This window comes from Aotus nancymaae, unplaced genomic scaffold (assembly GCF_030222135.1).
Source record: "Aotus nancymaae isolate 86718 unplaced genomic scaffold, 86718_ANA_hifiasm-v0.15.2.pri h1tg000014l, whole genome shotgun sequence".
Taxonomy (NCBI): Eukaryota; Metazoa; Chordata; class Mammalia; order Primates; family Aotidae; genus Aotus; species Aotus nancymaae.
In genome coordinates this window covers 34,142,720-34,431,077 of record NW_026988425.1, presented here as the reverse complement: position 1 = coordinate 34,431,077, position 288,358 = coordinate 34,142,720, and the positions used below count along the sequence as shown (strand labels likewise).

The following is a 288,358-nucleotide window of genomic DNA, read 5'->3' as shown; positions in this document are numbered from 1 at the left end:
CCTCTGGAACCAGTAGGAGAAAAGGTCTTTAGTTCGGGGTTTAAAAAGCACTGTCTAACCTGGTAAACACCGGCCACATGTGCCTACCGAACACCTGCGATGTGGCTAGGAAGAATGGAGACATGCTGCAAGTGTAAAATACACCCTGGATTTTGAAGACTTAGAACAAACAAAGAGTATAAATTATCTCATTCAGGTTTTTGTATTAATTACGTGTTGAAAGGAGGACAGGCAATGTGGCACATGCCTGTAATCTCAGCACTTTGGGAGGCCAGGGCAGGAGGATTACCTAAGGTCTGGAGTTCAAGACTAGCGTGGCCGACATGGTGAAACCCTGTCTCTACTGAAAATATAAAAATTAGCCGGGTGTAGTGGTGCACACCTGTAATCCCAGCTATTTGGGAGGCTAAGGCAGGAGAATCTCTTGAACCTGGGAGGCAGAGGTTGCAGTGAGCAGAGATTGTGCCATTGAACTCCAGCCTGGAAAACAGAGAGAGACTGCATCTCAAAAATAAAATTAAAGAAAAAGAAATGATATTTAATATATATTACAGTAAATAAAAGGTATTATTAAAAATTAATTTATCCTTTTTTTAGCTTTATTTGTGGCTTTCAGAAAATATGAGGCTATATATGTAGATCACATTATATTTTTATTGAACAGCACTTATCTAACAAGCTGAGTTTCTAACATTTGGAAGGAACTCTGTTTTCTCAAGTGAGAAAAGTTTAACTGCAAACACCCTGACACCTGAGTCCCAATCCATCACAAAAGTGGCATACAGCCAATTTGACTCACAATGTTTCCTTCCTTTTTTTGTTTGATGAGCCCACGTCTTTGAGGTTCATGCAAACACCCAGTTCTGGGAATGACATTCTGTGTGCCATTGCCCAAGGGGAAATGATTGCTGATCAATTCTTGATCTCCAGCAACTATTAAAAGGCAGTTCCAGCCATTAAATATTGAAAATTCTATTTAGACAGACCATTTAAAAAAAAAGAGAGAGAGACACTTTCTTACTGGTTTTTCTTATTGTCCTAACTAAACATTCATTGCAGTCTTGTTCCAAAACTGTATCTTCCATTAGCACAAAGGAAAACCTGTTCTTATAGTTCATGTAGTAGAGTAAGGAATATAGAAAAAAAGTGTAAACAGTAAGGCTTTTGTGAAGAAGGAAATTCTCTTTGTCCCACCTATTGTATGTGAAAGCACAAACCGAACCTTTTACAAATGTATTAGCGACCTCTAATGAGAACAGAGTGGAAAGGGACTGACACCTCTATAGCAAAAAGAAAAAAAAAAAAAAAAAAGGAAAAGAAAAACAGATTAACAAGGGAAAAGTATAACAAATGTATTATGAATATGTGCCTACCTGGATGCGGAAATTATGTAAAATATGAACACAAAGAAGGGTCCGAGTTAGTTAGTTGATGCTTAAGTACTCTCTTCAAAGAAGGATAGATGTATGGAACCCAGAGGTGGGAGGCAGACGTTATAGGAAAGCAAGGGAAGGACTTACACAGGAACAAAGGTTGTCTTATTGTGCTGATAAAATGTGTCAGGTAATCTCTTGGAGAACAGATGAAAATTTGATCTGGGTGTGGTAGTAACTTCCAGTCTTTTCTCTTCCATGGTGGTTGATCTTTACTGGTTATTTGATGAGATCCCTAGGGAGGGGGTCTTAAGACAATTGCATTTCTTTTGGAAATAAGGATAAGGAAATTTCACATAAGGAAATTCCAGAAAATCTGTCTCAGTGCTTAGGGGAGAAGCTGGGGAGGCAAGAAAAGGTTACAGTGACCTTAATTCTGAGGCAGCTTCTGAGGCCTCTCAGGATGTCAAAGTCTCTGTCTTTGGGGTATTGCTTTCTGAACCCCAACAAAGCCATAGCCGATCTCCACATTGGCAAACAACTGAATATTTCACAGATGATTTGGAAAAGAGGTGAAAAAACAGTTCAGGCAGCCAGTTGTACCAGATTATGTGTACCTGACAGAGATAAGCGAAGTTTTAGTAAATCTGTATCGTATACCGAAAGCTAGAAGCAATTGCTACTGCATGGTGCTGTTGGGGTGGAAGATTAATAGGTCTTTCTCCTTCCTTTGGGTCTCATTAAACATTGTTTTGGCTTAAGAAAACAACTCTCTTGTCCAAATCAACAACAGCCTCCATTTTCGTGTCAAGTGCCTGATATTCCCAAAGAAAAGTCCTTCTTTTTGGCTAAGCAATATATTAAGTAATGCATTAAACAATACAGGCTGCCAGAAAGCCTGTTTTCTCATGGTTTTTCTTTTCTCTGGATTCTTTTAAAGTTTCTACATAAATCTCATTCTTTTAACCTCTGCTAAGCTATTCTTAGATTTACAAAAAAAGAAAGACATATTTGTGTTAAATTAAAGTAATGGTGGTCTATTTAAAGAATAGAAATAAGGAAGATAGGAGTGGCAGATGCTTAACTAGTTCCCCCATCCCTACCGCTTACCCACATGGAAAATAAAGTATTTGAGGAATGGGAGAATTTATCAAGATACAGTGCAGTCCATGCAGTTCTAGCAACTGAGTTATCTCATTGACTGAGTTCTCTCATTGCGGGCATGCACAGAGGCAGCTTCATATTCCACCTTCGGGATAACTCTGTGACTCTCCCCACTCCTCCTGCTTCTTCTGATGGGTCATATGCCTGGCCCTGCTTCTCAATTTCTGCCTATCAGAGAAAAGATCTAACTGGTGCAGCTGGGGACTGTCAAGTACAGCAATGTTCCATCCTGTTCTCAGACACGTTTCATTGCTCAACATAATCCCGTGAACCATATAACAAATAGTTTTAATCATGTCTTTTTGCAATGAAAATTATTCAGTGTGATTAAACAAAAATATTCCAGTTTTTAAAAGATTAAATAATTGACCTATATAATATATATAAGGACATTAAAAATCACTTTCCACAGATAGTTAGAGATGCAGATGCATTAATGTGCTTTAAACCAATTAAGATAAATGCATCATTTGTTGACAAGTTCATTTCAAAGAATATATGGATATTTGGTTTTGGTATCGGGTATTAAAGTACAAGTTTAAACTCAGTCATTTCATTGCATTGATATTGAGAAAAAATCCTACCCTAATTTAATTGCCAGTTTCCTCCTGCCTGCTGCACAGAGAAAACCAATTCACACCAAAGAGACTTCAGGCTTCTCCTTGGGCTTGATTACCTGCACAGTGTACAGGGTACAGAAGATGGGAGAACTTTAATGAATCCAAGAAAAAAATTTCACATAAATCTGGAACCTGAAAGGGTGACACTCTCAGTATTGGGTGAAACAAGAAATGGGTGAAACAAGAAATAAACATAGACATTCAAAAGAGGACACTGTGGGAACTTGCTTATCTCAAATTAGGTTCCAGATGAAGAAGAAATCTCCAAAAAGAATTTATTTTTTCAAGATGGTTTTCACATAAATTTCATTTTACATTTGTATTTTATGATTAAGATGAAGAAGAGACATCCCTCTTTAGGGACCTATAGAAAAAAAGAAAATCCTGAGTTCTTTCAAAAAAAATTCCAGACACCCAGGTAGCCCTAAAAGGTAAATAAGTAACTTGTTAAGCAAGAAGTTAACAGCCTAAAACAGTAGCCAAGAAAGTTGAAGCCCAAAGCTATTTGCTCTCCCTATAAAAACTAATGATAATATTGTAACATATGTCCCAGAGTTGTCTTTCAGAAACTCAGAATTCTATCAAACAGATCCACTGGAAATAGACCTCAGATAAAAAGGAGCTGAGGACCAAATTCTCACCACCATTCTTTGCTCTAAATTTCTTCCTGAGGGGCCTACAAAAGGTCAGATCCATGAGCCAAAGCTAACATTCTTTTCTGCTGATCCCAAATTTTTAGACAATTATAACTCAGAAAAATCTTTAAACCTACCTATGACCTGTAAGCCCCTACGTCAATATATCTACTTGTAGACCTAAACCAAAATGTAATTTTGCAATTTCCATGTACTGATTTCCAGTTTTGCCTGTCTTCTGAAACTTAACTCTGCCTTTAAAATCCCTTGCATGCAAGCCTTTGAGGAGTTTGGGTCATAAGCATGAACTGCCCTGATCTTCGTGCTTGGTGCCCTGCAATAAATGCCTCACTTTATCTCACTGCCATGCCAATGTCAGTCATTGGCTTTACTGGGCTTGGTGAGCAGACTCCAGTTTGTTTCTATAACATGATCCAACAGTTTCAAGTGAAAAATGTAAGTGTTGTTAGATTTAGATGTGGCACAGACAATGGTGTTCACCCAAAATCCCAACCACTTGCTCAAATTTCCCAGCTCCCTTGTAATTGTGCAGGGTCAGAAGACTGATTCTGATAAATTAGCTATGGGTAGAAGAAACACAAGTTACTTCTGGTAGAAGAATAGCAGAACTGGTGAAACATGTCCCAACTCTCTCTTCCCCAGCAATGTTGACTGAGGGGACATGTGTTCCACCTGAAGCAGCTCCAATGTTGGAAACTCAAAGAGCCTGGATGGAAATCATGTGCCCAGGAGAGTTCACTGATTTTACAACAGAATTGACATAAATGGGAAATAGATATTTACTGTGTTAAGCAACTGAAATTTGGATCATGTTAGCGTAACATGATGGAATACACTGGCGGGGTGATCGACCAGGCAAATACAAAGAATCTTAGAAAGATCCAGTTCACACCAATACTCAAAGAAATACCACAGATAAAAATCCAAGGAACGTGAGCAACCCACAGCCAGCCAAAATCCACAAAATGCAAAAAACTCACAATGGCTGAAATCTAGATGAAATAATTGTTAATAATAACAGACCTCAAAAACTTCAAATATTGTAAATATTTCACATAAAACATAAAATAATATTATGTTTAAAGAGACAAAAGAATGGTTTGAAATATAAGCAGGAATAAGAAACTATGAAGATTGAAAACAAATGAAATAGAGCTACTAAAAATAAAACAGATAATTGAAATAAAATACTCAATGGATTAAACAACAGGTTAGATACAGCTGAAGAAAGAATCAGTAAATAAGAAAATAAATCTAAGTAATAATCCATTCTGGTAATTATCAGAATGCAGCTCAGGAAACTTACGAAAGGGAGGTTAAGAGGCACACAAAATAGAGAAAAGATCTAATGTAGATCTAATCAGAGTTTTAGAAGGATAATATAATCTGCAAAAAAGCAATCTTCAGAGAATTACAGAGCATTCAAGAATTGCTGAAATTCACCAATCCTCAGAATGTAGAAGCCAGTTGAAGCTCAACTAAGATAAAAATTACATACAAATCTATTCTTGAACACATCAGAATGAAACTACAGAATAACAAGGAAAAAAAAAGATCTTCAAAGTAGCCAGACATAATCAACAGCTCACTGACAATGAATAACAATGTCATCTGGCTCTCCAAAGGAATAATAAAAGCCAGAAGAGAGTGGAAATATATATTTATTCTGCTGAGACAAAATTCTTGCCAAACAAGAACCAGACACCCAGCAAATTTAACTTTCAGAAATAGGGGGGAAATAATGGCATTTTCACACAATCATTAAACTAAGGAGTTCATTGCATAAAGACCTCTTTACAGAAATTTTAAGGAATGCATTTTAAGTTCAAGGAAATTATGCTAGAAGGAAAGTTGGTGATGCAAAAAGGAAAGAAAAAAAACAATAAGCAAAGATATATGGATAATACCAAGCAATTATTGACAGCACACAAACCAATAAAAATATCCAATACACAGTAAATAAAACACAGGCCAGAATGAAAATACTTCACACCAAGAGCTTGTAAATTGCACAGGGAGATAATGGGAGTTTGCACTTATATTATTCAAAAGGAAGGTAAAGACAAACTATATTGTATTAAGTATTTATTAACCCTGGTTAAAGTAACCAGAGTGACCAAACAAAGGGTAAATATAGAACATATAAATTCCAAACAAGCAGAGGAAAAAAAATTTGGGGGTGGGGGCAGGGGTGGTGGGGGGCTCAACTGAAAACAAGGCAAGAAAGAAGTGGCGGAAAAATTAGAAAAAGATAAAGTGATACAAATAGGAGACACCTAGTAAGCTGATAGAAAGGAGCCCCATTACATAAATACCCAGAAGAAATAATGAGTTAACTCCTCGTATATACCCAATAGAAATTCTACTTGATAGAAAGTCATGTACTCAAGTGTTCTGAGTAGTGTATGCAAAATAGCCAAAAACTGAAAACTTCTCAAACACCTATTCCACAGTAGAATGGAAAAATAAATTATGGTATATTTTAAACAAGAAAATTCTATACAGCAATGAGAATGAAAAATCTACAACTACATGCAACAATATGGTTGAGTCTCTTAAACATCATGTTGTGTGAAAGAAGGTAGACACAAAAGAGAACCTAGTGTATGACTCCATTTACATAAAACACACAAACTGACCAAGCAAATCCATAAGTGAGAGGTAAAGATGGTGTAGGGAGGAGGAAGAAAGAGGAAATAAGGAGGGAGGGAGGAAGAAAATGTAGAAACTAGGACAGGAATCCAGGGAGATAGTGAGGTTTTCTTTCTCCATCCATATTTTGGTGACACAACTGAGTCCAATTGGTAAAGATTCATTAAGTGACATACCTATGATTTATGCATATTACTATATGTAGATTAAATTTCAGTAAATGGGTTTTTTTTAACTTTTAAGTTCAGGGGTACAAATGCAGATTCGCTACATAGGTAAATTCGTGTCTTGGGCATTTGTTGTATAGACTATTTCATCACCCAAGCATTAAGCCCAGTGTCTGTTAGTTGTTTCTCTTGATTCTCTCCCTCCTCCCAACCTCTATCCTCCAAAAAGCCCTGGTGTGTTGTTTTCCTCTATGTGTCCATGTGTTCTCATCATTTAGTTCCCACTTAAAAGTGAGAACATGCAGTATTTGATTTTCTGTTCCTGTGTTAGTTTGCTAAGGTTAATGGCCTCCAGCTCCATCCATATCTCTGCAAAGGATATGATCTTGTTCTTTTTTACGGCTGCATAGTTTTCCACAATGTATATGTACCACATTTTCTTCATCCAGTCTACCACTGATGGACATTTAGGTTGATTCCATGTCTTTGCTATTGTGAATGGTGCTGCTTCTGCACAGCAAAAGAAACTATCAACAGAATAAACGGACAACCTACAGAGCAGGAGAAAATTTTTGCAAACTGTACATCTGATAAAGGTCCAATATCCAGCATCTATAAGGAACTTAAACAAATTTACAAGAAAAAACAAACCACCCCATAAAAAGGGGGCAAAGGACATGAACAAACACTTTTCAAAAGAAGACATACATGTGGCCAACAATCATATGAATAAAAGCTCAACACATCACTGATCATTAGAGAAATGCAAATCAAAACCACAATTAGATACCATCTCACACCAGTCAGAATGATTATTATCAACAAGGCCAAAAATAACAGATGCTGGTGAGGTTGTGGAGGAAAAAAAGATGCTTATGCACTGTTGGTGAGGGTGTATATTAATTCAGCCCTTGTGAAAGACAGTGTGACGATTCCTCAAAGACCTAAAGTAAATGGTTTTGGAAATTCAGCTGCATGTTATTAATAAGAGATACAACTATTGTTTAAGGAAACAGGAATATTAAAAGTTCAAGGATGAAAAAAATTGCCAGGTATAATTAATTGAATAATTAGACAAAACAGACCTCAAGGCAAAAAAGCATTGCTAGAAATAAAGACATTCACTAAAACATGATGTAAAATTCCTAAATTTGTGTGTACATAAGAATATAAACTCAAAATATGTAGAGCAACATGTTCCTCAGCTAGAGATATTGACAAATTCACAAATATAACAAGAGATTTGAAAATATTTATATTAGTAATTGAAAATATTTATATTAGTAATTAGCAGACAAAAAAATCAAAAAAATATAGTTTTTTTAACAGAAAAAGTTTAATCTCAACTAATAGATTTGCTGTGCCCAACAATTTGGGAATATACATTTTTCATAAGCAATTGAATACTTACAAAAATTAGCCATATGTTAGACCATAAAGGTAATGTTAACACATTTTAAAAATTGGCTGTTCCACAGATCACATTTTCTGACTACAAGGCAATTGAATTAAAAATCAATTAAAAAATAATCAAGAAAAAATAACCTTTATTTGAAAATTTGAAAAACACACACATAATTCTATTTAACTGATATAAAATAAAGAAGTCCTAGTAACATTTAAAAATAATTTTAAAAATTGCAAACAGAAGAAAATGTGTTCATTAAAGCTGCAGCTGCTTTTGGAGAGAGAAACTTATAGCCTATATGTTTACATCAGAAATGAATTCTAAAAATTAATTAGTTACAAACATCTCATTAAATAGTTTAGAGAAAAACAAACACAGGAGAATATATCCAAAGGAAGAGGAAAATAAAAATTAAAGATAAGACCAGAAATTAGTAAAATTGGAAACACAGATACAGCAAAGATGTCAGCAATGTCAGAAACTGAATCTTTGAAAAGCCCAGTAAAAGAGACAAATTTTAGAAATATTAATTAAGAGAAGAAAAAAAAGAGTAAGCACAAGTAAACAGTATTAGAAATGAACAAGGAGACATGATAAGAGATGCTATAGAAATTAATAGAAAATGAAGGAACACAGTGAAAGACTTTCTGTCAATATACTAGAAAACTTTGGCTGAAATGGGTAAAATTATTGAAAAAAACTTCTTATTGAAATTCATTTGAAAAGAAATATTTCTACAATGTGTAAAAAAAATTGATTGATAGGTAAACTCTTTCTCACACACACAAAATTACTAGGCCCACATAGCTCCACTGCCAAATCCTATCATTCGAGAGACAGATAATTCCAGGCTTACACAAAATCTTCCTAATAATAAAAAAGAAAAAGAAAATCCCCCAAATCATGTTATGAGGCCAACCTAACCTTGTCATCAAATTCAAAGAGTAGTACAAGAAAGAAAATTATAAGGGCCATCTCACTTAGGAGTACAGATGGGAAAATTCTGCATAAAATACCAGTACCCCCAAACCAGCAATAATATAAAAGATAATTTTTTCATAACCGTGTTGGATTTGTCCTAGGAAAACAGGAAAGGAATTATCTGTAATTCACTGTATTAAGTTATTTGTAATTCACTGCATTAAATGGTTATATTTTCAAAGACGCTAAAAACCATTCGATAAAATGAAAACTCATTTGCAATAAAATCTCTCAGCACGTTAGGAATTGGAGGGGTGCTCTTTATTTCCTTTTTGCTTTGCAGATCCATTCTCTGCCTATCTGTACCTTGATCTGGCATCTAGGAGTCCAACCCCTATGGGCTGCCTCACTTAGGTGCCTTACCCCTAGCCAAATGTTGACTTTAGTCAATGTGAGCAAGAAATTCAAGGGTGGAAAGAGATGAGAAGAAGGCCAGGGTATTTCCTCCCTTCCCTGATGGATGCTACAGCTCAAGCTATATAACTACAGCTCCTACTAGACAGTCCCTTGTTCCAAGTTCAACTGTCACTGGGCATAGTAACAGCAGGTCTAGAAAAGATAAACAGCTTCCTATTGTGTGCTTTATCGTGCCCTATTCATTGCCCTAGCTCTGTCCATGCCTATATAATTTTTTTCATTTAATACTCTTCAGAATCCCAGCTCATATGCTGTCAACCTTTCTTACAGGTTGACTTGTATTCCCCCTTGAATTTGTATGTTGAAGTCCTAACCTCCAGGACCTCAGAATGTAACTATATTTGAAAATAAATAATTTAAAGAACTAGTGAAGTTAAAATGTGGTCTTTAGGATAGGCCCTAATCCAATATGACTGGTGTCTTTATAAGAAGAGAAAAAGACATAGACACATACAGAGTAAAGACTGTGAGGATACTAGCAGGAAGGCAGTCATCTGCAAGCCAAGGAGAGAAGCCACAGAATAAAGATAATCCTGTCAGCACCTTGTTCTTGAACATATCAGCTCCAGAACAACCAGAAAACAAATTTCTGTTGTTTAAGTCATCCAGCCTGTGATATTTTATTATGGCAGCACTAGCAAATTGAGACAACTCATTACAAGACAGCTACAAAAAGACAAGCAAAAAATAAAAAACACCAGCAAACCTAATTATTAATGATTAAATGTTAACAGCATTTCCTTTAAAACTGGCAACAACACACAGATTCTATGTATCACTAATTCTATTCAATATTAGACTGGAGGTCCTTAGGAGTCTAGACAGTAAGACAAGAAGAAGGATTAGAAATATAAAAACAAAGCTATCATTATCTGCAGATTGTAAAACTGTCTACATACACAACTCAAAAATCTAAGGATAAATTATTAGAATCAATAAGAGAGTTTAGTTTGCTTAATATAAAACCAATGTACCAAAACGAATGGCATATTTATATTCCAGCAATAATCATTTTAAAAAAAATAACTTTTAGTGTTAGGTATTAATCCCAATAACAATAATATGGTGTACTTAGGAATAATTCTGATAAAAATATGAAAAGCTTTATTAAAACATATAAAATTTTGTAAGACAATAGACAAATGAAAAGATATACATACCATGACCTTGATAGGAGGATTCAATATCATAAAATTATCAGCACTCTCTAAATAAATTCATAGCAGTTGTTATCAATCCTGGTAGATTGTTTCTTGAAAATTGCCAACCTGACCCTAAAATTAATATGAAACAGGTAAGACCCAAATTAGCCAAAGCACTTCTGTCAGCCACGAAGGCATATTATAAATCTACAGTTAAGATAGTGGGTACCAACACAAGGTTTAACAAACAGAATCATCAATAGAATACAATATGTCAGAAAAGCCAGAAACAAGCCCATGTAAAAATGTAAATTATTTATGAAAAAAATTTTTTGACTTACAGATCAAGGAGAAAATAATAATTTATAACAGCAAACAGTGCTGGAACAGTTGGGAAAAATAACTAAAATCAATGCCACGTGGATTTAAGATCTAACATGAAAAAACCCTACAAACTACACTGTGTTAAAATTAAAAATAGGGGAATATATCTTTACTTTAGAGTACATAAGGATTTATTGAGAAACAAAAAGCCTAAACCACACAGAAAAATATTAATAAATGTGACTATATTAAAATTTAAAACTTTAAATCTTCAAAAGATAACCAAAAAAAGTAAAAAGATAAGCCAAACACTGGATAATATTATTTCAAAGTTATGCAAACAAAATAAGACTAATATTAATGACTTTCATGAATCCATAAGAAAAAAAGCAATTAACACAGCCTCCTCTCACCAAAAAAATTGCAAATGGTATCCCCACATATAAGAAGCACAAACGACTATCAGATAATGTTTTATACTTGACTTGTAAAAATTAGAAAGTTGGTCAATAACAAGTATAGGTGAATTTATGTAATAATGTGACCTCTCACCATAGCTTTGATGGTAAAAATACTACAAACATTCTGGAAAACAGCATTGCACTACCCTAAAGAGTTGTATATGCACTTATCCTAGAACTGGCTACTTCACTCCCAAATAGAAAGAAAATACTTACACATAAACACTAGAAGCCAGGCACAAGAATGTTTACAAAGAAAGCAAACATACAAATATCCATCAGTAATATAGTATACAAATATGTTATAATTCATCTAGTAGAACACCAATGAAAACAAATGAGCTTTTTCAGCATAAACATGATTGAATCTCAGAAATATCACATTATGTAAAAGAAAAAAGCAAGTCATAGAAAAATATGTGAAGCTCGGTTCTATTTCTAGAGAATTTAAAAATAGGTAAACTGAAAAATATTTAAGAATATATATGCACATGTAGAAGTATGTATATGTTTATGTATGTATGTACATAAATGTGTACATGTGCATATAAATATAGACATACATATGTATGTTAAATTGTTTAAATTATTTTTAATTACAAGGAATAATTTACTCAAAACTTAGAATAGTGATTATCCTCTGATAAGACAGATAGGAAAGGAGATGTGATTGGAGGGGGGCATACTTGTGTCTTAAAAAATACTAATGTTCTATTAAAAATGCTACCATTCTATTTTACAACTTTGGTGGAAAGTACTCTTGTGTTCATTTGCTATTATTTGAAAATAAACAATAATGACTTTTATATACTCATTTGTTTATATACTTGCTATGGTTTGGATATTTGTTTCCTCCAAGCTTCATGTGGAAATTTGATCCTCAATGTTGGAGGTGGGCCTAATGGGATCTGTTTGGGTCCTGGGGGCAGATTTCCTCCTGAGTAGATTAATTTGCTCCCTGGGAGTATGTTCTCCCTCTGTTAGTTCCCTTGAGAGCTGGTTGTTAAAAAGAGCTGGCACCTCCCCACCTCTTGTTTCCTCTCTTACCATGTGATCTCTGTACACACAGCTCCCCTTCCTCTTCCGCTATGATTGAATCAACCATCAGAACTATAACCCAAATAAACCTTTTTTCTTTACGAATTGCCTAGTATTCAGTACTGCTTTATTACAACACAAAAACAAAGATAATAGTATATTTCCTTTTTTCAAAATAAATATAGAGTTGTTAAAATCACCATGATGATCAGAGATGTTCAGTTGGGTTGTAAACTGATTAGTGTAATCATCCAATCTTTATTAATCACTATGTATCCTTTTTTTTTTTTTTTTTGAGATGAGGCCTTGCTCTGTCACCCAGGATGTAGTGCAATGACATGATCACAGCTCACTGAAGCCTCAACTTCCTGGGCTCAAGCGATCCTCCCACCTCAGTCTCCCAAGTATCCAAGACCACAGGCACACACCACCACACCCAGCTAATTTTTAAAATTTATTTTTAGAGATAGGGTCTCACTATGTTGGCCAGGCTGGTCTCAAACTCCTGGCCTCAAGTGATCCTCCTGTCTCAGTCTCCCAAAATGCTGGGATTACAAGTGTGAACCACTGTGCCCAGCCTGTACATTTTATTTTTAAGTTGAAAACTTATTTAAATAATTATTTCATAGTTTGAATGTTGTAAAAATGGAGATCAAGATAGATGCCACGATCACCTTGAACCACAGAAACCCCTAGAACATTTGCTGAATTATGAGGTTTCACAAATGACCTCAAGGAACTGGGAAAAAAAGAACCCAAACCCCAAAGTTAGCAAAAGGAAAGAAATTACAAAAATTAGAGTAGAGAGCTGGGCACAGTGGCTCATGCCTGTAATCCCAGAACCTTGGGAGGCAGTGACAGATGGATCACTTGAGGTCAGGAGTTCAAGACAAGCCTGGCCAACATGGTGAAACATCATCTCTACTAAAAATACCAAAAAATTAGACAGGCGTGGTGGTACATGCCATAATTCTAGCTACTCGGGAGGCTGAGGTGGGAGGATTGCTTGAACAGGAGCAACCAGGAGGTGGACGTTGCAGTGAGCTGGGGTCATGCCACTGCACTTCAGCCTGGGAGACAGACCAAGACTCTGTCTCAAAAAAAAAAAAAAAAAAAAAAAATTAGAGTAAACAAAATAGATTATAAAAAAGAAAAAAAAATCAAAAAACTAAGTTGGTTTCTTTTTGTGAAAAGATAAACAAAATTGACAGACCCTTAGCTAGATTTTTAAAAAAGACTCAAATAAGATCAGAAATAAAAGTGAAGACATTATACCCCGTGCTTCAGAAATGAAAAAGATCTTTAGATACTATGAACAAATAGGCATTAAAAAATGAAAATTTTGGAAAAAAATATGCATTAATCCTAGAGATATACAACCTACCAAGACTAAATTACAAAGAAAAAGAAAATCTGAGCAGACCCGTAACTAGGATAGAGGTTGAACTGGTAACTGAAAACCTCCAAAAAAGAAAAGCCCAGGACCAGATGGCTTCACTGGTGAGTTTTACCAAACACTAAAAGAAGAAGTAACACCAATTCTTTTCAAATTCATTGAAACATTGCAGAAGAGGAAACATTTTTACACTCATTTTATGAGGCCAGCATTATCCTGATACCAAAGCCAAATAAAGACATGAGAACAGAAAACTACAGGCCTAGGTATTTTATTCTCTTTGTAGCAATTGTGAATGGCAGTTCATTCTTGATTTGGCTCTCTTTAAGTCTGTTATTGATGTATATGAATGCTTGTGATTTTTGCACATTGATTTTGTATCCTGAGACTTTGCTGAAGTTGCTTATCAGTTTCAGGAGATTTTGGGCTGAGGTGATAGGGTCTTCTAGATATACAATCATGTCGTCTGCAAATAGAGACAATTTGACTTCCTCCTTTCCTAATTGAATACCCTTTATTTCTTTTTCTTGCCTGATTGCTCTGGCTAGAATTTCCAGTACTATATTGAATAGGAGTAGTGAGAGAGGGCATCTTTGTCTAGTGCCAGATTTCAAAGAGAATGCTTCCAGTTTTTGCCCATTCAGTATGATATTGGCTGTCAGTTTGTCATAAATAGCTTTTATTATTTTGAGGTATGTTCCGTCGATACCTAGTTTATTGAGAGTTTTTAGCGTAAAGGGCTATTGAATTTTGTCAAAGGCCTTCTCCGCATCAATTGAGATAATCATGTGGTTTTTGTTTTTGGTTCTGTTTATGTGGTGAATTACATTTATAGACTTGTGTATATTGAACCAGCCTTGCATCCCAGGATGAATCCTACTTGATCATGGTGGATAAGCTTTTTGATGTGCTGTTGTAATCGGCTTGCCAGTATTTTATTGAAGATTTATGCATCTATGTTCATCTTGGAACGTAAAGGACCTCTTCAAGGAGAACTACAAATCACTGCTCAACGAAATAAGAGAGGACACAAAGAGATGGAGAAACATTCCATGTTCATGGTTAGGAAGAATTAATATCGTGAAAATGGCCATATGCCAAAAGTAATTTACAGATTCAATGCTATCCCCATCAAGCTACCAATGACCTTCCTCACAGAACTGGAAAAAACCACCTTAAACTTCATATGGAACCAAAAGAGAGCCCGCATAGCCAAGTCAATTCTAAGCAAAAAGAACAAAGCGGGAGGCATCACACTACTGGACATCAAACTCTACTACAAGGCTACAGTAATCAAAACAGCATGGCACTGGTACCAAAACAGAGATATAGACCAATGGAACAGAACAGAGGCGTCGGAGGTGACACAACATATCTACAACCACCCGATCTTTGACAAACCTGAAAAAAACAAGCAATGGGGAAAGGATTCCCTGTTCAATAAGTGGTGTTGGGAAAACTGGCTAGCCATATGCAGAAAGCGGAAACTCAACCCCTTCCTGACACCTTACACTAAAATTGACTCCAGATGGATTAAAGACTTAAACATAAGGCCTAACACCATAAAAACACTAGAAGGAAACCTAGGCAAAACCATTCAGGACATAGGCGTAGGCAAGGACTTTATGACCAAAACACCAAAAGCATTGGCAACAAAAGTCAAAATAGACAAATGGGACCTAATCAAACTCCACAGCTTCTGCACGGCAAAAGAAACAGTCAATAGAGTGAATCGGCAACCAACAGAATGGGAAAAAATTTTTGCAGCCTACCCGTCTGACAAAGGGCTGATATCCAGAATTTACAACGAGCTAAAAAAGATTTACAAGAAAAAAAAACAAGCCCATTCAAAAATGGGAGAAGGATATGAACAGATACTTTACAAAAGAAGACATACATGAGGCCAACAAACATATGAAAAAATGCTCATCATCACTGGTCATTAGAGAAATGCAAATCAAAACTACATTGAGATACCATCTCACGCCAGTTAGAATGGCAATCATTAAAAAATCTGGAGACAACAGATGCTGGAGAGGATGTGGAGAAATAGGAACACTTTTACACTGTTGGTGGGAGTGTAAATTAGTTCAACCACTGTGGAAAACAGTGTGGCGATTCCTCAAGGGCCTAGAAATAGAAATTCCATTTGACCCAGCAATCCCATTACTGGGCATATATCCAAAGGATTATAAACCGTTCTACTATAAGGACACATGCACACGAATGTTCATTGCAGCACAGTTTACAATAGCAAAGACCTGGAACCAGTCCAAATGCCCATCGATGATAGACTGGACAGGAAAAATGTGGCACATATACACCATGGAATATTATGCAGCCATTAAAAACGAGGAGTTCATGTCCTTTGTAGGGACATGGATGAACCTGGAAAACATCATTCTCAGCAAACTGACACAAGAACACAAAATCAAACACCACATGTTCTCACTCATAGGTGGGTGTTGAACAAGGAGAACACATGGACACAGGGAGGGGAGCACTATACACGGGGGTCTGTTGTGGGGGAGGGGGTCAGCGGGGGGATGGGGAGTTGGGGAGGGATAGCATGGGGAGAAATGCCAGATATAGGTGAAGGGAAGGGAGGCAGCAAATCATACCGCCACGTATGCACCTATGCAACAACCTTGCATGTTTTTCACATGTACCCCAAAACCTAAAATGCAATTAAAAAAAAAAAAAAAGAAAACTACAGGCCAATGTCCTTGATGAATATAGACACAAAATATCTTCAACAAAATACTAAAACAAACTGAATCTAATAGCACCTTAAAAGGATCACACAACAAAGACCAAGTGGAATTTATCCTCAAGATGCAGAAATAGCTCAACAAATACAAATCAATTAAAAGACTGAAGAATAAAACTCACATGATCATCTTAATAGATGAGGAAAAAAGCTTTTGGCAAAATTCAACACTCTTTCATATAAAAACTCTCAATAAATTAAAAATAGAGGGAATATACCTCAACATAATAAAGGTCACATATGAGAAACAATAGCTAATATCATACTCAAGGGTGAAAAACTGAAAGTTTTACCACTAAGATGAGACAGAAGGCAAGGCTGCCCACTCTTGCTACTGTTATCTAACATAGTACTAGAGGTCTTAACCAGAGCAATTAAGCAAGAAAAAAAATAAATAAAGGGCATCAAAATTGGAAAACAGGAAATAAAATTGACTCTGTTTGCAGGCAACATGATCTTACATACAGAAAATCCTAAAGACTTCTTTAAAACAAAAAACCATTAGAACTAATAAACGAACTCAAGAAAGTTGCAGGATACAAAGTCAACATGCAAAAATTGGTGGTGTTTCTATACACTATTAAGAAACTATCTAAAAAGGATATTTGGAAAACAGCACTGAGAAAATACTGAGGAATAAACTGCATCAAGGAGATCAAAAACGTGTATACTGAAAAGCATTGATGAAATAAATTAAAGAAGATGTAAGCAAATGGAAAAATACCTATGTTCATGGATTAGAAGACTTAAAATTGAAATATCCATACTACCCAAAGTGATCTACAGAGTGCAGAGTCAATGCAATTCCTATCAAAATCCCAATGACCCTTTTTACAGAAATAGAAAATAAAATCCTAAAATGTATATGGAATAACAAAACACTTCTAATTTAAGCTAAAATAATCTTGGAAAAGGAGAACAAACCTCCTGGTGTATATACATGTGGTACTGGCATAAAAATACACATATAAACACATGGAACAGAATAGAGAGCCCAGAAATAAATTCACACACATATAGTCAACTGATCTTCAACAAGGGTGCCAAGAATATACAATGGAGAAAGGACAATCTCTTCAACAAATGGTGTTTAGAAAACTGGATGTCCACATGCCAAAGAATGAAATTGAACCTTTCTTTCATACCATATGCAAAAATCAACTCAAAGTGGATTAAAGATAAGATCTGAAACTATAAAACCCCTAGAAGAACATAAAGAGGAAAAGCTTCATGACATTGGTTCTTGTCAATGATTTTTTTTGGATATGACCCCAAAAAACACAGGCAACAAAAGCAAAATTAGACAAGTGGGACTTCATTGAACTAAAATCTTCTGTACAACAGAGAAAACAATCCACAAAATGAAAAGGGAACTTACAGAATGGGGGAAAATATTTGCAAACCATATATCCAATAAAGGGTTAATGTCCAAAATATATTAGCAAATTTTACAACTGAATAGTAAAAAACTAACAACCCAATTTAAAAATGGGCTAAGGACTTGAACAGATATTTTTCCAAAGAAGACTTACAAATTGGCCAGATTTAGAAAACATGCTCAGTATCTCAGCATTACTAATCATAAGAGAAATGTAAATTAAAACCATGATAAGATACCACTCTGTACCTATTAGAAGGGCTATTACAAAAAAAAAAAAAATGTGGAGAAATTGACATCTTTGTACACTGTTGATGGGAATGCAAATTGTGCCCCTTCCATGGAAAAGAAGGTGGATGTAAAGTTTCCTCAAAATACTAAAACTAGAACTACTCTATGAATCAGTAGTTCCCGTCTGGGTATTGAGTCAAAAGAATTAAAATTAAGATTTCAAAGAGATATCACATGTTCACTGCAGCATTATTCACAGTAGCCAAGATGGAGAAACAACCTAAATGTCCATCAACAGATGAATGGGTAAGGAAAATATGGTAATATATACAAGGTAATATTATTCAGCCTTTAAAAAGAAGAAAATTCTCAGATGTGATAACATGAATGAAACTTGAAAACATAATGTAAAATAAGCCAGTTACAGAAAGACAAATACTGCATGATTTCACTTACATGAGACATCTAAAATAGTAAAATACACAGAATCAGAGAGTAGGATACCAGGGGCTGAAGGCAAGGAGGAAATGAGGAGTGACTGATGAATTGTCATAAAGTGTCAGTTAAACAAGGTGAATACCTTCTAAAGATATGCTGTATAACACTGCACCTGTAGTCAACAAAATGCTGTACTCTGTAATTAAAAATGTGTTAAGAAGGTAGATCTCAGGTTGGATATTCTAATCACAACCAAATAAAATTTAGAAAAAAGAAAGGAAAAAAATGGCCTGCAAAGAAATAACAAAGTCAGTCTCAGTTATCATGCCCATCCTCCCCCTGGCCATACTTGCTGCCTTTGGCCCAGACACCCATTTGTGGCCTTACCAACTATCACCAGAGGGGCAAGATAACCAGGCTGAAAGCCCAGTAATCTCACTATAAGAAATAATCTAGTGTTGAGTTCCTCGGAAGGGGCTGTGAATGGACACTATATATATACACATACATACTATATATGTAAGCTGTATATATAAAAACTGTAAATATACATAATATAGTATATGTGTATTAGTCTGTCCTCACACTGCTAATAAAGACATACTCAAGACTAGGTAATTTATAAAGGAAAGAAATTTAATTGACTCACAGTTCCACATGGCTGGGGAGGCCTCAGGAAACTTACAATTATGGTGGAAGGGAAAACAAACACATTCTTCCTCCCATGGCAGCAGCAAGAAGTGCAAAGTGAAGTGGGGGAAAAGCCCCTTATAAAGTCATCAGATCTTGTGAGAACTCACTCACTATCACTAGAGCAGCATGGTGGTAACTGCCCCAATGATTGAATTACCTCCCACTAGGTCCCTCCAATGACACATGGGGATTATGGTAACCACAGCTCAAGATGAGATTTGGGTAGGGACACAGCCAAAGCATAGCAATATGTATCTTACATATTCTTTTTGACTTATATGATTGATAGCAAGTGATTTTTTAGGTAATAATAATAATACTTTAGAATTGTTTTTAATAATTGATAATACCAGAGAGAGATACCAAATTTTGCTACAATTCTGAGATATGAGATAAACAGCCCTGAAAACTCAATTTTATTACCATCACACACAAAGAGAGATGGAGAACATAAATATGAAAAAAAATATGCAGATATAAAGTATGTGAAATTTATATAAACAGAAAATTTATAGAATATAAAATGCATACATCCATATTAACTCTTGTGAACCCTAAAATGATCAGCACAAACACAGATTTCCATCTTTCAACTTACTGGATGGAGAACTGCTCAACTATTTTTTTCCTCCTGTGGATATTCTCAACAGTAGCACTAGTTCACTTTCTTTATAATTTTATTTTTCTGATTAAAATTTTGAATGGCTCCCACTGTAAAAAAAAAAAAAATCCATTATTGCAATTATTTGACTTGGCATTCAGTAAATCTCAAAGTTTGTGTTCCTACCACTGTGCTCCATGCTTCTATGCTCCAAGCACATCAAACTAATACTTCTTAATCTCCAAACCTCTTTGCCTTCATTGGCATTCCTCCTAAATCACTCTTACATGATGAATCAATTAGGATTTAATAAGTTAAAATGCAGAAACAAGTATTCCAAAAGTCTCAATGACTTGAAATTAACTCAGGTTTATTTCTCACTCATGAGACGTGCCATCATGGGATGACCACAGGCACAGCTCTACATCACCTCCATTCTTACACTGGGCCCCAGGTGGATAGAACAGACACTATCTGAAGTATTGTTTATTGAAGGAACTAGGAGAAAAAGAGCATGGCAGATTACAGAAGGTACTGAAGCTTCCACCAGGAGTTAGCCAAAGCCAATCACACAACCACACTGCATCAAAAAGGAAAGGAAGCTTTTGTCCAAAAGACAGGCAATAACAAATGCTGGAGAGGATGTGGAGAAGGGAATCCTGGTACACTATTGGTGGGAATGTAAATTAGTACAACCACTATAGAGAACAATTTGAAAGTTCCTCAAAAAAACTGAAAATTGAGCTTCCATATGATTCAGCAATCCCACTGCTGGGTATATACCCAAAAGAAAGGAAATCAGTATATATCTAAGAGGTATGTGCACTCTCATGTTTGCTGCAACACTGTTCACAATATCCAAGAGTTGGAAGCAATTTAAGTGTTCCTCAACAGATGAATGTATTAAAAAAAAAAAAATGTGGGCATTTCAATGGGTCTGGTCTGACGGTGAGCAAAGCCCAGGCAGAGCAGACCCAGGCAGGGAGGGGTGCCACTTCACCCAGAAAGTGCATCTGACTGGTGAATCAGAGGCTCCCCCTCTGGCACTCTAGTCCAGATACAGTGCTTCCCCTAAAGCCTCAGCAATACACAGAACAGGGGATCTTAGCCAGTCAAGTGCCGGGAATTACAAGCGCAGAGATGAACAATAATTCAGGATAGTGTCCCAGATTGGTGCACAGATCTAAGCAAATGCATAAGCCCATAAGCCGACCAGGAGAGCCTGCGGATGAGCTACCATCCCCTCCCCCTGCCCAGAGAAAGAGGGAGCTGAAGGTGGGAGGGCAGAAGGAGCAGCTGGGCTGGCCCCTCCCCCATGACCGGAGAGAAGGAACTGAAAACGGGGAGACAGGCAGTGCAGCTGGGAGAGTCCCTACACTCCCCCACAAGCCCCAGAGGGCTGAAGCACTAACTCTAGCGGGGTGCGCAGCAAGTGACATGGCCTGAGCTGAACCCTGAATGATCCAGCCCAGTGGAGGACAGACATAGCCCACCATTAAAGGGGAGTGACTAGGCCTCAGGTTTTAACAAAAAACACAGGAAGCCTACGTAGCAACAGTACAGCGTTCCAGATCAGTGGAAGAGGCGGGCCTAATCTCCAAGTATAAACAAAGAAGCCTACCTAGCAAACTGAAGGAGTCCATAGAAACCAAGTAGCACCTCCACAGGCAGACAATCGACCTCATCAAGCAGCTCCCTGAGATCACAGCCAGGAAAATCCACGCAGATGCAAAAAAAACAGCGCAAAAAAGATGAAACCATCAAAGACCAGAACACTTCTTCTCCTTCAAGGGATCACAACTCCTCAACAATACGGGAACACGGTATGACCGAGAAAGGATGTGACGAATTGACAGAAACAGGCTTCAGAAGGTGGATAATAGCAAACTTTTCTGAGCTAAAGGAACACGTTCCAACTCAATGCAGATAAATCAAAAGCCTTGAAAAAGGTTAAACAAAATGCTAACTAGAATAACCAGCTTAGAGAAGAACATGAACACTTGTTGGAGTTGAAAAACACAGCACAAGAACTACCTGAAGCAAACACCAGTTTTAATAGCTCAATTGATTAAGCAGAAGAAAGGATATCAGAGATTGAAGATCAACTCAATGAAATAAAAAGAGAAGGCAAGACAAGAGTAAAAAGTGAAAAGAAATGAACAAATCCTCCAAGAAATATGGGATTATGTGAAAAGACCTAATCTACACTTGATCAGTGTACCTGAATATGACAGGGAGAATGAATCCAAGCTGGAAAACATGCTCCAGGGTATTATCCAGGAGAACTTCCCAAGCCTAGCAAGGCAGTCCAACATTCAAATCCAAGAAATACAGAGAATTCCACAAAGACATTCTTCAAGAAGAGCAACCCCAAGGCACATAATTGTCAGATTCACCAGGGTTGAAATGAAGGAAAAAATACTAAGGGCAGCCAGAGAGAAAGGTCAGGTCACCCACAGAGGGAAGCCAATCAGGCTCATAGCAGATCTCTCGACAGGAACCCTACAAGCCAGAAGAGAGTGGGGGCCAATATTCAACATCGTTAAAGAAAAGAACTTTCAATCCAGAATATCATATCCAGCCAAACAAGGCTTCATAAGTGAAGGGGAAATAAAATCCTTTATGGACAAGCAATTACTGAGAGATTTCATCACCACCAGACCTGCCCTACAAGAGCTCCTGAAAGAAACACTAAGCACAGAAAGGAACAGGTACTAGCCACAGCAAAAGCACACCAAATGGCAAAGACCAAAAATGCAATGAAGAAAATGAGTCAGCTAATGGGCAAGAAAACTAGCCAGTAACAAAATGGCAAGATCAAATTCACACATAAAAATGTTAACATTGAATGTAAACAGCCTAAATGCCCCAATCAAAAGACATAGACTGGCAAACTGGATAAAAAGTCAAGACCCATCAGTGTGCTGTATTCAGGAAACCCATCTCACATACAAAGACACACATAGACTCAAAATAAAAGGATGGAAGATTTACCAAGCAAATGAAGAACAACAAAAAAAGCAGGGATTGCAATCCTAATCTCTGATAAAATGGACTTCAAACCAACAAAGATCAAAAGAGACAAAAGAGGACACTACATAATGGTAAAGGGATCAAACCAACAAGAAGAGCTAACTCTCCTAAATATATATGCACCCAACACAGGAGCACCCAGATACATAAAGCAAGTTCTTAATGACTTAAAATGAGATTTAGACTCCCACTCAATAATAGTGGGAGACTTCAACACTCCACTGTCAATATTAGACAGATCAACAAGACAGAAAATTAACAAGGACATCCAGGACTTGAATGCAGAGCTGGATCAAGCAGACCTAATAGACATATGCAGAACGCTCCACCCTAAATCCACAGAATATACATTTTTCTCAGCACCACATCGCACTTACTCTAATATTGACCACATCATTGGAAGCAAATCACTCCTCAGCAAATGCAAAAGAATGGAAATCATAACAGTCTATCAGACCACAGTGCAATCAGATTAGAACTCAGGATTAAGAAACACACTCAAACTCGCACAACCACTTGGAAACTGAACAACTTGCTTCTGAATGTCAAATGGATAAACAATGAAATAAAGGCAGAAATAAAAATCTTCTTCAAAACCAATCAGAATGAAGACACAACTTACCAGAATCTCTGGGACATCTTTAATGCAGTGTTGAGAGGGAAATTTATAGCAATAAATGCCCACATGAGAAACAATGAAAGATCTAAAATTTACAACCTATCATGAATATTGAAAGAGCTAGAGGAGAAAGATCAAAAAAACTCAAAAGCTAGCAGAAGACAAGAAATAACTAAGATCAGAGCAGAACTGAAGGAGACACAAAAAAACCCTTCAAAAAAATCAATAAATCCAGGAGCTGGTTTTTTTTTTTTTTTAAAGCTCAACAAAATAGACAAACCACTAGACAGACTAATGAAAAAGAAAACAGAGGAGAATCAAATAGATGCAATAAAAAAAGATAAAGGGGATATAACCACTGATCCCACAGAAATACAAACTATCATCAGGGATTACTATAAACAGCTCTATGCACATAAGCCAGTAAACCAGGAAGAAATGAATAAATTCCTGGACACTTGTACTCTACCAAGACTAAACCAGGAGGAAGTTGAAACCCTGAACAGACTAATAGCAAGGGCTGAAGTTGAGACAGCAATGAATAGCCTACCAACCAAAAAAAGGCCAGGTCCAGATGGGTCCACAGCCAAATTCTACCAGACATACAGTGAGGAGCTGGTTCCATTCCTTCTGAAACTATATCAAACGATACAAAAAGAGGGAATCCTCCCTAACTCATTTTATGAGACCAACATCATCCTGATACCAAAAACAGGCAGAGTCAAGAAAAGAAGAAAACTTCAGGCCAATATCCATGATGAACATAGATGCAAAAATCTTCAATAAAATACTGGCAAACCGAATGCAATAGCACATCAAGAAGCTTATTCATTATGATCAAGTAGGCTTCATCCCAGGGATGCAAGGCTGGTTCACCATATGCAAGTCCATAAACCTAATCCATCACATAAACGGAATCAAAGACAAAAACCACATGATTATCTCAATAGATGCAGAGAAGCCCTTCATCAATATTCAACAGCCTTTCATGCTAAAAACTCTCAATAAATTGGGTATCAACAGAACATATCATAAAATGATAAAAGCTGTATATGACAAACTGACAGCCGATATCAGACTGAATGGGCAAAAGCTGGAAGAATCCCCTTTGAAATCAGGCACTAGACAAGGATGCCCTCTCTCACCACTCCTATTCGATATAGTATTGGAAGTTCTAGCCAGAGCAATCAGGCAAGAAAAAGAAATAAAGCGTATTCAATTAGGAAAGGAGGAAGTCAAATCATCTCTATTTGCAGACAACATGATTGTATATTTAGAAAACCCCATCGTCTCAGCCCAAAAATCTTCTCAAACTGATAAGCAACTTCAGCAAAGTCTCAAGATACAAAATCAATGTGCAGAAATCACAAGCATTCCTATACACCAATAACAGACAAACAGAGAATCAAATCAAGAGCGAACTCCCATTCACAATTGCTACAAAGAGAATAAAATACCTAGGAATACAACTAACAAAGAATGTAAAGGATCTCTTCAAGGAGAACTACAAACCACTGCTCGACAAAACAAGAGAGGACATAAATAGATGGGAAAACAATCCATGTTCATGGTTGGGAAGCATCAATATCGTGAAAATGGCCATACTGCCCAAAGTAATTTATAGATTCAATGTTATCTCCATCAAGCTACCAACGACCTTCTTCACAGAACTGGAAAAAACACACTTTAAACTTCATATGGAATCACAAGAGAAGCCGCATAGCCAAGGCAATCCTAAGCAAAAAGAACAAAGCAGGAGGCATCACTCTGCTGGACTTCAAACTATACTACAAGGCTACAGTAATCAAAACAGCATGGTACTGGTACCGAAACAGAGACATAGATCAATGGAACAGGACTGAGGCCTCAGAAGAAACACCACACATCTACAAACATCTGATCTTTGACAAACTTGACAAAAATAAGCAATGGGGAAAGAACTCCATGTTTAATAAGTGGTGTTGGAAAAACTGGCTAGCAATGTGCAGAAAGCAGAAACTGGACCCCTTCCTGTAACCTTACACTAAAAATTAACTCCAGATGGATCAAAGATTTAAACATAAAACCTAGCACCATAAAAACACTAGAAGAAAACGTAGGCAAAACCATCCAGGACATAGGCATAGGCAAGAACTTCATGACTAAGACAGCAAAAGCAATGGCAACAAAAGCCAAGATAGACAAATCAGATCTAATTAAAATTCAGAGCTTCTGTACAGCGAAATAAACCATCATTAGAGCGAACCAGCAACCAACAGAATGGGAAAAAATTTTTGCAGTCTACTCATCTCACAAAAGGCTAACATCCACAATCTACAAATAACTAAAACAGATACACAAGAAAAAAACAAGCAATCCCATTCAAAAGTGGGCGAAGGATATGAACAGACACTTTTCAAAAGAAGACATATATGAGGCCAACAAACATATGAAAAAATGCTCATCATCACTGGTCATTAGAGAAATGGAGATCAAAACCTTATTGAGATATCATCTCATGCCAGTTCAAATGGCGATCATTAAAAAATCTGGAGACAGATGCTGGAGAGGGTGTGGAGAAATAGGAACACTCTTACGTAGCTGATGGGAGTGTAAATTAGTTCAACCATTGTGGAAGACAGTGTGGCGATTCCTCAAGGACCTAGAAATAGAAATTCCATTTGACCCAGCAATCCCATTACTGGGTATATACCCAAAGAACTATAAATCATTCTACTATAAAGACACATGCACATGTATGTTCATTGTAGCCCTGTTTATAATAGCGAAGACCTGGAACCAACCCAAATGCCCATCAATGATAGACTGGACAAAGAAAATGTGGTACATATACACCATGGAATACTACGCAGCCATAAAAAATGATGAGTTCGTGTCCTTTGTAGGAACTTGGATGAATCTGGAAATCATCATTCTCAGCAAATTGACATAGAGCAGAAAAGCAAACACTGCATGTTCTCACTCATAGGTGGGTGTTGAACATTGAGAACACGTGGACTCAGGGAGAGGAGCATCACACACTGGGGGTAGTTGGGGGAGAGGGGAGAGGAGGAACAGCAGGGGGTGGGAAAGGTAGGGAGGGATAACATGGCGAGACATGCCAGATATAATATGCACCTATGCAACAACCCTGCATGACCTGCACATGTACCCCAGAACCTAAAGTAAAATAAAATGAAAAATTTTTTTTTTTTTAAATGTACCTATGGAGTACTATGCAGCCATGGAAAACATGAGACCCTGTCATTTGCAGCAACATGGATGAAGCTAGAGGTGACTACTTTAAGTGAAACAAGCAAGGCACAGAAAGACAAACATCATATGTTCTCACTTATTGGTGGGATCTAAAAATAAAAAAATTGAACTCTTGGAGACAGAGAATAAAAGGATGATTACCAGAAGCTGGGAAGTGGAGTGGGGGGTGATGGGGAAAGGTGAGTATGGTTAATGGGTACAAAACCAAATTTTTAGAATGAATAAGACCTTGTGTTTGACAGCACAACAGAGTGGCTATAGTCAAAATAACTGTACATTTATTACTTAATAGTCAAAATAACTGTACATTTATTATTAGTAACTGTACATTTAAAAATAACTAAAAGAGTATAATTGACTTATTTGTAACACAAAGAATAAATGCCTGAGGAGATGGCTATCCTATCTATCCTGATATGATTATTAGGTATTGCATACCTGCATCAAAATATCTTATGTACCACTTACATATATATATCTACTATGTAGCTACAAAAATTTACAATTTGTAAAATGAGAAGAGTGGAATAATCCCCCCTCAGGGAGAGGTGCGTCTATTGCCAAAGATTCTACTACAACTTATTTTTCACCTACTTTGCTTTGGACAGTAGACCAAATACTTCTGATTCCTAAAAGCTTCCCTGACTTTCCTAGAGTCAGTCTCCCAACTTGTCGCACTCTCAGATTAATTTCTATTGACTTGTGATTGGTATTTATGATGATGAGATGATGCTTGTTTATATTTTAATTGTATTGTTCAACCTTATTAAAGTAGAACATATATATACACACACACACATATATATATAAAATAAAATTTACTAATTTTAAGCATACACCTCAATGAGTTAGACAACTATAAACAGACATGCAACAACAAAAACAATCAAGATATAGAACATTGCTACCACCTAAAAAATGTCCCCATGTCCTTTTGTAGTCAATCTCTTCCCCTAACTCCCTGGTTCCCAGAAACCACAAGCTGGCTTTCTATAATTACAGTTGTACTTTATCTAGGCTTTCATATAAGCAGAATCATACAGTAGACAGTTGTAGTTGGTGGAATGGTGCTGCACAAAAGAAATGTTGATGCTTTAATTCCTAGGACCTATGAATGTGACCTCATTTTTAAAAGGGTCTGTATGGATGTAAGTAAGTCACAGATCACAAGATGAGATTTTCCTAGGTTATATGGGTGGGCCCTAAAGCCAATGACATGTGTCCTCATAAGTGTCAGAAGCTACAGCAATTATTCTTCCTTCTCCTTTTCCTGTTCTTGTTAGTTTTCTCACTTGCATGCATTAATACTCAACTAAAGATTTGAGGGTAGCACTCTGCACATATCCAGAATAGCTCCCTCTGCCTTTCTCTCTCTTTCTCTCAGTCTCTTCCTATCCTTGAAGCTCTCCACTCTGGTACCGTACCTGAAAATTCTAGCCATCTTGATATCCCCAAATTCATAACTTGTTCTCCTCAACTTGAGGAGGCTTCTGAACTCTGTTTGGGTCCTGCACTATGACCTGGAAACTCTTTCTAGGGAGCAAGCTGGGTCAATTGCAGAGCTCACCTCATTCGTTTTCCTTTTCTCGGAGTCACTGCCATGCACTTTCTGTTATCAAATAGAGCCATGGTTTCACACATTCTCTACTGACCTCTGCTCTCACAATTGATTTGTCATTATCCAAAAGCGTTGCTAAAAAAGACTGTCTTGTATATGCTACCAAAAAATAATCAAACAATTATAGAAATGCCCTTAAGAATCTTTAATGTGCTATCAGCAGAACTAGACAAACTTCATAGGTTAAGCTGACTAAATTTTAATGTCCCCAAGTTTCTACAAATAGGAAGTGGAAGATAGTTCATGTAATCTCTGCTGCCAAGCAAAAATGCAATCATGAGTAGTCATGTTCTATTCTGCAGTCCAACGTAACAGAAACTGAGATAAAAAATGACTAAATGTATAGGTGCCAATGCTAGGACAGCTTAACTTTGCCTTTCTTTCTCAGTTTCCTTATATATAAAATGAGGATAATAAAAGTATTCTCATCATAGATGTCCCATAAGGCTTAAATAAGTCAGATTATTAAGGTGTACTCATTTTGAATCTTAGTGAGAAATCAACAAGAGTCCATTGTCATCATTATTTTGTGATGTTATGACAGCGTGTCCCCAAAATACTTTAACAACAGAGAAAGAATGCCTCTCCTTGAAAGTCAAAGCAGCTTGTTGTAGTGTTTACTTTCATTTACTTTTGCTGAGGCAAGGCTCTGTAGGGTTTAGCACAAGAATCAAATTAATTTTTTGTTCCACTAGACTATTTCAAACCCTCTTTGTAAGGTCTGTTCTCGCCAAGGATAAAACGAAGAAACTGAGGCCAGCACGAAAATAATCCAATGCAAGGGAATTTATTTAGGCTCCCAGGTGAGGTTCTGCAGTCCGACAGGAAGGGCCAGAGAAGTCGCACGGACTCCTCTCAGGCATGGGGTTTTATAGGGAGTGGAGGCGTTTGATTGGCTGTGCCCAAGGTGAGTGAGACAAAATGGTGGGGAGTGGGGCCCAGATGGAACAAAATGGCAGGGAGTGGGGCCCAGATAGGACAAAATGGTAGGCAGGGAGTGGGGCCCGGATAGGACAAAATGGTAAGCAGGAAGACAAAATGGCAGGCACGGAGTGGGGCCTGGATAGGACAAAATGGTAAGCAGGAAGACAAAATGGCAGGCATGGAGTGGGGCCTGGATAGGACAAAATGGTAGGTAGGGAGTGGGGCCTGGATGGAACAAAATGCTATCAGGTAGGTCCTGACAGGGCTTTTTTTCCCGGGCTGCCAGCGGTGGGACGGGGGGAGGTGTGTCTGAGCTCCCAGCAAGGGAAGGAGGCGTGTCCGAGCTCCCAGCAAGGGTAGGGGGCGTGTCCGAGCTCTCGGCGACACAACCAGCCTTACACTCTTTATGCCCAGGCACCTGTGAGTATGTACACCACAGAAATGTGAAGCTCTTTTTTCTTTTCTTTGAGACAGAGTCTCACTCTGTTATCCAGGTTGGAGTCAGTGGCGTGATCTTGGCTCACTGCAACCTTTACCTCCCAGGTTCAAGTGATTCTCCTGCCTCAGCCTCCTGAGTAGCTGGGACTACAGGTGCAAATCACCATGCCCGGATAATTTTTTTGTATTTTTGTATATACAGGGTTTCACCATATTGGCCAGGCTGGTCTCAAACTCCTGACCTGGTGATTTGCCTGCCTTGGCCTCCCACAGTGCTGGGATTACAGACGTAAGCCACTACACCTGGCCCATTTGAAGCTCTATTAACTAAACACTGGAAAATCCGTAGATATCTTGAAAGAAATTCAGAAAACGACGTGAAACTCACAGTGAGAAACAATAACCAAACAGGCCGTTTGTAGGATGACTAAATATTGCTGTTAGTGACACTGATTTTGTAAGGTACATTTAAACCTTTTTCTACCACCTGCTGTATCTTTAAACTACATAGCTGGACAATTTTCTTACCCAGCTGAAAAATCAGGCAAAGGCTATGAACTAAGACATTCCCTGTTGCCTATTATACAAGTCGAATGCTAGATGTATTGGCTATGCAATTATATACACATGAAACTGCTATATTGTATGCCACCTTCAAGCTGCTTTAGCTTTTTTACTGGGTCATATTTCAAATCATTTTCCCTGAATAGCAACTTGGGGTTGTTCTTTGAATCACATGTGGCAGCTGCTGCCAGCAACCTTTTCAAACTCTGCATTGCCAGAAGATATTTGTACAAGACAGGTGGAATATGCTGAGTAGAAATATTGTGCTGTCAATTAATAATCCTAATGCCATTAACTTAAAATGCCTTGAGCGGCCTCTAACCAGTTCTTGCTATTAAAGTGAATAAATAGAGTAGCTATTTGTTAGGACAAAGCAGCCACCCTCTCCCCCAAAGCCCTTTACCAACTTCTGTAGTGAAAAGCCTATGGATTGTAATTGTTTCTAAATCTCTAATGTAAACTGACTTTATATTTTGGCAACAAGTCAGAGAAGAAGATGAAAATATAGCTATGTCTCAGTGAAAACTAACTAGGGAAGACTCAATTGTGCTGTAGCAATTTTCTTCTAAATTATTACAGCACAAAGAAAATTTTTTACTCAGTAAAGAACAGTGGAAAATGTCAGGAGATAGCCTGAGGAACACAAGACACGTCCATGCTAATTCCAGCATAAATTGCTACCAAGTTTTCTTGCTACAAAATGGACATAGCCTTTTTTTTTTTTTTTTTTGAGATAGAGTTTTGCTCTTGTTGCCCAGGCTGGAGTGCAATGGCGCAAGGCTCACTGCAACCTCTGTCTCCTGGGTTCAAGCGAATCTCCTGGCTCAGCCTCCTGAGTAGCTGGGATTACTGGTGCTTGCCACCACGCTTGGCAAATTTTTTGTATTTTTAGTAGAGATGGGATTTCACCATGTTGGCCAGGTTGGTAGCGAACTCTTGACCTCAGGTAATCCACCTACTTCGGCCTCCCAAAGTGCTGGCATTACAGGCATGAGCTACCATGCCTGACCTGGGCATAGCCTTTTAAAGGTTACGTGTAATGTGAGTAACAGGCTCTGGAAAATGTTTTATTACTGCTAATATAACTAGGATATGACTCTTACAATTGAACTCTCTTATCTGACAGGAATGTTGACCATTTAATGTTTTTTAGTTTGGTATGAGATAGAATCACTGTAAATGAAAAATGAATAAAAACACTTTTTCCATAAATTAATCAGATACCATTCAAAGGCAGAACTCACTTTTCAAAATGGAAAATACCACAGGCAGTTTATTGACTTTATGCATCATTGAAATAAGGTTATTCAATATGTTGTATGTTAGGAGAAGAAAAATGACCCCTATTTCTTTCAAAACCGATTACACATTGCTTTCATGTGATCCATAGTTACTTGTCCAGCACTCTTTTTTCTAAAACAACTGGGTTATGGTTTGTGTGTCTATGCAAAATAATGCACTCAACATGTGTGGGAGGGTGACAGTGAGTAATCAACAAATATTTATTAAATGATCACTCTTTACTAAGCTTTATGGTTATTATCTGTTGATCTTTACAGTATTCAAACAAAGTGAGTACTGTTTTCCAAGTTTTTTTTTTTTTTTTTTGCAGATGAGAAAAGAGAAAAGGACTTGACTAAAATGTGTAATTCTTTCCCTCATAAGTATGCCTTCTTAACACAGAAATTCATAGGGTGTTTTTACCTAGTTCTGTCCCCATTGGCCACCATAATCTCTTTTGAATAATGGGTTATGGAACACTCAGTTTTTGTATTTAAACAAGGTCTTAACAGATTTGTGAGAATCCCTCAACAACACTCTGTATCGAGATCCATACTTTTAAACAACAATTCATAAAAACATAAAGGAGTTTTATATCAATTTACTCTTCTTTCCCCTAAATATCTGGTAATGCCCCATATCCTCTCTGTCTAATAGCAAAGCCTGTTCTCTGGCTGTCCTCAACTCTCTTGTCACCTCTTGTCTCCATGTCATCTTGTAGGGATATCTGCTTCCTCCCTCAGAGACCTTAACATCACCCACAGTTCATCAACTTCATACATTCAGAGGGCTTATCATTAATATCTGTAAAAGATTTTATTTTCCCCTAATCCATTCTGGAAAAGCTAGCCACTACCCTTGCTAGTTAATGGGCATGTTCATATGATACTGCAGCTCTCTGTCTCTCTCTAGCCCAAATGTGTTCTACCTGTGCCATCACTGGTGGCATGCTCTCTTTGGTTTCTCCACTCTTCTGTATAAACTCCTCTTATAAGAAGCCTCCCTTCCTGGTTGGACACTGCACAAAGAACATCACTCAGCACAAATACTGCCCTTGCAGAACATTATTAACAGGGTCCCAGCAATGCTCAAGATTGTTACTATTAAATCACTTTGTGCCCAGGTACCAGGTGGGAAAGCTCTCTCCTTGATTCCACATTATACTCCTACAATTGGTCGAACTACAAATTAAGGAGCTGGGACTTTTGGTCCCTATAGCACTAATAATATAGGCCTACACTTAGATGCCCTGAGCTCTGAGTTATATTCCATTGTTTATTATCCCCACATAAAATCTGAATGGCCTTGGATATGCTTGAGAATGGGGGTCTGGGCAATACAGGGAATTCCTTCAACAGCTCCAAAGGAGTGTGATGTTGCCTTGCAGAGAACTGAAAGAAAAACTTTGAATCCTATTGTGTGTTTAAAACAAACTCATTTTTAAAAGTAGAGAATATTCTCTAATTGTTCAGGAATTCAAGAAGTTGTTAAAAGAACATTGGGAAACCTATAGAAGAGAAAAATTTGGGATGTGTCAGTTATGCTAAGTACTTGTCTCTCTTTCTTTGAAGTTCAAGATCTTTCCTGTGGGAAAATGCTTTTGTGTGATACTCTTGGGCTTTTAGCCATAGTTAGATTAAACAATACAAATGCTTTGTTTATAAGTATAAGTAAATAAATTCCTGAAATCAATGTCCTTTACCTGTGATTTGCCTCTTTTTTATAAAGCTACAGAGAAAAGAATAAAGAATTTGAAGTTCTAATTGTTGGTTTCTGATCAATCAAGTTTTAACCTGTAGATTTCTGAAAGTGTGGGTAATATTTTTGACACATTGAGGAGATTAATGCTTAATAAAATAATATATTGGATCCTTCTGTAGAGTATATAATCTCTATTTTTTAAATCCAAATTTCATAAATGACATCTGCTTTAAATGAGGTATATCAGAACAACCATCTAACCACTAAAGTGGTCAGCTCATTTAAGAGTTGTCTAGAACACACATACATCTATCACCTTAATAGAAAAAAAAGTATCACATCAGGAAGAGAGTGGTGTCCATATTTAAGCCTGGTTTTTTTAAATGATTGGATTTTGACAAAAGTATGATCTTTCTTACTTCCCATTTTGAATGCATTTCAATTACCACAGCCAATATGCCTTTGAGGGTCAATTAAGATTCTTTCAAATATCAACTCATAGATGTTTTAATGACCAAAATATCATCGGTAAATAGTAGAAGTGCTATCTTCTGTGTGCTTTTAACTTTCAACTGCATTAAGCTTAGCAGACCAAAACCAATTTGGATGAAATATTGTTCTATTTATTTTTTAAAGTCAATGTGCAATTTCAGGGAAACATACATCAATTTTCCCATTGCATTTTCCTCAATCCAGGTTATTCCTGATCTCTTTGGTTACATGAACCACTTATTATTAAGATAAATAAAGAGAGAACAGAGACTAAAAGCAATAAAGCTCATGAACATGTTTCTAAAATATAATATATATGTACACACACACACATTTTAGGATTTTTTTCTATTTCCATAAAGGATGTCATTGGAATTTTAATAAGGGTTGCATTGAATCTGTAGATTGCTTTGGGTAGTATGGACATTTTAACAATATTACCTCTCCCAATCCATGAACACAGTATTTTTCCATCATCTATCTTGTCTCCTTCAATTTCTTTTATCAATGTTTTATAGTTTCATTGTAAAGATCTTTCATCTCTTCAGTTAAATTTATTTCTAAGTATTTTTTTTAGATTGGGATTTTTAAAAATTTCTATTTCAGATAGTTCATTGAATATAATTGTATAGAAATGATACAGATTTTTTATGCTGGTTTTGTATTCTATAACATTTTGAATTCGTTTATTAGTCCTAAGAGTTTTTTAGTGAAATCTTTAGGGTTTTCTATGTACGAGACCATGACATCTGCAAACAGGGCAATTTACTTATTCCTTTCCAATTTTGATGCCTTATTTCATTCTCTTAACTAGTTTCCGTGGCTAGGACTTCTAGTATTATGTTGATATAAGTGGTAAAAGTGAGCATACTTATATTGTTCTAGATCTTAGAGAAAAAGCTTTCAACTTTTCTCCACTCAGTTTGATATTAGTTGTGGATTTGTCAGATGGCCTTTTAACGTGTTGAGGAAAATTCCTTCTATATCTAATTTATTGAGAGTTTTTATTAGGAAGGGAGGTTCTTTTTTCAAATACATTTTGTATCTATTGAAATGCTTATATGGTTATTGTTCTTTATTCTGTTAATGTGATATATTACACTTATTGATTTATGTATGTGGAACCATCTTTGCATCGCTGAGATGAATTCCACTTGGTCACAGTAAATGATTTCTTTAATTTGCTCTTGGATTTGGTTTGTTCGTGTTCTGTTGAGAATTTTTACATCTATATTTTTAAGCGATATTTATTTGTAGTTTTCTGTTTTGTTGAGAATTTTTACATCTATATTTTTAAGCGATATTTATTTGTAGTTTTCTGTTTTGTTGAGAATTTTTACATCTATATTTTTAAGCAATATTTATTTGTAGTTTTCTGTTTTCATTGTATCTTTGTGTGGTTTGTGCATCAGGGTAATGCTGGCCTTGTAGAATGAGTTTGGAAGTATTCTCTCCTCTTCAAGTTTTTTAAATAGTTTAGGTAGAATTGGCATTAGTTCTTTAAAGGTTTGGTAGACTTCTGTAGTGAAGGAAAGATCCTAGATAACCAAAGCAATCATTAGCAAAAAGAACAAAGCTGGAGGCATCACACTACTTGACTTCAAGATAAAGTACAAAGCTACAGTAAGCAACACATCATGGTACTGATATAAAAAATAGACACATAGACCAATAGAACAGAATACAGAACACAGAAATAAATCCCAGTACTTACAACCAACCAATTTTTGACAAAGGAACTAAGAACTCACAATGGATAAAGGACAGTCTCTTCAATAAATAGCTCTGGGAAAACTGGATATCCCCATGCAGAAGAATGAAGTAGACCTATATCTGACACCATATACAAAAATCAACTCAAAATGGATTAAAGCTGAAATGTAAGACCTGAAACAATAAAACTACTAGAAGAAAATATACAGAAAATGCTTCGTAACATTGGTCTGAGGAAGAATTTTTTGGATAAGACTCCTGCAGCACAGGCAACAAAAACAAAAATAGATAAATAGGATTACCTCAAACTAAAAAGCTTCTGCACAGCAAAGGAACAAGACAACAGAGTGGAAAGACAACTTACAGAATGAGATAAAATATTTGTAAATGATGCATCTGTATCCTGAATTAATTACCCAGGATATTAACCTGGTTTAATATCTAAGTTATATAACAAACCCAAACAGCTCAATAGCAAAAAATCTAATAATCTGATTTTAAAATGGGCAAAATACCTGCATAGACATTTTTCAAGAAAGGACATACAAAATGGAAAACAAGTATATGAAAAAATTCTCAACATCATTAATCATTAGGGAAAGGCAAATTAAAACAATGAGATATCACCTCACCTTAAATAAAATAGCTATTATCGCCGGGTGCAGTGGCTCAAGCCTGTAACCCCAGCACTTTGGGAGGCTGAGGCAGGTGGATCATGAGGTCAAGAGTTCGAGACCAGCCTTGCCAAGATGGTGAAACCCCATCTCTACTAAAAATACAAAAATTAGCCAGGCGTGGTGGTGCATGCCTGTAATCCCAGCTACTGGGGAGGCCGAGGCAGAAGAATCACTTAAACCCGGAGGGGAGCAGAGGTTGCAGTGAGCCAAGATCGTGCCACTGCACTCCAGCCTGGGTAATAGAGCGAGACTCCATCTCAAAGAAAATAAACAAAATAGCTATTATCAAAAAGACGAAAACTCACAAATGCTGACATGGATGTAAAGACAGGGAACTCTTATACACTGTTGATGGGAATATAAATTGGTACAGCCATTATAGAAAACAGTATGGAGTTTTCCCAGAAGTTTAAAACTATCATATGATCCAGCAATCTCATTACTGGATATATATCCAAATAAAATAAAATCAGTACACTGAAGAGATATCTGCACTCCCACATTTATTGCAACACTGTTCACAATAGCAAAGATATGAAATCAACCTAAGTGTCTATAAAGGATGAATGGGTAAAGAAAATGTGGTAGATATACACAATGGAATGCTTTTCATCCATAAAAAAAGAATAAAATCTTGTCATTTATGGCAATGTGGATGAATCTAGAGGGCATTATGTTAAGTGTAACAAGCCAGGCACAGAAAGAAATACCACAGGATTCTACTCACATGTGGAATCTGAAGACATTGATCTCATAGAAGTAGAGATTAGAATAGTGATTAACAAGGTCTAGGGACGGGGAATAAAGAAAGCTTGGTCAACCAGTACAAAGTGACAGTGAGATAGGAGGAGTAAGTTCTGGTGTTCTGTTTCGAAGTAGGCTGGGGACTATGGTTAACAATATTGTATTGTATATTTCAAAATAGCTAGAAAAGAGGATTTCAAATATTCTCACCACAAAGAAATGATAAATGTATGAGATGATAGATATGCTAAATACACTGACTTGATTTTTATTCAATGTATACATGTATCAAAACATCACACTATACCCCATAAATATGTACAATTATTATGTCAATTAAAAACAAAATAAAAATACACAGACACACACACACACACACACACACATATCCTACTCTTAAGAAAGGCAGAGATTCTTGGGTTTTAAATGTAGGACAAAATCAGCACTTTAAGTATTATTTCTCTAGTGCAAAGATGTAATAAAGTACATAATAATGCTGTAATCAAAAATAGTGATTCCATTCTGGCTTGAGAGTTGGATACAGATGTAATTAGCATTTCCCATTGCTGATGCCAACAAATCTCTTGTCAGAAAAGTGAGAGGCTAAGAACCATGAGGTATGCTGAATCTTTCATGGCTCCTATTTGGGTACAAAGAGATTTACAGAAGCACAATGTGCCAGCTACCAGGCAAGACCAAGCACATTGGACTGTTGTCATCAATCCTTGGACCATCAAAAACAGAACTACAAGATTTGTGCCACAAAGCAATCACCGTCTCTAAACAGATTTTTTTCTATTTCCAGATGGTGTGAGAATTGAATATTGTTCTAGTAATAGGTCTTATGGAAAGATTCAGTGAAACTGGCTCTTCTGAGCAGGACAGAGTGTGATAGGGAGCTTGGGAAAGAGTTTCAAGAACCTCTACCTACAGGAGTACTTGAGGATATTGCTTAAGTTTTTTTCATATCCCATACTGAAGTTTTAATTAGTTAAATTGCTAACAGTTGTTCAAAAAAGAAGTCCGTGTATTTGTCTCCACTGTAGATGATCCCATGTCTCCCACCACTAAGCCCCTGTTGGTTACCATGATAAAAATTTATATTAATATTTGTCTCATTTCACAGAGATTTGTTAAAATTTACAAGTACTTTTGTTGCCTTCTCATGTCTACTTATGACCTTTGTTAACTTAGTTTTGGGCACTTTGGTAAATATTACCTATAGCTACTTTAGCTATTTTACAGTTAATTAATTTTTTAAATAATTCTGGCTGTTATTGAGAAGCAAATATTACCAATATTATTTTTTATAAAAATGATGGTCCTTGCTTTTATTCTTAATATCCATGGCCTTGGGCATGCTTTTTGCATTCAAGTCTTTATAATTTTATGTCTGCCCTCAGCACGAAGTTTGCTTCAAAAAAATAAATAAATAAAACCTTCTTTGACTCTTTACACTCTTTCTGTTTCCTAAGATTCCAAGGTACTTTATCTGTCCTATTTTTAATATTTTTATGGTAAAGAGTTAGAACTATGTCTTTAATCTTTGTATTGCCAGCACCTCGCGCAGAAAATTGTTTGTAGTAGGAATTCAACAGATGTTTGTAAATAAATGCTTGACAGAAGGTATTATATTACATTACGTTGTATTAGTTACATATTTTTTCTACCTTCCTTGATGCATTTTCATGTCCACCACAGCTTACGGAAAACCATAAGTTCCATAAGTGAATGATCAATGACAAAATGAATAGCAAAGTGGGCATGCAAACAAGTTTACCGAAGTTCAAGGACCTTGTCTCCACATCTCTCCAACTCTTTTCTTCCATCACACCTCCCAATATCTTTGGAGGATATGTTCCAAGACCACCCCAGTGAATGTCCAAAACCGCACATAGTACTGACCCCACATATACAATGCTTTCTCAATCAGACCAGTAAGCGATGAAGAGGCAGGTAGCATCTACTTGGTAGAGACCCAGGGCAAAGGGAATATTCACGTCCCAGGCAGGATGGAGTTCAGACAGCGCAAGATTTCATCACACTACTCAGAATGACGTGCAATTTATAATTTATTTAATTAAATTGTTTATTACTGAAATTTTCTATTTAATATTTTTAGCCCATGTGTGGCCTTGGGTAAAAGGGGGATTCCTGTACTTTTTATACTTTATTATTTCTTGCCTCTTAATGAGGATAAAAAACATGAGTAAATAATTTGATGGGAGAGTAGTCACATAGCCTTAACCAAGTCTAGTACCACTGTACTCTGAAAGGGAAAGGAGAAAACTAAAGACTTATTTATTAACTTAAGCCTCTGATGCCCTTTATTGAGTGATCTGAGCAGGAAACCTGGGAAATTGTCCCGGTGACTTTTTGGCAAATGAAAGCAAAGGAGTGTTCTTTCCCTTGACGCGGCATCCCATACCATTCCATCCAAAGGGAAGCAGGCACTTCAGGCCATGAACCTGAGAAAGTTGATCATGCAAATTGAGTCATTCTTGTCATATTCAACTTAAATAATCTAGAAGACAGGGAGAAAAGCACTCAGGGCACATAATATTGCTCCAAGAATTAAATTTTACACAAGTCCAGCTGCTGAAACTGCCTGCTGTAACCTGACACTAGCTTTATCTAATAACTGCTGAACCAACCTGCTGCAACTCTAAGACTAGTTTTACCCACCGCTTTCATCCACCAATCAGAGGTTGCCAGCTTTCCAAAACCTAACTAGTGCCAACGAACTGTCTTTCAAAACAATGTGTAACGTTTCTCTTTTATAAAACCTCCAACCTTCTCTTTGTTCTCCAGACATATTGAAGGCCATCCGGTTCATGTGTATGCCCTGAGTTACAATTCTTGCTTCTCAAATAAAACTTTTTAAAAAAAAGTTAGAGATTTGTCTCTTTATTTTATTTGATTTCAACAAATATTTGCTCATCAGGTTCTCAAACTGCCTGGGTCAGTTTGGGAAATCCTCAAGGCTCAGTAAATAGTAATAGTGAAGATAATAAGCTTGCCTATCTTGTTCAACATTTTCTCTATCCCTATTAGCTGATATATGCACTAACATTTATTGAATGAAGAAATGATCATGATACCAACAATAAGAATTGTCTCCACTTATTGAGAATTTACCAAGTTCATGAGACTGCACTAAGCACCTTTTGAGTATTCTCTTAATTAATCACTGAACATTCTGAAGGGGAAATGAATCTCTTGAGGTTCATTTTATGTTCATCATAGCCTTTCTAAAAAGCAATAGGATGATTTATGGTAAAGTTAAGTGAATTAAAATTTGATATGGAAATCTTCTTCATTGAAAAATGTCTTGTCATAATCATGAAAACCAAAAGCTAAAAAAGCTTTTTTTAAAAAAAAGCTTTGTGAAAATTGATAAATTCAAAAGATTGTAGGGAAGGAACTTGAAAGATCATCTTGTCCAATTTCCCAATTTTACAAAGCAGAAAATATAAGAAATTGATTGATTTAGACTCAATGTCACACCATTAACCAGGGACAGAGATGGGAGTAAATCCTCCAAGATGTATTAGTCCCAGTGGGCCTATGTTGTAATATTCTCTTACTATTCCTCTCAAGATTATTAGAGTAATAATTATCTAATAACTTTTACAGCTAGAGAATTCACAGAAGCCCAGCTCACTACATCACCCATGTCTCTGGGGCAAATGTAATGCCTGCCATAAATAATGAGGTATTGCTTAGTGAGGATTCTCAAGAAGGTGACTGTGACCCAGATCAGTGGGAGGGTCAGAGTGAAGTAATAGCAACACTATACCTCAAATTTTCTACAAGCTTTATAAGTTCCACTGCTACTTAAAACCTTTTTTAAAAAACTACAAATCTCATGAGAGGTTAACCTGCAGGTAACTTTCCTCTTATGCATCAGCTGGGTCTCCCCCAGAAAAGGTTTGGGAACCTCCGTTTTGTGTCCTCAGGGAATATTGCCTCTCTGGCCAATTCTCTCTGCAAGGAAGTGGAAGCCATGGCTAGAGCCTGAGGTCAGAAGTCAGAGCTCCCTAGCTCTGCAGAGGTAGCAAGAGGCCCAGCTCCTGTTTCTCCAACTGTGGTTGGAGGAGTGACCCAGGATGTCCTGATACCCAGAGCTACAGGTTATATAACACCTGCAAGTGTGCTCATCAGATTTCCAAAGCTTAGGTATCTGATCATAGGAACCTTTCTTTAGGTAGCCCAGATAGGTCACAACTGGAGCTTGGCAGTCTGTTTTTGGAAAAAGAGAAAACCAATAAGGATTATGACATACTCATAAATGCAGTAGAATTGGTTACTTTGTATGAGGTCTTCATCAAGCCACATTCTTCTTTTCTTTTTTAAGTTTAAACAACAGAAATTGATTTTCCACAGTTTAGGAAGCTGAAAGCCTGAGATCGAGGTCCAACAAGATCAGTTTCTGATGAGGGTCTTCTTCTAGGCCTGCAGATGACCACCTTCTCTCTGGGTCCTCACATGACACAGGGGTGGGGAGCAGGGAGCTCTCTTGTGTCTTTTCTTATAAAGGCACTAATCCCATCTTCAGGGCTACATTTCATGACCTCATCTAACTCCAAGTACTTCCACCAAATCTCCATATCCAAATATCATCACACCAGGGATTAGGGCTCCAAATAATACAATTTTGGAAAGATATAACATTTAGTCCACAATGTTTACCAAACTGAGATTCTAGAAAGAAGTAAAATCAGAGTCAAAACCAAGTAATGGCAAGCAGGGAAATGGAAGCAGTGGTAACCGGATAGGGAGGGGTATTTAAGAACACTTCTAAGAGGAGAACCAATGAATTAGGGCAACTGGGTCTGTTAAGACCATTCTCAGAGGAGAATAAAATATACTTCTGGGTCCTGAAAGGCTTTATGCCTGTGCTCCAAGATCTCCTTCTACTCTAACTACCTGATTTGCAGGAGGTAAATTGCAGAACTGTTTCTATACCTTTTGCTGCATATTCTCAGTGCTTATTTATATTTTTAATGTGAATCTCTTATTGATCACATATTGTTCCAGAAGCATCCTCATGTATTTTTGAACCTGCCTTTGTTTAGTGTCCCCAGTTAGCATTAAGCCTTTCGAGGGCAGGAGCTGTGCTCATTTCTTATGCACATATCTAAAGAACTGCATTAGCAGCCTACTGCACCATGTAATGTTGAGTTTTCTAGATTTTTTCAACTATTTATGAAAATTCTTGCTCTTCTCTCATATCCTTTCTCATAGATGACCTCACATTTTTTCCCACTTCATCCTCAAAAAATTAATCTCTTTTCTTCTGTACATGTTATTGTAGTTTTCAACATTTTCTTTTTTCAACTATTTATCAAAATTTAGCTCTTCTCATATCTTTTCTCATAGAAGACCTCACATTTCTTCCCATTTCATCCTCTAAAATATAATCTTTCTTGTCTCCTATACATGTCATTGCAGTTTTTGACAGTTTCTTTGTAAAATTTGTACATATATATGTTTGTTTATACACACACACACACACACACATTGTATTTAAAGTGTTTATATAGCACTTAAGCTTTTTTTTCTTTTTCAACTTTTATTTTAGATTCAGGGGGTACATGTGCCTGAATTGTTACCTGGGTATATTGCATGATCAAGTCACATTCCAAAAGAAGTTTCTAATGCTTCCCTCTACCTGAAGAGAAGATTATATTGTATCCTGCCCCATTTAATAAGAATTTATCTAAAGAATTACATTAGCAGCCTACTGCACCAAGATAAAATAGGTTTAATTTTCTCAAATGCTTCAAAATAACTACCATTTTTAAGGAGAAAAAAATCAAAATGGCCATTTCTTGGCAGAGAGAATTAGCCTTACCTGCTGATTTTTGTCATCTTCATTTGCTTTTCTATTCACTGAATGTTTATCAAATACCCAGCATTTGCCTGGCAGTGAGCTATGCACAGTGAACAAGACCCCTCAAGAGACTTCCAAAAGGCTAGTTCAAAGTAGACCCTGTGAACACTAGTTAGGAAAATGCAAACTTTAAAACAAGTTGCCTTTATAACCCCAGCCCTCAGCACGTTGCCAGGGTCCGCAGGTAGAGGCCCACTGAATGGCTAGAAAGTGAAAGTAAAGGGAGAAATATTGCCTGTCACTGTATTGCAGAAGACTTACAGAAAACTTAAAAGGATGACTGAATGGATTTTGTTCTGCACCTAGAAGATGATAAGGGAGAGAGCATTTGAATTGGGAGGAACAGTGAGGACAAGGACCACACCTGAGAAAGATCCAGGCGTGTTTTGGGTTGGCGAGTGGACAGACCTGGTGAAGCAGGACACCTGACAGATGTGTTCACTAGAAGAAGAAGAATTGTTTCTCCTTGTTTTTTTCCACTTAAATTCACTTACATGTTCTGATCAGGGAACTGAATCAACTTAAGCCTTGTTTAGGAAGCTGAATTTGGAAGGAACATATAAGACAGTGTAATGATTTTTCAGTATGTCAAAAAAATATTTAAAAATTTTTTGGAAGGAAGCCTCAAAAAGTGGAGTCTAATTTTTCTTCCTTGAATGTGCCACCTAATTAAGTGACTCACTTCTAATAAATAAGATATGGCAGGAGAAATGACATGTTCCTTCTGAGGCTAGGCTGTCAAAACAGTGGCTTCTATCTGCTATTTCTCTTGGGTCTCTCACTTTGGGGAGAGCCAGGCCCTATGTAGGGTAGACACTCAAGCTGTCCAGTAGACAGGCCTATGTAGGGAGTAAAATGAGACATCTCACCAACAACCGGCCACAACTGACCAGCTCATGTGAACGAGCCACCTTGGAAGCACATCCTCTGGCCTGGTGAGCCTTCAGATGATTGCATCACTCGAGATATCATGACTCAACATTATGAGAGAGATCCTAAGCCAGAACTCCTTAGTTAATCAATTGTCAAATTTCCTAGACACAGAAACTGCAAGAATAAAAAATTTTGGAATGATTTGTTACATAGCTTTCAATAACTAATGTAGATGGTAAGGTTAGCTAAAAAGTGGTTGTAAACCCAACATATGGACTTGAGTATGAGAATGGCAAGGAATAAATAAACACAAAATATTATATGGGATAAGACTCAGTGGCTTATTGAACAAAGAAGTTGAGGAAAAGAAATAAACCAAGATGGCTCTAAAAAACTATGAGAATAGAATAGTGGTGCCCATGATAGAAATATCAGTAGGCAGAGGGCAGGAAAAAAATGGCTTTAGAAAAAATTATCTTTCAATATCATAACTGTAAAGAACTACACTATAAAATAAGCTATAGTGAGAATATCAGAATGTTGAAATTAGAAGATTGCTTAGAGATTGGCTAGCTCCATTACCTGGTTCTACAGAGAAAACCAAGGCAATCACATAGAACCCTGCATTTAGAAAGGGCCTGTGCTTGGTTTAATGTTCTGTTCTTGCTCTCTTGAAATTCTTAATAATTTTTGAACAAGGGTCACTGTATTTTCATTCTTCACTGGACCCACAAATGAATTAGCTAGTCTTGTGCACACTACAGCCTTTCTGTTGATTCTAACTTACTTGATGAGTATGAGATTATCTGTTCCTCATATTAATAGAATCCTAAGATTGGGGAGGGGGTGAGAGAGGAGAATGGTTTTGTTCTTACCACATTGCATTCCTTGTCACTACACTGAGTGTCTTCCTATTAGTAGCCATTTTCTAGGTGATGAATCATCATGGTGGCAACTGGTCTGAGACCCAGATCTTCAAGTTGTTCATAAGTGACATACTGAATTCTCAAAGGTGATTTCTGTTGCAAGGAAATGAAGGCTGTCCTGTTGTGGAAATGCTGTCATGCTGGTGAACACTGAATCTGCTAACTGTAATATTACATAATATTATGTGGTATGTCCTAAAGGAACTCATGTCACACAAGTTTCCTGAGACTGATATAAACTTGGGCAAAATATTGAAGAAATGTCACATTCTTCTCCTTAGTGAGTTCTAGTTCATACAGCTAAACTGCACATAGTTTTTCCAGAACTAATATCATTAAGAATAAAAGAACTATGTTTTTTGTTTGTTTGTTTGTTTTGGTTTTTGGTTTTTTTTGGCCAGGTGCAATGGCTCATGCCTGTAATCCCAGCACTTTGGGAGGCCAAGGCAGATGGATCATCTAAGGTCCGGAGTTTGAGACCAGCCTGACCAATATGATGAAACACTATCTCTACTAAAAATACAAAAATTAGCTGAGCATGGTGGTGGGTACCTGTAATCCCAGCTACCCAGGAGGCTGAGACAGGAGAATCGCTTGAACCCAGAAGGCAGAAGGTCCAGTGGCCCAGATAGTGAAATTGCACTCCAACCTGGGCAACAGAGTGAGACACTATCTTCCCCTCCAAAAAAAGAACTATCTTTTTTATGCAAAAAAAAGTTTTTTGGCATATATTTATGCCAACAAAGATAGTTCTTTTATGGAGGCAAATATTATGAGAAGTAGAATATGGGTACTTAATGTCCTCCAACATTAATCTGGTAAGAATAATTGCTCTACATTGAAATGAATCTCTCTTTTTTTTTTTTTTTTTTTTTTTTTTTTTGAGACGGAGTTTCGCTCTTGTTACCCAGGCTGGAGTGCAATGGCGCGATCTCAGCTCACCGTAACCTCCGCCTCCCGGGTTCAGGCAGTTCTCCTGCCTCAGCCTCCTGAGTAGCTGGGATTACAGGCACGCGCCACTGTGCCCAGCTAATTTTTTGTATTTTTAGTAGAGACGGGGTTTCACCATGTTGACCAGGATGGTCTCGATCTCTTGACCTCGTGATGCACCCGCCTTGGCCTCCCAAAGTGCTGGGATTACAGGCGTGAGCCACCGCGCCCGGCCCGAAATGAATCTCTTAATTTCAGCATCTACCTACTTCACTCTTGTATCAATAGTCAATGCCTCTTAGGTTAGAGGTGTTTGAAACTCTATAACTTTATAAAATATTTATGACCATATTTTATTTATAGAATAATGGGATTTAATTATCTAATACTTGTAGTTTCATTTGTTGAGGAGTGGAAAGAAAAGCAGGTACATCTGATGATGAAAACTAGTACCCAGAAACCACCTTTGTTTTAAGGAAAACCACAATGGTTGTTTATCAATCCCAAAATTAAACATTCAGAAGCAAAAATTGGTGAAAGAAAATGGGGCATGGCCGGGCATGGTGGCTCACACCTGTAATCACAGAACTTTGAGAGGCCAAGGTAGGAGGATTGCTTAAGCCCAGTAGTTCAAGACCAGCTGGAAAACATAGCAAAACTCCATCTCTACAAAAAATTTAAAAATTAGCCAGGCATAGTGGTGCACACCTGTAGTCACAGCTACTTGGGAGACTGAGGCAGGAGAATTGCTGAAGCCCAGGAGATTGAGGCGGCAGTGAGCCATAACTGGGCCACTGTACTTCAAGCCAGGTGACAAAGCAAGACCCTGTCTCAAAAAATAAAAGAAAGAAAAGAAAATGGTGCACATCCACAGAGGTGTTTTTATGTTTGAGTAATTAGTTCTTATAATTAAGTAATTTAGGTGAGAGAAGGGGTTTTCTTTTGGCTACTTGGTATTGTGTGTTACTTCCTACTCTATTAGCAAAAAAGAAATCCCACCTTGCTCTATTTTGCTCAAAAAGCACGCTCTATTACAGTTTCATAAGTGCTAGAGCAGGGCATCTTAACCTTGGTCTGTGGTTAGAAGGAGTTGATAAAAATCCCCTGAAATTATATGCAAAATGTGGTGTGGTTGTGAGTGTGTGGACGAAAATACCAGAGTACTTCTCTGCTTGGAATGCTGGCCCCCTCCCCTCTGCTCCTCTCATTCCTACCTGGTTGGGAAGGCCCAACTCAAATTCCACCTCCTTCTAGAAGCCTACTCGCAGCCACTGCTCTCCTCAAATCCTCCTTGTTCTTGGGAAGCTCTCCTACCTTTAGCCTCCTGGGGATTTTGTCATCTACATCATTTGTCTGTTCTTTGGTACATTTTGGTCCATTTCCCTAGCATATTGGGAGGCTCTGGAGGGGAAGTGAAATTGGTGTATCCTGTATACACCATATAATACACTATATGAGATGCTGAGAAGGCTTTAGTGAGTACTTAGTGAGGTTGTGGCTATTGAGAATGTCTCAGTCTTAGAGAATCTCCCTGGAAACACTCCAAGGGATCTGAAAAACAACCCCATATATCTCCACCATTCACCTTGCTCCCACCAAGCTGACCTCATTAGGTTCCATTTCATGTTCATTCATGTCTCATCGAATGTTTCACATTCATTAATCCCACTGGCATTCATTTTGCACTGATCCCATCTGTTTTGGGATCTTAGTTTGGGGAATATAATAATGTATGATAAAAATTTTCTGGAGTTTTAAATGGCACTTCTCTGGTATCCTTGAATAATAAGTAATTCTTCTGAATATGCTTTAATATGCTCCAAATAAAGCGGGTATTCATTATAAGAATATGTCATATTCTCCTTCAGTTAAATTGTAATAAGAGTACTGGAGATTTATAATGTGAATTAGTAGGACTTGCTTTAGAAATGTACAATCCACTTAGTGTATGTGTTTGTGAGTGAGTGTGTGCACACTTCATGCGTGTATTTATCTATGTGTGAGATCTTTTTTCTTCACTTCTATTATAGAACCTGTCAGAATCTTCTTTGTATTAGAATTATTTACACACTTATTCATCCTCCTCCTTTAAATCAGAGGTGTCCTAGGGTTGGAACCAGAGTTCCTTTTATTGGATCTTTCCACTGAGTCTACAGCATGCATTGTTTTGCATATGGAAGGGTTACAATCAATTTTAGCTTACTTTGAAAGGGGTTATTCATAACATTAGGAAATGTTAAGTGGGGGCCAGGCACAGTGGCTCACGTCTGTAATCCCAGCATTCTGAGGGGCCTAGGCCGACAGATAACCTGATGTTGGGAGTTCGAAACCAGCCTGACCAACATGGAGAATCTCCTTCTCTACAAAAAATTCAAAAAATTAGCCATCCATGGTGGCGCATGCCTGTAATCCCAGCTACTTGGGAGGCTGTGGTAGGAGAATCGCTTGAACCCGGGAGGCAGAGGTTGTGGTGAGCTGAGATTGTGCCATTGAGCTCCAGCCTGGGCAATAAGAGTGAAACTCTGTCTCAAAAAAAAAAAAAAAAAAAAAGGGATACTCGTTTGAGCACTGCAGGTTTTGTCAAGAAAGTAACATCAGATATATGCTTGCTTAAACTGCTCTTTCCAGATGGATAGTGCATATCAGAGAGGTTTCTACCTATCAGCAGAAACAGCATTTCTTCCCACTTGGGAAATGGCCAGTCTTATCAGCAGGAATAATTTTAAAACAGAGAAGCCTGGAAGCTCTGATGAGCTAAAACTTGCTTTCCTTGATTAATGGCCAGGCAAGGCTTCTCAAATGATTCCTTTTAAAAATGCATTTCTCAACTGTCATAGACAGACTCTTCTTCTAGGTTAAGGCCATAAACTGTGCTTTCTGATCCAGCTCTGCCCTTCAACCAGTTTCAGTAAATTTAGGTAGCATCTCCCCTGCCCTGGGCTAACTTCAGCATTCTGCAGGTGCTTACAACATCTGTGAATTAGTTAAAACATTGGGTGGGGTAGTTTCGTTTTCTGAAAAGCACTTCAGAAATCAATGTCCCAACAAAAAGAGCACCAGAAAGTATCTCTGAGAAGCACACACTTCTGATGGAAAGATCTTGAGGTGGGGTCTGAAGATCTTGAGGTGGGGTCTTCCCCACTCCCATCCTACAACGCTTGCTCTCTACATTATAGGACGCCTAAATTAAAAGCCTAAATAAAATTCAGTTTGCTGGAACTTTTTAAAGAATCTGCTTTGCTCACGTGAAACTTCCCCCCTAAAAAGACTGAACTTCTTTTAAATGTATATAATCACAAAAAGCTTTTTATGTAAATGGTCTCTCACAAATATAGTAGAGAGAAAGACTTGGAAATTGAATATATAGTCCTACCTCTTTTTTTCTGATTTTCGGCAAATATTAATCTCAAAGTACTTTATAAAACACAGAGAACAGCCAGGCACAGTGGCTCATGCCTATAATCCCAGCACTTTGGGAGGCTGAGGCGGTCAGATCTTGAGGTCAAGAGATCAGGACCATCCTGGCCAGCATGGTGAAACCCTGTCTCTACCAAAAATACAAAAATTAGCTGGGTGTTGTGGTGCGCACCTGTAGTCCCAGCTACTCAGGAGGCTGAGGCAGGAGAATCGCCTGAATCTGGGTGGCAGAGGTTGCAGTGAGCCAAGATTGCACCACTGCACTCCAGCCTGGCGACAGAGCGAGACTCCGTCTCAAAAAAAAAAAAAAAAAAGCAAAACACAGAGAACAAAACTCCAGCCACTTTCAGACTAAAGACGGTAGCCAATCACTGCAGAATAACTAGCCTCTTCTATTGCTATGTCATTTATAAGGTTAAAAGCATATTTTAAAAGGCCTTTATTTTTCTTTGAAAAAAAGAAAGCGTTTTTTAAAAAAATCTGCAAGATTCAAATATCCCCCGCCTTAAACTCTGCCCTTCTCCTGTTTCTACCTCTTCCCCCTTCCTGATCCATTCATGCACAGTTGCACAGGATGTCTCCAGCAGTACTTAATTAGGTCAAGTCATCTCTGTTAGTTTCTAGACTCCAATACAAAAACTAAAACCTCTCAACGTATGCATCCTTGCCTCCCAAAGACCTATGTGGGATATCCTATAATTTTGAAGCACTTGGCAAATTAGTGTCCATTTAGCATCCAATTAAATTATATTTACCTCTAATTTACTGTAAAAATTGAGAAAATAACATATCTGATTAGAGCAACTACTTAGAGGAATTAAGTTGTGAGTATCTCTTAATGTATACTTAGCTTGAAGGAAAAGCTAGACAATCTAGATGCTCTTAGAAACTACCAGTAGATAAAACTTTCTTTAAATAATTATAATGTGTATCTTTATCTGGTAGTCTTTTCTGCCAGGAGATCTCACTACACTTTGCAACTATTTTTTCAGGCAGTCACTTTCTTCACTTCTACCATCAAATGCCCTAGTTGTAAAGATCATTAATATACTAAATTTTTTTTTTGAAAAGCATGGTAAATCTACAGAGAATTCTTGGTTCACTTATAATCCTGTAAAAATGCCAACAAGTAGTAACTTGTGATGAAATTTGAGTTTACATTCCTTCCTCCAAACTGTAATATTTGGTTAAAAAAAATTAGAAAATCAGAAGTTTTTCCTTTAGCCTGGCCTCTGTTAGAGCAATGACACTTGGACTTTGGTCAGAATTGCACAGCTAGCTTGCAAACATGCAGGTCCCAGGCCCTATTCTGTTCTGATTCTGTTGCTCCGAGGTGCAGCCCAAGAATACGCAAATGTGCCAGACAGCAAGCCCCCACTCACACATTTTCCCAAAGGTGATTCAGACACGGGTAGGACCACTCTTTAAAGAAACACACGCTCAAACTTTAGTGAGCATCAGACTCTTAACAAGAAGGACATATAAAGACATGATTGCTGAACCCACCTGAGAATTTCTGATTTGATAGGTCAGGGGTAGGGCCTGAGAATTTGCATGTCTAACAAGTTCCCAGGTGACACTGATGCTATTGGCTCAGGGACCACACTTTGTGAATAATTGCTCTGGACTAAATTAACACGTCTGCTCAATATAACATAAACCAAGCAAGGTAGTGTATTGCCACAGCTCTCAAGATCCTGTAAAACCTGCTGGCCACTCACCTCTCCGGTGTTACTCCGTCACCTACTCTGAAGCACCCAACACTCCAGCCAATCCAGCCTCCCCGCCGTTTCCTAAAGGTTCAGACATTTGTATGTGTATGGGCTGATGCTTCTTCTTGGAACTGGATAATCATATGTGGTTTGCAAGGCCCAGAATGACCATTTCTGACGAGCCTTCTCCTATCCCCCAAGCCAAAAGCGTTGCTCTCTCCTCAACATCCACAGCCCGCTGTGTGCAGAATGGGTTTTACTTAGTTCTGTATGTGTCTGTTTTCGCCATTTGATTTTTAGTTCCTCAAGGCTGGGTTTCAGATGATTGAGTATTTTCACTGACTCCTTGAAGAAAGTTTGCCAGCAGGATTAAAACTGAATTGACCCATATCCTTTAACAATATTTTCAATGTGTGGTCCACAGACCTCTGAGGGGCGGTGGTGGTGTCCCTGAGACCCTTTCAGAGCGGGGTCTGCAAGATCAAATGAATTTTTTTAATAGTAATAATTGTATTTGCTTTTTTCCACTGTGTTGATATTTGCTCTGTGTGCAAAAGCCATCCTGGGTGAGATTGCTGACATATTAGTATAAATCAAGGCAGGGCTCACACTGTGTCAATAGTCATTGTAGTCTATACAGACACAGATTCACAGGTAAAAGCAGGGGGAGCAAAGCAAGTTCATTTAAGACTGTCCTTAATGAAGCAATAAAATTTATCAATTTTATGAACTCTCAAACCTTGAGTACAAATCTTTGATACCGTGTGATGAAATGAGTTCATACAACACTTTTTCTCATACCATTTGTGAGAAGAAAAGCACTCGTGATTGCCGGGCAAAATAAACCAGCTGCTTTTTATTTTTTCATTCAGAGAACACCATTTTTACTTAAAAAAAAAAAAGTAACTATGGACATTTGGACTCAAGAATGTGACAAATATTATCTCAGAAATAAACAAAGTCAGCCTGACAGGTCAAGGAAAGCAACTGATGGCATTTGTTGCCAATGATAAAATTTGATCTTTCCAGAGAAAATGTGAAAATTCATCACTGTGGGAGTTAACAGCTCCCCAGGACATGAAGACGTAATGATATTGACAAATATGTTTTTTTGTATTGTATAATGAAATGTGTCACTACTTGGGAGACCTTGATAACGCGGCAAACAGATATTTTCAAAATGATCAGCGCATGAGTTACACAACCATGCGTGCATGAATAAAAACATTTAAAATGCGGCTGAGAATGGTGGTTAACGCTTTTAATCCCAGCATTTTGGGAGACCAAGGCGGGCAGATCACTTGATGTCAGGAGTTCCAGGCCAGCTTGGCCAACACAGTGAAACCCTGTCTCTACTAAAAATAGAAAAAATTAACTGGGTCTGGTAGTACATGCCTGTAATCCCAGCTACTTAGGAGGCTGAAGCATAAGAATTGCTTACACTTATATTAAAAATATTAAAATATATTCTCCAATTATATATTTGTCTAGGGCTAGCTTTTCCTTATATACATCAATCAAAGCAACATGTCACAGCAGATTGAATGTAGAAAAATATATGGGAATTCAGCTATCTTCTATCAAGCCACACTTAAGAGAAACTTACAAAAATGCACACAATGGCACTTTCCACACAATGGTTTTGTTTTGGAAAATACAAATTTTTTAATAAAAATGTATTATTCATGTTAACGTTTAGGTTTTGCCATTTTAGGTGAATCAGTATGTATAAGTTTTTTTTAATATTTTGTCATATTTTCAATATGATAAATACTATACACATAAATAAAAGCCCTTTGGGGTTCTCGATAATTTTAAGAGCATAGAAGGTCCTGAGACTTTTAAAAGTCTGAAAACTTACTTTGATTTCTCCACATACCAAAAATTGCAAAATGTACACTTGCCTTCTCAAGCATATCTGACGAGATACTCTTAACAAAGTCATGGCGGTGGCAGAGTGGCTTTGGCCTTTGTTGATGGTGGAGGTGATGATTGAGGAGGAGAGTGGCGACCTGAGCTCTTTTTTCTATACATGGTCTCTCAACCATTCAGGCTTCCTAGGCCTGTTTTATGTTGAAAAGCGCCATCTTGAAGTCTTTGTTTTCCCATTACCAAAGGGGTTGGCACCCTATACCCTTTGTCTCACTGTGAAATGAAAGATGTTATTTTCTAATAAAAGAATGCCAAGCTCCATCTAATTTGTGAGGGAGAGGGAGTTTTCTGGAGACCCTGACATTGCTAAATCAGGCAGATACAGTACTTCCTTTGCGTTGGTGTGCATAAAGTCCTTGCCAAGCTCAGAGATATGTGTAGGACCTGGATGTAATATATACCAAGTGTTGAAAGGGAGTGGATGAGATCTTACTTTACAAGTTTCTAAAAAATATTTATCTGGACACCGTCTTAACTTACATGCTAACCATTAGCTCATGTACTCAAGAAGGGAGAATCAGAAGAAGGGGGAAAACAGGCAGAAGAGGTGGAAGATGAAAGGAAAGAATAAAAAGCAGGGAAGGAAGAAAGAAAAAAGGGAAGGAAGGAACCATTGATTGAGAAGTCATTGTGTTTTGGCACTGTATTATTTCTCACAAAAGAAAAAATTGAAGTATAAAAATCTCGGGTTATTTCTCCAATGCCACATACCTAGAAAGGGGCAGTGCCAGATTCTCTCTCTATATAACACATGTCCTTCCACAACACTCCTTTGCCTGTCCTCAAAATGCTTACCAATTTTTAAGTAATGGTGACAAAATAAGACAAAACAACTTCCACAAGTTACTGTAAATTTTAAAATACTTTTACCCTCTAAAGTATAGGTTTATGTATCATCTAAAGAGGGTACAGATGCTTTAAAAATGTGGAACAAAGAGAATGGCCTGGCTAATTTTAAGCAAAATTGTCCTAGGATTATCCTTAATAAAATCACTGATGTTCAATAATTTTTAGTATTATTATCTCTTGAAAGCAAGTTAATAAGTTATTTTGTTGTTGTTGTTGTTCTAGGGAAGATTTTAAAGGGTTTCCTAGGTGCCAGGAAAGGAATGTGTTTTGCAAACATGTCTCTGAGGTAGTTATTGTCCTCATTTAATGGGCGAGGAAATAGCAGCTCAGAGAGATAAATGATTTGTTCAAATAGCTCACGAGTGCCCAAGCAGGGTAGCAAATCCAGGTGTTTTACTCCCATGCCCACACAATTAACCTCTTTGTATACTATTAGTAAGTGTTATAATTTGCCATGTAATGTTGGCATAACTTAAATCTGGACCAGTATATATAGTAATTAGGGACAACATAATTTTATATTTGATAATATAAATTACTGTGACTATTATTCTCAGCTAAGAAGAAATTGTTTTCACTGCAACTGGAGTATCAATAATCATATAAAACTATCCCACCTGCTCCAAGATTGAATCAGAGTGTATTCTCTAATGATATAATAAAACAAACAACAATAGCTAACCATTTGTATGTGCTTGGTATCCTTCTGACCATTCAGTTAACTTATAACCATTATTTAGATGCAACCAAGGCACAGAGAGTTTAAGCAACTTGTCTAAGAGCCCAAAGCTAATAAATGGACCTGAGATGGTAACTGAAGCCACTCCTTTTCAGAGTCTGTACTTTTAAACAATAAGATCTGCCTAATAGATCTTAAAACACACATGCTCACATGACTTAAAAAATAAAGGAAGATACAAGACTATTGGTATGGACTCATCAAAAATATCAATGTTATGGAAAGCAGGGTGATTGTTCTAGAATAAAGATTAAGAAAACATGGCCTTCAAATGCAAAACGTGATTCATAGATGAATCTTTATCTGGGGAAATCATGCATGTGCATAGCTATAAAAGACATTTGGGGGATTGCTCTGCCTATGGGGTAGTCATCCTTTTATTTCTCTTCTTTCTTAATAAACTTGCTTTCACTTTACTCCAAAAAAAAATGATAAATAAAGGACATTTGGGGGCAAATTTGGGTATGGACTATGTATTAAATATTATTATTTAATATGGTCTGGCTTTGTCCCTACCCAAATCTTATCTTGAATTGTAGCTTCCATAATCTCCATGCATCGTGGGAGGGACCTGGTGGGAGATAACTAAATCATTGGGCAGACTTTTCCTGTGCTGTTATCATGATAGTGAATAAGTCTCACAAGATCTGACGATTTTATAAAGGGCAGTTCCCCTGCACACACTCTTGCCTGCTGCCATGTAAGACATGCCTTTGCCCCTCCTTCACCTTCTGCCATGACTGTGAGGCCTCCACAGCCATGTGTAACAGTGAGTCCATCAAACCATTTTTTCTTTATAAATTACCTAGTGTCTGGTATGTCTTTACTAGCAGTGTAAGAACTAATACAGTAAATTAGTACCAGGTGTGGGGCGCTGCTGTAAAGATACCTGAAAATATGGAAGTGACTTTAGAACTGGGTAACAGGCAGAGGTTGGAACAGTTACCTTCCTTCAATATCATTATATCTGAGTTCTTGTCTCTCATCTTTTATTGGCTTTTTATTAACAGATATTTATTATTAAATGTCTAAATTTGACATTTTATGGCTTTGTTTTGGAAACTGCCTTGTGCCTCAAAGAATTTTCCTAAAGTCTTTTGAAGAAAGCTTAGGGAATTCAGAGCCACCATCTTGGATACCTTTATAGAAGCTTACATGTTTCCAAGAGAGTGCATGGAGAGATTCTAATTGCCTAAGAGTAAGTAACTTTTATACTTGAGTTTTTATACTTGTGAATCCTCAAGATAAATAACTATATCCGTGGAAAATAAGAAGTAAAAGTTTGTCCTTTATGAGACCCAATAGTGATTCTTCAACCTCTGCTTCTCTAACCAGTCAACAATAAGGAAAAAAAATCTCCTATTATCTCTACATTTTATTTTTACCCTTTGCTGATGACCATGGCAAATTCTAATTCTTATCTTTAATCAGTTGGATTCTTATTTTCTCAAATCATCTAACATTTGTTTATGTATGATATTATAAAAGAAGTCAGTTAGAGAACCAAAGGGAAGACAGAGGACGAGCTGCTGCCACAGAATGTGTAGAGAGGGTGTTAGAATATACTGGGGGTTGCAATCACAAATGCACACAACAGCCAGAGGCAACCTTTCTCAATGAAGCAACCTCAATGATAAACGTTACTTTCTCTCTGGCAAATAGAATCTCTCCATGTGCTCTCTTAGAAATGTGGAGCTTTTTCCAGCTTAACTTTTGTTTTTCCCACTTTTAATAGTCATCCGGGCACAGGAAAATATTTTTCTAGTCTAAGAAAAAAAAACAATACAAGTAAAATAACAAAGCGACTGACATGTGGCTTCAGGGTGGAGAAATAACGAAAGGAGCTTGGAGTGAACTGTCTCTCTAAGAAAATGGAGCGGGCAGGCACCACTTCATAGGGAAGCCACCGGATAACATAAGTAGGTTGCTGACAGTGGGAATGGGAGTCACATTGTGAGTCCCATGGTGGTCCCCTATGGTTTGAATGTGGGCATCCCCTCCACCAGATTCATATGTTAGAACCTAACACTCAATGTGACAATATCAAGTGGTGGAGCCTTTGAAAGTTGATAAGTCATAAGGGTTCACCCTCATAATTGGGATTAGTATCCTTATGAAAGAGGCTTAAAGAAGCACGCTTGCTGCTTCTGCCATGTGAGATCACAGCAGTAAGTCACCAGCCCTTACCAGACACTGCATTTGCTGACACTTGGTTTTGGACTTCCCAGCCTCCAGAATTGTGAGCAATAAGTTTCTTTTTTCTTTCTTTCTTTTTTTTTTTTTAATGAGACAGAGTCTCATCCTGTTGCGCACACTGAAGTGCCGTGGTGCAAGCTCGGCTCACTGCAACCTCCGCTCACTGCAACCTCCATCTCCCTGGTTCAAGTTTAATTGCTGATAGAAGACACATTCTACAACTGCAGGAAAACAAATCAGTGTATTCCAAATACGCTTGAAGATGGGTCTGGTGGATCTCCAGGGGCAGCACTAAGGTCTGCCATACCATATAAACAATGAGAGATGTTGTGTGCCTTTCAGTCTGAATGGAGCATGGTGTGTTTCTCTTGGCACCACATCCTCCCCATGCAAGAAGCTCTGGCACACAGGATTTCTGTGAATCACCTGATCTGCCCTTGCATTATTAGTCAACAGGAGGCAAAAGATATGGTAAAGAGGCCAAGGGGAAGATCACCCTCCCATTTGACTCACTAATCTGTTTCTCTAATTGGAAATGCCAAGGTAGAAACTAGCTTAAACTCACCCTGTTTCTACCATATGGAGCAAAAGTTAGTTTCATGATTTCAGCCAATAAAGGAAGTCCACAAGTCTGGAAGAGAGCCTGAGAAGGTCTGGAAGAGGGCCTGAGAAGGGCCAGGAGGTGATGCTGGCCATGGTTTCTTTGGCAGGAACTGACAATGCACCCAGCCTGCCAAGTCTCTCGGCAGCTGCTCTGCTCCTCTCAGCCCTGCTGGTGGCTTTTCTTCCTCCATAAGGAAACAATTTTTCCAGCGCACTGTATGTTAGCCAGAGAGAATCTACCTTCCCATTAAAATTTTTAAAAAAGAAAGAGCAGTGGATGAAAGGTTAATTTCCTAGATTTGGTCTCATCTTTTTCAGTTTCTAGCTAGGTCACCAGCAATGCTGATGGTTTATTCAGAGGGTGTGAGTGACGAGGTTTTATTGCCTCCAAAAGCACTTCTACTCCCTCTGCTTCCTGCCTCCCACCACCCACTACCCCACCCTGACCACATGCTGGGGAAAAAGGGAAACTTTGGAATAAATGGATGGCTGAAATAAAAGTAGATGGGATGGAGAGCTCCTGAATGTGTTCCTGGCCTGAAAAAGGTCAACCAAAAGGAACAAGGTCAGGAAGCAGCAGCTAAATAAGAAAGATAAACCATTTGTTCCTCTGCTCTTCCTCCTCCCCTCCGCTTCTCTCCTCCTCTCCCCTCCTCTTGCCTCCTTTCCCCTCCCCTTCCCCCATTTCCTTCTTTCTCTACTCATGAACATTGAAGATTAATGTATTGTAATATCTGGGAGAAAAGAGCATTTGAGAAGTATATACTCCTTCACAGATAGCCCATCTCGGCCCTTTTGGTCCCTATGAACTGGGTTTCCAAGGTATTTCTGGTTCCTCTTTTGCCTAAACAAGATCCTAACCCTGACCACACCCCACCTTGAGATGGCATTAAATGGAGCTCCCCTGTGCCTCTGGTCCTGGCTGGAAACGCGTTCCACAAAACCCCCAAACATTTCCTTGTGACATGAGTGAGCAGAACACTGCTGTGACTGCAGGGACTTTATTATCATTACCAGCAACTCCTTTGGCTCCAGAGAGGACTGCAGGTTTACAGAGCAAACCTGTACAACACCCTGTAGATGGCAATATAGGAGGCATTGTTCTCTCAGAAGCATGGCCCTGAGGCTGGAAAATGTCCTCCACCTATTTCATTTTTTCTGTGTAGGAAGTGTAAGAGAAGGGAGCAAATGACAAGCAAGGAAGGTGGCTGTCTCTGAGCAGGTTCTTGCTTTTGATTGAATTTTAAAAGTGGAATTAAACAATAATAAAGATAACACTGTAGAAAATCTCTTTAATGGGCCATGACCTCATCATGTCAATATTTTGTTAATGACTGTATTGAGGGCAGTGCAGGCCGGAGAAGCTGTAGGAAGGCTGTGTTTTGATGCAGATGGAAAAGCCAACTCAACCCTGATGCACAGAATGCAAGGACACTGGCAAGCAGATGCTATGACTGAAGCCATACTGTAGCCAGGCCAGTCTCTCAGCCACCCACAGAACACTGGATACTCACAGGTTTGCAACTTAGCTTTTTGGGTATATACAAAGGATCTGGTTTCCTCTGGCTCAGGAGACCTGACTGGAGGCCTCTGTTCCACAAAATAAATTTTCAGTGTCCGTCATTTGCTAGACAACCAGAGAAGCTATGATGCCATGGGGACTGTTTTGCCTGGGCCCAGTTTTGTGACCTGGGAACAGAAGCCTTTACTTCTCTGGGCCTTGATCCCCAAGTCTCTAAATGGAGAAAATTGATAAATAACAGTCAAATATCACAACGTAGAGTGAAAATCACTTTTCACTTTAGGACTCAAAATAGATATCATATGTATATTATTATTTAACTTAATAATTATAACTTGCACATTAAATAAGTGCAGTGAAATGTTTTCTACAATAGTATTACCCTTACTACCTGCAGTATACGCTGATGTTTTTGTGTGTTTCTCTATCTCTTTAATGCTAGTAAGGAGCCATTAAGTTAGTTTTATGATCTGTTGGATGGATTACAACTCACAGCTTAAAATCTCTCATTTACATCATTCATTCATTCAACAAACACTTATTAAACATCAATGTGTGCCAGGTTACCAGAGACCATTTTAAGTTCAGCAGTGAGCTAAATGGTAACAATACCTGTCTCATAAAGCTTACATTCTGGAAGAATGTATATATATGATATAAATATGTCATATATATATACACACATATATATGATATAAATAATAAGCTATATAGTATATTATCACATGATACAGCAGATAATATCAGTGCTTCACCCACATCCCTGGACCTCAGCATTCTGGTGCACTCCCTGCTATTTCAGGGACCAGCATCTGCATCACTTTGCCTTAGATCTTTTTCCAAAGTTACAGAAGGCTTATTTGCCCACTTTGAGGAAAAATGCCAGGAAATTAACACTCCATTCCCAAATAGCCCACAATCTATGATTAGTGGAAACTGGCATGTAAATATCCCAGTTCCTTCTCCATTTGAGTGGACACTATAAGACATCTCCTGAATAAACCACTTACACTTGAAATCCTCGCACAAGGTCTGGTTCTGGGGAAACTCAAACTGTGAAAGAAGGTGATGAGTGCTATGGCATACAATAATAGGCAAAGAGGACAGTGAGGGCCATGCAAGGTCATTTTAAACAGGAAGGGCAGGGAAGTCATCACTGAGAGGAAACAATTGATATTTGTAAAAGGACATGAAGGAGGCAGGAAAAGAGACGTGTGGATATGGGAGAGAGGAATGTTCCAGGCAACAAGAAGAGCCAGTGCAAAGGCTTAGGGGCAAGAGTAAGTAGACCAGTGCTATGGACTGAATGTTTGTGTCCTCCAAAAATTCATATGTTGAAGTCCTAATCCCAAAGATGAGGGTATTTGGAGGTTGGGTCTTTGTGTAGTAATTAAGTTTACATGAAGTCCTGAGGGTAGAGCCCCCATCATAGGATCAGTGCCTTTAGAAGGAGATGAAGGATACCACAAATATCTCTTCCACGTGAGGATACAAGACGGAAGCTGTCTGACCACACGGAGAGCCCTCACCTAGAACATAACCATGCTGGCACCCTGATCTCAGAGTCCCAGTCTCCAGAATTATGAGAAATCAATGTTTGTTGGTTAAGCCACTCAGTCTGTAGTATTTTGTAATGGCAGCCCAAAGTGACTACGAAAACCAGTGATATAAGCAGGGAAAGACAGTAGATTAGTGGGAGAGGAGATCAGAGATATTTGGTATTATGACTCCACATTAGTGATTGAGGGTTGTCACAGCTGGAAACCTCATTCACAAGTACATCTTGTCATTGAAAGTCAAGAAATGTGGTAATGCCAATCAGAGAAACTGAAAGAGATAGCAGTGTGCATGCACTGTGTGTGAATATTTCCATAACCTACCAACACTCACCTGTGATTTCATTAAATTAAGCTTTCTATATTAACTTGCTGGTTTTCCATTATTGCTCCAGGGATATCCTGTAGCTTTTACATTTCCAAGCATTTATTGATCTTAACTTTTTAAATTGCTCTTCCTAACGTAATGCAAGACTTTTGGCATCACTTTCCCCATCTGAAAGATGGTTCCACCCAGCTCTGACCACAACTGACACCGTCATTTCTGTTTGGAAAAGAGCTGAACGATTCCCCTTGCTGGGATCAGGACAGCAGTAAGAGTGGTAAGGAGATTGAGAAACAACTTTTAGCTTGTCACAGGGAGAAGAGGAATCTCACTGCTTTTCTAGAGTCATATTTTAGAGAGGAGAACCTTGTAGGCTAATTCAAACAAAGAGCCCGTTTTGGCTTGAATTATTTCAGTCATGAAGACTCACTGTTATGCAAAATGGTGATTTTCATTCTCAAGTTCCATTGATTATAGGGTAAAATCTCTTCATTGTTTTTCTTCTTCAATGTTTACAGTTTTCAGTGTACAGATCTTTCACCTCTTTGGTTACATTTATTCTCAAGTATTTTTTTTCTAGGCTATTGTAAACAAGATTTTTCCTTAATTTCTTTTTCGGATAACTCATTACTAATGCATAGAAATACTACTGATTATTTCCAGTATTTCGAATTAAATTCCAACAAGCTTTCTAAGCAATTCAGAAGAAACATCTTTTTTGTGCGACAATCCTTTATGTGACTGAAGAAAACCAGCCTACTTTGCCTTCTTTTTTCTGCATCAGATGATACTCAGGTCTACAGGACATTTGTATGTGATGAGATTCCAGCACTTGGACATAACTTTGATGGCTGGCTTGTCAGCAACAGTATGAACCAGAAATGTAAGAGCATGCCTTACACAGTTCTAAGTGCTTTTAGTGTCAATTACCTCATGTTACACTTGAAGCAGTCCTACGAGGTAGGTACATTTATGATTCCCATGTTATATGTAAGGACAGAGGTGAATAATTTGCCTAAGACACATAACCAGTAAGTAGTGGAAGTAGACACTCAGTGGCTGTTTTCAGCACTCCTGTTACTCACTACCACTCTACTCCGTCTCCTCTGCACTAGCAGACCCATGTCTCGTTGGTGTCAGTCCAGACAAAGACTCAGTTCTTTTGGGTCCCAGTCCAGTAATTGTTTCCTCCATATGACATTATCTTGAGTCCAGATAAATCGTCCTTGGGAGAAAAGAGAGGAAGCTTAGGGAGAAAGAAGTAGGAGGAATCATGTTCCCACATCTAAATCCCCAGAAGAACTGTCGAGCTTTTGCTTCTGTCACTAAAATTAACCTTCCCTATTTGTAAATTCAGTTAGAAAAATAAACATTGGCAAAGACATCAAAGTAGCCTTACTCTAGAAAAGACTCTGGGATTCTCTCTAATTCCCACACCTCAGGCACCAGTAAAAACAAAGCTCAGTGAAGTCTTCACCTTGAAGCAGGAAGGAAGAATCGCCTCCAGCCACCTGGCCTTGTCACCTGAGGCTGTTGAAATGGTGAAAATTCAGTGGTGAATGATTCCTTTGTTTAGTGTTTTTTCTTTTCAAACTCTTCCAAAATAACTAAGAGGAGAGAATACTTCTAAACTCATTTTATGAAGCCAGCATTACCCTTATACCAAAGCCAGATAAAACTAGGAGAAAACAAAACTACAGGCTAATATTCCTGATGAATATAGATGAAAAAATCCTCAACAAAATGCTAGTGAAACAAATTCAGCAGCACACTAAAAGGATCATACACCATGATCAAGTGTGCTTTATCCCTGGGATGCAAGGATGGTTCAACATTCACAAAGCAATGGATGTGATACACCACATTACCAGACTGAAGGATAAAAATCACATGATCATCTCAACAGATGCAGAAAAGGCATTTGACAAAATCCTTTACCCTTTTGTAATAAAAACTCTCATCAAACTAGGAATAGAAGAAAAACACCTCAACACAATAAAAGCCATATATGGCAAGCCTAAAGCTAACATCATTCTTAATTTGTGAAAAACTGAAATATTTTCCTCTAATATCAGGAAACAGAATGATTTCTGTTTCCTTACCACTTTTATTCAACATAGCATTAAAAGTTCCATCTAGAAAATTTGGCATGAAAAAGAAATAAAAAGCATGCAAATCAGAAAGGAAAAAAAGTAAAATTGTCCCTATTTGTAACAGATACTCAACATCACTAATCATCAGAGAAAGGCAAATCAACACCCTAATGAGATATCAGCTCACATCTGTTAGGACAGCTATTATTTTAAAGATTCAAAAGATAGCAATGGTGGTGATGTAGACTAATTGGAATGCTTGTACAGTGTTGACAGGAATGTAAACTGGTGTGACCACTACAAAAAACTGTATGGAAGTTCTTTAAAAAATTAAAAATAGAACTACCATGTGATCCAGTAATCATACTACTGGGTCTATAGCCAAAAGAATTGAAATCAGGATCTCAAAGAGATATTAATACTCCTATGTCCATTGTAGCATAATTCATAATAGCTAAGATATGGAAACAACCTAAATGTCCCTACATGGATGAATAAAGAAAACGTGGCATATATATACAATGGAACACTGTTCAGCCTTGAAAAAAAAGAAGAAAATCCTGTTATATGTGACAACATGGATGAACCTGCAGGATTTTATGCTAAGTGAAATAATCCAGTCATAGACGGACAAATGTTGCATAATCACATTTATATGAAGTTTTCTAAAATAGACTCACAGAAGCAGAGAGTACAATGGTGATTGCCAGAGGCTGTGGGGACAAAAGAAAGGGGAATTTTGTTCAACAGGTGTAAAGTTTCAGTTATGAAAGATGAATAAGTTCTAGAGACCTGCTGCACAACGTTGCACCTATATTTAACAGTACTGTATTGTACACGTACAATTATGTTAAGAGGGAAGATCTCATGTTAAATGTTCTTATCACAATTTAAAAAAGAATATTCACTATGTATCAGAGACCTCATTAGAAATTTACATGACAGTATGTTCTCAGTCATACGATTCTTCAGTGTTACAATCTGGTAAGTAGAATTAGTGACAACAGCCTGCCCTTATACCTCATCTAGTAAGTTAAAGTTGGAGACGCACATAAATTTGAGTCAGTTTCCCCAGGTGCCATTTGGAGACTTCAGGAAGAACATGCACTTTACAGCCACTTGGGGTTTAGGAACTCTGGCACTAGAGCAGCACTTCTCAAACTTCCATATGCATATAAATCACTTGGAGATCCTGTTAAAATCAGATTCTGATCCAGTGGCCCTGGGGTGGACCCAGGGGTTCTCACTTCCAACAAACTCTCAGGTAGTGCTTCTAGACCCAGCTCTGAGTACCGAGACACTAAGCGTCTTCTGGGAAAACGTATCAAATACAATTGCCTAGGCTTTTCTTCCCCAGAGACACAGATTGAATAGGCCTGCAATGGGGCCTGGAATTTGCATTTTAATGGTCACTTCATGTTATTCTGATGCACAGCTATGTTTGAGAATTATCGTTCTAAAGCAAAGCTCTCCAAGAAAGAAGTATATGCCTAGGTAAACAACATAATCCAGTGAGTTGAAGAATGAAAATAATGTAATAGTTATTTGGGGTACTCTTTCTAAGAAAGGAAGAAACTAATCTTTACTGATATTTATTCGCATTTCTTTCTTTTTTTTTTTCCTAAGAAAGAAAGAAACTAGTCTTTACCGAAATTTAGCACCGGGATTGACAAGAGTACCTTCGCTGAGTTCTCAAATTAGCTCAACACAAGTGCCGGCAACTACACAAGATAATCTCCAGAATTAGAAAGAATTCAGCAAACACACGGGGGTTGCCATGGTACCTCTGCTGGTTGATTGCCTTTTATGTGCTACAGGTTTTCATCAATGTAGTTTATTTTATAAAAGCAAGACCTTTAGAACATAAAACTTAACAAAACAGGGAGTGAGTATAAAAATGTCTGGTAACACACAGAAGTTTCCTGTTTACTTCATAACAAAGTAGTAAAAAAGCTGCTGGATTTAATACTGAGTTGTCCATTTCCTTTTACAAAAGATAATTGTTCCCAAAATATAAATCTCAAATGCATGATGCTGAGTGAAAGAACACTACATACTGTTCAATTCCACTTACATGGCAGTCAGGAAAAAGGAAACCGTATGGAGAAAGAACAGATCAGTGGTTGCCAGGTGACAGGGTTGGGAAAGTGTTGGGCTACACAGAAGCATGAGAGTATTTTGGGGTGGGTGGGGGTAATGAAACCATTCTACACCTAGATTGTGATGGTTATGGGACTTTTTGCATTCGTCAAAGCTCCTAGAACTATACACTAATGAGCATGAATTTTATGGCTAGTTACACCCTAAAAACATTCACTTTAAAAAAAAAAGTGAGTAAGTTTTGCTGAACAAGAAGAAAATTTCTACCACTTTTTGTGTGGTATATTGTTCAGCCATAATAGGTGTTAATATTAAAAACTAAAAACAAACTAAACTTAGAACCAGATCTTCATATCGTCCTGTCTCAAAGTGTTAAGCCAACATCTTTTTTTTTTTTGGAAAAAAAAAGCATACTTAATAACATTATTCTCATTAAAATTTTGATAACTAATAATTTTCAGGCCTAATTGGTTTTATACTATTACAAATAAAATTATTTTATTTCATTATTTTAAATAATTTTGACTTTTTTTAATGTTCAGGAGGTACATTCACAGGTTTGTTACATGGTTATATTGCATGACGCTGAGGTTTGGGGTGCAAATGACCCTGTCATCAATGAGCACAGTACCCAATAGGTAGTTTTCAGTACTTGCCTCCTTCTTTCCCTCCCCTTCTAGAATTCCCCAGTGTCTATTGCTCCTATCTTTACATCCATGCTTACTTAATGGTTGGCTCCCACTTATAATAAAAAACATGAGGTATTTGATTTTCTGTTCCTATATTAATTTGCTTAGGATAATGACTTCCAGCTGCATCTGTCTTACTGCTAAGGACATGATTTGGGGTTTTTTTTTATGGCTGTGTAGTATTCCATGGTCAAATTTTTGTTTCATCTTATCTCATTCTTTAAAAATTTCTACATTCATTCATTCATAATACAGTAGCACACGTATATAATTTATGACTAAAACTACATATGTATTTGGAAAGGCATGATAAAAATGATTTTACTGCTGAGATGATGAACTGAAAAGTTTGGAGGTCACTTCTCCAGAAAATAACTCTTCAAAATTTAATGTACTTATGAACTACCTAGGGATCTTGTTAAAATATAAAGTCTGATACAGCAAGAAATCTCTCACCAGACTAAATGCTGGCACCTTAATCTTGGACTTCCCAGTCTCCAGAACTGTGAGAAATAAATTTATGTTCTTTATAAATTAAATAAAAAATATGAAGTCTGATTCAGATGGTAGGGGTGGGGTCTGAGATCTTCCATTTCTAATAAGATTATGATTTATCACAGTCTAATAAGTTGAAATTATTTGTTGTGGTTTAAGTTAATTATCAATTCAATTCACTCTAATCCATTCTGGGTTCACTCATAGGTTAGGCCTAGGGTTAAAATGATAATTAGTATGATGCCAATGCACCTGGCTTTAAGACAGTACTTTGAATAGCAGGGCTCAGACCACAGTAGCCTGAAGACATCTATGCAGCCATTACAGAGACTAAAAACTGCTGCATTTGATTCAACAGGCTCAGTTTTCCTTCTTTGAGTCTAGGAGACAGGAGTTCTTATCAGTCAATAGGCCAGCTCTCTTAGCATCTTCCCATGGAGCAAATGATGCCCATTCCCATGCTCATAAAGGCTGGTTGTACTTAGGTCACTGCTTATCCACCAGTGTGGATTTCCTTAGACAGAAGGACACGTTGTCTAATAATAGCAGTGCCTTATATTTGCACATGGTGTATAAGTAACCAAATGTCAACTCATATCAGTCTCACAATGATATTTGGAGGTAGAACAAAGCATATATATTATAAACCCATTTGCAAGTGCTATGTGACAGAAGCAAGCACAGTGCCTTCAGAGTTGGAGTGATCAGGCAGAGCTTTAAGAAGAAAGTGCCATGGAGTCTGAAGATCAAGAATGGGTAGGGTTTTTAGATGAGGGGTGGGAAACAACATCCCAAGAAGAGAGGATGGATTCAAACACACTGTAGGTATTTATTGAGCTACTACTCTAAAGCCCAGTGAAATGAGCAAGAGTAAAGATGTTCTAACTTCATTCTGTGGGAAGTAGATGCCATTAAAAATTTTTAATTCAGGGACTAATATAATCAGATTTACCATGAAAGCATTTGAGTTTGATATAGGCAAGATTGGTGAAGGTGAGTCCAGCCAGGGGGCTATTGAAGAGGAAGAAATAAAGAATGTTGAAGACACATTGAGGCAATAACAGTGGAAGGGACAAAAATATTTAAGGACTTTGTCCTAATTGGACATAGAGTGTAACAGAGAGAATACTGGCAGTTGAATTCATAAAAGAAAGCTTTCATATTTCAAGGCCCATAAATAAGTGCATGCCCTTTGACCTAGTTAGGCCTCACCTGGAATTTCAGACAAAGGAAATTAATTCCCCAAAGGCAAAATTTCTTTCTACACTTCCCATAACTATGTTTATTACAGCATTATTTACAAGAGTAAAAATTTGGGAAAAATCTAAATGTTCATAATACAGAACGATTACATAAATTACTGTGCAAAAAGATTATAATGATATTGTAAGATTAATTTTAAAACATTGAAGGATACTTTTTAAAAGACCTAAATAGATATATTTCCTGGATGGGAAGAATTAATGCCTTAACAATATCAATTTTTCTCAAATTAATATGTAAATGTAATGCCAAAGAAAGATTTTGAATTGAACAAATTGATCCTAAAATTTTATGAAAAAATAAATATGTTGTACTTATTATGAAAATTTCAAAAGGAAAGTGACAGTGTGCTTGCAGTAACAAGTATACTATTTTTATACTCATGGTAATCAAAACTGTATGTTTTTGGCATACAAATAGGCATCTCAAAGAAAATAATGTCCCCAATCCATATAAATATGTATCAAAATGTAACACATGATATGTGACAGTAGAAACCAATGAAGAAATTATGAATTTTTCAATAAGTGGTAAAAGAATAGTTAACTGTGCATTCAGGAGAAAATTAATTTAACTGTCTACCTTATATAATAATTAAAGATCTATTTTTAAAAAAATTAAACAGTGTTAGTTGCAAAGAAGCGATACAAAAAACCCAAAAGCTGCGGTAGAAAATGATTGACAGATTTGAGTACATGATTAAAAACTTTCGTGCAATGCAACAGTCCATAAACAAAATCAAAGGAAGCATGACAGGCACAAAGAAACGTCTGCAATATATTGAACAAAGTGTTAGTATGTTTAATAATAAAAGACACATCAAAATTTAATTTTAAAAAATATGGGCCAGGTGTGGTGGCTCACACCTGCAATCCAAGCACTTTCGGAGGACAATGTGGGTGAATCACGAGGTGAAGAGTTCCAAACCAGCCTGGTCAACATGATGAAACCCCATCTCTACTGAAAGTACAAAAGGTGGTGGGTGCTTGTAATTCCAGCTACTAGGGAGACTGAGGCAGGAGAATTGCTTGAACCCAGGAGGCGGAGGTTGCAGCGAGCCAAGGTTGTGCTACTGCACTCCAGCCAAGGCAACGGTCTCAAAAAAAAAAAAAAAAAAAAGTACATCTCAAAAGAAAAATAGGCAGAGGATTGAATAGCAACAACATAAGAGAAAAAGTCAAAATATAATAAGCACATGAACTCAACCTTCAAAGCAATCAGAACACTGTGAATTAGAACAACCATGAGCTATCATATTTTGCTTATCAGACTGGCAGGATACGACTGATAAAGTCCAGTGCTAGCAAAAAATGTGAGTAAACATCATTGGTAGGAGTGGACACTCATAAACATTTGTGGAAAAGTTTGGAGGTTTGTATGAAAATTTAAAATGTTCCTACCCTGTGACTCAGTAATCTCACTTTAGGGCTTTCTCCAACAACATATTTGGAGAGCAATTTGGTAGCTAGCTATCAAAATTTTAACATTCATTCTCTTTGAGCCAACCAGGCCATTTCTTTTTATTTTTTTTTAATTTTTAATATAATTTTATTTTTTGGAGACACAGTCTTGATTTGTTGTCCATGCTGGAGTGCCATGGTGCTATCTTGACTCACTGCAACCTCCACCTCCTGAGTTTAAGCAATCCTCTGGCCTCACCTTCCCTAGCAGCCTGTACTACAGGCAGGCACCACCATGTCCACTAATTTTTTTATTGTTAGTAGACAAAGGGTTTCACCATGTTGGGCAGTCTGGTCTCAAACTCCTGACCTTAGGTGATTCACCTGCCTTGGCCTTCCGAAGTGCTGGGATTCCAGGCAGGTGTGAGCCATCACGCCTGCCAACCAGGCCATTTCTGTTTGTATCCTGAGGTACATGCAAAGACAATCCTAGCAGCACGTCTCACAATAAAAAGCTGGAATTACTAAAGACTTGACAATGGAAGAATAGTAGAATGAATTACAAACTATGTAGCCGTTAAAAAGGATGAAGTAAATCTATAGATAGTTACCTAGAATATGTGATTTCATTAAGCTTAAAAGAGACAAGTCACAGAAATTATTGCATTTTGAATTTTTAAAATATTTGCATGTGCATACGGAGACATGACTATATACACATGTAAAAAAGAAGACAACCACCAATATGTCAATGGTGGTTACCTCCCAGATGGGATTAGATGAAGGAAGGAGGATGAGTGATTTGGAAGGACTAAATTTTACTTTATATATAGATAAAGATGTAGATTTCTTTTTAACAGTGCTAGGATTTGGGGTAGTTTCTGACTCTTTGGATGTTTTTAGCAGTTTTCTATTTTTTTCTAAAGAAAGAAATGTGGTTCTCCCACACATGGACACGCCCTTCTTCAGAGGACCCTTAGGTTGATGCCAGAAGGAGCCCTAGGCTGCTGTTCCCCATTCAATGCCCCTTTTCAGTAGGAAGTAGCCAGAAAGAGTCATTGTCCAGAACCCCCTAACAGCAGTTAGTGTGATATTGCCACAGGGAGGAATGTGGTAGGAGTTTTTAAGAAATTATTTTAGGCAGACAGAGAGGAAAGGGGGTCCTTGGGAAGTTTTCATTTTTTAAAGCATCTCCAGAAAAGTTTCTTGTAAAGCCCAGTCTTAAAACTAGGCTAACAGCCTTTGATATGCAAATGCAGGCCTTCTTGCCCTTGCCCCACTTGTTCCTGGCAACATGGCCTCCCCCACATATGTGTGTAGAACATTACGGTGTCCCGTATTTGCATATTAAAAGACTAGGGTGGGAGGGCCAGCTCTTTTGTGGGCTACATGAATGACATACCTAGTAAAACCAATTCTCTGAGCCCTGTGCAAATCAACCACCACCTCCTCCAGTCTCTGCTTATATACCTGGCTGGTGTCTGTGGCAGGTGGGGATCTGTCCTCTTTCGGCTTCGGAACCCCCCCAATGCCCCGGCTCAGTCTTTGTATGGGGGAAGCCTCTTTTTTCTTCCTTTTCCCTTCCTTCTTGCCCCTTCTTGCCTATTAACCTCCTTAAAACAACAACAACAACAACAAAATGTGGTTCTCAAAGAAGAAAAATGAAGCAGCAATGACCAAATTTCCCCTATTTGAAAAGGAAGAGAGAGAAAAGGAGCCACACAGAAACCAACAGTGGAATGCCACAGACAGAGGGGAGCCAGGGGACAGCAGGGGCCTGGAAGCAAGGCATGAGAGCTTCAAGAGGAGGAAGTGAATCAAGCTGAATGCTGCAGAGAGACCTGGAGGGCCCTTCCAGAGAGCCGCCAATGAGTGGTAGCGGTGAAAGCCAGGTGCGAAAGGACTCAAGGGAGCCATTTCCCACGCTGCCTGTGCATCTCTACAAAGAGAGAAATCAGAGCCCCATTCTAAACTTCCTGCATTAAAAGCTCTGCAAGTGACACCCAGACACAACACATTGTTTTGTTTTGTTTTTTGTTTTTTTCTTTTTTTTTTGAGACTGAGTCTTGCTTTGTCACCAGGCTGGAGTGCAGTCTTGCAATCTTGGGTCACTGCAACCTCTGCCTCCCAGGTTTAAGCGATTCCCCTGCCTCAGCCTCCTGAGTAGTTGAGACCACAGGCACCCACCACCACGTCCGGCTAATTTTTTGTATTTTAGTAGAGACAGGGTTTCACCATGTTGGCCAGGATGGTCTCCATCTCCCGACTTCGTGATCCGCCAGCTTCGATCTCCCAAAGTGCTGGAATTACAGGTGTGAGCCACCATGCCTGGCCCAGACACAATACATTTTAAACACTCAAGTGATTCTTGTTTGCAGCCAACATTAAGAACCAGTGAGTTAAGGCACTGAGAGGGTAATAAGTCAGGAAAGCTGGTATGTGTAAGTCATTCTTCCACTAAGTTTGACAGGTAAAGAAATAAGTGAATTAAATTGTAAAGCCACCAAAAGAGTCAAGGAAGACTCGAAGAAATTGTAGATTGAGATAAAGAAGCCTGTGGGGCAGAAAAGATTAAATATGCAAGAAAGGTAGAGGAAAGGAGAAGGAAAAAAAGGAACTTAATGTTTCTAGACTTTGTTACATGGCAGGCATTTTACATATGCTATCACCATTATTATTCCTTTGACTGGATTTTTGAGACATACGTTGCTATGTCCAGTTTACAGTGAGAAATCAAGAAAAGCAAGGACCCAAGCCTGTGCCGCTGCATCAGTCTGAGAAGGAAGGTCTTGGAGGAAGTGAACGAATATGGAATCCAGGACTCAGCTGGGGAAGTCAGCTTGGAAAAAAGGACAAACATGTCTGCCAAGACAGAGACACAGAAATGAACTAGAGGAGGACATCAGTAAAAAGGCTGGAGCATATCAATGCATAGAGAGAAGGAGGTAATAACAGAACCACTGTGGGGCAGAAAGGGAAAACATAGAGGCTCCCTGCAGACTTCATCATCTCAGGAAAGCTGCGGCAAGGTAACTCACTGACCATGAGTACTGGTGGCTTTGGGACAGTGCCCGTGTGCTGCACAACTGAGCAGAGAGCCAGCCCTGCCCTTCTTATTAGCGAGGTATGGATTACTCAATTGACAACCAATCTGTAAGCCAGGAGTACAGACGAGGCGAGTGGAAACCACAAGGAGGAAAAGCCAAGTCCCTGTCTTTGGAGCTGACAGTCTGGAGTTACCCAGAGTGATTTTCTATTTCACTAACTGTTAAAATAGTCTGATTAAAACAGAGTGAACCTTTGCTATTATAGAACTGAGTGACCCTTTGCTTTGCAAAGTTCACATAGAAACGTTCTGCCACTGAGGCTCTCATGTTGCCCAGTGGTTCTGAAAATAAATAGAACTTGCATTTTTTCATGGACACTCATGAGTGAAAGTAAATATACCTTAATCATCACAGGAAGCACGTGCAGGCTGCGCATGAAAGATGCTTCTCCCATGAGCTAGCAGAACCAGGTGGCGCCTATGGTTTAATTGTACAAGAACATGTTATTGATCAGGAAGCATTAGGTTATTATGCCTATTCAGGTGTTTCTGGGTTTCCAATCCAAAAGGATCACCAAAGCATCATGGGATTTTCGGTGACTTCCTGTGGCTTGGCAAATGCCCACTGCTAACTGTGATTTGCCAGTTATTCCAGAGTGGCAGTCAAATCAAAGAGGAAAGCCTCCTGTTTCAATTTAAAAAAAAAAAAAAAAGGCTGGGTGTGGTGGCTCACACCTGTAATCCCAGCATTTTGGGAGGCCAAGGTAGGCTCATCACCAGGTCAGGAGATCAAGACCATCTGGCTAACACTGTGAAACTCTGTCTCTACTAAAAACACAACAATTAGCCAAGCGTGGTGGCACATGCCTATAATTCCAGCTACTCTGGAGGCTGAGGTAGGAGAATCACTTGAACCTGGAAGGCGGAGGTTGCAGTGAGCTGAGATCACGCCACTGCACTCCAGCCTGGGCAACAGAGCGAGACTCCGTCTCAAAAACAAAAAACTTCAATAACCTTTGTTTAAAATATTTCCTTGGTGGCCCTCTGGGTTATGTAACAATTGGATGCATTAATTATTATGTATCAAATGACACCAGCAACATACATATTCAGCAATAACTATTTGATTCAGGCAGCTGCTACTATTTGTTTCAGTATTGTTAAATGTGAGGTTTTTGTTTTTGTTTTTGTTTTTGCAAGAGAAAAGTCAGTTGTGTGTGATTTCAAGAAAAATGTAAGTCAGAACAGCATGCAGCTCCATTAGAAAAGATAAATTCTTTATTTGTGGAAAACAACGGAAGTGGGGCTATTTAGGCACCACCAATGTTTATGTATTATATTCATATGGCGGAGAATAAACACAGCACCCTGGAAGTTTGCGCTTTGGGTATTAAAGAAAAAGAAAGACAGCAAACGTTCTTGGGTCACTGACTATCTCCTTTTGCTCCTTTCTGACTCCTCAGGCAAGGTGCAATTCAAATCCCTGGATAACCTCTCAAATATTGTCAAGCTGCTGTTCAATGTTACGCAGAAATAAGGAAAGAAATTTGACACGGATACACTGCACATCTTGGCTGCCTGGGAAAATATCATCTTTGAGGTCATTCCACTCACTAAGTCATTTTAATTATTGTCTGTCTGTCTATTTTCTGGTAGAGTCTCAATGAAAGATGTGTGGCCCTAATCATGCAAAGCCGATCTGGGGGGGATCAGTTGTTTCTTCTCATCTTCACAGGATTTGGGCTCCCCCAACTACCTCCGTAGTCTTGTAAAACTGGCAGGCTCTGGACGTTTTGCATGCTGAAGAAAATCACTGTTTTGCCTCCAGCAAGGAACATAAATGTTGCAACACTGACTCCTCCCCTCATGAAGAAAGAGTGAACAAGTGCACCGAGTTGAGCTTCTTCTCACAGAGACACCGGGCTGGGGACAGTGGAGCGGAGGCTGAAATCCCCAGACGCCAGTCTTCTGGGCTGGGCTTCCTGCCTTACTCGCTCCTTCTCCCTCTTTCTGGATTTTACCGACCGTTCGCCGAACAGCTTTCCACACAATGGAGCTCCACGTCCTCGTACGGGAAGTGCTCACCGGCTGATTTGGCAGACTTTGCTCCCTGGCAAAAGTGAGTACCCACGGCGAGCTGAGGCCGCCTCCGACGGCGCGCTGCAAGGGCGGCGCGGGCAGCCAATGTCCGGGCTGCGGGTTCGAAGCCCGTGCGCGGAAGGGGAGTGCGGTGACCGCGGGCCTGGGCTGCTGGAGAGAACGCCAGCCAGGGGCCAGAGCCAACAGCCGGCAGGGAAGCCCGGGATCCGACCGCGGCCCGCCCGGCGGTCCCTTCTCAGAGGAGCTAAAAAATACTCTCAGGTGCTTTGCCTCCACCACTGCCCTTAACCCCAGCTTTTACAAACCTCACGCGGCTCGCATTCGTCTTTGTCAAAGGCATCTTCACCTGCATCTTTGAGCATGAGTTTCGGCGTTGATTGTGGGAGTCTGAGAATGTAAATTATTTGCGTCAAAATATAAAGAAAAGAAAAAAAGAGCAGGGATGGGGAAGGAGCGCAGACAGGTGCTGTGATGACAGCCGAACTCGAGACACCAGCAGCCGCCGCCGCAGCAGCCTCGCGGGCATCCGGCGGGGAAAGTTTAGGGTTAGCGTTGCCGACCCGAAAGGTGGTTGCTCCTCCCAAAAATCAGCGGCGGTAGGGGCAGGTGAGCAGCCTCCGGGCTGGAAGCCGCCGCTGAACGGAGGCAGACGGACCTAGGCCGAGGAATTGCAGACCGGGAGAAAGCTGGTAGGAGAACAGGCTGGAGGAGGGAGGAGGGAAGGGAAGAGGAGAGTGGGGAAAGTCAGGCAAACTCAGGTAACTGGAGGGCCGGCCCGAGTGCTGCGGCAGGGAAAGGGGAAGGCTGGAGTTCCTGACTCTTTGAGTAGAAAACTATCCTTTTAGTGACCTCTACCTGTATCTCGGGGAAGCAACCCACACTGTCCTAAGAACAAGCAGCATAGGGTTTTTCTATGATTGGACTTGAAAATGGTTGCAAATCATTATTATTAATCTGGAGGGATCACTTTGTCTTCATTTGTCAAGTTGACTGGCAAAGATTTCCCACCCGAAGTCATGCTTCTTGACCAGGGAAGTGCTGCTAATCTCAATCCTGACCATTGACTGCACAAACTTGGGCAAGATACTTACCCTCTCTGGGCTTTGATTTTTTCTGCAAAGTTTAGGAAATTAATTATTTATATATATACATATATATAAATGTTTAATGAGGTAGAAATGCTGAATAGCACAAGAGAAGAGCAGATGAAATTTTAATTTCAGTGGTTCTTAAAAATTGGAGGTGATAGATCCTATTGAGAATTAGCTGTGAGCCCTCTCCCCAGGGAGAGAATGCATGTATGACATGTACATAAAATTTTACACGCACTCCCTGACAGTTTGTGGATACTCCCTGAAAGCCATGCCTGAGTCTCAGCTAGCAATCCCTTGTTCCTCCTCCTGCATCAAGACCACCCAGCTGACACCTTACTGGCAGTTGGGCTGACTATGGGAGTAATCCACAGCCTTCTTGGGGGTCTGGAGTCAGCCACGCTGCTGAAGGAGACAGCTCTCCTCTCATGGGTGAGCTACCCACATGCTCTCTCCAGTGTTCTACCAGCCTCTGCCTACACGGGACCCCCTCCTCACAACTCTTTTTAATGACTCTCCTAAGGTGACAGCCCTTACCCCTAGAATTTTCAGTCCCACCAACACTGGAGAGCCATTTAAAGAGGATCACTGGCTGAATCAGAATGCTCTTCAGATCACCTAGCTGGTTATCAGGGAGCCAAGGCTTTGTTTGAAAATGAAGCACTCTTTGCTCCCTGAGGCATAGTATGAGTAGGTAACGGTATTCTTTTGGACCTCTGTACTTTGCCTTTAGGGGACTAAGGACTCACTCAGCTCTCTGGAAACCTAGGTGTTCCACTAGCAGTGCCAGCAAGGTACAATCAGAAAACACACAGGGCTTTGGAGCCCAACAGACTGAGCCTGGGCTTCAGATCTCGACTCCCACACTGAGCAAGTCACTGAGTTTCCCTGAGCTTCACTTTTCCTATCAGCACAATGAAAATATTGCTGCTTTTTTTTTTTTATGGTTGTTGGGAGAATGGAAATACTATGTATCATGCCTAGCCCATAGTCAACAACAAATTGTTATTATTAATATAAATGTGGCACCATAAGTAAGTGTTCAATTGTCCCATGCTTTTTAGAATGGCTTACTCTCTCTCTCCTATGGGGCTTACATTGGTAGAAGAATGAGTAAAATCAGTTCTGGTCTAGTTATGCTCAAAGAGGGTTGGTGGGCTCAGAATACAGAATCGGATTGGCTGTTCCAGTTGTGCAGTGTCAAGCAGAGCACTGTGTATTGCCATCAAGTAAAATTTGTCCAGACCGGCACGGATACTTGACCTATCTGTTCTCTTTTGACCCATAACCTTGAATACAAAACAGCTAAAGCTGTACCTGTTGCTAAAAACAGCCAGGCATGGAAAGAAGTCTTGTGGTAATGTCCATCTTCAGAAACTGTAGAAAGAAGTGTCTCCGTTGCCATCTTTTACAGCTTGGGGCAGATTTAACCAACTCAGCGTATATTCTCTTTCCATGGGGTCCTGGTGCCTCCGTTGCAAGTGGTCAGATGACGTAGCAATGAAAGAAGGAAACATCGGAACCTTAAAAGGAAATTGGATATCCACAAAGTAGTCAAAGATCTCAGTATACTTTGGTGAGGTATTCCTGCATGCAAAGACAACGATATTGATGCCTACTATTTATCAAGTCTTTAAGATGTACTAAGCACTTTCACACATTGCCTCAATTAATTCTCATAGCAAGATTGAAGGGTACGAGTTACCATTTAAAGCTTTACCAGTAAGGAAACTGAGCTGTAGAAACGTACATACGGCTCTCTCTCCCCGCATCTGCCTAGCTCAGAAAAAGCAGAACTAGGATCCAAGCCCAGGTCTGTCTGACTTTGGCACCCACTCTTTTTCCACTACCCAGTGCTCCCAAGCTCCCCAATATCAGAAACTTGCATCATGCCAACTGCATTAAGATTCTTCTAAAAGGCAGGAATAAGCAAATCTATAACCACTAAAAGTGGGTGCTTTTAAGTAGTGTGAACATATACTTGGCTTGTGATACATATTAACAGGTAGCAACAACAAGGTCACCTATGAGAGAATAATATTCCTGACCCTTCCTAAGCCCAGCCATAACACTCAAGATTGGCAGTACCTCATGTTAGCAGGTGAGGCTGGCCCTCTGCCACTGACTTCCTTAGTAATCCTTTTTTTATTATTATTTATTTATTTATTTATTTTTATTGCATTTTAGGTTTTGGGGTACATGTGAAGAACATGCAAGATTGTTGCATAGGTGCATACGTGGCAGTGTGATTTGCTGCCTTCCTCCCCTTCACCTATATGTGGCATTTCTCCCCATGCTATCTCTCCCCAACTCCCCACCTCCTGCTGTCCCCCCCACTCCCCCCAAGAGACCCCAGTGTATAGTGCTCCCCTCCCTGTGTCCATGTGTTCCCATTGTTCAACACCCGTCTATGAGTGAGAACATGCGATGTTTGATTTTGTGTTCTTGTATCAGTTTGCTGAGAATGATGGTTTCCAGGTTCATCCATGTCCCTACAAAGGACGCGAACTCATCGTTTTTGATGGCTGCATAATATTCCATGGTGTATATGTGCCACATTTTTCCTGTCCAGTCTATCATCGATGGGCATTTGGGTTGGTTCCAGGTCTTTGCTATTGTAAACTGTGCTACAGTGAACATTTGTGTGCATGTGTCCTTATAGTAGAACAATTTATAATCCTTTGGATATATACCCAGTAATGGGATTGCTGGGTCAAATGGAATTTCTATTTCTAGGTCCTTGAGGAATCGCCACACTGTCTTCCACAATGGTTGAACTAATTTACACTCTCACCAACAGTGTAAAAGTGTTCCTATTTCTCCACATCCTCTCCAGCATCTGTTGTCTCCAGATTTTTTAATGATTGCCGTTCTAACTGGCCTGAGAGTAATCCTTTTAATTTAAACAGAGCTCTGGAATGTTCATTCTCTACCACCTTTAGAATCAGAACACCACTTACCTTTACCTCCCTGTGCTGAGCATGTTTTCATTCATTTATTCAACACACATTTGCCCAGCTCTGTTTTGTGCTGGGTACTTGATGGCACAGTGGTGAATGAGGCACATGGGATCCCAGCTCTTGTGGAGCTTCTATGCCAGAGAGAGTGACAGAAAACAGTTGGGTGAAAAAATACATAAATAAAATCATTTCAGATACTGACAAATGCTATGAAGAAAATAGAGGCTGAAGGCTAGAGACTGACAGCATGGGAGCAACTTTCAACAGGGCAGTCAGAGAAGACTGCCGTACCAAGGTTACCCTTGAACTTAAACCCGCATTTTCAAAAAGGGAGCCAGCCCTGTGAAAGTCTAAGGAAAGGGCCGCCTTAGCAGAACTCTCAAGAGAAAGTTCTTAAATTGAAGTAGACGAAGCAGTAGAGCTTACAGTCTGAAGATGGGCCCTTTTGAAGTTGAGTTGTATATAGGCGGGATTATTGTTTAAATGCCTATTCTGCTATTCTAGGCTGTGCTGCATACTCTATATTTATCTTCCCAATAATCTGGTGAGTTCGCTATTTTTGTTTTTATTTTACAGTTGAAGAAACCAAGACTCTTCAAGGTTAAGGAGTCAGCCCAAGGTTACGAAGCTGGTATTTGAAACCCTTAGTCTATTTCACTCCAAAGCCCACAACTATTTGCTAACACAGCATGTGGCCTTTGAGATAATGTCTTTTGGAGAAAGTGAGGGAGCCAGTAGAAGGAGAATATCAAAACTGTATTAAGTAGCTAAATGCTGACAGATTTCTCTCTGATGTCCCACATTCCAGTAAGTGCACCTATACCTGAACTGTCCAATACAGGAGCCACTAGCCACATGTGCCCTTTGAGCCCTTGAAATGTGACTATTCCATGTCGACATGTACTGTAAATGTAAAATATACCCCAGATTTTAAAGACCTAGTATTCCTCCAAAAAAGTAAACCATCTCAATTTTTATATTGATTGTATGTTGAAATGATAATGTTTTAGATACACTGGTTTAAATAAAAGACATTAAAATTAATTTTACCTTTTTCCTTTTAATATGTTTTAATGTGGCTTGATAGAAATGTTTAAATCACATATGTGACTCACATTTCCATTGAATAGCACTGGTCTAGACTAGTAAGTTGGTAAATACATGATAGGAACTTTTTCCTGCTTCTTCCAAACATAACTTCTTCCTCTATTCTTGTGTCAGGCTCCTTCTCATCTGCCCCCATATTCAGTTATTTGGTGAAGAACTAGAGAAAAGAGGTCCCTCTTCCTTCTTCCCCACCCTCGTGCTGCTGGTATGCAGGTGATCATTTGAAGTCCACCACACCGTATCACTTTGGGATCTGATAAAATCGACTCAGTGATTATATTCATCACCAAGACCAATCCTCTCACTAAGGAAAATCTCAAGAGGCTTTCAAACATCCGACAACCAAAGGCTCATTTTAAATCTGGATTTAAAAGTTTTGCCTTTAAATCACTTCTTAATACATTGTCTTCGTCATTTTGGGCACTTTGTAAAATCAGAGGAGGAGACTTTCATGTTTTGTGCAAAGTTCATTCAATAAGTCATCTCATGCAGTGATAAATGTTTCTCCCTGTCCTCTTGTTTAACACAGCATGAACAAAAAGTAGTCCCAATTTTCAGAAGAGCTACTCCAGGGGCATCACAAAAGACCAATTTTGGTTTCTTTTGTCCGCTAGCTAAAGTGGCCCTCAAATATGTCAATGAAGTAAAGATATAATTTGTTCCTGTAATTTCATTTATTTCAAAAAAAAAAAGAAGAGCAGTCAGATTCTGGTATTGTTGGAGAAAGCCTCTGACTTGAGAGAGCAAAGACCTGGATTCTACTTTTGTCTACTCTACAGGTTTGCATGTAACCCTCTCTCTCCCTTCTTTCCCCCAACTTTCTCCTTTACTTCCGGTAGTAAGTTTAGTGCTGATGAGATAATGCCAGAAAAAATGCTAATGGTGAAATGTGCTGTACAAACTGGCCATGGTTATGATTGATAATCTGATTACAAATGGCTTCTCTAGACATGTGCCTGCAGGGAGGAGTTGCCTTTATGTAGCTGGAGCAAAACATTATGTAAGATTCTCTTGGAATCCAAATCTGGGGGAAATGGCAGTAAAGAAGCTGACAAGAATGAATCTTAGTGCATCTGTCACTGGTAAACTGAGTTCTTTCCCTAGTCTGTATCCGTCCCAGAGAGAGAACACCCAATTGCAAAAGGGAAAGCTGGTTTTATTCACTGGCCAGAAATGAAAAATGAGAGACCTCTTGCTCTAGAAAATCACCTAGATTTTCTAAAGCTGTAGGAAGCCATGGGATTGTGAGACGTTAGATGTGGGGCAGGGAGCTATGTAAACACGTGCAGGGAGGAAGTCCAGAGGCACAGACACAGATAAACATGCTCCTCCATGCGTCCTATGGAGAGAAAATGGCGGCGGTTTTCTTCCAGCGGTGGGGAGCCCAGCATTGTAATGCTAAGTTAATGACGTAAACAGAACAAGGGGTGGCCAGTTCTGGTTTGCACCGGTTTCCTGCAGGCCTTTCTATTTGGCAAAGGATCACCAAGCTCCTGCGACATCCCAGGCCATCTGGAGTTCTTTAAGCAAGCGTATCTATAGATAAAGAAACTAGGGAAGATAACAATTTAAGAAAATAATGAGCTTTCCCAGCTATTTCTCTAGGGCTGCCCCCGTGACATTTCTACATCAACAGCAACACATATTTTTCAGCATTGTTTAAGCCAACAAATCTATGCTAAACTCCATGGGGAAAATAGAAGAATAAAACATGGTTCTTGCTCTGGAGGAGGATAGTTCCTAGTTGGGAAGATGAACAGAAGGATAAAAGACCAGTAGCATGAAAAGAACATTTTCTAAGTGTTTACATGAATGATGCAAAGTTTTGCAATTCCAGAGGCCAGCATACCCATAAGCTTTAAAGTACATTAAGAAAAACCAGGTAGCAGATGGGCATTGTGGGCTGGAAGCCTAATGACACATGGAGAGAAGGAGACAGCCACCTCAAATAAGAAAAAAAAAAAAAAGCACAGTGGTGTGAAAGTGGAAATGTACATAGGTTGGGTGGTGCGTGATATGGAAAAGAACAGTTGGCTTAATCTAGTAGCTCCAGATCTGAGCTTTACATCAGAGTCACCTGGGAAGCTTTTAAAAATTACAGATGCCTCAGCCCCACTCCAGAGCTTCCATTTAATCAGTTGAAGACTGGGGCCTGGTCTCAGTGGTGTTTTTGTTTGATTTTGTTTTTGTTTCTGTCTTAATTTCCCAGAGTATTTTAATGTGAAGCCAGAGTCGAGAATCACTGAGCAAAAACCAAGATTTTTATATCATAATCATGGGAAATAAAATGAAAGGAGTAATATTTTAGAGGAGATTAAATGGGCAACCAAGAGTGTGGCCTTTACTTTGTGGAAATTGTACATACACGTACATTCGTATGTAGTCTTTTAAACTCACAGGCAATTCCTCGTGGTGATTCTATCTACGTGGATGACGCAGCTGAAAGCCTTTGTAACCAGCTGCCTACTCTTGCCCTCTGTGTACTTTGGGGGTGCCCTATAGTGAGTCCTAGCTAAGTGGGGCACAATGGGTATCTCACAGGTGCTTGTTTCCACCAGGCTTTCTGTAATCATTGCAAGGGCTTTATTATCATGCCTATTAGTGCCCACATTAGCTATTTTATAAGCATCTGCAATCTTCCCTCACCTCTCCAACTTTACAAACTGAGAAATGGAGTTTAATTCCTTGCCTTGGGCCAGGAGACTAGCTGGTGATAGAGGTAAAATGAGAATTCTCAGAGAGAGAGGTGAAATTAGAATTTCCAGCCACTGAATTCCTCATATCTAATTAGACTCCCAAAGTGAGTCTACCCACTCCCCTGTTGGTGTTAGAATGTTATTTCTTACATGAATGAATTAGTGTCACAGATCAGTAGATGAAGATGACTGATTTACCTAACTAAGCTGCCAACACTGTGATTATCTGCATGTCAATGACCCATAGGCAGCCACAGCGGTCCGGAGCCCCATCCCTGATGGCTGCAAGCTCTCAGTCTAGTGAAGTTTGGTCTTGCATATTTACAGTTTATCCACACTTTAAACTCTGGGAAGTGAAGACTCTGGTTGCCGTTCCTGCTGCTCCTAGCTCCACACTTTCTGGCTGTTCTGATTTTTCTTCTCTGAAGCTCTTGTTCACTGAAAGGATATCAGCTTTTTGCTACAACCCTGAAAAAAGAGGAGACAGCCCAACATTTTTAACATTTTTAACAGCTGCAATTTTTTTTTTTATGAGCCGAAGTCTTACTCTCTTGCCAGGCTGGAGTGCAGTGGCATGATCTCGGCTCACTGCAACCTCCGCTTCCTGTCAAGTGATTCTTCTGCCTCAGTCTCCAGAGTAGCTGGGACTACAGGCATGCACCACCACACCCAGCTAATTTTTGTATTTTTCGTAGAGACAGGGTTTCACCATGTTGGCCAGGATGGTCTTGATCTCTTGACCTTGTGATCCACCCACCTCAGCCTCCCAAAGTGCTGAGATTATAGGTATGAGCCAGTGCGCCTGGCCAACAGCTGCATTTTAAAGAATCCTCTATACATGTTGGGAGCTTCTGGGTTCACTGTCAATGGTGAGACTGGGGGTAGGGATGGGGGTTCTTCTGAAGGACAGTGTGGGGAAAAAGCCAGAGTCTTGGCACTACTGACTCTTTAGACAAGAAGATAGGTCAATTTGTACCATTCCCAGATGGTTGGGTTTTCTTTTCTCTGTTTCCAAATCCATTATTGATTTAAAACAATTTCCAAAAGCTTTAGCAATAGCATAAAGCGAGCCCCTTAAACACTGTTCCTCCACACTGATTGTACATGAGAATCACCTAGGGAGCTTTAAAAACAACTCACAGACCCACTGAATCAAGATTCTGGGAAGGGGCCTGGGCATTCATATTTATTTACGGTTCTCCAGGTTTATAATGTGCATCCAGGGCTAAGAGCTACTACAGGTCAGCTATGATCCAAATCTTAATTACTTATTATATTTCTTCTTTTGCCTTGTTTTAGAGTCTCATGACCCAGAAAACCATCGAACTCTATTTTTGTTGAGTAGCAATTTCATCATTCTGTTCTTTGAAAAACATGATTTTGAGCATAATTTAAGTTTGCTACTTCTGTATACAGACCTCACACTCAGTAGCCTCATGACTAAAATTTTCTGTGTGCAATTTAGAAATCAGATTACCAGAAGCTTGCTAATTAATTATGAGATAGAAAGATAAAGGTTAAGCTTTCCTGCCACCTATATATTAGGTTTCCCAATTGCTATGTTGATCTTTAGTTAACCAAGACTTGCTGTCTTGTCTCAGCCATTTTAATGCCAATTAACGCCATTCCTGTTCACACCCTTAATAAAAAGTATAATTACAGCAGTAGTCTCCAGGGACTGTCATTGGGTAGGCTTTACCAAGGTAAATTGGCCAAGAACTAACTCGCCTGTGTAACACTCTCTTAGACCCTGGAAATCATTTTGGTTGTAGAAGCTACTTAGTGTCAGAGTAGGCTGACGTACTCATGGATTTGGATTTGGAAAAAGCCAATTCCAAGTCATCCTAAATGTGGAAGAACCTGTGATTTCAAGAATGATTCTGGAATCAATTATCCAGGGTCCAGTAAAGTCTGAGACATCAATCCTTCTCAGAAGGTTGTATTAAGAACAAAAATAAACCAGATTTTTGTATTAGATTTGATGGAAGAGGTTGGGGGACAGAAAATGATGTGGCATTTTTAGTTTTCTGGGGTGCTGAGATTGAAGGATTAGGAGAAAATAAGAAAAAAAGATTTCAGGGGAGAAGGATGGACAGAGGCCTCCTGTTAGTCAAGTATCATGGGCATCAGAATTTCTTTATTCACTCAACCAATGTTTATGGAGGTTCTGCTTTGTTCCAAGGACCCAATATAGGAGTTGGAGTTACAAGGATGAAGTTCCTACTCTAATGTAATTTACATTCCAGTAAGAGGAAACAGATATCCACACTAAAAAAATAAATAAATAAAACCCAATAAATAAGTCATTACTATGAAAAAAATGCAATGAGGTGAAGGGAATCAAGTTTGCTGAGGGCTGCTTTCAATAGCTTGTACGAGTTGCCCTGTCTGAGGAGGTGGCCTTTGAGCTAACACATCGATACTAAAGAGAAAAGCATGCCGAGAGCTGGCAGAAAGAAGGCTTCAGGCAGAAAGAACAGCAAAAGTCCTAAGACTGGAAAAGATCCGACTTGTTCAGGAAAAAGAAAGGAGACCACTGTGGCTAGGCCTGAGGTAAGAAGCAATGAGAGACAGGTGGGAAAACAGCAAGGAGGACCCGAGGTCATGGGGTGGAGTTAGGCTGTCAAGTGCTTTGAGAACTTAACATCCTAACTCATTGGGAGGTTTTCAGCAGGGAAGGAACATGGTTGGCCTTCCCTTTTTAAGCTCTTCCAGGCTTCTGTGTGATGAATGGCTTGAAGACTGAAAGCAGAGTGTTGTAGCAGGCTGATCGGAAGTACAAGCAAGAGGGAAGGGTGAATCATGCCAAGATGGCAGCAGGTGAGGTGGAAGAGGTGTTGGACTCAGGATGGAATTTGGAGGTAGGGCCAGCACGTCTTTCAGATGGAGCGGGCCAGTGAAAGTGCTAGAAAACCTAGTCCTGTTTGAGATGATTGTTCCTGTCCGAGATGACTGCTCCTGTCCTACCCTAGCTTAGACTACTTGTTTTGAACCAAAATAGAATAACATCTAGTGCTATTTAAAAACATTAGAAATTTTAACTTTAACTTATTTAAGCAGAACAAAACAAATCCCTGCTCGCGGAGAAACTTCTGTTTGCTGCTTTTGCCTCTTAACCATAAAAATTTCATCCTGTCTTCTAAGACTGTTCTGATGGCTTTTGTTGTTTTTGATTACTGTGCTTTTTAAAGTGCTGGAAAGGTCACATTCGCAATGCTAGTTTATCTCTTTTCCAAGTGTTTTGACACTGTGGCTGTGTTTACCAAGCCCTTCCTGCAGTCAGACGTTTACACGGGGCTTTCTACAATTGGTCAGTTTCTTCGTATAAATGCTAATATAATCACAAGCATTTAGTGAGCACTGACTATATGCAAGGCCTTGTTTTAAGAATTTCATGTTTTAACTCATTTAGTCCTTCCAGCCACCCTTAATAATAAAAAGTGGGTACTCTTATTATTATTTTATAGATGAGGAAATTGAGGCAAAAAAAGAGGGTAAGTCATATGCCCAAGATCATACAGCTGGTAAGTGGTAAAGCCAGGTTTTGAACTGAGTCTGGCTGTAGAGCTCTGAGTTCCTAGCCACTATGTTATGCCACTTTTCTGTATAATTGAAGCTGTCACCTTCAGAAGTAGACTTGTTTCTCCTGCAAAAACCCCAGGGTACCACTAGGAGGCACTAAAACTGGGCAGGGCTTCCAGGAGTGGGACTGTTGGAGAGATGGCATAATCTAGAGGCTGAATGATCCAGCCCCGCTCCAGGAAGGCCTCCCATCTAAACCATCTGCCTTCTGCCAAGGTGGGAGGATAAACCCGCACCTAGGGAGCTGGCTGGTAAAAGTTGCCAATACCAGAGGAGTCTTGATGAAATGCCCCCACTTTTCCTCAAATCCTTTCTGCCTGCTACTCATAGTATTTGTGTTATACCCACCCACCTGCCACTTATCAAAGACTGGAGAAACCAAGGTTATTCAACAAGCCCTGAAGTAAATTCTAATTGCTCCCTACAGCCATCTGAGGCTGGTCTTTGGAAACGAGAGAGAGAGAGAGAGAGAGAGAGAGAGAGAGACAGAGAGAGAGAGAGAAAGAGAGAGAGAAAGAGAAAGAGAAAGATTAATTTATTTGTTGCCACATTATTTGCTTTAAAAATATTGATTGCTTCTCTTCAGAGTTTTATTAATAGAAGCAAAACAAGCCTGGGAACCACAATATTTTATTCTGTCTCTCTGCCTTCCACTGCTACCTTCAAAATGTCTTCTCTGAAGTTACTTGGTTTCTCAGTAACTAGCGTGAAAGTAACAGACCATCCTTCCTTCCTAACGATAGTAATAACAATGGATTTAGCAGAATTGAAGTTTATACAAGGAAATGCATTAAGATTTTAACTTAAATAATGAATTCTTCAGCAATGGCTATAAAGGCAGTAATTGTGATGATTTGTATGCTGTATGTTTAAACTAGTTATATATTTTAATTATATAAGAGGCATTTTTTGCTTTAATTTCCATAGGGTAATTTTCAATAGAGATTAACATGCATTGGAAGTGTTGAATATATCTAATTAAATTATTAATTTGTTCATTCAACTTTAGTTTTCAAAAAAAATGTTATTTTAAAATATTATATGATACATGTCAGGTATTTCTTGTGGTTAACTTTCAAATTTAAAACTACAGAGAAAAAAGAAATCCATATGTATAGTTTAACTCAGAATCCTACAAAAAGCTAAATTTAAAAAAAATTATCTTCAACCAATAATATAAATTTCTTCTTTATTAGGAGGATTTTGGTTAAATATTTAGCAGAAAGTAAGGGTGAATATGTATGAGATATAGATATGTCCTGAGCTAAAATCAAGTCCTTTAAAGATCAGAGGAATTAATGGCAGTTATGCGATCACAGGGATGAGTCTATCACCTCCCTCAGGGTTTGACCCATTGAGTTTTATTTTTCTCTTAGCAACTTTTCTGATTTTAATTTTCAAAGGACATCATTGAAACCATAGTACTGTTCATATCTGTGACTTTAAAATTTTTATTTACTTTTATGCATGGTTTAAAATTCACTTCATTTATTTAAAATTCAAAGATACAAAAGATCATTCATAAAAAGATATCTCCCTCTCCTTTCCTCCAGCCTTTACAAAAGTATACCATGTATATGAATATGGGCCAGATACCCTTTTAAAGTTATCTCACATGCAAGATGCTATGACTGTGTGAAGCCAGAGCCTACAGACTATTGCTGATCCCCCAGAAGTAGTAGCAGTGATTCTTTCATGGCCCTGGAGCTTCCTTTCTAAACTCTAATGTATTATTTAGTGTGGCTATTTGGGGATGAACAGCAGTATTTTCATAGAAAAGTATAGAAGAACAGATGAAATTACACAAGATGCACACATCTGGGTATTGGTGGGCATGTACTTTCAGTGGTGAGTTTACAAATAATCTAGATAGAGTTAAGTATCAGGTTAAGAGTCCTGGAATCTAAGCCTACACAGGTTCAGTCTTCTGCAGGAACTTGGGAATGTTGGGGTTCACCTAGGCCCCTAATGCTGGCAAGTACATCCACTTTCAGGAGACTAGAGGTGTAAGTTTCTCCTTGCATTCATCTCAGGTCATCACAGGCCTCGGAAGTTTCTCAGCAGAAGACGATTGCATAGATTGAATGTCTAGAAGGATAGGTGAAGTTGAACATCAGTCAGTGGAGCTAGATACTTGCTAAGATTCAGGAGGAGGATGAGGGAAGGCAAAACTTGTCACCTGAAGGGGAATTCTAGAATGTACTCATTCCACTCATGGCATTACCTTACCACCTTCATTTATCACCTTGTGTCAAACACAGACTTCTTGGTCAAGACCACTGTGCTGTAAGCTACCTGAGGGCGGGACTATGACTAATTCTCCTTTGTATACCCTGCCCCAGCACCTAACAATGTCTTCAGAATTGGAATGTTCAGTAAGTGGTTTAAACTTTTGAAACTGAATATTTCAAATAATCACAGATTACAGATGGTTAAAAACCAAGTCCTTGTCAGCCCAACTAGTGCCAAACAAAATCACTGTCCATGTCTCCTAAAGAAATGAAAGTTTTCTACTGTAGGTCTGGACTCAAAACTGTAAGGTGCACACTGTCTTTGATGTTGACCTATGTCCCAGCTTGTCCATGGTCATCACACACTAATGACCACTTGTGTGTGTGTTTCATCTAGAGGATCACACGGAATGGCATGCTAGGACCAAGGAATGAGTTTACCTGCTTATTTCACTTCTCCACTGTCATCCTACTCTGTTTCAGGAAGAATTTCTTTTACCTCTACTTACCCTACTAAGATGCCCCACGTGAGCCCCCAACTCCTTTGCTTGTCCCCTTCCCACTTTATTGTCTGTTTTCCTCTGTCAGATCCCTTCCTCCTCCAAACTGAACCTTCGTAGAATATACCAAATAACTCAATAAACCATTCAGGCTACTATAGCTCAATAAAAGAACACTTCCAGAATTTGCATTTTAATAGCAGTGGTTCAACCCAAAGTCTCCATTGGTGGAAACGTCACTATGATCTAGGTGACAGAAACGTTTTGAGAGCCTGTGGGAACCTCCAACAGCACCTTGTAGTAGCTTCTTCTGGTGCCTGTGTAATAGCACAATTTCCAGAAGCCTTGTTGATATCCAGCAAAGTGAAAAGAAAGCCCTCAGTTCCAGAGTTCTTACTTCTATTTTTTTTTTCCTTTTTTTTGAGACAGAGTCTTTTTCTTTTTCTGTCACCCAGGCTGGAGCACAGTGGTGCAATCTTAGCTCACTGCAACCTCTGCCTCCCAGGTTCAAGCGACTCTCCTGCCTCAGCCTCCTGAGTAGCTGGAACAACAGACATGTGCCACCAAGCCCAGCTATTTTTTTTTTTTTTTAGTAGAGACATGGTTTCACCATGTTGGCCATGCTCGTCTCGAACTCCTGGCCTCAAGCTATTCACCACCTCAGCCTCCCAAAGTGCTGGGATTACAGGTGTGAGCCACCATGCCCAGCCCTTACTTCTATTTCTAAATAGCAATGGCTTCCATTCTTCCAAGGACCTGAAACTTGCCCTAGGGGTGAGGGTCTTTTGTACATCTTATAAATGAGAACTTTCACTAGAATCAGACAGACAACATAGATCTCAACTCTGATTTTCCAGGGGTGAAGCTGTGGAGCAAGTGAGTTACCTCTCTGTTTTACTTTTTCGTCTGTAAAATGAGGCTACTAAAACATACATTCCAGGGTTGCTGGGAGAAAAAGACAAGACAAGGTGTGGATAACACTTGGCACCAAGGAAGCACACAATTCATGGGAGTCATTACTATCAGCCTCACCAAAGAGTTCATGATTTAGCAGGGGACACCAACAAATGTACAGTCAACAACATAAAATGCTAAGGGCTTGGGAGGCCAAGGCGGGTGGATCACGAGGTCAAGAGATCGAGACCATCCTGGTCAACATGGTGAAACCCCGTCTCTACTAAAAATACAAAAAATTAGCTGGGCATGGTGGCACGTGCCTGTAATCCCAGCTACTCAGGAGGCTGAGGCAGGAGAATTGCCTGAACCCAGGAGGCAGAGCTTGCAGTGAGCCAAGATCGCGCCATTGCACTCCAGCCTGGGTAACAAGAGCGAAACTCCGTCTCAAAAAAAAAAAAAAAGTGCTAAGGGCGTGGAGCAAGTGTTGAGTCTGAGCTCAGTACAAATTAATGAGCATCAGAGGCCCTAAAACATCCTTGACCACTCAATTCTATTTCACAGCCTTCTTGCACTTCGCCAACAAGCCAGCAACATGCTTCTGGTTGGCAGTCCTTATAAAAGAATTAACCTTCTGTAGTCAAGTCTGAAGCTCATACTGCTTACCACATGACAGCCAATAACACAGGGTATTGGGGCAAGGAAGATGACTTTATTTCACGGAGCCAGCAAACCTAGAAGATGGCCGACTGATGTACTAAAAAACTGTCTTAAGTTGATAGATTGTTAGGCTCCTTTTTTTTTTTTTTTTTTGAGACAATCTTGCTCTGTTGCCAGGCACCATGCTAGAGTACAGTGGCACTATCTCGGCTCACTGCAACCTCCGCCTCCCAGGTTCAAGCAATTCTCCTGCCTTAGCCTCCCAAGTAGCTGAGACTACAGGCGCGTGCCACCACACCCAGCTAATTTTTGTATTTTTTAGTAGAGAGGGGGTTTCACCATGTTGGTCAGGATGGTTTCGATCTCTTGACCTCGTAATCCACCAGCCTCAGCCTCCCAAAGTGCTGGGATTACAGGTGTGAGCCAATGCACCCGGCCTAGGCTCCTTTAATGTTAATGGAGAGGGGAATAGAGATGGGGCTAAGGTCCACAGGTGACTGGTGCATCAGCAGGGATCTGAGGAGGTTGCAGAACTTCTTTGTTCATGGTCAACTGCTTTCCAGATTGACCTTGTTTCCATAATCTTTAAGATGGCATTGTTATTTGCGTGCATACTTTCTGATCCCCTCAAGGGTCTGTTTCAAAAGAGAGATGGTCATTAGTTCTTAAGTTAAACTATAATCTAAATTCTTTCCGTAGTTAGCTTGGCCTCTGTGCAGGAATGAGCAAAGGCAGTTAGGTCATGAGGTTAGAAGCAAGATGGAGTCAGCTATGTGATATTTGTCCCACTGTTAAACGTCTCTGAAAGAACCTCGGGCTCCATGTTTGTAACAATGGAGAAATTAATGCCCGCATTCCTGGTCCTTTTGAAGGTGGAGGAAGATAATGGTTGAGAAACCCCTCATCTATAGTTGATCCTCAGTGAGTTTTTCCCTTTTCCTGTGACACTGCTTATGTATTTGGATAGTTCCAGCAGTGCATCACACATGGAGGAAAGGCAATGGAATGATCACAGATAGTTTGTTGATTTGGTGCTTTGTACATTCAGCCACAAATGGCACACTTTCAAGGCCATTGTTCTTGCCAACTACTTACTGAAGAGCTAGGTTATGAGCCTTTGGAACCCAGATCTGATAAGTATGGAGGAAAACTCCTCGAGGGAGATGAAGCTAGATTAGCAGAATATACTTTCTCCATTTGTCCCACATTTGATGCCAGCAGGCAAACCAGAGCCAGCTGGGCAGTGTACAATTCCCAGAAATGAGGAAAGGGTAGAATCACCTGTTCTTCCTCTAGCAAAACCAAGGCAAATGGAAGAGCTCAGAAATATATCAGCACCATTAGCAAGCGGCATCATAAGGCTGGAAATGTACTGGGGAAAATCACATTGCCGGCCAATACATAGCTGCCTGCTGGAGGAGAGAGTCTGCAGGCACGCCTCAGCCTGGACAAAGGCCTCCAGGGCCAGGGGCTGGGCTCTGCAGGAACTGGGCCCCAGGCACTGAGGTCTGAAAACCACCCCAACAAAGCATGTCTGTTTCCATCTGTGAGAGATGAAATGATATGGGTTTTGTGACTCACTAAACCACGGAGAAGGCCAAACAATTACGAAAGCAAGATGCCTGGCTGCTTCTAGCCACATGGAAGGGCCCTCAGACCTGAGCAGCTGTGTGCCACTTGTCAGGGGTCCTGCAGCAAAAGGAATAGTGAGGTTTAGATGCTTGTTATTGTTCATTGTTCAATTTTGGTTCTGTCTATTTATTTCTAATTCCGCAAACATTGTGATTAGTGATGTAGAAAGGAAATGTTCATTTGTGAGCAAAGTGTGTAGTAAAAATTCAATAGCGAGATTCTGAGGAAAAAAAAAACCCTAAAATAGGTAAAGAAACAGCAGTAACATGAGCTCCAAATATCTTGAGTTGTATTGTTAAGGTGAGAATCAATAATGTAAAGGAAATAACGTAAAAGGAATGCTTTGAAATCTAAGGCATAATCCAAGTGTGACAACCTAAAATGTTGTGGATTTCTTTTAAAGTAGAAATCACATGTAGCTTTGGGAAATCATCAACTGAAGTATAAGCTATGCTTACGGATTCCTGCCGTGTTATGACTAAGACTGATGATGTGAAGACGTGGCAAATACAGGTACAAATGTAAAACTTCCCACAGTGGGATTGCATGGGGATCTCCTTTTACAAAGTGGTCATTGATCGGGACTTTTTCACTAATATTCCTTTGGAAGCAATGAATTTTAGATAGGATATAATTATTGCACAATGTGATAGGTAGCTCTGATTATTCAAGCAGGTAGGGCATTATTTGGTGGCAAAGCATTAAGCTACTCTGGAATCTTCTGTGTAAGCAGGCAGCTGCTGTTGAGACTTTCTTTTCATGGGTTCATTTGCCTAACCAATGGCTAGCATTCAATGGGAGTAGGGGAATGACGCTGATCACTGTTAATGACAGTTGAAAATGAAATGCTTTAATGAATCTCATACTTGGACTTGGCTGCTGAGCCAGAGCCCTGTGCTTGAAGAGCTTAATCATGATGCCTCAAAATTTAGATCTTGACCCTGAACTGCTATGGCTTCCTCCCACCCTCAGTTTTGACTCCCACCCTCAGTTTTGAAAGAAACTTTAAATTCGATAGGGGATTCAACGCTTTACATGTTTTGTTATGCAAAATGGGAACAATAATGTCCTAACAATAGTTTTCTATATTGTTCTTTTCATTTAGGCAGTATAACTGGCATGATTACCAAAGTCATGTTATAATACAGGTACACAAATTAATTTCATCCCGGGGGACTTCACTGGAGGAAACAAAAGGGAGTCCCTGTTTGTGAAGACTATGATTTTGGTTTCTTTCTGAGTAAAGCACTGCTAATCTCTTTGGTGTACAGGAAAGTGTGGTATTGTGTTCTAAAACTCAGAAGCCACAGACTTTAATTTCCACTAATCTTATGACATCATTTTGAACTTCTGAGTTTCATTTCCCAACAATTTCATGTTTCTTAGTAGGTGGGGAGCCCGGACTTGAAAGGCATCAAAAGGAGCTAAATAGAATCAGAAACCTGCTAACTCACCAGCTTTCTAAAATTCAGAAAGTATCTTTAACTTGATTGCCAAACCTCCTTGATTGCCAAAGACTTGATGATCAAATGACTGGTTAATGAGTATTTTTTCAAACTGTTTACGTGATCATCAGAAATTGCTGTCCTGGCCAAAATTGTACACCTACCAAGAGGTGTTATCTAGAAAAACTTATTTTCATCTACTTGATGTGGACCTCAAATATTAAGGATGTTTCTAATATGTTCTAGTCTGGAGTCAGCAATACTTTTTGTAACCAGTCAGACAGTAAATATTTTTAGGCTTAGTGGGCCATATAGCCTCTGTCACAATTCCTCACCTCTGCCGTTGGCACACAAAAGCAGCCATAGACAATGCATTAGTGAATGAATGTGGCTGTGTTCCAATAATACTAGACTCTCTTAATGCCAAGTATTTATCTGCTTGAACAACACAAATTAATTTATCCCCAAATCTGTTTAACCTATTAACATTTTAGTCAATATTGCATTAATAATTTATAAATCTGTTGTCATGTTATACATGAATTTATCTGAACATTTGGTTAATCCATGAATATGTACTTAATACTACATCATGAATCTGTTATCAAGTCATACATGAATTTTTTAAAAAAACTTTCCTTACTTTATTATACTTGTAGTCAATAACAAACACATCTTAAAGCAGCAAGTATCTTAAGTTAACTATCTGTTGGGTTACATAGCAGATCCTCTCCCCTTTTCTTAACTCTTTCTGTTACAAGGATTTTTATGTTATTATAGTATTGGGAATTAAGTCTATTTATCCTGTCCCTATCTGTCTTCATATTAACCATATTCTGTTATAGCTTTGATATTTGCAGATAGAATAGTTCAAATTTTCCTGATTTGTTCTTAAACAACCTTCACTTCCTCATCCCCTTGAACATTTTATGCCTCCATCACTGAGTCTCTTCAGGCTTTGTGAATCCTTGAAGTGCAGTAACTAGGCTGGAACACAGTGTTCCAGGTTGATCACATCATCTCTTCCTAATGATGCCCTGTTGTACCTTTTGACTATGGCAAGGAATAAACAAAGTCAGACTCTTGAAAGTGGGGAAGAAATTGAGAAAGCTCAGAGAATTTAGGGGAGAGCAAAATGGACTACAGGAAAAGAAAACATTGACTTTTGCAAAATGCTCTAAGCTGGCTAAAAATGCATTCCATAATTCTTTAAACCTTAATTGTGACTACAATTAAGCTTTCTGGTGTGTTGGAATAAGAACAAAACTAACATCCGTCTTTGCATAGGAATAATCCTGCAGTAATTTAGAGTCAAGATCTCTAGTTAGGATGGGCACAGTGGCTCAGGCCTGTAGTCCCAGCACTCTGGGAGGCTGTGGCAGGTGGATCGCTTAAGCCCAAGTAGTTTGAGACCAGCCTGGGCAACAGTGAAACGCTGTCTCTACAAAAAATATAAAAAAATTAGATGGGCATGGTGGCACACACCTGTTGTCCTAGTTCGCTTGAGCCTGTAAGGTCGAAGCTGCAGTGAGTCGTGATTATGCCACTGCACTCCAGCCTAGGTGACAGAGTGAGACCTATCTCAAAAAAAAGAGGGAGAGATCTCTAGTTAGAGTTTGTCTCTGATCGATGTCAACCATGCAAGGAGTTTACACAAACCACATTCTTTCCGGGGGATGAGAAAATCTTGGATATAATTTAGCATAACGAGCTAAATAACTCTAGACTGAGCTTTGCTCCTTCTGATCTGGTCCTTCCTTACTTTTATTTCATAAGGGCTACCTGTCCTTTTCCTCAGTATTTTCCATTTCAGTTGAAGATGAGAAACAGTTTTCTGACATTGACATTGAGATGATGTTTCAGTTTTCTTGTTAGGCAATTTTTTTCACTGTCTAAGCTACTTATTTTTCAAGATTACTCATCTAGGAATGAAAATCAATCTACTTAGACCCAGTATTTGTGAACACTGAGCATATGTGTTGTGTTCTTAAACCTGTTCAATATGTACTAGGCTATAAATGTTCTGGCCTACAGCTGGAGGGCAGAATGACATGTCCTAGTTCAATATCATCTTCTAACAGGAATGCTACTGATGTAGTTTTCTGCACTGAGATAGGATCTTTTCTTCTTCTATTGCCTATTACCCTGCAGGCAAAATAGAGAACATAAAAAGTCACCATCTTTGGTATGTTCTTCTTTTAGGGCTTTTTCTTTCTCCCAACACAACCCCCATAGTTCTTACTTGCTAGATGTGTGTTCCAGGATTCAGTTCATCACAGCCCAGTCTTCAAACATTCAATTTCATTGTTTCCTGAGAGTTGAGATTTTTATACAGATGTAGAAGGGATACTCTGCTTGTTTTAAAATGGTTCTATCTGGCAGAGCAATAGCCAAACAGTTTTTAGGAAAGGAATGAACTGTCTCTTTACTTTATTTGAAGAAGCCAACAATTTGGTTTTGTTTCCAACAGCAAATAATATATTGGCAGAATAATTGTAATTCACAGTGACATGGGTAATGTTAGTCGTAACATGTCTTCCAAGTTTCTGACTATGGGCTAACTGTAGGTCTTAGAGTTTGGTATTATCTAGAATTTGCCTTTTCCCTCCTCCCCTACCTCTTATCTTTTAGCATAGTTGAAGATTGGAACTTCTTCCCAGAAATCTAATAAATATCTTCTTAAGTCCTTTCCGGTTTTAAGATTTTTATCATTCTACATTTTTTTCCCATGAATCTTGGTTGAATTTCTCATTTAATAAAGTCCAAGTTAGTATGAACAACTAACATGTTTCCCTATTTTACATACATACAGAAATTCAAACACATAATGAACACTCTTGGCAGCCTGTAGCATTTGTAAGTGCTCTCTCACCAAGAAAATTCTTTAACAAATAACCAAGTGTCCTGGGGAAGAAGGGTGGCAGGAAACTTGTTATGTTTGTGTGACTTTCTTCAAAGGGTGATTAAGTGTATGTCTCCAATGATGTGGTGTTATCATCTTTGAGTATCACTTGAATTCAAGTCAATATTTATTGAGACCCTATGATGTATCAGGTGCCTTACTAGAAAGACAACATAGAGATGCATAAGAAATGATCTTTGATAGTGGGTAATTTGAGGTCTTTCTTCTGCCGCTACCATTGTCATGTATAAGGCTGACAGGTTGAGTCTTTGGAATTTGTGAAGATTCTCCCAGGTTGTTCAAAAAATCTTTTGATTCTCACAAATGTATTTTTTTCTATTTCTTAGAATTATGTTCTTTATGGCTACTAAGAAATCCTTTGATTCTGGAATTAGATTGCATTATTCCACTGGGGTATAGGATTGTTAAGGTAGGCGTGTCTTGGAATAATAATACTAAATAACTTAGACGCTAAGGCTGAATCTTCAGCACAGCTCTTAAGGTATTCTGTAAGTACCCTCTTCCACTTGTTAGAAATCCCAAAGCCTGCTCCCTTAGGAAAGAGGCCCTTCCTCATCATGAGTTGCAAGACATAGCTAAACAACCCATCTTCTCACTTGAGTATTACATACTCTCAAGCCAGGATACTTTCCAACTCAGGAGTAAGATAACATTACATTCTGATCTTCGTGTGTGTGTGTGTGTGTGTGTGTGTGTGTGTGTGTTGTTTTGTTTTCTTTTGAGACAGAAATTTTGGTCTTGTCACCCAGGCTGGAATGCAATGGCACAACATTCTGATCTTCTTTTGAGAGAAAAGTTTTATACAATTAGCTTTTGAAATACACATTCTTTTAAGTACCATGAATACATTGCCCCATACAACAATATTTCTAAGAAACACACATGTCCTTCCCGTGATTATTTTTCTTGTTACCACCAATAAAAATTAGAGCTGTGTTGTTTTTGTTGCTGGGTTGTTTTATTTGTTTGTTTGTTTGCTTTTTTAGTGACTACTGTGACCCTCAAAAAAATCAGTCTGACTTTCTCAATCTTGATTTGCAACACCAAGGATACCAAACAAAGATAATGGTTCAATGAGGGAAAGCTCAACCACCTGCCAAAAATATTGAGTACAGTAATGCTGAGCTTTTGGTAAAGGCTCAAAATTCTCGTGCTTTCTCACTAAATGAAAAGAAGAACTTTGCTACTAGGAAACCATATTCAAGAAATAAGTTAGTCTCATTAATACTTTGCTTCTTTTCTATGAAATATTGCTCTGTAATGCAAGTTTGACAAGTTACTAGCAAAACTATGTTAGATGAACACAGAGACCCATCAGATCTGTATTAACACCTCCAACCACTGGAGTTTCATTAAGTAGGTTTCTCTACCCCTCTACTTCAGATCACAGATGAGAAGAATGACGTTGGGTCCAAAGTTCTGGCATGAAAAATGATGTCTGCCTTCCGGTGATGATTTCAAATTCAGGGTAATAATTCCATCTATCTTTCCCTGGCCATGGTAGAAAACTCAAGAAATCTTGGTTCCTTGTTTCTTTTCTTCCATCCAGTTGGTCTTTCTAATTACACACTCAACACAATGTTCTGCTGAGCAAGACACCTGCTGTACCACTATCACCCCGATATAACCAGATATTTAAAGGTACCTAAAGAAGTTTAGCCATATTTTGCCAAGATCACAAGTTTTATAGCATAAGAATCCATCCATTTCTCTACTGCCTGTAGAAAAGGACAGCTCAGTCTTCTGAAAGAATTGTTCTCAAGCAAGAAAGCATTGGAGGTAACATGTCGACAAGGTGGCCTGGTGATTGCTGTTTCTTTCAGAGCCAGATGAAGGAAATGGCCATCTCAGACATTCTCCTCTCCCCAGTGTCCTATGGGAACAAGATTTATCCAGACACAGCTGACCACGAGAAGTAATCAGGGATTTATAACCTGTCTAAGAACAAGCCCAGTGATGGGGTCATTATGCAACATGCCCCCATTTGATTGTCAGAGGACAGATACTCTATTAACAAAGGAATCTGCACTGATATTTTCAAGGACATATAATGGAATTGCCACTTGAATATTTTTCCAGGCTTTCAAAGCAGTGTAAGAATGGCCTAAGGCTAAATTACTTTCATGTCTTTAGTGAGTCATTATATTACTGACAATAAAGTATGTTATAACTTTACTTTAAGATGCCCTCACATATTTTTCAAAAGCAGAAAGGAGACATATTATGATCACCATTCTTAAGAGACTTAATGAGAAAACATTAATTTAATCTCTCGGTTACTTAAAAATAACTGTTGCTCACCCACTATGTACCAGGCTCTATACCAGTCACCAATATGAAAAGGTGACTATTCTCCGCTTTCTCTAAGCACAGTCTGATGGAGGAGACAGAGAGAATGTAGCCACTGCCAGAAGGGGGAGCAGTTAATGAACAAGTAAGCAGTGAGTGGGGAGGGGATTCTGTGAGAGAAAATAGTACAAAGAGTGAGTTGCACATCCCTGATATTTTGGGCAATTGCAAATAGTCTGATGAGCAAAACACAAGGAGAAGAAGTGACAGCAAGTATGGAAAATGTAGGTGGGTGTCAGATTGTAAAAAGCCTTTAGTACTGTGCTAAATGGTTTGATCTGTGAATCAGGTAGAGGACTCGACTCAGGTCTCTTGACTCGGCTAGATTGCATTTGCCCTTCCAAACGCTAATGGACACCACACTGAATTTGATCAAAGATCTCTCAATGGAAATATGTAAATTGCCTGTAAGAAGCAATTGGTAGGTTCTCTTACTATCATCTCCCTCTCACAGGTAAGGAAACTGAATTATAAAGAACTCGAGTAACTTGTCCAAGGTCACATATCTAGTTAGGTGATCCCAGACAATCTGACTCCAGAGTGTCTAGTCCTAAATACAACACGTTAGCCTCTCTTTATCTAGAGGTCTTTATGCATTTGTCTGCATTCTACTGATGCTGTCATTGGTGAGTAAAGATTGCCCTCCAGAATAGGTTAGATATTGCTCAGTCCGAAACTGAAAGATTAATATCTACAATAACAGAGGTCTTGGGGTCAAGGAGTCAAGGGAATTCATCCTATCATGTCTTCAAATCCCCTTTTATTTACCAATTTATGGCAATTTGATACCAGATATCTGGAACCAAGCAGCCTCACCCTGTTAAGGGTAAGAAAAGAGTACTAAAAGTATCTCCAAAAATATTAAAGGTTTTGACTGAGACCTCTGAGATGCTCCAAAGATTGCAATTGTGCTAACTACCCAAGTTAATGGCTGTCAATCTAAGAGAGTTATTATGTGCCTGGTAAGTATTCGTTGTTTTTTTTTTTTTTTTTTAAGTCTTCATGGAGAAAATGGAAAAGACATTGGAGTGTCCAGTGAAGCCAGAGCAGGACAGACATGTCCTGCAAATGTTTCTTTAGATGCATTGATATTTATAACATCCAAACAGGCCTTAAGGCTGTCTTCTTACTTTATACTCACCAAAGGGGTAAGATATCATTTTCCTTGGACACACAAATAATAAATGTACTCTCACAACATCACTTGAACATTGTGGTTTTACAAATATACTATGTTTTAAATAGCTGTAGCCCTCAAATTCCTTACTAGAGATCAATATGTGTTGGAATTTCAACGTCAAAGATTTATTGTGTGGGAAGAGGAGGAGGAGGAGTTACTCCGAAGGCTAGAACCAGTGTGTATACCATACTAACAACTCTGCATGCATTATTACTTTTAATCTTCATAATTTTGAGTCCTATCTTTATTGTCACCATTTAATGAAGAAGCTAGGGTTCAGGGGGATTAAGTGACTTGCCCAAAGTTACACAGCTTGGTAGAGAGAATTTGCCACTGAACCTGTGGGTTAAGCCAAAGAATTTGCTAGTGCCATGCAGTTAAAAATTGAAAGGAAAAAGCAGAGCCTTATGAATAGAGTCCTGAGGAAGAAGGATGAACAATCTGCAGATGAAGTACTCAGTAAAGGAAAGATCTGGGTTTGAATTCTAAACCTGCTTCCATTCATCTGTGTGATCTTGGGCAAATCTGTTAACTCTTTAAACCACTGGTATAAAATGGGACTGATGCTATTTGGTCTGCTATCTTACAGGGGAGGGTACCATCAGACCAGGCATACCTAGGGTCTCTCTGACCTGGAAAGCCCTATGTAAGACATGGCACCATTCTTAGTGTTAGAATTGAAACTACGTCCCTAGTGTCCTGACACCTCACAGCAATACCCAGAAATCCTGGGCTCTTCCTTCAATCCCATACTCCTTCCTCAGCTGCCAGGACAGCTTGGTTAAGAAAAGTCTTGTTCCTAGAGAAAGAGAGAGAGATGTCCATGAAATTATCTCTATTTCCTTGCAGTTTCACATTAAATGAAATTAGGGTGCACTTCACAAAGAATATATATTTGAAAGCCCTCCCACTGGCTGCTGGGCAAAGCAATTGTCAGTCAACAACCCAGGTTGATTGAGTCTCTGCCCTCAGAGTTTTTATATTCTGAGAATGACTAGCTTCCTTCTCTCATCCTAGAGCAAGCAGGGCTTTCAGAGGGCAGGTTCTGGGGCAGCGTGAATTGGTAGAATTGATTTGCTTTTGTGTCCAAAGTCACGACTATCAGAAGAGCTGCCATTTACCAGCTACCTCCTTAATACTTGGTGTATAGGACAGGCATGTTAACTATATTATTTCCAAACCACTGAAGTCTGTACGGTATTTTTTTAGGTGAACTTTTTATTTATTAAAGTTGACTCAAAAGAGATCTAAGTAGCACTTCTCAATCCTGGCTGCATATTAGAATTATGGAAGTAGGAGGAGTTTGGTTTAAAAATAAAATCTTAACCGAACTAATTTATGCACATACTCCCAGATATTCTCATTTAACTGTTTATGTTGAGCATGAACATAAGTATTTTTGAAAGAAATCTCTAAGTGACTGTAATATGCCCCAAAACTTAAGATGATTTCTATACGAAATTTCTTTAAAAAATTTAAAAAGTTGTCTAAGAGCTTTATCCTAAAAAGCACCAGGCCCACTGATACAAATTCCTTTCACAATGCAACTCCCATAGTGGATGTGATCTCTTTTTTTTTATTATTGTACTTTAGGTTCTGGTACATGTGCAGGTCATGCAGAATTGTTGCATAGGTACATACATGGCAAGGTGGTTTGCCACCTCCATCCCCCCATTGTACAGTATTTTTATCCCCCATTTACAAAGGAAGAAAGCGAGGCTCTGTGAGACATGCCAGAAAGAACATGGCTCTAAACAGTCAGCTCATTCCAAAGTGCTACTTTGTCCAGCTCTACCCCTTTTCTGTTGGCAATCATCGGAGCCACTCAAGGCTTGGAGGATCATGCTGGCAAAAAGGAAATCTTGTATTTTCTAAAACTCACACCCACACTTTGGAGGAGCCAAAACTGAGATCAATCCCAATTCCCATTCTTTTCTTTGTGACAGTTAATCAGAGGATTTTTTTTCTTATCAGTCCTGAGTTTCTATTTAGTTGTGATAATAAATACATTTTTTGAATTTTCGATATCTTGGGGTAAAATTTGGAATCTATGGAGGAAAAGAGAGCAACAAAATGTTATGGAAATTAAAATATATAAACTATTAATTTTCTCTCTCCTCTACAGATGTACAATCACTTTATCTGGGGATATCAAGTAGGTTATATTGTTACCATAGTACTCATTTAATAATCAGATTTTATTTAGAGAACTATAAAAGATAAAACGTAAGGGGAAAACATTTTAGATGATGGATTTTTTTTTTCCAATTTCCAATTTTTGAAGAAAGATGTGTTTTAAAAAACTTTTAGGCCAGGTGCAGTAGCTCACGCTTGTAATCCCAGCACTTTGGAAGGCCGAGGTGGGCAGATCACAAGATTAGGATTTCAAGACCAGCCTGGCCAACATGGTGAAACCCTGTCTCTACTAAAAATACAAAAATTAGCCAGGCCTGGGGGTAGGCACCTGTATTCCCAGCTACTTGGAAGGCTGATGCAGGAGAATTGCTTGAACCCAGAAGGTGGAGGTTGCAATGAGCCGAGATCACGCCACTGCACTCCAGCCTGGGTGACAGAGCAAGACTCCATCTCAAAAAATAAAAAATAAAAAACTTTTAAAGAATTTCTCCCACATTTCACTCCCTTTAAGGTAAATTGATAGCTGTGAAAATGACACCTTGGAAGCATTTCTGTCACAATCATAGGAGATAGTGAGAATTATCAATATTCTTAGCCATATAGCGTCATAAAGTAGATCATAGCTGTTTCTTTCAGAAAATGGCGTTTGTTTTTCAATCAGGTGTATTGTCTGTCTCACAATCTAACTGCTTTCACATCTGGAATATCTTAACTGAAAATGTCCACAGCATTACACAGCCTGGCTCAGGGGGAGAAAAGAACTAGGGTACACATCGAATTCTGTCTCTCACTCAGCTGATCTGCATTTCTCCTATAGCATTTCCTTATGCTTAAGAAAAGCTCGTAGATTTGGGAACTGCTTGAGCCTCTGTAACCTTCTGGTGAAGTTAAGCTCAGAGCTGCATTTCTATGCATTTTTCCTTGTCTTTCCTGCTTTGGAGGAGAAGCCCTGCAAGAGCTTCCTGCCAAGGGACCTGCTTTCTCAGCAGCCAGCTCCAGACAGCCAGAAATCCATCTTCAGCTCCTTTGAACTTGGCTGTTGTTAATCATGCTGTGGTTGTGCTGTGGTTGTCCTTTAAGAGCAAAGGCTTCACGGGAGCAGATCAGTGGCTCTGGGGAGGGTTTCAGTTTCTTGTTGTAGGCGGATCATCGGCTAACAGCTTACTGAGAGAGAGTTGAGGACATGTGGCTAAAACGCTGTCAGAGCTGCTGTGAACACGGTCCAAGTGACCAATTTTGTGACCCAAACCAGAACGACATTAAGTGTTTTCTAGTGGTGAAGGAGCAGAGAGAAAAAGAGAGAACAAAGACCAAGTGGTGGAAACCAAAATATATATATATATATATATATATATATATTTCAGCAGCTAACATACTTTTCTGTTTAGAGGTCTGGTATCTCCTATTTAACCACAAATTACAAAACATAAGATCAAATAAGATTAAATGTCCTGTTTGCTAAATAGCAGAGCAAGGAAACAAAGGTCAGGAATTCAGACTCTTACATCTGAGGAAAGAGAGAGGCAAAGAGACGACACTGGAAATGCCAATGTCCTTTCAATGAGATAGAAAAAGGCTGCTGTAGGCATCCTCAGAAGCTTGCCTTTTGTCCGGTGCCATGGAACCACGGAAGGCGCTCTGCTTTGCAGCTTCACTAGGAACTGGGGGAACGCTCCGTAGAGTCAAGGGCATGTTATAATAAAGTGCTCCATTTGTTTACTTTGGCAAGCGGAAGATGACTTTACTAAGTGATACTCTGCTAGGGCTCAGGGCCAGCACCACTGGAGTAGGAAAAGGGGGCCTTCCTGGGGCGAGGCTTCTCAATCTTCCTGCCCTCAGCATTGCACTCGGAGCGGCCCTGAGATGTCAACAAAAGGATGATGAACTGAGTCAGCAGTGTTAGCAACTGGCTGAAGTAGAGTGGAGCTGCCCAGAATGCTGCCCTGTCACTGGGGAATCTAGAGGAGGCTGAAAGGTATTGTTACAGGGATTGAAGGGCTGGGCTGGCTGGAGGAACGATGCCATCGGCATCTACATGGCAATACTCCAGGACAGTTCCGCCTTTGTCAGGGCAGGCATCACAGGCGGTTTTCCCTCTAACCAGGATGGGTGTCGCTCCTTAAGCTTGCCAGTCTCACCTCTCCTCATGCCATTGCATGTCTAAGGCATGCCCTCAGGGGACAGTGCCGATCCAGGGTGGCAAACCCAACTGGGGAGAAAACCCTGAACCGCATCCTCTCAGAGCTCTGCTGCAGTTGGAACTGTACTGAGGTGCATGCTCTGAGCAGCAGTCGCTGGTCGGGGAGGCTTCCGGGCTGGAGTGGGTCTCAGCCGTAACCTGAGGGTCCTCTCTTGGGGATGCTGCCAGTTAATTGGCTCATCTTCAGCCTCCGCCAAAACTTAGGCCTGTAGGTCCATCAATTACTATATCAGCCTCAAGGACTAAACAGGTGGAGGAAGGACTAGTGTGAGTGAAGGAAGCAGCAGAGCTGAGGAGTGTGCTGGCACTTGTACAAACCCAGCAAGAATGACATCTGGCTGAGTCTCAGTCATTCACCTGAGCACCAGTCAGGGGTCATTCCCAGATCTGAGCAATGAGGGAAACCTCCCATGGTGGGGAAGCCCACACTTGGGTAGACCTAGGGGAGCCGCCAGAAAGAAAGGAGTTGACCCTGTAGTTGATTAAGGTTCAGAGAAAGAAAAACAAAAACAGATAATGATCATAGTTTCAGACACTCCCAGTGAGCCTGTGACCTCCCCCCAATCCTATAGCCAAGCACATGGATGGAGCTGGCCTCACTTTCCCATTCTCCCACTTGTGACTTTTGATTCCACATCATGGCTAATATCCTTGGCAAACTGGATTAAACCTTGAACTTAAAAATTAAAATAAAATAAAATAAAAAACAGTTGGGGACAGGAGAAAATGGTTTCCAAGAATCTATACTTCTCTACCCTGAAATGGAGCGAATATTGAGCTCCCCTCAAAATTCACATATTAAAATCCTAACCCCCAATATAATGGAGCCTTTGGGAGGCTTCATGAATGAGATTAGTGCCCTTACAAAAGGATTCCCAGAGAGCTCTCTCACCTTTTTCCACCATGTGAGGTTACAATAGGAAGTCAGCAGTGTGCAAACCAGAAGAAAGCCCCAACCAGAACCTGACTATGCTGCCACCCTGACCTCAGAATTCCAACCTCCAAAACTGTGAGAAGTTATGTGGTTTATAAGGCACCTAGTCTAAAGCACTTTATTATAGCACTGACCTGATTAAGACACTCCTGAGGCCCATTCCTTCAGGAAAGGTCTTGATTAGCCTTCACCTAGCCCAGTTTGCAAACACACTGACGTGTGCTTCCCATGGCAATCTTCACATAGCAGCCTGGGAGACAGAGGAGGGGATTCTAGCTGGAGCAATCTTCCCAAGCAGGCAGTTCCTGCTAGCCAAGCTTCATGTCCTACTTTTGTTCATTGAAGATCCCAGTCTGTCCCCTACCTAATCCCCTGGCGGATGGACTCAGGCTTTTGAGAATTCCTCAAAGAATCGCAGTTGGCCTTATGGATCCCAAAATGTACCTGCTCTCCTAGAAGCCCCCTTCTCTAACGACGTCCAGATTCTGAGTCCGCCAACAGTGCATGCATGAGAATCTTTCATAAAATGGGACTATTTTGTATTCCCTTTACTTTTTTTAATATTATTTCCCCTCTTAACTCCCTTTCCTTTTATCTTACCATACACATTTGTCACCTCCCTGCCTGGAAAGCCTACTGTCAGCTCCCTGCCTCTTCACAGCTTACAGGATTGAGTCCAAACTTGCCAGCTTGACCTTTCATGGAGTGCAGGTTTAGTACAGGACTGCTAAACACAGTGTCAGAATGAACCATTCTCCTGGTCTTTACCATTGCAAATATTTCTCTTTATTTTATTTTATTTAGGGAGAGCCGGTATTTCATAAGAGTTGATGGACTACTTTTCTTACAAACTTGAGAATTCGTATTTTTGTTCAAAATTAGTTTTTACATTTTGTTTAGAGCCTGTTAAAGATTGAGGTCCTGTCTCTGCCCCTTCTACTCCCAGCCAAACCCAATAGACACGTGTGAGCAAGTTGTCCCCTGACCCCAAGCTCCAGCCCCTGGAACCATCTGACACAAAATGTGTCCTTGCATTTTCCAGCAAGGAATTGCCTTGCCTACAAAAATACTCTGTACTTTACTATGCAGATCAATGATTAACAGTGGGCTGTACCTTTCACCAGGTTGTAAAAGGATGACTGGGTAGAGCCACAGCATTCTCCTTGTCAGTGTAGGAAATGCAGAGGAGGATGTTACCTCTGGCCACTTGCCTCTAAGACTCCTAACAAAGATGAGGCAGGCTCCAGCCAGAAGCGTGGGTGACGTGTCCAACTGCCTGAAGGTCACAGGTGAGAGACTCAGGCCCCCTTCGTCTTTTCTCTGTCCGTTCTGATTCTCACCTTTCAATGCCTCTCACCTACGATTGGGAATGGTCAGGGTGGGGTGTGTTTGGGGTATCAATGGTGGTAAAAAGGGTCTTATGGGCAAGGCCATGTTGAATAGGAGATCAGCACGGAGACCACACGTTAGGCCCCAGGAGTTCCAGGGAGACAGTGTTGTCCAGGCCTGGGATCGAAGATCAAGAGGGCGGCTCAGTAACACACTGGCCCGGTCACATGACAGACCAGTCCTTGGAGTGAACTGGGAGACAAGGAGGCTGCTTTGGCGTGGAGCTGAGAACATCTCCCGATCTCACTGGAAGGCAGAGAGAAGCCGACAGGGAACCCGCCACAGCCTGTGCCAGGGTGACATCAGGGTGAGTTGAGATGACTTCTTTAACAAACTTCATTTTTTGCAGCAGTCTTAGGTTTACAGAAAAATTGAACAGAAAGTACAGACGGTTCCTATTATACTCGTTTTCCCCCACAGAGTTTCTTCTATTACTAACATCTTACGTTCATGTGGTATATTTATCATGATGAACCAATGTTGATATATCATTATTAACTAACAAGTCCGGAGTTTGCATTTGGGTTTACTTTTTGAGTCGTATGGTTCTATGAGTTTTAACAAATGTAGAATGATACTTATCTATCATTACCGCATCATACAGAATAGTTTCACTTCCCTAAAGTCACCCTCCCTTCCTTCCTGCAAATCCCTGACAACTGCTGATTTTTTTTACTGTCTCTATACTTGTGCCTTTTCTGAAATTTCATATACTTGGAATCATGCAGAATGTAGTCGTGTCTGACTGCTTCTTTCACTTAGCAATATGCTTTTAAGGTCCTTCCATGTCTTTCCAGGGCTTGGTAGCTTCTCTCTTTTTAGCACTTAGTAACACTCCATTGTATGGGTGTACTACAGTCTGTTTATCCATTTGTGCAGACTTTCCATCACGATAGAAGGCATAAGCAATGGAAAGGGTGGATGAAGGGAAAATGGCCAGAACGTAGGACAAAATAGAAGCAAGAGGAGGAAGGTTTTGGAGAAGTGGGAAAACAAGCTAGAGAGATGGGCACAGAGGCCTAACCTGGGATAAGGCAGGGCCTTGTAACCAACACTCAGCGAGAGAGGCAGCCCCTCACTGACCTGCACCAGGCCTTTCCTGATTTTATAGACAGAGTGTCATGAGGGCAGGAACCATATCAGCTTCATCCTGAGAGCCCAGCACTTTGTAGGCATCTAATAAATGTTTATTACACCAGTGAAACCTTCAAAGCCTCTTCTAAAACGGCAAGTTCTCCCAGACACCAGAATATAAGTGGCCTAGAAGTCCCAGAGCCAGTCATCTAGGGCAGGTGTGAGCTAGTTGCTTATTTGAACCTTCCATGCCACAGGGCAGCATCAAGCTTGCCTGACACACACCTCCTCATCCAGGAGTGCACCACTTTGCCAGCATCTGTGCCTGGCTTTGGAGATGCTCCCTGGACAGAACCAGAGCCACGCTTCAGGGAAGCAGAAAAAAACAAAGGAGATGCATGCCAATCTAACATGCCAGATAAAAAGAGGCGTTCTTGCCTCAGTAAGAATCCAGCTCCCCATGCACTCATCTTCCAGCCCAATCACAAGGCATCAGAATTAGTCCATCTGACCTCTATGTAACAAGAAGAGCAAGCAGGGTGATTTGGGTGCTGTGAGAGGAAAATGAGGCAGCTGTGCCCTCCAGATGTTCACCTTTGGGAGGAGAGAACATCTGTGCAACAATAGCAGTAGCTCCCATGCTCTGATGTGAAAGCCCAGCCTGAGGGGTGCAGCTAGCAATCTGGGTAGTCACGGGTAGCTCTCCAGAGGGTCTGACATGAAGATTGCAGGACCAGCCGGGTGTGGTGGCTCACACCTGTAATCTCAGCACTTTGGGAGGCCGAGGCAGGTGGATCATGAGGTCAGGAGTTCAAGACTAGCCTGACCAATATGGTGAAACCCCGTCTCTACTAAAAATATAAAAATCAGCCGGGTGTGGTGGCACACCCTTGTAGTCCCAGCTACTTAGGAGGCTGAGGCAGAAGATCGCTTGATCCCAGGAGGCAGAGGTTGCTGTGAGCCAAGATCACACCACTGCACTCCAGCCTGGGTGACAGAGCGAGACTCCATCTCAAAAAAATAAAAATAAATACTGCAGGACTAACAGGAACCTGCCAGTCAGAATTTACTAGCTCCATGGTGCCCTCCAAGGAAAAGAGCTTATCAGTAAGACCTGTGTCTTAAAACCAAGGCCTCCCAAGGCATGGTGTCCGTTTTACTTTCTCTGGATGAAATGAAGAGAGAGAATGAACCCAGTAAGATGATAGAGTGCTTTGCTTTGGATCTGTTCATAGCCTACCCATGTTTGTGCTTACACAAGTTGCACAGTCAGCACAGGGGTAGAGCATTTTTGAGAATTTCTTACCTAAGAGAAAGAAATTGGGGGCTGCTTTGCTCAAAGGCTGTTTTTCAGTGTGGGGCTTATCTAGAGACATACATGTTGTTCCTTGTCCCCACTGCTGTTTGCATAACTAGGGGAGTTGAGGGTCACTGTAGACAGACACAGATGGTAGAGATGGGGGTGGCTGGGCAACGAATAGCTGCCTCGACACTTTAAAGTCTCCTAAACGGCCTCTCTGAAAAAGAAGGACATGTCCACGGGGAGAAGGGCCCCATGGTGATTCTGTTGCTCCTAATGTGCCAGGCTTAGACTCTTCAAACCACAGGAAGTGGCCCAACGAGTTCCATGTAACTGCAAATGCAAGCAGGAAAAAACCGTACTCAAATCTCAGCACAGCATCAGCCTTGGGGACAGCTAGTCTTTCCTAACGCAGCAGCATCTGGCTGCTTCTGCTGCACCTGGATGTCTTCAGGGCAGTTTGTGCACACAGAGGCCCCCACATAGACACGGAGTTCCTACCATTAAGTTCTCCATATCCAAAACTTTCTATGTGAAAGATACAGCATCTGTGTCTCACAAGAATCCAAGAATCTGTTTTCTTGGGGCATCTGCTATTTGGGAGCTAACCAAAACAGAATTACCATCTTCTTTTCTTGCTCATTTGCACTCATGTTTATACATGGAAGAGACTGATCCTGAATATTCAGGGCAACATCCAGCATTTGGTAGCAGCAGAAAGAAAGAGAAGAGAAAGCTCTGGACTATGCTCCTCTGTCTGGGAATGTGACTCTCTCACCTCCCAAATCCTCTCCTCCTCCCGTTCACACTTTTTCTTCCTGACTTTCTGGAACCCTTTTTAGGCTTAGCTCCTTTTATCTTACCCTACACACTTCCTTTCTATCTACCCTGTACTTCTCAGCCATAGACATTGGAGCACATTTAATATGCTGGAGTAGGGCCGGGCACAGTGGCTCATACCTGTAATCCCAGCACTTTGGGGAGGCCAAGGCAGACAGATCACAAGGTCAGGAGTTTGAGACCATCCTGGCTAACACGGTGAAACCCTGTCTCTACTAAAAATACAAAAAATTAGCCGGGCATGGTGACACGTGCCTGTAGTCCCAGCTACTTGGTAGGCTGAAGCAGGAGAATTGCTTCAACCTGGGAGGCAGCGGTTGCAGTGAGCTGAGATTGTGCCATTGCACTCCAGCTTGGGCAACAAGAGCAAAACGCCATCTCAAAAATAAATAAATAAATAAATAAGCTGGAGTCCTTAGGGAATTAAGAGGTGGGGGAGAGAGGAGGGCACAGAGCTGAGGATGGCATGCAGAGGTTGGCACTAACTCATTCACAAGAAGCCCCGAATTTCCAGGGGCATTAAAGAACAGGTGCTCATGACAAAGGGTAGAGCTGTGCCCTTATTGTTTGTAGTGTTGAACTACGTGTCATTTGTTCACTCATGTATTCTCTCAACATTGGAATTGAGCACCAATTATGTAACAGAGCAGGCCTTGGCAGTACAAAGATGAATGAAACATAGCCTTTATCCCCAAGAAGTTTGTGGGTGTGACAGGCACATGGACCAATGATGGTAATGTCAAGCGTGATAAAGTCGATGGTTCTGAGGGACACTCAGACCATGGGCCTGCATGAGAGGGCCCGGAACTCAACTGGGCTGATCTAGGAAGAATTCCTCTGGAGTTAATGCCTGAACTTGAAGGTAGAAATGGAAGGAAAAGGGTTCTGGGTAGTGTGTTCCTGGCAGAAGGAACCCACTGCAAGGGCAGAGGCACTGAGGAAGCATGGTGGTCACTGGAAAACAGGGGTTCAAGTAGCTGGAACCCTAATGGTACAGCCTAGGGAGAGGTGAGACCCGAGGTTGGGTGGGAGCAGAGCCAAGTCTCTGTATCCAAACCTTTCTATGTGAAAGATACAGTGTCTGTGTCTCATAAGGATCTGTTTTCTTGGGGTGTCTGTTATTTGAGCGCTAACCAGAACAGAATTTCCAAAGATGGTCTTTGAGGCCAGTTTGCAAGGCTGAGGCTATGAACTATGGAAGGTCTGTCAGCAGGAGAGATGTATGATTTGATCTGCACTGGCTGAAGGAAAGCTCTGGCTGAACTGTGCAGAGCAGTTGGGAGGGGACAAGATAGATGACATAGAAAACACTTAGGAGGCTGTTACAATAAAATAGGCTGGAAATGACGTTCCTCAGAAGTTTCTTTCTCCCTGCACACACACCTGGCCACCTCAGACTCCCTGTTCAAGAGGAAGGCAGGCTGGGGAGAGAGCCTTCTTGAAAATAACACATCTGTTAATTGCATCATTTCTGTGTGGTCAATGTCTACAGAGGCTTTGTTTTGGTCACCGTAGTGTAAAATCCCCATGATGTAAATATTTCCTCCTGATAAAAGCTCACTGTGTGTCTATTGCCCTACCAGCTTCCTTACAGTATTTGCTCATCACCAGGTTTAAGGACCCAGCTGTGTGGCTCTTCCCCAGAGCCTTTGTTGGAAAGAAGATTCCTTTGGTTAGAAGTAGATTCACAGTGGCCAAGATGCTCTAGCACAGTGCAGCAGAATAAGATGGGCTCACTAGGGAAAGATCATTGATCCCTAAAGAGTACACTTACTCTTTTCTGATTATGATAGAAGTATGTTCAGATTAAAAATTATTTCAAAGAAAAAGTATCCAATTGTTTAGGCCAAAGCAAATCTTTTTTTTTTTTTTCAGGGCAAAGTCTTGCTCTGTCTCCCAGGCTGGAGTGCAGTGGCACAATCTCAGCTCACTGCAACCTCCACCTACCTAGTTCTAGTGATTCTCCTGCCTCAGCCTCCCAAGTAGCTGGGATTACAGGCACTCACCACTACGCCTGGCTAATTTTTGTATTTTCAGTAGAGACAAGGTTTTGCTATGTTGGCCAGGCTGGTCTTGATCTCCTGACCTCAAGTGATCCACTTGCATCAGCCTTCCAAAGTGTCAGGATTACAGGTGTGAGCCACCGTGCCCATCCAGAATTATTTTTAAGAATGTAGTTAAGAGGGCACATTCTGGAGCAAACTGCCTGCCAGGTGTTAGCTGTGGGGCATTGGGGAAGAACTTAATCTCTTTGTGCCTCAGTTTTCACACGTAAAATGGGATAATTATATTGTCCCCTATTCTGGTTTTCTGGGACTGCCGTCACAAAGTACCACAACTGGGTGGCTTAAACAACAGAAATGTGTTGTCTCACACTGCTGGAAGCCAGAAGCCCAAAAGCATGGTGTCTGTCAGCAGAGTTGGGTCTCTTCTGGGACTGTGAGGAAGAATCTGCACTACGCCTGTCTCCTAGCTTCTGGTGGTGTGCCGGTCATCTTTAGTGTTGCTTGGCTTGCAAAGCATCACCCAACCTCTGCCTTCATCGCCATGTGGTGCTGCCCCTGAGTGCATGCATCTATGTCCAAATTTCCCTTTTTTTTATAAGAACACCAATCATATTGAATTAGGGCTCACCCTCATAATCTCATCTCAACTTATCATATCTGCAATGACTCTGCTTCCAAATAACATCACATTCTGCTGTACTGGGTGTTGGGACTTCAACTATGAATTTGGGGTGGGAGGGCACAATTCAACCCAAACATTACCTAATAGAGTTTTCATCGAGAAGCAAATGAGTTAACTCCTGGAAAGCATTTAAAACAGCGTCTGACATTCAGAAAGCTTTCAGTTAGATTGTGTTGGATTTGTTAGCTTGTGCTGGATTTGTATTAATGTGGCCTTGCCAGTTATTACATCTCGTGTCTTTTTTGGTTAGCTTGTGCTGGATTTGTACGTGTGGCCTTGCCAGTTATTACATCTCATGTCTTTTTTGGTTGGTCAGGACTTAAGTCATACCAGGTATATATTTTGAATAATACTCCTGGCTAAAAGGTGCGTGATGAGGAGTAGACACAATGGGTTCTGATTTTTCTTCCCGGTTCTCCAACCTGTGTACACAGAACCATGCAAGTTGCCCCAACCAGGGGAAAAAAACAACTGCCATTTCTTTTAAAGGGGAACCAATAAAGGTCTGTCCTGATGAGCCCACAAAAGCAAACTTCTCCATGTCTGTCACTCACTCAGTGGACTGGGGTAGAGCCTCCACACTGAGTTTTGGAGACAAAGCTTCTCAGAGAATGTGCAAAAGGGGCTGATCCCAGGTGCCCAGGGAGCAGCTGACATACATAAAATTGTTTGCTCACCTCAGCTCACCTTGGAATTGGTCCTTTAAAAAATAAATACGGTATGTTGATCTTTTGTGTGATGATTAAACAAATCAGATGGCCCAAAATGAATTCCAGGTAAAGAGGAATAAGAGAAAATATCAGAAGGTAAGCTGCTGAAATTAGCAAGAGCTGGACCCGAAGAGCCCAGCTTCCCAGGCACTGCTAGTTTTTTCCTAGCAAGCTCCTGACGGTGGCCCCTGCTTGGTGGCTGCTCCAGGTGACTGCAGTAGCAGGAGATTAAGGAGACAGCACCTGCTTGACAAAAATAGTTGCTGAACACAATCGGTCAAAGTCAAATTGAGCTGTCAAGGGAAAATGATTAGGGATATACAGGTACCACTGAGGGAGATACCAGAAGGATTTGTGTCCACAGAGAGGTTTTCATGGGGCTGACTTTGCTGCTGACCCACTCACCACAGAAGCATGGACTCCCTGACTTCCAAGGCCAAGGCAATGGGACTCTCTCTCTTGCCCCTTGAATTCCTGCATTGCATTTCGCTGGGTAAACAGGGAGGCTCCTGTGCTCCAGCAGGAAAACCCTGGACCGGGAGGCAGGATGTCTACTCTGATCCTGCTTCCCCAAAGCTGCGCGGCCTTAGACAAGTGGTTTGAACTTTCTGGGCTCAGTTTCTTTGATTTTCTCTATTATTGGAAGGGCTTGGGGTCATGGAAATCATGAATTCTTCACACTGAGAGGAATCTTCAGAATCCATTTTGTAGATAAGGAACCTACGGCTGAAAAGTTCAGAGGCTTGCACCCAACCATAGAGCTAAATGAGGGGCAAGAAACCTAAAACTTCTACGTCTCAACTCCCACGTGGGACACATTTCATCAGTAATAGTGAGCCCTTATCTGTTGACGGTGTTAGAATGCTCACATTTACTCCCCATAACAACTTTCTTTCTTGCTTGCTTGCTTGCTTTCTCTTTCTTTCTCTCTTTCTTTTCTTTCTTTCTCTTTCTTTCTTTCTTTCCTTTTCTTTTCTTTTTGAGACAGAGTCTCACTCTGCCACCCGGGCTGGAGGTGCAGTGGCGCGATCTCAGCTCACCACAACCTCCACCTCCTGGGTTCTAGCAATTCTTCTGCCTCAGCCTCCCTAGTAGCCAGGATTACAAGCATGTACCACGACGCCTGGTTAATTTTTGTATTTTTAGTAAAGATGGGGTTTCGCCATGTTGGCCAGGCTGGTCTCAAACTCCTGACCTCAAGTGAGCTGCCTGCCTCAACCTCCCAAAGTGCTGGGATCACAGGCGTGAGCGACCATGCGCTGCCGACACCCTTCTGAAATAGGTGCTTTTATGCCCATTTTACTGATCAGGAGACTGGCTTGCCCAGGATCCTGCAGCTACTGAATGGAGGGGCCAGGACTTTGCTGGTTTGGTGCTCTTCCTGCTGCGCACCAGCCGCCTCCAATCTCCCTTCGATAATCCTAGCCGCATGCCACCGTGGGTGCTCTGGTGTAGGCTGGCACCAACCCCACCCAGCAAGAGCCAGGATCTGCTTCTTGAGGGCAGGCAGGTTTATCACACTGGTGGGTGCAGAAAAGTAGCATTCATCTTCCCAGTGTAACTGCTTGTAACTACTTTTCAGTGAATCAAAGAGATGTTTAAGCAAGAACATTGGAAAAATCTGTTTAATGAAGGGTGGAGCAAGATGTGTTAGCCAGGGCCGCCCCAGCGCAGGTGGTGTGGGAGCTGCCTCTGCTCCACAATGACGTATTCACACTGGCTCCCCACCCTTTCCTTTGCCCCACTATTTTTAGTTAAAGGGTTAGGCTCACCAGAACACAGGTGCCCTGAGTAGCGCCAGCACCTCTCAGGGTTACAAGGAAGAGCCGTTTCCTCTGGGTGAATGGAGGCCTTCATAAGGCATAAATGCCTTCTCTGGGTGAAGAAGATATGCCCTCTATGATCTCTCCAGGGTGAATCTAGAATAAGTTGTAGTCTAGATGGCTTGGCAGCGCTAGCCAGTGTGACGGTTAAGTCTTGATGAACATCAGGTTAGTGTCACGCTGAGGGAGGAGCTCAAGGAGAAGGAACGTGTATATGTTATAACAGCACACCCAATAGAAGTAGCACATGAGCTACAAACGTAACTTTATATTTTCTAGCAAAAAAAAAAAAAATAAAGAAACAGATGCAATTAATTTTAATAATAGATCTTATTTGTTTCAATGTATCCCAAATATCGCCATTTTAATGTGTGATAATATAGTTGTTAGGGAGGTATTTTCCATTCCCTTTTTCATACAAAGTCTTTGATGCTCAGTGTGTATTTCACTCTGACAGTGCACCTCAATGTGGTGCAATAGGCGAGGGTCTACGTGGTACAATGGATCCCGCGTCCCGTGTACACTTAAAGGCTATTGATCCATATGTGGCGATTGTCTCCTGGATAGATGAGTCCAGCAAGGCTCAGTGGGTGTTTTGAGGTTCACGGTCTCTGAAGTCTCTTTCCACCCTGACATTTGACAAATCGGAGAACACTGATATGATTGGGAACACTTTTACCTTGCTCCCATAGTCTGAACAGAAACAGATTCAGCAGAATATAATCACGACTCTCTCCCTCCTGCCCACTCCCTCCCCACAAGCAATCAACGGGCTGGTCTCAGATAAAGGCACCTGGTCAAAGTTGGAGAAATGTGCTCTAGTTCCTAGTAGACGAACTACTAGGACCATTCTCAGCAGTGTGTATGTATAGGTAGAATTCCTGCCTTCTACTTACGTGACTGTCCCTGCTCAGAGATTCAGAGTTAATTATTAACAAACTCAACAGTGAGCCAGAGCTAGGTCTTGCTGTAAGGCTCCTGTGTTTTTAGAAGTATATTGCCATGGGGACTTTGTCCCCATTGGGTTCCTCCTCAGGAACCCAAGACATACACACAATCGTTGGGCCAGTAATTTTAGTTAGAAAAGACCCAAGCCTAGAACCTCAGGGAACTCATTTGGAAGCTTTTTTTTTTTTTTTTTTTAAGAAAGTTACCTTTCCTATTTGACATCTCAATCAAACAGGTGTTTGGGGAGAATAAAAGCACACTACCTTAGAAGGAACTGTGGTCCTCCAGTCAGACTTGTGGAGTATTTAAAGAGAATTTCATTCACTGCATTAAATAACTCTAAATAATGGTAAGCTCTTAGGAGACTTCATCTACTGGCTCCATATGCCCACTATGAAATTAACACATTCTGGAATTTAGATGGAAGGATTATGGAAATTGGTCCTTCTCAATGTATAGCTGAAGCATCAAAAATGAAGAGAAGGGCCAAGTCTGGGGAGCAAGACTAAGTACTCATAGGTCAGTGGGCTTCCTCCCAAGGAGAGCTGAAAGCTAAAGATGCTTCACAATGTCCTACAAGTTGTCTTTCCAGCAGCTGATGTTGTATTTATGCAAAACAAAACTTTCCTTTGTTGCTATAATCTGGAGGTGGCCTTTGGCTTAACATGCCTAAATATTATCATTCTAAACCAATAACACCTACATTTGTTGAGCATTTACTATATATGTGGCACTATGCCAGACTTAACTACCCCATTTCCTCATGTGTAACAGTCAGGTGACCACAAGCCTTGTGGATGCTTGTGTTATTTGGAAGATTGCATAAATACATGTAAAATGCTTAGAACTCTACCACCCCATCTTACCTACAGCTTTGGTGAGTCCCTGCTTTGGCCAAGTAGAATCATGCCCTGTGAGATGGGGAAGAGGATAAAAAACAGGCAGAGTTGACCTCACAGGTAGACATAATAGATGAGGGTCCATGTAGTGCAATGGATCCAATGCCCATGCCTGATTCAGTCATTCTAATCCAGTCGGATTGTCTGGTTGGTTGTTTGTGTGTGTGTGTGTGTGTGTGTTTCATGGTTTTCTTGAGACAGAATCTCACTCTGTCACCCAGGCTGGAGTGCAGTAGCACAATCTCGTCTCACTGGGCAACCTCCATCTCCCAAGTTCAAGCAATTCTCCTGCCTCAGTCTCCCAAGTAGTTGGAACTACAGGCAAATGTCACCACACCTGGCCCATTTTTTGTATTTTAGTAGAGACAGGGTTTCACTGTGTTGGCCAGGCAGGTCTCGAACTCCTGAGCTCCAGCAGTTCCCCCACCTCGGCCTCCTAAAGTGCTAGGATTACAGGCATGAGCCACCGTGCCTGGCTGGTTTTTATCTTGAAAGTTTAAGGGTCTCCCACTTAAATGCAAGTACTCTTCTGAGGATGACCTTTTAATTAGCCAACTATCACAAATTAGCAGGAATTCTCAATTATCAGGAATTCTAATTATTCCAATTATCATGAATTCTTTATATCATCCCAGGAATCCAAAAGAGCAAGGTCTTATAGGGAAGGGCAAATCTTCTGATGCCTTAGAATTCAGACCGTAAGTATGGACAGTCATTTGACATCTAGTCTGATCCACTATGAGTTACTTCTATACAAATAAATTCAAGTTATCACAGGGTTTCTTTCTTTCAATTGGGCACAATACTTTGAAAACTCTTAGGTTCGGCATAAGTAACTGGCAAAACAAGATGATAGGGTCCTTTAAATACCATACTTGTGGTTTTCTCACAGAGGCACCAGCCTATAACTCTGAGGTTTCAACACTCCACTCGGTTGTGGGCTATCTAAATCAAAACTATCACATGCCCACATGTGCGTCTGCAGCCGACCACAAATGATTTAACAGGACCAGATATCACTGGAGCTCTATGGCCCTTCTCCCAGTGTGAACTGAAGGGAAAAAACCTGGAGCCTAAGGGACTCCCTTTTCTGTGTCCTGGAAACGGTTGGTTAAGTCAATATGATGGGCTCGTTGAGAGGGAGACTCAGGAGCTGGGATCATGCCACACTCTCTGGCCCCAGAAGGCACACTACAGGCTGCTAGCTTTGTTGGAGGAACTGATGCTTAAGGCCAGGACATATGAAGAGCCCTGTACCCAGTTCTGTGATGTCTTAATACCTTTGGCAAGAGACATTGGCAACTCACCGGGTGTCCAGTGGGGGGCGACAAAGAAACAGACTGATGAAACCAGAGATTATTTCCTGTAGAAGAGAAAAATCTCAAAGGAACGTGGTAGCTATATGCCGTTCAATGGTCTGTCATACGGAAGCAGGAGAAGGAGATTCTTCTTTGCTCCAAGTGACAAAACTAGGAGCAGTGAAGTGAGATTATAAGGTGGCCGAGTTTTTCTAGCAGTTGGAGTTCTCTGCAGTGAGTTGGCACTCGGCAGGGTGGTGCCTTCTCCGCATCTGATGTGTTCACGTCATCGCTGGGAGTAGGGACCGCAACAGCTGAGGAGTTGAAGAGGGAATGCTTTCCACTGGGTGGGAGATTGGGCTGGAGAATGTCTCAGATTGTTGCTAACCATGAGTATGGTTTTATTATTATTATTTTTTTTTTTTTGAGACGGAGTCTTGCTGTGTTTCCCAGGCTAGAGGGCAATGGCTGGATCTCAGCTCACTGCAACCTCTATCTCCTAGGTTCAAGCGATTCTCCGGCCTTGGCCTCCCAAGTAGCTGGGATTACAGGCACATGCCACCATGCCAGGCTAATTTTTGGATTCTTAGTAGAAGCAGGGTTTTACCATGTTGACCAGGCTGGTCTCGAATTCCTGACCTCAAGTGATCCGCCCGCCTCAGCCTCCTAAAGTGCTAGGAGGCCACTGTGCCTGGCCTGGTTTAATAATTTTTTTAAAGTGGGTAAACAATAAGAGTGGGTTTATGGTGTCTGTATTCCACAAACTATCATTTCCCACATTAACTATTTCATATATGGAAAATCTGAGAAATAAGTATGCTAAGAAGGTTGCAGTATAATTTAAAAATACTTCTGAGTGGACATTGTGTCACAAAGGTAGTGCCCGGTGAGGTTAAAACCGTGGTTTCTGGAAGCTGAGCCCACAGGGGTTTAAATCCTGCCTATGCCCTTCTTACATTCCATGAACTTGGACAGGATCCCTCACTTACTTAAGACTTCACTTTTGCAGCCCTTGAGATCCCACCTGCTCATTTATCTAAATGAAGTCTATCACTGGGGAAATAGCAAATTCCTCCTGCTGTTGAGCAAAATGTTTTCCAGTCCTTTGTTTCTGTATGAAATAAAGCAGCTCCATCCCAATGCTAAATGATCAATTGCATATGGCAGAATGAGCTTATTTCATGCTCTCAGTTAATACAAGACCATAGACTACTCTGGATGGTAGTTTAAGTTTAAGATGAAATTGTTTCTCCCGATTTCCTTGTTCTTTATTGCTTCTTTCTTTGTTGTTCCTTCCTTCTCTAGTTCGTAACACTAGCAGTCAAATCTATCTGCATAGAAATCTATCTACCATATAAAACACTACATCACAATTTACAGAGGGAAAAATATTTTTGTAGGCAGTAATATTTCACTGGAAGAGGCACTATTTGGCCAGCTAACTCTGGGATTTAGGCTCAGGTAGAATCAGTGCCTCAGTTTCTTTAGGTCAGCCATTATGAGTTGTTCTTTATTTAACCTAGCACATATATAGATGGTGGTTAAATTCAGCAAAATTCTCTTCACAAGGGTTTCATTTGTCTGGAAGACTCGATGTACTGATCTGGACAGAATATCCTCAAAGCCCCTTGGTCGACATGAGACCATGGACCAGCATGTTAGTCTTTCTCATTTAAAAAAAAAAATCATCAACAAATTCAGTGGGAGTTGGTAGACATGAGTTTGAGGTAGTATGATATCTTTAAAGTACTCACTCAATCTGTGTGATAATTGGCCAACTCTACCTAACAACAGACCTTCAAACAGCTATCAGGACTACTGGCATAATGTCTCCAGAAGAACCTGGAGAAACATTTACGTTTGTGTGGACCAAGGAGGAAAGCAACCCAGATGACTTCTACTTATGCACGTAGAGCCTGTGTTATTGACACAGGTATTTCTCTCCTAAGCCTTTTCTGCTTATAGGATCTATTCCCATTAATCATAAAAAAAGGATTTGCTGGGTTAAATTATTTTAGCCTCCTCTTTATTCCTTACTTCACAAAGAATTTCAGTTAATCTGTAAATGAGTTCTGATGTTATAAAAATTGAATATGGCAAATTGTGTTATTAAATCTATTAAGGGATGAAGAGGGACTCCTCTGAAAGAATAACATAACCTGAGTGGCAGCTCTCACCTAATAGGCATCTACCTAGAAATGTTTCTGAACTTAATGGTTACATGATATAATTCAAAATTAATAGAAGCACACAGCATCTCTCCCCATAACCTTATTGCAATTTGGGGTTCCAAATCATTCTTCTCTCACTTTTACTTCACCTGCAAGATGTGACTCACCCTTTTTTAGACTAACAGCTAAACTCTAATCCCTAGCTAATGTAAAACAATGCCAGGATTATTAAGCATGATTTTGATAAGTTTTAACCCCTAATGGGATTACCCTTGGTTAAATAAATTGAATGGCCAATGGAATTCCAATGTAAAATTTGTCAGCAAAGGTTAGCTGGTTGCTAGATATTCAACATTCAACTACATGTACCAGGAAGCTATGAGGACAAATTTCCATTTGCACAGAGCCTTGAGAATTGGCCATTTTAGGATTAAATGTGCTGCTCATTACTTTTACTCAAGGACTTACTAATGACCAATATAGTTTTAAATACCTACTATATACAACTGCTTTACAAAACACTTTCAATCTTGATTTGAGAAGGTAGGAGATCCAAACCTGTATTAGGCTGTCCTCACATTGCTATAAAGAAATATCTGAGACTAGGTAATTTATAAAGAAAAGAGGTTTAATTGGCTCATGGTTCTGCAGGCTATACAGGAAGCATGATGCTGGCATCTGCTCAGCTTCTGGGGAGGTCTGAGGAAACTTACAATCATAGCAGAAGGCAAAAGGGCAGCAGGCATGTCACATGGCCAGAGCAGAAGAGAGAGAGAGAACAAGGTGCCACACACTTTCAAACAACTACGTCTCATGAGAAGTCACTCACTATCACAAAGAGAGCACCAAGGAAATGGTGCTAAACCAGGGTCCCCAACCCCCAGGCCATGGACCAGTACCAGTCCTAGTTGCAGGAAAACACCTAGTTGCAGGAAAACAAGCTAGTACTTAGTTGCAGGAAAACACCTAGTTGCAGGAAAACAAGCTAGTACTTAGTTGCAGGAAAACAAGCTAGTACTCCCTTAGTCCTAGTATTCCCTTAGTCCTAGTTGCAGGAAAACACCTAGTTGCAGGAAAACAAGCTAGTACTCCCATGGATTCTACATTATGGTGAGTTGTATAATTATTTCATTACATATTACAATGTAATAATAATAGAAATAAAGTATGCAATAAATATAATATGCTTGAATCATCCCCAAACCAACCCCCTCTGCCCCATCCCAGTCCATGGAAAAATTGTCTTCCCCAAAACCAGTCCCTGATGCCAAAAGTTTGGGAACCACTGTGCTAAACCACTCATGAGAAATCCACCCCCATGATCCAGTCACCTCCCACCAGGCCCCACCTCCAATACTGGGGATTACAATTCAACATGAGATTTGGGTGGGGACACCTATCCAAACTATATCAATACCTACATAAAAGCAATTCAATACCTGTATAGTGTGATGATATGCAATAAATGTCAAATGTCATATGTATTAGGAGCATAGAGAGGTGCTGTTATCAAGTCATTGTGTGACCTACTGAGCACTCACAATGAAGTACAGGTAGCAATTTACCTGCTCACTTGCTTATTGTTGTCCCACCATGCTGGACTGGAAGCTTCATGAGAACAGGGCCCATGTCTCATCTATTACCACAACTGTCATATTCGTATGGCCTGTAGCTAGCAATGAGTAAAAAAAATATATAGCATGGATGAAGCTACAGAAAGAAAGTAAATACTGACAACTGGGCAAAATTTTTAGACATGGATATTTAATGATGGGATGAACAAATGAACCAAGACAGGAAATAAGGATTTGCTTGGCAAATACATCCTTTTATTTGCCCAGCAAACATTTGCACATCCCTTACCACGTGCTAGACTGAGGGCACTACGTGTACAAACGTGAAAAACACCATTTCTGTTTGGATTGGCGTTCTTCTGTCTCAAAACTAGAGAGATTTTGAGATCAGCCTGGACATAGTGAGATGAAGAGGTACGTGGTTGAGATCAGGAGTGATTCGGATTTTGTGAGGGATAGGGTTCCTTAGGTGTAAAGAGTCTTGAGACCATTGTTGTGAGGACAGTGAAAATCAACAAAAAAATTTGTGTTAAGGAAGGTTTAAAAGTCACTGTAAAGGTGTCAGAAGTGCCTATGGCATCATTAGGAGATGTCCATTCCTGAAAACTTTAGCCAGGTTGCAAACACTTTAAGAAATCCTATCTCAAAACTTCAAGAAAAGTTAGATATATATTTACATAGACAGAATTTTCAGGACTGGATTATATTTGCACTTTTTTGTTTAATTTTTACTTAATTAGTATATTAATATGAATAGTGATTTGTGATTTTTTTATAAATATAACTTTTTTAAAATATGGTATTTTGGAAAAAATTTGGTGTGTTGTTAAAATGTGGTTTTGATTTATTCACAGACAGAAATCTTTTCTAGTGTTCATCTGTTTATTACATTTTATGTAATGACAGACAGTGTAATAACTAATACCGTTATCCCAACTATCTCTTCCCTATAATGTTTCTATAGGAACATACAATGTACTGCATTTCTATATATGCAGCCATATTCTACCAATATGTATTCTGATTAGAAGCTAGTTCCTTCAGAGTCCATATGTCTATCTTCAATCCCTATGAATCATGTAAACTGCAGAGCAAACTGCAGATACTCACCTCTAGACATGAAATATATATGACACATAAAAGTCAAGTATACTCAGCTCCTTAGAGCAAGTGGGAAGGCAAAGAAGATCTCCTGAGTGTAGAAATACTCCTTAAATCATCTTTCCTGAAGGCCTAGTTTGCAACTGAGTCACAAAAATCTGGTTTCAAAAAGTTAAACTTGGAATAATAAAAAGACAACCCAACTTAAAAATGGGCAAAGTGATCTGAATAGACGTTTCTCAAAAAATGATATACAAATGGCCAGTAAGCACAAGAAAAGATACTCATCATCATTATTAACTAGGGAAATGCAAACAAAATGATAATAAGTCACCGCTTCACACTCACTAGGCAATAAAAAAAAGATAGGCAATAACCAGTGTTGGAAAGGATGTGGAGAATTTAGAACCCTCATACCCTGTTGGTAGACATGCAAAATGAAATAGCCATTTCAGAAAACATTTTGGCAGTTCTCAAAAGGTTAAAATTCATTTCTCAAAAAGATAAAGTTCTTAGGTGAACCAACAATTCCACTACTAGCTATGTGCCCGCCAAATTGAAAACAGATACTCAAAATTACTTGTACATGAATGTTCATAGCAACCCTATTCACACTATTCAAATATTTGGAAACAATTCAAGTATCCATCAATGGAAAAATAGATAAACAAAAAGTGGTAATTTGTACAGTACAGTATTCAGCCATAGAAAAAATGAAGTACTGATACATACTAGAACATAGATGAACCTCAAAAACGTTATGGTAAGTAAAGGAAACCAGTCAAAAAAGACCACATACTTTATGATTCCATGTATATCATAGATCCAGAATAGAGAATTCCATAGAGACAAAAAGTAGATGAGTGTTTGCCAGAGGCTGGGGGTAGGAGGAAATGGGGAGTGACAGCTGATGGTTAGTTTCCTTAGGTGGTGATAAAAATGTTCTAAAATTGACTGTAGTAATGGATCTATAGCCTTGTGAATATACCAAAAACCACTAAACTGTACACTGTAAAGGGGGGAGTTTTGTGATATGTAAATTATATCTTAATTTTTTAAATAAAAAAGAAAGTTAAAAAATGTTAAACTTGGAATTAATGATGTTTTTTTGAAGCAGATTAGTAACTACTGAAATTAGTCCTTAGTTTTTAGAAAAGTCATAAAAAAATTGTAAGTAGGAGAAGTTATAAACAAAGAGATGGATGAGTCACAGAAAATTGGGAGAGAAACAGATGATAACAAGAGACAGTACAGAGAGACTCAATTGAGTTTTATAAAATCACTCAAGCAGATAAATATAGGGGCTGCATGTGCATGCACATGGGTGTATATGTGTATTTACATCTAATATACATGAAATATAATATGTAATAACTATATATTCACACTGAAAAAATTCTCAAAAAGTATACCACCAAATGTTAACAATAGCTGTCCCTGTTTAGTGGGATTTGGGGTGACTTGGATCCTTTCCCCCTTTTGCTTCTCAGTATCTTCTAACTGTGTGCAATGATCATTGACAGTCGAACAATAACAAGAAGAAAGTCAGTGTGGAAGGATGTTGCTAGAGAAAGTGTATTCTTGATCAGATGGAGGAAGTGGAGGCAGTTTGTGAAGTCTTCCTAATGAATAGTATCCTATTTGAGAAGACCAGTCTTTGCACCGGAGAAAATGTATAGACCAAGGTGGGCATCACTTGCAGAACAGTTTGGCATGGGACTACCTCTGAAATACTAAGGCTTAGAAGACTTGTTCTTAGTAACCCTCCAGGCAAAGTTTACAAAAGGCCTTTTCCCCTTGTTTAGCAGATTCTCCCAAGGGATCTACTTCTACACTCTCCATAAGTCACTATATACTGGACTAGCACACATCTATCTATTCATCATTGTATTAGTCTGTTCTCATGCTGCTGATAAAGACATACCCAAGACTGGGCAATTTACAAAAGAAAGAGGTTTAATGGACTTAGAGTTCCATGTGGCTGGGGAAGCCTCACAGTCATAGTGGAAAGCAAGGAGGAGTGAGTCACGTCTTACATGGATGGCAGCAGGCAAAGAGGGAGAGAGCTTGTGCAGGGAAACTCCTGTTTTCAAAACTGTCAGACCTTGTGAGACTTATTCGCTATCACAAGAACAGCATGGGAAATACCCAACCCTATTATTTAATTATCTCCCACATGTCCCTCCCACAACACATGGGAATTATGGGAGCTGCAAGGTGAGATTTGGGTGGGGACACAGAGCCAAACCATATCATCCATCTTTCTTTCTCTTTCTTTCTTTCTTTCTTTCTTTCTTTTCTTTCCTTTCTTTCTTTTCTTTCCTTTCTTTACTCTTTCTATCTATCCATCCATATATTTATTTTTAACTGGGATATGTCTACAAGACAATAGATACCTAAAAGTACTGAGAATTCACTTGCTAAGTCACAATATAACTTTAAAACCATCCTTATACCTAACATTATCTGAGCACATAACATTGACTAAGTGAGACCCATCCTTGCCTCTCTGAGCTTACACTCTTGTCTAGTGTGAGCCAGAAAGAGTTGGTCCAAGTAGGGCAAGTCCCATAGGCTTTGTGGTACTCAGGGTGGACATCTTACCCAATATTTCCTCTTTGAAGCTGAAAGGCAGAGACAAGAAATTCATCCTGAAAGAGTTCACAAGGGTAAAGTCAAGGTGGTTGGTCCCCAGACAGGTCATAGGGACAAGGTTCTGGTCATACAGTAGGAGTCAAGGCGCCCAAATAGAGGGACTTGAGAGTGGGGCAAGCAGGAGGGATTCATTGAAAAACTAGGTGGAAGACAGGGAGTGATGGTGGATAAGGCAAAGGGCAGTATCTACATTTAGGTCTGTCATCAAGCTAGAGAATGTTCACAATAGTGTTGTTTGAAAGAGAAAGGCATGGAAAAAACTTTGTTGTCCATCAGCAGGTATGAACAATTTAATTGTAGTGTTTTCAAATAGTGAGATTTCCAGCAGAGGAAATTAATAAACCAGAGCTGCATGTGTCAATTTAGAAAATAAACATAAAAACTTACCATTTAAAGGAATGCATATAAACAATAATTTCTTTCACATTCATTTCACAATTTGCTTACTGAAGTATCAGTATGTCTTTCAATTGGATGTGGTGTGTTTTGTAGAAAGTTGCCAAATATAAAAGAGAACAGGGAAGAATTTAGCTTCTGAACTGGAAGGTCACTCTTGCCAGAGTCCTTGGAGGAGGGCAAGGTTTTGCACTTTGTTTGCCAATTCTTTCTTTAAACAAAGTGCCCTGGACTTTAGGTCAGTCTTGCCCCTTGAGCTGCTAAACTATTCTGCCAGATTCTTTCAGCTGAGCTGTGCAGGGTCCTGAAGACCTGCTTTGGCTTCCTCTGCGCCAGACTGACTCACTCCCCAGGGAACAAGATCAAGGCTGAGGAAGCGAGAAAGCAGGGCATGATAATGACCCTATGTTCAAAATAATAATTCCATTTTCTCCACCTGTCATTCCACCTTCACAGTGAAGCTTTTCTAGAATCTAAGAGGCTCTTGTACAAATGAAGCCACTCCTGGGAGGTGTTGAATTTTGTCAGCCAACATGTATGTGGGTGTCCCTGGAAAACAAGACCTTGGCAAATTATACCCACAAATGGGCCGGGGGCAAGTGGGAGGAGAGTGAGAGGAGACAGTTAGAATCACAATGTAGAGGCAGAGGGTGGGAACAAGATGTGCTTTGCCAACCAGTCAAGTTTTCTCAAAGCTAATTTTTCTAGAAACCATCTCAAGAACAATTGCAACATTAGACAAAAAGCACACAAACCAAAACAGAAAAAAATCTAAACAGTCTAAATATCAGAAACTATCTACTTATCCATACGGTTAAAAAGCCAAAATGAATTTATTATATTTTTCACAGAACCATTTCCTAGGCCGGAACTCATTTCTCCTTAAATAAATACATTAACACTTTGCTCACAACAAATCAAGTCCCCTCTAAAACCCTAGAAGACAAAGTATATCAGCAGTAAAAACAGACACCGCGTCTCCACTATTGTCAGAGGTAGCAAGGCCTGGTGAGAGCAGAGGGAGCTCATGCTGCTGTATCAGCAGGGAGGATGGATTTGTGTTTTCCACAGGGCAGGGTCCCTACAGGAAACAGGACAATTTGACAGGGGGGCTTGACAATGGAACCCTTTACAAAGGTGTCAGTAGAATATTCAAAACCACAAGAAAATTTAGTGTCAGGGCTAGCAACTGTAGGGTTCCAGAACCAACTCATGTCAGAAGAGTCAGAGGGTGGGACAGTCACCACAACCCTAGAAGGGAGAGTTCCATAGAAAAGGCCATCTCCAGGGAAGCAGTGACCTTCAGTCAGCCCAAGGTGACAGCCAGGCAGCAAGGAGCTGAGTACCCCCAGGCTCATGCCTTCCCTTCCCTCCTACCGAGGCTCCCTGTGGGTCAAGTTCATCCTGGAAATGAGAAGGCAAGAGAGCCCCTGGATGTAGTCCACAGAGTTCAGAGCAGGACACAGGTTAGGAAGAGTTAAAACAGGAGAGGCAAAGGGAGGACACTGGGCACAGCAGGTCTTCCAGCTTCTGGCCCTGTGACCCTGTCGTGCCTGCAGTCATTATACTACAGACTGAATGTTCACTGTGTCCTGCTTTCAGCATTTAAGATGCCTCCGAAATAAAGAGGCTGCCTTGGGTCTCATAGGATGTGCTTACATTTTCTGAAACCATGTACCTCACACTGTTAACCTCTTCATCGGTTTACAAGTTCTAGGAGTTCACTTCACAAAGCTGCCCCAGCCCTTCCTGTTAAACAACCTGAGTGCTGTGGCTGGGCAAAGAAAAAAAAATACTTTCAATATTGACATAAGTTATTAAATATGGAATTGAGCTTTGCTCTGGTTTAAGGAGAACTGGTGCTTCAAAATATACACTCAAGTGAGATTTTTTTGCATCACAAAATAATAAGTTTTTACTTTTTCAAAAAGTAAAGTTTCTTTAAAAGATATCACCTAGGGTAGAATTAAGGACTATTCAGAAAATCATAGTGGTCCCTAGGCAAGACATTTTGAGAGATGAACTTAAGCAGGCCCCAGACTCATGTCTTCCATGTCCTACAACCCGGACATGCCCCACCATCCCATACATGAAAGTTGTCCAAATACTTCCTGTTCCAGTCAGCAAATTCCACTGCCCCAAGCTTCCAGATTTCCTCCACTGCTGGCTTAGCCTTCTTCCTAAATCCCCTCCCCATAGTGTTCTGGACCCCATTATAATGCCAGCAATGAAAGCATCTCCTTTCCCCTGTCTAGCACAGCCAGGTACATCTGTACCAAGTGGTCAGTGCCTAGAACAGACGGGTTGCTAAAGAGTTTCACCATCACCTATGCTCACACAGGAGTTACTGAGGTGATGATCCTCACCTGCGGAGAAAAAAACAAAGGCCACTCTCTAGGAGCCATTAGCTCATACCTTGCACTGGGCAGGTTCAAGTTTTAGGAATCAACATACTGAACAACACCTCTATCCAATGGTAAATTTCTCTGGAAATGAATCCAAAAGCCTTTCTAATGACAGATTTGGAGATTTTCAAGTTGTTGCATATCAGCAAGGGTTGCTGTCATGATTTGTTTACTCTTTGACTCCCTGAGGTGGTTCATTTGAGATCTTGGAGTGTCTGCTGCAGTAATTATGGCAGGATTTTTCAGAGGGATTTTAGCATCAGTTAAAGAATTATTGTTCATCACTCATTGATTCTATCACTCAACAAGTTATAGGGGTAAAACAGGATCCTATTTAAAAAAAAAAAAAAAAACAGGGAAAAACAGCAAACAGAAACAAACCAGAAAAGAGGAAACTAAATTCAGCCTCCAATACTGATAAGCAATTCTTCCCTACCACTAAATTTTAAACCTTTCTCAGAGACAGTACTTTGTCCATTTGTTCAATACTTTATTCTTAGTGCCTATTATAGTGCCTGGTATATAGTTGGCCCTCAATGTATGTTTAATTAATGAATTGATTAAATAAACTAGACTCAGGCTCTGACTCTTCTGCTAAATCTATGCTTACAATAGATGTTTTAGGGCATATTCATATTAAATTTTGAAGTCAGATCATCTCTTTATGGAATTTATAGGCAAAAGGGCTTTCTTTCTTTTTTTAGAGGTAGGTTCTTGCTCTGTTATCCAGACTAGAGTGCGGTGGTGTGATCATAGCTGACTGCAGCCTCAAACTTCCTGGCTCAAACAATCTTCCCACCTCAGCTTTCTGACTAGCTGAGACTACAGGTGCACCTGGCTAATTTTTAAATTTTATTTATTTATTTATTTTTGTAGAGACAGAGGCTTGCCACATTGCCCAGGCTGGTCTGAAACTCCTGGGCTCAAGCTATCCTCCTGCCTTTATATCTATTTTGAAGCAAAGAAAATAATGCTAATGAATAAAGAGTCCTAGGAAGAACTGTCCTCTGCTCTTGACGGTCCACTGACTAACTCCAGACTTAATAGTGGCCCCCTTCACTTAAGGCACATGATAAACTTCTAATGATGCTTGAATTATATTTTCACCAGCAGGATCAATTATTTTCCACAGATTCATATGTTGCAATTGAAATGCACAGTGTACACACTGCTGCTTCTATTGCAGCACATAGCATCTATTTTGCCATTTCAATTTGGATGATTTCTTACATGATGGATTGTGGGATCACAATAATGTGTTCTTAGTGAAGCCTCTTGACTAAACCAAAATTTACATTTTTATAAACCTCCATGAAACAGCTTTATTTAGTAAGATACTATAATGGTATGGCAAAAGAAATTAAGTAGTAGCTTCTGAAAGAAATAACTCCCTCCATCAGAAAGACTGAGCCTCATATGAAAGCAGTAGGCACCACACAGGAAATTCATACTGTAGACAAATTTGGAGAGGCGCCTCAGGCTATTTGCATTATAGAATGCTAAATGCAGACTATGCAGGAAACCAGCCACCTAAAGAGATCTGTATAGAAGTAGAGAGCCTTCCAATACTATTTACTATTTTAGTAAATAGTAAGTGCTATTTACTAAATAGCAATTTTGGCTATTTAGTAAATACTAAGTGATGTCCAAAAGACATATAATTCAAAAAGTCTAGGGTAAGAAACAAGATTAAAGCTAACTCCAGTGGGTGTTGGTAAATCAATGATTGATTAGAGGTCTTCTGTAGTATTTCCTCATAAGAATAATTGCTAAAGTTGTTGTAGTGACCACACAGACTCCCGAGATTGCAGTGGTCAAACAAGACAAACTGTTGAAGTCATGAAGGGATATGCAGCATGACTCAATGGTTAACCTTTTGATAGGGATCCAGTTCACATCATCTTGAAGTCATGTCTTCAATATTAATTTATATCATTAGAATGCCTACTGTTACATTAGCATTTTCTTGAGATTTTCTGGGCCATTCTCAGAAACCAGAGTTAGAATGCAGAAATTAATCTTATTTCATTTTGACCTAACTATTATACCCAGATATTTATAAGCCTGAAATATATTTTTGCCTTACTGATAAACCAATAAAAAAGAACTTGAATGTCTCATAAAATAAGGTCTTTCCACAAGCCACACATACCTAGATTATGGATAATAGAGCTAAATGATCAGGCATCAAGTCTAATACACTGTCAATCTATGTTTGACAAGCATCCATGTCCTTGCCTTGAGTCATTCAGTTCTTGGTTGTTCTTGCTGAAATAAAAGTCTATACGAAACCTAGCATCAGTGAAGCTAATATGAAACTAATTAACTGCCATGCTACTGCAGGAAAACAGCCAGTCATCATTTAATGAAGGATTATCAGTTAAGCACTTGGGAAAAAAGTATTTTCTCTGCCCCATAATCATCCAGCTTCATGAAGATCCTACTTTCAAGCTTTGAGGTGTGGGATCCCCATTCACTTATAGCCTAATCAGGAAATGAACAGGAAGATCTTGTACTGAAGCCCAATATTAGTAATATATCAAATGAATAAACAAAAATACATAATTAGAACTTGTAACATCATTTTATCAGCTCTGCAGTATGTGAAATCCATGATGTACCTGCACCATAAAGAAAACAAGATCTTCAGCCTTCCCAGGGCTATTCAATTCTGTCATGTTTTTTGTTCACAAAGAACAAGCATTGCTTAGCCTTTTCATTGCTCCTCTTGGAATGAAACACTTTTACTACTATTCACTTCAAAATATTTTTAAATTTCCATTGTGATTGCTTCTTAGACTCATGGGTTTATTAAAAGTATATTTATTTTTAAATATTTAGGGATATTTTAGTTACTTGTCTGATACTGATTCCTATTTCAGTTTCACTGTGGTCAGAATGCATATTCTATATTACTTCAACCCTTTGAAATTTGCTGAAACAATGTTATGATTCAGGATATGGCCTATTTTAGTGAATATTCCATGGGTACTTAAAAGGAACATACATTCTACAGTTGTTGGCTGCAGTGTTTTATTATGTAAATATCCTTTAAGTGATTTGTTAATAATGTTGTAAAAATCAGCTATTCCCTTACTAATTTTTTATTTTCATGTTTAATCATGTATAAGAATGGTGTGTTAACATCTTCTATGACTGTGTATTTGTCTATTTCTCCTTTTAGTTCTGGAAGTTTTTGCTTTGTATATTTTGGGTCTATGTAATTAGACAAATGTAGATCTTTATTTTACTGGTGAATTGACCCTTTTATAATTATGATGTGCCACATTTATATTTAATAATACTTCTTGCATTAAGTTTTACTTTATCTGATATTACGTAGAACTCTACCAACTTTCTTTTGGTTAGTGTTTTGATGGTCTTTTTTTCATATCTTTATTTTCAACCTTCTTGGTCCTTATTAGAGTATTTAATCCATTTACATTTAATGTAATTACTGGATTATTTGAATTTAAACTTACCATCTTAATATTTCTTTTTCTTTTGTCTCACCTGTTCTTTGTTTCTATTTTAATCTCTGCTTGCCTTTATAAAAGTTTTAACCATTGACAATTTAAAAAAATATTTCCATTTGTCTTCTTCTGTTACTTTATTAATTAGACTTCTATTGAAACTCACTTAGTGGTAACCCAGGAATTATAGCATCCATTGTTGACTCATTACAGTCTACTTAAGTTAACTTAGCCCTTTAGTTAGCATCATTTCTGTCTTCTGTACTACTGTTATGCATTTTAATTCTACATATATTATTAAAATCACAAGACATTATTATTGTTGTTCTGGTTTTAAATAGCCAATTTAAAAAATTTACCCTGTATTTACCCTTTCTGATGAACGTAATTTTTTCCCACATTACATACTTCCATGATCATGTCCTTTCTGTCTATAGAACTCCTACTAATATTTCTTTTAGTTCAAAGCTGCTTGTATGTATTTTCTCAGTTTTGGTCTAGGCTCAGTTTCTGTAGTTCTCTCATCCCTGGATTATTGACTTTCAAGACCCAGTCATATTGGCAGCCCCTAACCCAGTGAGACTGTCACAAATCCCAGAACAATTTATTTAATGCCACATCTATTCTTGCTCCAAAAATTGGCAAATGCCCCAAGGAGAAATGAAGAAAAGCCAGTATGAGACTCACCTCAATCTATTTCCCTTTTCTCAGGGATCTTGATCCTTCTCATTGACCAATGTCTTTAAATTTTAGGTGATAGATAGATAGATAGACAGGTGTTATTTTTAGAAGCAGCATTAGTGTGAATAGTATAAAATAAGCTACTCCATCTTTGCTAGAGGTAGAAGTAATTTATTCTTATAGAAAAAGTTTGTATAGCATTGAATTTACCATCATAGCCATTCTTGAATGTCAGGCCAATTGAACTCCCAAGACTCTCTAGCATGTACAAAAAAACAGAAACCACTATTTCTTATCATACGTTTAATAGTGTGTATTTGGAACCAGCTTAGCCACAAACTTACAGATGATTCTGAGATAACAGTGATTACTATTCAAAAGCAATATAATCCACAGGGAAAGCAAACATAGTCAATTGATAAAGAAGTTATTGCTTATTGCAAGGATTGTAAGAGTTCTGCAGTATGGCCATTATATGTGTGCCTCACAGCTTATATTCATTGCAGGCTTCTTTAGAAAATTTTTATCTAAGAATAAGTCTACTCTCATTTTTTGTAGAGTATCAGAGCTTTGTCTCATTTTTGTCTTCAAGATTGAAAGGAGAATGTTTAATACTGATTCTCTGAACATCTGCAATAATGTATTCCAAAATCTTGGTAAAATCAGTCCAAAGTCTCAACCATTCAAGCTAATTAAATTACCTGGTTAACTCTGGGGACTACCAAATCTGAATGGATGTAAGAAAGGAAGAAATTTGAAAAAAAAAAATAATAAAGATTATACAGTTGAAAAAGCAAGATATTCTCCACTTATGAATTGTTTTCCCCAAGAGTGTCTCTTATGAACATTGTCATTACAAAATCCAGCTGTGACATTAAACAAGCCCTACTATCCAAAGCACAGTTGATTGTGGTTGGAAATTTATTCCAATATTGAAAAGATGTGAAAGGACTATAACACATAACAGACAATCTAGAATTGACTACTACGGGACATGACCATGAAGCCTTAGACAATAATTCACATTTATTTTGAAGTACCATTCTGAGACAAAGCAAACAAAAAAAGAATGATTATGGAGGGTTCAACCTTAAAGTATCTCCAAGCATGTCTTGTTCTATCTCAAACCTTGGCCTCAACAGTCAAAACTCTGTATCATTATTTGCAACACATGAATGCTAAACAGTATCATTTCTGACTATGGAACTAAGTGTAGTTGTGTGTAAGGAATATGAGGATAGAAAGCATTACTCTCAACCAAATGGTCGCGTTGGACATGTTTGAAAGATTTTCTGAAAGAGCTTGTCCATGGAGACTAACCATTAACAAGTCCCGGGTTTCTTCTCTCCTGGCACGTGAATTTCATGTTCACCAGCAGAATTCGGTTCTGCTGAAATAGTCATGGAACAGTATTGTTTTAATTTCTCAACCTTTTCAACCATACATTTATAAATATTTATAAGACAAATAAGACTATGCCCTGCATGTAATTCTTTCAGTATTTACTCTTCACATATTCTTCTATAAGAATTAGCCTCTTCTGTAAACTCTGGCGCTACCCCACACTAAGATGGTACTACTGTAAATAAGCCCGAATCACTACATTCCAAAGGCCAATGGGTTACCCAGGCATTATTTGTTTATGACCTAAAAAGATAAGCCCATAGAAATAAATTGGCTTGAACAGAACCATCAGAAACCCCTTTCAACAGCCATTTGAAATGAAATATGTGGTTCTAATTCCTGAGAATGCCTAAAGAAACTTTGCATAAAAGAAGAAATCATTATTCCCATACAATAGCAATTTTTTGGATGATGTAACTTGGTATCTCTTTGCCTGCTGGTACAATGCGGAGAAAGTGTTCAAAGGTGAGCCATTTGGTAAAGAATGACAGAATTAATCAGAGAGTCCCTGTTATGCAGCTACATGGAATGCAGGTGTTCACTATTGGTATTTTCACCCACTTTGAGTTCTTGTTTGTTTTTGTTCCTGTAGTAGGATGCTGCAGTGATTTGGGCAGAACAAAGTGGTAGTTGAAGGAAGAGAAGAACACCTGGGAAAGTCATCCAGAGTAATTTTTGATCCCATGAAAGGACCAGCAGAATTCTCCTTTAGTCTCTAAGTCTTCACATTATAGAACTGCTTAAGTAAAAACGAATTTAGGAAATGTGCAGTTATAAATTTAAATGTACTAAGGGGACTCTTTATTTCCCTTTCCCTCATAAATATACCATCCTCAACACAAACACTCAAACCAGAACTTTAGGAATCATCCTTGATTACTCTCTTTCAATCTTATTAAATCTTATTAGTAAATCTTTTCTTTGTCCCTGAAATACATCTCAAGTCTCACCTGTCCTCACCAGTTCCACCTCTACCATCCTAATCCTGGCATCAGCTCTGAACTGGACTAAGTCCTCCAGCAGCCTGGTTCCACTGTTTCTGTTTTGTTTTTTTTTTTTTCCATTCTCCCTCTCCACTCTATTGTACACACAGTTGCCAAAATAATATTTTAAAATCGATTTCACTAATTAAAACCCTTGTGGCTTTTCAGTGTACTTAGAAGAAAATCCAGACTTGTAGACCCTGATGCATCCAGCTCCTACCTGCCTCCCCTTCTTATACCAAACTCCATTTCTCATATACTGCAGCCATGCTTGCCTCTTCAGTATCTCAAGCAATCAGAGTGCTTTCTTGATTTGGGACGTTTTGTGCTTGTTATTTTCATTGCCTGGAATGTGTTTTCTGAGGATCTCAAGCAGTTGACTCCACTGCATTTTTTAATGTATAAACTTTACAGGATTCATATTCAGACATCTTTTCCCTGAGTACCCTTAGTAAACTGTTCTTGGCTTCATTGGATATTATTGGAACTTACCACTGTCAGTGATTATTATGTTTATTACCAGGTTTACTTGTTTCTTCCTGTGTCCTCCACTAGATTGTAAGCCCCACATATCAGCTAATTGCTTATATAAGTTTTCATTCTTTATATAGTCTTTGAATAGTAATCATGTGCTTAGTAAAGCCACTACCGCAAGTGGCCAAGGACACATGGACAGTTATTTACATCCAATCCAGTCTGAAGAATTATTCCAAGCAAATTGACATGACTGACAGCTTAAAATAGCTAAAAATATATCTGGTTCTATCTCAAACCTCAGCTTCAATAAGCAGGCTTTCAGCCACGTGTTTTCAGTATATGAATTACCAGAACCTCCTACCAAGTACTCAGTAGTGTGTCTACCTTAACCTGGTGCCTTTACGTGGCTTGCATTTCATCAGCAGCCAAGTCCCTCTATTTGTCACAGTGTCTCTAGTACACTGCTTCAACATAGTCAGCAATCAGTGAATACTTGATGCTTGTATGCATGAATGAATGAACTTCTCAGGAACGCTAGGGCCAGAGAAAGTTGATGTTTAAAAAGCTACAAAATGTTGGCACTTGAGGATTAAGAAATTAACATAAGCCTTCTTTGATATTATAACTGAAATCTATTATTCAATTTACATGTATGATTTCAGCAATAGATATACTTTCTTTAGGCAAATACCTCTCCCTATAGCACTTACCACGTCTCTGACCCTTTGCCTTGCAAATTCCACTCTGATAATACCAGCAGTGAATAGAACTTTTAAAAGGTACTGCCCTTCCTCCTTCCACTGATGTTCTAATGTATGCCTTTCTTTTATGAAGCCTGAATGTACAGTTCACTTGTCATTATCTCACATCCTAGCTGCTCCTCAGGAAGTGGCATTCCTCTGGATTTGCTGAGTCCTAATGTTCAGGCAAAGTAAAGCCCACATCATTCTGGTAGGCTTTCAGGAAGACTCAGGGCCTTGTTATCTGCTAGTGCAAATCATACCAAAGTGTGGTAGGACTTTCTCCTTAGTTCAGCTAAGAGCCAGGTTCTTGTTGCACAGCCATGAAAAATTAGGCTCACAGATGATTTGAAGGGGGAGAGAAAATGGAATTTATTGGGAATAAAGGGGGAAAAAAGAGAAACAGGGACCCTCTGCAAAGCCAGAGTCCCTGCCGGAACACTTCTGGCCTCACAGATTGAATCCGAGGTACCACCCAGGAAGAGCAAGGGCCAGGCTCCTCCCTGCTGCAAACTGTGCCAACTTCTGTGGCCCCATCCCAGTGTGCGTTCCTCCCAGTATGCAAGCCGGCTGGAGTTATCTGGGGACCCCTTCTCACCTGGCTGTCTCTAAAGGACTCCCAGTTGCAGAGTAATATGTGATTCAACAAGATCCACAGAAAGAAAACACAGGCAAATTCACTCAGAAAGTCCATTGGAATAGATCAACATACTCCCCTTCCACTTACATGGCAATGATTTTTAAAACAGCGAATCATTTTACTTACAAGGGGTCACAGTGGAGACGGGATAGAGGAAACTGCCCAGGAGACACAGGGAAGAGGCATGTGGAGAGGTAGACTCTGGATCCAGTTCTGCAGCCAGTGTGCTGCTCACTCAGGCCAGCTGCTCCCCTCCAGAGCCCCCCTCTCTTCATCTGGGGTATGAAACAGCTGGACCAGCTCATCTCTGAGATTCTGCTCAGCTCTGACCCTCTTGTCTGGAGAAGCCTTGCATTCTGAGACTATCGTCCCAAGTGGCAATCTCCTCGGAGGGCATGTATGTGATTACATACGTAGTGCTCTCACATAGTTTCATAAGAATCCAGTAAAATTCATGGTTATGCTACTTTTGTATTTCTGCTTATTTGAATGAAAAATTCCTGTACATATTTCCTCAAAATATGGATGAAAAGTATACAAAATACACCCTAGAAGCCAAGAAGCGCCTTTGGGTAGGAAGAATGTTGAGCCCTATGTATTTGAGCTACTCAAACTTTGTGGTTTGTTTTTGGAGCCAATCTTGAGTATAAAATATTTTTTGATCTAGCAGAAAGGTAAAATAACATTGAAGCTTACAAAACAGTAATGCTAAGGTAGAGAGATTTTCTTGTGTGCCACACTTATGTTTTAACCAGAACTTAATTCATCATAATCATTGACAAGCCTTTTGTTACTGGAAAGGGTAAGGGTTGGCAGGTCTTGTGACAAATGTTAGAATTAAATGCTCAGGATTTTTCTTGATGCACAGGACTCACTGGAAAAGCAGCAGCTATTTATCGTGACTGTGAATCACGTCCACAGACGAATATGATTAGGTGCTAAATCCATAGCAGCTTGAGTTTTTTAAACCCTTGGAAAATTGGCTTTAAAAAGTATCACCTGACAAACCTCAAGCTTTTTCTGTCTCACAAGAATTTTGGAAAAGAACTAGGGTCAACAGTGTTTTAAGGCTCACAAGGAAAAGAATCTAACACTTGCAAAATTATCTTCTCTGCAAGTTTTATTTCTCTAATCTGGGCTGCCAAGCCTGCTGGCTCTAGCCAGATCTTCATTAGCTGAGCCAAGAGGACAGACGGGGCATTTATCCAGATAATGCAAGCCAGCACTACCCTCTGAGAAAACAAAAAGTAACTTGCCTGATGAAGCAAGGAACTTCACCAATTAGGCCAGAGTAATGCATTTCCTGTGACTGGCACCATGATCAGATATTTTCAAGACAACACATTTGGCAAGTTGGAATATATTCGTCTGGGTCCTCTGATTTTTTAATTCACTTTGATTCCGTGATTATGGCCACAGTTTTGAAAATAAAGTCATGTGGATAAAGTGGTGATTTTAGGGATCAAGATGCCTCATAAAACAGTGATGCTGTATGCTTTTGTAGAACAAAGATCCTGCCTAGGCCCCTTTCCTAGCCTTAATCTTTGGTCATGATGAATGTGCTCCCAACCATCCAACCTATCCCTTTGCAACCAGGCTTTTGCAAGATCAGATAATTTTTAGAGTTGAAATGAAGTTACCAGCTCTAAAATAAGGTACAACAGGAGGGAAGTAAGGCCCGACAGGAGTTAAATCACTTTCTAAGGTTGCACAGGTAGCTGGGCATGAAGCCAGAATGACAACTCTGGTTGCTTTTTTTGTTGTATCATATGCTTCTCTGATGTCTTCCAAGGGATAGCAATGTAATCAATAGCCCTGGAAGAAAGATCTTTGCAGAGAAAGGGTCAGCAGATTATGTTTGTAACTCACTACATAGAAGTAGTTTTGCTTTTGCAGGTTAAATGGCCTCTATAAAATGTAACTGCCCAATGGGTTCTTCCTGCCCACTGCACAAACAAAGACCATGGCATGGCCATAAAGAGTTTAATTGACACAAGACCAGCCACACCATGTGAGAGAGACAGAGTTATTACTCAAATCAGTCTTATCGAAGGCTTGTGGGCTAGCGGTTTTTCAAAGACAGTTTAGGGGAAGAGGTGGGGGTGGCTAGGAAATGGGTGCTTGCTGCTGATTCGTTGAAGCAGAGAAGAAATCATAATGGGTCAAAGCTGTCCTCTTGAGCTGATTCACTTATATGTGGAGACATCGGGGTGGTTTGGCAGGTCCAGGTGAATCTGTGTGCAGGTGGAGTCATCTGTGTCAGACATGCAAAAATCTGAAAGGATATCTCAAAAGGCCAATCTGCAAGAGTGATGTTATCTGTTATCTGCAGGAGTAATTGGGGAGTTGCATATCTTGTGAGCAGCCTACACCTTAGCAGAATTCAGGCTCCTCTCCTCCCCAAAGACTGAGGGTTTCTCATAGCTTTACAAAGGTAGCTGACTTTTGGGGAGGGGCTATTATCATTTAAACTATAACATAAAGATCTTCCAAAGTTATCCTGGCCTAAGCCCAGGAGTAATTAAAGCAGCTTGACCACTAAAGGTAAGAGCAGGGATGGCTAGATCACATCTCCCTCACTGCCGGAATTTTCTCACTGATTAAATTTTTGCAAAGGGATTTTCACCAACTACCCAACTCTGTCATTGTGTCATGAAGGCAGTCATAGACACTTTGTAAAGGAATAGGCATGGCTGTGTTCCAGTAAAACTTCATGAATTAACACTGAAATAGAAATTTCATACAATTGTGACATGTCACAAGATATTTTATTTTAGAATGTTTTCAACTATTCAAAAATGTCAAAATCATGTTTTAGCTTGATGGTGAACTGGAGTTGGTCCAGAGCAGTAGCTTGCCTGACTCTGTTACAGAGTAACACAGCTCAGCCCATGAGATAATTGCTCCTGTACCGTGGGTAATGCTCTTCCTCTCTGGCTCTTTTCCCCATCTCAGTCACTTTTCCTCTGCAAGAGTGTTGTCACATTAGACTGTACAATTGGTTCACTTTTATAGTTCATCTCTAACATGCCTTATTTAATAAAAGTCATTCTAGGAATGACTAAAGTCCCAGGGCTAACTTAGAGAGGACTGAAGAGAAGAATTCCTTCTGACAAATGCAGACCCAGCCACAAATGCCCATGATATTGTCCCAAGTATTGGTGGCTTGGGTTGCAATCAATAACAGAGGGCGAAAGAAAGTACAAATGCTGCTTGTTAACATAGCTTTAGTGGAAAATACAGAAAATGCCCTAAAACTCCATACCAAGATCATGAACTAAGCTGTTACAATGAAAGGAAGTACTTGGGTTTCTATATAAACAACCGCCTCAAGGAATTTGCCACATTCCTTGGGTCTGCCTGAGCTCTGGTCGCACAGTGCTTGGACAGGCCAGACTTGTTTGCTTGCTTAACGGCCAAGCATTCCCTTGAAATTCAAGGACTTTCTGTCCTGCTGACACTGTTTATTTGTCTCAGTAGAGTGGAGGGCTCTCTGGTGACACTCTAGTTTTTTCTGGGTTATAAGCAGATGCAGGTCTGTAGTTTTTCTGACTTAGATGGGGGCAATGGGTCTAAGCCAAGAGGAAAATGTTTTTTGCCTTTTTTTTTTCCTTTCTTGACTGGAGTACCCTCAGAAGAAAAGGGAGAGCTGTAATGGTTCTCTGGAGGCCGAGAGAAGGCCGAAAGATGCCAAAGCAGTTAGTTGCCACAGTGGTGACTTCTGGCTGGAGCCAGTGCAGGATGAAGGGCTATGAGTGGGTCACTAGAACTGTAATCCAGATCCCTTCCATGAGGCCAGGAACCCTGACTCATATTGCTTTTTCCACACTGTAGAACATGAAACCCCACTCAATCACTTACGCTAGTTCAGTGTCACCTTGTTATCAAGCATTTTTGGTTGTAAGTGTAACTCAAACAGACCTAAACAAAAATAAATGTATAAATAAATATAATTAGCTCAAAAATCTGAACTGTGGATTGATCTTCAGACATAATTGCCTGCAGTGTTCAAGCAGCAGCTACCCTCTCTCCTTCCCTTCCTCCCTCTTATCTCTGCTTCCATCTGTGTTGACTTCCTGCTCTGACAAGCTTTCTCCATGTGGAATGAAAGATGGGCTCCAGCCTTTTCAGGTTCATAAGTCCCTTGCAGCTCACAATCCCAGAAGGAAAGAGATTCTCTCCCACAGTCTGTCCCCATAAAAAGAACCCACTGTCCTTGCTTGAGTTGTGTGCTCACTCTTGGACTTAGCAATGAGTCCAGAGGGGCTTGGGTACAATCACTGGCCAGCAAGGGGCACATGTTCATCCCTTCATTGGACAAGGTAAGCCTGTGGGTTAACACTCCCACTAGAATCATGGGGGGTGAGGAAAAGGAAGTTCTGAAAACAAAAGAATGTGGGACAGACGTAAAACTCAAAGCTGTGGACTATGCTAGTAAATTATTCTTGCGTACTTAATATGAATATGGCTTTTATAAACAGTAAGCCAATCAGAAGCCACCCTGTGAATCATGAGTTATCTTTAGACATTTCTGGATTCCTTCTTCATTCCCTGATCAGCTTCTTTCCTTCCTTTCACTGGGTTATAACTAGAAATTATACAAGCCAAAAAGACCCTCTCCTGCTCGCAATACACACATGGTCTACTTCAGGAAGGCAAGAAATAAACAGCAGGCATACAAGCAATGGCAGTAGACTGTGATCCTGCTCAGGGTGCTGGAGGTCTACCTTTCATGGATCAAAGACGACAGGAATAAGAGCATTCATATTCCTCTGCTATTGTGAGAATATAGATAGTGCAAAGACTTGGATGCCAGTGCTAACATCCCTGCCTGCCCCAACTCTGAGAAAAGAACCACCATTTTCAGCACAATCCACAGGTTCTCTAAATACTCAAAATGTGAAGCTAGCAGATAAATTTGGCTTATAGAGGGAGCTTCATACCATGGGGAGAACATAACAAAAAAGGAACAAAATGTTAATTAGTGTATTAATGGAAAATTAATCAGATTTCTCAACTGGGAAGAAGGTATTAGCGGGAACACACACACAAAAAGTATTTTTAAGGTGCCCTTTAAAGGCTGCCAAAACTCACCAAAAGTGGTATTAAAATATGAAGACAGATGTCTTTTCAAGAAGAGAAATTTTAGTTCCAAGGATAAAAGGGAATTTTATTTCTTTGTTTTTTCCCTTGCCTTTTCAGTCTTTTCACTGACTGAGGAGATGAGGGTATGTGTGCTTAAAGTAGATGCCTGAGTGTCTTGTTGGAACTTCAGGTTTCCATGAGTAGACGAAGGTGTTAAATGAATGAGGACCTATGGCCCTGTCCAGTGTGGACATGCTGTGACCCTGTGCTGAGCTTCCTCATCTGTGTTCTGTACTTATATTGGATGTGGCATAAGTAACCCTGAAGAGCCATCAAACTCAGCTCTGTTAAGGGAAGAGGGCAAGTCCTCCCTGGAAGGGGTTGTCATCAACCAGGAAATGGTGGTCAGGATGGATATGGTAGCATCTATACCTAAGCGCCCTTGAAATATCCTGATGCCCACTACTCCCAAAATCTAGGCCTTCCATACGAAGTCAAGAGGATATTGTGCTGATATAAATTTGGACCACCAGTAGGTTCTGCCCCCAGACCTGCTAAGAAGTGCATATTTCAGATATAAGATACTGCTCTGGCCTCAGACATACAGTTTCCATAAAGGAAAGCTTTGCAGGACCATCTGCAGGAAACGAACAGCCTGGTATTGATGTGTCTAGGGACAGAATGCTCAGGCAGGACAATAGCTTCCTCAAGTCTTGTGACTACACTTTTTCTCCCAGGATATCTCATTGCATCCCCAGTTTAGCTCCTAGTTCAGAACCAAACTCATGGTCCAGAGCTTAAAATAGTCCATGAGCTTGGCTTTGAATTAGGAGCTAAATTAAGGATGCAACCAGACATCCTGGGAGAAAGAGTATAGTCACAGACTTGAGGAAGCTTTAGTGTAAAGCAGACCCACCTAGCATGTGTAATTCTTCCATGAGGTTTCATCTCACAGTCTGCATGTCTTGGAAGTGGGCTCAGGGCCACAGGTGCAGGAGCTCTTGGTACTCAGAATGTTATCTAGAAGTTTGGAGAAGAGAGATCCCTTTCAACCTACGTCAAAAGGCAGAACTGATAAAGGACTCGCAGGCATGATAACTTTGAGCACAGTAAGCTGAGAGAGCAATCCATGAAAGACATTTGAGGAAGAGCATTGTAGACAGCAGGAACAGTAAGTTCATAAGCCCTGGCCTCAGGAACCTGCCTGGTATGTTCAGGAGCATCAAGAAGACCATACTGGCCAAATGTGGTCAACGTAAGTGTGGGGAAAGTGTTGGTAGGAGGTGATTTCAGAGGGATGCCTGGAGGCCAGATCCTAAAGAGTCTTGTAGGTCATTGTATAACTTTGACTTTTACTTTGAATGAGATGGGAAGCAGTTTTGAACAGAAAAGTGATATGATTTAACTTGCATTCTAAAAGAAGTATACTGGCTCCTGTGTTAAAAATAAACTGAAGGGCAAGGAGAGAGGCGGGGAGACCCATTGGGAAGTTAATGCAGACATTTATCCAGGCAAATATCACTTAGAACTCGGCGGTGCAAGTAGGGAAAGTGACAGGAAATTGCATTTTTTAAAATCTCATTTAAAAATAGAGTCAACAGGATTCACCTTTGGGTTGGACTGGAGTAAATGAGAGAGAGAAGGAAATCAAGGATCATTCAAAGGTTTTTTTTTTATCCTGAGCAACTGGAGAGATGGAGTCAACAGTTTAACTTACTTAGTTCTTTGGTAACATGGCACTAAACATAATTATAAACTATATTACTGGTGGTAATCAAAATAAGCACCTGAATGATTTGGAATATGGTAAAAACAAACATTACCAAGTAAGGAGGATGAACTTGCATTGTTCTGCCCATGTAAGCAATCTATAAAAATCTCTGCATTTATATATTTTTTCCTTCACTAATGTTTACAGCTGGAGAGGACTGTTTGTGAAATCATAAATTATATTTTGTTTGCATTTCATTTTAATAATGAGTTAGAAATATCTTTGTAAGCCATTGTACCTTTTTTCTAAAGCTAAGAGCCTAAAATCACCATGTTACGGTGGAATAAGCCCTGGTCCTAGTTTCAAACCCTAGGAGTGACTCGTTAACATTGGAATCTCCAGCAATTCCTTTAATCCTGTGAATCCTCAATTTCTACATCTTAGAGATGATGGTTGCCCATTTTATCAACTATGAAACAGCATCCAACTCCCAGGTATCATTAAGGATGAATGGCTTCCATTTTTAACAGTTTTGTTAAACAAATACTTGTTCTCACAAGGGCATTATAATTTATACCCTTATTCATTATTCTTCCTTGCTACCAATAGTTTATGGGTTTTTTGAGCAGTGGCTTATGTGATCAAAGAGGTGAAACCAGTTAGCACAATTGATTATATTCTGAAATTAACGAGGTGCTCTTTTTGCATGTGTGTACAAATTGGCTTCATCTGTTTCTTGGCCACACACCTCACCTCAGCTTCACAAATAAGTAGAATTGATCACAACATAAATCAGGCAAGAAAGTGTAGATCCATCACTGTTATTGAGAAGGCAGTTCAAAAAACAAGCATTCCTCCTGGTAGTCAGTAACATTTCTTTTTTATAAAAGCTGTAAAGGTATATTTATATAATCATATGATTTAATATTTTTTATCTTCAGCTTTTATTTTAAGTTCAGGAGTACATGTGCAGGATATGCAGGTTTGTTACATGAGTAAACATGTGCCATGGTGGTCTGCTGCACAGATCATCTCATCACCTAGGTATTAAGCCCAGCATCCATTAACTATTCTTCCTAATGCTCTCGCTCCCTTTCACCCCATCTCCCAACAGGCCCCAGTGTGTGTTGTTCCTCGCAATATGTTCATGTGTTCTCATCATTCCGCTCCCACTAATAAGTGAGAACATGTGGTGTTTGGTTTTCTGTTCCTGCATTAATTTACTGAGGATAACGGCTTCCAGCTCCATCCATGTCCCTGCAAAGGACATGATCTCATTCCTTTTTATGGCTACATAGTATTCCATGGTGTATATGTACCACATTTTCTTTATCCAGTCTATCATTAATGGGCATTTGGGTTGATTCCATGTCTTTGCTATTGTGAAAAGTGCCGCAATATAGAATGATTTATATCCCTTTGGATATGTACTCAGTAATGGAATTGCTGGATCAAGTGGTATTTCTGCCTCTGGGTCTTCAAGAAATTGCCACACTGTCTTCCACAATGGTTGAACTAATTTATACTCCCATCAACAGCATAAAAGCATTCCTTTTTCTCTGCTACCTCACCAGAGTCAGTAATATTTCTACATATATGAAGGACTTGACCTCAGATCCTTTATGATGATCATAAATACATAAATAAATAAGTTAAAAATAGGAAGGACAGTGTGATACTAAATAACTACAAAGTTAGAAATGTGTCAGAAAGTATTTAGGCACTAAAATGGTTGAGAGATCATTTTCAGAGTCTCCAAGAGTTTCTATGCCTGAGTTATTTAAGCATCCAGTGCAAGCTTTCAGAGTCCTTGCTTCCTCAAATATATGACAAGAATTTAGATACCTTTACTTCTCAGAGGACTTTGAGCTACAGAGTTCTATAATTCTATGAGTTTTCTACCTAGAAACTATTCCTTCCATTTGATGTAGGAAATATATTCACATATATTTTATTTAATCTTAAACTTTGGAATCTCATTTTGGTAAGCTACAGTTATTTGAAGCTATTGACATATCCTCTGAGATCTGAGAAAATTATTACCAAAACCAATTAAAGGAATCATCTATTTTGTACGACTGGTTTTGAGATCTGTCCAGTAGGCTCTTTCTGGAGCCAAGGAACCTCATTACCAACAGACTTTGCTGCAAGTAGGGCAACCTGGGATGACATTTGGGATTGAGATCCTTCTCAGACTTGACCAAATGGGCACCCATCATCTTTGGGTCTAGAGGACTGCACTGGGGTAAGGCAGCTGACTTCCTGCAGCCTTGCAGAAATAATAATGGTGTGTGAGAGAGACAGAGAGTGTGTGTGTGTGTGTGTGTGTGTGTGTGTGTGTGTGTGTTTACAATGGTGGGGAACAGTTGGCAGAGCAATGAGCAAGAAATGGGAAAAGACACTCATAAAAGCAGTAACCTGCCCTGAGCTAATCAAAGAATTTCTTAGAATGCAACACTAGCTGTGTGTATGAATCATTAGCTTGCAAATCACTTCCTCCATTTGCTTGTCATATAATAGCAATCATTTCAGTGTCACTGACGAAAGCCCAGAAGGGAATTACCACTTACCAGCCAGTTTTACATATGGCTCTTGTGAGGAGTAAGGCCTCAAATATGAGAGTCTAAATCTTTGGCCCACAGACCTGGACAGGCAGCTTTCAAGCTGATCATTACATATCTTTTGAGAGAGACAATCTCAGATGAATTGGCCTGAGGGAGGCAACATAAAGACAGCAAGATAAAAGAACATTGTAAAGCCTTCACCTAGAATCCAAAATTGTAGTTCCCTCAGCAAGTTATCAAGAAGCAAATTAACTGCTAGATTTTGTAATCCAAAGATTATTTAATCTGTATAGCTTTGTGTTGGAAGGCTTGCTACTAATCATCTTTTTTAGTAAAATATAATAATGATAGCCATCCTTAATTAAGTGCTTATGTTATACCAGGCACTTTGTATACATGATTTCTCTATTCAGAATAATCCTGAAGGATCATATTATTGTCTCCATATCAAAGAGAAGGAAATCGAGGCATACAAAAGTTATTTGCTTAAGGTCAAACAGTATGGTAACAGAGGAACTGTGATTTAATTCCGTTTCTTACGGATACCAAGTTCTATGCCTGCCAGTACCCTAGCCTGCATCTGTTAAGTCATGTGATACTTAGGAAAGGTACACATCAACCCAGTGCAGAGGCTCTTATCCACTTCTCTTCATTTTGCCTGGCTTGTTGCTGTGAGAGAGAAATGAATGACATGAAATGATCATGATATCATTGTCTTCAGAGGATGGTTAGTTCCTTGCTCTGGATTGGTTTTTTCTTTTGTTGGGATATTTACTTTGACTTCTTGGCAAACTAAAAATATGCATGTTATATTTTCTCTAGGGTACATGACTCCCAATATATTGTGAAGAATGAAACTGGTCTACAAAGTTTAATTAAGAAGCTGTGAACTAGACCTTACTCATATAAAACTTGTACTACTGTGGATTCATGGTGTTCATTTGTCTTTAGAGGTACAGAACCTTGAAAGTCAGCTAATTCATTACTATTATTGTTGTGTACAATATTGGCAATCCTCTTCTATGCTAAAATTTTTTGTGATAATTTGAAGGTGGGAGGGAGCAATATTTCCTAATTCTCTCAACCTGCATGGCAATATCTGAAACCTGTATCTAATGTAGTAATAGTGTAGACACCACCTATTCTGACACATCAATCGTCCCACAATATAAGCCTCCCAGTTTTATTCATGCATCTTATCATGCATAAATATCCTTTAATGTACCATTTATTTCCTTAAGGCACAGAGGGATACAGTTATTTGCAGCATAAATCTTGCCTGGATAAAATAGTAAAAATTGCTATGCCCCAGTGAATTCAGTTTTCAAAAGCTTACATACATGAACGAGACAGTGGAAATGTGGTTTATAGTTAAGGAGAATGGATCACACAAATTACACCTGCATAACTTCCCTAGAATGGTGGTACCAAAGAAGACATAACACCAAAAAGACCTGAAAATAGTATTTTTCATCTTACTTTGTTATGTACACTTTGTGAATTTCTGAAAAACACCTTTCTATTAGGATGGGATAAATTATGGTATGGTAACAAACCAGCCCCAGCAGTTTGTTCCGGTCAACTAGTTGCTTTATAACAAACAACCCCAAAACTTGTTTAAAACAGCAATCATTTTATTGTGCTTACAAGTTCTGTGAGTCAGGAAATAAGACACAACACAGTGGCGACGTCTTATGTCTGTTGTGTAATGTCTGGGTTCTCAGCTGTGAACACTGAAATGTCTTGGGAACTGAAATCAGCTGGAGGCTTCCTTACTCATGTGTTTGGTGCCTGGCTGAGATGACTCAGATCAGCTGGGGTCTTGACAAACACACCTATATGTGAACCCTCTCAGGGGCTTGGGCTGTATTGTGGCTGGATTCTGAGAGGGAGCAAGTAGAGAACAAGAATTCTGAGACAATGGATGCTCTAAGAGAAGCTACTCAGTCTAGTCATGGTGGTCAGGCAGCATCACTTTTGCCACCCCGATCAAAGGGAAAGAGAGAACAGACTCCACCTGTGGATGGGAGAGTGTCAAATTCACACAGAAGTTGTATGCAAGCTATTGTTGGTCATCTTGCTCATCTATGAAATATGTCCTCCTCCATGCATCGACTTACAACAACAAAGGTTTATTTCTTGCTCAGTCTGCTGTGAATCTAGACAATTATCCAGGGCAGCTGTTCTTTTGTTGGCTTAGCAATCCAAACTGCTGCTTCCATCTTACAGCTCTTCCATATCAACTCGTGATTCCACAACCATTGCTATGAGGCAGGAGTAGTGTGGAGAATCACACATTACTCTTAGAAACCACCAGCTGGAAGGGACTTAAGTCACTCTTGCTTACACTTCATGGCTCACACAGCCATGCCCAAATTCAGTAGAGCAAGCAAGGCCCTCCTGTGTACCCAGAAGGGAAGGAGAGCCAGAAAAATATTGGTAGATAACAATATTGTTTACCATAGCCTCAGAGATATTGCCTGGATGGTGAAACCCTATAATTCCCCTCAATGCTGATTTTTGCACTTTATCAAATCCGTTTCATTCCTTCATCCATCCAGCAAAGGTGTTTTATATGCCTACTATGAGCAACAATCAGTAGCTTGTTCCTGGAGGGAATGCAGCTGCTCCCCACCAAAACAAACATGTAATTTACTCTAGAAAACTAAACTTTCAGGTGCTTTGTCATTGATTATTGTGGGGCGAAAATGTGTCTTTCAGCTCGTACTTTGTCCTGTCCCCTCCAACGCATGTGAAATAAGACTTTTTTTTTTATAGGTAAGTCTATTCTTACCTCCTATGGTCCCATTTTATAGTTTTCATATACTACTGTCAGTCAAGTATCTATTATATATCTTTTAATATCTTTCTAATATTTATCGTATGTCTTTCCCTTTTTAGGCCTTATCTTTATAACCCACTATTAAGCATGCAGCTGTATTTTCAGAAAATGTAGATAATTTAATTCAATACTGCATGGCAATTAACTCTCTTATACATTAAATCATTTTAATCCAGCTTAGAGTTATCATGCATAATTAGTCTGACAGCACTATTCTGTTTGTTGTTGTTTTAAAGGAAATTTACATAGCAAGTCTGCAAAGAGTGCATAAGTTGTAGGCAGAAGGCTGTGTTTTCCAAAAGCAGAGCCCATCATTGCATTTCAACAGTGACCAAAACAAACACCATCAGGAGCTGTTTGGGGCCTGTTTGTGTTTCTTCAATTAGAAAAATGTGTTTCTAATGGAAAACCATAGACTGATCCTCACTCTGTGGTAAGAAAGAATGAGGAGGAAGAAGTGGGCTCTATGATAGACTGAAGCAAGAATACCACCTATTTAAGACTGGGTAGCTGCCTTCCTGGGTGATTTTGGCTATGTAGAAAATCACTTTTACTCTTAATTAATCTGTGCACCAAATCATGCTATGAAATATCCCACTGAAAAGTTCTAAATTATTGATATCTTGGGTCAAGTTCTTACTTAAAAGCAAATCATAGTACATACAATGGCATTCATTGGAGGCACACACTAGAAATATTGTAGTATCTTCAAGATGTGTTTAAATAAACAAGTAGATGATAAAACTATAAATTAGGGTCACTACGGCTCTTTGGCAGAGATCCTTATGTTTTGAATTTTATCCAGAATGGCAACAACATTTATCGGAAATTGCATAAGAAGCTTAGTTGTCTGCTACTCTATCGCAGTATTATATGTTTGAGCTGGATGAAAACTGGATATTTATAGGATTATTATCAAAGGTTTTAATTTTCTAAAACTATACAGCTTCCTTAGGTCTTCCAAACTAGGTCAGCCAGTTACCCTCAGATCTGGAGTATCATATTTGGCTGAGTCAGAAGAAATAAAGAAAGATGCTATCAAAACCACAAACAAAACAGGTAATAGACATTCTGATAACTTTAACTCCTACAATAATAAAATCTTGGGTCTTTTAAAGTTGGTCAGATGTACACAGATCTGCATACTGATTATACTAAAATAGTTACTAAGCAACTCAACATCTTGATTTCCAAGAATTTCAGTTACACGATAGTAGATAAAGATGATGAACTTTATTTATTTGGTGCTTTGGAGTCCAAGGCACTATTTTACAGCATTCTTCTAAAACTTAAAAGGGATCATCTGTCCTCAAAAATAAAAGAAATTCTGTATATGTGTATATATCTTGCATATATAAAATTCTGAATCTGTGTATAGTTCCAAGATCCCTTAGAACTTACATGGTACCTGTAATATGTTTCTTTTTTTATACTTAAGTACAAATCATGGTATTGTTATATTTAAAACTAGGAATTAACTTGTTTGCAATATCAAATTTTTATAAAAGTTGAGTTTTTAAAAGTCTCTTAAAATCAAGATTTGAACTATTATAAATGCTTTCAAAAATTCTTTCATTTCTGAGAGAAGGAAGGAATTAGTATTTATTGTGCATGTACTTTGTACCAGGTGCTCATCTACAGTTATTTAATCCTTGCAACAATCGTATCAGGTAATGCTGTTATTCTTCTCTTACAAATGAAAAATCTAAATCTTCTAAAGAAGAAAGCTTGTCCAAGTTGGTATGACCAATTAGTAGGGGTGCTTGGATTCCACCCCAAATCTGCTCAGCATCAAAACTCACTCTCTTCCATCCTTGCTCCTTCTCAGCTCACATAGTAGCTTTCAGCAAACAGTGGCTATCTACCCGAGATAAAATTAAGCCTTTTGAGGGAGGAGGGGAGAAGCCAGAAACTGAATCTTCTACCCCCTTTATTGGCATCACCCAGGCACAAAAATCACCAATTCTCAAAAAACCTATACTCCCAACTTCAGCCCAAATTGAATGGTTGAAATCTTGTTGGTACATATGGACTAATTAATCCACATCTAAAAATTGATTATACAAAGTGAAGTGGAGATTGAAGCAGTTTTCTAGATAATTAAGGCAAAAATAACTGCAATTTTTTAAAAAGACAGTTTGAAATATTTAGAAGGTTAGATTGCAAAATTATCCAACTCAGGGAACTTAGCCAAAACAGCTCTAAAATTCATAGCCTTACAAATGAGTATAAAACTTAAAATGATTAATTCTCTGTTGTTTTTCTATCTGTATCATACATATAAATATATTTTACATATTGTCCTCCTGAGATTTCAAGAGCAATTTTCTTCTAATTCTATAGTGAATCTGATACATCTACCCTGTGACAATCTTATCCATTTGATTGCATAAAAAGTACCATACGAATTTGACAAATCGTTGTTTCTTGTTTTTCTTTTTTGCCACATATTATTGTCTGTTCTTTTTGAGCACTAGAATATATTTGTCCATGTATAAACCAAGGATTTTCTTCCGAAAATCGATAGTACTTTGAATCTCTTCTATATTCTGGTTCGTTTAAATTGTGATTGTTTTAAGTTTACCTCTCTTGTTTTAGGACTTATTCTTTATTTTGAGGCCCTGATTTTTACAAAACGTTTTTCTCAACTAATCCCAAGAACATTGGACAATCACAGCTTTTAGCTATCATGAGTCCCATTACCATTTGGTCCCCAGTTAAGCTCTGTCCCGCAAGACATAAATTGTCTGATTGTCAACTCCTACTTTGAGTGAAAAATGGTTGAATGAAATGAAAATGCATTTCATTTCAACAAAGCAAGAAATTTGCTGTTTAAAATTGTGTTTTTATAATTCCTGAGATGGAAATAGTAGCAGACCTCTATGAACCTAAGAAGGCATTTCATGCTTCCAGAAATGAGGGGAGAAGTGGCAATGATGTTGCTCATGCACAGTTGAAAGCAATGATACTAGATGCGCAGCAGATCTCAGGGAAAGTTGAGGGATATGGTAACTAGCTTCACAAAAGTGGGTCCCCCAGAAATAGGACCAATCACCAAACATGACATTCATTTTCCCAGCTGTGGCTGTTATCCCACTATTATTACATTAAATCTTTGCTAGTTTGCATTAAATCTTTGCTGTTATTCCACTGCTATTGCATTAAATCTTTGCTAATGCAATAGTGTTTTCCCACTACTGTTGCATTGAATCTTTCTAGCTGGGTTGATATTTAAGAAATTGTGAAACATAAAATTGTATGACTAGTCATTTGCCTTTGGTAGGACAAAAAGGACTGACCTCTAATAATGGCTTGATAGATGGGACGATTTGGGGAAGAGAGAATGGTGCTCAGATCAGCATCCTACTCTCCTCCTCAACATCCTTTCCCATTCTTGGCCCTCGAGTTTAGATAGGAGTAGGGTGTGTGTGTGTGTGTGTGTGTGTGTGTGTGTGTGTGTGTGTGGTGAAAGGGGTAGATTCCTGTTCCCAACCCCGTTGGATAGCTCCACTTCCATCTTCCTTGCATCTTCTTCAGTTCATTTGCAAAAGAATGAAAGAAACCTTGCTCCAAAAAGGTTTAGAGGGCTAAATAAGAGCACAAACTGGATTTTCTGAAAACTGATCTGATTGCTTGGTGGATTAAAGAGTCACTCTAGCAGAAGCATTTGTCTCAGAAAAGTACTGAGGTTGTCTTTCATCACTCTAAGTCTAGACATTCTGAGGCCTCCATCCTTTCCTGCAGAGAGAGGAACTAAGTCTCCACATTTCTAAACCATTGACCATCTGTGGGGTGCCCCATTGTGTTCCTGACTTCTATTCTCAGAAGGAGTTAGAATGATGACACATACATGAGGGAGACATGGAGGTGTTCCCCAGCCCTCAGTTAGGAAATAAGGCAGCCACCCATATACTGAACACAATAGTGCTTAGGAAAGTGCTCTGTTAAAGTGAGTCTCTTCTTCAAAGTGTAAAGCCCTTTATGGGAGGAACTTAATGTGCAGTGTGAAAAAATGATGCACACATTACAAGGAGATGGATGTCATGAAGAAAATAACTACACTCAACAATACACTTACAAACCTGCACTGCAATTGATCTGTTTCCTACACTGTGAGCTCCTTGGGGCCATGAAATTCATTTTTATACGTTCTCTATGATATCCCCCACCCTGAGGGCTAGTGTAGTCCTTTCTAAATAGTTGTTACTAAATATATCAAATCAAATGCCTACGATGACTGGTTGGTAGAATCAGATTCTGGAAGTGACCAAGCAGGTCTAGCTTCATAAGAATGCCATCATCGTGGATTTGAGGGTCATGACAAAGTTGTACTAGGATGAAGTACTAGGATTTACGGAGGTTCTTTGTCAACCAGTTCACACCACCAGCAACTTAAGGAAATTGTATGTTGTCTGTTGGGAACAGCCCTGCTTAAAGCAACTAGCAAGGACAATTAATTTGTCCTAATTAATTTGGAGGGAAATCTCTCTCTACTCAACAGCATTTAGATATCCTCTGCATTAGCCATGTTTTGAAAACCTCCAATTGCCTGAGTTACTGATAGACAAATAGAAATGTAGACTATTTTGTATGCAGTTTTGTAAAGAAGTTTCTAACAAGAGAAGAAAGGTGTTACTTTGAACTATTAAGCTTTTGGTTGTTCTTTCCTTGTCAGGGCACGTTTGTTGAGGGCCTGCCTTGAACTAGGCACTTGGCAAAGTTTTAGAGATGCAAAGGTAAATGCAGACCCCTGTGTTAATTGTCACATGGGCAAAGCAAGCATATTTTCTAAGTTGCAGTAATGCAACAATGGTGGTATATACAAAGTAGGACAAAAGCATAGAGAAAGCCATGGAAATGCTCAAGACGAGACGAGTTCAAAGAACCTTCTAACATATGGCATGCCACAACAAGGACCTCAAAGAGTGCATTTGGTAAGAATAGGCAACCTCCAAACAGTCATCCAATCCTAAGGTTCTGTAGAGTGGGGACTTCTTCCCTTAGCTGGAAAGGAAGAAGTTACTTGGTGTGCAGTAGACATAAATTAGGGGTTGTCCACTTTTTCTTGCAATAATTCATTGAACAGAGGAGCAGACCCTGGAGAGAAACATATCTCTTGTTGTCTTCATTTCATTCTTCTTTCATTAAATCACCCTCAGGACAATTGAATGCTCCAGCAATAGATGATAGAAAAAACAGATAAATATATCTGTGCAGTCAGAAAGCTCCTGTGCCCTTTTCCAGCATGAAACATTTAATAAAATCAATTTTCAGTGCCTGCTGAACCAGGCTGATGTGAGAACTAGCTTTCCACAGCTCATCATATTCACTTCGGGTTGATTTGACAGGGCTGATATTTCATCAAGAATACAAAGGAGGATGAGCACCATTCTCCTAATGTATTCATTACTTGTCTCACCACGCTGGTAAATAATATGCATATGGTAATTTGAGAGACACAGTGTTCCCATTGCTCTTTTTTTATTCCCAGAACTCTGGCTGTCTTCTCTAAATGCTGCAAATCAAAGGCAAAGTTACCTCACGCGTCTGTAGTCCCAGCTACTCAAAAGGTTGACGTGGAAGGATCGCTCTAGACCAGGGCTTGAAGTTCAGCCTGGGCAACACAGTGAGACCCTATCTCTTTAAAAACATTACCTAAAAATTTGGCCAGGCGCAGTGGCTCCCACCTGTAATTGGAGGAAATTTGGGAGGCTGAGGTGGGCAGATCACTTGAGGCCAGGGGTTTGAGATCCTGGCAAAAATGGCTAAACCCCATCTCTACTAAAAATACAAAAAAAAAAAAAAAATAGCTGGGCATGGTGGCATGCACCTGTAATATCAGCTACTTGGGAGGCTGAGGCATAAGAATCACTTGAACCTGGGAGGCGGAGGTTGTAGTGAGCCAAGATTGTACCACTGCGCCCAGTCTGTGTGACAGAGCAAGACTTCATCTCGAAAATATTAAATTAAATTAAAAATAATTTTTGTTTTTTTAATTTTGATTTTGCATTCTTCCTATTCTCACTTTCTGGTGCTCATGTAACACATAAATTACATTATCTCTGTGTTTACCTGCATTTCTAGGGATCACAGCCCCTTTCAATTGTTCACTTACTGTAGAGTGTTCTACAATGCCCCAATAAAGATTCAATCATTTGTTCATTTACAAATATCTGTTAAGCACATACTGTGTGTCAAGCACTATGCTAAATCTTAAGCATGAAACAAAATAAAGAAGCATCTGATTCAGGGACTGGTTGTTTTGGGGTTTTTTTTTGTAAGCTTGTTGAAAATCTGTGGCATCATACAAAACAAAAAAGAATGTAAAGTTGGTGCCTTAAATAGAAATGTATTAATGATGAGTGTTAGAGCTAAGAGAAGGCAAAAAGTCTACAGAACACATGATTTCAATTAACAGCAGTGAGTAAACTGTGAGCTGGAAAAAGATTATGATCTGCCCATTAATTTTTGTTGTTGTTGTTGTTTTAAATTGTTCTTGTCATACTCATATTATTCTAAGGCCCATTGACTTTTAAAAACAAAACCGCTTTTATAAACTGAGCATATTAAAAGCAAATGCATAGCTCTGTTTTCTTAGAAATATGTGATACATAAACATGTTTTACTGAGGGTAGGACTTAATATGTGTATCGAATTGTCAGAATGTACAAGTTCTTTGTCATCAGTAATTATTTCATTCATTCATTTAATAAATTTTTTTTTGCTACTATGGATCAATCAGTCATTGCTATAAGCATAGGGCATTAAGAGTCCTGCCCTCATTGAGTTTACATTTAGGTGAGAGGACAATGAAAACAAATAAGTGAACAAATATACCAGATAATTAGAAATTGCAATACATGCCATGAAGAAAACAAACAAGGTTTGTGTGTCTGTAAGGAGGTACTTTGCATAAGGTGATAGAGGGAGTCAATCATGCTGCTAGGGGAGGGATGTCAGACAGAAATAGAACGTTTACCTATGGTTTCCAGAAGATAGTGCTGCCTGGACAGGAGCAGTGTACAATAATCTAAATCAGGAGTTTGCAAAATACAGCCCGTGGTCTGTTCTCATCAAGTTTTAGAACTGTTTTTGTAAATAAAGTGTTTTGAAACCCAGCCAGACCTATTCTTTAACATATTTCCTATAGTTGTCTTCGTACTGCAACAGCAGAGTTTTATAGTTACAACAAAGATCCTATGAGCCACAAAGCTGAAAATATTTACCATCTTGCCCTTCATAGAAAAAGTTTGGGGACTCTGGCTCTAAGTTGCCTATTTGTATAATTGTAACTTTTTTGTCTTTTTTATTTTGTTGTTTTTAGACCTGTAAGTTCACACCAACCATTTATAGAAACTTTGTTGAAATATACCTAGTGAAGATAGCTGACATTTATTGGGTGAAATTACATCCCAGGCACTCAGGTACTTCGCATGAAATACATTACAGGTAATGCCCAGAACAGTCCCATGTGGTAGGTGCTATAATCACTCAAACTTATAGATGAGGAAAATGAGAACACAGAGGTTAAGCAACTCACACAGCCAAGAGTCAAGACCAGACAACCTGGCCATAGCACTGTTCTAAATGCCCTTTGTCATTTAATATTCTGCAACATCACCACTGTAATAGATACCACTGCTTAAAACTGCCTGTTCCTAATTTGCACAAGGAAGCAAACATCTTGCACTCTCTTGCACCAAAGAATTTAGAATTGGCATTGGAGCCAGATTTTACTGTTATTCCTTGCTTAGCATTTAGAATATGAAGGTTTCCAAGTAATTTCCTCTCCAGCTTCATTGAGAAGCTTTGGGTAGATAATTGGTGCTTTCAAGAATGGTCCTGCCCATACTAGCAATCAAGACTGTTTCTTTAGATATTTAAAAGTACTCATTATTAAATTCACTAAATAATTCCACAGCCTTCTTTCTCCCTTGTGGTTATAAGATATGCCACTCGAGCAAATACTGCCTTTCCTTTTCTCCCCATTTCCTAAAGGATAACTTCAGCATCTCCATCTAAAATTGCCAGGTGATTCCACAAAAATCCCAGATATGCTTGGTACATGCATGTGCAAACCACCTGAGAAGTCCATTTCAGAAAGCCCCAATTCTGCAATATTCAGTTCAACCTAGGCACTACACACTTAGCCCCAGCCCTGATTCTACATATATGCTAATTTCTGTGGAAGATGTCTATATTTCTTTGTTTGGCCATCCTATTCACTTCTGAATAGGCTGAAGAGATTTGCCGAAAGTTGGTATCACCTTCCAAACGTCACTTGTACTTAAACATTTTCACACCCAGAGAAAAAATTAGACATTCAAGAATTGCCATTTTTTCTAAGTCTTGAGTGTGGGTTATGAGTAGTTATTGAGTTATGACACAGTGCTGAGCAGTACCTAATCACACATGTGGGAAGGATCCCTGCCCTCAACAGAGTGGCGGAGATAGGACCCAGTTAAGAGAAAATGAACATGCAATGTAGCAAGTGCTGTCATGAATGCAGGATGACAGAGTGGTTCCAGGGACATGGCATCTAACAAGGAGTTGGGAGCGGGAGGGCATAGTCCAGAAAGGCTCCCTAAAGCATATATTTAAAAGGTCAAATTGACCAGACTTAGAGTGTGGGTCATGTGAGGTTCAAGGATAATCTCTGATTTCATCACTTATATTTTGTTGAATTATTAGCCTTTTTTCAGTATATGGTTCTGGTCATACCTGAAGTTGATACTTGTCTGTTCAAATGGCCACAAATTTTTTCATTCTTCATGGGTGCTTTTATGTTTCAAGACAGCAAGAGAACCAATCTTTGCTCATTTTACCAGTAACCAGCCGTGGAATTTTGGACAAATTACTTTGTTCAGACTCAGTTTTTTCATCTCCATAAGGATATTGAACAAAATGATTTCTGTGGTTCTCTCCACCTCTGAAATTCTACCTTTTAAACCCTGTCCATTTCATAGTGCTTTCATAACCTCCATGGATTCCTGTGGCATTTCCCAATTTTGAGCCTTAGGATATCGTGTCTGTTAGAATTGTGTCACACTTTGTGTCAGTTACCAAATCTATTTAACCAAGGACTTAAGCACAGTAGGGGTTTGTTTTTCTCAGGTATTAAGGAATCCAGAGGTAAGCAATACATGAATGATGAAATTGGCAAACAACAGTCTTAGGGACCCAGACTCCTTCTGTCTTTGTTCTTAGTCATCCCTGATCCCGAGATAGCTGCCCCACCTCCAGGTTCAAGTCTGTGTTCCAGGCAAGAAGAAAGATAGCAAAAAAGGCAAAATCAAGGGCCAGCTGAATTGGCTTAGTTTGAAAGAGCTTTCCCAGAAGTTCTTAGTGGAATTTACTTAAATCTTATTGGTCAGAACTATGTCATAGCCCACCCCTAGATGTAGGAGGGGATGCTGGAAGATGCTCTTTTTTTAGTTGAGTACATTGATATATTAAACAAAATGAGGGTTGTATCGATAAAGAAGAAGTGGAGAAGGGATATTAGACAGGCAACTGGCATTGTTTACTGAAGGTTATTCAGATGTAACATTCAAAATATTTAAAACAGTCCTGGCATAACCACTGGCCAATCAGAACAGACACTGGCCAGCATGTTGTAGCCCGCTGAATGGCAGCCCTGATGTTTTTTTGCTTTGCATTATAGTTACTGTATACGGTCGTCATCTTTCTTCCCCCCACACCATAAGGCCTAAGTCCATCAAGGACAGGATTACACTTTGTATATATTCTTTCCAGCCCTCAAGAAAGTGAGATTCATATAGAGTAAGTGTTCACTTCTGTGAAAGAGAATTAATTGTTGAATTATTCAAATTGTAATCCAGGGATGAGACAACCCAACAAAGAAGCGTTCAAATTATTACCTATTCTATTTTCTCGGGAATGAATGACTCCTATGAATGGTGGCTTTATCTTCCAAAATTCCACAATTGATTATAAAACTGGCCAATAGATATGGACTTTGAAGGTTACTCAAATCTCTTACAGCTACTCAAAAGGATTATTACAGACTTAGAAAAAGTACTCCCTGAAGTGAAAAGCTTCAGGCACAATAGAATTGAGAAGCCCGTTTTCTTCATTTATTACATGAATAAAACTAATAAGGAGCACCCCAATAATCAAATCAAGTCAGTTCCTTAAAGACTTGCATCTGGTTCTTCCAGCCTATAATGAACCTAATAGTGCACTATGTCTTTTCACTCAAATGTTGAGTAATCATAATGCTCAGAAGTTGGGATGGAACATTATGGTTAATTTAATTTTCTTACAAGCTTGAGGTCAATTGAAAAATTCATGTGTTAATTCTAATTCTTTAAAAAATTATATTTTAAATGTTTGTGGTTTACTTTTCACCAATGTAATTATTTCAAACACTTTATATTTCTTTGCTTTGCTCATTTCTAAATGATATTTTAATTTCTGTACTTTTTACTTGCTCTAATTCTCCAGCTTATTCTCCATTCCCTGCATATCTTGAATTGAGAGGCAACTTTATCCTAAATTATTTGGAGTAGTGATAATGGGCTACCAAGAAAAAATTACATATATGCATATCAAATTTCCAAACTGGCTTTGGTAAGACCTATCTTTTTGAGAAATGATTTCCATTAAAACACCTCTCAGATGCAACTTATTCTATGGAGTAATAAAGATTAGTCTATAATGGGCACTTTGTTTCCTTATTTTATATTTAACCTCTTAGTTTGGTTCCTTTTAATATTTCAAGTATGTGCTTACATCTGTCATCCTCTAGTAAAACCTCTATTTTTATGTTTTTATCTGGATTATTTTATAGTATATGGATTTTTGTCTGTCTACCACACATCTTCAATTCTAAGAGGAACTTTTTTCTCTTTTTATAATTGTCAACCAGGATTCATTTTATTATTGGCACTTGTTGAAAGTTATAGGGTGGCCTGGTGCAGTAGCTCAAGCCTATAATCCCAGCACTTTGGGAGGCCTAGGTGGGCAGATCCCTTCAGGTCAGGAGTTTGAGGCCAGCCCTGGCCAACATGGTAAAACCCTGTCTCTACTAAAAATACAAAAATTAGCTGGGTGTGGTGGCATATGCCTGTAATCCCAGCTACTTGGGAGGCTGAGGTAGGAGAATCACTTGAACCCAGGAGGCAGAGGTTGCAAAGAGCTGAGATCATGCCACTGCACTCCAGCCTAGGTAGTAGAGCAAGACTCCATCTCAAAAAAAAAAGAAAAAAAATTATAGGGCTAATATATGTATTCAAACCTCCTATAGCTCAACTGCCTACAAAATTTATCTTTTAACTACATGGAAAATATTCCCTCCCCTATATAAAATTTCAAAAAGCTATATTTTTTCTTTCCTTTTTTTTTTTTTTTTGTACCTTTTGACCAATATCTGTCCTTTCCCCTACCCCCCGTCCCTGAAAAGATCTTTTTAAATACATTTTACTATCTTTGAAGTTGGAATACATCTTATAATTGTTGGCATACCATACTTTAATTGGAAGATTTTTTTCTTGATAGTAGATAAAACAATGGCAATGGATAAAACGATTGAAAGTTCCTTAGATGCATTGAAATAAAGTAATCTCCAACAGTGACGGTGTCCTTGAAGAATTTCTGAATGATCCAGGAACCTGCTCTGAACCATGCATTGTTTTTGACTGGTGCACTATTGTATCCTAACCAAAATGAAGTTTAAATCTTTGAAACTGGAAAATAAGACAGAATAAGTATATAGATATTCTTCCTTTTGATTATCTACACAGGATGTTTTTCTCAACCACAAATTTGAATCTCACTGACTTGTGCCTTTCACATGACTACTAAAACCAAAATGTCCATCCATTTTAAAGCATGTCCTGTTTTCCATAATTTCCAATCTCTCCACAGCTCTTTCATCACAAAACAGCAAAAAATCAAACAATAAAAAACTTCCTGACTGCCCATCTCCTCAATGAAAATGTTGTGGTTTTACCATGATGACATTTTCTTTGATTGTGGTAAAATACACATAACATAGTATTTACCATCTTAACTATTCTTAAGAATCCAGTTCAGCAGTGTTAACTATATCAGATTGTTGCACAACCATCTCCAGAAATCTTTTCATCTTGCAAAACTGAAACTTTCATGATATTTTTTAAAAGGTCATTCTTACTGAAGAATTCTTGCATGGAATTGAAATAGCTCATCTCCAGCTCTTAGCTACACAGTGCTTAGAATTTTTGTCAAACGTTTTCAAATAGCTCTAAGCCTCAAGCCTGAGAGTTAGCCCTAACCCAGGCCAGACTGGACCATTAAATTTTTAAACATTTTTTCCAAACTCTACTCTCTTTATATGTGTATAAGAACAAATGGCTATTTTAGTCTACAAAATGAAATTAATGAAATTAAACATTTTAATATTTAACCCATTTTTTGTTTTGAGATGGAGTCTCACTGTCACCCAGGCTAGAGTGCAATGGCGAAATCTCGGCTCACTACAACCTCTGCTTCCCGAGTTTAAGCAATTCTCTTGCCTCAGCATCCTGAATATTTTAACACTTTAATATTTCAGAATGTTTCCTTCTGGTTGACTCCCACTAAAATGCATGTGTCCTTCCTTTAAAGGAGCCAAAGCACTACAATCTTCATTTCCATATCTCTTTTCTTGTCTTGTCGAATGCTTCTTTGATATCAGAAAATAACCTTTCATGGTATGCAGTCAAATGTGTAGATGAATCAGATAATCATACCCTTGTTAAAGGGAGATTGTTCTGAAATATATGAACCAATGGGAAGACAGAATTTGTAAGACAGGCGCTTTCTTACTGGATTTCTAGGAACCCTGGACCTTTCTGGCGATGCCTCAACATGTCCACAAAAGACAGGAGGCCAAATGACTGAAACTCACTGTATCTCCTTCTAGGCCCCTTTCAGCTTCTCTTATCTCTTTTCTATTTGGAGATCCCCCATGAGATTTTCTATAAGGAAATGAAATTTATGCTGCTTAAGAAAAAGTCTTGAAAAGTGGAGAAAGTTCAGACATATTTAAACAGACCTGGATTCAAACTACAGTCCACTTACAACCCATGTGGTCTTTAGACCAATCCCTAACCTTCTCCAAGCCTTGTTTTATGTATGAGTAGAATTAAGATAATAATATCTACTGTTATCTCTGAGTTACTGTAAGGATTAAAAAGTAGTATTATTGCATGCATCCTCACTCTCAGTAAATGTTTGTTGATAGTATTCTGCGTTAGAAATTGCAGAGTATTGGGCCGGGTGAGGTGACTCATGCCTATAATTCCAGCACTTTGGGAGGCCAAGGCGGGCAGATCATGAGGTCAAGAGACTGAGACCATCCTGGCCAACATGGTGAAATCTTGTCTCTACTAAAAATACAAAAATTAGCTGGGCATGGTGGTGCATGCCTGTAGTCCCAGCTACTAGGAAGGCTGAGGCAGGAGAATCACCTGAACCCAGGAGGCAGAGATTGCAGTGAGCCAAGGTCCTGCCACTGCACTCCAGCCTGGCAACAGAGGAGCGAGACTCTGTCTCAAAAACAAAAACAAAAACAAAGAAAAGCAATCGCAGAGTACCAGACATTATTGACGCATCACTTTTTCTCTTTTTCTATCTCCTTCTACTCATCTGCCTCTGTTATAGGAGCTCAGGAAAAAGTATTAGCTAGGCTTCTTTTTTCTTTTTCTTTCTGTAAAGCAATAGTTCTCAAAGTGTGGACTCAATACCAGCAACATTAGCACCAAGTGGGAATTTAATAGAATTGTCAAATGTCAGACCCCAACCCAGACCTGTGAAACGGAAACTGGGGGTGGAGCTTAGCAATCTATGGTTCAAGCTTTCCAGGTGATTTTGATGAAGTTTGAGAGCCACTATAAAAAATCAAGATTCAGGTGGGCTAGCCAGCTAAAGTGGGAGCCGGTCAGATTGAGGGTGGGCGGAGGTAGTCAGTAGCAAAGACAGGAAACGAATAGGAATTGGGCCTCTCAAGGACGGGAGACCAGATCTGAGGACTTCTGCAGCTGCAGTTAATGAGTCTTCACCCTGATGCTGCCTCTCCCGTGCCTGACTCAGTCAACTTCTAGGGCAGTGATTCTCTCCGGGACAATTTTGCCTCCCAGGGGAATTTGGCAATGTCTGGAGACATTTTTTATTGTCCTGACTGGGGAGTTGCTACTGGCATCTGGTGAGTAGAGTCTATGGATGCTGCTAGGCACCATACAATGTACAGGACAGCCCCTACAACAAAATATTATCCAGCCCAAAATCTCAGCAGTGCTGAGGCTGAGGAAGCCTCTTCTGGAGGTTGTCCTCCCAAGGTGCTTGTCTCTCTTTTCTTCACCGACTAAGGCTTTACCTTGAACCCAAGAAATTCTTCAACAGCGTTTTGTGAACCCTATGTGGTTCATACATGGGCCTCAGAGAGTCCACAAACTCCCAAAAGCTTGCAAAATTCTGTTGTTGTGCATGAATTTATTCTACATGTTGGGGAAGGGAGCTTTCATCATATTCTCGCAGGTTGTATTCTATGTTCATTCTGCGTAGGATTTCCCTACCTCACATTTTCTGCTCATTCATCAATGCCATTTGCCACACTGCTGTTTTTCTACTTCATAACTTCTCAACTGCTTCTCACATTGCTGCTTTCTTATCCTGGCCATATTTCCCAGTTCGAATTCCCAAGGTAAGGAATCTGATTATCCTGCTCTCCCCTATTTGGACAAAGCTTCTCCCACCAGACAACCACATAGGCCCCTGGCCTTCCCACGCCACAGCTGCCCTGGGTCCTGGTCAGGTCCCCACGGATGAGGAATGCCAGTGTGGAGTCAATGTCACCCAGAACAAAACATGGCTGCCCAAGGCCGGGCGCAGTGGCTCATGCCTTTAATCCCAGTGCTTTGGAAGGCTGAGGTGGGCAGATCACAAGGTCAGGAGTTTGAGACCAGCCTGACCAACACAGTGAAACCCCGTCTCTACTAAAAATACAAAATTAGTTGGGCATGGTGGTACGTGCCTGTAATCCCAGCTGAGGCAGGAGAATCACTTGAACCCGGGAGGCAGAGGTTGCACAGTGAGCTGAGAGCATTGCACTCCAGCCGGGGTGACAGAACGAGACTCCGCCTCAAAAAAACATGGCTGCCCAAGGCAGGCTCCCTCAGGACGGGCACTGGCTGAGGGAGGCATCGTGACAGCCGTATCTAACAAAGACGGTCAGAAATCCCAGGGGTTAGGTTCTGGCCAGAGAAGCCACAACGCAGTCTGGAAAGACAGGAAGATAAGGGAGTGAGTCAATCTGAAACTCCAGGGTGTGGCAAGGACACGCAGACCCTCAGAAGCCTAAGAGGAGGTTTTGCAGAACCACGAGGAAATAATAACTCAGGGATGCGAAAGAAGGGTCAGGGCTCAAAGCAGTCAACATAATCAGGACAGAACAGGCTGAAGTGCAGACACAAGAGCAGATCAATAAAACCCAGCGGATCAGCAAAGGTGAGGCAGCTGGGTCTCCCTCTGGCCGCCTTTTCTCCCCTCCTCTCTCACCAGAAGCCAACGCGTACGTGCGGGGTGGAGAGGCTGCGTGTGCTGGGGAAGTCGAGGAGCAGGACGGGAGGCACGGTCTCGGAGATCTGGTCTGTGTCTTGTGCCCTGGTTCTCTCAGCATTCCATCTCTGTCTCTCCTTCCCTTCCTTGTGCCTTTTCCTTAGCTGATTTCTCTAGGACAGAATTATTTTTTTTTTCGGACTGAATGATAAGTATTTGTTTTCTAATTCTTCATTTCAAAAGCAACAGAACTCTCTAAGAAAAAACAACACAAATCTCTAAGTGACATTAAATTACATTTTTATTTATGTGCCCTTGAGTGGATTGTTCTACTTTCAGTCAGTAGATTTAAAAGGAAAAAAAATAATGTTTCTCAGTTCGATGTTATAGATGGTTTAGATGACTGGGCTGTGCTACACCAGTACCAAGAAATATCTAGAGCAGTGGTTCTCAAACTTCGTTCCACGTTAGAATTTCAAACCTCAGGCGGCACCCCACTCCATGAAATCAGAAGGTCTAGGGATGGGAGCCAGAGAGCCGTAGTTTTTAAAGTTTCTCAGGTGATTCCAATGCGCATCGCTGAAGACCTGCTGTCTCAGAGGTGATTTTAGTAAGGCCCTGATACTTGCTTGCTTTCTTGCCACTTTTCGTCAATGTAACAAAAGACACCTTTTTTTTAATTTTAGTAAATTAAATGAAATCCCATTTTATCAAGGTTGTGCTCTAATTTCATGCCAGAAGACAACCAGCCGGGTACTTGTTTACTTCAGTTAGAATAGCAGACCAGCATTTCGGCATCCCGTAGTCAAGCAACGTTTTTTTTTTGCTGATGAGTGGTTGTTAGTTTAATCTTCAACCTTGTAACTCGGCGTTTTAATTTATCCAAACACAACTTTGGACCCTGGAGATATTTGGACTTATTTGCCCCTCCCTTATTCACCAGAGTGAGCAGAAAGCAATATGGTCTTGACAGCACTGGACCTTGGTGTGCTAATCCAAGGAGAGAGGAGCCATCAAGCCGCTCAAGCAACATCTCAGCCGCTCAGTAAATTTTTCAAGAGCTCACCCAAGTCCCAATCTCAGCTTCCTGATTTCTTTTCGTCTTTATATGTGAAGGCTTTTGTTGTTTGTCTTTTATTTTTTATTTTTTGTTAATTTTCTATTTCCATAGGTTTGGGGGGAACAGGTGGTGTTTAGTTACATGAACAAGTTGTTTAGTGGTGATTTGTGAGATTTTGGTGTACCCATCACCCAAGCAGTATACACTGAACCCAATTTGTAGTCTTTGATCCTTCATCCCCTTCCCAACCTTTCCCCCTGAGTCCCCACAGTCCATTGTATCATTCTTATGCCTTTGCATCCTCATAGTGTAGCTTCCACTTGTGAGTGAGAGCATACAATGTTTGGTTTTCCATTTGTTGTTCATTGTTTAATAAACATGATTGAAAAGATCAGGCTATGGTAGCTCAGTAGAGCCTGTTTCTGAGTGTGGTCTGTTTTGCTGGCATATTCTCATGACCACTTGGCAAAAATAAGAGTGTATCATTTGTTTGCGCCCAACAGGTCTATCTTTGGTAGCCCATAGATTCCTTGTTTGTTTGTTTACAGCCTTTAAGGAGAGAAAACATCCTGTGAGGAAGGGATCTGATTGAAGCCTGCTTAATCTGATAGGAAAAGCTTGAAACCACAACTTAATGATGGTCTTCAAAACTATGACAGGTCAGAAGGAAGAATATTCAAGCTGCTTGGTCTCTATTTCCATGGAGGAAGTGAGCTTCAAGTGCAGTTAATTGGGAGTAGAGTGAGCCAGAGACAATAAGTTTGGAATTAAATAATAAATTTGGCTGCAAAGTCTACGGCATCTCCATTCCTAAAGAGTCAGTCTGCTGTGGAATGGGAGTCACAAATGGGTGAGTTACAATTCTACTTTGGTCTCCAACTCACCACATGTTACATGGCTTTTCAGGGCCTGTGTTAGTCAATGTTCCCCGGAGAAGCAGAACCAATAGGATTATATATGGATATATATGAGGGGAAATTTATTATGGAAATTGGCTCACACCATTATGGAGGCAAGAAGTCCTCTTACCTGTCATCTGCAAGCTGGAGTCCCAGGAAAGCCAGTGGTGTAATTCAGTCTTATTCTGAAGGCCTGAGAACCAGGGGAGCTGACGTTGTAACTCCCACTTCAAGGCCAAAAGCCTGAAGACCAGAAGGAGGCCTGATATAAGTCTGAGAGTCTAAAGCCCTGAGAACAGGGGCTCTGATGTCCAAGGGCAAGAATAGAAGGATGTCCCAGTTCAAGGAAGGAGAATTTGCACCCCCTCCACGTTTTTGTTCTATTCAGGCCCACAGTGGATTAGATAAAGCCCACCCACATTTGTGAGGGTGGACACTCTTTACTCAGTCTACTGATTCAACACCAAATGTACTGGGTGTTTCTCCCAGAAGCACCCTCAGAGATACACCAGAAATAATGTTTTACCAGCTATCTGGGTACCCCTTAGCCTAGTCAAGTTGACACAAAATTAACCATCACAGGGCTTCAGCATCCTCGTCTATCAAATGAGATGTTGAGCTGGATAATTCCCAAAGTTCCTCATTACATACTAATGTCCTATGTTATTTAACGATAGGACATGTAGCCTTCTGCCTTGAGAAGTTTAGGTACTAACAGAAATTGTTTCTCTGAGGTCCCTTCAACAATTTAGAGTAATTCACCAATGTGTTTCCTATTTTGAATAGAACTAATGTGTTTCTTATTTTGAATTGCAAAAAAAAAAAACTATATCCAAATTAGATGCTACTAAGAAATTAGTAATTCTGTTGGATGTGAAAAGGACACTGGTTACGTAACAATATAGTCATAATTGCTAGAGATACGTACTGAAATAGGTAGGTGTAAAATAACATGTCTGGGATTTGTTTTTTTATAAAATAATATATATCCAGATTTCACAAGATTCCTTTGGGCTGGAAAGGTTTCTGAATATGGTATCTGTGTTCTAGAAAGAGGAATCAGGGGCCTAGAGTACACAGATGTTGACAGTCTTGAGTGTTCTGGACACAAAACCAAGAGACTAGAAGCTTTAGAGGTCACAAAATGCTTTTCCTAAAGACCTGGAACATGAAGGTTGAATCTATCTTTTTCTCCTCCATGTTTTATGGATAGGTTGGTAAGTGGAAATCAGTTTCCCCTGGATAATATAGAAGTCCTGAGAGAGATAAGTGACTTTTCTGGGGATACATGCTAATGACAACATCAAAGCCAGAGTGAGGATTGAAGGGTGAGGCACTAAGGCTACCTCCCTCTACTCCTCCTTCCCCTCCTGCTGGGGAGGTGCCAAAGGTGTAAGTATGCTTTTGGCATCATTTGTCCTCCAGAGTTTCTGTGTCTGTCCAATATCACTTTATTCATTCTTAAAACTCTTTCTAGTGGTCAGAACTCTCCTTTAAAGAAAGAATTACAAGGCGTCATAGCAGTGAACTCAGAACACTATCCCTGGCTTTTCACAGGACATTAGCAACTTTCTCACTGGAGCGGGGAGGGATGCTTGTATGGTAGATACTCCTGACAATGATAACTTGACTTGAGCCTACCCTGAGAATGACCCTGTGTGGCAGATGCACCCAAATATATGTTCAGAGTTCCAAGCTAAGGAATTAGAAGTGGCCATCCCAGAGATCCACTCCTTATCTATGAGGAACATCTGAGTCCCAGGCCATCCCGGGTGGGCTATACAGGAGATCAGAGTCCTTTGTTTGGGGTTAAATGAAGGTTTAGGCTGAGGTTGCTAGGGGGAGGCTGTTAAGTGAAAATGTTGTATAAACTGCATGCCTTTCGCAGGCAGTTGTGGTTCTTCTTACCAGCCTGCCGCCACTGGACCAGCAGTTCTCCTGTCCAGCCCGCCACCACTAGACTCTCCCCTGTATGTCAGCCCCCAATAAAACCCCAATGTCTCATTTTCTGGCTCTGGTTCTCTTCTTCAGCCTCTTGAACCTGGTGCCATCCCCTTTGGAGTTGATAGGGATTCAGCACATCACTGCTACACTAGAATAAACATGTGCTGTCCCCACATTAGGTCAACCAAATGCCATACCATCAAATTTTTTCACTGATTAAAAATACTATTAAATTTTAAATTGGGTCCTATAAGAAGTTGCAGAAAAGGCAATTATAGGCAAACCCAGCCAGCTCACATATAAATCATCGGCATTAGTTTATTAGGGCTGACATCACAAAGCACCACAACTAGATGATTTAAAACAACAAAAAGTTATTTTCTGACACTTCTGGAGGCAACAAGTATGAAAGCCAGGTTTCAACAGGGCCATGCTCCCTCTGAGATGCTGGGTAGAGTCCTCCCTTGCCTCACCCTGGCCTCCCATGGTGGCAGCACTCCTTGGCATTCCTCCGCTTGTAGCTGCATCACTCCAATCTCTGCTGCTGTTTTCCAAGGTGTCCTCCCTGTGTGTCTCTTCTCTGTCTTATAAAAACACCAGTCCTGTTAAATTAAGGGCCCAGCCCACTCCATTATAACTTCATCTTAACCAACTACATTTGCAAGGAACCTATTTCCAAATGAGGTCACATTCTAAGGTAGTGGAGGACTTCATCGTCTCTTTTGGGAGGACGCAATCAACCCATAATACCATCCAAACAAATGACATTTTGATGAGGTTTCCATTTTTGTCCTCTGTTGTGGTTAGATTTTTGACTTTACATAATTTAGAGCTAAAAATTTACTTCCTATCTGAAGAGTGATTTTTGACAAGAAGATTGAGATAATAGCCCAAGTTCTGTGGCCATTGCTTGCCCTTTCAGAATCATGTGTCCCATCCTGCGTGCTACGTCCCAAAGAAGCCACGTGAGCAGATGCTGGCAACACAGGGATGGCTGCGTAGACTGCAGCTTTAAGTGAAAGGGACTCATGACTCAACCCTGTAGCTTGCTCTTGCTATGGTTGCCCCACCCCTCCCAACTCCTTACTCTTCTTGCTTTGCTGAAACCACAGCTGCCTTGAATCAAGCCAGTTTGATGCTGCCACAAATGAGCTGTAAACCAAATCAAGCCACACCAAACAATCCAACCACCGTCAAAAGCAAGTTATCCAATTATTGTTTTCTTTGCAATGGGGAGGGGTCATAAGGGCCTTGTATAACCCAGGGCAAATATTAATCTGCCCTGAAGAGTCAGCTTGCCAAGGAGTAATCGGCAAACAGGTTGGTGCTCATGAGAGCTGCACAGACTGGTAGTTGAGGATGTTCGGTGCCAGGAGCAAACCCTAGCAGGCACCCTTGGTAAATCTGGCAAGCTCCGTGCCTTCACCCTATGCAATCGGAAGCAAGCATCCAAACTTTGGCTTGCAACATGCCCAGGGTAAGTCACCTGGCTTCTTGGATTCTGGACAGATTTCCTTGTGCCACAAGCTCATTTCTCTTTCTCTGCTTCAGGACTAGGTCCTTTGAGGTGATAGCAGAGAAAGTATGTTTACAGAATCCATGCTCTGTGCCCGCTCCCACCCCTGGCTTGGCACTTTTAGGAAAATGGGAAGAAGTAAAATTTCTCTGTCACTGGCAGAGGATGGACAGTGAAGGGAAGAAGAAGAAAACAGGAGAAAGGAGAAATAGGTATCCAATGGGTTAAAAAAATTGATTACAACGCTTGTAACTTATCACTGTAGTGATGATGTCTCTGAATGATAGAGAGGGTGAATTTGGCAAAGCTTCTGGAATCTTTTCAGACTTGAGGTCCGCTCCACACACAGTTAAGTTTCAGCCCCATGTTTGCTGTGGTTGGTCCCTTGACCTTTGTGTAAATCCTCCCAACTTTGCTAGGCCAGAGTAATGTGGAGTAAGGGTTCTGTCTGAGTCACACAGCTCCGCAGTGGCTCGTCTCCTGGCCAATACCTTATGGATGCAGGAAAGTTGAGCAGAGAACAAGACTCCCTCAATATTTAGAAACTAGACAGAGATTTCAATCCAAAGGATACAATTTACCCGTCACCTTAGTTGCTTGTACAGTAAATTGAGCAAGTCAAAAACACTAAGAGAGCTTTTTCTCTTGATGCCTAAATGCCAATCACAATTTTTCTTAGTTCTCTCTATTGGCATCCTGGTTCCTGTCTCACTCCTACTGTAGTGCACACTTACAGAAATGAAAGCTGCCTACATAACCACTACCAGCATCCAGAAAGAAGAGAATTCGACACCATCTCTTTTTATCCCCACCAGTTTCTGCTTTTTATTCATTAACAAATGGCTCTGGTTCCCTTTTCAGTGAAGACCCACAGAGGCAGAAGTACCTGATCTGAGTCGGTTCAGCTCTGATTTTGAATGCTGACTGGGTGCTCAGCAGTAAGGGTTGAAAGGAAAAAGAGGAAATACAGGGAAGGAGGCAGAGATGGAGACACATTTGAAGGTCTGGCCTGAGAGTTGTGCTTGATAAGCAGAGAGCCAATTATCTCTGCAACTCCAGCTTCCCAGCAGTCAAATACTTGATGGGCAGGTTAAAAGTGAGGAGGTGAGGACAAGATTAATTATCAAGTCTCAGAGGAGGTGGAAGAAATGCCTTCTTGTGCATTGCTGTTTATTCAAAAAGAGCTGCTGAACGTGAAATAATATTATCATTTCTGCAAGTAATTAGGGGACATAACAAGCTTGTATTTTTTAAGCAGCTTTATTGTGATATACTTCATGTTCCATAAAGTTCACTTATTTGAAGTACAGCCAGCCCTTTGTATCCACAGGTTTTATATCCATGAATTGAACCAATCAAGGATAAAAAATATTCTGAAAAAAAGATAATATAATAAAAATTTATACAAAATTCAAAACAATGTTGTAGAACAAATATTTACATGCTATTTACATAGTATTCACATTGTATTAGGTATTATAAGTAACCTAGAAATGATTTAAAGTATATGGGAGGATGTGAATAGGTTGTATGCAAATACTACATCTTATATCAAAGGCTTGTGCATCTGTGGATCTGGCATTCTAGTATTCATTAGATCCACAGATGCACAAGTCCTTGATATAAGATGCTGTAATATTTGCATACAACTAATTGTACATGGAACCAATCCCCCATAAATATTGAGGGACAACTGTATACAATTCAATCGATTTTAGTATACAGATGCTTCTCAACTTACAATGGGGTTAGATCCCAACTAACTCATTGTAAGTTGAAAGTTAAAAATATTGTTTAAGTCAAAAGGATGTTTTCAACTTATGATATTTTCAACCTACAATTTATCTGGACCTATCCCTGTCAAAGAACGTGTTGAATGCCTATCTCTTTTGCACCCTCGTAAAGTCAAGAAATCATGGAAATATAGTAAGTTGGAGACCATCTGTATTTACAGTTATGCAGCCATCACTATGATCTAATTTTAGAACATTCATCACCCCAAGAAGCACATGTTAGCAGTCACTCTCCACTTCTTTTTCTCCCTGACCCCCAGCCCCTGGCAACCACTCATCTACTTTCTGTTTCTATAGATGAGCTTTCTGGACATTTCACCTAAATGGAATCATACTATATGGGGTCTTTTCTGTCTGGCTTCCCTCACTTGTGGTATTGTTTTATGAGGTATATTCATGTTGTAGCATGTATAAATACTTCCTTTTTTTCTATGGCTGAATAAACTTCAACTGTAGGATTATACCACATTTGTATATCCATTCATCAGTGATGGATAACACACCAGTATTTTAATTAAACGGCAAAGTGCCATGATCCCTTTAATCTGAATTGTACACCTTTTTAGCTGTACATGAGTTACTAGAACAGTTTCTGATCTTAATATCTTAAAGGGTATTTAGTATTGAGAGCAAAAATTATTTCTATTTGAGTTTGTGGAGAGTGGGTGTTTGCAGGATGATGTAATAGTGATAGTATGATAATGTCATGATATTTACATTTTTTTTTTCAACTATCTTAATAGAGTGGGTGTGTATATTAAGGCTCTACTCCTCCCTTCTAATGACATAACTTTAGAATGACTAGAGTTATCTTAATGACGTGCACTTGGAATACTGCATCTGCAGTTGTGTGTTCAGCTGACAAGTTCACAGCTGAGTGTGAAGCCAAGCTATAGCATGTCTGCCGGGGTCTACTGGCTACATGGTCCTGTCTATTTGCATCAGAGTTGTCCTTCACAGCTTCTAGCTTGAGTATGAACAAGAAGGCATGGAAACGAGGAGGGATTCGGAGCAAGGAGTTCTGCAGATCTTAGAATTCTCTCTGGGATACATATTCAGGCAGTTCTTACTCCAGGTGGCAAAACCCTGCTTGACCATTCTTACATGGGGAGTAGGGGCCAACTGAAGGCTCTACAATCCTGGCATGGCCATCTCCTATCTTTGGGACATTGAGCCAGTATTTAGCCCACCTCTTTCTCATCAGCAAGTGAAGATAAGAATGGTTCTTATTTCCTAAAGATGCTTTGAGGAGTCCCATAATTCCTGGCGCATACCAGATGTGCAATCAATGTTAGCTGTTAATACTCATTAGCATATATTAATTACTTGCTATTTCCTAGATACTGTGTACACTCACAATAATCCAAAAAGGTAGCTAAAGGGAGTGATAGGTATTTCAACTTTACAGGTGAAGAAACAAAACTCAAGGAACTTACATGTCTTCTCAAGGTCACAGGCTAGATAGTGGCACAAGTTATATGTAGATCCCTTTTGGTCTGATTCAGAATCCTATATACATCCAGTGGACAATGCTGCCTATACGTAATGAATCAGGTGGGCCAATATTCACACACAGTAATACACACAAAGAAAAAACTCCTTCAGTATTTTAAAATTAAAATGAATGATGGATGCAATTGGGCTACTTTGGAAAATAATGTCACCAAAACCGATGAGGGGGAAACAAAAGAGAGAACCTGGGATGAAGCAACTGGAACAAATTTGGGCCTTAAAGAATCTCAAACTAAAGCATATTATTTGGTCCAATGCTATCATCTTTCCAGCTCTGGAGAGCCAGATCCCCTGGCTTATGGACCAAAACAAACTACACATGGTACTCTCGAGCTAAAAAACGGTACCTCAACTCATTTCCATCAACTAGAGAATGAGTCTGTTGTGCCCATGCTGATATCTCAGTTCTCAACTTAATACCTTAAGATGTTCTCATTATCAACATCACTTACCTACCCACCGCACTTTTAAATTAGCCTTGGGAACAAATGAGTAAACAGAAGCAGTTTGTCATGCTTCCAAGCACAGCTACCCCTGAAGAAGGCAGCTTTGGATAGCAAAACAAACAACTTGATTGAAAAACAGAAGTGCCAGCCTTGACACATGCTACTAATTTGCTGCTTCATGAGAGTCATTTGCTATGTTGCCCAAGAACGAGGGAGAAAATAGTTCAAGGGTCAAGGCATTTAGATATTCCCCAGCCAGGCTGACGTAATTGGAAAACTGAAACAGATCTCCTGCTAACATTCCCCTCTCAACATTCTTCCTGATTAATCAATGTAAAATAGGAACAATTTGGCTACTGATCTTAAATAATCCTAAGCCTTGGAGACTAAGACCAGGAAACATTTATTCTCTTACACGTTTAGGTTTTCTCAATTGAGATTAACAAGATCATAGAAATTTTCCACTTTAATTAAAAGAGTGTGTTCTTTTTCCACTCGTGGTGTTAGTGGCTTCAAATGCTTAAAGAACCTTTACAGATAACCACCCCTTATGGGGATTAAGAGATCAGAACAAAGGTAACATTTAAGAATGTTCTTAATATTGCAATCAATGGGGGATTATTTTTTAAACCATTTCCTTCAGAAGTCAAAACAGTGTCTTTTCATCACTTGGAGGTATTTTTTAATCACTGGTTCCCAGTCCACTTTAAATTATTAGTGTAGACCCAGCTTGTAAATGCCCCTTACCATCAGGGGAAAGATGAATTTGTACTCGTGGCCTCTGAACTAAACTAAGCAGAAAGCCATTTCGTTCGGGTCCACTGTTGGTGGCCACCTCATCCCCATGTCCAGCCCATCATTGTCCCAGTCAATATGATTGTTGGCCAGTTTCTGTAGACTCACATCCATGCCACAGTTACCCACTGGACTGGAACAACCGCCTGTGTTTAAGTGACCCTGATTTGGTCCTCTTGTGCTTGCAAAATCCAGCTCTAAACGTTACTATTGCTTGCTGGCCAATCAAGGAGACTTGGACTTTGCTTCTTTTTAAATTATCAGTAGTGTTATTTATTTACCTCCAAAAGGATTCCAAGTAACCCTCTCTAGATGGGATCTGCTAATAACCAGTACTGTGATCTTGGCAGGTTATAACAATAATAAAATTTATAACTTTTCAGAGTGTTTCACTGTTACAAAGAACTTCCATATACCTTCTCTTGTTAAAGTTATTACCTTTGGAGAACGCCAATTGACTGATACACTTCTGATAAAGCTAGCAGGTAAAAAACATTTTGAGAAATAAAGGCACTGGACAAATTCAGGGGTAACCCTGTTAATCTATTGACTGGTGAACCTAGAATTTCAATGTGTTGGTTCAACTCGCTCCCAGAGAAGTTCCCATCGTGGTTATTTGTCAAGAATGAGAGATCTGAAATGCCAAAAACAGGGGCTCAGGGTGGGTATGCTGTCAAAAATTCATACAAGGAACTTCTTGTATTAAAGAAATAAATTAAGGAATTTCGCCTGGACATCAGGGCCTAGAAAAGCACCTTCAGTTTTCCCCAGTAGATTATTGTGAGAATATGTAAACTCTGGACTAGGAGTTAATAGGCTACAGATGAAATTGTAAGCCTCCTGCCTCCTAGAGTCATAGCAGTTCAGCATTGAAAGTCCCTTTCCTGGTCTTGTATCCCTGATCCAAGTTGCTAACCCCTCTAGGATTTTACGTTGTCTCTGCATAAGCATCCACCATGATGAGGAGCTCACTTCCTGCCAAAGTGGCCCATTTCATCCTTGGCCATAGTAATCTATTGACTGGTGGACCTTAAAAATTAAAAAGTTATTTTGCCTTGTAACATGATCCATTTGTTTTAGCTCTGCCCAGTCATGGGCAATCAGAATGTCCAGTGAGGAACTCTTCTACCATTTTACTGAAACCAAATCTGCTTTCATGTAATTTCCACCAGTTGGAAGGTCTCTCTTCTTGTGCCTTTGGGTACATTTTTTTGATGAGTATAGCAGCCCTGAATGATTTCAGATACAGGGCACAAAGCTCCTGAGAGCTAGTACATTGTCCTTCCCACTCTTAACTTCTCTTTGTCTTCTATATCATCTATATCTCTCCCTTTTCCTCTGACATCTGCACCCAGCTCTGTTATAATTCTTTTAGAAATTAACACAAACTCCTACATAGAAGGGAGAGGAATTGCGTGAAAAGAGGAGAGGAACTTGGTCCAAGCCTTGACAAGTTTCCACCTCTAAAGCCTCATAAATAGTATTATTTCCCTGATGGGGGTGGGAGAGTAGAATAACAGACTATAAGTATTTATTGTAAGCTTCAATGTACTATAAAACTACTGAATACTTTAACAGTAAATTCTAAAAGACCTCAAGCATCTTAGCTCCTTGTTTTACATTAGAACATATTAAACAGAAAAGCAGCCTGACTTTTTCAAGAACCACAGGACCAGTTAGAGTTAGAAACAGAACCTAGATTTTCTGACTCACAATCCCTTGCTCTCTCCACTGTCTCTCTGTTGAACACTGAAATCAATAACATCATCCAGGCAAAGGCCCTAGAATAGCACTCAACATGTATTAGGTGCTCTATAGGCTGAATATGTGAGTGAACAAATCAAAATATGAATGACCAAGACTCGTTTTCAATGATGATATTATATAGGTTCTCTCCAAATGTCACTTACGTTTTTAGTCATTCTTTAATTAGCTCCCTATTTAAAAGCTTGGTTCTCAAAGTATACTTATGAAGATTAAATGAAATAAAACATTAAAGGGCTTAGAAGCAATGTCTGACAGCTAATAAATGTTAATTACTGTCTTTCTGTTTTCCACCCATTTTTAAAAGTAAGATGATGCTGATGTTCTCAGGACTCTCTAATCTGAAATCGCTTTACAATCCACTAGTGAAAGGAATTCTAGAATTGCAAAAGGATTACTACTATTTGTCAATTCCTATCCTTCACCTGTAACTAGGCCACCTACACCCACCTCTTATAGTTGGCACCCGTTAAGACACAAACAAAATGTTGCATTCTTTTGCTTCCTCATCTGGGCTTCTGTTTACTCCACCCCTGACCTTTGGGCTCTGTCTCCTATTCCCAGTCAGCACTTGCCTATTGGACCCGACAGTTGACTTGACTTGACCCTATTTGACCCTTAGTGCTCTTGCTCCCTCTGTCTCACTCTCAATCAAGATTTTGTAATTCACCTTTGGTTTCTCCAAAGGTGGTAGCTCTACTCTTAAACGAGGCCCATTCCTTTGACTCAAGTTGATGTGTTTGCTTCTGCTCAAGTTCAGCCTGTCCAAAAAGAGCGATTCCCAAGTGCTTTATTGGATAGATTTCTTTTTCATTCAAGAGTTCCACATGCATAGCTACAAATTGCCATGTGTAATCTCTATCAGTTGCCAGAAATGTTGAAGATTTCTTTCTGAATCTGAGTTTATCTGACCATTTGTCAGGACTAAAGACTAACCTTGGGCTAATGTCAGTCAACAAGAAAGAACTCAGGAACAGAAAACCAAACACTGCATGTTCTCACTTTAAAGTAGGAGCTGAAGGATGAGAACACGTGGACACATGGGGCAGCAGGTTGAGGGGAACAACACACACTGGGGTCTGTCATTCGGGGCGTGGAGAGCGAGAGCATCAGGAAGAATAGCTAATGGATGCTGGGCTTCATACCTATGTGATGGGTTGATCTGTGCAGCAAACCACCATGGCACATGTTCACCTATGTAACAAACCTACAGATTCTGAGCATGAACCCCAGAACTTAAAAGTTGAAGAAAAATAAAAAAACAAGAAATAACTTTGGTAAATTCATTGATTAGGATCAATTAGGATTATACCGGTGGTTCTGGTGTATACAAGAAATATTTATTATCTTTTTAATCTTCATGTCTTGTGATGAATTACCATTTCTTTGCTAAATTCATCAATTAGGATTATACCTGTGGTTCTAGTGTGAACAAGAAATATTTATTATCTTTTTACTCTCCCCATGTCTTATGATGAATGGCCATTTATTAGCTTCTCATTTCTTAATTGTGTATCAACTCCCACTTTATTCCACCCAGAATGTAAGTTTCTTCAGAGCATGGACTTGACATGTTTGTATCCACAGTTCTGTCATCAGCACCTAAAATAGTACTTGGCAAATAGTAGGCAACCAGTTGGTATTTGTTGAATACTCAGTGAATGAAAGAATACATGAATGACTGGGAAGCAGAATGGAATGGTGGCTGGAGCACAGCCTTTGGCATCAAAGAGATCTCAATTCAAGTTTTGGATATGCTACTTCTTAGCTCTAAGACTTCTTTGAATTTCAGTTTCTTCATCAATAAAATAGGTAATTATAGTATCTACCACATAGATTTTGGGGAGTATTCAATAAAATAATGCATGTAAAGTTCTTAGCATGATAGCTGACATAGTTTAAGAACTTGGTAAATGTTGTCTGTTATTTTCAGTGAAAATCCTCATCATTTTAATATGACTGGTAGTGATGATCGTACTAAAGACAAATTAGTATAATTAGTCTGTCAGCAAGATTTGATTTGAGTCAGATTGACAAAATAATGTATTGGTCACATTCACCATATTTAAAGCACTATACTAGGCTTTCAGGAGTGGGTGGGATACAAAGATGGATATGGCACAGCCTCCTCCCTCTAGGAACGTAGAACTGAGAAGACTTACTATGTGTGCACTGTACCATGCTGAAGAGACATAAATGTGAGGCAATGTACCTCCCACATCATCCAATTTACCCTCCATGATCTGCAGGAAATTCTTCTAAAACACTCAGTCTCTGCTTTGAACCCCTATAATGACAAGAAACTCACCAACTCATGAAACAGATGATTCTCTTTGGGAACAGTAATCACCACTAGAATGATCTTAAAATTATCACAAATCAACCACCCCATGATTTTTACACATTGATCAAATTTCTGCCTTCTGGGCACCTCTAGAATAAATTCATTTTGCACTTTTCTATCAGAGATCAGCAAAGTAATGCCTGCAGGCTAGATGCAGCCCATTTATTTCTCTAAATAAAGTTTCATTGGAACACAGCCAAGCTTATTTACGTACATGTTGTCTATGGCTGCTTTTGTTCTACAGTAACTGAATATTTGGAACATTTCAGCCAACAAGGCTAAAAATATTTACTATTTGACTCTTGAAGAAAAACTCTTTCAACTTCTGCTCTATGTGACAGAACTTGAAGATAAGTAACATGCTCTTTCCTAAATTGAGGAGCAGGGAAATGAGCATAGGACTCCAAGTGGGAGCTAACGTAGAATTCACAGAACTAAGTAATACTATCACCTCCCTTGTTCTGGATGCCATACTTCAAATAATGTAGCCAGAGATCAGATAGTTCTTTGACTGACACACAATACTCAAGTGTATAAAAGACAAAATCTGTAAGTTATTTCTCCCAGGAGCTTCTATTAAATTATGTCTCCCCACCACCCCATCATGGTATAGCCTTGTGTTAGGAATTATATTCAAATTTTACATCTTTCTTGTTTGTCCAGAGCCATCAGGCATAATTTAGTACACATTCAAGGTCAGACAGAAAAAAGATGGCAGGCACAGCTAGGATTTTGAAGAGAATGTAGAGACTCTTCACCTGCCCAGGGGTAGGGTTAGAAGAACAAGGGAATTTGTCACCCCCCCACCCATCTGCATAAAGAGGAATTGCCAGGGCCCAGTGATAGCTGGAATCATGACTACTTAACAGGACTTACGGTAGAAGAAACACAACCATGGCTAGCCCCACTCTCAGAGGCAGGCAAGGAAGGAGGGAAATCGATACCCTGGCACGCCCATCTCCATGTTCTACCTACATTGGGTAGAACCCTACTTGAAGCTGGAGGCACAGGAGTCAGAATCACAGGGTACAGAGCAGGTAAAGAATAGGTGTGGGAGCCAGGGCAGAGATGACAAGGGCTAAGTGGTGGGCCGAGCATTTCATTAATGCTGAATGAATAATAGATGAATGGATCAAGTGGGCCCAGGGCCAGTCACCCAATAAGTATTCATTGAACGGCAGAAACCATCGCTTTATGCCCGCCTGCCCCGAAGCCCTCACTGCAGCTGTCCGCTGTCCCAGACATCCCACCCCCAGCACAGCCCTTGTCCTGGTTCCCCAGTCCCTCGCTGGTCCCTCAGGTTTCTGTCAAGAGTGTAAAACCAGTCTGGATCTTATTTGGGAAATGGCATAATGAAACAGGATTTGTTCTGAACAGAGCAAGACAACTCTAATCAAAGAGAGAACTTTAAGTTCTAAAATAATTCTTAGAATTAAAAATTTTTTTTAACAGAAATTGGTGTCACTGTACCCTATGGAGAAAAATGAGTGGCTTCTGAGAAGCACGCCCCAGATGTCTGTGTCACAGGCTCTGGATCCATCAGGCCCCTTATTATTAAATGCCTCAGGGCTGGCTCTCTTATGCTCAGATGCTCTTGTCACATAGTAGCCTTTGATTATAAAGACTTCCAGTCTCTTGATTGATTATGCCAACAGCAGGAATGTTGACAAAGTGATGTGTGTGTGAGAGAGAGAGGGTGTCAATGACATGAGGCTGCTGGTGACCGTCCATAGCTTCCTGCCAGTCACCTCCTCCTCTGCCCATTGAGTCAGCATGGAGAATATTCAGCAGTGGCTTCCTCGAGGGATATTGAAGATTCTGGATTTTGAAGACTTAGAGAAAGCATTGTTTGGTCTGCTACTCTGGTTAGATTATTCGTCTTTGCTTGGAATGGCAAGATAAAATTGAGCATTAAACTAGGAATTGCTGTTCATATATATCGAAGCCTATTTTTAAAAGTAGCTGTGGGCTGGGCACGGTGGCTTACGCCTGTAATCCCAGCACTTTGGGAGGCCGAGGCAGACAGATCACTTGAGGCCAGGAGTTCGAGACCACTCTGGCCAACATGGCAAAACCCCATATCTACAAAAAAATACAAAAAAATTAGCCAGGCATAATGACATGTACCTGTAGTCCCGGCTACTTGGAGTGGGGTTGAGGGGCGGGGGTTGAAGTGACAGAATCACCTGAGCCTGGGGAGGTCAAGGTTACAATGAGCCTGTGATTGCACCACTGCACTCCAGCCTGGGAAACAATGTGGGACGCTGTCTCAAGAAAAAAAAAAGCCATAGACCTATACAGGTCTATTTGCATTCAAGTCCTGAAATCATTTTTTTCTTAGATCCATAATTCTAGCAGTTGTCCTTTCATGCCTCCCAGACACAGGCCAGTCAGTCCCGAGTCTGAAAGTTCTTACACAAGACCTGGAATTCCCAATTCATCTGTGACTGTGTCAGAATTTGTTAATAGATTTCATTAAGGTCTCCAAAACCAATTTCATGAAATCTAACCCCAACTAGAATGACTGGAAAAATTTGAGTAAGCTCTGTAGATTGGATAATAATACCGTATCGACGTTAATTTTCTGATGTTAATCATTGTACTACATTTATGTAAGATAATTGTCCTTGTTCTTAGGAAAACACAATGAAATATTTAGGGGTAAACGTGCATCATGGCTGTGACTAATTCACAAATAGGAAAAAAGTAACTTTTATATGCAGAGAAGAAAGATTATAAATCAAATGTGGTAAAATGTTAACAACTGGTGTATGCAGGTCAAAGATATATGGGTTTTTTTTTTTTTTTTTTTTTTTTACAATTTTATGACTTTTCTATAAGATTAAAATTACTTCAAAATAAGGCTGCCAAAAAACTAATTCCAGAACACTAGAGCTGTTCATGCCTGTCACTGAGGTGCCAATGTTCAGCCATGCTACGTACTGAAGAGTGAGCCAGAAATGGAATCTCCTGTTTTGTCATCTTTGAGCTAAAATGAATCATTTTCTCTTTCAGCTAAAGAACTCTCCCATTTATGGAGGTGAACACTGAGGATGCTTTCCACATGAACCCTGAAGGTAAGGGGGACTTATTTACATGCCCCTCGGTCACATCACCAATCTGCCCTACTGTCCCATTCATCCAGGGCAAGGGCTCAACTATCTTGGTTCACAGAGAATATCATCTCAAACAAGTCAGTGTCTACACTGGCACATTCTGCTGTCTTCAAAGACTGTTTCAGTCTCCCCAAGCTGTGCAGCTCAGAAAACCTGATGTTCATCCTTTTCTCTGGTTTTTCTCAAAAAATACCAAAGCTTTTAATAGCTGATATCTCCTAGTGGTACAATCATGAGAGATTTTTATTTTCTCCTTGTAGTGTTCTGTAGTTGAGAGATTATCGACATTGACTGTGTTACTTTTATTATGAGAGACTGTGTTGCTTTTATTTTCCTAAGAAACTCTACATAAATTCTTGCCACAGCTTTCTGGACCCCGTAATGTCACTGCTGTGTCTTCTTCCTCCCAGCCCTCATGGCAGGACTCATATATGACAGGCACCGGATCTTCCCCCATCTACCAGTAGCAAGGAAACCCTAGGCTGCCAGGACTACCTAGCAAATAGATCATGAAGTATTATGACTCGATTTTACAGATGGATAAACCAAGCCCCCCGACTTGCCTCTGTCTATACTACAGTCAGATGGGATCTGGACCCACTGAGATGAGCTCCACATGTACAACTTTGAGGCTATACTCTCAATTTCAGAGAAAGTGAGGGAGCCAGGAAGATAGGGAACTGACGAGGTTATTGGTTGAAGAAAATTCTAAGCAAAATTTTCCTGGGATTTCGTGGGACCATCTAAGGGTTGAAACATTGAAACATGATAGCTCCCTGAGAGCCATCATGCTGCCTTGGTGTCAAGAACTGAGCCTGAACTTTCCCTCTGGAGCAGGGTTTCTCAAACAACACCGTGGACATTCTGGACCAGATCATTCTGGGTTGTGGGGCTGCTCTGTGCATCGTATGATGCTTCACAGCATTCCTGGTGTCTCACACTAAAGACCGGGAGGACACCACCCACCCAGCTCTAACAGCTGCTGTTGTTTCAGACAGGTCCCAGGAGGACAAAACTCCCCCCAACAGAAGTGACAGTAAAATAATATTTCCAGGCTTTGCCAAATGTCCTCTGGGAGAGGACAAAATTGTCCCTACCAAGATCCACTACTCTAAGTTGCCTCAGCCCGGCAGGAACTTTTGTTTTTCATGCAAACTGACTGAAATTTATAGTGTTCAGAATAAAATTAGCAAATACTTGCAGGAATGTCATCAGTCATCAAAATGTTCTGGGTACAAGAGCACTCCATAGCATAATAGCCCTGCTCAGGAGCATCTGGTAACTTTGGAAGTGGTGAATCGACCCATTCAGACTTCTCTGAGTTGCTTTCTCCAGTCTTGGCTTCTACCCCTTGATGCCAAATCCCTCATGCTATTTGCTGGAAGGAAAGGCAAATGAGGGCGAACAGGGCAATGCTGAACCCTGAGTGCACCTTTCCTTTAAGAGTTTGAAGAGATCAGGAAGCACCAGTAGACAGAGCTGTGTTGCAAAGCTCTGGGGAAATTTGGCTACTACTTTGTATTTATGTGTGTATTCATTATTCATAGACATGTATTCATATGCAACATTTTTGCACAAAATATTTGAGACGTAGTCTCCACTTCACTTTATATAATTTTAACTTTTTACAGCAAATGAGTCACCATTCTAAACAGTGGCTGAACCAGAAATCCTTTTTTTAAAAAGTTAACCAAATAGTATAGAGTAGATAAGGTGGTGGTAGCAGATTTACCTGTGGTATCCATGGGCAAACCAAGGCCCTAAAAGGAAATCCCAAAGCCGTAGGGTTTGTACACACACTTCCTACTCATCTTTAAGTGCTCCTCCAGGACCTTTTATTCCTCTGATTGATCTCCCCCTGGTCCCTGCATCCAGCCTCCATTATTTTCTACCCTTTACACAGCCTGGTGTTTGGATCACAAAGATACTTCTGATTCCAGTGGATATCTGTGAAAACACAGGCAGGAACTTGAAAGCAGTTACATGGTCATCCAAGAGAAACAAAAACACAGCTCAGTTTCAGGGTAACAAGAACATCCAGAAAGCAATATTCATAAAAGAATTCCAGGGGGAAAAAACCTCCTTAAAAGAGAGGATTAAAAATTAAGAGTAGAATTGCAATTCCTGTCCAAGACTCAACCCAAAGTGCCGCAGTCTATTTGCAGCCTTTGAGCTGATGTCTGGTCTCTTTAACTTAACTATTAACTTTCCAATCCTGTCCCAGTGGTAATGATCACTCCCTAACAATCACTCCTTTCGGCCCCATACCCACCCAGGGTGGAACAAACTGTCTCTCTGCCTGGCATGCCAGATTCTTTTGCAAAAACTCAGGCATCCCTCAGGCTCTGCCCATTCCAACCCTCCCACCTCCAGCCCTTTCCCAGGCTCCCATCCACACATTTCTGCCTTTAACTCTCTCCAGACTGCAAGAGGCTAGGAGGAGCTTTGAAGCAGCCCAGGGTACCGGGGAGGATGTGCCCACCCATAGGGTGTGCTTTGAAGTTCATTTAAAGCTCTATACTCATCATCTTTTCCCCCACCACTTACCTGTTAGAGTTTTTCAGATTCTTATCACTTGAACCTCTGCTTTGACTAAATTGTGGCATTACTCAAAACCTGCACATTTACCTAAAGGAGTAAGACTTTAATTTGTGGATAGAAATTTGTTTATGAGACTGTCTTGCTGGTGCTTCTTTAAGAAGAGGGCCTTGGGATTGGAACACAGGACAGATTCATTTTTATTGCAGTGGAGAGACTGGAATGATTGGGATATTGAGCTCTAGACCTATACTGTCTGATACACAAGCCACTAGCTACTTGTAGCAACTTAAATATACACTAATTGAAATTAAATAGTATTAAAAATTTCATTCCTCCGTCACACTGGGTACATTTCAAATGTTTGCCAGCCTCACATGGCTTGTGGCTACCATTGAGCAAAGGACATCCACTGGACATTTCCATAGAAAGTTCTCCTGAACAGCATGCCTTGAGCTGGAGGCTGGTACTTCCAGCAGAGAGTTCTGGAAAAGAGATGCAGCCCAACATCACCAGCTCTGTGGGCAGGGATAGAGAAGAGTAGAAGGAACCAAACTCCAAAAGGAAAGGGAGCCAAAGCCTAGGCCCAGCCCTGAGCAAACATGCATCTGCCCCACCCAGAGCTCTTTATGTTAACAAATGGCAAGAAAGGAGCCACTGGGGTCGGCTTTGTCACCCATTTCCTTCATTGAATGGCCTCTGAGTTCTGTGGGCTTCTGATGAAGCAAAAGACCCTCTCTGAATCCTGAGGCAAGAGGAACTCAGAGTTTCACTCACAAATTGGAGCCTCTGGGAAGCTTCCACCCTGGTGACACAGGGAGCCAGGCAGTCTCCCAGAGCCCACTTGGAGTGGTGAGTTTCCAAGTCAAAAGACATTTCAAGGAAGAGGAGCATCTTCTCCGTCTGAAATTAGGCCTCCACTCAGAGAACCTGAGGAACCTGGAGGGTTCCAAGGAGCAGTTGTAACCCCAACTGCAATTATGTTGCTAGATAAAGAGCCCAGATGCTTTGAATGAAGCAAGATGATGGTGGAGCATTTATCACACCTTGCCAATAACAGTGGTTCACACTTTGATAGCACTTTGCAGCCATGTGGCACACTTGCACAAAAATATTTATTTCATCCTCACAACAGTTGACAGAGGAAAGCTGGGCACATGTGACCCACTTGACACTTTATATTGAAAGAAACTCATGCTCAGAAAGAGGAAAAGACATTCCAAATTTAATATGGCTGGTAAATGACAGGACCAGCTCTAGAAACCACCCATCTATTCTGTCTCTCTCAAGTGATGAGGTTACTTGGTTCTTGTGCAAGACCCTAAGTATGCCAACTCCAAAGTGTGCACCTGCCTCATGGATCATGCAGCAAAGTTAGTTCACATCCAACTCCAAGCTGACAACCGAAATCGTGAAGACTTCATAGGCCTCAATGGCAAGAACATTCCTAAACCAATCACAGGCAAAAGGCAAGTGAGATCACCATGGTTAGCTCGGACTGATACCTCCTCACCTCCTGGGACTAGATGCCTGACACCTAACAAAACTGGATTCTGTGGACAAAAATGAAGGAAGAAGTGGGTGTTGGAGAAGCAACCAGCAGTGTCTGCCAGACCCAGCTATATTCAGGGCTATGATAGAGAAAGAAGAGGGGCTTTCTAGTCCTCCTTCCCCTGAAGCAGCCTCCCCAGGGAACCCCACCTGGCCTCCTCAGCCAGGTCAGATTTGCCTGCCATTGGTTTTTATGGTACCTCCAGGGCTCCTTCTTAGCACTTGCATCATTTACACTGAAGTGTTTTATTAGCTCCTCTCTTCAGGAGACTGGAAGGACTATGAGGGTTGTTTCAGCACAACATTGTATTCTTGGGACCCTACTCACTCATCATAGATGCTCAGTTGATATTTGTTGAAGGATTAACAGATGGGTGGGTGTGTAGATTGATGAATGGATAGATGGATGGATGGATGGATGGATGGATGGATAAATGGATAAGTGGGTGGATAGATGGGTGGTAGGTGGATGGATGGGTGGGTGGGTGGTTGGATGGGTGGATGAATGAATAGGTAGGTAGGTAGGTAGAGAGACGAATAGATTGATAGATGGATGGATGGATGGATGGATGGACAGACAGACGGCTGTTCTAGCCACTAAATAGGTCAACCCTACATTTTGTGAAAATACATTGAAAAGAGCATGGTTTCTCCCCCTCTTCCCCACTGGTTGCCCTGGGAGTATAAATTGTCCCACTCCCAGACCAGCCTAAGGACCTTGGCCATTATCACTGTGGTTGGACAGGTGGCTTTTCTGCTAAGAAAGGGCTTCTGAGGGATGCTGAATAAAATGGGGAAAAAAAGAATGAATATAAGCCAGTAAGAGAAACAAGCAATTATCTTTCTAGATAAAGAGCCCAGATGTTTTGAATGAAGCAAGCTTGAAAGACCATATTGTGCATGAGAAAAGATGACTAAATCAGGTAGAAACAGAGTGTATTTGTACAAGATGGAGCAAAGTGATGGGGGAGAGAGGGACTTTGGGACTAGTAGTAATGTCAGGAGGTGGTAGGGATGCTCAAACTCCTGGCAATAGGCAAAAAAGTGGGGTTTTCACCTTGAGCCCAGTGCTTCCCCTCCCCTGGCCCACCTGCCTTTGAACTTTCAGATCCTCCTGCTTTCTCCTCTTTCTCTAACCTCTTCCCTGTTTACCACTCTTTCAACTTCCACTTCCTCTTGCTTTGCATGACAAGGACTAGCAGAAGCCCAGGGACCAGAGTAAAACAAGCATCCAGCTTCTCAGAGAGAGCCCCACTGAATTTATTAAACGCCTTTTTAATAAGACGACCCACCCTTCTTTGAGGCGCTGAAAAATGAGTTTTTCCGCGAAATTGTCCACTTGTCAGAGTGTAATGAAAACTAATGGCTAGGTACTTCAGATAACTCTAAGATAAACACAGTGTTGGAATTCAGAGAAGTAGGAGAAAACAAATGATCAGGCCATAAGTATCAAAAGCTGTTAAAAATAGCCCGGTGCTGAGGCTTACAGCTGTAATCCCCAGTACTTTGGGAGGCTGAGGTGGGTGGATCACCTGAGGTCAGGAATTCAAGACCAGCCTGACCAATATGGTGAAACCCCATCTCTACTAAATACACAAAAATTAGCCGAATGTGGTGGTAGACGCCTGTAACCCCAGCTACTCAGGAGGCTGAGACAGGAGAATTGTTTGAACCTCGGAGACGGAAGCAGAGGTTGCAGTGAGCCGAGATTGCACCACTGCACTCCAGCCTGGGCGACAGAGCAAGACTTTGTCTAAAACAAAACAAAACAAAAAGCTGTTTAAATCATTCAACACAGGCTGAGGAGGCAGGGCACAGGCTCAGCCATTCATCCTGATTAGCACAGGGAGGTCAGCTATCAGCAACTGCTGAAAATTTTGCTACAAACATATGAGTAATTTCTATCTTCTACCCTAGTGGGGAGCTTTTCCATGTATTTGTACCACTAAATGCCAGGTTTTCATTAGGGAGTTGTTTTTGTGGTGTTAAATTTTTAATTGGGATTTTCCTCCTCAATTACAAAAGTAATACCTTTTTATTTTATTTTATTACAAAAGTAATCATGTTTTATTTTAGAATCATCCTCCCAGAGACAACTACTCCCAGTATATATGGGAAATGTATGTGTGTGTGTGTGTGTGTGTATATATATATATATATATATATATATATATATATATATATCTAGTCTTTCTTCTGTGCACATATAGAGATATGTATATTAGATTGGGATCAAACACATCTATTTTTTGTATTCAATTTCTTTTTTATTTTTTCCACGTTTCTATTTCATTGGTTCATCACATTATTTAAAGATTAAGTAATATTTCATTGTATGACTAGAACATAATCTAGCTAAACAATCCCTTAAGATTTGATATTTAGATCTTTTCCCCACGATTCTGTTTTTATAAATAGCAAAATGAAAATAGAATATTGAATTATAGCAGTAGGAGGGTGGGATTCTCTTTGTACAGAATTGTTTTTGTTTCTGTTCATTTGGGATACATTTCTAGAAGCCCATTTTGTGATTCAAAGTGTATCTACATTCTTAAGGCTTTTAAAATATATTACCCTAAAGGGAACATGAATTTATATTGAAAAGAAAAAAATGTCTGTCCCACCTTTACCATCTAGCAGCCAGAAGTGTTTACAAACTCAATGATACCATCCTAAAATCTCACAGGGTTGGAAAGAGAATGAAATAAAATATTTTATATGAAAATACTCTGAAAACTAAAATTATATTAAAACATATGTTGCCATTATTATCAATTTTTAAACCATCCAAGATGGAAAAGGCATTACCTCCCTCAATCACATATTCCAATGATTAACAGCTCTTTAAAGCATAAAATCCTTACCAATTGCCCTCTGAATACAACTAGATCACATACATTTCATTTATTCTGAACCATTTATTGAGCACCTACTATGTATCCAGTTTTGCATTAAGCATACGTGTTGGAAATGGGTTTATAACATCAGGAGCAATCCACACCGAGACAATGGATCACATAACAAGGCTAGTTCACTTCCTGCAGGAAGAGTGTAACTCGCCAGCAGTCTTGCCATGAGAGCACACCTGAACAAAGGAGACAGGGACATCTATAACTTTCATAACCTGACTCAATTGCCCTACTGCTGTGTCCAGTTTCCATTGGCCGAAACGGGACCTCACATTCTATGCTTGACCTCATCAGCTAAAAACTTGGAAATTTCCTGAATAGATAAGGGGGAAAGAAGACAAGGAAGAAGGCAAGGAAGAAGAAGAAGCTAATCAGGAGAAGGTCAGGAGGGCTTCCAAATAAGGAATGGCATGCACCAGGGTTTGGAGCTTGCCCAGTTCTGTTCAGACATTCCGGAGCAAGTCAAGGTAGCTGATTTAAGACGTAGCTGATTTAGAGAATATATATACATAGGTATATGTTTATTCTAATGGCAGATAATGACTACAGAGCAAGAGATTGTAACTCCTTATAATGTAATCTAAGATACACACTTGGAGAAGAACTTTCCCATCTCTCACAATGGGACATATGAAAAAAATGCACAGAGTAATGAGCTTCTAGCCTGGGATGGGGTAGGGGTACAGAGAAAGATAAGTCAAGATTCATTATCAGTGCTATGGTAAGGTCAGGTTCTGGGTGTTTTGTGGACAGGCATGACCCAGCTTTGGAAAACCCAGGGACATCCACGCCTGAAGGAGGATAATCTGAAACATCATGAGAAGCAGCTGGGCTTGCTGTTGGGCAACAATGTGCCAATTGCTATAGCTTCTGAAACAGTATAGAGAAATCACATTTTCCTGGCAGCTATATTCCTGCATAGGAAGAGAGCCATTTTTGTCAGAAAAATACTTTAATAAGCCACATGGTGAGAAGGCTAAGATCCCTCATGGAGTAGACTTTGAGGACACTAAATGGTTACCATGTCTCTAGAAATCAGCCTGCCATTTGGTGAGTGAGATATGCAAGGTGGTGATTGCAGAATTGCTTGGAACTACAGATGGAATTTTATTTTATTTTTATTTTTATTTTATTTTAGAGGGGATTTTAGAGAGGTGTGAGGAAAGATAAAGGGGCAAGATATGGCAACTGACAGGGGAGGAACTTTGAGGGCAAAGACAGAGGTGCCTAACAAGAATTTTGCCAAGTGTCTGCTACTAGTGTCTTGCACTCCAGCCTGGGCAACAGAGCAAAACTTTGTCTCAGAAAAAAAAAAAAAGCTGTTTAAATCATTCAACACAGGCTGAGAGGCAAGGCACAGGCTCAGTTATATAGCACAGAAATGTGCTATAGAGCCCCTCACCCCTGTCTACTCAAAAAATCCTTGCTCTTGTTAATACCTGAAGTGGGATAGGCTTCAGTGTGCCCTTCAGGTGGTCAGAGGGTGAGAGCGAAGGCTGCCGTTTAGAGGTGGTCTTGCCTGGTTACTCATCCTTCATTCTGTAAGGAGCTAAGCACTACTGTGTTCTCAGAACATCTGTGCAAAGCAGGGAACCCCTCTTTTGAACTGTACAAGATATGAACATGAACACTATTTATGCTCTTCTCAAACTGACCCACTAGCCTCTGTTAGCCTGTCCATTTGCCTGGGCTCTGTTCACCTGGGCACATGCACTTACAGAGCTTTTTAAAAAAGAGGAATAGATTATAATAGGATCTTTTAGGTAATCAAGGACATCCAAAAATACATTCAGGTGTGAATGCATAGGCACAACCATGAAAAGCATCCCAAGCCATTTATACTTTGACTTGCAAATAAACTGGCAATTTCTATAATTGAGAGTATCTACAAAGCATCAAACTTTCCTTCCAAATTCTATTATTCTTGTGGTAATATTAAATTCTGTCTCCAAAGCTGAGTTTAGAAGCATGGATATGTGAGAATGGGATGTTTTCCAGGCCAAGGATGAAAAACCATCATGGGTAAACTACTAGGAAGAATGTCTACACAGATAAAGAGAAATTGACTAACATTTTGAGTTTTGACTTCCCAATCTCTTCTTTTGGACATTAATAATTTCAGAGAGGAATGTTTAGAAGACATACCATTGATTATACGCTATACAAAGTGGTGCTATATTTATTATAAAGCAGTGAGTCAATGATAATTTTCTGGGATCTGCCAGGCCAATATCCTAATGGCCAAATTTGCAGACATTTGCAGAAGCCCACTCTACTTCCATTGTCTCACGAAGCCTAGCATCCAACTGGGAGGTAGCTGTACCCTTTGCTGATATGCACTATTGGCATGGGAGACTTACTAAGAAATATATAGAAAGCGCCTTTTATAATTGACCATAGTACTTGCCTTTTAAGATGTTAAGCATACTGTACCATATTTTTCTAAGTTCAGTTGTCTTACTTTGGGACACAGAAATGCATCACTATTTAAAATTCACCTATCTAGCAACCTTAACTGTCTGGAACATATATGAGATCCAGGAAGCAAAATAAATAGGTTTTTGAGCAAAATAGATACAACAAAATCTATTTACCTACAGGATTGGTAGGAAATTCCTTTAGTCATCACTTGGAACCTAGTTATTCTTATTTGAAATCACTTTAATTTTCTAAAATGTAGTTATTGGTTTTTTTAATTCACATCAGATCAAAAGCAACAATAGAGTGGAAGGGGCTAGAAGAAACTCTTGAGTTATCTAGAAAAGAGTCAACTAATAAAAGTGAAAACTATTAGCTGTTAAATTGAATGTAAAGAAAAAGACAGGCCGGATGCAGTGACTCACGCCTGTAATCCGAGCACTTTGGGAGGCCAAGGCGGGTGGATCACCTGAGGTCAGGAGTTGGAGACCAGCCTGACCAATATAGTGAAAACCCATCTCTACTAAAAATACAAAAATTAGCTGGGTGTGGTGGTGGGTGCCTGTAGTCCCAGCTACTCAGGAGTCTGAAACAGGAGAATTGCTTGAATCTGGATGGTGAAGGTTGCAGTGAACCGAGATCACTCCACTGCACTCTAGTCTATGCAACAGAGTGAGACTCCGTCTCAAAAAAGAAAAAGAAAAAGACATTAAAAAGCAAAGGAGGGAGGAGAGATGGGCAAAAGGATGGAGGGAGGGAAGGAGTTTGTAAAAAGAAGACTCAGAAGCTGAAAATGCTGAAGTCCCAGGCATTTGATTTTGGTAATAAGCCCTTGATCTGTAGAAGCAGCTGATCACATCCTATATCACACCATAATTTTTATATTCATAAATGACCCCAGTATTCCATTAAAAGTTTCAATTAAGAAGTCAGAGAACTACCTCATTTTAGAAGTGTGCACCCAATTGATTAAGATATAAAAGTTTTCATTCCTGAAAGGGTATATTTTAGATATTTAAACATGTGTGATGCCAGAAAAACATGTTTTCATTGTGTGCATTTATGAATGAAAAGAAAGAATAGGCTGAGGATTATTATTGCCTTGCTAGTTGAAGACTTCACGAGGGAGGTTGTGTCTGTTCTTGACAGTCTCCACATTTCCTTGATTTTGATATCACAGTTTTTATTCGCTTCAGCTACTAGCCCGACCACCTTGCAGCCACCTCTCAGTGGGCTTTGTCACCCCTCTGCCCTTGAGTTCAAATTAATGTGCACAAAGAGGTATTGGAGGAATCAAGAAGGACCTATCCCTTAGTAATATGGAGAACCTATTGATTAATGGAAAGGAGTTGCACAACTCAAGGCCAAGTGCTGTTTCCGTGGATCTGTAAATGAGAATAGTGCATTCTATATGACCTTATACAAATATTCAGTCAGTCACCCAACAGGTGTGGTTGAACACCTGTGAACATGTATAAAGATAACAGTGTAGGGGGCTGAATATGCAGACAAAGCCAAACTGAGATTATTCTGGGACTTTGATGATGGTATTCCAGATGGGACAATGGCAGTGGGTCAGGTGTTGGAGACTTCCATCTTAATCACCGCTCTTCTACTTGGTTAAATGTGGTTGTTACTATATACACTAGGCTGTACTGGTTGTCCTTGGATTGTCCCTTGATTTGTCCAGCTAAATAAGGCTCACCATTGTAACACCCAGCCTCTAATATCAGAGCATAACAACCAAAGCTTTATTTCTCACCCGTGTGACAGTTTGCTGGGGGTCAGCATGAACTCAAGAGCCTTTCATCTATTGGCTGTACTGAGCTTTTAGGACCCTGAAGTCCTCAATTTCATCTTCTTAAGGCCAGTAATACAGGAGAGAGAAATCGAGGAGGGGATATGTAAAAATGTTAAAGACCCGGACTAGGCTAGCAGTATAGTCATGCATCACTTGACAATGGGGCTACTTTTTGAAAAAAAAATTGCATCCTTAGGTTGCTCGAACATCATAAAGTGTATTTACACAAACCTAGATGGGATAGTCTGCTGCACACCTAGGCTATATGGGATAGCCCATTGCTCCTAGGCTACAATCCTATACACCATTTTACTATAGGCAGTGGTAACACAATGGCAAGTATCGTGTATCAAAACATAGGAAAGGTACAGTAAAAACACAGTACAAAAGATTAGAAAATGGTACGCCTGTAACCATGAATAAAGCTTGCAGGACTAAAAGTTGCTTTGGGTGAGTCAGTGGATGAGTGGTGAGCGAACGTGAAGGCCTAGGACATTACTGTACACTACTGTGGACTTTATATACGCTGTACACTTAAGCCACACCAAATTTGTTTTTAAAATTTTTTCTTCAATAATAAATTCACGTTAGCTAGCTGTGACTTTTTAACTTTATAAACTTTTTTTTAACCTTTTTCACTATTTTGTAAGACTACTTGGCTTAAAACACAAACATTGTTTGGCTGCACAGAAACATTTTCTTTCTTTATATACTTATGCCATAAGCTTTTCTCTATTTTTTCTATTTTTTTATTTTTGTTTTACTGTTTAAACTTTTTTGTTAAAAACTAAGGCACAAACACTCACATTAGCCCAGGACTGCATTGAGAGTGGATCATCTGTATCACTGTCTTTCGCCTCCACATCCTGTCCCACTTGAAGGGCTTCAAGGATAAGAGCACGCATGGAGCTGTCATCTCATGGCAACCTTGCCTTCTGGAATACCTCCTGAAGGACATGCCTGAGGGTATTTTGCAGTTAACGTTTTTGATTAAGTAGAAGGAGTACACTGTAAAATAACAATAAAAAGTATAGTATAGAAAATACACAAACCAGTGACATAGTATTATCATTATAAAGTATTATGTGCTACACACAATTGTATGTGCTCTACTTTTATATGACTAGCAGTACAGTAGATTTGTTTACACCAGTGTCACCGCAAACACAGGCATAATGCATTATGCTATGATGTTAGAATGGCCATGATGTCACTAGGCAATAGGAATTTTTCAGCTCCATTGTTATCTTATAGGACTGCTACCATCTATGTGGTCTACAGTTGACAAAGTTTGTCATTCAGTGCATTACTGTATATTATTTCTACCCACTTTCAGAGGCCACCACTTGATCACCTGGCCTGATCTAACTATAGGGGAAGCAATGAAGTAAATTTAAGTGTGTGGCCAAAAAAGAAAAGAAAACCAAATTCTGATGGACACCTGATGTTTTGTCTATTCCTATGAATGGATTCCAAGGTTCTAACTGAGATGATAGGGAGAGCAGGAATCAGAGTGGGAAAATACATTTAACAACATTCTTGAGAGTTTCTTCTTAGACTTGTCAGTGTTCTCAGTTGTGCTCACCCTCAAGCTCCAAAGATACTCCCACAGGCATTTGGCCAAGACATTTCATTTTTCCAGGCCTCAGTTTCCCCCTGTGTCAAAGTGAGGGGTTGAATTAGAATACCTTTCAAGTCTTTGGGTCCCTTAAACATCCAAAATCCCGTGATTCCAGAACTCCTGATGCTCCCTTCCTCCTGAGACAACTAAGCAGTGCCAGTAGGCCAATAATTTATTTTTTTATTTTAATTTTCCTTCTCACCTTCCAAGCCTGAGTTTCTAGATATTAAAATATAACAATAGACAAAGTTGTTACTAATACAATAATGACTTTTATGGCAAAGTAGAGTTATTTTGTGTTTGGATGAACACCACACTCACACACGTATATAAGATACACAGAGCTCCATGCGTGAAAAGATAATCTTGTTTGAACAGTCTTGCAAAACATATGTTCTCCTCCTACTCTTGCCCTGTATTAGTTTTGCAGTTAGTAACAAACAAACAACAGTGACATCTCCGTGGCTTATAACGACATTTACTCTTCGCTCACTTTACATAAGGACTGTGAGTCAGCTGCAGGTTGTCTGTGGCTCTGCTAGAATTGGCTGGGTTCAGCTGAGCTCAGCAGGATTCTACCTGGCTTCTCATTTTAAAACCCAGACTGAAGGTATAGCCTCTATCTATGACATCCTAAGGGCAGTGGAGAACAAGAACAAGGAGACCTAAGCCAAACCACCCAATTGCATTTAAGCTTCAGGTTAAACACAGCAAAAAAAATCACAACCATTCACATCTCTTGGGCCATAGCTTTTCACATGGCCAAGTCCAAAGTGATTGAGGTAGGATGTGTACTCCTTCACAGAATGCTTGAGTACAGGGTAGGGATATGTAATCCTTTGGCTGGGAGGAAGCAAATAGTTGGGGACAATAACCCAACAGATCACAACTCCGATGCCTCTAAGTTCTAAATACAACATTTCCCATAGAGAGGAAGCCACTCTGCCCCCTCCACTGCATCTTCCTTTCCTGCCCTTCTCAGCATGAGCTTGGGCTCTAAAACTTGAGCTTGATAAGAATCATCTAAGTGCTTGTCAAAAATGCCCCTTCCTAGGCCCCCCTTTCCGAAGATTTTGACACATTTGATCTGAAGTAGGTAGTGGTGCCCAGGCAGGATGCCCCAGGAATACCTACTACTGTTGAAGAGCTATCTCTGGTTCCCACAGCCTTCAGCATCAGAGCTGCCTTTCAGTTGGGGGAGCATGCTGAGTGAGCCATTATCAGGAGGAGGACTGCCTTAGAGGACTCAGAAGCTACAACTCCAAGGTCCTCTGATCTGTCCCCACTCCTCACAGCCAACATGGAATTTGTACTTCTGGAGCTCCTTGAAGGTAGGGTCATTACACCTTTGAAAGTGTGATCGTGGCCAGGCATGGTGGCTCACACCCGTAGTCCCAGCACTTTGGGAGGCCGAGGTGGGCAGATCACCTGAGGTTGGGAGTTCGAGACCAGCCTGACCAACATGGAGAAACTCCACCTCTACTGAAAATACAAAAAATTAGCCAGGCGTGGGGGCGCATGTCTGTAATCCCAGCTACTCGGGAGGCTGAAGCAGGAAAATCTCTTGAACCCAGGAGATGGAGGTTGCAGTGAGCCCAGGTTGTGCCATTGCATTCCAGCTGGGCAACAAGAGCAAAACTCCGTCTCAAAAAAAAAAAAAGAAAGAGAGAGAGAAAAAAAAAGAAAGTGTGACAGTTAGCACAGATCCCAGAGATCAAATCCTGAATTCCTCTTCCTCCATATACAACTCACTAGCTGTGTGACCTTGGACAACTCACAGACCCTTTCTGGGCCTCAGTGCCCTCATCTGTTAGACAGGAATTATAATCATACCCACACCTCAGGCTTGCTGTGAGGGTGAAGTGAGTTAACAAAACAGTGCCTGGCATGCAGTGGATCACAGGGAAACATTTCACATATGATAGTATAAATGTTTTATATATTTGTAAATGTATAAGTGTATTCTGTACAAGGCTTGCTGATTTTATTGCCACACAGGTCTGAGAACAGCAGAGGCTTTTGAGATAAAGTTGCCTCCTATTGGAGGTGTTATATGGGGAGCATGCTGAGTGAGCTGTTATCAGGAGGAATGCTGCCTTAGAGGACTCAGAGGACTTAACGTGTTAGGTGATAGCACATAAGTCAGTGTTTTTCAACCCTGGCTTCAATATAGAATCATCTAGAAAGTTTTTTTTAAATGCCCCTATCTTCCATTTTGAATTCAAATAATTGGCTTCCTTTCCGAGCCAATTAGTGAGAATGTCCAGGGACAGCAAAAGAATGAGAAATTTTAAGGCTGGGCATGGTGGCTCAATCCCAGCACTTTCGGAAGCCAAGGTGGGCAGATCACTTGAAACCAAGAGTTCAAGACCAGCCTGGCCAACATGGTAAAATCCATCTCTACTGAAAATACAAACATTAGCCAAGCGAGGTGGGGCAGATCTGTAATTTCAGCTACTCTGGTGGCTGAGTCATGACAGTCACTTGAACCTGGGAGGCAGAGGCTGCAGTGAGCTGAGATCATGTCACTGCACTCCAGCCTGGGTGACAGAACAAGATTCTGAGTCAAAAAGAAAAAAAGAAATTTTAAGACACTCCTTAGACTGTAATGGGAATCCTTGATTAAAAACCAGTGATGTCTATAGAACTGCAAAACATAATGTATGATTTATGGGTGTTTCTTTGATTGTTAGTAACTGATTGATGGTCTCAAGAGGGACTAGTTCCTCTGATAATCAGGCCAACATGGATTTTCCACCATCTGTCCCACATGTGCACTGGCCAGGGGGAATTGAAACTCACCCAATTCCTATTCTTGCCTTTAAGCCAAAAAGGCTGCTTGAAAACAAGCCTCCCTGTGATAAAAGATGTTGCTAGGATGAGGATGCTGTGGTGAGTGAGTGGAGTTAATGTGATTGGATTTGGAAGCAATACCTCCAGCCATGGGGAAGCATGGGTGTTCTGTGTTATTAAAGTGACTACAGTGCAAAGGACCGTGTATTGGAATAATTTTCCCTGACTAGGTTAGAAGCCAGGAGACGGTTCTTTATGATATCCCTGAGTGGCCTGACTCAGCTCTGGTTTAGGCAAATGCTATCTCTGCTGATCGTCTGCCTCTTACCAAATGCAGCCATCACCATGCACAGCACAACACACTCCTCTTGATGATCTTCACAGAGTCTTCAGGAAGTTCTTTCCTCAGTGGAACCTTTGGGATTTCTAGGAGAGGAGCAGGGGAATATCTGGAATCAGATTTGAACACTTTACGGCAGCCTCTATACTATTTCTAATTACTTTCACCCAGTCATGATGTTCTGACTAAACTGCCAGATTGTAAGGTGATAAACATTTCATATAAAAGTAATTCACTATGGAAAGTTCTGGATGTTTTCACCAATGGGTACCTCAAAACAGGGTACGAGATGGAAACCTTCTCAAGAAACAGCAAAATGTAAACTGGATAATTGTTGTGATAAAAAATAATAATGAATGACCACACGAGCAAGTGTCCTGCTGTGGACCTTCATAGACAAATGTGTAGATATGCTGCCTGGACTGTGGGCAGATAAACATTCATTGTGGGCACATGTTTGTGTGAAGCTAGTTATTGGTAGAGCAAGAACAGCTGGAACCTTCATCTCCCCACCTTCTGGCTAGGATTCTCTTGGCACTATATCCAAAGTTTTCAATGTCTTCCTGAAAGAGCAGCTCCCATATTCTTCTTAAAACTTCTTTAGATTCCCCTGTCAAATACTGAAATCTACACTGGCTGTAAGTCTAATAATTGAAATACTAGCATGGGACCAGTCTTTCCACATGCAAAGTTTGGTCCCATATCTTAGAATCTTGTTCTGTTTTTTTCACCTTTGAGGCTTCATTTATTTATTCTACAATCATTGACTGTTGACATTGGGCAGAGCTTGTATAACAGTCTTAATTTTTAGCCTGGTATGTAATAGCTAATCCCTACTGTTCCTCTTCCTGCCCTGAGCACATTATGACCTTTGTTTTCCAGATTAAGTGTTGGCATTCTATACCAACACTTGGAAAGAAAACCCCAACTTCTTGCCGGGCACAATGGCTCATGCCTGTAATCCCAGCACTTTGGGGGACCAAGGCAGGTAAATTGCTTGAGCTTCGGAGTTTGAGACAAGCCTGGGCAACACGGCAAAACCCCATCACTATAGAATATACAAAAATTAGCTGAGTGTTGACTGGCACGTGCCTGTAGTCCCAACTACTCAGGAGGCTGAGGTGGAAGAATCACGTGAGCCCAGGGAGGTCCAGGCTGCAGTGAGCAGTGATCATGCCACTGCACTCCAACCTGGGCAACAGAACAAGACCCTGTCTCAAAAAATTAAAAAAGCTCAACTCCTGGAAATTAAATGGTACTTGATGTGGGGTTTGCTCCCTGTTATGTTAGCCTCAGGCCATCTAGCCCAGGTAGGACAAGGCAGGTAAGGAAAACCAGAAGGACCCAGAAGGAAGCACCTAACATAGTGCCTAACACTGAAAACAATGAATGAATGTATTCAAAATGTGTTTGCAAGAAATGAGACTTTTTGTTTTTTTAGGACAAAAAAGGGCACTTAAAATTTAATTTAGTTTAGTAGGAAATACGGCAGGCAGCACACAGTGGTTATGAGATTTGCAGGACTTCCCTGCCATTGAGTCTTGATCTGTCTCAGCAAAACCCAAATTTTGCCAAAACCTGGAAACAACTCAAATGTCCGTCAATAGTAGAATGAATAATGAGTTATGGTATTTCATTCAATATAACATGAATGAAAATGAATGAGAGGAAATGAAAATAAATTATGTAAAAGTGCATGTAACAACAAGGATGAATCCTACAACAATGTGTAATGAAAGAAGCCAGACACACACACTCAAAAAATGCATGTTGTATGATCCTGTTGATATAAAGTTCAAAGGTAGGTGAAATTAATCTGAGAAGCTGGAAGAATGGTTTCTATCAGGAAGAAGTAGGTAGAGATTGGGTGGAGGCACACGTTGGATTTCTGGGCTGCTATTGTTGGTTAATCTCTTGAACTGAGTGGTAATATAGATATATTCTCTTTGAGATACTTCATTGAGCAGAATACTGTCATAAGTGTCACTTAATGATAGGGGTAAGTTCTGAGAAATGTGTCAGGAGATTTCAGTGTTGTGCAAACATCGTAGAGTGTACTTATACAAACCTAGACCGTACAGCCTACCACACACCTAGGCTATATGACATAGCCTATTGCTCCCAGACTACAAACCTATACAGCGGTTACAGAACTGAATACTGTAGGCAATTGTTACCAAATGGCAATTTTTTGTGTGTCTAAATATATCTAAACATAGAAAAAGAGCAATAAACATACAGCCTTATAATCTTATGGGACCACCATCATATATATGCAGTCTGTCATTAACCAAAATGTCATTATGTGGTGCATAATGTCGTATGTATGATAGTGTGAAATTCAAATGTTGGATTGGGCCCTGATCGATTATCCAGGAACTAAGCTTGCAAAAGCTACAAAGAACCTCAGAATCCCTGCCTAGCATGGTAGAACCTCAGAATCCCTGCCTAGCATGGTAGGTCCATTTCTGGAGTCAGGGAAATTGAGTCAAAAACCTGAGTAGAAGGTTGGGGCAACAGATACAATACGGCAGGACAGGATGGGAACTGTGCTCAGGGGGATCACTGGATACCGGTCTTGGGAGTAAGTTCCACAGAATGATGGGGCTGAGACTGCTGGCAGGCAGGATTGGCTCAGGGACTGCATCGGCCAGAACATAAAGGTGAAGTCTAAGAGCCGGTATTACAGAGGATGAGGGGTTGACAGTGGGGAGTGGCGTGCTGGGAGCTCGGATCTGGCTTATTTTTAACTCTCATAAAGCCACACTGCCTCCTCTGCTATGGCCTTCCCTTCCTAATGTGGATAGTACCGTCAGCCCAGGCCACGGGACTGTGACCCCAATCTTTCATGTGGGGAGACTGGCTCTAGTTTCTCAAAAGCACAAACTGCTGGGCCTTTTTCTCAACTGTTGGCCTCTGTGGAAGAGACTTGGCTTAATGAAAGGTAAATGAAGGGAGGCTCTTGGAAAGAGAGAGCCTAAACAGGGTCAGCACTGATGCCGAGCAACATGAGGGAGAAGGGACTTTTCTTGGAGTTTACACCACAGTTGGCCACAGAGTGGTGGGAAGGTGTATTTGAATAAGGTAAGGGGAGAAGCAGAAGGATAAGAGAGTCTTTGAGGATCGGGAAGCAAGGAAGCTAAGGAGCTAGCCACGGGCAAGGTGTGGGGCTGCAAACTTGCGACAAACCTGATCTGCAGATCCACCACCTGCATTTTTAAACCCCAGTCACAACCAAGGAGCTGCTGAGGAGTGAAGCCTAAGATGATAGTCCTTGGGCTGTGTAGGGCTGACTTTTTGCTAACTGAACTACAAATATTTGGAGCTATTTGCTGCTGTAACATCTTAAAAAGATGAGGACCCTCATTGGATGTTCCAGTCCCAATTGAGAGAGAATAAGAAGGGCCATGCCTGCCCATGATCAAGATCTTGAGTGTAATGCAGGATAGACTCAGAGAGACAAACACCAAATTTATCCCCAGCTTAGAGTCTGTCAGCCTTTAAAAAAAAAAAATACCCGTGGATAAACAGGTGTGCCCAGTACTGAGAAGCATCTCTTTGTATGATCAGAGTTAATTAACATTTAGCATAGCTCCTTTAGGAGTGAGAAGTTGGGATTATCTTTCTCTCTAAAGGCTAAATTACCCCCATTGTGTTTGCCCTTCTGGGAAGAAAAATGCAGGATGAGTTGGGAAATCATTGTTAGGACACCACTGTGAGTATGTCTAATTTTCTGGCATGGAGGTTTCAGGCATTAGAATGTGCATCATAGTAACCAGATTCCAGGATATGTCTCAAGAAATCCCTAAGGGAAGGTTTTTTTTTTTTGTTCATTCATAGAATGCTTCCTGAAGACATTATTACAGGAAAACTTTATTTAGAAGGGTTTCTTTGATCCTGCACTAGCACATGAGAACATATAAGCAGATGACAATATCTAATATCTACTGTCTGACCACTCTGCTTCCCATCCCAGAGTTTCTTCTGCAAAACACATGGAGCCCTGCTTCAGCAAAGCTCTCCGGATAGCACCCAACCTCACCAGGAAGGTCTGATTTATAGCACGTTGATCTTAAGCATGCTAGTGTGATGCCCAAAAGAGAATCGATAAAGGGATACTATAGAAAGTCCTCAACCAGTGGGTAGAATCCCATCTCCAAGCCAGGCTGAGCTCACTAGATCACCAGGATAAAGAACTGTTTTGGGCTATATGAACCTAACGAGGCTGGATTCATGAGATCAACAGCATTTGAGGCCCTTGGGCATAAGTAGGTCAGTAGCCAAGAAAGCCTCTCTCAGCTCTGGCTCTCCTGCTCCTACTCAGAATGCCACAGCCACTCAAGGCTTGATTTTGCTCACCTTGGGTCCCCCATCACAGACTTCACACGGGATGATCTCTCAGTGGCTCTCAAGTTTCCCAGATGTCTTTCTCTCATAGGCATGTGACTGACAATCTACTAAATTTCTATACTTCCATTTGCTCAGCTGTTAAAACCTGTACCTGCACACAGGGCAGTTGTGACAACAAATGAAATTTACATGATTAAGGTACTTACTTTCCCCAGTGCTTGCCCATAGTTGATGCTCTAGAGGTCACAGGCATTTTTTAAAACCCATTAGGAGCCTTTAACCATTTGATTTTAATTAGATGACCCTTAGAGGAGAGATGGAGCAGGTGATTTAGAAAGTGCACCATGGGTGGGCATTTGTTTGGGAGGAATCTTGCAGGAGCAGATAAAAGGTCCCAAAAAAAACAAAATACAGGTCACCTCACAGGATCCACTGCTGGCCAGGATCCTTTACCGAAGCTGGAGGCTCAGAATAAGAGAGCTACTTGATGGTGCCCAGGTGTCCAATCTTTACTGTGGCTATGATTTCTCCCTTTCTGAATATGTCCCACAAGGAGCAATAGCAAAGGTTGGTCTTTTAGGGGCTTATCAAACACACTCAGACCTTTCAAATGTTCCAAGATGAGTAGCTTTGACCTTGAATGTTCTTCCCTTGATTTAAAAAAAAAATTAAAGAGAAATTTAAGCCATGCGTTTCTAAGAATTTACACTTAGTTCATCAAATCTATTGTTTTCTGAGTTGTTTGAAGTCCAACAAGACTAATGAGCCATTTTTTCCAAATGTCTTTAAAAATCCTTTTTTCTTAGAAGGACATTTAGAGGCTTTGAAAGTTGTTCCAAGGGTAACAATAATAATATTAATAATATATTGCCCCGAACTCCCAACCCCTGCAGGTTCAAAATTTACTTAATACTCTGAACCCAAGGGATTTAAATTATTACCAGAGTTTATTATCTTTTGTTTATGGGCCTTTCCAAACAGGAGAAAGAAACCACGTGGAAGTTCACTAGAGTTCATTGTGTGATTTGCCTCGCGGTAATGCATATATCCCAGAAGACTTCCAGCTTGAACCTTTAAAGCCTCCCTAACTCGGTGGAATCAACGTGGTTAGGTTGAGATTATATTGAGGGTACAGACTTTTCAGCCTGGAGAATTTTTGGTTGATGGACCAGGGCAAGAGCCCTCACAGAAGGATTTCCTGTGGGATATACGATCTAAGTTATGTAAGATTAATGCTATATTGTTAGGTGGGTATGGGGTGGAAAGAGAACAATTTTTCTCTGGGTGTGTGCAAAGGAACTGACTGCCTTGGCTCCCCTTGAACTCTCTACCTTGTCATCTGAGGACCTCTGGTGGTGGAATTTTTCCCAGCATGTGTGAATCGATGTTTCGTGCCAAGTCATCCAACCCTGTTATATTTGCCTACATTCCTTCCCTCCTGTTTTGTCATTCACATTAAGCGAGGAGCAACAATCAGTTGCAAACACCCAGAATAAAGTGGTGGATGTGCCTGACCAGACTGTCATTTCACAAAAGCTACCTGGTGCCTTTCTCTTCCAGTGAACCTCTGATACATTTCCTGTAGCAAGAGAAGGCAGCCAACATGAAGGAAAATGTGGCATCTGCAACTGTTTTCACTCTGCTACTTTTTCTCAACACTTGCCTTCTGAATGGTAAGTAAGAGACTACCATGCTCTCTTTCATTGCCTAGGATGTTTGTCAACAGGGTCCATTGCAGTATTCTTGCAATGCTATTATGAAAAATGAAAATGCTTGTGTTATGTGCTGCTATTAAATTATTTGCAATATTTTTGCATTAAAGTTAATGAGAAAAATTAATGCAGTTAGTGCAAAATCTTGTCACTGTGCTCTCTGCCTTCTGTCCTCTTTCCAGGAGTGTAATGAAACAGCTCTGAAGACAGGACTTGAGTTCTAATCCAGGTCCTGCCAGTTTCTAGCTGTGTGAGCTAGAGCCAATTACCTAACTCTCTGGGTTTCCAAATTTTCAAAGTAAGGATAGTGATGTTTACTCTACCGCAGATGAAATAACGTATATGAAAAATCTTTGGAAAACCATGATGGGATATAACAGATTGCTGTGACATGGTGGGAGGCAGGTACAGCCAACTCTATTATCTGTGCTAATAGCAGAAATGAAGTCCACAGCTAAGAGGATGGGTGCCTGCAGATATACACTTCTGTATGTCAACCCTTGTGCATTTTGGAGTGTGCAGGCTTCTATATGTGCCTGTGTAGATATTAACTTTTCCATATGGACCTGTTTGCAAATGCTTCTCTGTCTGAACCTGTATGTGTATACTTCTATGTATGTCTGTGTGTGTGTATATCCATATGTGTACACTTCTCTGCATGTACCTGTGTGCATACCAGTATGTATTTCCACGAGTATGCACCTGTACGTATTTCTCTGTGTGGGGTGGGGAGGGGTGTGGGGGGGTGTACTTTTGATGTGGGCCCTGTGTGGGCATCTACATACTTGTGTATGTGGTACCTGTGTGGTTTTCTCTGTGTTTCTGTGCATTGAGAAAGTCCATTAATTTTAACTTATTCCTCTAATGTAGATGAAGGAAACATTTGTCTAATTGCAATTTTACAAATCTACCCTCTTCTCTTGAGTCTCCTGAAGGTACTATTAATAAACAGTAAAATAAGAAGAGAAGCTTTCAAAGAGAGAAAAAGGGGAAAGCAGAGGTCAGAATGACCTGCAAGAGAAACTCTAAATACTCAAGAAATCAATGATCACCCTAATTGGCTTCTGAATGTGCTCATTACTGAACCATAGGGTTTGAATGTTTTAAATAAGCTTTTCTTTCTACTTCACACGCTTCTCCCCACTCATGACAAAAACACAGCAAAACAAAAACTTGCATTCTTGCTGTGACTCCCAGCAACAGCTTATCCTAAATAAATTGTCCCTAGAGGATGAACAATGTTACAAATATTGGCAGAGCCGCCCCCTGCTGGCGCGGACAGATTTCAGCAGGGCCTGTGAGCGGGAGGGTAGGTGAGCTCCTGCTGATACTACTAGGCTGTTGTCCTGGGCTCCAGCCTGTGTCCCACAACATGCCATTCCACTAAATCTCTCTTTCTGGCCGGCTCTGCCTAGAGACCCCTCTTCCTATCCATTTCCCCCCGCTGAGGTCTCCTCCTAACTTGCTGTTTCTGATCTGGTGCTCAGCTAGATACTCTGGCCTTGGAGCCTGCGTGAGGTATAGGGGAGAAAACAGAGAGAACCCCCAGAGGTGCTGGCCCACCTCTGAAAGTGCTCCTCTCTGTTCCTGACATCCTGAACTCCATACTAGAGCATCCAGCTATACAAAAAAGAGGACCAGCTGAAGTCATAGAGGTAAGCATGGTGGCTTCCCCAGCCCCACAGCATCAGGGCAAACTCCCAGGCTCTGCTGTCCCTCTTTGAACCTGACATCCGAGCAAGAGAAATGGGGGCCCACTTTCCAAGAGCTTTGGGGATTTGGCAACTAAAACATTTTACATCCTTGGTGTTGTATTTTCACACCACCTCACTGAGACCTTCTAGAGTCCAGCCTGGAACTAGGTACAGCTCTTAGATAATAGTGGTTGTCAGAACCAAGAGAGGAGCTGGCCACTCTCCTACCCCTTACCACACCCACTATCCCAAAAAGATCCATCGAATTATAGTTTTATAGACCCTGTGAGATTATAAAAGGGCCACACACTCTTCAAGCCCTATGAATCCAAAGGAAGCCTTTTGCAACCTCACCACAAAAAAAGAAAAGGAAAGAGAAAAAATCTAAGAGAAACAAGGACTAAAAACTAAGATTCAGAAATGGGGATGGGGTGGATGAGAAGATAGATTGTGAGTCTGGGTCACAAGATCAAAGCTGAATAAAATCAAGAAAAAGTGAAGGGAAAGGAGAAAGAAAGGAGAAGATGGGGAAAGAGACAGGGAGGGACGCCCAGATACAGGGAGCTTCAGCGATGCAGTAAAAGGACAGAAGATCAGGAACAGGTTGAGTTCATTGTGTGGGGATGGCAGAAAGATGGAGATTGGTGAGCAAAGTGGATAAGTGCCAGAGGGTGGTGTTTCGGCAGTGTTTGCAGGTTGCTCATACCTGGGAAGGATTCTTTGTATGATCCCCTTAGAATGAGAGGGTATCAGCTTTACAGACCTCATGGGATTACAAAAGGGCCACACACTCTTCAATCCTTATGTGTCTATCTTGCATTCAAGGTTCACTCTTTGTTGAAATTTTGGTTAGTCACTAGACCTCACGTAGGCTATTGGTATCTCCATCTCAAAGTACACACACACACACACACACACACACACACACACACACACACCCCCCACAAAGCTAAGAGCCCTACCAACATCAGGGTAGCCCACAGAGGAGTGTTGCTGGATGCTGACGCTTGGCATTTCTGAGCAGCCACCCTAGGTCTCCTCACCCTGAGACTTCATCACTGGCTTGGGTTCCATCAGTCTATTCCACCACCAGCAGAAGGGTCAAATGGTTAAGTGGACCTCAATATTGATGCAGTGGCTTCTGACTTTTTCTAGGACAGTCACCTCCTGGGAAACCTGAGATCTTTAAATGTCGTTCTCCCAATAAGGAAACATTCACCTGCTGGTGGAGGCCTGGGGCAGATGGAGGACTTCCTACCAATTATTCACTGACTTACCACAGGGAAGGGTAAGAAGTTTCCTTCTCTCCTATCAAACCCCGCATGAGTATTTCCATTCTCCAGGCCAAAGAAACACTGGTTCTGAGTGACAGCACTTTCCTGAATTTACACCAGTAAGGCTCATACCACTGGGGAAAGGGGAGTCTAAGGTCCATGCCCATATTGTCCCATTAATGTCTGTTAAGAGCTGTGTCAATATACATAAAGTAACCAGCCATAGCAGTGCAATATCAGTAATGTTTCAAATCCCTGTCACAGCTTAGGTTGTAGCCTCAGGCCCCACATAAATGTTTCTTAAGTGCTAGTTAATCTTAGATGCTTATCTATAAACCTTATGCCATTTGTAATTTTTTTTTTTTTTACTAAACATGTCACTTTTGCAACATAAGAGGGTCATGTGAAGTGGCACCATGTAATCCTTGATAAACATGGTACAAGGTTTTCAAACTTGTTTCATGTTCAAGAAAATAAAGAATCTTGTAGGGAGAAGAAGGTGAGGTTTTTCCTTAGCAGATTGCTGATCCAAGAGCCATGATCTGGAGGATATATTTGGACCTAAGGTTGCAATGAGGGCTAAACCAGATCATCTCTGGGCAAGCATTTTGTTACACTCACAATGAGACCCTCCCGGCAATCCTGGGAGAGCTGTACTCTTCTTCAAAAAGGAAAATATTTAGTTGCTGGTAAAGACAGCTTGCCCACTTTCCGATGCCTGCACTTTGTTGTACACAAAACTGTTATTCCAGCTGAAGTCCAAAGGGGCATCATGTAAACAGATTTCAGGAACTCAAATACAACCAGAATTGAGCAAGCCTTTATACCTGTGTGGTGTGTCTTGCTCTGAGGCTCCTAAGTCTAAATGTGAGCAGCCCACTGAGCCACGTGGGCCTGAAATACCTCCTTTCAACATCACTTCACTTTATTGCTGACTTGGTGCAGTCTGAAATGGATCAGCATCAGTTTTTGTCCCCTTAGACCCTTTTTTAAAAAATGAAATGTAATTCAACACACATGTGCAAAGCTGCTGCACTGTGCTTTGCACCCCGTGTGTGGATAGGTGAAAGTTCCAGTTCCCTGAGGTGACCCCATGGGCGTGACCTGGGTTTGGTGGTGCCTGGGTCATTGAAAGCTCAAGTGTTTATTAGCAGGGAATATATATCCCAGAGCCCACAAGAATACTTACAGAAGGGAAGGGTTGATGAGAAACAGAAGGCTTGAGGCCCTAAAATAACTTTTCCAGCATGCTCTTCTTTCTCTCACTCTCAGCTGAAATGGGAGGAAGCCTGGGGAACCATTCATCAGCTCTGGGTTTTGTGCTTGAAATTTCTGATACCCAAAGGCCAGTGGTATTGATCTATGAAGAAAAAACTAGACTCTCTTTATCACTTTCTTATTCATTCCTAATACATTACTTATTGCAGAGAGAAACTGATGCATGAATGTCCAGACTACATAACCGGTGGCCCCAACTCCTGCCACTTTGGCAAGCAGTACACCTCCATGTGGAGGACGTACGTCATGACAGTCAACGCTACTAACGAGATGGGAAGCACTTTCTCAGATGAACTCCATGTGGACGTGACTTACATAAGTAAGGGGAAGGGAAATGGGTGAGGAATTTGTTACTCCATTGTGTATTAGTCAATAGTCAGACTCAGTGTGAGTTTTCTTGGGTTTTGGATGGATCCCCCACCCCAAAAAAGGATGAGAAAATTCACAATATGCTTGTCAACTGAGCAATTCAAATCATTTTTTATCAAGTCGTCCATGACACTAAGGCTGGCACTTGGGATCCTTTGCTCCTGTGCTTTCCCTTGACCCTCATCCTCTTGCACTCAGCACAAATGTTCTATGTTTGCTTCCCTTGCCAACCCTTCTATCTTGCCCTTCCCTTGTAATCAATGTCCCTTCTTCCTTAGCAAGCTGAGATTTCTTTTTATTTCTTTTCATGGGAGACAGAGCTGCTCCATGAAGAAGAAGCTCTTAGAAGGGTTCATCTGGTTCTGCATCCACGGCAATTGCTCCCATTGGTTTGCCCCAAACTCATACGTGTGTGTGTGTGTGTGTGTGTGTGTATGTTGATCCACAACATATATATGTTGTGTATATGTGATATGTATACACACACACACACGTATGAGTTTGGGGCAAAGCAAAGGGAGCAATTGCCATGGATGCAGATACACACACACACACCATTTGTAATTTTTTTACTAAACATGTTACTTTTATAGCATAAGAAGATCATGTGAGGTGGTACCATGTAATCCTTGACAAACATAGTGTTCAAGAAAATAATGTAATGTAAATGTTAAAAGCTACCAATGTTCTGTGTGTGCACGCACACACACACACACAGAGACACAGAGAGAGAGAGATTGATTATCACCCCTGCATCTACTGGTGCTGCCAAGGTTGCAGGAAGTCATCTCCAAACTGAATGGGAAGCTCACTGGCATGACCTTCCATGTCCCCACCACAAATGTGTCGGTCATGGACCAGACCTACTGTCTAGAACAACCTGCCAAATATTTTGACATCAAGAGGGTGGTGAAGAAGGGAAGATGTTCTGGAGAGCCCCATGATTGTCGTACTACAGTTGTGCAGAGGGGCCATTCACAGTCTTTGTGAAGTAATGGCATGGACTGTGGACATGAGTCCTTCCATGATGGATGATAAATTTTATATAAATGTGGTGTGTGTGAGGGTGTGTGTGAGGGTGTGTGTGTGTGTATTGCCTTACCCTCAAGCGTTATAATATTTGAAGGCAAGACAATAAAAGCAAGAAATGTTCTGAAATTAGCAACCGTTTTAATAAATGTGATCCATAAAGAAAGAGTTCACTGAAGAAAAGTAGTATGTTTCAAAAGAGAAATGAACAACTGTATATGAAATTCTCATTGAATCTGGAAAACAAACTCTCTGGTGAAAGAATATGTTGGATCATATTTTTCAAAATAGTAAGTCTCCACAGAACTCTCGTATAACCCTGCAGCCTATAGCATTGTGACAGCCCATGGAAGTTCAGTTTATAGTGCACGGTACATTTTCTGACACTTTGACTCTTAGCCAGTGATAACCTGCAGTACAGAATGACATCATTGGCAGATAATTGCTCAGAAGTAGAATTCTTTGTGGTTGAGTAATATTTAGTTATAGTGAAAACACTTGAAAGCTGTGGTTCTCAACTGGGAGCTGTTTTTGCTTCCCACAGGATATTTGGCAATGACTGGAGACTTTTTTTTATTATCACAACCTAGGAAAGTGGGGAGGCAGGAGTATTACTTCTATGTGGTACATAAAGCCCAGAGATCCTACGAAGCATTGTACAAAACATAGGACAGTCCCCTGCAACAAAGAAATATCCAGTCCAAAATGCAAGTAGTGCTGAGGTTGGGAAAGTACGCTCTAAGAGATACATCTTGAACATTTGAATTGAATTTTCGTACAATTTTTTTTATCAGAAGCATTGCTTGGTATGTATTTAACTTAAAATGTTGATTTATTAGCTGCCATTTGTTTAGGAAATATACTCAAAATAATCTTTCTTAGGTATTTACTGAATAACATACCAGCTTAGAATTGATGGCAATTGTTTTTTGGTACAGGTGGGACTTTACTGATGGTGCAAGGCAAGGTGGGGCTCCCTAAGCCCCGACTCTTCAGGGGATCTGCTTGAAAATTGTGAGGGGAGATTCTCAGTGTGGTGGGGGACTGAGTGCAACAGGGATTCCCCAGCAGCTGAGGGCCTCGCTCTTGCTCTTCTGCGCCCGCTGGGGCTGGTGGTCCCATTCCTTGGAGAGGTCTTACTCCTTGGAAGCCATGTGAGCCATGAGGCCCACCACCCTGTTGCTGCAGCCTAATTCATTGTCATGCCAGGAAATGGGCTTGACAAAGTGGTCATTGAGGGCAGTGCCAGCCCCAGCATGGAAAGCAGAGTAGTGGGTGTTGCTGTTAAAGTCAGAGGAGACAGCCTGGTGCTTAGTGTAGCCCAGGATGCCCTTGAAGGGGCCCTGCGATGCCTGCTTCACCACCTTCTTGATGTCATCATATCCAGCAGGTTTTTCTAGATGGCAGGTCAGGTCCATGACCAACACAGTGGCGGGGACATGAAAGGCCATGCCAGTGAGCTTCCCATTCAGCTCAGAGATGACCTTGCCCTCAGCTTTGGCAGCACCAAAGATGCACGCATCATGTTCTGGAAAGCCCCACAGCTGTTGCCTCACAATTTCCCAGAGGAGCCATTCACAGTCTTCTCAGTGGAGTGGTGATGGCATGGACTGTGGGCGTCAGTCCTTCCGCAATGGGTGGCAAATATTTAAATGTTGGTTTTTAGGCAAATGTAGGTCATAATGCCAAGTACACTATAGTTACACGCACTCTTTCCCCATCTGGTACAGAGATTGATTTAAGGAAATAATAAATGAATAGAGAAAATGTCACTGACCTGCAGGACTGAGACTGGGATGAAGCAAGCCAGCACCCCAGAACCTGAGTCTTAGGAAGGTACTCACAGGGGCTGTAGCCACAGGAACCTACTAAAGTAAATGCCTCCTTCATTTTCTTTTTTTAAATTCTTACCAGCAGGAAGCCACTTTATTTGTTTTTATTGTGGTAACAAACACAAAACACACATCCACCATTTCAGCTATTTTATAGCATGCAATTGAATGGCATTAGTTTATTACAATATCATACAACCATTACCACTATCTAGTTCCATAACACGTTTGTCTCCCTCAGTGGAAACTTCACATCCATTACTAAGCAGTTACTTCTCATTTCTCCCTTCCTTAACCCCTGCCAACCACTAATCTGCTGTCTGTTTCTGGGAGTTTGCCTCGTCTGGATATTTCATATATATATGGAATCATAAAATATGTAGCTATATCACATATTTTTTTTTGAGATAGAGTTTCACTCTTGTCACCTAGGCTGGAGTGCAATGGCACAATCTCGACTAATTGCAACCTCTGCCTCCTGGGTTCAAGCGATTCTCCTGCCTCAGCCTCCCAAGTAGCTGGAACTACAGGAGTGCACCACGATGCCTGGCTAATTTTTTGTATTTTTAGTAGTGATGGGGTTTCACCACATTGGCCAGGCTGGTCTTGGACTCCTGACCTCAGGTGATCCTCCTACCTCAGCCTCCCAAAGTTCTGGGATTATAGGCGTGAGCCACCATGCCTGGCCTCTAACACATTTTTTTTTTTTTTTTTTTTTTTGAGACGGAGTTTCACTCTTGTTACCCAGGCTGGAGTGCAATGGCGCGATCTCGGCTCACCGCAACCTCCGCCTCCTGGGTTCAGGCAATTCTCCTGCCTCAGCCTCCTGAGTAGCTGGGATTACAGGCACGCGCCACCATGCCCAGCTAATTTTTTTTTGTATTAGTAGAGACGGGGTTTCACCGTGTTGACCAGGATGGTCTTGATCTCTTGACCTCGTGATCCACCCGCCTCGGCCTCCCAAAGTGCTGGGATTACAGGCTTGAGCCACCGCGCCCGGCCTCTAACACATTTTTTAACTGTTCATCAGCTGATGGACATTTAGATTTGCTCACTTTTGCCTATTAGAAATAGTGCTGCTATGAAATTTTACATACAAGATTTTCTTAAACATCTGTTTTCAATTCTTTTGAATCTATATCTAGGAGTGGAATTGATGAGTAATATGGCAATTCTAAGTTTTGGTTTTTGAGAAACTTCCAGACTGTTTTCCACTGTGGCTGCACTGGTTTACATTCCCACCAGCAATGTATGAGGGTTCCACTTTCTCCACATCCTCACCAACACTTGTTATGTTTCATTTTTCAAATTCTTGCCATGCTGATAGATGTGAAATGGTATCTCATTGAGGTTTTGATTTGCATTTCCCAGGAGGCTAATGACCTTGAGCGTCTTTTCATGTGCTTCTTGGCCATTTGCCCCTTCTTAAATTTTGTATCCTATGCACTTCACTCACCTCAAACTAATCCCAGGCCTGCTCTCCAGCACCTGACATAAATGCAAAGCCTTACAACCATGGTAGAGTGAAATGGCAGAGGCCGCTTCCTCTAAGTCATATAGTTATGGGTTCAGATAACACTTTTACCAAATATGTGTCCTTAGGCAAGTAATTTTCCCTCTTCTAAGCCTGTTTCCTCCTCTGTAAAATGAATGGGTACGGCAAATCATGGAGTTGTTAGAGGATTATAAAAAATGATGCAGAGATAGTATTTTTTACAGTCACTGGCATGTAGTAAATACTCAAGAGACATTAGCTATTATTTTGCTAATGGGAATTCACTAAACATTTGTTGAATGAGTGACTGGGCCAATGGACTGTTATGAAATCACCAAAAGGATCATTGCCAAAAAGCTCAACCTCCACGTACATTTTAATAATTTAACATCTGGGAGAGTGGATCTCATTCACCACAGGGTGTAATGTGTATGTTGGTGTGATGTGTATGTTGAATATAAGATATAATTGCCGAAGCAAAGTTGGAACCTGTAAACCTGCTATCTACAGAGTTATGATTATGAATAGTTCATTCACAAAAACCGTGTGTCACTAAGGACACTTTCACTCCCAGCTGAAGGAAATAAGCTATTTGAAATCTCTTCCCTATAGTCTTCCATGCCAACTCCCACTTTTGCAAATCCCAGCCCAGTTTTTATCACCTGGTCTCTGTCATCATGAAAATTATGGGGATAGCTATGGGACTCTAGCTGATGGAAAGCGAGAACATGCAGATAATGAAATCCCAGCTGCTTAATATTCTTACCACCTAAATCTCATCTGTATGCACAAATATGGTCGGTCACATACTAAGAGGTAGAAGACCATAATCCCTGGTCTTTGGGGGGCTTATAGTACAGTGAGAAGAGTGAGATGATAAATAGAAAATGGAATTCCTGATAGAAAATGGTAAAGCCAAAGAAAGCGTGCAAGCAGTGAGTGCTACTGGACTTTGCTGTATTTCCACAGTTCAACCAGACCCTCCTTTGAATGTGGTTGTGGAAGTAAAACAGCCAGAAGACAAAAATCCCTATCTGTGGATTAAATGGTCTCCACCTACCCTGATTGACTTAAAAACTGGTTGGTTCACGCTCCTATATGAAATTCAATTAAAACCCGAGAACACGGCAGAATGGGAGGTGAGTGATCCATATGCTTTTTGAAGGAACCATGGCTTTTGGCAAGGATAAACCCCTCACAACTGAAAACAGGTTGTTCCTCCTAATTATTGGGTCACTGTATTGGCCTCCAATGCAGTTATGACTCACCCAGATGTGAAAAGTTCTTCTCTCCTCTATTGGGATTGATGGGGGCTCATCTTCACAGCTCTCCTCGGGCTAGTTTCTTGCACTGCAAAGACATTTGACCAGGTTTCCAAACTGCCTCCCTTAATACATTTTAGATCTAGACCCTCATGAGAGTACTTAAATGGCACCAGGTAGGAGGGGGGAATCTCAGTCATAGTCAATGGCTGTGTTTTTATTTACTTTAAAATACTTCAACCAGGCCAGGTGCAGTGGCTAGCACCCGTAATCCCAATGCTTTGGGAGGCTAAGGCAGGTGGATCATCTGAGGTCAGAAGTTAAAGACCAGCCTGGCCAACATGGGGAAACTCCATCCCTAAAAACTTAGCTGGATGCCTGTAATTCCAGCTACTTGGGAGACTGAGGCAGGAGAATTGCTTGAACCCAGGAGGTGGAGGTTGCAGTGGGCCAAGATGGTGCCATTGCACTCCAGCCTGGGCAACAAGAGTGAAACTTCGACTCAAAAAAAAAAAAATGCTATGCACGGTAGCTCATGCCTGTAATCTCAGCACTTTGGGAGGCTGAGGCGGGTGAATCACTTGAGGTCAGAAGTTTGAGTAGCCTGACCAATATGGCGAAAATTCATCTCTACTAAAAATACAAAAAATTAGCCAGGCGTGATGGCAGGTGCCTGTGATCCCAGCTACTCGGGAGGCTGAGGCAGGAGAATCACTTGAACATGGAAGGTGGAGGTTGCAGTGAGCCAGGGTCCTGCCTGGGTGACAAGGCTGTCTCAAATAAATAAATAAATAAAATAAAAATAAAATACTTCAACCTAAAGAAATAAGTAAATTGCAGGCAGTACAGTATTCCACCTTTACATACTTTAGCATATGCCTCTTTAAAAAAGGTTCATTTCTGAACATAGCCAAAATAATAGGATCCCACATAAGACCATTAATTAAAATTCCTTAATATCATTTAATAGCCAGTCCCTAGTTTAATTCCTCCCAATGTCTCCAAATATCTTTAACAGCTACTTTGTCCAAACCAGAATCCACTCATAGACCACACATTGTAACTGATTGTTATATCCCTTCAGTTTCAGTGCAATGAGAAGACTGGGCCACTTGTCCCATACAGTATCCTACCTTCTACATTTCTCTGATCAGTTCTTTGTCGGGTCATTGAGCTAATTTCTCTATGTTTCCATTTCCTGTAACCAGGCTTGATTAGACGTAGGCTGAACAATTTTTGCCAAGAATTGGGAAATTCAGAGGTGATATTATGTACTCTATATTATATTTAATCAGATGTCAAAAACTATCTGGTTGACCCATTATAAGTGATGCTAAAACTGCCCCCTGAACTGGGGAGATGACACACCGATCCCTTGATTGTAAAGTCATGTTTAATTTGTATGCTACTACTTTACCATACATGAATGCCCAATTCTCTTTCACCTCGTGTGTTTAACACCAATTTATTATTGAATCAGTTATTTCATTAAGGTTTAAAAGCTAACAATTCTTTATATCAACTAGTTGTTTTTCATAAAGTGGGAGGAATGCAGAATATTTGACTTTTCTGAAGTAGAGTCCCAAATGGAAAGATAGAAAACCTGTTAAATTTTTGTGTGAACAATTTTAAGAGGAGGAAGAGATAGGGCTAAGACAGTGGAGCAGTGACAGCTGGGAATTCTCTGTGTATGATTGTTCAGCCTAACTCCGCTGTAGTTTATTTTTTAGGGAAAAACTCTCTTTCTTCACAACAAATGTCAGAAGTGACTTCTGTTTTCCTTATTCTACCTTAGACCCATTTTGCTGGGCAGCAAACAGAGTTTAAGATTCTCAGCCTACATCCAGGACAGAAATATCTTGTCCAGGTTCGCTGCAAGCCAGACCATGGATATTGGAGTTCATGGAGTCCAGAATGCTCTATTCAGATACCTAGTGGTGAGCATCTTGGCTCTTCTTTGCTTATATCCCTAAATATGTTTTAAATGGTATATTTGCATATAATAACTACTAATAGAGAAACAACTTTGAGCCTTAGCCAGAATAGAAGAGGTGGGTTTATAAACTTTCTGCCCAATACACAGATTTTGAAGAGCAGCATTGCTCCCTGGATTACTGCCAGTGGAGAACAGTTTTAGTATAAGGCTACAGACACGGGCCTGGTGTCTCAAGGGGCTTGATGGTCAGTCATTCTGCCCCCACCATCTGCCCCATTCCTATCATTTAGAGGATTTGGTCAAGGTCATCATCTAGTTTTTCCAGAATTTATGAGGCATTACCCTGTCTCAAAGGCATGAACTGATGCTCAGTCTCTGCTATGGATTATACTTCAGTCTCTTAGTGAAGACATGGGATATAAGACAGACAGCTCCAGCAAAGCATCTTAATTCAGTAACTTGTGTTCTATAAGGGAACAATCCATCTTGCATTTTTAAAATGCCTTACGGCTTACAAAGGCTGTACCTTGTTTAGTCCTCCCAACCCTCCCAGGTATTCAGAGAATATGATTATTGTTAAGAATTAAAAGTGAAGAGGCCGGGCATGGTGGCTCACGCCTATAATCCCAGCACCTTGGAAGGCCAAGGCAGGTAGAGGTCAGGAATTCGAGACCAATCTGGTCAACATGGTGAAACCCCATCTCTACTAAAAATGCAGAAAAAATTAGCCAGGCGTGGTGGTGTGCACCTGTGATCCCAGCTACTTGGGAGGTGGAGGCAGGGAAATTGCTTGAACCAAAGAGGTGGAGGTTGCAGTAAGCTGAGATCGTGCCACTGCACTCCAACCTGGGTGACAGAGCAAGACAGCCTGAAAAAGAAAAGAAAAGAAAAGTGAAGAAACCAAACCTCAGCAAAGTTAGGGTCTTTCCCAGAACCACATGGCAAAGTCTAGCTCTTCTAACAACTTGCCTGACCAACGTATTGGGCTTTCATTGGCTTGGCATACTGGAAAGGGCACTGAACTGCAAATCAGGCATACTTCTGGTCTGGTCCTGCCTGTTACTTAACAAAAGCACAGGATCTAGAGGCAGAAAGCCTGAGTTCAAATCCCAGCCTGCAACACTATAGTTATATGGCCATTGGTAACTCACTCTTAGATTCTCAGTTTTCTTATCTTTTGTAACAAAGCAATGTAGGCAAAGAGCTTAACACCACTGATGGCTTTTAGTAAGAACTTAATTAATGTTAGCTTTTATTATTATTACTACAAATGACCATGTGACCTTGGATTTCCTCTTTAAGGATCAATTAAAAGAGTATGTGAAGGGATTTTTAAATTTGTAGAGTACTATAAAATATATGCAACATATTAATATATTAATAATATTGGAAAGAAAATAACCCTGTCATTGATGCTACTTTGGATTGCTGTTCAAATAAAAAAATATATAGATGGAGGAAAACACTCTTGGGTTTAAGAGTTTCATTCATTAGGTTTGTTTGTTTTTAATGATGCTGTGTGTGATCAAAGCTTTCTGACTGTTTGTTTTTTAGAGTTCACCATGAAAGATACAACCGTGTGGATCTCTGTGGCTGTTCTTTCTGCTGTCATCTGTTTGATTATTGTCTGGGCAGTGGCTTTGAAGGGCTATAGGTACTTCACTGTCTCTGAACTTCTTCTCTGCATCATGATAGTCAGGGATAATGGCAAAAAGAATAATACAAAGATGATAGAAACCTATAGATAATCCAAGCACCTCATTTTAGCCATCAGATGTAATGTTTTTGCCCATAAAAAAATCTTTTATCAGTGCTAGAAAAAGTAGAAAAAACATTTCAGGCTGATGTTCTTTCTATGAAACAGATTGATAGTTGTAAAACAGTAAAAATCTGGCAAGAGTAGCTAAAATCAAAAGTAGCAAATAGTCCAAATAATCCACTAACTTCAAAATCAGCCTCCTTAATTAGCTAGAGCTAATTTTAATATAGGACTCTGTAATTTTATTTTCATCATTGATTGTTTCATGTAGCTGTCAGACTCTAAGTCCTATCTCTACCACAGTGCATATAGCAGCTATTATACTAATCTTTTAAAAATTACAGTCAGAATGAGTCATTTAACCAATCTCATGAATTATTTTATAGCATGGTGACCTGCATTTTTCCGCCAGTTCCTGGGCCAAAAATAAAAGGATTTGATGCTCATCTGTTGGAGGTAAGGACAGAGGCAAAAACTCCAGTGTGACTCACTGCTTTGCAATAACTGACTCTCCACACACACACACACAGTCCCCATCAGTTCAGCCTGGTGGTTTCAGCCAGGCTTTTCAGGCTGTCTCTCCTGGTCAGCATGTGTGTTAACAGAAAGATGTGTGAAGGATGAGGGTACTTACTTTCACACAGTAAATGTCAGAGGGCAAGGAGAGAAAGTCAAGAAAACATGGAAACACATAGCAATGCTTGCTTGATTTATCAGGTTGACTCATAAGCATAGAGATAAACATGTTGTATAAATAATCAATTTAGAAAGAGGGTGAATATTTTGATTAATGCAAAACAAGGACACCCCCCCACCGCCCGCCAATCATACATTGGTAAAAGCTTCTACTTGAATGTTCTTTATGTAAAGCCATAGTAACAGAATGCCCTATTGCCATTATCTCTCATCTCACTTTGGGCACTCAGTTGAGATCAGATCAATACAGTGGGGCCATCGGTTTGCCAGGGTCCATTTAGGCTGATGAAAGAGGGAATTAAACGGTGAGTGTTTTGAATGAAAAGAGGGGTTAGAATATTTTTAAATTTTTCTCCAGGTTGAAATATATAGTTTTAGTTTGGCTTTTAAGCTTAACAGTGATGTATATAAAAGCAACTAGCTGTACATTAAAGCAAATACCACTTGACCCAGCTGCTCTGGGTCTGACAGTGTAAAATTAGAAGTGAATCTCAGATAATATGACTTGTTTGTGTTCACTTTGGTTGCAAATATCAGAGCAGGGACTAGAGCCCAGGCGTCCGGGTTCCTGATCCAGTGATCTTCCTCCACTATCCAGAGTAGCATTGACCTGATAGAAGCAGTATGAATGTCTCAATAAACTAAATGAGCTGCTGTCCAGCCCACAGTTTATTTAATGTGCTAGCCACAGAGACTTAATGATAAAATAGTGACTTTTGTCTTAAAAATATATATATTAGTATTCTTAATAATATTACCTCTATTCCTCAAAAGATCCCTCCCAGATGGATAGTATTAATATTACTTTCTACCTTTTAAAAATGGAGAAGCTGAGGTTCAGAGAACAGCTTGTCCAAAGTCACATACCCTACAATAAGTAATAATGCCAAGACCTGGGTCAGTACCTGACCCAAGCCAGATGATAAGAAAAAAGAGGGCCAAGTGAAAGGAGGAGGTGGGAGGAAACAGGAGAGGGAGAAGAAGGATAGAATGAGAAAGAAAAGTAGGAAGAGATGGGAGAAAATATGGAATAGGGAGATAAAGGGGGAGAATAGAAGGAGGGAGAGGAAGAAGAGTAGAAGGAAACAGTGGTTTAGGAAAAGGAGAAGGGAAGGGGAAATAAGAAGGAGAGAAGGAGGAGGAACCACAGAAGGAAAAGACAAGAATCCACTTACTATTGCCAGATAATAGAAAATCATAGAAGAAGTTAGGAGGCCAGAAACCACACCTCTGCCAGTGGGCCACAGTGTCAGATGCATGTGTGAGCACTTGGTTTAGAAGTTTCACAAACCTTTTTTTATAGTTATCTGTTTATTATTATATTTGTATATACTACTTGCCCACTAAACTCATGATTATTATTGCTTGGAGAGAGACCAAGTTAAATATCCTGAGTTGACTTAAAGAAAAATATCTGCTGAATAATATCCAGAAGGTGATTCTAGATGGCCTGGCACACAAATATCTGAAGTTTGAGATCTTCCCACCTGCTTGTGGCAATGAACAGATACCACTTAACAGGGATGCTGATTTGAAATGTTCTGAAGCTAACAGCCAACTCTTCTTGTGCCTGTGTTTTCATAGAAGGGCAAGTCTGAAGAACTACTGAGCGCCCTGGGATGCCAAGACTTTCCTCCCACTTCTGACTATGAGGACTTGCTGGTGGAGTATTTAGAAGTAGATGACAGTGAGGACCAGCATCTAATGTCAGTCCATTCAAAAGAACACCCAAGTCAAGGTATGAAACCCACATACCTGGATCCTGACATTGACTCAGGCCGGGGGAGCTGTGACAGCCCCTCCCTTTTGTCTGAAAAGTGCGAGGAACCCCAGGCCAGTCCCTCCACATTCTGTGCTCCTGAGGTCATTGTGAAGCCAGAGAATCCTGAAACAACCCACACCTGGGACCCCCAGTGCAGAAGCATGGAAGGCAAAACCCCCTACTTTCATGCTGGTGGATCCAAATGTTCAACATGGCCCTCACCAGAGCCCAGCCAACACAACCCCAGATCCTCTTACCACAACATTGCTGATGTGTGTGAGCTGGCTGTGGGCCCCGCAGGTGCACCAGCCACTCTGTTGGACAAAGCAGGCAAAGATGCTTTAAAGTCCTCTCAAATCAGTAAGCCTAGAGAGGAGGGAAAGGCAGCCCAGCAGAGGAAGGTAGAAAGCTTCCATTCTAAGACTGACAAAGACAAGCACTGGCTGCTGCCCCAGGAGAAAACCCCCTTTGGCTCCACTATACCCTTGGATTATGTGGAGATTCACAAGGTCAACAAAGATGGCGCACTATCATTGCTACCGAAACAGGGAAACAGCGGCCAGCCTGAGAAGCCCAGGGATGCTGAGAACCGTAAGGAGTATGCCAAGGTGTCCAGGGTTGTGGATAATAACAACATCCTGGTGTTGGTGCCGGATCCGCACACTAAAAACTTGGCCTGCTTTGAAGAATTGGCCAAAGAGGCCCCACCATCACTTGAACAGAATCAAGCTGAGAAAGGCCTGGCCGACCTCACTGCGACACCAAGCAACTGCAGGCTCCAACTGGGTGGTTTGGATTACCTGGATCCCGCATGTTTTACACACTCCTTTCACTGATAGCTTGACTAATGGAATGATTGGTTAAAATGTGATTTTTCTTCAGGTAACACTACAGAGTACATGAAACGCTCAAGAATGTAATCAGAGTGACACTACTAAAGCTCCCAGCTCCTTTCATGCTCCATTTTCAAACACTTGCCTCTTTCTGCAACAGCTGATTCTAGAACAAATCATTCTGTTTCCTAACTGTGATTTATAGATTTTCTTTTTGCTATTAGTTATAAAATTGTGTTTGATAAAATAAAAGCACACTGCTTAGTATTCTTGAGGGACAATGCCAATGGGTATATCCTCTGGAAAAGGCTTTCATGATTTGGCATGGGACAGATGGAAATGAAATTGTCAAAATTGTTTACCATAGAAAGATGACAAATAGGTGGAAAATGCCTTGAAAATTGCTTTTGAAAAAATAATTACATAACCTTTACACTCCTGTTCCATTTTATTAGGATTACCCAAATATAACCATTTAAAGAAAGAATGCATTCCAGAACAAATTGTTTACATCGGTTCCTATACCTTACTGCCACATTGCTGAAATGCAAGTCAGAAACGATGCCTCCAATTTTTTCTTAAAATAGTTTAAATATGTTAGGCATGGATTTTCTTCCCCTGAATTCTATTTTATTCTAAAGCCCCTTTAGAATATGGTTTGGAAATTAAAATTTTCTTACACAAGGGGCAAATGAATTTCATGTGAATCCTTTTAGGATGTTTTCCTGCTTCATTTCAGCATGACAGATAGTTTATTATACACCCTAGTCTTTTCTTAGTGAAAAAAAACAAAATCCCCAAAGACTAAAAGAAAACCACAGCAGGATGTTAATGTAATTACTGCCTTACTGTACATACAAATTCTACTTTAATATAAACCCGTAAGTTTAACAATGTATTTTTGAAGACTATTTTTCTATCACTTAGGTAAAATAAAAGACTATTTTCTATTTTCCCAGTACAGCTGTTTATGTATTCAGTGGGTACGGTATTTTTCTGCTCCAAGGTTATAGTGAGTATTTACAGTACATAGTAGCATATGCAGTTCCTGTTTGTAGAGTAAAATGCCATACCAACCCAAAGCCCACTGTGAAATATAAAGTGAATGACAAAATTCAGTTTTCAACACAATATAGTATAGTTTACCCGATTGTTTTAATCTCCAGGACACTTTAAGCAACAGCTACCAACAACAACCACCTAGGGATTTAGAATTCTTCACAGACCAGAAATTATTTCTCCTTTGAGTTTAAGGCTCCTCTGGGACTGCTGCTCATCAATGGGTGAATCTTCCTAAAGCTACCATAAAAAGGGAGAGTGATGATTTCTAACAGCTGTTTGAAAGAGAGAGGTTTTGTTTTTGTGAGAAATCTTGGACAGCAAAAAAATATTTTTAAGCAAAGCCAGGAGTTAAGTGTCTCTCTCAAGTAAATTCATCTGCAAAATCTTGGCAGACGCAGAAACAGAGCTCATATCAGAAGTGTCCAGATAAAAGCCCTAGGAAACTAGGTATTTGTAGAGCAATGGGAATAGCTCCAAAGATCAGAGTATGGTAGTGAGAATCTCCCAGTCAGTTCCAATGCCAGGCTTCCCGAAAGAAGTCAAAGCTTGGATCTTCGTTTTAAAGGGCGCATCCATGACTCATCTAACACCCTCCCTCTATTTTTCCCTTCACTTGATGGCAAATCTATCCTATATGTCCATTTACTAGCTGGACGTAGAGAACTTGATCTCACCTCTGGGATTTAAATATTCCACCCCAACTAGCCCAGATTGATAGCAACTGGACTCAGAGGTCCCCCTCCTGTTAGAAAGTGAACACATTGCCAGTGTTTTGGGAATGGCAAAAGCAATAGACATGAAGCTCTATTTTCCTAATATATAAACAATATCATGTGAGTAAGGGAAGCATGTGGGAAAGTTGTCCAAGCTCATTCAGTCCCCTAGATCCTCAGTACTTACACTGTCTGAGAACCAACTGCATAGGCATCACCTGGGAAGTGTTTGAAAATTCCATTTGTAGAATCTTAGGCCCTACCTCTAACCTAAAGAATCAGAATCTGCTTTTTACTAAGATCCCCAAATGATTCAAGTGCACACTGAAGTTGGAGAATCACTGTTCTAGATAACCATTTCCACTAAAGGTTGTTTTAGTGCATAGAAACAATCCTCTTTTGGAAAGGACAGATTAAGTCTGTTTGACTTGCAGTGAACAACACTGCATATAAGAAGGCAAAAAAAAGAAACATATCAAAGGTTAAAGAATCACATTATGCTGAATCTTCTGTGAATTCACATAAAAGAATGACCTGCAAAAGTACACACAAGTTCTGAAAGACCAAGGAATATGTTCTACCTTGAGAAGCACTGACCAAAGACAGTCACCCTCAAAGCCAATGCAGACTAAATCTTTCCTAACATACTATAGGCTTCTCTAAGAATAGAGAAGATATATATCAGTCACTCTTACAGTTTGAAAACCTAAACATAAAAGTAATCTGCTTTTGACATATAATTTTGTATAATACATATGAACAAATGTTACAGCTAAGGAATTAAATCCCTAAAAAATACCAATTAACCGCTCATTAAGTCAAAACTTTAATTCTGTGGTCAATTAGCAAGCTATATGAATTAGGGTTTTTTGTGGTCTAATAAGAACTGTTTCTGTGATCTATCAAAGAGACAGCTGTTCACATGGAAGGATACATATGGGGCAGGCGATGGTCAAGACACCTAGATTCTGGTTCTAACTGCTTTGCCTTGGAGAGATTAATTCCACTCTCTAAGCCTCAGTTTCCTTTGAAGATGTTGGACCAAATAATCTCTAAGGTCCTTTGAAACTGACTCCTTGATTCCATGACTCACTGAATGTTTTTCTGCAAAGTAATTCCAACCAATGCCTTCTAACTTAATTAAGCTAACAAATAATTGCTCTTCATCACAGAAATACAAAGTAATCTTCAGTGATGTGCTCTTTATACTTTGCTTTCCAAATCATCACTTCCACTTGGTCTTAATATATTGCACTGCATTTTATAAGTGATATGTGTGCAGAATCATATTCAAATATTATGTGCAAATATATGTGTAGAAAGAAGAGGCATTTCAAAAAGGCATGAGATTGAAAAGAGACATATTGAATGAGGCACTAAGCTTTAGAAAAATGATCTTTTACTGAATCAAGCCATGCTCATTTCTTGCTGAATCAAACAGCCCCAAATCCCTTTTCTTATATCTAGCTGTTAGTTATTTTTCTCTCATCATCCTAGATTAACAACCATCGCACATTGGCTTAAGGATTCTTACACTCTGAGTTATAAAAAGTTGCATTTTTATAAACAAAAACCTAAATATTCAAGTTTTAAGGCGCATGGAAACTGAATCTAGTCAGTGGGTGATTTGTGTAGCTTACAACCCAAATAGCAAAATGTTCCAATTCATTCTAACAGATATGTATAAGCACAAGTTAGTATCAGCCATGTCAGATATTAACAGACCCTACATTTATTAGCTGCTTAACAAACTCTACATTTTCCTAAGTGCCTAAAACCAATCCTGGTAGTCACTTAAGTGCAAAAGACTCACTTTAACTGGCTTGGTCCGAAGGAGTCATCCTTTACTGCCTGTACAAGATCTGGACAGTTTTGCTCTTTGTCTTATAATGAGCCAGCTGAATGTGAAAAGCCTCTGAGTTATTGAGCAACCAGAGACCCCTGCATTCCAAGGAGCAGTTTGGCTCTGGGGAAACTCTGACTTTCTCTTTCCTGAAGTGTCCACCACTGCCCATCATTTGCAGAAAGACTTGGCCCTGCCTTTAGCAACTTCCCTATCTCCTTAGAGTAGACAAGAAAGAAACAGATTTGTGCACATTTTAAAAAGTGCCTTCCTCTAGTTTTTTTTTTTTAAAGTTTTCATTTTGCAAGGAAAAATGTGTTGATTAGAAAGTAGCATTTGCCTTATAGGGATATATAGAGACAGATATAGATATACAGATATATGAATGAATGGAGAGATGAGAAGGAGCCAGAAAGGGCACAACAAAATGGTCTAAGGGCCAACCAGCAAATGTTCAGTGAATGTTTATGTTTTTTTAATTGAATCAACACAGAGCTGTTGTGAATGTGTGACTTACTTTGCCTGATAAGAAATTGAGTCTGACTATGATTTTGGGATAAACCTGCCACCCTGTGATTTAAGACTCTCCATACTAAAACATATTGATACATTTTTGAACGTCATTGGCTCACATGCCTAAACCTGAAGAGAACAATGCATGCACATTGGAACTTTGCACACAGACAGAAAAATATAAATGACTTCAAATTACCATCCCAAGTGTTGCTAACATAGATGTGCCATTGACAAAAGTCTCATGTGTACTTGAGTGAACACATTTCCTTTTCTACCTTTTTGGCTCAAGCACAATAATGCTGTCACTAAGACAGTGACGGAGCACTCAATGTCCAATACTAAATCACATCACCACCACTAAGCAGACTGTATGTCCCTGGATGAGTCTTTTAAACTCTGGCCATCAGGTTCCTTACTTGTTAAATAGGTGGGTTGACCTAAAAGGTTTCTAAGACCTATGTCAGTTCTGTCTTTGATTCTCATTATCTAGGTAAAATCCAGGGTTTCAGGTCAAAGTCCTAGGTGCAGTGGAAGAAAGCCTTGCCGACATGCCCTTGGCCTGAAGCCATGAACACGTGAGACTGTGTAACAATATTTAAGAGAAAAACAGAGATCTGTTCCTCCAAGTCAGATTGATATAACATCTTTGCTTTTCCTTTTTCTTCCTAGCTTTACGTATTTGTAGGGTTTTTTCTCCTTCTCCAGAGCCTACTATTTTTCCTAAGAGTAGCAACCATAGAATCCACAAGAAATGAAATTATTCATAAGCAATGACTTTGGCACTACAAAAGACTGAGTCGGAGTTTGAATCAGTTCCACAGATATCCAAGCCCAAGTTGAGGATCATAAGTATACCCCATTTAGAGATTTGCATGCTTAGAGACTAAGCTCATGTTCATTAATTATTTAGTTAATTCAAAGGCCGTTTATAAATCCATGCCCAGCCTGGGCAACATAGTAAGACCCAGTCTTTACAAAAATTTTAAAAATTCCAGCCATGGTGACACATACCTGTAGTCCCAGCCACTTGGGAAGCTGAGGCCAGAGGATTGCTTGAGCCCAGGAGGTCGAGGCTGCAGTGAACCGTGACTGTGTCACTGCACTTCAGCCTTGAAGAGCAAGACCTTGTCTCAATAAATACATAAATCCAAGTTATGTTGATGACTAGATACTGGAGGTCTTAAGGAGAAGCTTTAAAAATACAGAGTGATTGCTTCAGAGAAATCCTCTTTATAATTATGATCTGAACTTATTCTATGATTAGCAAATATATCATCCAAAAATAAAACAGGAGTTCTTGCCCCAAACTTATTTTTCAGGATGGTGACTTTTGGTCTGGGATCCTCATGACACCCATTTCAATAAAAGGAAAAGGACAGTAAAATAGGAGATAGGAAGTTTCCAGAGATTTGGGCATCTCAGGATTCCATGAAATGCTGAGACTAACCCACTAAATCCAATTTTTATTGGACATGGTAAATCTAAATCTGTTGAGTGTTTTGAGTTTATGTCTAAGAGAGGTACATAATTCACAACACTATGATGCTGGCAGCTGTTTGGTCCACTCCAATTCCTTTGATTTAATGCTCTGATTTCAATTTAGAAAGTATTGAGACATGCAAAGTCTCAAAATAGGAAAAACCTATCCTGTTTATAAGATGTGGTCAATAAATAGACCACAGATAATCTTAATTAATTAACATTCTACTTGCTGCTGATTAAAAAGAAAAAAACCTCAGCAACTGAAGTAGGAATATAAAAAACAAACTTTAATAGTTATGGTCAAATTATGCTTCACTTGGATAAAACTCAAAATGTAGTCTGAGGTTTTTTTGTGCACATTTTGCAAATCCTGGGGGAAACATGTTTTTATCATGTTATCTGAAAAACTATACGGCAAAGATACCTCTGAAAAACAATTTGTTTTATAAAATTCCTGAAAAGACAATTTTGAATTTTTTAAAGTAACTACCTCCCCTTTGTGTCCTAATGTCCTTCCTTCAAAGCTGCTTATAGTTTAGAAATGAAAGGTGTCACGTCTCATGCTTTGATTGTTTTTCAGTGGCATATTTGATACATTTGCCAAGTGGCATTTCTGACTTTACAGTAACTGTTACATTATTTTATACTATATTGCTTTATGTGGTTCAAAAATAGTATACACCACATTAAAATATGTAATCCTCATGTTGTGAAACTCATCATGTAATACAAATGAAAATCATTACTTAATAACTTACAATCTATTTGTATGTAATTTCAATATGATTGTGTCTATGACTGTAAAACAAAACTTAAAAAATATGTAATATATTTCTGTCGAAACCGTGAATGTACTAATTTTTTTCTCAATTTGCTGGAAGCAGGATTCTATGTCATTCATTGTACAGCTGCTCTGGGGTGTTACACGTTTAAAGTACAATCCAACAGTTGTTTAAAAGTCAGCCTCTCGGCTTTGTTTCACGTGACTGCTGATGCCTCATGAGTGTTCTTTGCATAATGAGGCTTGCTTTTGTGCTTCATCATTCATTGTAAACAACCGAAGAGTCTTATTGGAAACCAAAGCAATCTAGAACCAGCCTGTTGAGTGATTGTGTCTTCTGTAAGCCATATTGAAGTGAAGCTATATGTGATAGCCTAAGGTTCCATATTTTCAAAGCTACCACTACCTCTGCTTTTCCTCTTTCCCTAGAAAATGCCAAGCAAAATTCCCCAACACTAAGTGAGAAATTAGAAGTCACTGTTATAATTAAATTGCTGGGGTTGTTTTTGTTTTGGTTTTTTTACACCTTCTAATTCACCGCTTTGCAGGGTTACACAAGTTTCTGAATAAACATTCTTACATTTTTGCATTTTATAAAAACTAGCTGCAAGAGGTTCAGAAAGAATGTGTAGTAAGTTATCAGATGAAAAACCCACAAAACAGTAGACTGCAGATTTTTTCCTAACTATAAGTCACCTTATAGTTGTCCAAAGCCATGATAATGATGTCTCTTACAAATTGACTTCTGTAACCCCCCTAGAAATAACTCTTTTCCTTATTTGATTTTAGCCATCAAACATAGTATGATATGGGAAAAGGCAGCCATTTACCAGGAATAATCTTGTTTTGATTTTAAAAACTCATTTATATATGTAATTATTGTAATGTCTATTTTTTAGACTTAAACAATTACAGAAGACTATAGTCATCTGATGTGCTATTTTGCGTTTTTCATTCTGTAAATCCTTGCTTATGGCCCACTGTGCTCTCTGTTTTCCATGGTTTTATTCATTTGTCTCCTTCTATTTTGAGGGAACAACATGAGCAGTTAAATCTTTGTCAATAGTATGGGAGATAACGCTAGCTGCTACTGTCGTAACATCTTCATTTTTACTGCATGCCAAAAACAGTGCTTGCCAAACAAAAATCTTAGACATCCCAATACAATATGTTCATTATAATCCTATTCACATCATTACTGAAAATACCCAGCTTAGTGCCTGGCTCAATAAATGTTTAATTCCCTTACCTATGCTTGCTCTATTTTTTTATTTGAAATGGAGATGAGCAAAATAATATAAGCATGGCTGAAGCAATTTTTTAGACATTTCTTGCTGCTAAAAGATCTATAATCAGGACATTATTTATGTAAGTTGGACAAAAAAAATTCTTCCTCTTTATGTCCACCCTTCCATATGATTGCAAGACAAAATTTCCCTCCTTTACCTCATTCCTGTAACATGGGAGGCTGAGAAAAATGAGAGGAGATGGAACCAGATACAAGGAAATTCGATAAGAAAAGTTTATTTAAATATTGTGAAATAAAGAAAGAGACAAACCATTTTTTAAAGTGGGGAATCCTTTTGAACAGTTATTATTTATCCATATTATTAACACCTTTTCTGACAAAATTCTTCAGATGAAGTGTAAATGGATAATCTTTTACTTTTAATGGATCTAGACCTAGAAAATTTCACTTACTGTTCATGTTTGTACTGCAGAATTGTGAAATGGTGTGTGGTTTTGCTTTACAAGTTCTTCTCTGCTTCCTCTTAATTCTCTAATGCCATGTCTTACAGAAGAATGAGAAATTTCTTTCTTACTTGAGTATCATGCTCTAAAAAACTTGGCTTCAGTCAAAGAAACGCTAGCTTTCCTGTGCTTATATTGAAGCCATCTGCCTTTAATTCTTGGGCCCTCTTATATTTTTAAGGTACAAAATTTGAAATCTTAGTCACTAGACACAAGATGCATACAATTAATGATGAGCTGGAGGAGTAATATGTAGCTAATTTTTCAAAAGTATTGAATGTTCTTTCCCAACAGAAAACAGAAATTAAATATTGCCACATTTTGCCAGAATCCCATCTGAAACCTTAACCTTGTCAGATTTCCTACAACTTACTAATCAAGTTTTATACATTCTAAATCTCCCTGGTTTTTTGGGGCCTGAAAGATGCAACTTCCATTTCCGTAGAAACTTGCAAATCTTGGAGTAAGGGAGCAATGGGGGTACCAGGGAGAAGGATAAGATATAGGATCATTGAAAAGTCCCCAAGAGGGACCTTCCTGACCAGAATATGCAGATCAATTCCTGCCGGCTTTACCTTTGAAAGTCCCTGGAAACCATCCAGATGAAACTGAGCCTGTTTTTTGATATGGTCAGATGTATTCTACTTTAGAGGTTCCAACGCCTAAACTGGAATTCTTTTATTTACACCCCCTCCACCGTCCCCCACACCACCCCTCAATTCCTGCTGCCCCTGCTAATGTTAAGCATTTTTCTCTTGTTATGATCAGGTTCACATTAAAACAGATACTTACAAACTGACTTGAAGCACAGATACTTTTATGAATGTGATAAAATATTTTCTTGAGAAAAGGAAAGAGGACGTCAGTCAAATAAAACACCGCGTGGTTGTTGATTGGTGAACACTGGTGTAAGAAAAGGGAGCTCAGGAATTTTTATTACTGTATTTATAAAAGAGTTTGAAAGAATTTGTAAATGCCACTGGTACATTTTTAAGGTGACACATTTGCTCCTTATAAAGTTATTAAAAATTACAGGGTAAGTTTAAATGACGTTTGCCAGTAGTTTTACTTTCCATAATCAATATTGATATTGTTGCTGAACTATGTAACTTTATGATGCATTTTTCAGTCCCTTTTCAGAGAAAATGCTTTTGCAATGGTAGCAATGTTTAGTTTAAATTGACTTAATAAATTATTGCCTGAGCAATGATTTTTGGAGGGTCTTTATATATGTATGTGAAACATACATTACATAAAAAATGTAACTTGAGACAAGTTTTTTTTCTTTGCCACAATGAAACCCATCAGAATATACTTTTTAAAAGAAGGGTGAAGAAACTGCATTTTAACTCTGGAAATATAGTATGCAGACACGTGCTGAAACATTTATCTTAGGACACCCATCTGTGACTTTTTTTTTCAGGCACAAATTTTTGGGCTCATCTTTGAACACCTCTGATTTTATTTTCCTACTTATTCTAAATCAAAATGGAACACACATTCCCCCAGGCTTTATTCATCTGCCAGACTCGAGCCTTGAAAATGCAAGCATGCTTGGAAGCACTCAGAAGTTTCTTGGAACTTCTCCTGGGAACAACCGAGAACAATCAAAAGGAGAGTTTCCAAACCTGAGATTCAATTAACTTTCCCAAGTTTCCAAACCTGAGATATGATCAATTTTCATTTAACAAGCCACAAATCTCAGGGCCAAAGGTTCATAGTTTCTTTTGTTCTTGTCTTCCTGCCTCAAATTATCCAATATCTTTGCTTAAAACCAGCTGTGATTTCATCATCCATTTGTGATCTTTTCTTTATTGCATAAAATATTTCATAAGTACTTGAAAAATATATAGAAAAACATAACAAAGATCATTTACCCACATCCAAATCTTATAAATTTTCATATTTTGGCTTGTCCTTTTTTTTTTTTTAACACAGATTCATTTAACATTACAAATACCATCATTTATATCCCTCAACAACCAAATTATCTCTCCAACGGTAACCACAATCCTAAAGTTATTATATATCCTTCCCTACTATTTTTACAATGCATTTATCTCATATCTATCCCTACATAATATGAGCAATTACTTTGGTATTTATGAGTTTGCATAAAAAATAGCAGATATCATTATGCACTTTGATTTTTTTTCATTCAGCTTTGGGTTTTTGAGATACAAATAGCTCCAGCTGCTCGGCTGTATACATCTATACAATCTACTAAGCTCCCTATTTATCAACATTTAATTTTCATTGCTTTATGTATACAAGTGCTGTAGTTGTATACATACAATGTATTAGTCTCCCTATTTATCAACATTTAATTTTCAATGCCATAAATGACAAAAGTTGTGTGTATACCACTGTTATAGTTGAACACATATATACAATTTATTAGTCTCCCTATTTAGCAACATTTGATTTTCACTATCATAAATGATGATGCATGAGCATTCCTATGCCAGTCCCATTGGAATATGTGCAAAAGTTTCTCCAAAATATACACCTAGAGGTATATATGGTTGGGTCATATAAAATGCATATCTTAACATTTCCTAGATTCTGACAAATTGCTTCCTCTCTAAAGTAGTTTTACTGATGTGTACCCATGCCATCAGTATAGTGGTTTCCATTTCTCTTCATCTTCATTATTACCTGATGCTTTCAGATGTTTTAATTTTTGACAATTCAGTGAGCGTAAAATGAGGTATTGTTATTTTCCTTTTTATTTCCCTCATGAACCCATTTGTATCTGAGTAACTCAGCCTTTTCCTGCTTATCTTTTACGCCATCTTTGTCATCTTCTGAGTGTCTACATATACTCAAATCTTAGTCCAGGCTTTTCTAGCCCATTTTCCTGTGTATCTCTTCCTGCCCTGGCACTCCTCTGTTTTATTACCATATTTTATACAAAGTCTGGTTATCTGGTAAGTTAATTCCCACACCACCATACCCTTCTTCAAAATTGTTCCGGCTATTCTTGGCCATTTACTCATCATATGAATTGTGAGATGAGCTGATTGAGTCTCCTAAAAAATTATATTGGGAACTAGATTGAATTTATGTTTTAATGCCAGGAGAAGATACACCTTTATAATATTGTGCCTTCCTAATTATGAACATGGTATATCACTTCCTTCATATTGGGCTTCAATAAAACTTCACATTATTCTTCATAAATATTTGCACGTTTTATTAGTTTCATCCTTTGCAACTTCTCATTGCAACTTCCGCCTCCCAGGTTCAAGTGATTCTCTTGCCTCAGCCTCCCAAGTAGCTAGGATTACAGGACTGTGCCACCACACCCAGCTAATTTTTGCATTTTTAGTAGAGAAGGGCTTTGCCATGTTGTCCAGGCTGGTCTCGAACTCCTGACCTCAGGTAATCCGCTGGCCTCAACATCCCAAACTGCTGGGATTACATGCGTGAGCCACCTCGCCCGGCCCCAACTGATGTTTAAATACTGATCTTGCATCCATCCTGTAACCTTACTGAACTCCAATTAATATTCTTATAATTTGTAAGTTTTCTTGGATTTTTAGTTTTTACAACTGTATCACCACAAAGTAACAATGTTGTTTCTTCTTTTCCAGTCTTTATACCTCTTATTTCTGTTTCTTGATCTATTTCTTGGGCTTTCAGGACAGTGTTAAATAGAAATGTGTTAAGGGCATTCTTTCCTATTCCTGACTTAAACAAGAATGCTACAAAAAGTTTACTATCACATAAAAGGCATCACATAGGTGCTGTAGGGGCAAAGGAAAGCTGCCGCCTTGCCCTTTGAGAATTCACTACAAGTCACTGACAAAAGGTGAATTAATAGGAGAAAAGGCATACAAATTTATTTGATTATAGTTTTATGTGACATGGGAGCCTTCAGAATGAAGACCCAAAGATACAGAGGAAACCCTGTTTTTATGCTTAGTTTCAACAAAATATGGACAGCCATGTAGGAAAATGATTGAATCTAATGCTGATAGACTGAATGAGGAAACCTAGCAAGGCCTATCTGTTTAGATGCTTCTTGGTCTCTCTGTGTAGGAATCCCTCTCAGCATTCCTTCCTTCTGGGTATGGGGCAGGACCCTCTCTGGAAAGGGGGTCTTAGGACCTACAGTCAAACAAGATAGGTCAGGTTATTTATGGTCAGCTTTTACACAGAAAGGCTGGTGTAAAGTTACAGTAATATTTTTAGACTGTAAAGCTGACGTTGGGGCAAGAGGACCAGTTTCTATGACGCCTTGGGGAAGTGAGATTCCAGTTTCTATGGCCAGCCTCTGGAGAGAATGAGGGACCAGATAGGGGAGCAGCAGGTCAGAGAAAACTGCTGCTGGGCCCCTACAATGTTTTCAGATACCCTTAGTTATGTGAAAGATATTCCTTTAAATTTTTAGTTTGATAATAATTTTATCTTAATTGATGTTAAAAGTTCTCCAATTTTTTTCTACATCCATTGATATGTTCATGTGGCTTTTCTCTATTAATGTGTTAATTATCACAGAAAATTATTTTAGAGAATATATATTAAAGGTTAAAGTACCCTAGCATTCTTGAGATGAACCTCACTTATACATGATGTATTTTTGCAAACCTTATTAGGTTCAATTTGCTAAACTTTTATTTAGGATTTTTGCATTAATGAAGTTCATCTTTTTTGCTGCTTAAAGTATCATTTTCTGAGGTAATTTATAAGTAAGTTAAAATCTTCTAGGATTATGTAAGTTTCTACTTATTGTAATTCTATCAATTTTTGCTTTATGTATTTTGAGGCTGTATTATTGGTCATATACAAGTTTAAATGTTCACTCCTCCAAATAAATTATTCTTTTCATTTTTACATATGATCCCCTTTATTTATAATGATCATTTTTGTCTTAAAACCTATGTTTTCTCATACTGATATTGCTAATTGGCTTTTCTTGGAGGTGGTAATTCTCTGGTAAGTTTCTTTTTATTCCTTTACTTGCAAATTGTTCTGTGTCATTATGTTTTAGGTGTGTCTTTTTAAAACAGCATATAGCTGGATTTTGTTTTCTTCTTCTAATTAAGAATTTTTTTTTTTTTTTTGGTGGTTAAACGGTCTCTCCTCATCTGATGCATCCTTCCTTCATTTTTCTTTTGCAATTTGAATTATTTAAAAGAGCCAATTCTGTAATAATCACTACAATAACAGGATATAATTAAACATCCTTGTAATTAAACATCCTTGTGAGCTAATTCACTGTAATTGAGAGCCCTATTTCGGGAACAGCTCTTCCCCCATACAGGAAGTCATAGTGAACCAAACTCTAAGGACTCTCATCTTACTGTGATTGAAAACAAGAATTAAGCCTTGGTTGTAAAGTTAAAGGGAATGAACTACTAGAAAATCCCAACTGCTAAGAGAAGGGCCTGTGCTCAATAAGATTTTGTCAGACATCCATACATTCTACCAAAAAAGCAGTTGATTTGTATTTTCAGGCTCCTCCATTTAAACACATATCTTCCCATCTGGGTGCGGTGGCTTACAACTTTAGTTCCAGCACTTTGGGAGGCCGAGGCAGGCGGATCCCGAGGTCAGGAGTTCAGGACCAGCATAACCAATGTGGAGAAACCCCATCTCTACTAAAAATGCAAAATTAGCAAACCACATATCTTCCCCATATAAATTATCTGTCAATCATTCTACCACATGCATTATTGAACAATCCTTGATGTACACTCTACGCCAGGCACTGTGCTGGGATGCAGTGAACAGTATGGATGTGCTCTCTGGCCTCTTGGGGATTACAGTCTAGTGTGAAGGCTAAGGTAATCCATGTGTCCCCAGATCTCTCCAGAATGTTACTCTCTAAAACATAGTAAGTTCAATAATTCCGATGAGACTTGTCCAAAGAGTTCTAGTAAATAAACAAAAGGACTTTGACCTTGCATTATTTTTAAGAAAATCAGTTTCCATGAAATTCTAAGGGTTACAGTATCTGAGCCACATCTTTAGGCAGTTATTCTCTTCTTACATACTTGCCAATCTCTGCACCTCAGTCTGAACACCCTGCACACCCCATTCTTCATAGTCCCTTAACTGTGAAATGGAACACCTGTAATATGAAGTTGCATGTAAATTGTATACATTTATCTGAAATTCTTCCAAAATAATTTTCCTTTCCTTCAATTTCACAACTCCTAAATGAGCTAAGAGAGGGAAAGGATTACTTTGGAACAGCTGTTAATTATCTTCAGAGTCTTACTGGACTCTGCTCTGTCATTGACAGAAGGCCTGGGACAGAGCAAAGTTCAGTTACGCTCAGGACTTAACTGATAAATCACTGGTGACCTTGTGTGCAAAAATCCTCTCTGATAGTTACTAACATGATGACAGAATTTCCAAGTTTCTCCATTTGTGAAGTATTTTTTTCAAGGAGAAATTTCAATATTTTCCTACCTAATGAAAGGCTTTTCTCCTCCTGTTTACCATTTGTGCAGACTGAGGTATTCCTTCATCTTCTCTATTCTTACAAAAAATTGAGAAAATTATACCTGATCTGCTCAAAGGAGAGAGAAGAGAGAGACTTAGAACTACTGTCACTTATAACTCAGAAATAATATCTGTTTAATTGGAGTTTTATCTGTGAAGCTAGGCTAGAATCTTAGAATGATATTCCAAATGACTCCTATGCTGAGAATGAAGCTCTAGAGGCAATCTCAGTTTCCTCCTCATCCCAGTTTTCAGATTTTGTGGATATGATGTAATTCTACAGAGTCCAAAAGAACAAACATCTTAGAATATAGTTTTGTGCAATGTTAGTTGAATTATAAACTGATGCCATCTTACTGAGATATATTTAAAATGTACATACATTTTGACCTAGGAATCCCTCTTCAAGGAATTTATCTGAAGAAAACAAATAATTAGTCAAGTGCAGAAAATTCTCCATCCTAGGATGCTGGAGAAAATACAGCTATCCATGAAAAGGAACTTGTTAAATAAAAAATATGAAGACTCAGTTTCCGAAACAGCATGTGTATACACAGATAGACACATGTAGAGAAAGATTTCTGAAAGGAAATCTACTAAAATATAATGGTCAGATTTGTCATGATTTTTTTTCTTTCTTCTTTATGCTTTTCTAGGCTTGAGTTTGTTTAACAAAAGTACATATTATGGTAATCAGAATAATTTATTTTCCTTTTAAATAAAGGAAGTATAACCTCTCACTTTTCCTCTAGAAGTTATTCAAAATGTACTGTTTATCTTCCCCACTCTAGGTGACCCCTTGATATTGGGTGCCTCTCACCATAAAAATCTCTAATCTTACAGCCCAAGAAAAATCTCAAGGAAAACTATAGCCTGCGGTGTTCACAAAGGCAAAACTGACCACAGTCCAGTAGAGCTGAGGAGCATATACCAGACTTCAGGGCCTCAACATTTTCTCCCCTCTGTCCAACCACAGGACAAGCTGTGCACCCCAGGGAGACGCTGTGTCCACTGGCCTCACTGACTTGGATTGCTCCTGCAGCAGGGGACCAGCCAGCTCATACGCCCACTCCATACTACCCCCAAAGCAGAATTGACTAGGAGCTGGAAACCTACACAAAAAGAAACAATGACACTGAATGTAGCATACTCCTGTACTTACCTAGTGCCTTCACCTCCTATGGGCATTCGGAGTAAAAGGTTGTTTTGCAGGTGTTTATGAAGGGTGTGGCCAAGTCAGTTGTCTCCCCTACAGAGTGACCCAAGATAATGATACCTATCCATCCCCGCTCCCTTGACCCCCTAGTTGCAATTGCCTTTGTCACTGTCCCCCTTAGGCACTGCCATGTAAAGTATGTGGTCCCCATTGTGAAGCAGTGGGAAACCTAGAAGAGATGGACTTTTCACAACCTGGTTGCATCTTAAAAGCATGGCTCTAACTGAAAAGAAAAAGAGACACGTATTACACATATTTACCTAAATTAAAACTGCAGTCACCCTAAACAATACACACTTTACAAGAATGCCTGCCAGCAAAAGGATATATATATAAACGTGCTAAATAGTTGCTTATGGGGATTGAAGGCGGGGGGAGGCCAGAGTGGGGTAAATGGGAATTTAAGAAATTAAAAATTTAATGAAAATAAGGCACTCTAACACCTCAGCTCTTAACCTTTTGCCTTCTTCAGACACATAAGAGGATTCACAGCTGTCCCGAACCTTACCTAGCTATTTGGTACTCTCTGCTTTTCCTTGGAATGGCTCTTTCCCCATTGTTTTCTCCTCTCTTTCTCTAAGACCCCCCCAGACCAATTCATTTATTCATTCACTTCATGCATGTCCTCCTTCTTGCTCTCTTAGTCACATCCCTCGTTTCTCAATCTCTGACCCCTTCGACCATATCCTGATCCTTCTCCCCCACCCAGCACCACCCTCCTGCAGAGAAAAGCTCACCCACACGAAACCCTGATGGAATACTAAACAGAACTAGTCAGATGACCTTTGCTTTATCTGCCTGCTTTCTTTCCTTTTCCCTTCTGCTCTCTTCTTTTATTTTCTCTCTTCTTCTCTCTCTCCCTCCTACTTTCACTCTCTCTCTTTGTTTCTCTTTTCATCACTCTCTTTCTCTCCTCCTTGAAGGCACTGTTATAACAATAGACAGCTCTGAGGTTTGCCTGAAGCCATGGGCTGTCACCACTCAGGATTCCCCTTTTAGAGCCACCTCCCCATCTTAATCTCAAAGTCCAGCAGGACAGCAAACAGTTAGAGCCTGACCTCTAACCTGCTTCCATGGGGGCTGGCTTCCTGAATGGGAGAGATGACTCTAGTCTGGAGACATTTGCCGAGACCCTTGTGCCTGGTCACCTCCACTCTCAGGATCCTCGAGATGCGCCCTTTCCTGAGCTGTAAGTGGAAACTAGGGGGACATGGGTCAGCAGAGGGACAGCAAAAGGGGAAGGCTTGAGCTCTGGAGGCTGCTGCCTGGGATTCTGGAATGTTAGACCTGAATAAGGTCTTAGAGATGAGGCATGTAACACAGAGGTTCTCACCCTGAGTCCATGCCCCATTTTCATAGTCAATATTTTGTAATATTCCCTTTTTTTTGAAATGGAGTTTATGGATAATGAAACCTGACTATACACAATTTCAACATAATGACGTGTTATTTCAGCTGCAATATTTTTAAAAACCAAAGGAAGGTAATTCAAAAGAAAGTGTGACTTCAATTTACAGATGTTCAGGGATGATTTCTATTTTTTCTATTTTGAGACAGGGTCTCCCTCTGTCACCCAGCTTGGACTACAGTGACGTGATTATGGTTTGTTGCAGCCTCAACCTCCCAGGCTCAAACAATCCTCCCACCTCAGCCTCCTAAGTAGCTGGAACTATAGGCACGTGCCACCACACCTAGCTATTTTTCTTTTTTTAATTTGTAGACATGGGGTTTTACTATGTTGCCCAAGCTGATTTCGAACTCCTGGGCTCAACCAATCCTCTCATTTCAGCCTTTCAAAGTGCTCAGATTGCAGGCCTGAGCCATTGCACCTGACCAGGATGACTATTTTAAAGTCATAAAGCATCCTCATGAATTTTCACCATGCCTCTAGGAAGTGGGACAACTCTCTTAATTACCGACAAGTGCTATAATTTACCCAGTGTCATCCAAGCCAGGACTTGACCCCAAGCCCTGCCCATCCACTCAGACTCTCCTCTCTGCAGCAGAAACAGAAAACATGAGGAGATGTGATGTAACCAGACATTGGTGGCTTTATGAGTTATATCCTCTGTGCTTGTGATTTTCACATGAATCTTGTTTCACAAGAGCCCCACCACCTCCCAGCAAATTCCCTCATGCAAACATGAGATTAAGCAGCTGTCTGCACGTGTATGTGCCCATGCTTCACAGGCCCTAAACAGGTGTAGGGGACCTTTTCCATTTCCCATCATGACCAACTTTGTCTTCATTTTCTCCTCATCTTTCCCTTTCACCCTCCTTCCTTCCTCTCCTCTTTGATTTATTCCCCCTGAAAATTGCAATCTTTTGAAATTTGATACATGCACGGTGCTTTAAATGCATTATCTCCTTTTATCTTCAGCCAAACTTGTTAGTGAGTACTACTATCTCAATCCACAGATGGGGAGACAAGAGAATAAGGAATATATGAGAAATGTGGTCAAAGGCAGAAACATGGAAGTGCTAACTTGGGATTCAAAGCCAGGTCTATCTGACTCCAAACTCAGAGAGACTCTAGCAGGCCCTCTGTAACCTCCCCTACTCTTCCAATCCTGTTTGGATTTCTCTTTTCCCTTGATCATGAGTTTTTTTTTTTTTTTTTTTTTTTTTTGAGACGGAGTTTCGCTCTTGATACCCAGGCTGGAGCGCAATGGCGCGATCTCGGCTCACCGCAATCTCCGCCTCCTGGGTTCAGGCAATTCTCCTGCCTCAGCCTCCTGAGTAGCTGGGATTACAGGCACGCGCCACCGTGCCCAGCTAATTTTTTGTATTAGTAGAGACGGGGTTTCACCATGTTAACCAGGATGGTCTCGATCTCTTGACCTCGTGATCCACCCGCCTCGGCCTCCCAAAGTGCTGAGATTACAGGCTTGAGCCACCGCGCCCGGCCGATCATGAGTTTTTTACCAGAACATCACTTAACTCCAATATTTTCTTAGAAGCAGGTAAAGTTATACCCGGCCTTACGCTCAGTGAGAAGGAAATTATGCTGAAAGTATCAGCTGTTGACCTAGCAAGAGAAATGCCCTAGGCTGCCCCCTCCCCTTTCCTACCCCAACCTCTGAGCATTGTGGAGCTGCACTGTGGAGCAGCAGGTGACCTAGAAAGGGCAGGTGAAGCCTAGGACCTAGAGATCTTGATCAACTGACTGGGGACTCCTTACCATCAGCCCAGCAGGGACACTATGAAGAAGCAATCTTGCAAAACCATGTCACCTAGACTTGAATGCCATGCTCATGACCTGGCCTTGCAAAAAGCTTGGGGACCTTTATGTCTATTTTCTTATCTAATCTACCTAAGTCTATGCCTGCCTCTGCTTGTTCATCCAAACACACATGCAATGAACATACATTTCCTGAGCACCTGCCACGTGCAAATACATTCAGGTAAAATATTTGAGCATCTATTATGCACCAGTGCTGCAGACTTAGCCACAATAGGCAAGAAAAAGCCCCTGCCCTGCCCATTCCAGGAGAAGAGACATAGAAGACGGGTGTAGACAAATAAGCAAATATTTAAAAATATATGTGTGTTTGTGTGTGTACATATGTATCCAGTAGAGAAACCATGAATAAAACCAAATCAGGAAAGAGAATAGAAAAATATAATGGGGGGGGAGGGGAGGAGCTGTTAGGGAGATCACCATGTTTTAATGTTGTTAGATATGCAGAAATAAGTAAGTCACAATTCTTGTATAACACCTACATAGTTACCATACAGTATTCATATGCATAAAATGTTCAGCCTTGTTTATGCTTTGATCTGCACAGTCACTTTGGGCTAACTGTGTATGCAAAGTTATGGAAGCAATTTTTTTCAGTACAAAAGTGTGGAGAAATATCTCAGTGGTGCATTCTTTCCTACAGTTAGCTAATGACTGAAATGTATAACATTTGCAGGTAGCTGGGGTATGTGCTCTCATGTACCAATTTCCTAATATATACCTGCTCTCTCACGAAGGAAGGGGGGCACAAAAATGCATCCGTCTCCAGCTGAGATGTTTCCCCATTCCTGCCAAGCCTATTTTAAGAAAAAATTTTAAATTCACCCTAAAGAGAGGCCTCTCACCTGCACCCCTCCAGGCAACCTTGCCACAGTCAGAACTGATTTAACACGTGCCAAGGATCAGGAAGAGTAATCACGGAGAATGCCTACTCCAAACGTGCAGAGAAGGAAGACCCATCCACCTCAGAATCAGGAATCGGGCAGAGCTCTTGCTTGTGGACAGCCACAACTACCCCTGTCGCCTTCAGCAAAAGGGCATATACTGGAAGGGTATGAGGGAATGGAGGGAAGGAGGGAGTAAGGCTGAAATATTCGACAGAAGGCTGAGGATAGACCCTGCACGCAAAGAAGCCAAGGAAGGGCAGGCGGGAGTAGAGCAACTTCCGGTAGGAACCGCCGCCTTTTTTTTTTTTTTTTTTTTTGAGACAGAGTCTCACTCTGTCACCCAGGCTGGAGTGCAGTGGTGCGATCTCGGCTTACTGCAATATCCGCCTCTGGGTTTAAGCAATTCTCCTGCCTCAGCCTCCTGAGTAGCTGGGATTACAGGCGTGCGCCACCACATTCGGTTAATTTTTTTTTACTTTTAGTAGAAAAGGGGTTTCACCATATTGGCCAGGCTGGTCTTGAACTCCTGACCTTGTGATCCTCCCACCTCAGCCTCCCAAAGTGCTGTGTTTACAGGCGTGAGCCACCATGCCCGGCCAGGAACCACCTCTTAACAGCTTCGCTGGGGGTAAGAAAGAAGGCACCTGGCATTCATCACCATCATCCTTTCTCCAAGAGCACTCATGAGACAGAGGGGATCTCCACATAGAGGGCTGTGAGAGATCATGTCCAGAGCTGGATGATACCCAACAGCAATGGCAAGGGTCTTCTGCAGCACCCTGCAGACTGCACCCCCATGTGTGAAGGGAAAAGGATCACTCCGGAGTCCCCAAGCTGGCAGCTCCAGCACAGGGAAAAGGAGGAGAAAAAGTTTCTCCACCGACCAAACACTGCCCCTCAGGCATCCAAACCCCAGCACAGCTTCAGCAGGCCTCCCGGGGAGGTGGTACCTTAAACCCTCAACGTTGGTGAGGGACTTCAAAACTGCCAAGGCTTCAAATTCCATCTGTCACTGCCTCCACTCTAAGGTGGATGGAGGATGAAATCTTCCTTTCCTAACTCATTGGCTATCCTAAGTATCAAATGAGATTCCAAATGTAACAAGGTTTTTTCAAGTTACCTAAGATGCTATATAGAAATGAGATATAATTGGCATTTTAGGCCAGGTGCAATGGTTCACGTATGTAATCACAACACTTTCGGAGGCCAAGTCAGACAGATCGCTTGAGCTCAGGAGTTCAAGACCAGCCTGGACAACCTGGCGAAACCCAGTCACTACTAAAATTACAAAACATTAGCTAGGCGTGGTGGCACACACCTGTGGTCCCAGCTACTAGGGAGACTGAGATAGGAGGATCACTTGAGCCTGAGAGGTAGAGGTTGCAATGAGCAGGGATTGCAGCACTGAACTCCATGTAAGACACCATGTCTACTAAAAGTAAAAAAAGAAAAATAGCTGGGCATGGTGGCATGTGCCTATGGTTCCAGCTACTCAGGAGGCTGAGGTGGGAGAATTGTTTGAGCCTGGGAGGTTGAGGCTCCAGTGAGCCATGATCATACCACTGTACTCCAGTCTGGGTGAGAGAGGGAGACCCTGTCTCAAAAAAGAAAAATAGAAAGAAATCATCCCTGGGTATCTGTAAATTGAAACCATACTTTTTTTAAAATTTATTTCCTTTGATTTTTAAAAATATTGCAGCTCAGATAGCATGTCAGTATTTTAACACATTATATGAGCATTGGGCAACAGAGCCAGACCCTGTCTCAATAATAAAAATAAGTAGCATTTCAATAAATCACACTGTGTCCATTGAATATTTTCAAATATTTAAGAAAAAGGGTGAGGAAGCCCTTAATAAATACTCCCTCTGGGCTGAAAACTGGTTGTGAATACTGAAAAACTCTTTATCATTGCAAAGAGAACTTTCCTGAGAGTTTCCAAATGCCAAAAAAATTGATTTTTCTCACTTGCTTTGCCCAACAGTTTTTGTCTTTTCATATTAGGATTTTGGGAATGAAAACAAAGTTACAGTGACCTGTATGCTACAGAACTCTGTGAGAAGTAGGCAGCTGGGAGATGAAAGCTCGCTAGTTACCCACTTGCCGTGTACTATACAAGAGATGTTCTCCAAATTGAATTCCATCTTTCAACGTCTTGAGTTGCTCACATGAATTGAAGTGAAATTTGGGTAATTGGATGAAAATCATTAGCTGTCATCTGTTTAGCCTAAAAAGGCACTATCCAATTAGTTAAAACAATAAGACAAAAACAATACAAATACCTATTCAGAAATAAATGAAATTAGGATTAATAAAACTATATTCGAGTTTTATTAATCCACCACCATCTGTGTCTTACACACACACACACACACGCACACACACAGGTACGCATGTACATATATCCATGCACATACACAATTTCCAGGAGCCCCAAAAAAGCTTGATGAACCCTCAACTCTTATGTCATCCTCAAAACACAGGCTGTTTGGAATAAAGAATGCATACAATTATCTAAATAGTTAGATTTTAACTTTTTTCTGGCAAATAATAAAAACTAAGGCATATTTATTTCTTTTTGTCCATATCAATACTATTACTCTTATTTTTGAGTTTTAGTTATTTATTAAGAGGGGTGATATGACAGTCAATAGATTTTGAGGTATTATCCAGATTTATTTCACTTATGATTCCCATTATTCTTTCCCTACTTGCTAATTACTATGTCTCTGTGTCTTTCTTCCTCTTTCTTCTCCCTTTCCCCTTCTTTTCCTTTCTTCCTTGCAGAATTTCATGTATTTCATTTGAAGCCAAGCCCTCACTCCACCATCATATGCTTATCACTTTTGTGAATAAATGAATGAATAAGACTGCCTTGGCTGTTTAAAATTCAATCTTTTCTTTATCAAATCTTTCTCTCCAACTCCCTTTCCTCTCCAGCCTACTTTCATAATTCCTATAACCTTGGAGTCAAGAAAGCTTACAACCTCCTCAATGGGCAACTCCAATTTTGCAGATAGTAAAATGAGACTGAAGAAATGAAAGGATTTTTGAATTCTTAGAAACACTCGGAATTTTTTTTTCACATCTCAGAAGAATAACCAATGCAGAGAGACACAATGAAAAGCTTTTTAAAAGGTGACATTCTCAGAAAACTGAAGCTATCAAATTTTTTGGTCTTTTCTATGCATAGATAACCAAAAGCCACTTGCTTTTAAAGTAAGAGCAAATTAATGACATTAGTGCTTACTTAAAGCAGAAAAATGAATGGGATCTCTTTGAAAAAAGATATATTCAGAGTTGTTACTTTCCATCTTCATTTAAAAACGCAATTGTTCATTATGTTTCTCAGGACTGTGACTTCATAGCCACACAGAACTCTAACATTTCTTTCATGCATTCAAATCTTCGTGCTGAGAAAGAGACGTAATTTCCTCAGCTCTCTCCACCTGAAAATTATCTTAATGTTGACCTTGAGTCTTCAAAAGTAGAAGCATCTTTCCTAGGAGTACTTACAAGGTCTCTAGACACCTCCTCCAGCTCTGACGTTCTGATTCCGTTATTCCATTCTACTGCTGCAGAGAAGCCAAAGTCTGTGCTGGCAGAGAAGGGTGGAAGTGGCTGAGGAACGAGCAAAACAGACTACTGGGCTAAGAGTCAGAGGAGTTTTGTTCCTGTTCTTCAGGAACTAGCTTGATAACCTTAAACTGATTAATTTACCACTTTAGGCTGGTTTTCTTATCTATAAAGTATGCATTTTCACACACACACACACACACAAATGTAAGGTCCCTTCTAGCTCCAAATATTTAATGAATCTGGTGCAGTTTATCCCTGTTTTGTCATGGTCTTGTGTTGGCAGCCTTTTGGGGGAGTGAGGGGAGAGGGAGCAGGGAGATTTCATCTTCCGGGTCTATTTGCATGTATTTATTACTCTAGTACATTGTCTAACACCTGTCTCTCCTCAGTCCCTACAAGAATAGTCAACAGTCATTAATTCCATGTGTACTGAGAGCTAACCAGATACCAGGCACTGGCTACACACTAGAATTCAGGTACTAGGCAACCTGGAGCCTAAAAAGCACCTCTATTAACAGAGGACGGACTTTAACAACACATTGCACCGGCAGAAGTTTTGCCTAGTGACAAGAGAGTCAACGTGGTGAGAATCACGTGGACAGTTTGCCTAAACTGAGCTCCCCTGGCTTGTGAGGTACTGCAGTAGATTTTTTTCCAGACTAGATTTGAGAAGAACTATCTTTTCTTTTTTTCTCCAGAAAACTCATGATTGAGATACTGAGTTTTTTAATCCAAACTAAAAGCTGATTTACATAATTTTTAACTAAAAAATAAAATGGTCTCAACACCTTTATTTGGATAACTATAGGTGACTTTCACAAACACACCTATGTCATGCTTGGTTGAGGATTCTAACTCACTCCACTTTCAGTAGGCGCTTCCTGGACGTCAGTAACCAAGCTTGGTCTCCATACCAGGCCCAGAATGCCTCCATGTGACTTCACGCCTGAAAAATACCAGGTAAGATTCAGGGCTTTAGGAAAACCCGAAGAGGTGGTTTCTCTGGGGAGGTCTCAACTGATTATTTCCTTTAAAATGACACAAAAATATCCCTGCCTGCCACTAAACTATCTCATTCCAGATATTGTACACTCTTCTCTAAGTCATTGGAAGCATCTGAAACCCTCTTACTCCCTTAATGCTAGTATATGAATTGGTGTCCATGTGTGAAAGATAGAGACGGAGACAGAGGCAAAGAAAGAGGGTACAAGAAACAGTCTATACATGGTAATTAATATATGTATTGCAGGAGATACACATACACACCACAAATGTGATGGCATACATTGGCTTTAAAATAAATGTTGCTCCTGTTTTAATTGACTTATGTGGCCATCTGACCTTCCTGAGCCCTCCAGCAAAAATTACGAAGTTATATTTTTGTTCTCAGGCTAACAAAGATTGAGCTGGCATTTTCTCTCTCCCTTTCTCTCTCTCTCTTTCCTTGTTTCTCTCTCTTTCTCTGTCTCGCGTACGCGTGCACGCATGCACACACGCACACACACAGCAACTTCTTTATTCTGCATGATACTTACAGTTTAGAAATTGTAGAATCAATAGGTACTTGTGAGGGATCCACAAAGAAGACAAATATAGGAGAGATATTCTATAATTAAAGATACAAACACAATCAGCACTTCATTGCATTTTTATGTTTTAAAAAACTACCACAACAATAATGACTTATTAGTTCAGACTAATTGCTTGCTTATTATTTCAGACATTTACTTCCAAAGTCCATTTTTTTCATAGTTAAAATCAACTCAAAGCCAAAGCTTTTCATTGATAGGTAGAAATTCCAGCCCTTTTCTCCATATTTGACCTAGAAAGAGATTGAAAAGCTACAAATAATAATTCATCTCCGTAAAAGAAAAGGCTTTAATTTCTTGCGAGGACTATATTGGGAATGTCCATCCACTTTTGAGCCTCTACAGGCCAGGAGCCCTCTGCTCCGTCCACTAGAGAGACGGGGCACTGTTATTCGTAGATTGACTGCTGTTGAGCTTGTAAGAAGCGTGTGGGTTTAAATCTTCTTTATCTACAGTCCCTTGGCTACAACCGTGTCCTGGAAATCCACAAGGAACATCTTTCTCCTGTGGCGACGGCATTTTTCCAGAAACCCCTGCTGCTCCACCAGGGGCACATGGAGTGGCTCTTTGATGCTGAGGGAAACAGATACCTGGATTTCTTTTCTGGGATCGTTACTGTCAGCGTTGGCCACTGCCACCCGTGAGTATCCTTGAACTCTGGGGATTTCTTTTCCAAAAGAATGCATGGAAAACAATTATGTTTGTGACTCTGAACTCTTGATTTGCTTATCTTGTTTTAAAAAATATATCTATTACAGATTGTGGCTGACATACTTCCTGCTATTTCCTGAATACAAAACCTTGACACTCTTCCTTTTCTTGACAGTGCACGATTTTGTTACTCTCATGGCACATGTAGTGTGGCACGTACCATGTGACTGGAGTCTTGCTGTGTGTGTTTCTTATTAGCAACAGCCTTCCAAAGAGAGGGGCGCATTCAAGGAAAGGAAGGGAAGGGAAAGACAGGCGGCTATCAGAGAAACACAGGACAGCCTTGTCAGGCGAGGGTTGATGAGAGATGAGAAATAGCTTCTAGCCTGAGGATCTTCTTCATGGCCTCTGAGAGATGAAAGAGGAAAAGAAGAATGATAAAAGACAGATGCAATCCTAGCTGAAAATGTACCTGGAAATGTATGGATCAATTAACCTAGAGATTGCAGTGTTGCCTGTCCACTCACCCACACAAATACCCTTGGAGCTTTCTTGGTCTTCATGCAGCCCTCTCATTTCGTGTCTGTTCTCTTTCTTTTAATAATCTGACCAATGGGGCTGGGCGCGGTGGCTCACGCCTGTAATCCCAGCACTTTGGGAGGCCGAGGTGGGTGGATCACGAGGTCAAGAGATCGAGACCATCCTCGTCAACATGGTGAAACCCCGTCTTTACTAAAAATACAAAAAATTAGCTGGGCACGGTGGCGCGTGCCTGTAATCCCAGCTACTCAGGAGGCTGAGGCAGGAGAATTGCCTGAACCCAGGAGGCGGAGGTTGCGGTGAGCCGAGATCGCGCCATTGCACTCTAGCCTGGGTAACAAGAGCGAAACTCCATCTCAAAAAAAAAAAAAAAAAAAAAAAAAATCTGACCAATGAAACTCACACTAAGTTAGGGGAAAGCAATAAAGCAACAAGTCTCAAATAAACTGAATAAATCTGGGCCCTTCTGTCAAAGCAGGAGGCAAAGAGTCCCCCCTCAGGCAGCTGTCAGGAGGTAAGGAGTGGGTTTGCCTCAGGGGCCCAGCCCTCATCTTTTCCTCCCCTTGATTTCACCTACCCTCTTCCATCGTCAGGAGGCCATAGTCTCATGCAGAGTCCCAAGAAGTATCCAAAATAAATTTCAGATGCAATTTAAAACATAGGACAAACATACGTGAAAGAAGTAGAGAAAATGGAGTAGAAAATGAGTTCAAACATTCTTGTTGAATCTTCCCAATAACATGGACAGTGTTCCCTAGTAATGGGAAGCCATCTTCCCTTCCCCTCCTGTTTTTGGTAAACAATGTTTTTGTCAAGTGTCTCTTCTTTTCAAGAGTTTACTGATACTTCACAATTTTCTAAAATGAGTTTCATGGATCACTGATCGTAAGAGTTTCCATGGAAAAGGGTCCTATGAGAAAATCGGTTTGTGAAACACTTTAAACTATCTCTCCCTTCTGAAGAGAAACAGTGCACATTAGTCTATCATAGGTACTAAAATGTCATGTAGTAAGGAAATCTGTATGATCTGGTATTTCTCAAAATATTTACCCACTAAATTGATTTTTTCTGATGTGAAAGATATTAACAACAAATAAAATTTGTATGTAACAAACTTTAGCAATTAATGTACTTTACAGCAAGTTCAGACATCTTGGCTTGTGTTTTCGAAGCCAAGTCAGGTTCCACAAATCTGTCATCCTTAGTCCCTATTATCTCTCAGTATGAACCCTCTAATCCTGTAAGGTTGGCCCAGTCCTTCAAAGAATGTGACTTTATAGCTACAAAATGTTTATCCACACTAACCACTTTTCAGACTCAGATATTAGAATCTCCCTGCAGAAAAATTATTAATCTTAGCTGGACATGATAGCATGCACCTGTAATCCCAGCTACTCAGGAGGCTGAGACAGGAGGATCTCTTGAGCCCAGGAATTGGAGGCTGCAGTGCAGTATGACTATGCCTGTGAATAGCCACTGCACTCCAGCATAGGCAGCATAGTAAGAGCCCATTCCTTAAGAAAGAAAAGAAGGAAGGGAGAAAGGGAGGGAGGGAAGAACTATTGATCTTGCATACATGTGCTTGATGAATCTATTTTTCTTTAGAAAAATTAAGAACTCAGGCTTACAGCTAGTCATCTCTTTTTCCAAACTGTTCAAAGGATGGTTAATAAGAAAGCATAGTCAGAAGAAATTCTAAGCCCAAACTTCCTCCTAAACAAAGCATTTCTTTTCTAAAATCTCTTGTAATCACTGAGTCTCCTTTTGAACCCTGCTCTTGGTATGGAATTAATTACCTTTTGAAGCAACACATCCCATTGCTGGACACCTTTAGTGGTTAAGGAAGTTTATTCTCATGTGTGGATAAAATCTGTCTCTTGAAATTCTTTGAGAAAAAACAGTATGTTTGGGTCCAATAGCCAGTGCGTGCGCAGGAGGGACGTGGCACTCAGTGCAGGTAACTCTGCTCTACTGCTTATCCAGGAAGGTGAACGCAGTGGCACAAAAGCAGCTCGGCCGCCTGTGGCATACAAGCGCCATCTTCTTCCACGCTCCAATACACGAATATGCTGAGAAGCTTGCCGCGCTTCTTCCTGAGCCTCTTAAGGTACAATGCTCTTCCTGCAGGAGCTGAGTTTTATGGGTAGAAAAGAAGGTATGATGCTCCCAGCTCAAAGGGACAGGAGTCTTTTGATTCTAGGGGAGCTGCCCTAGGAAGCAGGAGGATGAGCAGGGAATTTAGCCTTTGCATTAAATATCTGTAGTGGTGATCTGATAGCTACATCTGAAAGCAATCAGACAAAAGAAGGGAATGTATGAATTGCTGGTGAAACAAGCCAGTGTTCCCTTGTGTCACCTCTGAGTGTCTGCTTCTCTTTGGTTGCTCTACTCACCATATCTTTGCAGAAATCACTTCCCAGGAGCCGTGGGCCTTCTGATCTCATCTATGTCCTCAAGAGGGTTTTATCTCATTGCTCCTTAGCCTTTGTGCAAAGTTATTTGCATTTCTTTTACAAAAGTGGAACCATTTTTAATAAATGCCATTTGGTTCATTTAGTCCATAATACACTTAGATATGTTTTTCTACATGAACTATTTTTCGGCATCTGAAATGACTGATATTTTAAACTGAACTGAGATGTTAAAATGTTGGTCAAGATTTCCAGTTAGGCATTAAATGAGATAATACATGTGAAGAATCTAGAACAGTGCTCAGACCCAGGTGTTAGCTATTATTATTTTACCATGTTGTCTACATTACGTAGAATAGATGAAGAAACTTGGAAGAACTGCAACCTCAATTCAGCCCAGATGTTCATGGAAGAGCAGAGGCGGAGAAGTCAGCAGAGTCACAAACACGTGACTTCCAGTCCCTGAGTCTAGAGGGCACAGTTTGCTTTTATTCTCCCCGTTCTTTCATCCAGACTGAGCTGCATTTTTTTGTTTTTTTATTTGTTTACTTGTTTTTTCCTTTTCTTTTTTTTCTTTTTTTTTTTTTTTTTTTTTTGAGACAGAGTTTCACTTTGTTGCCCAGGCTAGAGTGCAATGGTGCAATCTTGGCTCACTGCAGCTTCTGCCTCCACAGTTCAAGCGATTCTCCTGCCTCAGCCTCCTGAGTACCTGGGATTACAGGTGCCTGCCACCACACCTGGCTAATTTTCGTATTTTTAGTAGAGATGGGTTTCACCATGTGGTCAGGCTGGTCTCCAACTCCTGACCTCAAGCTATTTGCCCACCTTAGCCTCCCAAAATGCTAGGATTATAGGCTTGAGGCACCACACCCAGCTTATTTACTTGTTTTTTTTTCAACATTTACACACAAAGCACAGTCCAGCTGGGACAACCCCTGGAGTTTCAGGGTCAGGGGTCCTGTCTTTTCCAAGCCCGCAGAATCAGGTGAGTGGGTTAGGGTCAAAAGTCAAGAAACACAATATTTGGATCTATCAGCTACTCACCAATGTGTGCCCCTCAGCAAGTTGCCCCTCTTGGAATTTTGTAGAGCATCAAATAAAGCCAATGAAAGCCTGGAATATTCCACAGCTGAGACAATCTCTTAGCCATTTTTGTACGTCTAGCACTCAGCAGCTACTCCAGGAAGGGCTATAGTATTCACACAGTGTGGTTAAATGATGAAACTGCTAGGTAATCCGAGCTGGTCTGAAGGGAACTCTCCTTCATACTCAGAGGCTGCACACATGCCCTGCAGCAATTTTGAATAAATTAGGTAATAAGGAAATCAATTATGAGGCCATGTGTCTTCCTTTCTTCTCCAGGTCATTTTCTTGGTGAACAGTGGCTCAGAAGCCAATGATCTGGCCATGCTGATGGCCAGGGCACACTCAAACAACATAGACATCATTTCCTTCAGGTAATCATGACTTGGAGTAATCAACTTTAGTAACATTGACTTACCCCCTTCTAAATGTGTATCTTTAAATTGTAGCATGGAGTGGGAGAGAGGTTTTCTCAGGGATATTTTTCTAATTGTAAGTTTTAAGGTAGGATCGGTCAATTGAATTTTATGACTGTGTAACTCCATCCAAGTTAGCCTGATACAAGATAGGGGGTCCCAACTGGTAACACACAGCTTGAAGTCCTCATTATGTCACAGATCCTCCTGTGGAATGAGAGAGAAACCCACATGATAGTTTTTTTAACTTTGAAGATGTGGCAGGGACCACACCACATACCAAGCAGTAAATGACTGTTCCCCACCCTAGAAGATCAAGGCTTTACCAAATGATACCAGGCACATTTTAACTTCTGCTTAAGGAAGCTATCCACTTATTTCATAGTGCTAGCTGAACCCATTTTTCACCTTTTATTCTCCTTAAGTTCAGAGGATGCATATATAACTCTGTATATTTCTGCTTCTTTCTGTGACTCTTAGAACTGATAACTTAATAGATTAACTAATAAACCCTTCATGGCTGTATTAGCACTAAAAAATAATAGAAAACTAAGCATTGTGCTTACAGTTGCCTCCTTGGGTAATTGTATACAGCATATTTAAACAGACTCCCGTAAGGTTAATGTAAAAGATAGGGGTGACTTTAGTGGAATGAAGAAATAGTCGCATTTTTAACCCGTCTGGTCATCATTTCTGTGTGAATTCAAAAGAAGGTTTTATTTAATCCTTATGATAGCATATTCGATACTGCACATTCCATATCAAATAAACATGCAGTTATTACAGGAATAAGGAAACATTTGCTATCAAAGAAATATGGCAATAAAGAATTGTGGCTGATGTATTACCTAAATAACATCCCAGAATATGTCCTGGACATATGTATGTCCATTAAAAGTAATGGCAGAAACTGCAATTACTTTTGCACCGACCTAATGTAACCATTCTTTTGAATAGTCTTAATAGTCCTAAATCCTTGTTTAAAGGTGATTTTGATATGGGAAATTATTAAAACTCATTTGAAGCTGACACTGTGTGACTAGGATTTGTTTCAAAAGAAACAAAACCCATTTTGTTATGTTTTTTAGGGGTTTTTTTTTTTGTTCTTTTGTTTTTTGAGACAGTTTTACTCTTGTTGCCCAAGCTGAAGTACAATGGTGCAATCTCGGCTCACCACCACCTCCACCTCCCAGGTTCAAGTGAATCTCCTGCCTCAGCCTCCCAAGTAGCTGGGGATTACAGGCATGCACCACCACACCCAGCTAATTTTGTATTTTTAGTAGAGACAGGGTTTCTCCATGTTGGTCAGGCTGGTCTCAAAATCCTGACCTCAGGTGATCTGCCTGCCTTGGCCTCCCAAAGTGCTAGGATTACAGGCATCAGCCACCGCGCCCAGCCAAAAACCTGTTTCTTATATGGAGAGCAAGGTGGTTTATAAGGTGTGTAAGTCCTTAAAGATACTGAACAACAGATATATCACAGGAAATGATATTTGGCTTCCCAAGGTGACTACTTTGAATACTGGTATTCATTGAACATATAATTTCTGATATGTTGCTAAAAAATAAGTCTCATTACTATAGAGTCATAGGGTAGGGCAAGTCCTAAAATGGGAGTTCTTGGACAAATGGTCTCCAAAATTCCTTTCACAGTTTCAAATCTATGTTTTCTAACAACAATTAGAAAAGACTATTAGATACATTTACCCGACATAGGCTTAGAGGCATCCTTAGAAATCAGAGGTGAATGTGAATGATGTTCTATTTCATCTTCATAGCCTTCCCGGATTTTCTCTTTTGTCCTACTCAGTGGACCAGGAACTTGACCCCATCCTCCTGTTGTTTCTTCTCTGCAGAGGAGCCTTCCACGGGTGCAGTCCTTACACACTTGACTTGACAAACGTAGGCACCTACAAGATGGAACTCCCTGGTGGGATAGGTTGCCAATCAGTGAGTTTGGAGATTTTTCTCCTGTTTCTTTAAAGACTACTGGGTGTGTGAAGCAGTTGATCAGGTTTCCCTGGTATAAGGATTAGAAACTAATATAAAGCTTGTCATTAATCAGGGGCTCAATCTGACCTAATTGAATTGGAGACCACTTGAGGAAACCATTAGAAAGGCCTTCTGAATCTGAATAATAATTGATGATAGGGTCTTAAAATTCATTTTGCTTTTAAGTAAAATCAAGTAAACTGCAAGGCTCTGAGAATCTTGAATACGCAAAATTTCTATGCAATCATCACTACACTCACCTTCTGTTCTCACTGCACCCACCTTTTCAGCATCAGAATCAGATACCTAATTATTCTTATTCTTTCAGATGCCCTTCCCCCCAAACCCTTGAGCAAGTTATTTCTAGGCTAAAATTGAAATCAATTTGCTTCGTGGAGTGCCCACGTAGCTGATTTCTAAGAAAAAATTATCTCTTCAACGCAGATCATTCAGTTTTCACCTTAAGTAGGGGAAGAATGAGGGAGGAAAATTAAGAAGCCCCCCCCGTCTTGATGGCGGCCATATGCTACCCCAAATTGGCTGTCTTGTGTTCATGTTTTGCCACACTCCTTCTTTTGTCATTTACAGACAATGTGTCCAGATGTTTTTCGTGGCCCTTGGGGAGGAAGCCACTGTCGAGATTCTCCAGTGCAAACAATCAGGAAGTGCAGCTGTGCACCAGGTCTGGCTGGGCAGGGGAGGGGCTAGTGGAGGGTGGGAAGTGGCGAAGGACTCAAATAAAGGCAGACCTATCCCTGAGGGAACAATTGAAAAGTCAGAGGAAGCAAAACTGGAAAGTAACCAAGTTACTCCTCATTGAATCAATGTTTATGCCTGCTATCACTTCACTCTCAGACCATCTGTCTGGCCATGTAGGAAAAGTATCTCATGCTATCAGAGCAAAGCTTTAAAAAAAAGACTATCACCTGGTACTTAATTCAAGGCTTTCTATTAGCTCTATTATAATAGCAATAACTCTAGTGTCAATTTTAAAAGAAAACAAGCGGGGCATGGTGGCATGCCTGTAGTCACAGCCACTGGGGAGGCTGTGGGAAGATCACTTGAGCTGAGGAAGTCGAGGCTGCAGTGAATCATGATTACGCCACTGCACTCCAGCCTGCATGAAAGAACATGCCCTGGCCAGGCGCAGTAGCTCACACCTATGATCCCAGCTTTGGGAGGTCGAGGCAGGCAGATCACCTGAGGTCAGGAGTTCGAAACCAGCCTGGCCAACACGATGAAATCCTGTCTCTACCAAAACTACAAAAATTAGCCAGACATGGTGGTGCGCACCTGTAATCCCAGTTATTCGGGAGGCTGAGGTTCAAGAATTGCTTGAACCTGGGAGGCAGAGGTTGCTGAGATAGCACCACTGCACTCCAGCCTGAGTGACAGAGCAAAATTCCGTCTCAAAAACAAAACAAAACAAAAATAAGAAATCAAGATGGGTGAGATTATTTACCAATCCCAATGTCCCAATGGAAGGAGGAAAAAGAATGGTTTTGGGAATCTCAAAACTCCAGTTAAAAAGTTCTCCAGGGACTGCCAGCCAAAATGAGAGCATCTGTCAAACACAAGACTGCCCTTCCTGCAGGCTGCTGACAAGCCTGGCAAAAGTTTTAAAGCCTTTCTCACAAGGAGAACTTCCATTTATCAATCACATTTTTATTTGCATCCTTTACCTATGCCTAACAGGAGAGAGAGGAGGCAGGAAACATCATCTGTTCCTTGCTAATCAGCAAGCCCTGCCTCCGATTTGTCATCGCAACCTTTTGAATAACTGTTCCTTAGTAGTTCTGAGCGAAATAACTAAAAGCTTCAGCACGGTGATTTTTAATGGGATAGTATGAATCACTGGATTGAGAGGAAAAATACAAAACAGAAGTCTTAAAAAAACAGCTCTGAAAGGAAGAAAATTCCCCATCATCTTAAAATTCAGATGAGATAATAGCAAAATGGAGGTAGGAGAATGAAAGAATAAGTATTGGAACAAGGCAAGATGTCATGCTCACGGAATTTAAAACCAGAAGGAAATGTAAAGCTGTAAACCAAACTCTCCACTTTAAAGATGAGGAAAGCAAGGTTCACATAGAGGAGACTGAAGGGCTAAAATCTGACCCCAGGTCTTCTGATTCCAAAGCCAGCGCTCCCAATTCCCACAGCCATCCTCATCCACACCGATGTACCGTCAAGATAAACCCAAGTTGAAAAACCATTCCTGTTCCACTGGCCAGGACTGAGGAGGTACATGAAGTCAAGACATGGATTCCACTCTCAGCCCCAGCATCATGGATCAGCTATGAGCAAAAGTGTCACCTTTTGGTAAAACAGCGACAGCAATATCTGGCTGCTGCCAACACAATCACAGCACTTCATGAGTTAAGGCATACAGGGTTTTTGTAGAGAAAGACGGACAGACTATAGCAATGCCTGGTAAAGGCATATTTGAACATTGTATCTGTATGGCATCAAGGACTAAAATCAGTTTGATGCACCTCACAGACCTTGGTCTGACTGCAAAACCACCAGCACAGAGCTTAGTAGACAGAGGCACTCGAGAGGTGGTCACTTCCTTCTTTTCCAACTACACGTTCCTTTTTCCATATATAAGAGAGACAGGCCCACTATAAAGCCTCCTAGAGGACTACTGTAAGGCCTTCCTCTCTGCCTTCAGCCAATGTGACGATACTGGAAGTCCATGGTCATCTCTCTAGTGGCATCTAGAGGCTAAATGATAGTGGCTGGTGTACATTTCTGCTCTAAAGTGTTGCCTTTGGCATATCTGAAATCAGCTGTTTTCTTAATTCATATCTTCAAGGGACAAGACTATTTATGGAAACTTCAAACAAGATTGGAATATAAAAGAAGGACCCTAGCCTCCTTCAGTGCCTTTAGGAGCTGGGAAGCATTTGGTCTTGGCTGTAAAACTGGAATATTCATGTATGTTTACAAAAGCATCCCAACATGTACAGTTCTTTGACTACAGATGTTGCCTGTTCTCAATCCTCTTAATGTATTGAAAGGAATACCTTAAGAGGAATTGAGGCACCAATGATGGTAGAGATTTTTCTCATCTCAGAAATAGGTCATCCCTCCCAACATAGGCAGGGGGCCATTTTGTGAGTCTAATCTAGATGTTTATGTGGTGTATTTCTTTATCTTATTCCATCTTCCTCCCGGGATTTTTTCTTCCCAGGGGTTCATTCCAGACCCCAAGTTTCAGATGTAACCCATGATGAGATTCACTCCTCATCACCTACTGCCCCCAGCATGTTCCAAACCTGGTACTACTGATCATGTCATTCTTCTTCTTTTGGAAGGCAAGTTTTGTTTTCTTAAAAATTGTAGTTCTTTCTTGGCTCCTCACTCGGCATAACTCTTTCTGTACCACCAGCTGGAATAAATTCTTCCTTTGCCATTCTGTTGTAGTAGCCAACAGAATACCCTCTCTTCACCCTCTTGGGGTTTCATTAAGACACCAATGCACCAAGCCTCTCTGCAAGAGTTACAGCAATAAGCCGATGCAGCTAGTGTGAAATAAAGTAAAAAGCTCATCACAGTCGGTGGTGACTCTCTCCTTGTTGAACATGTGGGCAGAGAGGGAAAAACTCATGAAAGGTCTAGCATAGGTTCAAGCAAAACCTTTTGTTGTAGTTCTGGCCAAATTTAAGCTCCACTCTTTGATTTCTCCAGTATAAATGGGCTTGTTAAATTTCCAAATCATGTCTCTTGAACATAGGTCTGATCCATCTTTTAGGGGTCATCTGAAGCTGATTTCTCTTCCTTTCCCAATAAAAAGGGGAAATTTTGGAATTTTGGCTTTTAGAGACATAGATTTATTTGTCTACTATATTCTTCCCATCAAAACAACACAAGTGATGCCAAAAACATACTTTGAGGGTTTGATATACTTGTCTTTACTTCCTTTCCCATACCCTCAACCACCAACCTCCAATTAACCAAAGATATCAGGTACCTCTGTCAATCGAAGCTTCCGAATATCACATGTAACCTAAAAATATGTTCGGGGCCAACTAGTATTTCCCCACTTTTAATGTGAAGAGCTGAGGTATAAAATATACTTCTTTGGTTTTGATGGTGATTGCAGAAGGTTTCTATTCCTTCTGTTTAGCCCCCTGGAGACAGCGCTGCATTGACGTCTCTAAGCAAGCACTGGGATGGTATGGGGTGACCCCTCCCCCTGACTGCTTTCTCTGTCACTTGGGTTGGAGCTTTCCATCCCATCCACATCTTTCTCTGCACTCCTTCTGCCATCTATGGATATAAGTTTAAGTTCAGAGACTGCATGGTGCTGCTAGAACCAAACGACAGATGTGGATAAAAGTTTTGAAGGTTCAGTCGTGTATGGATACAACTGATTTGGGACCTTTGTTATTCCAGAGTAGAATTTCTCTCTCTCTGTCTCTCTCTCTCTCTCTCACCTTTCTTGCTTCCTTGGTGATTCCCACTTTCAATTTTGACACACAGATGGAAGTTTCTGGAACTTGAGCAAGCCTGCTGGGCAATCTTCCCACTCTCCTCTCGTCCTCTCCCATCCATAGGATTCATGCCTGTATGTCTGCGCGGTGAGGCTTGCAGCTAGTGAAGCATGGCAGAAACGTTTCTAGTATGTTTAACGGGATGGGAAAGTAAATATGGTTACTACTAAGACAACTGAGCTGGATGGACAGCTGGTACTGGTAACCTGATAGCCTGGGTTTTCTCCAGTGGAAAACAATTTTTTAAAATCCTGGATAAAATGAAATGCATTCCCTTTAAAGCATGGATACAAGAAAGCATGAATTCTCAGAAACCCAAAGAGGTCATTAGGACACTGCAGCCAGCTTTGACCCTGAGAGCATTTGTGCAACCTGGTAACCTTAAGCTTCCATGTTGATGGCTCTGTGGAGTGCAGGGAAGAGATGACAAAGTCCAGGGCCCAGTCAAAGTAAGGGATCTTATAGAAAACCCTCCCCTGCCACAAATCTGGAGCCCCCAATAGGCCACATCTTCATCCATGTGTCAACTAGAATTAAATACACCACCAAGAACAACTTGTCACAGGTTAAAGGGCCTGCAAGGATTCTGGTGATGAATGGAAGTGAAGGGAGTGGGAGGAACCACCGCCGAAACTCTCACCTGCAGGCTGGCCCTCCAAGGCTTTGCATTATGAATGCTCATCTCCTCAAGCGTGTAATGTAGAGGAATCTTAAGACTGGTAATGCCGCGCGCGCTTGGAAGCTGCAAACTCAATCAGGCTCCGGAGGGATCTACCTCATTCTGGGCCTCAAAGAATTCTCACAAGTGAAATTCCAAAGAAAATAAACTGCTCCTTGTCAAAGCTAAACATACAACACATAAAAGCCCACTATCAAGAAAAAGATCTGCAAGGATTTCAAATAACGGAATTATCAGATTGACTATAACATGAATATGTTTAATGCATTTCAAGAAAATCGAATATAAGCTTGAAAATATGTAAAAGGGATACGGCACAGTGCAGAATGGGAGAGCAAATTTTGAAAACAAATATGTCTTCTAGTAATACAAAAGTAATTATTGAAATTTAAAACTCAGCAGCTGGGTTTGTCAGCAGTAAGATGCAGCCAAAAAGAGAATTAATGAACTAAAGACAGATCACTTGAACAAGGACACTTTACTGGTTTTCTCCATTAGAAAGACCTTCAAAAAATAAAGAAAAAGAAGAAAGAAAGGCCTTCAAGCAAAATTGCTCAATGTCTCACTCCAGCCATAATTTCTACTATTTGTTAGTATTTTCTTCTTAATGCATTAAACATTCACTGAGCACCTACAGTGTACCAAACAGCTTGCTTGGCCACAGAGATTTTAGAAATGAACAAGGCATATTTCCTGTTCACAAAAACCTCCTGATTAATGCGAGAAAGACCTGTTAAAAACGAGCACAGGACCAAGTGCCAAGGGCTGCGATGGATGGAAGTCACCTGGCTCTCAAGCATTTCTCTTTAGACTGAATTCTAATTGTTCTACAAACTTATTTACTAACTCTAAAGACAAAGACACTTTGTAGCTTTAAAATTGCACATCAGATTAAATGGCCATGAAAGGTAAATAGAGTTATTTTCAAATAGATGAAATCACTCCAATTTCATTTGAGTTAGATCCACCCATTTGAGAGGATGGGCATCCTTAGGTGAAACAGCTGTCTATACCAGCTCAATGACACTTTGGGACGTTTCTTTCCCAGATGGAAAGAATTGAAGTGGTTTGTTTATGCCTGTGTGGCTATCCTAATCTCCCTCCTTGAACCAAAGTAGAAGTCGTTCAGACAGAATATTCGCCCTTCAGAAATGCATATCCTCACCCCCTAGTTTACCATATTCTGAAGTCCATGATTGACTTACACTGTCTGGTTTTTTTTTTTCCTGTTTTTCTCCATGCTTCTAGATATCAGGCTCACATTTTCAAATGCTGTGGTTTGTTTTGTTGTTTGTTTTTTGCAGACTGCTGCCAAGCTAAAGATCAGTATATTGAGCAATTCAAAGATACGCTGACTACATCTGTGACCAAGTCAATTGCTGGATTTTTTGCAGAACCTATTCAAGTGGGTATATGAACCTTAGACACTAATGGAGCTAAATCTGCAATTATCAGAAAGTTTTAACTCTTACATTCTAGAGAATTCCAAATGAATTAAGTGCTCACTGTGTTTCTCTCTCAATTCGTTCTTGGTCTCCTTGCAAAAAAGAAGACACTGACTTTCAAATGACCTTTTAAAAACCCTCTCCTCCATTCCCACCAGACAGATGAAACTACTGAACTCCTAAAATTCTTAAGAAGGGAAAACCCTGGCTATTTTTAGCTGCTTAATAACATCCGCACTGTGCGAAGAACTCTTTCTTTAATCTCACCAAGTTCCTTTATTCTGTTTTCTAATCTCAGAAAAGAATAAATGTTTGCATCTTTTTTCCAGAAGTTATGGTATAGAGCAGTAACTCCTGTTTTCACCCATAGTGGAAACTGCTCTACAGAGTGTTGTTAATCAGTCTGTAGTGTTATTATCATAATAATGATGATGATGATCTAACTTTTTAATATACTTTAAAAAAACTGATGCTGTTATTATAGGTCTACTTAGTCTGGTCTTTTGCAGGGTGTGAATGGAGTTGTCCAGTACCCCAAGGGGTTTCTAAAGGAAGCCTTTGAGCTGGTGCGGGCAAGGGGAGGCGTGTGCGTTGCCGATGAAGTAAGTCGTATGTAAGGGTGCCATTAAGTGTAGTGGGAACAGGCGAGGCACAGACAGAAACCTCCTAAACTTCCTCTGTGTTCCAGGCAGAAAGCCTCTGCTCTGTGGATTCCAAAGTGTGCCTACAAACGAAGGAAACTTTTGCTAGTGGGCTGGTTGGTTTGCTAGTACATTCGCTGATCAGTTTAGCAAGTGCCACAGAACTTAAATATCCAAATTGACATCTATCAAATAAGTTGCTAACAGGCATATGTGATGTTTTTATACCGTGACTCAATATATTTTTTTAATTCCTTTCTAGGGATTGTTTCAGGGGCTGACAAACCACATAGGAAATTTAATCTCATAACAAAATTTTTTGTTATTGTTTCTATTTGTTTGGTTTTCTTGAGACAATGTCTCACTTTGCCGTCCAGGCTGGAGTGCAGTGCTACGATCTTGGCTCACTGCAACTTCCTGCCTCAGCCTCCCAAGTAGCTGGAACTACAGGCATGTGCCACCTCGCCCAGCTAATATTTGTATTTGTAGTAGAAACAGGGTTTCACCATGTTGGCCAGACTGATCTTGAACTCCTGACCTCAAGTGATCTGCCCATCTTGGCCTCCCAAAGTGGTGGGATTACAGGTGTGAGCCACCGTGTCCAGTCCAATAGCCAAGTTTTTAATCTTTATTTTTGCCAAAATAGTATCTGTCAACCTGGCAGCATATACCTTTCTGACAAAACTTGCCTGGAAATAATGTTTTTAAAATAATAATAGTAATCCAGCCTCTAAATTAGAAGAAGAGTGCCACCATTGCAGATACTACATTTGAAAATAGTTACCAAAAACTTGTGAAATAGGTTGAATTAAAGCAGCATTGGTGGAATAAGCACACTACCCCTAAGGGCATTACTTTAATAGGAATAAAATTCATTGACTATGTGAGCGCTAGCCTGTGTTTTAAAAAGGGATTAATTTACTTATAACTACACCTCATATTAGAGTGTATCGGAGAAAGCAGTCCTCTGTCTACTGAGAATAGCTACGGAAATTAAAAGACCAGAGGATGATCACTAGGGCCACAGAAGTCCAGAATCACTGCTGGGCTATCATGATTGGACTGGTGGTTAGATCAACCAAGGACAGGTGGAGAACCTGTAAGTATGATTCACACCTATTTCAGTTCAGCCATCATTGCTGGAATACATTTCCTCAAATGAAAATTCCCTACAGCTAGGCTGGGCATGGTGGCTGACACCTGTAATCCCAGCTCTTTGGAAGGCTGAGGCGAGTGGATCACTTGAGGTCAGGAGTTGGAAACCAGCCCAGCCAACACAATGAAACCCCATCTCTACTAAAAATACAAAAATTAGCTGGATGTGGTAGTGCATGCCTGTAATCCTGGCTACTCAGGAGGCTGAGGCAGGAGAATGCTTGATCCCAGTGGGGGCAGGGGGTGGGACAGAGGTTGCAATGAGCCAAGATCATGCCATTGCACTCCAGGCTGGGCAACAGAGCAAGACTCCATCTCAAAAAACTTAATTAAATAAATAAATAATCCCTACAGTTGACACTGAGCTGCCCCATCAGCAGAAATGTTGCAATTTCTGCCTGTGCACCTGGGTCTCTGTTATGCCCAGGCACACTGGATGCCCCTGGTGTGCCACAGGCAACTTGGGCCAGGTTGCTCCTGCTGTGCCCATCCTCCCTCCTCCAACCTGCCTGCAAACCAATCAAAGTCCTGGCTGGAGAAAGTTAATCTGCTATTTTAAAAAGAAGAGTACATCCAGTCAGTTTAAAATTAGCTACATCACTAAAAAGGATAAACTTTGGCCTCCAAATCAGCACATAGTGAAGCTGTCACAGTCAGACTAATTAAATAGAAGGTAGGCTGAATTCAAAGAAAATATGAATTTCAGAATTTTCTGTCTTGTGGTTTTGTGACTTTCACAAATGTAATTGAAAACTAACACAGGGTATCCTTAAGAAGGACCATCCGAATGACTAGGCAAAGATAAGGATAGCTGGAACTTTCTGAGTACCTACTATGTGTCAGGCACTATTCATAACATTTTGCCTGTATGTATTCAGTCCACACCTATCAATAGTTCTACAGTATGCCCCATTGCTATTATTCCCACGTATTAGTCCTTTCTTATGCTGCTGATAAAGATATACCCAAGATTGGGTAATTTATAAAGAAAAAGAGGTTTGAAGGACACAGCTCCATATGGCTGGGGAGGCCTAACAATCATGGCGGGAGTAGAAAGGCACATCTTACATGGCAGCAGACTAGAGTGAATGAGAGCCAAGCAAAAAGGGGGTCCCCTGATAAAACCATCAGATCTAATGAGACTTCTTCATCACCACGAGAACAGTATGGAGGAAATGGCCCTCATGATTCAATCATCTCCCACCAGGTCCCTCCTGCAACACACGGGAATTATGGGAACTACAATTCATGATGAGATTTGGGTGGGGACACAGCTAAACCATATCATCCCATTTTAAATATAAGTGAATTTAGGTTCAAGGTGGTTAAATAACCTGTCAAGCTTATGCCATTGGTAGGAACAGATCCAAGACTCAGACTCAGGCTCCCAAAACCACATGACTAGCCAGTGTATCAAGCTGTGCCTCCAAAATGACAGAGCATGGTATAGAAACACAAATCATGACAGAAATGGAAGGAACAGAAGATGGAAAACCCTGAGTGCAGAGGGCCAGTTCTGTCGAGGAGCGGTCTTACACAAGACTTAAACCAGTCTTTAAACCTCTTTTTCTTCATAAATTACCCAGTCTCGGGTATATCTTTATCAGCAGCATGAGAAAGGACTAATACATGGGAATAATAGGAGTGGGGCATACTATAGAACCGTTGACTGAATTAATACATGCAAAGTGTTATGAACAGTGCCTGACACATCTTAATTAACAATCAGTGGCATTCTTTTCTTTAAAATGTGGAATCTGGATTAAAGGTAGAAAACTGGCAGCCTCTGGGCCCATATTGGCATAGACTGACTTTGAGTTTGAAGCTGACTGCTTTAGGCAGGGCGTGCACACCCATAGTCCCCCCGCTGCTTGCTGTTGTGACCCAGCCTGCTTCTCTCCCTAATGTATGCTCCTCATCTTCAAAGACATTTGAGTTTATGGACCTTAGAACGATCCATCTCTGTACTACTGTAAGATTGTATGAAACTGATACTTCCTCAGTGACTAAGATACTTCCTTAGTGGCTAGACATGGTTTCTTGTTCTACATAATTCCATGCAATTGTAACTGAGTCCAAAGCTTGTACCACTTGCTGCAAGACAGTCAATGAGTCAAATGATAAGGTATTGGGGCAAGGAAGACCACTTTGCTTTAGGGAGCTAGCAAACCCAGAAGACGGCAGACTTGTGTCCTAAAGAACCACCTTAAGCAAATGTGGGTTCCTTTTATGTTAAGAGAAAGGGGAAGAGGAAGGAGGTTGAAGTCGATAGGTGACTGATGACCACAGACATTTGGGCCACAGCAAGGGTAAACGTCTTTGTCCTTGGTCAGGTCACAATACTGTTATAATTTTTTTTTTTTAAGACAGAGTTTCACTCTTGTACCCCAGGCTGGAGTGCAATGGCGAAACCTCAGCTCACTGCAACCTCCGCCTCCTAGTTTTAAGTGATTGTCCTGCCTCTGCCTCCCAAGTACCTGGGATTACAAGTGTGCATCACCACCCCTGGCTAACTTTTGCATTTTTAGTAGAGATGGGACTTCACCATGTTGGTCAGGCTGGTCTTGAACTCCCGACCTCAAGTGATCTTCCCACCTTGGCCTCCCAAAGTGCTGAGATTACAGGCGTAAGCCACGGCACCCAGCCTATAAATTTTTAATGTAACATTGTTACTTGTATGTACACCCTTCTTATCTCCTTAAGGATTCTTTTTAAAGCATCTTTGCTTTAAAGTTAAACTATAAACTAAATTCCTCCCATAGTTAGGTTAGCCTGTATGCAGAGATAAACAAAAGCAGTTAACCTAAAAGACATCACAGGGGAAGGATAAGAGCAAGCTGGTTAGGAGCAAAATGGATTTAGTCATGCCAGGCCCCCTTTCCACTGTTACGCATTGTCGAAGCAATCTGATTTTTCACCATTTATGCCATTTATGTATGGTATTTAGATGGAGTGAAAAAGAAAGATAGGCAGGAAGACAAAATGGATGGATTTTCCATGAGCTCCTTTTATATTATCTCATTTGGGAAAATCAGTCAGCTGCCCAGAGGCTCATAAGTAGGAAGGAGGCAACTCAGGATTCCAGCCCAGGTCTGCCTGACTCCCGGGTTAAGCTCGTCTACGTTGGTCACTATCATCTACTTCTAACCCCTAGAATCTGTCTTTACTGCAGCAGCCTAGAGAAAGTAAGAAAATGAGAAAGGAATCTGAGAAGGATGCTCACTCTTTTTTGTTTTTTGTTTTTTTTTGAGAGGGAGTCACACTCTGTCTCCCAGGCTGGAGGGTAGTGGCATGATGTCGGCTAACTGCAACCTCTTCCTCCCGGGATCAAGCGATTCTCCTGCCTCAGCCTCCCCAGTAGCTAGAATTACAGGTGCCCACCACCATGCCCAGCTAATTTTTGTATTTTTAGTAGAGACGAGGTTTCATCATGTTGGCCAGGCTGGTCTCAAACTCCTGACCTCAGGTAATCCACCCACCTCAGCCTTCCAAAGTGCTGAGATTACAGGCATGGGCCACCGTGCTGGGCCTGGAAGCTCACTCTTTTAAGTGCATGTTAGAATCAGCTTGAAGTGCCCACATCTCTAACCCCCTTTCTGCACTGTGTATATGTGTGGAGAGAGACAGACAGGGAGACTGAGAGCCAGGAAGAGATCAAGGAGCCTTCACCAGAAAGGCTCTGGCAGAAATGTACATGGAGATGTTTGTGTGGCTTTATTTAATCAGGCACTTCTGCCACCCTGTCATTCATTCCGAAAGTGCTTACTAAATGTCTACTTTGTATCAGGCACTGTACTAGGTATTGTGGATGGAGAATGGAAGAAGACACAGTCCCTGTCATCGGATATGTCCACTGGTGATAATAGTCCTCTATGAAAGTCTCTGATGGCAGCATGCCCAGAGTACCTTGAGAGGGAGTCTAAGGCTCAGGAGAACCTTCAGAAGCCAAGTGATGGCAAAGTTTGTTTTGAAGCACAGAAGTCAGTGAGATGAAGAAGTAGGAAGAAGGTCTTCTAGAAAGAGCAAACAGCATGCACAAAAAAACTAAGGTCAACTTTTAGTCCAAATGACAATTTCTAGATTAGAGAAGTTCAACCCTGAGTTAACTGGCTCCACTGGGTCCTCCTCATGACACAGTTCTCAGGAAGGAGAAAGCATCGCTGGGAAGAGGGTGACCAGTTTAACCAGGCGGAAGCATGTGCCCCAGCTCCACTTGACTGACAGTAACTGCTGCTTCATCTATCCTGGGGCAAACCCAGCTTCTCTACTTTTCCACTCTGCTTTCTACAGAGGAGATGCTCATCAAAGATTTTTCATCATAATGATGCCTCTCATATTATTTGTATGACCCTCACGGAGCCTGTGACATATTGTCATATTTCTACTTGATGGATGAGTTAGCAGAGGTTCCAAGGACTTAAGAAACATACCCAGAATTGCACAAAGCTAGAAAATGACTCTTGATACCTAACAGTTCAGGCACAGATTAAGTGTTTTGTCCATGATACTACAGGATGCTGATGATAATGGCTGATGTTGGCCATAATGAGAAGGAGGAGAAAGAGGAGGAAAGGGAAGAGAACAGAAAAGAAAACAGCATTTCTTGAAGGGTTTCCAATGGTTTTGAATTTGTTTTCCCAGGTGCAGACAGGATTTGGAAGGCTGGGATCTCACTTCTGGGGCTTCCAAACCCACGATGTCCTGCCTGACATTGTCACCATGGCTAAAGGGATTGGGAATGGCTTTCCCATGGCAGCAGTCGTAACCACTCCAGGTAGGACCCACAGGCAGTTTGTGTTTGCTTCTGGGCCTCATACATTGAGCTGTAGTATAAAACACGTGTGTTGGAACTGTATGGATTGGAAACTGCACGATGCATTTCCCAAGCAAATGAAAGAGAGAAACTGTCTGCCTGACTGTGAAACAGATGGAAGAAAGTCAGCCCCCCACCTTTTTGTGTGGAGACAGAGTTTTGCTCTGTCACCCAGGCTGGAGTGCAATGGCATGATCTCAGCTCACTGCAACCTCCTCCTCCCAGGTTCAAGCGATTCTCCTGCCTCAGCCTCCTGAGTAGCTGGGATTACAGGTGTGCACCACCATGCCCAGCTAATTTTTGTATTTTTAGTAGAAACGGGGTTTCACCACGTTGGCCAGGCTGGTCTCGAACTTCTGACCTCAGGTGATCTGCCCACGTCGGCCTACCAAAGTACTGGTATTACAGGCATGAGCCCCTGCGCCTCCATCCGAAGGCCAGCACTTTCTGATCTTGCTGTAGGGAAAACTAACTCTCCCATGCCTACAATGTAACGCAGGGTTCCACCACTCTATGGAGGTATATGGAGGAGGGAGAGGGGTTGGAAAAAGGAAAGTTGCCTCTTCCTCTTCTTATAAGAAAGCCAGTCCATTGGGATTAGCTAGAGCCCAACCCTCATGACCTTATTTAACCTAATTACCTATTTAAAGGCACTATCTCCAAATATTCAGGGTTAAGGCTTCAACCATATAAATTTTGAGGAGATACAATTCAGTCCCTAACACCTACTATCAGGTGAATGAGGAGATACAATTCACTCCCTAACACCTACTATCAAGTGAATGAAGGATGAATTGGATAAGATGCCATTTACAACACGAAGTAACTGTAGCCCAAATGGCATGATGAGAGATGACGGACAGGAATGTGTCCTCTTTCCACACCTTCTATTTTCTCCCTCTAGAGATTGCCAAATCCCTGGAGAAACGCCTGCAGCACTTCAGCACCTTTGGAGGAAGCCCGTTGGCCTGTGCGGTTGGATCTGCTGTGCTTGAGGTGGGTTCCAGCTGCCACATTAACCTCACTCATTTCACAAATGACTCAAAACCACACATGCATTAGCAGAACCCTATCATGCTGCATTATTGAAGGGGAGCGTTAATTCATAGTTTATCCACTAAAGTTAGATTTTCATTTATTATTCTGCCTTCTCTCTCTTTTTTTTGAAACGGAGTTTCACTCTTGTTACCCAGGCTGGAGTGCAATGGCGCGATCTCGGCTCACTGCAACCTCTGCCTCCTGGGTTCAGGCAATTCTCCTGCCTCAGCCTCCTGAGTAGCTGGGATTACAGGGACGCACCACCGTGCCCAGCTGATTTTTTGTATTTTTAGTAGAGACGGGGTTTCACCGTGTTGATCAGGATGGTCTCGATCTCTTGACTTTGTGATCCACCCGCCTCGGCCTCCCAAAGTGCTGGGATTACAGGCGTGAGCCACCGCGCCCGGCCCACCTTCTCCCTTTTTAAAGATCTACTTTGGGTGCTTGAAGTATTGGATAAGAAATAATATAGTCCCAGCTACTCGGAAGGCTGAGGCAGGAGATTGCTTGAACCTAGAAGGCAGAGGTTGCAATGAGCTGAAACCATGCCACTGCACTCCAGCCTGGGCAACAGAGCGAGACTCTGTCTAAAAAAAAAAAAAAAAACAGAAAGAAAGAAAAAGAAATAATGTATAATAAACCTCACATACATGGGAAACATAAGAATTTTCCTAGCCAGCTGGTTGCACCGAAATTTCTTTGTTATCTGGGTCGTGATTTATAGATGCTAACTGCTATCCTTGTAATTAGCTTCATGTTGGCCTGGCCTTGTGTATTTTTTCTTCCTTCCTTTTGTTGACTATTATAAATTGAATAACTAAGGAGACACTGAGTTCTCCAAGCTACAGCAAGATAATTCAGCTGTTCAACCCTACACCATTGATTTAGCCTGGATCTCATCTGTTAAAAGAGATTTTTTTTAATGTTCTTGCTAACATGCCTAATATTATTTGCTTAAAGAACTATAACAAATGTCTGGAAGAATGTCGAAGAAGTAAATGATGGTGGTTTTTTGTGGGGAGGAAAACTTGGTGACTGGGGACAAGGGGTCAGCAAGAGTCATTCTGTGTATATACTTTTATACTTGCTGATATATACATGTGTATGTATATATGTACACATACATATATACATATTTATTTATATATTTATTTATTTCTATAGCTTTTGGAATACAAGTTTTTGGTTACTTGGACGAATTGTATAGTGGCAAAGTCTAAGACTTTAGTACACCATCACCCAAGTAGTGTACATTATACCCAATATGTAATTTTTCATCCCTCACCCCCCTTCTACCTTCCCCCTTTCTGAGTCTCCAATGTCTACTGTGTTTCCATAGCTTAGCTCCCATCTGTAAGTGAGAACACTTATTAGTTGCTGCAAAAGACATTATTTTCTTTTTGTGGCTGAATAGTATTCCATGGGGGTTGTGTGTGTTGTGTGTGTGTGTGTGTGTGTGTGTGTACCACATTTTCTTTATCTATTCATCAATTGATGGGCTCTCAGGTTGGTTCCATATCTTTCCAATTGTGAATTGCACTACAATAAACATACATGTGCAGGTGTCTTTTTGCTATAATGACTTTTTTTCCTTTGGGTAGATGACCAGAAGTGGGATTGCTAGACCACAGGGTAGAACGTTTAGTTCTTTGAGAAATCTTCATACTGTTTTCCACAGAGGGTGTACTGATTTACAGTCCCATCAGCAATTACACTCACTGATTTTTGACCATGAACTTGATTTATCTATTCAAAAAAAATTTTTAAGTATTTTTAAATAAAACTAAATAAGTGAATGCTGCCCTTGCGAATTAGTCATCTTCAAATACAATTAAATCATGAGATGAGAAAGTATGGGTAGGAATGTGTCATTTATTTCACTTTGTAGACACTGCCTTTTTCTTTTTTTAAGAGTCTTCTTCTGTCACTCAGGCTGGAGGGCGTGGGCACAACCTTGGATCACTCCGCCTCCCGGGTTCAAGAGATTCTCGTGCCTCTTCCTCCTGAATAGCTGGGATTACAGGCACGCACCACCACACCCAGCTAATTTTTGTATTTTTAGTAGAGATGGGGTTTCACCATGTTGGCCAAGCTAGTCTTGAACTCCTGACCTCAAGTGATCCACCCGCCTCCCAAAGTGCTGGTAATACAAGCATGAGCCAACATTGCCAACTTCTTTTTAAAAGTGCTTTGTTACCTCAACCAATTTAGAAGGTAGAGAAGGTTTAGGTGAACAAATAGGTCTTTAAAAATAACAAGATTTGCCTGGAGTCATGCAATTATTGCCAGGTAAATAAAAATGTAGTATATTCCATGTGTCTTGTCAAGAACCACGGGTGTTTGCTGTGAGTAGAACTTAGATGAAAATCCTTTTATATCTTCTGTGCCCTGGCTCTGGGCTCAGCCAAAGAGGCTAGAGCCCCAGACCAGGCTGCTTTGGCTATGAGAGCCTATGTCTGGCTGAGAGCTGTTGAGCAAAGGTCACCATCTTCAGTAGAGAAAGCACCTGTGATATTGATTTCCTCAGAGCATTTGTCTTATACACGACTATATCCCAGTTCTCAGGAAAGCCTGGCAATAACAAGCCTCAGGATTACAGAATCTACATTTTCAACTGCAGTGAGACACACCTTTCATTTTTTCCTAAATTCTTAGCCAACTCTGAAGGTGAGGGAGTTGGGGGCAGAGGCATGTCTCCTCCCCTAAGACTTCTGTAGTCCTTGTGGTCACACTAGACTTGTTCTGCACTCTGTTTGGTTGAGTTACAAGAGGGTCATGTCCAGTGACTTCTCCACGATTCTCAGTCAATCTTAGAACTTCTGCCATGTAAGGTCATCTGGGGCTTTCTCTCAACAGGTGATTAAAGAAGAAAATCTACAGGAAAACAGTCAAGAAGTTGGGACCTACATGTTGCTAAAGTTTGCTAAGCTGCAGGATGAGTTTGAAATTGTTGGAGACGTCCGAGGCAAAGGCCTCATGATAGGCATAGAAATGGTGCAGGATAAGGTAGGTGCTCATCTGCTCCTCTCTCTCTGCAGCTGCCTGGGGCCAGCAGGAAACAGAGGGGAAAGCATTGGCTACACTTCATTTACTCTCAGGGAGAGAGCCCACACAAACAGCAAGATTTCAGCAAAGCCCTTTAGAGATTAGTAGAGAGTGTTGAGTATGAACAAAATGCTGGCAGATCATCAAGAATTCTAGAGGGATGAGGGAGAGCAGTTGGGAAAAGAAACCAACATTATCCTTGCCATCCTAGGCAAAGCGCAAAGGCAATGACTGAATACTTAGAAATACACGAAAGGGAGGAAATTATTTGGGGAGGAACAGAAGGAAGTAAGAAAGAAGGGCCAGGAAAAGGTTATGGTGAAGATTCGAGGTGGAGATATTAAAGATATATTGGGGTGGTGGTGGTTGTTGTTGCTGAGACAGAGTCTCGCTCTGTCACCCAGGCTGGAGTGCAGTGGTGTGATCTTGGCTCACCGCAACCTCTGCCTTCTGGGTTCAAGCGATTCTCATGCCTCAGCCTCCCAAGTAGCTGGTATTACAGGCACGCACCACCATATTTGGCTAATTTTTGTATTTTTAGTAGAAATGGGGTTTTGCCATGATGCCCAGGCTGGTCTCAAACTCCTGACCTCAAGTGATCTGCCCACTACAGCCTCCCAAAGTGCTGAGATTACAGGCATGAGCCACCGTGTTTTGTGTTTGTTTGCATCCTTGCTTGCTTGTGAATGGATTTAATCTCCCAAGTAACCAGGGAGGAATGTTGCCCTCAGAGACCTCTAACTCATCATAACAACAATTGAACCTAGCATCTTTCCCCAAACCAGAAATTTCTTTCAAGATCACTGTTTCTGTTTCTCACCTTGTACCATTCTCCCAGTTACTCAGCCTCAATGCCACAAAATTATCTGACTCCTCCTCTTCCTTTGTTTCTAACATCAAGACCCATTGATCCCTTCTCTGCCATGTCTCTCAACTCCTTCCCTGTGTTTCTACTGCAGCCCCTATAGTCAATACCCATAGGAAATTATCCCTTTCCTCCATAAAATCAAAGCCTGAGAAGAGCAGGAGAATCTTGGGAATGGGGAGGAATAGCCAGACCAACATCATATCCACAGGGACCCAGTTTTCCCTGGCAATTTCTAGCTCTTTGGTCTTACCATCACCCTACTTTAGAAGAATTGGTGCTCAATTCTTTTACTGTTTAGACCAGACATGGATATAAGACTGTTGAATTCATACCACATGTCAGAGCCAGTGCAAAGATGGGATGTTTAAATAAGATTTGAAAGTCAAGGGAAGATACTAGGAAAATAAACAAAGGTCCCCAGCTCACGGGTCATTTTATTTATTCATTTGTTTTGACCCCAACATGCTTTCGACAATGGAGAACAGCTCACAAGTCATAATGTATTTAAGTGTGTGGACAAGTACAAGAGCTGTTGTAAGGCTCAGAAGAGTTCATCCTAATCTCCCCTCAAAGGGTTCTATCAAAGTTGTCTATACTCCTCAAACTGTAGACTCCAGAGAGGAAAGCCCAATGAGAGAGAAAGAGTCCTTTTTTCTCTGTTCTGAACCCAGCCTCTGTGTGCCCAAAGTCATATGAACAAAGATGTCCATCAAAATTTTGTCTTAGTAAAACACCAGAATCCTGCTCCCAGATGGCCATTCATACAAAAAAAACTAGTTAAGGCATATCCCACTATAATGGCATAGATATGTATTTGACATAGAAACATGTGCAAGCTATATTGTGGAAAAAATAAAACAGGTTTGTCTTAATCCATTTGCGTTGCTGTAAAGGAATACCTGAGCCTGGGTAATTTATAAGGAAAAGAGGCTTATTTGGCTCATGGTTCTGCAGACTATACAAGAAGCATGGGACCAGCATCTGCATCTGGTGAGGGCCTCAGACTGCTTCTGTTCGTGGTGGAAGAAGAAGAGGAGTTGGCATATGCAGAGATCACATGATAAGAGAGAGAAAAAGCAAGACAGCAGGGGTGGGTAGGTGCCAGGCTCTTTTCAACAGCCAGTTCTAGAAGGAATTAATGGAGTGAGAACTCATTATAGAAAGGACAGCACCAAGACATTCATGAGGGATCTGCCCCCACCACCCAAGCACTTCTCATTAGGACCCACCTCCAACATTGGGATCAAACTTTCATTTGAGATTTGGAAGGTCAAATATCCACACTATAGCAAGGTTATAAAATAGTGTCCATAGAAGGAGCTCTTTTTCTCTTCACTGAACCAGCTGTTAGTTATGAGCATGGGCTCTAAGGACAGACCACCTGGATTTAAATCCCAGCTCCTACATCCCCTAATTCTACTCACTGCCCCTCAATGTCGTTCACTCTCCTACATCCAAATGCTACTCAAGCTTTTCCTCAACCATAGAACTCAGTATTCTCCTCTCTATATCTACCAATGGAAATCCTAGTCTTTTTCAAGATCAAGCTCTCCATTACGTCTCCTTAAAGCTTGCCTTTGCCTCCCCTTCATCCAGGAGATCCACCCTTCAGAGAATTCCTCTGGTACTCTCTGTCTAAGGAGCTTCTTTGAAAAGATCTTTCCCACTATGTTAGTCCATTCAGGCTGCTATAGCAAAGTTCTGTAGATTGGATATCTTATAAACAACAGAAATATATTTCTCATGGTTCTTGAGACTGGGAAATCCAAGAACAAGGTGCAGGCAGACTTGGTGTCCGATGAGGGCTCACTTTCTGGTTCATAGATGATGCATTCTTGCTGTGCCCTCACATGGTAAATGAGGCAAAAGAGATTTCTGGGGCCTCTTTTATGAGGGTTCCACTCTCATAACCTAATCACCTCCCAAAGGCCCCACCTCCAAATATTATGCCATCACTTTGGGTATTAGGTTTCAACATACGAATTTTGAAGGACGTGAACATTTACTCTGTGTCACATAATCTGTATTTGTTGACTCACTTTTTATGTATAAATACCTTGTTTTCCTTAATAAGTTTATACTTTTGAGGCCAGGAAACATACAGATGGTAAGAGCTTCGTGTTTGTCAATTAATTTCAGGCCCCTGCAACACATCATACCACAGTAGCATAATTATAACACCCCAGAACTTTGCTATATTGCTGTACAGCATCACCCAGGATTGGTACTCCCATATTCTGTTGGTAAGGAGGTACTGCCCTTTGGACAGCAATTTGTCTGTAGCTCTCAAATTTTAAATGTCTATGCATTTTGACCTGGTGACACGGTTTGAATATTTGTCCCCTCCAAATCTCATGTTGAAATGTAATCCCCAGTGTTGGACGTGGAGCCCAGTGGGAGGTGTTTGGATCATGGGGGTGGATCCCTCATGAATGGCTTGGTGATGAGTGACTTCATGTAAGATCTGGTTGTTTAAAACTTGTGTGCCACCTCCCCACTCCTTCTCTTGCTCCTGCTCTCACCACATGACCTATCTGCTCCCGCTTTGCCTTTCTCCATGATTGTAAGATTCCTGAGGCCCTCTCCAGAAGCAGATGCTGGAGCCATGCTTGCACAGCCTATAGAACTGTGAGCAAATTAAACCTCTCTTCTTTATAAATTACCCAGTCTCGGATATCCTTTACAGCAACACAGGAACAGCCTAACACACCTGGCAATTTCTAGAAATGTGTCCCAAAGAAATACTCTCAAAAGTGTCTAAAAATATGTATGAATAGGAATGTTTGCAGCAACGTTTATAACTGTGTATAATTTTCATTTTTCCATGAAAAACTGGAAACAACCTAAATTGTCAACAATAGGAGACTGAACAACTTACTGCAATGAAACACTAGGTAACCTTTAAGAAGACTAGTTCCAGGCCAGGTGCGGTGGCTCACGCCTGTAATGCCAGCTCTGTGGGAGGCCAAGGCAGGCAGATCACCTGAGGTTGGGAGTTCGAGACCAGCCTGACCAACATGGTGAAACCTCGTCTCTATTAAAAATACAAAAATTAGCTGGGCATGGTGGCACATGCCTGTAATCCCAGCTACTCAGGAGGCTGCGGTAGGAGAATCGCTTGAACCCGGGAGGTAGAGGTTGCAGTGAGCCGAGATGGCACCATTGCACTCCAGGCTGGGTGACAACAAAAGTGAAAAGCCATCTAAAAAAAAAAAAAAAATTAGGTCCAAATATACTGACATGGAAAGATGTTCAAGATATACTATAAATTATCAAAAGGAAATTGCTGAACATTATAAAATGACTTTTTTTAAACATGCATATAGATGTATTTGCATGCATAGAAAAAATATCTGGTTCACACCATATGTCAATAGGAGGTGTCCCTAGGATTAGAATGGGAAGTGAGGAGATATTCTGTTTTACTTTATGCACTTCCAGAACATTTGAATTTTTTTCAAAGATTAATTTTATAATTCTTTAAACATAGATTCACCAAAAAAGATAAACATGAAGCTCCATTATACACTCATGCAGAAGTTTATTACTAGCATGCCCACTTCATTACCAAGCAGTTGGGGCACAGGCATGGGCACAAAGGCCTCAGCAGGCTGCACTGTGGCTGTAGCCTCAGCAGAGTTTCGGATCCTGCTTTTTTTCCCTGGGGATGGCATACAAGATGTTCAATTAGTCATAGCAGTTGAGGCCAGGTAGGGATAAAATGGGCAAGAGAGCCAGGAGGGTGCTGGCCCAGAGCAAGGCTGGGAGGAAGCCACGCAGACTCCATCCATTCAAAACTGTCATGTTGGGCCAGGCATGGTGGCCACACCTGTAATCCCAGCACCTTGGGAGGTCGAGATGGAACACTTGAGGTCAGAAGTCCGAGACCAGCCTGGCCAACATAATGAAACTCTATCTCTACTAAAAATACAAAAATCAACCAGATATGGTGGCAAACACCTGTAATCCCAGCTACTCAGGATGCTGAGGCAGGAGAATCACTTGAGCCCAGGAAGCGGAGGTTGCAGTGAGCCGAGATCGTGCCACTGCACTGAAGCCTGGGTGACAGAGTGAGACTCTGATCCAAAAAATAAAACAAAACAACAACAACAACAAAAGAACTGACCCCCACAACCCAACCTTCCCTCCGGATTACTCCCCAGGGTCCCTCTGGCCTCTGGCCTCTCAAATCATATTTAATGCCCTTCTAGTTCTCACAGTTTAGCCCTAAATCATTTTCATCGTCCCTTTCCAATCAATCGTAAGCAAGAATACAAGATAGCATTTTGGGTTCAATGAGAAGATTCTAGTCTTTCCTTCTCCCTCAGGTCCTTTCTGATCTAATAGTCTGAAAATTTGAACATGTATTTTGCTTATCTTAAGGCTTTAAGACAGACCAAAATGCGCATATCTCTCAAGGAAGCCCAGACTTACTCTGTTCTCAGACAATGACATCTTACAAGAAATGGAGGATTGGGGAAGGAGCTGGATCTGGGGTTGGTGGGAGAAGGAAGTGGATGCCAAAGCCCCAGAGCGAGGGTGGGTAGGAAGTGCGGAGGAGGTAATGAAGCTGGGCATACTGGAGGGGCCCCTCGCCTACCTCACGAGGATCGATCGCAAGGGCTGACCCAGAGCAAGGCTCAGGTCTTATGCATTTAAAACCGGAGAACCAGCCTGGTGCAGAAGCTCAATGGGGCTGGCCTATGGAGAAACAGGAGACCAGTGGCAGCGACAGGTCTCAGCGCTCATCGTGGGAAAGTTAGAGATGCGCTTAACCCAGGCACCTGACGACCATTTTAAAAATGCAGCGGGCGCGGTGACTCATGCCTGTAATCCCAGCACTTTGGGAGGCTGAGGCAGGCGGATCACGAGGTCAGAAGTCGAGATCAGCCGACCAACATGGTGAAACCCCATCTCTACTAAAAACACAAAAATTAGCTGGGCGTGATGGCAGGCGCCTGTAATCCCAGCTACTCCGGAGGCTGAGGCAGGAGAATCGCTTGAACCAGGGAGGTGGAAGTTGCAGTGAACTGAGATCGCGCCATTGCACTCCAGTCTGGGCGACAGCATGAGGCTCTGTCTCAAGTTTAAAAAAAAAAAAAAAATGCAGATGCTTAAGCTCTGCTTCAAATATTCTAATACGATTGGCCTAGCGTGAGACCCAAATACCTGTCGTTTGAAAGCCTTCCAGGTAATGCAGACATGCTGTCAGCATGACATGACTAAGTCAGAGAGAGACGTTTATACTCACGGAGGCAGGCAGACAGGAGATGTATAGAAAGGCTGCAAGTCAGCCCAATGTCTGACTCCACAGGGAGGGGACCTGTTTCTGGTGGCTGGGGATCTGACACAGCCTCTCAGCTCCTGGAGCACTTACCGTTCCTTAACCCTGGAGGATGCAATCTTGGGGGAGAAAGAGCAAGTCCCACTAGCAAGGAAAATGAGGACAAACCGGCTCCTCCTCATCTGTTCCCCTCCCCCCCAGCGCTGCCCAAGGAAAGCTCAGGCTGTTGGTGCTTTTGTGCGACTTCTGAGCCATTTCCTGGACTTTGAAACGAGCCCTTTCCATGGGCAGAACAAAGTGAAGAGTTAAGGAGAATTTCCACATAAAACAGACTCCAAATTTAGCTATTAAGGAGTCAGACCCCCAAGGTAGCCGTTAACAAAGCTAAGATTCACTGGCTATCCCCACAGAACTTCATTTTGTCTTTTGGGAATTTGGGATGAATTGGGATTAAAAACCGACATTTTTAATAACATTCTCAAAAAATCTGGTTCAGCAATTAGCAGCTTTACTTAATTACAGGGGAAGGAGAGGAGAGAGAGAAAGAGAGAGAGAGAAAAAAGAAGGGCATCGATGGCTGGAGGGTTTTTCTTTTTTCCTCTTCAAAACATAAATTCTTTAGCCATTCAAACACAAAATAACAAGCATTTTCAAAATATATTTACAGACAAGCCGTCAGCCTCTTCCCCGTGAAGAAGTAAATCAGATCCACGAGGACTGCAAAAACATGGGGCTCCTCGTTGGCAAAGGCGGCATTTTTGCTCAGGTAAGAGAAACGCTGCTTTTTAACTATCACTCTAGGTAGGAGTCTCCCTGTTGTCCTAATGCTGGTCGGAGTTTCTTCACAACTGTGCTGGGGGACCCAGCCACACGTCATCTAGGGATGAAGCTCAGGTATGCAACAAAAAAAAAAAAAAAAAAAAAAAAAAAAAAAGTGGGGTTGGGCAATGCAGCCTCAGGCCACTAGGAGGCGCTGAGTGAAAATTGTTTGGTCGTCGCCGCAGCTCAGTGGGGTAAAGATAGAGGCAAACAGTTTACAGTATGGATAATAAGAAAGATCACAGTGATGCAATCAATAATTTGTCTCCTGTATAATTACTTCTAGCCCCTGTGAAAGCAATTCCTGCTGTTGTTAGCTCTGCCTCGGGCTCTGACTTGGTGACCCTGATAAGCCTTAGTGGCCTCATTGGCAGCCCCAGGTGACTCCTGTCGGAAAGATGGAGGACCACGTGGGCATAGCCCCTGTTGCCAAACTTGAAATCAGCCACTGCCAGTGTCCTTCACCCTTAGGCTGGGAGATTCAGAAGTCAAGCCCTCCCATTACCTTCCTTGAAAAGCCACGCCCAGCTCCCTGGCCTCACCCTGCACTGCCCCAGGGCTGCAGCTGCTGCTGTGAGTGAAGTGGGCTGCCCCTCAGTCCTTCACAGCAACAGGCCCCTCCCCAGGGATGAGCTCCAGGGCAGAGACTAAAGAGAGAAGATAACTTTGGCTTCTCCCTAATTTCACCTATCCTTTGCCAACTTGTTTTCCCGTTTTAGACATCCCTCATCCTTCCCAGTTTCCCTGCTCCATTCCTGCTTCTCACAATTTCAGTGGATACTGAAATATCTACTTCTTGCCTCATACTTCTCAGAGAAAATTGAAACTATCAGGCAAAAACCTCCATATAAACACTCATCCCCACATCTATTTTCACCTCCTGTGTTAGTCCACCCAGCCTGCTATCACCAAGTGCCATAGACTGGGTGGCTTATACACCACAGAAATTCATTTCTCATAGTTCCGGAGGCAGAAAAGTCCAAGATCAAGGTGTCAACAAGTTCCATGTGTGGTGAGGGCTCTCTTTCTAGGCGGCCATCTTGCCGCTGTCTCCTCACATAGCAGAAGAGGCAAGAGAGCTCCCTGGGCCTTCACTGATCTCCACATGGGTCTGCCCTTGTATTATGTAAATTTTTGGTGCCACAAAAGAAGTAGCACTCAAATATAAATTAAATTTCTCAGCAAGGCAAATTTACTTTCTGCAGAAAGGGTGCTCTCATTAGCCATCTTGCCACGAGAGGGCACTGAACAAAGAAGGCAGGGCCATATATCTAACACTCCACCCTCCTGCTGTGTCCTCATTCCATTGGCTGAAACAGGACTTCACAGCCTATGCTGCACTCTGGTGACTAACAACTTAAAACTTTCCTAAAGAGGTAAAAGCAGAGTAGAACAAAGGAAAAGAGGAAGTAACTTGAATGCTTAGAGAGGCAAAACTACTTCCAAATAAGGAAGAGGAATAAGCTTTGACCTAAGACTCACCTGGGCTTGTCCAGGTACATCAGGGCAAATATCTAGGTTGAAGTGTAGGAACTAAGAAATACACTTATTTCTTCATTATAACTAACAGCTACTTTAAGATCATTAGCAAAAGCCTTAAAGCATATTAACCTTTGAAGAAACTATTATTTATTCGTAATGAACTAAAAGGAAAGCTTTGAAGAGGAACCTTTTATTAATTCTTGTTTCCTACAGCCCTCATGACCTAATCACTTCCCAAAGGCTCCATTTCACAAGACCATCACCTTGGGAGTTAGGCTTCCAACATATGAATTCAAGGGGTAGAGGCACAAATGTCCAGATCATAGCACCTCCTTCCCTGAAGGTTCCAGGAATGAGGTATTTCTCCTGTGCAAATTTAGATCTTCCATCTGTGAGCTTGTTTCTCCAAGCTCCCTCCACCTTCACTCAAGGAAACACCCCATGTTTTCTTGCATCTTCAGCTTTTCCCAACTTCCCCTTTAAACAAAACAGACTTAAAGTTCTCCCAGCCTTAACAACAAAACCAATGAGCACTTCTGTTGGGATGTGCTCTGTGAGTTTTTTTCCAGTCCTGGTCATAAATATTTTTCTGTACAAATCAGATAGCATAATTTATGATTATGAATCCTAAGACATGCAGTTTATAAAGGCATAAGATACTTGCGTACTTGCTTTGTTATTTGGCAGAATTTGTTATGTGCTAAGGAACAGGTGTTATTCTGGGAACTGAAACTATTAGGTTGGTGCAAATGTAATTACGGTTTTTCTGATTTTTTTTTTTTTAATTGCAAAAACTGCAGTTACTTTTGCACCAACCCAATACAATGATAAATAAGATCTAGTCCTTCCTTCATGGAGTTAGTGGGAGAGAAAGGCCAATAATATAGAAAATTACAATACAATGTAGTAAGCTCATCTATAAATATTTTTAAAAAGGTATTCAAGGAGGAGAGAGAAGGGACTTCTAGGCCAGGCTTTCTGGCTAGCAGAATCTTAAATAATGAGATAAACAACCAAAGTGTGCATGAAACATGGCCAAGTACAAAGAACTAACATTGCACACCACATCATGCCACACAGATGTGACTGGCACAAAGGCTTGAGGAGGTCAGTGGAGCTGATATGAAGTCCTTCCTGCTTATCAGGCACTGTCCTAACAGTTTGCATGAACTGACTCATTTAATGCTCCCAACAAGCCTGTGAAATAAGTACTATTATTAGCCTTATTTTACAGATAAAGGAAAAGACACACAGAGAGGTTAAGTAATGACAGAACCAGGATCCAAACTCAGGCAGTCTGATTTCAGAATCTGTCCTCTGAGGAGGGCAAAGCTAAGGGACAAGACTGGAGGCAGGGGGTCCCTCTGGGAGCCAAGGATGGTGTTTGAACTTGAGCCATGGTAGTAGAGATAGAAGAGACATTCTGAGGATAATCCTGGAAAATGCACAGAACGTGGATATGAAGAACAAGAGAGAGTTGAGGAAGAAGCTCTCACATTGGTTTGGGATGGGCAAGAATGAGTCCAGCTTCAAGCATCCTCCTTTCAAGGTGTTCATGAACATCTCGCTCAATCTACGGATGCTTCTTGACTTACAGTGGGGTTACATCCTGCTAAATCTCTCCTAAATTGAGAATATTTAAGTCAAAAATGCATTTAATACACCTAACCAACTGCACATCATAGCTTAGCCAGCAAACCGCAAATGTGCTCAGAACACTTGCATTAGCCTACAGTTGAGCAAAATAATCAAACAAAGCCTATTTTATAATAAGGTGTTGAATATCTCATGTAATTTATTGAGTACTGTACTGAAAGTGAAAAACAGAAGGGTTGTATAGATACTTGACGTACAATTTCTACTAATGTGTATCACTTTCCCATCATTGTAAAGTCAAAAAACTCCTGTCAGGAATCATCTGTAAAAGTCTATAGTTCAGACGTAATGACTAAAGATCATGATCTGTGGGTCATCAGCATTTACGTGGTGAGATGAGGAAATCTCCCAGGAAGTCTAATGTCTAGATGAGAAGCTCAGTGAAATGAAGATAGAAACCTGCACAACACTGACATTTAAAGGGCATGAGTGGCTGGGCACGGTGACTCACACCTGTAATCTCAGCACTTTGGGAGGCCAAGGTGGGAAGATCACTTGAGGTCAGGAGTTTAAGACCAGCCTGGCCAACATGGTGAAACCCTGTCTCTACCAAATATAAAAAAAATTAGCCAGGTGTGGTGGCACACACCTGTAATCCCAGTTACTCAGGAGGCTGAGGCAGAAGAAATGCTTGAAACCAGGAGGTGGAGGTTGCAGTGAGCCAAGATGGTGCCACTGCACTCCAGCCTGGGCAACAGAGTGAGACTCCATCTTGAAAAATAAAAATAATCAAGGGCAGGAGAAGGAAAAAGCCTCCCAGGTAGAGGCTGAAAGGGTGGACAGGTATTAGAAGAGTAAGAAGAGTGTGAGGTCATGGAAGAAAGAGAGGGGAGAGATTCAGGAAGTGGGGTGGGAATTCCAAAGAGTCAAGTGCAGAAAAGGCCAGAGAGGATGAGGGCTGGAAGATGCCCAGTGGGTTCCACACCTGCAGGTAACTTTAGTAGAGTGGTGGCAGAAGATTGACAGGGCAGAAATCAGACTGCAGCTGATTGAGATGTGAATGGGGGAAGGGCAAAGTAATAAGTAATGGCCAATAAGCACCAACAAGTCTTTTTAATAGTATGGATAAAAGCAGGAAGAAAGCATTTGTGAGATAGCTATAGGGGACAAGGGGGTCAACACAGCTTTGTATTTGGTGTGGTCTCGATTAGGGTTATGAGAGCTTTAAGCCTGCTTGTTTATAGGCTAAGGGGAAGCTGAGGATGCAAGAGGACAGAGGGATGTTTCCTGGAGTGAAGGTGATGGGAGAATCCAAGGTCAAGGGCATAGGTGGACAATTTAGAGTTGAACAGTAAAGACATCTTGTTCTCTGAGCCTTTAGGACAGGTTATAAAAATGGATGTGGGAGCAAACAAGTTTACCTTGCCTGACAGCTTCAATTTTCTGAGAAGTATGAGGAATGATTGTCTATGAAATACAGGGAGAGGCACAGGAGTTGAGTAAGAAAATTGAGAGGAATGATAACGGTTTCGATTGAGAAAGGATGCTGACAGTGGACAAGAAGAGTTGGGAGGACCCACAGAAGTTGGAGACCCTGAATATCTAGCGGTGTCGCTCAGCCTAGCTGTGTGATTTTTCTCTAACACGTCTCAGCCATCTAGATTAGAGAAAAGTCATTCAATAAAATATTGCATTAGGACTGGGATTGGCTGTATGAGTGCAGCAGAATAAGGGTGGAAATGCAAGCAAAATGAAGGGCACGTGCAAGCCCAGTTCAGCCAACGCTGTGCTCCGAGCTAGGTGGAAAGGAAGGAGGAGACCTGAGTGGGGCAATAGACCTGAAGACAACAGATCCCAAAGTTTTCATGAAAAGGAGAGCTGTAGTGGGAATCAGACATTGAGTTACTCCTGGTGAAGAGGAGGCTCATGGCGTTGGTGTGAATGGATGCAGAGGGGCGGACATAAAGATTCTGGGAGTTGTGGCAATAAGGCAGTGAGAAGCGTGTTTGCTGGGTTGCACATATGGACATGGAAGTCACCCTGGGAAGATACGGAGTATAGAGAGGGGCCTAAGACCTCAGTGAAGGTGTGGAAAGACCAGGAGGTAAATACTTGACAAACAAAAACGGGGGCAGAGCCAGATTGTACAAGGGTTTGTATGGAGACTGGAGAGTGAAAGGCCTGGATCCTGCACTGAGGACGGAGGAGGATTCAAACCGAGAGAAGTATGAGAAACGTCCTAAACACTAGGTTTTGGATTTTTAGTTTAGTGCATTTCCTCGAAGTCGTGTTTGATTCTCTGATGATTTGTTTTTCCATTTTCCTGTGTCTTCTCAGACATTCCGCATTGCACCCCCAATGTGCATCACTAAACTAGAAGCTGATTTTGCAGTAGAAGTATTTCGTTCTGCCTTGACCCAGCACATGGAAAGAAGAGCTAAGTAACATTTTCAGAAATAAAGAAAACCGCAAGTCTGAAGAATGTGCCTCTTACATTCAAGGGTGAATTTGAAGAATTTCAGAACCATTGGTATCCGGAGAAAACCTGCAGCTCTCCATAGGAGCTGTGAAAGACATGGATGACTGCCTACCAGCCATATTTGTTAGCAGAGCCGGTCCGTTATTCAGAGAAAAGATCTCCCTAGCTCAAAGAATAAATCCTAATTAGTTTATGTTAGGTATGGTAATTTGATTCCTCTTTGCAGTGATTGGTCTATGCATGAATATGTGATGTATTTTTGTCCAATGAATTTTGAAGAAAAACCTTTTGGTGAAGGTGCCTTCAGGGAAAGTTTTCTTCACACCTCACTCTTCAGCTCAAGGAGAGATGTCTTCTTCTTGCACTGAAAACACCATATGTCCATGATGAGATTCCTGGCACCATGTCAGTCATCTTGAAGTCATGAGGAAAACCCTGTTTGCTGAGGTTGGAAGGTGGGTTGGAAGCCAAATGCTGAGTGATGTCAATGAACCATTCAATCATTCCTGGACCCACCCTACCTCAACACTGCTTGATATATGAGGTAATAAATTCACTGGACTGCATAAGACTTTTTAAATTTTTCACTATTACAGCCAAAAGCATCCTGAGAAATGCTGCAGAAAATACCCCGCAAGAAACCACAGTCTCCCTCTCCTTTAACTCCGTTAAAACATCTATCAGAGCCTTCTTTGCTTGTCCTTACCTACTACCAACATCCCACTCTGGTCTGAACCCTATTACTCCTGTTGGAATACTCTCCAAAACCATAATTTCCCAAACTGTAGTCATTAGAATACACACATATATTTTCTCCATAGAGGTGTACTACTTGTCTTAGGTGTATTTTTCCTTAATTTGACTTTTTTACTTAGATGTATAGCAAACTTTCTATAATTTCAATAAATGATAAATCAATACTACTTGTCATAAGTAGAAAGTAACCATAAAAACAGAGTAAACAGAAAACAATGTAATTCAGTTTTAGCAAGATGCAGTTTTTGCAAATGTTCTCAGCCTGAATCCTGTTCTTTCTTTGTTCAAAAGGGATATGAGAGAGTATGTGAAATGCCAGGCAAGGTGGCTCATGCCTGTAATCCCAGCACTTTGGGAGGTCGAGGCAGGCAGATCACCTGAGGTCAGGAGTTTGAGACCAGCCTGCCCAACATAGAGAAACCCTGTCTCTACTAAAAATACAAAAATTAGCTGGGCATGGTGGCACATGCCAATAATCCCAGCTATTCGGGAGGCTGAGGCAGGAGAATCACTTGAACCCAGCAGGTGGAGCTTGCAGTGAGCAGAGATTGTGCCCATTGCCCTCCAGCCTAGATGGCAGAGCAAGACTCTGTCTCAAAAAAAAAAGGAAAAGAAAAGAAAAAAGAGAGTATTTGAAACGTGTTAAAAATATACTGGCAGCTGGGCATGATGGCTCACTCCTGTAATCCCAGCACTTTGGGAGGCTGAGGTGGGCAGATCACGAGGTCAGGAGTTCAAGACCAGTCTGACCAACATAATGAAACCCCATCTCAACTAAAAATACAAAAAATTAGCCGAGTATGCTGGTGTGCACCTGTAATCCCAGTTACTTGGGAGGCTGAGGCAGGAGAATCGCGTGAACCCAGGAGGCGGAGGTTGCAGTGAGCCGAGATCGCTACATTGCACTCCAGCCCAGGCGACAGTGCGAGACTACATCTCAAAAAAAAAAAAATACTGGCAAACTGAGACCTTCTCCTAAACAAACAGAATAGGGTCTGGAGAACTGAAGGGAAATCACTTTCTCAGCATGTGATTGAATGCATATCAAAAGTTGTGTTCCAGTTTGAAGCTAATTGTCCTCATTTTCTAAGCCCTCCCCGCCACCAGGTGTCTGTTGTGCTAACATATCCCACACCTCACTGCCAGATTTGTTTCCATCAGGCATTAAGTGAAACATAGCATTCCCTGGCATAAAATCTTCCAGCAGCTTGCCATTGTACCGTGGATGAGGTCAAAACCTTTAACAAGGAGCTCGATGCTGTCTGGTATCCAATATCCAAATAGAGTAAACATTTAAATGTTCTGTTTGGGCACAGTAGAAATATCATTGGAATAAGAGTCAAATGACCTGAATTCTAAACCCAATTCTTCCCCTTATTTGCTGTAATTGACTTTGGGCAAAACTTTTAACCTCAGTTAGTTCCCAAGAGTGTAAATGTTTGCTCTTCCTACCTTCCAGAGTTGCCTTGGGAATAAAGTGACCCAATAAATGTAACAGTGCTTTGCAAACCAATGACCTAGACAAATAGAAATGTCTTCCTTTCAAGCCACATTTCTTCTCTTTCCTTCACTACCAAATCTTTCTCAAGAGCAGTTTTTGTGCCTCACTTACACTTCTTTGCCTTCTACCCAAGCCCCAACCACTAGGATTTCATTCCTGTTTCTCATTCCTTGGAAAATGCCTTTTCAGAAGGCACCTGGTGACTTCTTTATAACCGAAACTTAATGTTTCCTTTTAATGGTCTTTCTGAACAATTGCTACTTCCTTCGTTGGCTTCTGCGGCATGGTCCTTCTATCTCGGATGGCTTTCTCAGCCTCTTTTCTGGCAACTCCTCAACTATAAGTTTCTGTCCCGAGCCATCTCTTTTTAATGCTATGCTCTCTCCCTATAGGCAACCTTATCCACTTCTGGAATTTCACCTATCTTGACTATGCTGAAGACTTCCAAATATTTATCTTTAGTCCCAACCTTTTTTTCTGAGCTCTAACCCCCAAATTCTAGCTCTCTGGACTCTGTCATTTATATGTCACAGGAACACTTCAAATTCAACAGATTTAACACAAACTCTACTAAATATTATATCTCCTCCAAGAATCCCTCTTTTTAAATTAATGGCACCCTTTTAATCTCAGGCTCACAATGATTCATATCATTTCCCCCCTAAGTTAACTTTCTGCCCTTTATATGACTAAGTCTCATGAATACCTTCTCTGACATTTTTTCCAGTATGACCCATTTATACTAAAACTGCCTTAATTTGGACCATCATCTCCCTAAACTATTTAAACAGTCTTCTAACTGGTATTCTGGACTCCTTCCCAATCCATCTTCTACATGGATACCAAAGTCATTTACTTAACAAATCAATATGACCACGTCTCTTGTCTCCTGAAGCCTTTGGGGTTCCCGATTGCCCATGGAACAAAGTCCAAACTCCACCTATTATGGCATTCCAGAGTCTTCACAATTTGTCACCAAACAAGCTTTTTGAGCTTTATTTCCACCATTTTTTCCATGTCATGTACGTTAGTTCTTTGCTTCTATAGTTCACTCTCCCTGGAATGTTCTTCTCCTCTTTGCCAGTGAAAATTACAGGGTCAGGGAGATTGAACAAGAAAGTCAACACTTACTTTCCAGTTCTTCTTCAAAGCCCTCAACTTCCAACATTCCTTTTCCTCTAAGATAAAGGAAAAGGGAAGAACACTGAAAACACAATTTAGGATAAAATTTAATAAAATATGAAGAGGAAGCAATAAAACTCAAACTTAAAACCAATAATAACAACAACCAATGTCTCTGGCGAAGATCCCTGCTAGTGCCAGGACATCCTCTCCAGGAAGGAGGAAGCTGAGAGATTTAGTCATTCAAATAAATTCACACAACATATTCCTTGTGGTTCCCTGGGTCTTATAGAATCTTGTATATACCTAACAGTATATCCTGCTAGTTTCCCATGTCCAAGGGACATATCAATGTCAAAGTCAGAAATGAAATTCCAAAAGGTAGCCAGGTCCTGAGTCTCTTCTTGACTATGAAGGCTGCATGGCTGTACCCCAGTTCCTGCTCATCGGGACAAACTGCAACTCTTTATTGAAGAGCAGTTGAGGATTAAAGATGAGCAAGTCATCATAGGCTTGGGAGCAGGAAGGGCAAAAATTGTGGCCTTAGAATGCTTATGGTCATTCATTTCTTTCACTGGCTTATAAGCATAATAGATTCTTCCCTCTTTCCATTTGGAATCGTGGGCAGGGGTTTAGCACCCCCATTTTTCTCCCTTCCTTTTTCTGCTCTCCCCACAGGCAGTGGGATGTGAGCCAGCTTACATAAGGCAAGGAGCCCACATTCTCGCCAAGATTTTTAGAAATTTTTTTCTTGTTAAAACTATCTAAAGTGAAGATAATAAACACTCAGCTCAAGTAAACATTTTTTCACACAAGGAACAAATTGACATGATTAGAATATGTATTAAATGATACAGAAATGATACAGAAATGATTAGAATATGTATTAAAATGTTGGCAACTGTTTAAAAACACTTGAGATACCAATGTACTCAGGAGGGAGTAATTTTTTTTTCCTTTTTTTTTTTGGAGACAATCTCGTTTTGTCACCCAGGCTAGATTGCAGTGGCACGATCTCGGTTCACTGCAATCTCTGCCTCCTGGGTTTCAACAATTCTTCCACCTCAGCCTCCTAAGTAGCTGAGATTACAGGCATGTGCCATTATATCTGGCTAATTTTTGTAATTTTTTAGTAGAGACGGTGTTTCACCATGTTGGCTGGGCTGGTCTTGAACTTCTGACCTCAGATTTTCCACCCGTCTTGGCCTCCCAAAGTACTAGGATTATAGACATGAGCCACTGTGCCCAGTTGGGAGTAATTTTTTAAAAGTCCATCATATCAAGCTTTGTTTATATCATTAGTAATAATAATTATTATAAAATACACCTATAAATTAGTAATACTCCTATAAATTAGTAATATTAACACTTATATTACTATTGTAATAATACAACACTAATTATTATAAAATAACACCTGTAATTTAGTAATATTTTATTACTAGAAAATACGATCCCATTTGTATTGTAACACTCCAACTTTAACGGTGTAACTTTTAACTTTCTCATAATTCAAGCTAATCTCAAAATGTATCTCTAAACTATGGGAAGATTTAATTCTTCTTCCACCTTTAAGTTTCACTTAAGTCTCACCTTTCCTTCAAGGAACAACAAAAGAGTAATAGTAAACATGACATTTGCTACTTTCTATCAGAGTTTTGAGATCAGAGAATCGTAGTCATCATTCGGAAGCGGCGTTGAAGACTGCTGGGCCCTGCATCAGTTTTTTTGCTTGTTAATTAGAGCTGAAGCTTCTATTCCAACTGAGTCACAATCAGCAAAAATGGAACTTTGCCCCGTTGAAAAGGTGATGTTGGACTATAACACCCCAAGTATCTCAACAGAAACCAAAGGACCACTAAAAAGAGTAAAGTCACAGAAACAAATGGTTTATTATGTTACTCCCTTTTGGTTCAATGAATAAAGGAGATAAATCTGGGTCTGATTGGTGGCAGATGTAGGGAGTGTTTGGTAGATGTGAAGGCATTGTGAGATGAATCCATGGTGGAAAACCCCATAGATCTCAAAACACACTTTAATCAAGAACAGGGTCAGGAGGATCATTGCAGACAGCAGCTAGTGAAAAAACAAATCTTTAACTGGAGGGGACAACATGATGCAGTTGAAGGAGCCCCCACAAAGTCTCCATTGGATTTGTTTGGGGTAAATTAATCCCCCTGAGCTGAAGCTTCCTTGTATCCAAAAAGATGATCATATGGACCCACTTGAACCCTTCTGAGGATTTAAATAATACACTGGCAGTTTCTCCAATGATACTAACTTTCTCCTTAGGATTCCTGCCTTTTCGCCCAGAAACTCCCTTAGTTGGTGCTTGGCTGTCATCATCTAGTGCCAATGTTTGTTTCTGTGCATATGTTTTATTTCCTTAACTGAACTCTAACTACTGGCAGGGCGACCTTGTCTTATCCTCTTATGCTTTGTGCCTAACACAGTGCTCCTCAGAGAAAGGTAAAAAGTAACACCTAATTGGGAATACATTCTCAGAAATACACGCTTAGACGACTTTATCGAGTGAACATCAGAGCGTGCTTACACTAATCTAGATGGTAGCGCCTACCACACAGCTAGGCCTTGTGGTATAGCCTGTAGCTCCCAGGCTTTAACCTGTACAGCAGGTCACTGTACTGAATACTGTATGTAAGAATTAAAGAAAGAGCCAAAACATGGCTCAAAAGTCAAAGACAGGTTTATTTTCGAGAAATAAACCTGAGAGGGGCTTCTGTCCAATTTTGGTCAGGAGCATTTCTTTTACAGACTATGAGTATATACTGGTTTTAGGGTGAGGGGGCTTATTACAAGCTTGGAATGTTTCTGTGTCAGGGAGAAGTTTTATGGCAGGGTTGAAATGTCACTGGGCAGAGGGGAGGTTGCCTTGAGACTGACATCTTTCCAGCCAGAGGGGG

The 288,358-nt window shown here is 40.3% G+C and overlaps 2 protein-coding genes across 7 annotated transcripts; both read left to right on the top strand.

Moving 5' to 3' along the window:
- Positions 1-73,244: 73,244 nt before the first annotated feature.
- Positions 73,245-229,362, top strand: PRLR (prolactin receptor). Of its 5 annotated transcripts, XM_012459968.3 has the most exons (13): positions 102,976-102,992; positions 105,276-105,440; positions 105,715-105,847; positions 180,651-180,712; positions 194,756-194,920; positions 202,633-202,745; positions 205,634-205,766; positions 207,180-207,349; positions 212,725-212,894; positions 214,813-214,954; positions 216,508-216,607; positions 217,099-217,168; positions 218,993-229,362. In XM_012459968.3, exons 6-13 carry the CDS (start codon positions 202,676-202,678, stop codon positions 220,004-220,006), a joined length of 1,869 nt encoding a protein of 622 aa, XP_012315391.2. In that variant the 5' UTR covers positions 102,976-102,992; positions 105,276-105,440; positions 105,715-105,847; positions 180,651-180,712; positions 194,756-194,920; positions 202,633-202,675; the 3' UTR covers positions 220,007-229,362. The 5 variants fall into 5 exon arrangements, with proteins under 5 accessions (XP_012315390.2, XP_012315391.2, XP_012315392.2 ...); XM_012459970.3 differs by lacking the exons at positions 102,976-102,992; positions 105,276-105,440; positions 105,715-105,847 and adding an exon at positions 163,635-163,651; XM_012459967.3 differs by lacking the exons at positions 102,976-102,992; positions 105,276-105,440; positions 105,715-105,847; positions 194,756-194,920 and adding an exon at positions 73,245-73,650.
- A 7,490-nt stretch (positions 229,363-236,852) lies between these two features.
- AGXT2 (alanine--glyoxylate aminotransferase 2) lies at positions 236,853-282,263 on the top strand. 2 transcript variants are annotated; one of them, XM_012459971.3, is made up of 14 exons: positions 236,853-237,013; positions 244,406-244,491; positions 245,576-245,760; positions 248,295-248,418; positions 250,085-250,179; positions 252,077-252,170; positions 252,801-252,894; positions 258,695-258,795; positions 259,345-259,437; positions 265,273-265,405; positions 266,349-266,440; positions 269,339-269,488; positions 276,347-276,445; positions 281,914-282,263. In XM_012459971.3, exons 1-14 carry the CDS (start codon positions 236,917-236,919, stop codon positions 282,019-282,021), a joined length of 1,551 nt encoding a protein of 516 aa, XP_012315394.2. In that variant the 5' UTR covers positions 236,853-236,916; the 3' UTR covers positions 282,022-282,263. The 2 variants fall into 2 exon arrangements, with proteins under 2 accessions (XP_012315394.2, XP_012315395.2); XM_012459972.3 differs by having other exon boundaries at positions 236,855-237,013; positions 244,403-244,491.
- The last annotated feature ends 6,095 nt before the right edge of the window (positions 282,264-288,358 follow it).

Bases quoted from the DNA above. Each gene is read 5' to 3' on its own strand.
- AGXT2 (XM_012459972.3), top strand. From the start codon at position 236,917: ATGGGAGAGATGACTCTAGTCTGGAGACATTTGCCGAGACCCTTGTGC. The intron at 265,406-266,348 runs GTAGGACCCACA...TTCTCCCTCTAG, and splicing joins AGCAGTCGTAACCACTCCAG to AGATTGCCAAATCCCTGGAG. The intron at 269,489-276,346 runs GTAGGTGCTCAT...ATATATTTACAG, and splicing joins TAGAAATGGTGCAGGATAAG to ACAAGCCGTCAGCCTCTTCC.
- PRLR (XM_012459967.3), top strand. From the start codon at position 202,676: ATGAAGGAAAATGTGGCATCTGCAACTGTTTTCACTCTGCTACTTTTT. The intron at 207,350-212,724 runs GTAAGGGGAAGG...GTATTTCCACAG, and splicing joins TGTGGACGTGACTTACATAA to TTCAACCAGACCCTCCTTTG. The intron at 214,955-216,507 runs GTGAGCATCTTG...TTTGTTTTTTAG, and splicing joins CTCTATTCAGATACCTAGTG to AGTTCACCATGAAAGATACA.